This window comes from Schistocerca serialis, chromosome 9 (assembly GCF_023864345.2).
Source record: "Schistocerca serialis cubense isolate TAMUIC-IGC-003099 chromosome 9, iqSchSeri2.2, whole genome shotgun sequence".
In the NCBI taxonomy this organism is placed as follows: Eukaryota; Metazoa; Arthropoda; class Insecta; order Orthoptera; family Acrididae; genus Schistocerca; species Schistocerca serialis.
In genome coordinates this window covers 223,511,819-223,800,176 of record NC_064646.1, presented here as the reverse complement: position 1 = coordinate 223,800,176, position 288,358 = coordinate 223,511,819, and the positions used below count along the sequence as shown (strand labels likewise).

Here is a 288,358-nt window from a genome sequence, read left to right as displayed (position 1 = left end):
TTCAATCTGTCCTTAAAAGAGCAGAAGTATCAGAAGCAGCGGAAAGGAGTTTTAGAGAAGAAGTTAACAAGTTTTATGACACTTGTGTAGAATATTTCAGCAAGTGGAGCGCCTCATATTTACCCTTATCGCCGGTGTTTGATTGGATATTACTGAAGAGAGTGCCAAGATGAGAAAGTGTTGAAGAGACAGTTTCTTATTTGAAGAGTAAAGAGATTGAAATCGATGATTCCATTCTCTTTGATCAGTACGGCATACTGACAAATTTTGTTGAAGAAAGTCTTCACAAGTGGAATGATGAAAAAAAAAACACCATTGGAATGTCATGAGAAATGGGTGAGTTTTTTTAAAAGCTGTGACTGTCTTCAGCATTACTCTGTGTTGGTAATAATTGCAAGATATTTATTATCAATCCCAGCCCATAATGCCAATGTGGAAAGAATATTTTCATTCATGAATATTCAGTGGACTGATGAAAGAAACAGAACGGAGGTGGACTCTCTTGAAGCAATCCTGCAGATCCTGTACAACTACAAAATGGATTGTGCCGAGTTTTATCACTGTGTCTCAAAGAACAAAGACATGATCAAGAAGGCTGCAGGCAGTGAAAAATACCCTTTTCTCCAAGAACAGTCAATTCCATCTACAAGTGCTCAGTAATATTAAAGCTCACGTTAATATTAATTGATAAAAAGTTGAATGGCTGTAAAATTTTGTAAAATCGTAATACATTTCTTTATTACTGTTTACGTTTATTAAATGTCATTCATTATACAGATAATCTAGATTATATCAATCTTTTGTATCCTCTTATTAGTTATACCCCCCATGAACCATGGACCTTGCCGTTGGTGGGGAGGCTTGCGTGCCTCAACGATACAGATAGCCGTACCGTAGGTGCAACCACAACGGAGGGGTATCTGTTGAGAGGCCAGACAAACGTCTGGTTCCTGGAGAGGGGCAGCAGCCTTTTCAGTAGTTGCAGGGGCAACAGTATGGATGACTGAATGATCTGGCCCTGTAACACTAACCAAAACGGCCTTGCTGTTGTGGTACTGCGAACGACCGAAAACAAGGGGAAACTACAGCCGTAATTTTTCCCGAGGGCATGCAGCTTTACTGTATGATTAAATGATGATGGCGTGCTCTTGGGTGAAATATTCCGGAGGTAAAATAGTCCCCCAGTCGGATCTCCGGGCGCGGGCTACTCAAGAGGACGTCTTTATCAGGAGAAAGAAAACTGGCGTTCTACGGAACGGAGCGTAGAATGTCAGATCCGTTAATCGGACAGGTAGGTTAGAAAATTTAAAAAGGGAAATGGATAGGTTAAAGTTAGATATAGTGGAAATTAGTGAAGTTCGGTGGCAGGAGGAACAAGATTTTTGGTCAGGTGAATACAGGGTTATAAATACAAAATCAAATAAAGGTAACGCAGGAGTAGGTTTAATAATGAATAAAAAAAAATAGGAGTGCGGGTAAGCTACTACAAACAGCATAGTGAACGTATTATTGTGGCCAAGGTAGATACGAAGGCCACGCCTACTACAGTAGTATAAGTTTATATGCCAACTAGCTCTGCAGTTGATGAAGAAATTGATGAAATGTATGACGAGATAAAATAAATTATTCAGGTAGTGAAGGGAGACGAAAATTTAATAGTCATGGGTGACTGGAATGCGAGAGTAGGAAAAGGGAGAGAAGGAAACATAGTAGGTGAATATGGATTGGGGGGAAGAAATGAAAAAGGAAGCCGCCTGGTAGAATTTTGCGCAGAGCACAACTTAATCATAGCTAACACTTGGTTCAAGAATCATGAAAGAATGTTGTATACATGGAAGAACCCTGGAGATACTATAAGGTATCAGATAGATTATATAATGGTAAGACAGAGATTTAGGAACCAGGTTTTAAATTGTAAGACATTTCCAGGGACAGATGTGGATTCTGACCACAATCTATTGGTTATGAACTGTAGATTAAAACTGAAGAAACTGCAAAAAGGTGGGAATTTAAGGAGATGGGACCTGGATAAACTGACTATATCAGAGGTTGTACAGAGTTTCAGGGAGAGCATAAGGGAACAATTGACTGGAATGGGGGAAAGAAATACAGTAGAAGAAGAATGAGTAGCTTTGAGAGATGAAATAGTGAAGGCAGCAGAGGATCAAGTAGGTAAAAAGACGAGGGCTAGTAGAAACTCTTGAGTAACAGAAGAAATATTGAATTTAATTGATGAAAGGAGAAAATATAAAAATGCAGTAAATGAAGCAGGCAAAAGGAATACAAACGTCTCAAAAATGAGACCGACAGGAAGTGCAAAATGGCTAAGCAGACATGGCTAGAGGACAAATGTAAGGATGTAGAGGCTTCTCTCACTAGGGGTAACATAGATACTGCCTACTCGAAAATTAAAGAGACCTTTGGCGAAAGGAAAACCACTTCAACAAATATCAAGAGCTTTGATGGAAAGCCAGTTCTAACAAAAGAAGGGAAAGCAGAAAGGTGGAAGGAGTATATAGAGGGTCTATACAAGGGCGATGTACTTGAGGATAATATTATGGAAATGAAAGAGGATGTAGATGAAGATGAAATGGGAGATAAGATACTGCGTGAAGAGTTTGACAGAGCACTGAAAGACTTGAGACGAAACAAGGCCCCGGGAGTAGACAACATTCCATTAGAACTACTGACGGCCTTGGGAGAGCCAGTCCTGACAAAACTCTACCATCTAGTGAGCAAGATATATGAGACAGGCGAAATACCCTCAGACTTCAAGAAGAATATAATAATTCCAATCCCAAAGAAAGCAGGTGTTGACAGATGTGAAAATTACCGAACTATCAGTTTAATAAGTCACAGCTGCAAAATACTAACACGAATTCTTTACAGACGAATGGAAAAACTGGTAGAAGCCGACCTCGGAGAAGATCAGTTTGGATTCCATAGAAATGTTGGAACACGTGAGGCAGTACTGACCCTACGACTTATCTTAGAAGAAAGATTAAGGAAAGGCAAACCTACGTTTCTAGCATTTGTAGACTTAGAGAAAGCTTTTGACAATGTTCACTGGAATACTCTCTTTCAAATTCTGAAGGTGGCAGGGGTAAAATACAGGGAGCGAAAGGCTATTTACAATTTGTACAGAAAGCACATGTCAGTTATAAGAGTCGAGGGGCATGAAAACGAAGCAGTGGTTGGGAAGGGAGTGAGACAGGTTTGTAGCCTCTCCCCGATGCTATTCGATCTGTATATTGAGCAAGCGGTAAAGGAAACAAAAGAAAAATTCGGAGTACGTATTAAAATCCATGGAGAGGAAATAAAAACTTTGAGGTTCGCCGATGACATTGTAATTCTGGCAGAGACAGCAAACGACTTGGAAGAGCAGTTGAACGGAAGGACAGTGTCTTGAAAGGAGGGTATAAGATGAACATCAACAAAAGCAAAACGAGGATAATGGAATGTAGTCGAATTAAGTCGGGTGATGCTGAGCGAATTAGATTAAGAAATGAGATACTTAAAGTATGTAGACTGGCAACGGCAAGGAAAGCATTTCTGAAGAAGAGAAATTTGTTAACATCGAGTATTGCTTTAAGTGTCAGGAAGTCGTTTCTGAAAGTATTTGTATGGAGTGTAGCCATGTACGGAAGTGAAACATTGACGATAAATAGTTTGGACAAAAAGAGAATAGAAGCTTTCGAAATAAGGTGCTACAGAAGAATGTTGAAGTTTAGGTGGGTAGGTCATATAACTAATGAGGAGGTATTGAATGGAATTGGGGAGAAGAGGAGTTTGTGCACGACTTGACTAGAAGAAGGGATCGGTTGGTAGGACATGTTCTGAGGCATCAAGAGCTCACCAATTTAGTACTGGGGGGCAGCGTGGAGGGTAAAAATCGTAGAGGGAGACCAAGAGATGAATACACTAAGCAGATTCAGAAGGATGTAAGCTGCAGTGGGTACTGGGAGATGAAGCAGCTTGCATAGGATAGAGTAGCATGGAGAGCTGCGTCAAACCAATCTCAAGACTGAAGACCACAACAACGACAACAACAACATATTAGTTGTAATAATCGGGTTAACAAAATGTATCAACAAAACATTAATATTTAAAATTAAGAAAACTGTGTATATGTGGAATGAGGTGTCCATTGGCACCCGGGTGAATGTGTCCCGGTTTTCACCGAAGATAATTTGGTCACCCTAAACTAAACAGACCTTTTTTTTAATTTTTGGTGCTAATTTTCCCAGAGGTTCCTGAAGAAAGATACAAAGCTGCGGAAATAGTAATCCACTGATACTTATCACTGGCATCGCTGTATACCAAAGTGCATAGCATTCAACGTCCGCCTCCGTAGCGCAGCGGTAGCGTTACCACCAACACCGGGTTCGATTCCCGGCAGGGGACAGGGTGTTGTGTGTCCTTCATCATCGTTTTCATTATCATTGACACCAAGTCGACGAAGTGGCGTCAACTAAAATGACGGCCGAACCCCGAAGGGGATATCCCGGCCAATAAATGCCATATGATCATTTCATTTCATAGCATTCAATGACCGCAAAGCGACTCTGTTTCTTTCGTGCGAAATGCCAAGATCCGGTCATGCACAAAACCCTAGTAAAGTGATATAACTAACTGTTTGCTAAATTGAAGTTTGTAAGTACTACTTTTCCTATGTTGGTATATATCATGTTATTTGTGGCATGCCTACAATTGTTGTAGCTAGTAGTCGCTGAATGACACGTAAAATTGGTCCATTAAGTTTTGATTGTTATTTATGTTGTCTAACTGTATGTAGGTTTAATGTCCTGAAGAAGACGGGTTTAAATCCATTGAAACCATAGTTAAGGTTAACTGAAAACCTCCATTTATTGCAACGGGTTGGCCGTGTTATTCACTCACCTGCTAAATGAAGAACTATTTGAACAAAAAAAGTAGGGGATTTGACAAACAGAATGTTGAAATGGCGAATATTGTGTGTACGGTGTGCCACAGCAAGTAATCACCAGAATAAGCAGGCGCTTGAGTTAAAAGCTTTTTATCAACTACCGTTTTCGATTATCAGGTACCTGTATAACAACGGAAGAGTATGACCAGTATTTGAGTATTTAAAAGACGTTATTGTCACCTGTAACTGTTGCAATTATTTATTACCAAAGCCAAACAATGGAATTTCGACCCTTGACTACTTTCAGGTCAAATACTGCTAAAATTGTTCCACCTGGAAATGGCCAAAGGCTAAATTGGAATTATGCAATATGAACATAAATCATTTTAATAGTCGAAGGCGGTAATTATATCTCTTAAAAAATTTATGGCTGTGTACTCATGCAATTCATAGTGAAACGAAACGCTTTTCATCCATAAATATGAAATTGTTTCACCAAGAATTAATATTATCCTATTTTAATGCTTTTTGTGTACGCTAATGCTCTTCAGTGAACTGAATTATGAAAAACGTCTCAGTAGTTTCGATATTTTTCGCGTATGTCAAGCCCATTTCAAATAACTTACGATCCACATAAATTTCGGGGAGCAACATGATAAAAATTTGTACCATTGCTTTACCATAGCTCGTTTTTTTTATGATTTGTAGCAGTGAGTATGTTTGTAGACGAACAACTCCTTACATTTTGTTACTAATATCCCATTTTTACCTACGATGAGTACTGTTAAACAGGCTAGACTTTTTTTACGTACGTTATTTTTATGTTAGAGATCCACAACAATTAGTTCATTATTATGGTAACGTTAATAAAATACACGTTACTGTTATCCTGTTGGTGTACAGAGGCCTAATCATGATTTCTGTGATCGAAATTGGTAGTCACAATTAAGTCTGAATGAGGAAGCAACTTTTCCTGGAAATGTTTAAACGCATTACACAGAAAAGTTCGCACCAAGCAATGAACTACATGACACCTATTTATAGGAAAGTGCATTTCATATCTGAAAGATCCTGTGAAGAGCAGTTTTATCTATGTGTTTGAATTAGTGTTAATCGAGTACTGACATAAAATAGTGTGTTTACGATACTGAAGGAAGCTGCATTTATGGTGAGTGATGTGCAGAGCGTTTCTAGACTGATAACTTACACTTGGTCCTTAGTAGAGGGTGGCGCAGATAAAAGGAGCCCGTTCTTAAATGCAGTGAAATTACAGTAATGAAGAGCTGAAATGGACTTCCATTTATTTACAATAAAAAATACAATCTGCTTAATCGCAGAGTCTCAAGCACGGCTGGAATGGCTGTACAAACGGCTGTTGTAAGCAGTTCTTCGTGTGACAATACTTGCACTGGGACTTAGCAGCTAAAATTCTGACAGTACATTTCTTTCGGTGTTTTCTTCCCATGTAATAAATTTCTGGGTTAGTTTCGACATGTTGGTCTAGACCATTCCCCTTGTAAGTCATCTTGTATTCTCCTATAGTCACTCAGCGATGACACCTTGCCGTACACCACAGCATCACCAGCAACAAGCCGCAGATTACTGCCCAAATTGTACGTCAGATCGTTTATGTAGGATATATAGAGAATACGAGTGGTCTTGTCACACATCCCTGGGGCACTCCTGACGTTTCCCTTGTCCCTGCTGAACACTCGCCGTCGAGACAACGTATTGGGTTCTATTACTTAAGAAGTCTTCGAGCCACTCACGTATCTGGAAATGTATTCTGTATGCTCGGACCTTTGTTAAAAGTCTGCATTGAGACACGGTGCCAAACGCTAACAGAAGATCTGGTATAATTAGCGCAATCAAACAATATAACACAGGAACTTGTTGAATACTTTTCGAGGAACTCGCTGGTAGAACGGGTGTGAGCCATGAGGAAGTTCTCCGATTTAAACCTGAAAGTGCGAGGAATACTGTGAAGCTTTCTTAATTCTTGTGCTAGCTTATTAAAAACAGATGCAGCAGATTACGGTACGTCTTTCTGTGCAAGAGTCAAAGAGGAGAAATTCAACTGCAGACTGGATTTATGCCTAGTATTAATTCAATGAAAGATGCTAATTCTTGGTCATAGGTTCCTATCAAAAATTGACATTAAAAAACATATATATCGAGAGGCCAACGTCAGAATTTCAGACTCCTGAAAAGGGTTCGACAAGAGGTTTGTGACCTTGAAATGTCTGTTTCTGAGCCAAAAATATACTTTGTGAATGGGAAGAATTACCCCATAATATAACGCTGCATGACGTAAGTGAATGAAAATAAGCTAAGTCGCTAAATTTTAGTGTTGAACTATCACTTATTGCAGATACTGTTCTAATGCTAAAGACAGCAGCATTCAGTCTTTTTAACAAGTTCCAGAACACGAGTTTTTCATGACTGCTTACCATCTATCTGAACACTTAACTAGACTGTTTGACTCACTAACCACATGTTCCTTTTGTGTATTCAAAATATCAGTTTTAGCTGAACCATGTGTGGTTGGTTTGTGGGATTGAAGGGACCAGACTGCTACGGTCATCGGTCGACCCATGTCTAAAAAAGGTAAAAAACTGAGTCTTACTATGATATACCACCAATTTATTTTTTACAAGCCGCGAATTAATGTCTCAAATTGCACTACTTGATACATTACGTATTTTGCAGTCAGCATCCTTCATTAATACAGACTTAATTCATTTTCGTGTAGAGTTAGCAGAGAAAAATGAGGACTTGCAACATATGAAAAGTTGAACACCAAGTCAAATCTACTGAAACAAATCGTTTTTGTGCTTGTGAGTTAGGTGTTTCAGTCTAATTTCCACAGTCAGTTTTCCAACTTGTGCAGTAAGATAGTAAGATACTGATAACCTTTTTATAGACATTGCTCGGGCTGGAAGAATTAATGTGTGACCAACTACAAATGGACTATGGTATCATGATGCACAATTAATGAAAATAAACAATATCGGACCTTACAGCCCTGAGACAGGTTCATACAAAGCATTGAGGCTTATTCTTGAGAACAGGATACAATGTTCTAACAGTAAGTTAAGGGGGTTGTATGGGATGAGGTATATATAGAAAAAGAGACTAATGTCAAATTCAGTAATAAATTTGCGTCAATATTTGAAAGTTGCTTTCCTAGAAATTTATCCAGAAGATCCATCAAAAAACAAGTAAGCTACGGATAACCAACGGAATTAAAATCTCATGAAAGAGGGAGGTGGAAATTTATACAAAGGCCAAAGTAAGTCAATGTTCGAAATTACCTGCATACTAGCAAAAGTACTGTAGTATTTTAAGAAATCCATTAAAATGTCCAGAACTATTCGCGTCCTGACAGAAATAAATACGAGTAATGCAGATAATAAAATTAAAATTTTATGGCTATTATCAAATTGGAGATAGACAGCCAGTCAGTGTGCAAGAACTATAACACTTGAGATCGATGATTCACAAATTAAAAGTACTTTTAACAACCACTTTCTCAATGTAGCAGCAAAAATAGAATTAAATGATTCAGTCGAAGTAGCAAGAGAATGTATTAAAAATATCATACCATGAAATTTAAATAAGCAACTAGAACTAGCACCAAAATCCTTCACTGAAATTAATAGAACTATGTTGTTATGGTTTTCAGTCCAGAGACTGATTTGATGCAGCTCTCCATGCTATTCTATCCTGAACAAGAATTCTAAAAATTCTAAAAAATAGAAGCTCATGTGGTGCTGCTGGAATTTGTTCCAATTTCATAAGTAATGTCCTTTGTGATATACGCTATGCATCACTGGCACAGGGATATTTTCGAGACAGGTTGAATTATGCCATTGTTAAATCTCTTCATAAGAAAGGTAATAAGACAGACTTAAACACTTATTGTCAAATTTTATTAGTGACATCATTTTCTAAAACATTCGATAAAGTAAATTACTCAACAGTAGTCTCACACTTAAGTGGAAACGTTTTACTTAGCATATCACAGTTTGGATTACAGAAAGACTGTACAATTGAAAATACTATTTATACATTCACTTTTGAACTCGTAAAAACCCTGAACAATAAAATATCGCCAGTTGGCATTTTCTGTAATCTTTCCCAGGCATTTGGCTGTGTAGATCATGTTACTTTCTTAGAAGAACTCAATTTTTTGGAACTAATTGCTTTGATTCATACTTACAAATAGAATCAAAAGAGTGTGCTGAATAGTTCAAACAATGGCGCACAGTACAAAATTTTAGTGACTGGGGAAAATCACAATGGGAATTCCACAGGACTCAATTTTGGGTCCACACCTATTCCTTATATATGCCAATGACCCTCCACTTAACATTCACTAACCAGAGTTAGTAGCTACTTTTTCGCGATAATACTACTGTTATAATAAATACCGCTAGACATAAATCAACAGAAGATAGGGTGAATGATATTTTCCAAAGAATTTGAGAGTTATTCTCTGAAAATGGACTCTCCCTAAATTCTGAAGGAAAAACACACTACATTTAGTTCTGTACAACAAACAGACTCATACTAACAACTGATGTAGAATAAGGAGTCAGTAGGTACGGCAGAATGCTCCAAAGTTTTTGGTGTACACCTTGATGAAAACTTAAACTGGAAGAAGCATATGTATTCCTGAGCTTCTGAAACACCTAAGTTCGGCTACAGTTTCTCTTCGTATAGTTGTTAACGTTATAAACAAAAGAATCAACCTCCTGACATATTTTGCACATTTCCAGTCAATAACATCTAATGGAAAAATTTTCTGGGATAACTCATCAGTTGGAAAGAAAGTACTGATTGCACAAAGGCGGGCGATGAGAATAACCTGTAATGTCCACCGACAGACGTCATGCAGTACCGCTTGAAAGAGCCAAGCATTTTAACTGCGCCGTTCAAATGGCTCTGAGCACTATGGGACTTAACTTCCGAGGTCATCAGTCCCCTAGAACGTAGAACTACTTAAACCTAACTAACCTAAGGACATCACACACATCCAAGCCCGAGGCAGGATTCGAACATGCGACCGCAGCGGTCGCGCGGTTCCAGACTGAAGCGCCTAGAACGGCTCGGCCACCCCGGCCGGCAACTGCGCCGTCCCAATTCATATATTCACTAACGAAATTTGTCATAAATAATCCATCGCAAATTGAGAAAAACGATGATGTACATACCTATAACATTAGATGGAAAAATTACCAATATTAACAGTTATTAAAGCTGTCAGTCGTTCAGGAAGGATTTCAGTAGGTGACAACAAAAAACAATTGCTCAATAACATAAAATTTCTGACAAGTAGCAAAGCAAGATTTAAGTCTAAGTTAAAATCATTTCTCCTGGGCAACTTCCTCTATTCCATTCTCGATTTTCTACTTTAAAAATGAAAATAAAAAAGTATTATTTTTAAGTGTAGTTGCATGAGTAGTACTAAAAAAAAGTGATGGTTCATTAATGTTAGCGCTAATCATGTCTACATATCCTGCCGCACGGGGTACCCGTGCGGTCTGAGGCGTCTTGACACGGAAACTCGCGGCTCCCAACGTCGGAGGTTCGAATCCTCCCTTGGGCATGGGTGTGTGTGTTGTCCTTAGTGTAGCTTAGTTTAAGTTAGATTAAGTAGGGTCTAAGCCTAGGGACCGATGAATGGTTCAAATGGCTCTGAGCACTATGGGACTTAACTTCTGAGGTCATCAGTCCCTAGAACTTAGAACTACTTAAACCTAACTAACCTAAGGACATCACACACATCCATGCCCGAGGCAGGATTCGAACCTGCGACCATAGCAGTCACGCGGTTCCAGACTGTAGCGTCTAGAACCGCTCGGGCACTAAGACCGGCAGGGACCGATGACCTCAACAGTTTGGTCCCATAGTCCTTACCTCAAATTTGCAATTTTTTTTTTTTTTACATATCCTGTAAACTAACTCGTTCCACAACGTTTCGATATAAGAATCGTTCAAATGATCTATGGAACGTATAACTACCAAGCTAGTGTCATCAGTAAACCCGCACTAGACAGCCGCTGCATCGGCCTTCCTCGCGACCTGTGTTTGAGGGACAACGAACAAGCCGATGCAGAAAGCGCACACTCGTGCTGCGTAAGCTGTAACCGCATCTGCGATAACGCACGACTCTCGGCAGCAGTGTCGGAGAAAGGAAATCTGGTAACGCCATGTTGGGAAGGGATGTGGCAGGCGGTCGACGTCATCGCCAGAGGTGCCGCGGTGACCGCAGGCGGAGAACCAAGGACGTGGGCGACGAACAAAGCGCGGGAGCGGCGGCAGCATTCCTGTGGGCTCGCGACCGGCACCCGCCCGACAGGGTCGGTGGACACACGGGAACCGCTCATACACCTCACAGGCCGCAGCCAGAGCTCACACACGCTCCCGACGTGCACGATTGCTTTAGGATACAATCGTCTGCCTCCAGTTGGAGAACCACACTGCCTCACGGCTCAAAAATGCAGACAAATAACACTGCACAAAGGTCCATTACGTCTCTGTAAGAAAGTCAGATACCTTGGTGTCTGGTTGGACCAGAAACTTGTATGGAGGGGCCACCTTGAATACGTGACCAACCGCCGGCCGGGGTGGCCGAGCGGTTCTAGGCGCTGCAGTCTGGAACCGCGCGATCGCTACGATCTCAAGTTCGAATCCTGCCTCGGGCATGGATGTGTGTAATGTCCTTAGGTTGGTTAGGTTTAAGTAGTTCAAAGTTCTAGGGGACTGATGACCTCAGAAGGTAAGTCCCAAAGTGCTCAGAGCCATTTGAACCATTTGAACGTGAGCAACCGAAATAACACGAGGCTCAAACAGTTTTACCCTATGCTCAGCAGGCAAAGCACACCGAATAGGGTGGTGTCGAGGTCCATGTACACAACACTAATTAGACCACTAATGACATATGCACCTCCAGTCTGCGGATACGCGATTCTAACACGCCTGCATCACCTGCAGATCACACAGAACAAGTTGCTACGTATCATAAGCAACGCTCTACGATACACAAAGAAATGGTTCAAATGGCTCTGAGCACTATAGGACTTAACATCTGAGGTCATCAGTCCCCTAGAACTTAGAACTACTTAAACCTAACTAACCTAAGGACATCACACACATCCATGCCCGAGGCAGAATTCGAACCTGCGACCGTAGCGGTCGCGCGGTTCCAGACTGCAGCGCCTAGAACCGCTCGGCCACCCCGGCCGGCTACTATACACACGCACCGCGGATCTCCACAGAGGATACCGCATTGAGACTCTCACGGAGGTATTCAAAGAAACTCACCACACGACTGTTCAGGAAAACGAGACATTAGAACAGTTGGGGGTTGGGTTGTTTGGAGGAAGAGACGAAACTGCGAGGTCATTGGTCTAATCGGATTAGGGAAGGACGGGGAAGGTAGTCGGCCGTGCCCTTTGAAAGGAACCATCCCGGCATTTGCCTGGAGCGATTTAGGGAAATCACGGAAAACCTAAATTAGGATGGCCGGACGCGGGATTGAACCGTCGTCCTCCCGAATGCGAGTCCAGTGTGCTAACCTCTGTGCCACATCGCTCGGTCATTCGAACAGTCCTTTCATCCTTAACCTGGAAAACTACGATCACAACCATAGGTGGAAACATAGCTGTCCAAAAACACTACTAATTAGGAACAATTAACCACCTATGGGTTGCACCAAGACACAGACATAGCAAATACTGGTCAACCCCTGTAGCACAGCAAAGCTAACTGGCGTTGCAAGCTGTAACCCAGTCGACCAACCGGCAACGCAGGAAAGCTGTATTGCACACTAAAACGCGAACAAACCCAACCAAACCCTCCATGACCAATCGATCACGTATATAACGACCTTGGCTTGTTACAGGTGAAGACGCTGCAGCCGGTCCGGGAGAGTCACAGGTACACAGCCAAGCAGTATCCTTCGTCGATGGGACTGAAACTTTTTATGACGACTTACGTTCTGACAACGGTACCGACCATTGTACGATACCCAAACCACCTAACCCTTGCATGATCTGTCGCAAGAAAACCGCTACTGCTCGTACTATAGCACCAGCCTACCGCAGAGGTTTTTTTTTCTCCTTGGCGCTTGTCTTGGCACTGTTTTCTCTCTGCTCTTCAAACCGCTACCCTTCGTTCGCTTTTCGTCCGCTATCGTCCTCGATGCGACCGTATTAGTCAGTAATATTACCCAGAAATACGGATAACATTACGGCCACACATCCCGTGAAATCCTCGATTAGTAACTGACAAATACGGAGGTAACAGTAGAGCTTTCGTGATGATCACCCTTTATGTATAAACCTATACCGCCAAGTTGTTTACAGTGTTGTGAGAACTGAACTTGGGTTCACACAGCTTCGTCAAGTCAGCTCATGAGCTACTTGCAGGAAAAATACAGGTCCGGTCGCTAAAGCCGACATCAACGACCGGCATAGCAACACACTGACTACTAGCCTCCCCAACCAGGGTTTTTATTATGATTCTAAAAAAGCTTAGAGGTCCCAAAAAGTAACCACTGAAGTTAATGTAACTCCTTTACACTTATGTGACAAAAGACATGGATAGCTATATTCACGTATACAAGTGGCGGTAGTGTCACGCGTACAACGTATAAAAGAGCAGTGCATTGGCGTAGCTGTCATTTGTACTCAGGTGATTCATGTAAAAAGGTTTCCTAGTGTCCGCACAAAAGAAATTCACTTTGATCACGGAACGGTAAACTGGAATTATACACATTCTTTCTTTTGCTGGTGCCGTTTTTCCCGCGTATACGCAGGGTCGGCATGGTTAATCGGATGTGGCAACGTAAGTTGAAGGGGTGGCCGGATGCCCTTCATGCCGCCACCCCGTACCCCCCGGGAAGGGATTGGTGTACCCAAACTGTCTGCGACTAGTTCAAATGGCTCTGAGGACTATGGGACTTAACTGCTGTGGTCATAAGTCCCCTAGAACTTAGAACTACTTAAACCTAACTAACCTAAGGACAGCACACAACACCCAGCCATCACGAGGCAGAGAAAATCCCCGACCCCGCCGGGAATCGAACCCGGGAACCCGGGCGTGGGAAGCGAGAACGCTACCGCACGACCACGAGATGCGGGCCTCTGCGACTAGTGTAATCCATGGAATAGTGCGAAAGTGTGCAGATGTCTGCGAGTCATGTAACTGAGGTGGGACGTGGGGACCAGCCCGGTATTTACCTAGGGGGATGTGTAAAATCGCTTAAAAACCACATCCAGGCTGGCCGGCACACCGGCCCTCGTCGGTAATCCGCCGGGCGGATTCGATCCGGGGCTGGCGCGCCTACCCGAGTGCAAGAAGCAGTGCGTTAGCACGCTCGGCTAACCTGGAGTTATACACATGGCACCCCCAATTTCGGAAATCGCTAGAGAATTCAATATTCCGAGATCCACAGTGTTAAAAGCGTGCCGAGAATACCGAATTTCAGGAACTACCTCTCACTACGGACGACGTAGTGGCCGATGGCCTTCACTTAACGACAGAGAATAGTGGCTTTTGCCTAATTGTCAGTTTTAACCGACAAGCAACACTGCATGAAAACAGACAAGCAACACTGCGTGAAATAACCGCAGAAATCGATGTGGGACGTACGACGACTGAATGCGTTAGGACAGTGCGCCAAAATTTGGCGTTAATGGGCTATGGCAGCAGACGATCGACGCGAGTCTCTTCGCTAACAGCACGACATCGCCTCCAGCGCCTCTCCTGAGCTCAAGAGCATATCGGTTGGACCCTAGACTACTGGAAAACCATGGCTTGGTCAGATGAATCCCGATTTCAGTTGGCAAGAGCTAATGGTTGGATTAGACTGTGGCGTTGACCCCACGAAGCAATGGATCCAAGTTGTCAACAAGGCACTGTGCATGCTGGCGGTGGCTCCGTAATGGTGAGTTGTGGTTACACGGGATGAAATGGGACCTATTGCCCAGCTGAACCGATCATTGACTGGAAGTGGTTATTCGGCTACCTGGAGACTATTTGCAATCATGAAACGACGAAATTTTTATGGATAACAATGCGCCAAGTCACCAGGCCTCAATTGTTCACGATTGGTTTGAAGAACCTTCTGGACAATTCGAACGAACGATATGGCCACACAAATGGCCCGACACGAATATCACTGAACATTTATGGGACATAATCGAGAGGTCAGTTCGTGTACAAAATCCTATACCAGAAACATTTTTGCAATTATGAACGGCTATGAAGGCAGATGACTCAATATTTCTGCAGGGGATTTCCAACTTGTTGAGCCAGTGCGACGTCGAGTTGCTGCAATACTGTAAGCCGGACAAGGGGAGATTCGACACCATATTAGGAGGTATCCCATTACTTTTGTCGCCTCAGTGTATTTTCATAACATTTTCCATTAACATCTCGTGACTACTTTTTGCGACCTATGAGCTTTTTTGGAATCATAATAAAATCATTAAAAATGGTCGCAAAATTCCCTCACAACATTTGCTTGTACTTACAATACCAATCAGAATTGTAGGGTATCCCCAACTAGACGTGACTACCTCGATTTTGCTGTTGAAAACCCGCCTCCCGATTAAATAAATAAATATAATGTAGTCCGTTCACTAGTGTGTTTATCAGCGTTTAAATTAAACAGGTAGAATTTTAAACACAACTGAATATAAGAATTTAGGTTTTAGTCCAAAGGTAGCTAAGTTGGCGTACCCGCTCTCATAAGCCGTTACATTTGTCTTATTCCCATTCATTAGTTGCAAGTCGACGAAAGCTTTTTTATTTATTTATTTATTTACTTATGTTGTTTGGCCTCCAGAGTTTTTCAGAAATCTAAAACACATGGTTACGATGTATATGGAACCGTATGTGGAGAATAAATACATGCGTATTTACAGATCTAAGACCTCAGGCTGACGCAATTTTGTCCACCATATATTGTTAACAGAGAGATTTAGAAGTAAAGAAGTTTTGCTTTATCAATTGGCATCATTTCTGAAATTTAATCATAAGCAAGACATAAAAATGAAATATTCATTAAAACCAACAGATTTTCCTAAATAAACTTCAGCGAATTAGCAATCACTTTACAAAGGCGAATGCCTTTACTAAACAAAAGAGCAGAAGCAGACTGAAGGAAGTGGAATCTCATACTTCCCAGTCGACGAAACAATTGGTTGTTGTTACTTTGCGTTTTACAGTTAGTGGTCTCGTTGTACGAAATGCCAGTGTCTAGTAAGAAGCAAAAGTTGAAACTGAAAACTAAGTTAATTATCAACGGTGTAATTTTGCGTAAGAAATGTGTAACAGTTTTAATAAAAGTTAGGAACTCAATCATCATGTAATAAGCATCTGACAATCGACTTCGGTCACCATCTGACCGTACTTTGGCCATAAAAGAAGTTTCTAAACTCTTTATTCCACAATTATTATAACTAATCAGTATGAAGTAGTTCAAGACTTTAATTATTGCTGTTGTGAAATTCCCATTTACCTGCGTCTTTTACAACCCGATGATGATCAGACTGTGATCGACTGTCAAAATAGGATAAGTACAGTGATGAGCTGCGTGATGCAGTTACTAACCTGAATGGTGTAAGGTTTACGTACAGCTAAACAAAGGTAAAGGCAATTATACAATGCTCGCTGTTCTGTGTGCGCCCTATATTTTACATCTACATTTATACTCCGCAAGCCACCCAACGGTGTGTGGCGGAGGGCACTTTATGTGCCACTGTCATGACTTCCCTTTCCTGTTCCACTCCCGTATGGTTCGCGGGAAGAACGACTGCCGGAAAGCCTCCGTGCGCGCTCGAATCTATCTAATTTTACGTTTGTGATCTCCTCGGGAGGTGTAAGTAGGGGGAAACAATATATTCGATATCTCACCCAGAAACGCACCCTCTCGAAACCTGGACAGCAAGCTACACCGCGATGCAGAGCGCCTCTCCTGCAGAGTCTGCCACTTGAGTTTGCTAAACATCTCCGTAACGCTATCACGCTTACCAAATAACCCTGTGACGAAACGCGCCGCTCTTCTTTGGATCTTCTCTATCTCCTCGGTCAACCCGACCTGGTACGGATCCCACACTGATGAGCAATACTCAGCCGGCCGAAGTGGCCGTGCGGTTAAAGGCGCTGCAGTCTGGAACCACAGGACCGCTACGGTCGCAGGTTCGAATCCTGCCTCGGGCATGGATGTTTGTGATGTCCTTAGGTTAGTTAGGTTTAACTAGTTCTAAGTTCTAGGGGACTAATGACAGCAGTTGAGTCCCATAGTGCTCAGAGCCATTTGAACCATTTGAGCAATACTCAAGTATAGGTCGAACGAGTGTTTTGTAAGCCACCTCCTTTGTTGATGGACTACATTTTCTAAGGACTCTCCCAATGAATCTCAACCTGGTACCCGCCTTACCAAAAATTAATTTTATATGATCATTCCACTTCAAATCGTTCCGCACGCATACTCCCAGATATTTTACAGAAGTAAGTGTTGGTTCCGCTATCATATAATCATACAATAAGGGATCCTTCTTTCTATGTACTCGCAATACATTACATTTGTCTATGTTAAAGGTCAGTGGCCACTCCCTGCACCAAGTGCCTATCCGCTGCAGATCGTCCTGCATTTCGCTGCAATTTATCTAATGCTGCAACTTCTTTGTATACGACAGCATCATCCGCGAAAAGCCGCATGGAACTTCCGACACTATCTACTAGATCATTTATATATATTGTTAAAAGCAATGGTCCCATATCACTCCCCTGTGACACGCCAGAGGTTACTTTAACGTCTGTAATGTCTCTCCATTGAGAACAACATGCTGTGTTCAGTTTGCTAAAAACTCTTTAATCCAGCCTCACAGCTGTTCTGATATTCCGTAGGCTCTTACTTTGTTTATCAGGCGACAGTGAGGAACTGCATCAAACGCCTTCCGGAAGTCAAGGAAAATGGCATCTACCTGGGAGCCTGTATCTAATATTTTCCGGGTCTCATGAACAAATAAAGCGAGTTGGGTCTCACACGATCGATGTTTCCGGAGTCCATGTTGATTCCTATAGAGTAGATTCTGGGTTTCCAGAAACGACATGATACGCGAGCAAAAAACATGCTCTAAAAGTCTACAACAGAACGACGTCAGATATATAGGTCTATAGTTTTGCGCATCTGCTCGACGACCCTTCTTGAAGACTGGGACTACCTGTGCTCTTTTCCAATCATTTGGAACCTTCCGTTCCTCTAGAGACTTGCGGTACACGGCTGTTAGAAGGGGGGCAAGTTCTCTCGCGTACTCTGTGTAGAATCGAATTGGTATCCCGTCAGGTCCAGTGGACTTTCCCCTGTTGAGTGAATTCAGTTGCTTTTCTATTCCTTGGACACTTATTTCGATGTCAGCCATTTCTTCGTTCGTACGGTGATTTAGAGAAGGAACTGCAGTGCGGTCTTCCTCTGTGAAACAGCTTTGGAAAAAGGTGTTTAGTATTTCAGCTTTACGCGTGTCATCCTCTGTTTCAATGCCATCATCATCCCGGAGTGTCTGGATATGCTGTTTCGAGCCACTTACTGATTTAACGTAAGACCAGAATTTCCTAGGGTTTTCTGTCAAGTCGGTACATAGAATTTTACTTTCGAATTCACTGAACGCTTCTCGCATAGCCCTCATTTCGCTAACTTTGACATTGTTTAGCTTCTGTTTGTCTGAGAGATTCTGGCTGACTTGCAGTGAAGCTCTCTTTGCTTTCGCAGTAGTTTCCTAACTTTGTTGTTGAACCACGGTGGGTTCTTCCCGTCCCTCACAGTTTTACTCGGCACGTACCTGTCTAAAACGCATTTTACGATTGCCTTGAACTTTCTCCATAAACACTCAACAATGTCAGTGTCGGAACAGAAATTTTCGTTTTGATCTGTTAGGTAGTCTGAAATCTGCCTTCTATTACTCTTGGAAACAGATAAACCTTCCCCCCTTTTTTTATATTCCTATTTACTTCCATATTCAGGGATGCTGCAACGGCCTTATGATCACTGATTACCTGTTCTGCGCTTACAGAATCGAAAAGTTCGGGTCTGTTTGTTATCATTAGGTCCAACATGTTATCTCCACGAGTCGGTTCTCTGTTTAATTGCTCGAGGTAATTTTCGGATAGTGCACTCAGTATAATGTCACTCGATGTTCTGTCCCTACCACCCGTCCCAAACATCTGAGTGTCTCAGTCTATATCTAGTAAATTGAAATCTCCACCTAAGACTATAACACGCTGAGAAAATTTATGTGAAATGTATTCCAGATTTTCTCCCAGTTGTTCTGCCACTAATGCTGCTGAGTCGGGAGGTCGGCAAAAGGAGCCAATTATTAACCTAGCTCGGTTGTTGAGTGTAACCTCCAACCATAATAATTCACAGGAACTATCGACTTCTACTTCACTACAGGATAAACTACTACTAACAGCGACAAGCACGCCTCCACCGGTTGCATGCAATCTATCCTTTCTAAACACCATCTGTGCCTTTGTAAAAATTTCGGCAGAATTTATCTCTAGCTTCAGCCAGCTTTCCGTACCCTAACGATTTCAGTTTCGATGTTTTCTATCAGCGCTTGAAGTTCCGGTACTTTACCAATACAGCTTCGACAGTTTACAACTATAATACCGATTGCTGGTTGGTCCCCGCATGTCCTGACTTTGCCTCGCACCCTGTGAGGCTGTTGCCCTTTCTGTACTCGCCCGAGGCCATCTAACCTAAAAAACCGCCCAGTCCACGCCACACAACCCCTGCTACCCTTGTAGCCGCCTGCTGTGTGTAGTGGACTCCTGACCTATCCAGCGGAACCCGAAACCCCACCACCCTATGGCGCAAGTCGAGGAATCTGCAGCCCACACGGTCGCAGAACTGCCTCAGTCTCTGATTCAGACCCTCCACTCGGCTCTGTACCAGAGATCCGCAGTCGGTCCTGTCGATGATGCTGCAGACGGTGAGGTCTGCTTTCATCCCACTAGCGAGACTGGCAGTCTTCATCAAATCAGGTATCCGCCGGAAGCCAGAGAGGATTTCCTCCGATCCATAATGACACACATCGTTGGTGTCGACATGAGCGACCACCTGCAAATGGTTGCACCCTGTACCCTTCATGGCATCCGGAAGGACCCTTTCCACACCTGGAATGACTCCCCCCGGTATGCACACGGAGTGCACATTGGTTTTCGTCCCCTCTCTTGCTGCCATATCCCTAACGGGCCCCATTACGCGCCTGACGTTGGAGCTCCCAACTACCAGTAAACCCACCCTCTGCGACCGCCCGGATCTTGCAGACTGAGGGGCAACCTCTGGAACAGGACAAGCAGCCATGTCAGGCCGAAGATCAGTATCAGCCGGAGACAGAGCCTGAAACCGGTTCGTCAGACAAACCGGAGAGGCCTTACGTTCAGCCCTCCGGAATGTCTTTCACCCCCTGCCACACCTCGAGACGGCCTCGCACTCTACCACGGGTGAGGGGTCAGCCTCAATGTGGGCAGTATCTCGGGCAGCCACAGCCGTAGTCCGATCGGGGGATGCGTGGGACGAGCTGGCCGTCCCCGACAAACCCCCATCCGGACCCCTGCACTGCTTGCATCGATAGTGTTTCACTCGTTTAAACATTTCCATACTTACACTTCTGTTGACTGCTGCAGGAGTTCATTCTAGCACTTACTTCCTGACTCAAAAATCTATGAAGATATTAATATGGAAGCACAAAGATGTCCAAAATGAATCCGCCAATGACAGGGACGTATTCAGAAGAGCAAGCAATTTAGCAGTAGCATGACTTCCTTTTATTCTGCTTCTTCGGATTTAGCCAACAAAGGACACATTACAACCTTTATACTCATAGTGTATTTTTCTCGTGAAGGGCGTGGCAATTCTATTAAGATTAAGTACTGTCATACCTGCAGCGACATCGTTTTCTTAACGAGGAAGATGGGAAGGTTGAAAAGGGAGGAGGAGATTCAGTAAGGTCGAATGCAGTGCTTTGCTTCATTTCAGGTATGGAAGCTTGGTTACATTACGTTATCCGTGTCAATGAAGCACTTTAAGGATTGCACATAATGAACTAGTAGTTATAAGATACACATTTGAACTGTATGAGTTAATGCTACCTTTACAGATGTCTGTTTCGTAAAACAAGTCCTTATTTTCTACGATTTGTGACGGTCGGATTGGTCAGTCCGATACTGCTGTCCAAAGACATTAGAGTCAGAATATGAAACAATGGTTGGGCGGCAAATGTAGTGTCACGAATGTCAGAGACACTCGCTACATACAGGATGTAACTAAACTCCCTCCATAGATTTTCAGGACAGGTTTCTTACGACAAAACAACAAAAAGTGTATATTAAACATGGGCTCTAAAATGCATACCTACAGAGCTACGACCACTTACTCATCTTCAATTATTGTGAAACACATTTCTTCTACTGCAAACTCTTTGCTTTCCATATTTTGTGAAGAGGTAGTATGGGCCAAAACCTAAAAAAAAAAGTCCAGTGAACATTGCCGTAATATCCTCACCTTAAAGAGCTATGAGCAGTTGAGCCTGTCATTTTAAAGCAGCGTAACTCTGTAAATGCAAATTTTGCAGAAAACATAAAAAACTATTTTTAAAAGAAAGTTCAACACATATCAAAAGTTGCTTTGCCCTTCGTATAGTTAGGTGGGTAATATAAGATACAATATAATCTCCAGCTCCTAGTAGACCCAGCCAACAGTGATCAAAGTGATTGGAGTTACGTTTCTTCTAAAAGTAACTCAAATGCTCACGAAAGTTTATCCCTGAAGCGTGCTTATTGTAATCAACTTAATAACAATTTGCTTTCAAAAGCTATGAAATATATAAAAACTGATTTAAATAGCAATCTTACACAAATGTAAATAGTAATGTATTGCCTTTAACATGAACATTAATTTGAGGCATCGAGCATGTTTTAAAATTATGCAACAAAAACAATATTATAATATCATAACTTAGCAATGCAAATGCAAGACTGAAAGCAATTGCTTCAAATTATCAATGATTGTCCAGAATTTCAAGGTAAAATTGCTGACGTTCTTCAGGAATATACTGCAAGATCTTCTCCAGGTCAGCATGTTTAGCTTCAGTGACTAAACCTGTCTGTCTCACGAACTTGTTTGCGATAAACACTCATTTCGCTTCCCAGTGCGTCGGAGTATGAATTTGTGTTCCACCGCTGCGTTGACGAATGGAGATGCAACTACTCCCCCTGGATGCCGAGATGAGTACTTCTAATGCCTTAAAATATATATCTGGAATGAAGTACGTTTGTATCTTGAAAGATGTTCACTTTCCAGTGAACTTGCTATCTACTTTTATAGAGGAGGGCACAAATCCTTTAAGTCAATCACATCTTCAACGCCTGCCATAGTAACCATGAATTTCCCAGGGAGTCTTGACTTTACTTTTACCTCACATACTTCTCTTGGAAGATAAATTCCATCATGCTTGACAAAAGCCTCTTCAAAACAGCAAAAACACGATTACTGGGAAGAAAAGAATGACCTCTCTGGGGAAAGAAATGCTGGATTTTATCTAAACACTCTGTTTCTATAAGAGTCATTAAAAATCTTTTCAGAGTGGGGTTTCTTTTTTGACCACCACAGCTGTCACTAAAGAGATGCAGTCCTTCACACCTACGTAATGCAGAAGAAACGAAGCTACTTCATTTCCTTCCTTGTTACTCTGGGTGCCTCACAGAAGTAAAAATGACCTTTTCCAGATTTTGCATTACGAGGTTCTGACACTCCACTCCTTTTTACATTCGTCAGACGTCAGCAAAAACAAACTGTGAGTGCGTTAGCGTGTATAGAATAGAATCCAGGGGTTAGGAGTGGACCCTTATTCTATGACAGAGCACATCAGTCTTAGTTGTACACAATTTGTTTCATTTCAGAATTATTGTCAATGAAGTACACGAATTTACATATATTGTGACATGATACTTACAGGACGGTTGTCAATATAATGCATTACGTCCTGTTTAGTATGTAGCGATATACATGTGCATAGATGGTGCAATGTATATACTTCAATGTCCTCTCAGTTCCCACGAGAACAATTAACTACGTGGCTGTTTCGTTTCTCCACTATCGGAGCTCAACGACTCTTCAGCTAATTTCTAGCTGAATGTCAGCCAAAGTGAACGCCGTATTCACACAAAATTTCTCTTTTGGCGTCATACAGAGTGTGATGCTCCCTGTTGTACACATGACGCTAGTTCAGAGGAGAGTCCTTGAAGTTTTCGGTCTTGTTTCTTTCGTAGCAAACTGTCCCCCACCTATGTCCTTTCGTGCTTCACGTTACGGCTTTTTCAAACCAATGGGAGTGTTCCTTTCATCTTGTGGAAACTACCTCTGGCAATCGCAAATGGCCTACCTTTACAATGTATCGAAATATCGCCACTTACTCCTTCCTAGTCACTGTTTCTATCCATCTGGAAATTCCCCAACGCAGTTTTCTAAAGAATTTTCTGTAGCAATCAGCACTGCGCCGCTACCTGCTCCCCTCAATGTATCGCCTGGCGTGTTCGTTGTCCCTCTCTCCGCAGGTCACTAGCCCCTTTTTAGAAGCGTTCCATTGCACTCAAGCCATGACGGCGCATCTCGCATCTGCCCCCAAACTAAAACGTTTCCCCCGGCAGCTTTTTTCAGCTTTTGCTCATTGACACGCAGGATTTGGGTTCGGTGTGTTAATACTGTTGAATCGAGTGTCATCCCTCTGCATTACATACTGTACATTTTGATAGGCAAATCTGCTCATTATTGCTGAAGTATGTTAGGTGGCATATTCATCTCCTTTATTATGATGTATAAAACCTCTCATTTAAGTTGCAAAATTGACGTTCATTCAATCTGCTACCTTACATATCCTCCTCCTTCCATGTTCAGTTTTGCGTTGGATCAGTCATCTGTTGAGAAATTGATTGAAGTCAGTGGAAAATTGTTCACAACTGCTGACTAGCAATTGTTATATATTTATATTGACCAACTCTCTATTTTAATATGGCATAATGAAACACTTGTTCTTTCAGTCTCTTTTTTGTTATTTTTTCACCACGATTGATTTACTATATACCACTGATTTGAGCACTAAAGTAATGTATTTTCAAAATTAACATGTTTTTACTAATTTTCTGATTTAATACAACTATTTAAATAATATGAAGCTATTTCTTTCTATTCGATGGTTATTCTCTATAAATTTGTAACACTCATGATTTTTTGAGACTGATTTTTTTGATATCAAGACTTACATTAAATGATTATGGAGATGTATTGAAGTTAAGGAAACCTTCATTTAAAATTATCCCCAATACTTAGGTTTTATTCTCAACCTTAGTTTAGCTTCTATGGCAATTATAAATCAAGACAGTTTCATTTCATGCAATAATTCCTTAATTTATCTTATACTTAACAGCACCATTCTCATAACTGTACAAGCACAATCCCATTCACAAACATATTTATATCCCCCAAAATTCTTAAACTTATGCATTATAACTTTACAAAAGAATTAAATTATTCATTGACTTTTACAAAAATATTAACTTCCTAATCCTACTAATTACCTTGTAAATATTAAATCAACATCATCAAATTGCAAAACCCTTTTTTGTTCTTATCCTATATGTAAACAAACAGATTACTTAGCCTCCAAAGAAAATATTAACATTTGGTTCTCCTAACTTACATGTTTTGTTAAAATATGAAATACAAGAAAATATCATTTATCCATCAAGGTTAAAAACTCAAAAATATTGTTCACAAATATGCTTCTTGCACAAAATTTTTCAAAAATTAAATATTATGAAACAATAACAAACCCTGTGTGTTCATAAAAACAAATATTTTCATTTTCATCTGATACTAGTCTGTCACAGACAGTCTTTTTATTATATATTTTCAACATGGTTCATTGAAGTCATCATCCTCATCTTCATGCAGCTCGACATGTCTCCTCTGAGCATGGAATGGTGGTTGCAGAGAGAAAGATTGCAGAAGGTTTGAGGGTACCGTGAATGTTTGGTTACCTTTGTTCTATTCTGCATGTGCCCATGGTGAAGTTATGTTAGAGATCTATTATTAGCAGCATGAAAACTTATACTCTTCGTCAATCCTCGAATCCTTATGCCAATCCATTATTGATTAATCTGCCTCCTGTTTTCTATACGATTAGTCATCTCTCACCTCTCGGTGTGACATTTGAAACTGTTGCAATTTGCCATAAGGAATATTGGACATTTGTATTTCTGGAGCAGTTAAAATTGAATTCTTTGTTGGTAGGTAGATGCAATAATGGTCTTGTATGGGAAGGGATTTAGAAAGGTTTCTTAATTTCTTCTGGTCCAGGCTCTTCTTTCTTCCTAATCTTCTGCATTGAATCTTCTTTTTTTGTTGCATCTTGCTGTCTTCTCACTTGTGTGAATTCATTCTTCTCTGGACCGGGAATTGGGATTTAAGACTTGCTTAATCTCGTTGTGGTATAATCCGTTCTTATGGTGTTTTCTTTCGAATCGTTGTGTATCCTTTATTGTATCAGGTTGCTCATCAGGATAGATTGGACAGCCTTCCATCATTCTCTTGCTTACTCCCAATAGTGTTCAAGGAATGTTTCGCAGTTGCTGGATTCCATATGGTATGACGATAATTTCAGCCATTCTGTATCTTGAGTTACAGAAAAGCGCCTCTTCTTCTTCTGGTGAATTCAAACATTCGTTCGTCCTTTATGTAACATGTCCGCCTCCAGTCCGTTTTGGTAGACATCCAGCATATTTCCTTATGCTGCATGAAACAGTTTGCAACAGAAGTGCTAAGGATTTATCACTTTAGCAAAACTTTGTTCTGAAGATCGAATGTGACTTTCACATGAATAAGCTCACATCACGGTACATGTTGACCGTATCCAGGATTCGTTGTATATCCCCATACTTTTCCCCGGAGGTGTTATCCTCTTGGACTGTTGCTTCCACCAAGGCATTTCCTTTCATCATCTCGAAAGCTGACATACCAGGCACCCACATTGAGTGTTCCTTCCTCTCATGCCTAACTGCTCTACTCAGTTCTGCTGTCGATCTCACCACAATGATGATGCATCATTCTTGATGATGTCATGTATAACACAACATTGGGCGCACTTTTGTCCACCTTACATTTCTTACATCCCCAAATTTCTGTAATTTACATGATATTACTACCTGTCTTACCACAACCCTTTCTCTCTTAAGATACATTACAAGCTTTGCAAACACTGAACTACTAAGAGACGTAACAAAATTCTGTATTTAAACTATACATAAGATTCTCCTTATTATACTCTTCATAACTTTACATATATTTTAAGAAATCAACATCAATCCCAATTCTATATGTGCATTTCCTTTTCCCCTTTTTTTCTGTTATTGTAAAGGTAATTGTTTCCTCATCTTGATCATGATGGATAGTAAGAGGAAAATTGGTGGTGATGAAGGTTAGTGTGTTAGTATGTCGGTTTTTTTTCTAACTACAGGTACACCATATTATCATGAAAACTTCACACTTTGATTCAGACTCCAGTGTCTTTTTCTCTACAATCTCTTCTTTTTGGCGTAAGTTGTAACACAGCTTCAAAATACAATATTTCTCTATTTCTTGTTTCCCTTCTTAAAACTTTCTCCACTGTCCAATTCCACTGTTCTAGAGCTTGTACCTTTATTAGTTGTAGTTATCCCTACCTCCTTCTTCTAAACAGCAAACTTTAATATTACTTTCTCCCCCTATAATACTCTTCCTTACAATATTTTATATCTGTTACCCTCACATCTCCGTTTAATATCAACTTGTGGTAACTTCCACAAGTCCTGAATGCTTCTCATTTTCCCCCAAAATATCTCCTCAACTAAATTTTCACTTCCGTGATGGAACAAACCACAAATGAATATCTCCTTCTTACCTAACTGTTTACTTCCTTCCTAATTCTTGGTTTCCTTTCATCCACAAAAATCGATTTCTTTCTACTATACATTACATTTTAAGAAAGAATCTACTACTATTCCGTCAAATATCCACATGCTAATCTTTATCTTTCTCCTTTCTTTTTACTCAGTTCCCATAACACATTTCCTCTGCAGAAGAGTTAGTTTAGTTCTTACTTCACTGTTCTTCCTTCACAACTATCCTTTTGTTCTACTGAGAAAGTTATCCTATTTATTTTAATAAGTACATATTAAAGATTTTTATTTGTATGCATTTTCTTGGCTTTCCTAATCTTTGAGTTCTACAATGTGCTCTCATTAGAATTTGGATATTTGATATAACTGATTTGTCTTGTGGAGTTAATATTTGCTGTTTTACCCTTTATACAATTTCAAGTGACTCACATAGTGCAAGCCCAATGATTTTCCTGTTTTTGGGTTAATCAATTCGACTGCATTATTATGAACCACTTTACTTAAGTCCATAGGGCCTTTATACTCTGAAAAGTACTTACGACTTAGGTGTTTTTTCTTGCTAGAGAGATGGTGGATTTTTACAAGTACTTTTTGACCTAGTGCAAATACTCGTGAGGTTGCCATTTTGTCTGTCCGGATCTTTCTATTTAACGCCACAGCCTTCAAATCGCTCAGTGCCAATTTTACTAGATGTTGATGTTCTGACTGTTCTGGGATGAAGTTATTTGCCCATATTCTTTATCAAAGGCCTCTATGACTTCTTCATACGTTCCTGTCCTATAAATATCATCTGGGTATCAATACTGGAATTGCCAATGGTACATTATCCACTTGGCATGCCGTTCCTCTCTCGGTTTTGTATAAATGAACTACATACTCCGCAAACAGGTCGTCATCAGCTTTTGTACAACTGCATACATTAACTGTTGACAACTATTGTTCCTCATCACCGGACGATTCCCAGTCAGTTGTCTTCCAGCATGCTGGTATTTGTATCTCTTCACCCCATAAACCTACTTCAGAATCATGTTGATCAAAGCTAAGTCTATTTACACATTAAATTATAAAAACAACTTCATTTGGCAACTGAACCTCTTGTAACTGGTCTTCGTAACGTTCATTTCGTCAGTTCTGTTTTTTACCAAGATTTGGTGGCCTCAGCTCGACTTCTTATACCGGTTCAACTCGCGTGCGTTCTAGGCATTCCAATTTCACCCGGATAGTTTGGGTTTTGTGGTGGAAAATCTCTAAACCTTCCTGTTTCGTTTGCATGGTGATCATATCGTGAATTATAGTTACCACCATAATTTCCAGAACTGAAGCCATTAACGTAATTCCGCGGCTCACCATAACCATAGTTATTGTTGGACCTCTGTGAGTTGCCAGAACCCTGGGTATTATTATCCCATGGGCGATTACTATTCTCCCAAGAACGATTACCTTTCCCAACATTACTATTGCCATTGTAAACATTATTAAGGGCCAATCGGTTGCTATTATTTCCCATGCCATTGGTTTCTCTCAGTGTACGTTGTTTCTCCACTGAAGATGAATTCAGGTTCTCTTAACATCCCTTTAAATGCCTATATATTATCTCCAGCTCTCCCAACCAACGACTGCTGATAATGCAAGGGTAACTTCCTTGTGCACATACGTATCAGTACGCCATCACTCTACGGATTGTCTCAACACTGATTCTTTTCCGTCATTTCTTCAAAAAATCTAACTGGCTTCTTTTCTCCCGAATTTTCAAATGACGCCTTCTGTAACAATTCTTATTTTATCCTATTTTGGGTTTCCGCGGACCAGTATCGCTCCAAAAATGCAGAGTTGAATTGTTCATACGACTGACAGACAGTTTGCAGCGACTCTTTGCATTGTTTCCGCTATTGCGCCTTCCATATGACCACAAATGAAATCAAGTTTATGTCTAAGTGGCCAATGTTCTGGTAAACCGATTTGGAATTGACGTATAAACGTGCGAGGGTATAAGCTGTTCCCGTTTCCTTCGTAATGTTGGAATTTTCTGACTGTCAAAAATTGATCACTGTCAAATTTTTCTATTGCACCACATGGCGTTTGTGTTTTCGCAAAATTTTCTGTTCCCTTCAGTTTCGTCATGTTTTCCTTATTCGTACTACCATATTTGGCTGCTGAGACGACAATTGTGTCCTGTCGAGCATCGGATGTACACAGTGGGGTGCAATAATCTAAACCATACCGTTCCTCGTATATCGGACTGGAAGATATGTTTAAATTTCCCATTACTGGATCAGTGCTTTGTCTTTGTACTTGAGTCGAGCGGTCTAAGGCGCTGCAGTCATGGACTGTGCGGTTGGTCCCGGCGGAGGTTCGAGTCCTCCCTCGGGCATGGGTGTGTGTGTTTGTCCTTAGGATAATTTAGGTTAAGTAGTGTGTAAGCTTAGGGACTGATGACCTTAGCAGTTAAGTCCCATAAGATTTCACACACATCTGAACATCATCTTTGTACTTGCTTCGTAATGACCTGTGGTATGGCCTGTTGTACTGTAACTCGCAAACTGAGAGTTTAGTATGTGTGGCGCAGTAAACTGCTCTGTTATCGCGTCGTTCGCGTATGTTCAGAGGATCGGTTGCCGCTCTGTTGGTATGCGCTGTTACGGCTTCCCGCACCATTGTCTGCTGTGAACGCACATTACCTGCTTCGCTCACCTGTTTCACCTGTACTCCTACCATTTGCTTCTGTTTCGGATCGGAAAATACTGACGCAACGTCTTGTGGACATACAAGTAGAATCTCATGACTTTTTTGTGTTTTCGCAACTGACACGGAAGACTGCTTAACGAACTTGGTTACCTCTGGATTTTTTTCCACCACTATGCCAGATGATACTACCGACTCCGTCGCCTCACCACTGCTTTCTGTACGGTTCTCAATTCACTGCTTCTGTTCTGTACGAAGCTGTTCATACTGCTGCTTATTTTTCGAGACGATCTTTGCAGTGCGTGTATCGAATCTTTTTAACGTGGCTCGCGTGACACGTTTTCTGAGATAGTGTTCTTCCACGATATGTTGCGCCTTACCAGACGCCTTACGTGCTAAATTATCAATTCTTTGGTTGGTATTAGACACCCTATCCTGCATCTGGTCAATGTCAGTACGCATCTTTTTCTGATCGACCATAAGCGATTGAATTAGTCCGCACGAGTCTCTCGCCTCCTTCCTGATTTCAATAAACTGTTCATTAACTTCCGTTCGCAACTTTTGCTGATCTTTGCGAACTTTTTCGAACCCAGCATTGGTTACAAATTTGAGACCATTTAAAGCAGCATTTGTTTCTGTTCTTAAATTCACTGTTTCGATTTTTAAACTCGCCGTTCCGATTTTTAAATTCGTCGTTTCGATTTTTAAGTCTGCTAAACCTGCATTTGTTTCTGTTTTTAAGTCTGCTAACCCTACATTAGTTTGCTTGACAACAATAATGCGTTGCTTCGACAATGCGAATATACTATCAGACTCTTCGCCATTTGCGTCGTTTGCGTCTTTCATGTGACGTCCCACCGACTTCTCTGCATAGTGCTGACGCACTTACACATGTTCTTTCCGTGGGAAACTGTCCCGACTGATTCAGAATTACAACATTTGGTTCAACGTACCGCAGTTGCGCGTCCTCTGATTCTGCTTCTGAATCACTAGATCTGCCATCTGTTCGGTTTTGTGCGGTCTCAACCTGATATACCTATCGCTAAAACTGCCACCATTCCCTCTGCATTATCACTTCGCTCGGTTTCGTCACTTGCATTCGATTCCTTTTTTTGTACTTCAATTTCTATCCTATCAAGATCTTCAGTTAGCCCTATATGCGATGATCTACGTCCTTCCGCCATCTCAGGCCGTCTAACTAACCTCTGTCTTTCACGATTTGCGCGAGCCTGAGCTCTAGTCAACAAGAAGTTATACTACCCACCACGTCTCCAAAATATCACAGAAAGTCTCTTATGTCTTTAACACATTATTATCACCGTTGTTCACAGTTAGTGGGTATTCAAACCAACTCAACAACCCGTGAATAAATTTGTGGGCGCGAGAAAGGTCATGCACAAGCTACTTTTACACAAAACACGAAAATTTTTCTTTACTCGTTAACGCAACCTTTCCTACTCAGTGAATCACACATTTACAGTAATCTGACCACTATGAAGACATGCATTGAGTAACCTTGTAAATTTCTGTTTTCAAAAAAATAATTTTTTTGTTTTCTTTTCAATGTCAAATTTTAATTTGTCTTTCTAATGTGACTCATTGCCATCCTGGCAGAAAATTGTCATCCTGGCTGGGTTGCCATTATTTGACACACGACTCCTTTTTACATTCATCAGACATCAGCAAAAACACCCTGTGAGTGTGTTAGCATCTATAGAATAAATGACTGGCGTTAGGAGTGGACCCTTATTCTATGACAGAGCACATCATTGTTTAGCTGTACACAATTTGTTTCATGTCAGAATTACTGTCAAAGGAGTACACAAATTTACATATATTGTGACATGTCGCTTACAGGACAGTTCTCAATATAACGCATTACGTCCTGTTCAGTAGAAATAACCCTGAACACAACAATATCAAATTTAAATAGAAGGTTCTCTACAAGATTATTCTTACCACTACACTGTGAAGTTGGCCAATATTACGACAAATCATCCGATTCCGGTTCTAAGTTCAGTACTATTTAGGATGACAATCAAGTCTAGGTAACGTTGACCACGTCACTGTATGGAGAGTGCTACGGGAGAACCAGTTGTTTCCGTACCATGTACAGCGTGTGCAGGCACTATCAGCAGCTGATTGGCCTCCACGGGTACACTTATGCGAATGGTTCATCCAACAATGTGTCAATCCTCATTTCAGTGCAAATGTTCTCTTTACGGATGAGGCTTCATTCCAACGTGATCAAATTGTAAATTTTCACAATCAACATGTGTGGGCTGACGAGAATCCGCACGCAATTGTGCAATCACGTCATCAACACAGATTTTCTGTGAACGTTTGGGCAGCCATTGTTGGTGATGTCTTGATTGGGCCCCATGTTCATCCACCTACGCTCGATGGAGCACGTTATCATGATTTCATACGGGATACTCTACCTGTGCTGCTAGAACATGTGCCTTTACAAGTACCACACAACATGTGGTTCATGCACGATGGAGCTCCTGCACATTTCAGTCAAAGTGTCCGTACGCTTCTCAACAACAGATTCGGTGACCGATGAATTGGTACAGGTGGACCAATTCCATGGCTTCCACGCTCTCCTGACCTCAACCCTCTTGACTTTCATTTATGGGGGCATTTTAAAGCTCTTGTCTACGCAACCCCGGTACCAAATGTAGAGACTCTTCGTGCTCGTATTGTGGACGGCTGTGATACAATACGCCATTCTCCAGGGCTGCATCAGCGCATCAGGGATTCCATGCGACGGAGGGTGGATGCATGTATCCTCGCTAACGGAGGACATTTTGAAAATTTCCTGTAACAAAGTGTTTGAAGTCACGCTGGTACGTTCTGTTGCTGTGTGTTTCCATCCCATGATTAATGTGGTTTGAAGAGAAGTAATAAAATGAGCTCTAACATGGAAAGTAAGCGCTTCCGGACACATGTCCACATAACGTATTTTCTTTTTTTGTGTGTGAGGAATGTTTCCTGAAAGTTTGGCCGTACCTTTTTGTAACACCCTGTATATGTGCATATACTGTATAGTGCAACGTGTATACTTCAGTGTCCTCTCGGTTCTCACAAGAGTAATTAGCTATGTGACTGTTTCGTTTCTCCACTATAGGAGCACAACGACTCTTCAACTAATTTCTAGCTGTATGTCAGCCAAAGTGAACGCAGTGTTCACATAAAATTCCTGTTTTGGCGTCGTACAGAGCGTGGTGCGCCCTTTTCTTCATTTGACGCTGGTTCAGAGGAGAGTCCTCAAAGTTTTCGGTATTGTGTCTTTTGTAGCAAACTGTCCCCCACCTGTCTCCTTTCGTGCTTCACGTTACAGCTTTTTCAAACCAATGGGAGTGTTCCTTTCATCTTGTGGAAACTACCTCTGCCAATCGCAAAGGGACTACCTTTACACTGCATCGAAATACCCCCACTTCTACTCCTTCCTAGTTTATTCCAGCCAATCGTGCATTTTGTGGCAGCTCCTGACGCCTAGAAGTTACTCGCATACATTACAAGCATACCACGGGCATTTGACGTGATCAAATGCGTCACTATTTCTATCCATCTGGAACTTCCCCATTGCAGTTTTCTAAAGAGTTTCTCTGTAGCAAGCAGCACCGCGCCGCTGCCTGCTCCCCTCGATGTATCGCCTGGCGCATTCATTGTCCTTCTCGCCGTGGGTCACTAACTTCATTTTATAAGCGTCCGTTGTACTCAGCCTGTGATGGCGCAACTCGCGTCTGTCCCAAACTAAAACGTTTCCTCTAGTAGCTTTTTTCACCTTTTGCTCACTGACATGCAGGATTTGGGTTTGGTGTGTTAATATCATTGAATCGAGTGTCATCCCTTTGCATTACATACTGTACATTTTGATAAGCAAATCTGCTCATTATCGCTGAAGTATGTTAGGTGGCATATTCATCTCCTTGTTATGACATATAAAATCTCTCATGCAAGGTTCAAAATTGACATTCACTCAATCTGCCACCTTACAACGTCTGTTCAAAAAATTCTGCAATTTTGCCCATAAATTTTTTATTCGCTTACGTTTTACTTATTGTGCATGGTCTCCTCCTAATTACTCTCCTCCGCAATTGATACACTGCTCCAACGTCATTTGTACCTCCGGAAGCAGTCTTGGGACGCCACTTTCTGGGTCGCACGACGCACCATCTGCGAATTTTCTTTTATCTCGTCTATTATTGCAAATTTTCATCCTTCCAATGGGGTTTTCAGCTTTGGAATAAAAAAATAATTCGCAGGGGCCAGTTCTGGAGAGTACGGAGAACAAAGCAGCACAATGATTTCATTTTTTGTGTAATAGCCACACACCAGTAGGGATGAATGTGTGGGTGCGTTATCGTGATGCAAGAGCTGTGAATTGTATCGCCACATTTCAGGATGCTCCCACGTTTTCTCGCAGGCATTACAACACGTCCCGGTAGTACTATCGATTAACAGTTTGTCCCTGTGGCACAAATTCATGATGAACTAAAGCTTCGATGTCAAAGAAAGCTATCGACATGGCTTTGAGATTTGACCTGACCTGACCAGGTTTTTTTTGGTCTTGGAGAACCTTTCCCAACCAATTGTGAAGACTGAACCTTGGTCTCAACATCATAACCGTAGAGCCACCTCTCATCACCAGTTATGATTCTGTTAAGGAACATCTCGTTCTTATCTGCGCGATCCAAAAGCTCTCCACAGACTGCGTGGCAAAGGTCTTTCTGGTCTTGACTCATGAGCCATGGGACGAGCTTGGCGGCAATACGATTCATTCCAAGATTCTGTGTCTGGACTTCATGGACCCAACAGAAATGTTACATTCTTCTGCAACCTCTCGGACAGCCAGTTTCGTTGACGGTCCTGACGTGAGCATCGTCGGTAGACGTCAAAGGGCGTCCTGAATGAGGGTCATCTTTAAATTCCGTCCGGCCATTCTTAAACTGTGTGAACCATTAGTAACACCGAGAACGGATTAAGCACTCATCACTGTAGGCTTCCTGCATCATTTGGTGTCTTTGTAAAGGTTTTCTTGAGTGTCAAACAAAATTTAATGCAGACGTGCTGCCCTTATAACTCTGCCATCGCGAAATTCGCAAACTGTGCGACACAACGTTCTACTCAATACAGCTCTGAACAATAACTAACAGACATAAAACAATAAAACTTTCGGCAGTTACACATTGAACACAGGCATGTGTATGGATGCCAACCGCATTTCGCTCCAACACACCATTGGTGCGAAATCACGAACGTTCCGGAATTTTTTGAACATACATCATATGTATTTCAAAACCGTTGAGGGTTAATTGTCGAAGAAAAACCAACTCCTGCACCAGAATATTAGGCAGTGAAATATTCTGCATGTAGTGAGATTTTATAATAGGCAGGTACACCCTTTTTGTGCTCATATTCGTTGAAGCATGAAGAATATTGTAAAATATTAAGCTCTTCTTTTGTGGATCATTAATTCTGCTGTAGCGACCTTCATTGCCTTCTCGTTAAGGAACGGGGACTTCAGTTTCTGTTCCAGAACTTCGCATGTGCAGCAGGCGCCTACCCGAGGTCTCCCCAAACTGAGGTGAAAATGATCTTTGAAGTTTTCAGCATAGTAGCCATATGTAATGTCAGGATGTTTTTCCTCAAACTTCTGTAACTCAGTTTACACATTTAACTTTTCAACAAGGTACTTTTGCACATTGGAGGAATAGTGAGTCTGTTTTGCTGGAGAAGACTCAATATGTTGATGAATGAGCAGCTTAATTTCGGCAGGCATTGAATTTGCTGTGTGTTTTCTTCCTCTTCAATCAACCGGAGTCTTACCAGCCATAGTTTCCTCAGATGAAGTTGTCTACTGTCATCCTTAAGATCATGGAAAGCTATAAATGCTTTCTGGCTGAACTTCGTCCTTTCATCATTGAGTATGATAAAGTAGTCTACTTGAAACTGTGATTACGCTTATTGGCTGACTCATGTTTAGATGGACGAGGTTTTACTACATTGTTAAGTATACAGGGTGATTCAAAAAGAATACCACAACTTTAGGAATTTAAAACTCTGCAACGACAAAAGGCAGAGCTAAGCACTATCTGTCGGCGAATTAAGGGAGCTATAAAGTTTCATTTAGTTGTACATTTGTTCGCTTGAGGCGCTGTTGACTAGGCGTCAGCGTCAGTTGATGCTAAGATGGCGACCGCTCAACAGAAAGCTTTCTGTGTTATTGAGTACGGCAGAAGTGAATCGACGACAGTTGTTCAGCGTGCATTTCGAACGAAGTATGGTGTTAAACCTCCTGATAGGTGGTGTATTAAACGTTGGTATAAACAGTTTACAGAGAATGGGTGTTTGTGCAAAGGGAAAAGTTCTGGACGGCCGAGAACGAGTGATGAAAATGTAGCATGCATCCAGCAAGCATTTGTTCGCAGCCCAGGAAAATCGACTCACAGAGCTAGCAGAGAGCTGCAAATTCCACAATCAACTGTATGGAGAGTCCTACGAAAAAGGTTAGTTATGAAACCTTATCGTCGGAAATTGGTTCAAGCACTGTCTGCAGCTGCCGCCAGGCAGCCCGTGACAGAGCACTTCATCACTGGCCTCCAAGAAGCCCTGATCTTACCCCCTGCGATTTTTTCTTATGGGGGTATGTTAAGGATATGGTGTTTCGGCCACCTCTCCCAGCCACCATTGATGATTTGAAACGAGAAATAACAGCAGCTATCCAAACTGTTACGCCTGATATGCTACAGAGAGTGTGGAACGAGTTGGAGTATCGGGTTGATATTGCTCGAGTGTCTGGAGGGGGCCATATTGAACATCTCTGAACTTGTTCTTGAGTGAAAAAAAACCTTTTTAAATTCTCATTGTAATGATGTATAACAGAAGGTTATATTATGTTTCTTTCATTAAATACACATTTTTAAAGTTGTGGTATTCTTTTTGAATCACCCTGTATATCCCGTCCGTCTTTGCTCTTGAAATTATTAAATCTATCTAACAAAGATGTCTGCTGGACATGTTGATGCTAATGTCAACATTAGCAAAATACGCTTTCTTACAACTGCATTCCTCACCTGTTTTTCCTTCCGGAATTGCTTTCCCTGCTTAGTTTACGTATTGACTTCCTTGAACATGTGCTCTTTTAATTACTGCAACCTTGTATTCAGCTTCATTCCTCACCCCCCTCTTTCGCTTTGTGAAGTCTTCATCCATCACAGAACTTTAAAATAAAACTGCTATCAACCTGCATCTTGTAATCACATAAAATAACCAAGAACAACATTCTTCTCTTCTGACTAAAAGACAACCAACTCCTCAATAATGACATATCTTACTACAGAATAAATAGATCACTCAGCACTCCCAGTAAATCAACAGTGCTGCCACGTAATCACATCAGGTAACAGAGACCAACAATGTTCTGTTCTGTCTAAAAGACAACCAACTCTTCAACAATTACATATCTTGTTACTAGAATAAACAGATCACACAGAACTCCTAACAAAATCGACAATGCTGCCACATCAGGTAACAGAGACCAACAATGTTCTGTTCTGTCTAAAAGACAACCAACTCTTCAACAATTACATATCTTGTTACTAGAATAAACAGATCACACAGAATCCCTAACAAAATCGACAATGCTGCCACGTTAACATTAGAAACACCAGAACTCCAGGAGTTACTTTGTTTCTAAAACTACACGAACTCACCAGACACAAAAGACATACAAAAGTAGATGGAAATTACGTCGTTTATAATCAGAACGCTGCGTCTATCCTTGAAAAAGGCTTGGACATAAATAACTCACTTTGCGTAAAATGTGGAATTACGTCGTTTCTAAAATGACCGATTCATTTGTTCAGTGAGAGAGATTTGTTTCACATTAGCGAAGAGGAACACGTGCTCATAGTTCTTAAGGTTGGTATTTCAGAGCATGTGTTTACCAGATTTTTGTTGTTGTTTTGGTGTAAAGTACTTGCCATCAAAGCCAGTAAAAGGAGTTTAGTTACCGAGAATTTATTCTCATTTTCAAGTGCCCTCCTTGTTTAAGTTAATATTTTTGGTAACGTTTGCATGTCTGATTTTCTGCCTCTCTTGCACTGTAAATGTCTCTTTGAGGTTATATTGCAATCGGAAAATAGGACAAAATAAATATCGAAGTGTTTTCATATGCTAATGTTAGAAAGGGTATTTGCACAATAACTGTAAGTAGACAAAAAAGACCATTTCCAAGTTTCGAATACTCCAAGATTCATTTTGTTCAATTTTCCGAGTGCAGTATAACATCAATAACACATATACAATGTAAGCGTGGCAGAAAATCACACAAGCAGACATCAACAAAAAATTCATGTAAACAAATGTACTTGAAAATGAGAATAAATTCTCGAAACGCGTTACGTAAACATGAAAAAATACGTAACAGGAGCAGTTTCTCATTATTTAAGTCACGACTGACACGGTTACAGGCTTTCCTAAAACGTCGAATACGATGAACGAAATCAAACTTTTTTTTCATCTAATGGCTGATCAAGTGGACAATGAATGATGTCTTCGGAGACCCCGTTGTAGAAGATCGAGTCACAGGCTGTACTGCGCCGAAGGTCATCGTTCCTCTGAGTAACGATCATATATTGCTCCTGTTCCTTCCGTGAGATTTTTAAAGTAATTTGGAATTTCATGTCAATGGAGTATGTATGAGTAGTTTATCAGATAGGCTTCTTCATTTTAGCATCAATAAATGTTCACTTAAGATTGAAAGTTAGATAAATATTTGCGCTAAATTTGAATATATTGAAATGTGAAGGAGACGGAAATTAATCTTACCTGAAGAATGTTTCAGTTTTTACTATACACTGGCGCCTGAAGAGGAGTGTATGGAACATACGACAAATGGATAGTGAATTATTTATGCATATGAAGACAATTTTAAGAGAGAAGAATTTGGTTTATTAGTTTTAAGACGTGTATAGAAGTTTTGTGCTGATAATGAATGCTATTGACGACGGATATATTAGAAGCTTATAGCAATCGCTGTCCTTGCTCGATTTATCCTATTATCTTTTACTGCAGACACTGAACAAAGCCAAATCTGCGATCTAAAAATTGAAATTAATACAGTGTGTCCCACATATAACCAGTACGCCTCACGTTTGAGTAACAATGAATTAACTAAAAAAGAATAGATAACAGTAAAGTTAAAAGAAACATACAGTTACCTGTTTATAAGAGTTGCTGGACATGGTGGCCTTGGGCGTCCAGGTATCGCTAACTTAAAGTGATGACGTTACCAACAACACGCTGTAATTCTACAGGCGTGATGTTAATTTCTGTAGTAATGTTCCGTTTAAGATCTCTGATACGCGAGGATCGTCAGCACACAATTTGCTTTTCAGTGTACCCCTATAAATAAAAATTACACATGTTAAGTCCGTGGGCCTTGAGAGATCTCTCGATATCTGGCACTATTTAAGGCTTAAATAAAAATATGGGGCCAATAATGCGCATGCCGGACGACGCACACCAAACACCTGCCTTCTCTGAGTGGAGAGATTCTTCATGCAGAATATGTGGGTTGTCCTACGACCACTGTCTGCAGTTCTGGGAATTTACATAATGAGGACTCATCTGACATTAAGTAAAGCAAGGGGTCCAAATAACCGTTACCAACTGATGTTAACAGCCAGTTACAATACTGAACGTTTTTTGCCGATCCTCAAATTTCAACTCTTGCGCTATACTTACATGACAGGCTTTCAATTTCATACCTTTCAGTGCACTATGACGCGATGTACGAGATAAACCAGCCTGCTGTGATAATTCCTTACCGACTTGCGCGGACTTCTAGTAATGTCCATGCAAATTCTGTTCATAATTTCAAGGGTTCTCTCTGTCGGTCGCCTATTCCTCTTGTACAGATAATGAATAGTGCTAGTCGTGGGGAGTTTCCTACCAGGATTCTTCGCTTGAAACATTGCTTTACATTCTTCTATGGGGTCTGTGCTTGAGACTAGAGATGATCAACAGGTACATGTGGGACACCCTGTATTACCGGACAATGCGGATAACCAGAGAATAAAACTTGAATTGAAATTCTTTGTTAAGTGGTGTTCAACAAGCTTCCAGGAGATAAACTGTAATTAGTAAAAACTACGACTCGCACAAGGTACCGCTCTAAAGAACGGTATCACCAGTGGATCCGTAATATACGATGGTGAGTCAAATGAAAACCTTAAATTTCTAATAACAAATCGAAATTTCGCGCAGTTGTCCTGTAAATTGATAAGCGTGCTACAAACAGCGTGCAGAATTGCCTGTAGGTGGCAGCATAGTGCAGATGCACACATACCGTCGCAGTACCAGTATAAAGATGGCCGCTCCACTTGCGTCTTGCACCAGGGAAGAACAGCGTTCTGTTACTCGGTTTTTGCATAGTGAAGGTGTGAAACCTATTAAATTCATCGACGAATGAAGGTTCAGTACGGTGATGCATGTTTGTCACAGCAGCAAGTCTACGAATGGAGTAGGAAGTTCGCAAATGGTGTGACTCCAGTGGAAGATGCTCCTCGTCCAGCTCAGGCATAACGAGTTGTGACTCCACAGAACATTGCAGCAGTTGAAGCCATAGTGAAGGAAAACCGCCGAGTGACACTGAATGACATTGCAGCAAGTTTACAGATTAGTCATGGGTCAGCACACCACATTGTGCATGATGTGCTCCAGTTTCACAAAGTGTCTGCAAGATGGGTGCCACGGCGGCTGACTCCTGAAATGAGAGAACGACGTGTTGATGCTTGTGAAGAACTTCTTCGGCCCTTTGAACGATAAGGTGATGGCTTCCTTGCAAGAATCGTTACTGGGGACGAAACCTGGGTTCACTTCCACCAACCGGAAAGGAAGAGAGCGAGCAACCCAGAACTTGCCCCAAGTGATTTCCATATGTTTGGACCACTCAAAGACGCAATGGGAGGAAAGAAGTTCCGTTCTGATGAAGAGGTACGCCACGCGGTGCATGAGTGGTTGCGCGGACTACCAAAAGAATTTTTTTCTAAAGGAATTTATGCAGTTTGTAAGCGCTGGAGGACTTGCATTGAGCGTGAGGGAGATTATGTTGAAAAGTGATACAGCTTTGTACCACTTCTGCACAATAAATAATATTTAAAAAAATATTTAAGGTTTTCATTTGACTCACCCTCGTAATAGCTACTTTTTGCATAATCTGGCAGTTGCTACACTTTTAAAAAGGTAAAGCTCTCCTCATCCCGAAGAGCAGTTTTAACACCTCCTGTGCTCTACTAGACATAGTCCTATTGGACGTGGTATGCCATTGCCTTCCTCCGACCTTTGAGCTGACTTAGCCAGTCAATAGGACGGATGAGGACCTGCATTGTACCACGATATTCATATTAACGAATCCTAGGCGCATCAATTCTTGCTACGCTGGATGGCGGGGCAGCAGTCGATATGCACGTAATAATTGATTGTTGTTCACCATATTATGTCCTCACCAGGTAGGACTGACAGAAGAGATAGAGAAGATCCAATGAAGAGCGGCACTTTTCGACACGGGAACATTTAGTCAGCGCGGGAGCTTCACAGAGATGATCAACAAATTCCAGTGGCAGACGCCAAAAGACAGGCATTGTGCAACACGAAGAGCTTTTCTACTGAAACTTTGAGAGATCAGTTTCCGGGAAGAATCAGACAATATATCTCTCGTAATGACCACGGCAAGAAAATTCGAGAAATTGGAGTCAAGACAGAGACTTACCGACGATCATTCTTCCCAATCTCCATTCGCGAGTGGGACATGGTAGCGGGGAACGGTTAGTGGTACCAGAAGTACCCTCCGCTGCACACCATTAGGTGCCTTGCGGAGTATGATGTAGATGTAGCTATAATCTAGAAACGTAAAAAAAAGCCAACACCTATAAGTTCATATCCAAGTTATTTTATACGCTACCGGTTTCGGCGACATAATTCGTCACTAACCCCTCAATTCTAGATAGTGGCTGAATGTTTCAACGACGAAATGTATGTATGTGATATGCGAAAAATAGCGTCTTAACACCAACCTATGTACGTACGACATGTCAACAACTGGAATACAACTTGTATTCGAACTGTTGACATGTGCTAAAGTAGTGGGTACATAAGCTAATCTTGGTACACAACAGAGAAACAAAACTTTGATTGAAACTCTTTGCTGTCTGAATTGTTGTTTTCAACAACCTTCGAGGTTACCTTTCGTATACGAGTACATTTCGTCATTGAAAAATTTATCCACTATCTAGAACTGAGGGCTTGATGGTGGCGAACTATATCGCCCTAATCGGTAGCCTATAAAATAAACTGGAGGTGACGATTTTTTTAGATTTATTACATATTCATTAACGAATCATTGTCAGAAATGAAAGAAATGGTAATGACACAAAAGTCCAGCATTTGTTGTCCAGTAGGGGAGAGTGTTGGACACTGGTACAGTTTTCAGACCCTAACCTCTAGCCAGCCCTGTAGAAGAAGTTTAATGTATGCTCTTATTATATTTTATTATTACTTTTTTATTATTGCATTCAGTTTTAATGTGCTGCATTTTTTTTCTGAATATGCAAAAATTACTCCGGAAAATTAAGGCTTTTCTAAGTGTGTAAACATGTTCCAAGGTACAATATGTTCATGTTCTTAGGAATAAATATTCGATTGAAATCTAAAGACGTTGCAGTCGAGAAAATCTTGTCAATGGTGTATTCAGTAGTCTGTCGGTTACACTACTACTCTGTTAAATACCAGTAATAAGGAAGTATATCAAACTAAGCAGAGTCATTATCAAAAACCAGTTAAAGTTAAATAAATTCTGAAGTACAAGCTACTGAAAACTAATATAAATTTCCATTTAAATGGTTAAGAGATGAAATAAACTCAGTTCATTTACAAGTATTACATGTTCCACGCTAAAAGACTTTTTTCTATTTCAGGGTACAAGATGATCTACAACCGACGAAATATGGTTTTACTGTCCACTAGTTATATAAACATATTATATAAATATAACAGCACTTTACTCACTAGCTGGCCGGGATGGCCGAGCGGTTCTAGGCGCTACAGTCTGGAACCGTGCGACAGCTACGGTCGCAGGTTCGAATCCTGACTCGGGCATGGATGTGTGTGATGTTCTTAGGTTAATTGGGTTTAAGTAGTTCTAAGTTCTAGGGGATTGATGACCTCAGAAGTTGTCTTCTAGTGCTCAGAGCCATTTGAACCAACTTAACTCACTATAAATTCTGTACCTGAAAAATTAACAATATATTCCAAATAGCTTTCATGAAACTAGAAGTTTAACTCTTCTATTAACTTTTCTTAAAAAATTTCACTAAATAAATGAGATAAATAAAATCTTTAAACCAACAAAGAAAATAAAAAATTCAAAGATAAAGGTAAAAATCTTTTTCAAGCCAAGTATATTAATTTATCATAAAGGAACCGTGGTAAAGTACCCCGAACTCAAATAAAGCCAAAGGATATAACAGCAAGCTTAATAAAAAATATAAAAGAAAAAAATCACCACCTAAAAAAATTAAAGCCATGTGATTCGTGGAATCTGCTGATGAGATTCCTAATTGACCGCTGCAACATCTCACCTGGGATACTGTGAACTGCATCCCGAATTCTCTGTCCAGGGTCTTAGTCGAGTCGTGTAGACTTTGCTCTTGAGGTAGCCCCACAAGAAGAAATCACAAGCGAATAAATCTGGAGATCTAGGGGGCCAGGGAATGTTATCGAATCGTGAGATCACACGGTTGCCAAACAATTCTCGCACATATGCCATCGACTGCCGTGCAGCGTGTGATGTCGGTCCGTCCTGTAAAAACAAGGCATCTTGAACGTTTGGAAAGTTGTTCAATGCAGGTGTAACGAAAGTTCGTAACATCTCCACGTAACGATCGGCATTGATAGTTATTGTGTTTCCCTGTTCATTTGAGAAAAAAATACGGTCCAATAATCACATGTAATGAAACGCCGCACGATACTGTCACTTTACTAACGTGTAAAGGGCGCTCATGAACATCATTGAGATGTGTGTTTGACCAGTAACGGTAGTTTTGTTTATTCACACAACTTGTGAGATGAAAATGCTTCTCGTGTGACATCTACATTTAGTTTAGAAATTCGTCATCATTGATTATTTTTTCTGTTGACAGAAACCTAATCGCAACCGATAATCGTTGTCCTTCAATTGTTGCACTATCTGTAGTTTGTACTGATGGAATTTTAAATCAAGATGAAGAATTCTGCGAACACTCTCCCGGGAAATTCCAACCACTGCTGCTTGCTTACGAATTGAACGCCGTGGGCTCCGTAAGACGGACACGCATACATCATCAATGCTCTCTGGAGAATGCACACTTCCTGGTTGTCCTGTTGGTTTCTTCTTGAGGGCAGTCTCTTCAAAGTTATTAATTCAACATTTTATCGCGTGTTTCGACGGAACGGCATCATGACGTCCTAAGTTATAGAAACGTCAAAACACCATCTGTGCCGTTAGCAAACTATCATTGTTTTTATAAAACATTTTCATGGCTAACGAACGCTGTTGTCCGTTCCACTGATCCATGATTGCTGAAATAGCCGACTTTTTCCTCGCTAACTGTCACGAACCCGCAGTGCTGCCACCTGCCCATGGCTGGCACTACTCATTTCGATCACTCCGGTTATTCTCCGTCACCCTGTATTTACAAAGCAGTGCTGCTCAAAACACGGTATCATGTCTAACAACAACAATAACTGTAGCAAATGGTGAAAGCTGCTTACGGTGGTCTCTAGTCTGCATTCCTCCATGTGATTCTAAAATAAGTGAGCGGGCAGAGCTACCAACTAAAAAAAGTCGAGTGTTCGTAGGTACACTATCCTCTAAGTGCAACACGTTCCTCTACTTACTCACTGAATCCCTGAATCAAATGCGGATTAACGTAGTGTTTCATTATCTTCTTTAATAATACGAGCACATGGATACTTATGCCAAACAAAGGCGTAGATCACTTATATTAATATGTAATTCCCTTGTGATATTAATATTTGTCCACATGGCGTACATCATCAGTCTTTTTAACACTGTTTTCTATTTTCTCTCAATACTTATTTCACAAAGTGAATCATTCTGACCGATTAAAATTATAAGATGGACCTGGACTTGAAACCAATCCACTTAGTTTGGAACCGCCAGGAAGTTTCACGAACAGCTTACCCTTCGGTTCATACAGGAAACAGCACCCAGACTATAGTGAAGCAACATCTCCGTGATTTCCTTTCTTCTGTCAGGGCGTCTGGGAAGAAGTGCTTGTCGACGCAGTTTCTGAGAAGCTTGGAACGTTGGGTCGTGAGTCGTGCTTGGATAGCTCACTCGATAAGAACACTGCTCGCGAAAGGCAGCAAGAACAGTGCACACTCCGCTAAGAGTGAAATATTCGTCCTACATCACAAAGTATTTCAAGATTTCGAAACGAATAGCTCTTCTGTTTTGTTAATCCCAATTAAATGTTATCGAGAATTCACCTCCGTAGCCGATGTCCGCACCTCAAGCTTGTGCGGTGGCGCTGAAGTCAGAGGTAACTTGCTCGAATCCTGGCAGTGGAAGACACCTTCACCGCCAGTATTTAATCGCAAAGGGGAGGAGAGAAGACTGTCCGATCGGAAGATTTTGCGCCAGTGTCCTGAATTAAATTTCAAACCTCTCCGCAGTGTCTCAGACGGCGAGGAATTGTGACAATCTTGATGCTGATCCGTCCCTAGGATAGAGACGTTACACTAGACGGATCTCTTCGTGCTACCGGAAAAGAGTAGGCTACGAGGCTGTACCAGGTTTCACCCTCACCCTTCTTTCAGCTTCACCCTCGGCAGAGGCATTTAAGACTCAGGTTTTACTCTCCATGAGGATAGGGACCATTGTACGCAGCGGAGACCCTGAAGGGCAGGTTCAACTTCCTAATAGGAAGAAAACCCTCTTCCGATTAGAAGGCTCTGAATCTATCCCTTGAAGTCTTCACCCCAACAATGCCATACGGCTCTTTCTTTAGAGTATCGAGAAAATAAAATGATAAAAAGTTGATGGGCATTGGTGACCCTACAAGGGATCAGATCAGAGACATTCTACTAGCAAGCTCTTTTCACTATTACACCACAACTGTATCGTGGATACAGGTGGTATTGCAAATGCCAACGGAGCGTGACAGCGCAGTTTGAAATGTAGTGGTCTGTCAGTAATTCTGATTTCCGTTTTCAATGATTTCCTTAAATCACTGTTGTGTTGGTTCCTTCACCAAGTATCTCATCTTTCTGTCTTCTTCAACTGCGCTATGACTAGGGAAGGAAGTATCAGCTATGCATTGTGACGGAATGAATCATCTCTCAGCTTTCTGCTATTTACTCGTAGAAGTAAAAAGTCATAATTCGATGAGAGAATAATGAATGGGAGCAACTAATAGCAAATCAAATTGCAGAGGATGAACCAGGCGAATCGCCGGTAGCATTTCCTTCCAGCCTCGTGGATAAATTGAGCTGGTTCCCACATGCCCACGTATTGGACATATTGAACAAACTGCCTGAGTTTAACTGTTGATCAGTTGGAATGCAATATGTATATTTTGGAATCACAACAGTTTTGCGGTTGAGAACAGTCTGATGAGGTGATAAGTGGAGCGTCCGTCACGGTTCTGGAAAGTAGCACACCCCCTAGCCAGGCTATAATGTAGTTAGGAGATGGTAGTTATGTAATGTGGAACATCTTTTCCACATTATATACCTGTTATAAAACAGTCATGACTTCTGGTTAGCTTGCATGTTGCAGGGATCTATCATTACACAGGCTACGCATTTTCTTAGCTCATATGATTTGGCCTTTAGAAAGCCTATCAATTTTCTGTTGCCACTGTAATGGCGCTAGAAAGTAGCATGTGCAGTGCCTCATTCCCTCAGATCATCATCCATAGACCTCTGTTCTAACAGGATTTCACATACTAACCATACTTTCGACACAACGAAAAAACAGCCAAAATTGCAAATTTCACTTTTATTTATTTGATGACTACTTTAGGATCAGGACCCGTTTACAAGTTATCCATATAGACAAAATGGTATTTCCCAAAATAATGAAATCATGTCTCGATAACAAACATATACGTACAACATAGTGCGAATGAACAGTTACAGAGTTATCTGTATGCTCTGTAAGAATTCATTTGTACTTTGTTAGGCGTGTGTGTTTGTTACCTTGACATGACTCCATTATTTTGGGAAATACCATTTTGTCTATATGGATAACTTGAAAATGGGTCCCAGCCCGAAACTAATCACCAAGTAAATAAAAGTGAAATTTACAACTTTGGCTGTTTTTCCGTTGTATTGATTAACACCAGCTGCAGCCTGCAATGACTCCGTCTTCCTGTCTTGCTGAAAGTTCGTATATTTAACTTTACCTGCAAACGCTCAAATAACGGGAAAATACACTTTCTAGTTTGAGCTTTACTTTCGTGTCTGGATGTAAAACTAAATTATAGTTGACACTACTGGAAATGCAATGGATTCTCGGTTGGTAATCAAGCTCCAGAACCCACAGGAAATGTCTGCATGAACATTTCTGACATCAGAAGTGTGGAACAAGAACGTGGAACTCACGTCATTAGTACGGCGTCGTAAAGCAGTTTGTAAGCTTATAATAGGATAGGCACAAACAGTAGACCGAGATCCCAACTGTAATATTGTGCTGAAAACTGCTATTTTATGAGAACGGAAAGTTTGATGTAAGTGTTTCTCCTTTACCCGATGTTTTTTATCACTTGTCATATGACTTAGCAAATCTACAGTAGCATCGCTGGGCCGAAGCTTATTCCTAGTTCTTCGAGAACACGATACCAGTGACTTAATAATCACTCCACGCTCTTCTCACATAAAAATCTCTTCTCTTGACTGTAGACGCACCCAAGAGCTGCTTCGGTAATATAGCCACTTTGCTTTCTGTAATTGACGTTTCTAGAATGAACCTCTCACTTTACCGCGGCGCTTACCTCGTAGTGTAATTTATATCCATAGGAGTACGTTATTCTCATACATGGCTACGTATTTTACAGTTAATGCACAATCAGTGCATATGATTATCTTGTAGAAAGTGTGATTTAGTGTTCTTTGTTATTTACAAGATTCTCTTTCCGTCTTAAGAAATAAGATTTAAATACCCATTAATATTACCTGCACTGTAAACCAGAGTCACCTCGCCCGGCAAGAGTAACGAGGGAGTCGCATCAGGGACCTGCAGAGAAAGCACGCTTCTTCACACGTACATACACGGCTTTTTTGAAGCAGCTAACGACTTCGTCAGGGCTTGCTATAATTGCACTATTTTTTCCTCCTCGCCTTCAATCTGCTTGCGTCACTCCTATTAATATGCGAGAGCGCGCTATGTGAGACGCCTGTGAAACATCGACGGGGTGGGAAAAAAAACGAACTGAAACAGCTGATTACGTAGCACTGTACTGAGTCACAATGCCCTCAGAATCATGATAAAATAAAAGCGCTTATTGTGTCGTTAGAGCATAGCCATTTCATGTAAGCGAGAAAACGTGATGCCTTAATCCAATAACGGGTTCAACTCTCAGCTGCTCGCTCAGCTCTTAAGTCCTCTTGCGAAACTGCAGATCTGTCTTACTTGTTTACTTGCAGTGAATAGAGGGTAGACTACTTACGACAAGATGACGTCAAGTTATGCTCCGTATCCCACCACCTCAAAAACTGCAAACCTGCAATATCTACATTTCCCATAATTTTGTTAAAGCTTTCGGCCGTGTATGGCAGCCTAGAAACGTGCACTTCCACACTCTTTGTGTCAGAAGAAAACTGGTACATCCACTGTGTATCAAAAATATGGAAGAGAGACGTAGAAGTTAAATGGCGAGTTGTCGTTAATGATCCAAAAGCTTAGTGAATGTTTGCAATATGCATTAACACAAGTTACAATGACTATTTGGTGTACAAAAACATAGAAACACAGTGTAACTCTGAAAAATATTCTGTCACTATTTCATTTCAATATACCAGTAATTTTTGCATCTGCGATTGAGTAGGTGATTTACTAGATAACACCGATAGGATTAGCAGCTGGCGTACTTTACACGTCGAACAAATCATCCGCTTTACTCCGTATAACCTCAAACAAATTTGTGATAGTCAGTTTTTAATACCTGGGAAAATTCTTGTAAGATTTATCAACGGGGGTATATGCAATAGATACTAGTAAAAGGGGGAACTATTCACACACCATTTAGTAAGTAATGTAATATTAAAAAGGTGATCTATTCATGCAATAAGTATTTATACCACGTGCCTCAGGTTTTTCTTTAAAATCTTACAATTATTTTCATAGCTAGTAAAAATTCATAACCATAAATTTTCTGACATTGTCCGTATGGGGTTAGGAGCCTGTTTGAGGCTAAGAGAAATTGTTTCATACTTTTGACTCCAATTTAAAAACGTGGTATATTACAAATTCATTTTTATGTTCACAGTTATGTTATGCTTTTTAGTCTAGTGTGCATCAATCGTTTTCAATTGATTTCAAATATTTTGATGAGATTACGACAGAGACATGTAGTAAATTTCAGGTTTATTTCCATTTCTCTTCACCTGACTCAACACCGTGAAGGTAAAAATTAGGGAGATTCGAGCTCACACAGAGGCTTACAAGCACTCATTCTTCCTGTGAACCATTCGTGATTGGAACAGGAAAAGAGGGAAGTGGCAATGGTGCACGAAGTACCCTCCGCTACATGCCACATAAAAAAGTGAATTAATGTTGCATTGTCTTCCAGTTCTGAGTTATGTTGATAGTTTCATGTCTCTAGCTCATCAGGAAATGAAAGTGGTAAAAAGTGTATCCTCCGCCACACACCAGACAAGACAGCGAGTTAATAATGTTGCGTTATCATTCAGTTCTGAGCTATGCTGCAAATTTCAAGTCTCTAGCTCATCGAGAAATGACATTAGTAAACCAAGTACTCTTCGCCAAACACCAGATAAGCAGGTTGTTATTGCATCTTCTTCCAATTCTGAGCTACGTTTAAAATTTCAGACATCTAGCTCACTGGGAAGTTAGTTTGAAATCAATTGCATAATTTGTACCTGACAGACAGACAAGCAAGCAATATTCATCGCTTCTCCCCTTTCTATGCTCAGCCATGCCTGCCCACTCTCATACTGCCTGGCCACATTCTGATATTACCTACACAACATGCCAGTCCTGCAGGGCAGCCGAGATTTCAGGCTTTACCAACCTTCCTTGCCCCCCTCTTCCCCCCCCCCCCCCCCCCCCATGGGAGCTAAGTGAATGAGATAGAAGGACGTGAGTAAATATTTCATTGCCATCCAGTTCTGAGATATGTTTAAAGTTTCTAGTCTGTAATGCTTCAGGCACTTAGTTTAAAATAAATTGTGCAATATTTACTGACCAGACAGACAGACAAGAAAGCGACCTGATAACATGATAAAATGGTTCCCATTCCCTCACTTCTCACTAAGGCTTCAGGAAGTTTCCCTTGGTTGAAAGTCAAATGCTAGACTTGGAAATCTCTTCCCAACTGTTACCAAATGGGATTCTCTCTGCCCCATTACAGTTTGCTTGATATTTGGAGGAAACTACCCTGACTCTTCAGTCAGTCATTACTTGAATAGCTCACTGTAACTTAGGATAGGGGAAAAAAAGTGTATGAAAAGAGCCATGTAAGTTATGAAGAAATAAACAAGATCTACATCTACATGGATTCTCCGCAAACCACATTTAAGTGCCTGACAGAGGGTTCATCGAACCACCTTCACAATTCTCTATTATTCCAATCTCGTGTAGCGCGCGGAAAGAATGAACACCTACATCTTTCCGCACGAGCTCTGATTTCCCTTATTTTATGGTGGTGATCGTTCCTCCCTATCTAGGTCGGTGTCAACAAAATATTTTCGCATTGGGAGGAGAAAGTTGGTGATTGGAATTTCGTGAGAAGATCCCGTCGCAACGAAAAACGCCTTTCTTTTAATGATGCCCAGACCAAATCCTGTATCATTTATGTGACACTCTCTTCCGTATTTCGCGATAATACAAAACGTGCTGCCCTTCTTTGAACTTTTTCAATTTACTCCATCAGTCCTATCTGGTAAGGATCCCACACCGCGCAGCAATATTCTAAAAGAGGACCCTCAAGCGTAATGTAGTTAGTCTCCTCAATAGGTCTGTTACATCCTTCATTAATCAACTACACCAACTGCAACATGGGAAGATCTAGCATAGAGAGAAAGATATGGCATAACTATAGTAGCTATAATAGAATGCATGTGACTTCGTTAAAACAGGGCGTCACAGAAATGTTGCGACAAACTTGTAGAGCAGGTGCAGCACATCAGAAGGATTGAGAATTCCATGGCAACCCACGGCCACAAACGTCGTTGCACACCTCTAGGTCGTGCTGTACACAAAGTACTAGAGAGGACCGCCGCAGGGATACAGTACACGTGAGGATTTCCTCATTCGAGTGCCAGACAGCATACATGGGACGGTATACGAACGGTGAGCTTACAGACATGCACTTGAGGCATGGAGTAGTTGAGTGCAATGGATGAACCGCTGGATGCATTTATCGAGAACACTTCCCAGACATCAACAGCATCGCAGTTTGTTTGCATGTCTGCATTGAGAGTTGTGTGAGTAAGGGTCCCTAAGAAGTGGCAGGGCTAGTGAGAGCAGCCCACGATCGGCACATTCTGTCGTTAGAGGAGAAAGTGTGTAGGATGCCGTGGAGACTAATCCAAGCATCAACATACATGCCGTCGCCCCAGACTTAAAAACGTCCTGTAGCAGTGTCCAGCGTGTTTTGAATGCAGAGACCTTACACGACTTCAAATAGTGCAGTTATTGCACACCGATGACCATCCCGCAAGTGTGCATTTCGCACAGTGGTTTCTGCAACAAAGTGGCCGATACGGTATTCAATCACAGCACTAAGCATTTTTGGGCACCACGGACACCCCACGGTGTGCGACACCACGCAACACAACATCACTTCACAGTTATTGTGTAGGCGAGTTTTAGTCTGTTGGGCCGTACCTTTTACCATCCCGCTTGTCCGTCGCGAGTTATTGGACGTTTCTGGAACAGGATGTTTCAGCTTGCTTTAAGATGTTGCAACAAATGTGAGACGCTGCCTGTAGTTCTAAAATGTTTGTACGCCTGGTCATTTTGGACTGGCTGTTCGTAGGCATTTGAACAGGATATTCCTGCAGCGATGGATTGATAAAGGATGAGAGGTGCCCTGGCCACCACGCACAGCGAATTTTCTTTCAATGGGGAGCCATGAAACCTCTTCTGTATCGCGATCCTATGGAGTCTGAAACGGATCTCGTCACAAGAATCGTCTGCGCAGCTGCTACAATCAAACCTGTGTGTTCGTGCATGCCCGTCAGCCAGTGCTCCGTCTGTGTCAGTCATCTGTTGTAAATTAGGGCTGTATTCATGTTGTACACCACGTGTACGCAATGTGTCCAATAAATGTTTCACTTGAACCACTCTCTCGTTTTCTTTCCGGTCTTCGACGTCTGCTACCATTTACCCCCTGACTTTTGCGACCATGGGTTGCTAAACAATTCTCAATCCTTGTGCTGTGCCTCAGCTCTCCTAGAAGCTTGTCGCAACATTTCTGGGACATCCTGTATAGAAACGAATTATCTGTGTCACATCGCCGGCCGTTGTGGCCAAGCGGTTCTAGACGCTTAAGTCCGGAACCGCCCGACTGCTACGGTCGCAGGTTCGAATCTGCCTCGGGCATGGATGTGTGTGATGTCCTTAGGTTAGTTTGGTTTAAGTAGTTCTACGTTCTAGGGGAATGATGACCCCAGATGTTAAGTCCCATAGTGCTCAGAGCCATTTGAACCATTTTTTGCGTCACATCTTTGATTCGGTTCTTCCTGTATACTGACATGGAACTCCTTGCCCTCTTCGACCCACCATCAATCGCAGAGATCCTTTCAGCTCCACTCCAATTAGCTCAGCTAGTAGTGTCTTTAATGGCTGCTTCAGATTAATTTCCCTAAAACCTGGATAGTAACGGTAGCTCGTAGCTCTCGTCGTTTCCGTCTTCCGGTCTATAGTTGAGTGATGTGTCTCAGTGGTTATCAGGATAGGTACTTAAATTCACTTCTTAACACGGAAAGATAATCTTACAGCTAACGCAAACAAGGAAGCATAATTTATACATGGTAATTTCACGCAATACACGCATTTGCATTAATTGCTACATATGTCATTAGGTACATAAATTATGAAAGTGTACTTACTGTATAAAGTATTTTTGGAAGCTTCATTATAGGCTGCACTCTACGGCAATGTGTAAGGTTCATTCTGGTAATACCGACTGGCAGAACTGATTACAAAAAGTAAGGATGCATCGAAAGCAGCTCTTTGTATAAGTTTAAATTACATACTACATACATACTAAAATAGCTAATGCGGAAACGGTGGCATAATTGTTATGACACTGCATTGGCTTTTGTGAGAACCAGGGTTTAAATCCTAGTCCGGTTGTTCAGTTCAAGTTTTCAGTTGTTTACCTGACTCGTTTTAGATAAATACTGGGATGTTTCCTTGAAGATGACTATAGCCGTATTCTGTCTCCTCCTTATCTAGTCTACATCTATATCTACATCTACGTCCATACTCCGCAAGCCACCTGGCGGTGTGTGGCGGTGGGTACCCTGAGTACCTCTATCGGTTCTCCCTTCTATTCCAGTCTCGTATTGTTCGTGGAGAGAAGGATTGTCGGTATGCTTCTGTGTGGGCTCTAATCTCTCTGATTTTATCCTCATGGTCTCTTCGTGAGATACACGTAGGAGAGAGCAATATACTGCTTGACTCTTCGGTGAAGGTATGTTCTCGAAACTTTAACAAAAGCCCGTACCGAGCTACTGAGCGTCTCTCCTGCAGAGTCTTCCACTGGAGTTTATCTATCATCTCCGTAACGCTTTCGCGATTACTAAATGATCCTGTAACGAAGCGCGCTGCTCTCCGTTGGATCTTCTCTATCTCTTCTGTCAACCCTATCTGGTACGGATCCCTCACCGGTGAGCAGTATTCAAGCAGTGGACGAACAAGCGTACTGTAACCTACTTCCTTTGTTTTCGGATTGCATTTCCTTAGGATTCTTCCAATGAATCTCAGTCTGGCATCTGCTTTACCGACGATCAACTTCATATGATCATTCCATTTTAAATCACTCCTAATGCGTACTCCCAGATAATTTATGGAATTAACTGCTTCCTGTTGCTGACCTGCTATTTTGTAGCTAAATGATAAGGGATCTATCTTTCTATGTATTCGCAGCACATTACACTTGTCTACATTGAGATTGAATTGCCATTCCCTGCACCATGCGCCAATTCGCTGCAGATCCTCCTGCATTTCAGTACACTTTTCCATTGTTACAACCTCTCGATACACCACAGCATCATCTGCAAAAAGCCTCAGTGAACTTCCGATGTCATCCACAAGGTCATTTATGTATATTGTGAATAGCAACGGTCCTATGACGCTACCCGGCGGCACACCTGAAATCACTCTTACTGCTTTCTGTTATCTAGGAACTCTTCAATCAAATCACACAATTGTTCTGATAGTCCATATGCTCTTACTTTGTTCATTAAACGACCGTGGGGAACTGTATCCAACGCCTTGCGGAAGTCAAGAAACACGACATCAGTCTGAATCAGTGTTTCATCGTAATGACGTCGATGTCCATAGGCGTCAAATTTACACATTTCTGACGAAAATATCTCGGAATAACTTCTAACTGAGCAGTCATTAATAACAGGTCAACCAAGAGCAGAGGAAGACAGTATTACCATCAAATTGAATGAAAACTTTACGAACAAAAAGTCAGAAGTTGAAAATATTTTTAATAATCATTTTCTAAATGTTGTGGATATAGTAGGATCCAGGTGTTCATTAGAAGATGCTAGGCTGCTAATGGAAGAGGCCATACCTATGCAATTTGATACAATTGAAATCTCACCCACTTCTCCCTCTGAAATTAGGAAAATAATAAACTTGCTTAAAAGCAAAAACTCACATGGAATTGATGGCATTTCCAGCAAAATACTAAAAGCTTGTTCTCAACAGATAAGTAAGATTCTCAGCCACCTGTGTAATAGCTCTCTGGAACAGGGCATTTTCCCTGATAGACTGAAATATGCTATTGTTATACCTTTGCATAAAAACGGGGATAGATCTGATGTCAACAATTACCGTCCAATCTCCCTTCTAACAGCTTTATCCAAAATTTTTGAGAAAGTAATGTATTCAAGAGTAGCTTCACATATCTGTAAAAATGAAGTGCTAACAAAATGTCAGTTTGGTTTCCAGAAAGGTTTTTCAACAGAAAATGCCATATATGCTTTCACCAGTCAAATTTTGAATGATCTGAATAACCGAACACCTCCCATTGGGATTTTTTGTGATCTCTCAAAGGCTTTTGATTGTGTAAATCATGAAATTCTGCTAGACAAGCTCAAGTATTGTGGCATGAGTGGGACAGTGCACAAATGGTTTAATTCGTACCTAACTGGAAGAGTGCAGAAAGTTGAAATAAGTAGTTCTCGTAACATGCAAAGATCAGCACATTCCTCAAACTGGGGAACTATCAAGAATGGGGTTCCACAAGGGTCAGTCTTGGGTCCTTTGTTGTTCTTATTATATATTAATGACTTGCCATTCTATATTCATGAAGAGGCAAAGTTAGTTCTCTTTGCTGATGATACAAGTATAGTAATCACACCTGAGAAACAAGAATTAACTGATGAAATTGTCAATACTGTCTTTCAGAAAATTACTAAGTGGTTCCTTGTAAACGGACTCTCACTGAATTTTGATAAGACACAGTACATACAGTTCCGTACAGTGAATGGTATGATGCCATTAATAAATATAGACCTTAATCAGAAGCATATAGCTAAGGTAGAATATTCCAAATTTTTAGGTATGTCCATTGATGAGAGATTAAATTGGAAGAAACACATAAATGATCTGCTGAAACGTTTGAGTTCAGCTACTTATGCAATAAGGGTCATTGCAAATTTTGGTGATAAACATCTTAGTAAATTAGCTTACTACGCCTATTTTCACTCATTGCTTTCATATGGCATCATATTTTGGGGTAATTCATCACTGAGGAATAAAGTATTTATTGCACAGAAGCGTGTAATCAGAATAATAGCTGGAGTCCACCCAAGATCATCCTGCAGACATTTATTTAAGGATCTAGGGATATTCACAGTAGCTTCTCAGTATATATACTCTCTTATGAAATTTGTTATTAACAACCAAACCCAATTCAAAAGTAATAGCAGTGTGCATAACTACAATACTAGGAGAAAGGACGATCTTCACTACTCAAGATTAAATCTAACTTTGGCACAGAAAGGGGTGAATTATACTGGCACTAAAGTCTTTGGTCACTTACCAAATAGTATCAAAAGTCTGACAGATAACCAACAAGTATTTAAGAAGAAATTAAAAGAATTTCTGAATGACAACTCCTTCTACTCCATAGAGGAATTTTTAGATATAAATTAAGAAAAAAAAATTAAAAGTAAAAAACACAAAAAAAAGTTGTTATATTACCTTAAGTATGTTGTTAAATTAACCTAATTATGTCATGTATTGGAAAATTCGACTCGTTCCACATCATTACGAAATATCGTATTCATGATCCATGAAACTAGTATTAATCTAATCTAATCTACTTATCTAACAAGAAGTCGGCAGCAGAAAACAATACTAACAATTTAAGCAGCAAGCGCCATACCTACCATTAACCCTCTCTATCTTCTTCCATTTCTTTCTGCCGAGTGCTATGGTTGTCCATTCTGAGTTGTTCATTTTAGTTGTGTCATTCCGGATGTTTTCTCACCAACTAATTCTGGGTCGTCACCTTCTTGTCGTTTCAACTATTCTCCTAAAGACTGCTACTTTAAGGAATCTGATCTCCGACATTCTTGCTATGTGATTAGGCTAGCTCAGTTCTCTCTTCTCTAACAGTTCGACAATGTTATAGGTTTCGTACAGCTCTCATAATTCTTCATTTCTCTCTTACTTCAATTCTACGTTCTTTATCTCTATTACAAGTCAAATTTTTTTTCATTTATGCTTGTTTTCGGAATATAAATAGTTCTTCTTAATTTATGTTTGTATATATTAAACCTTCGCATCTGTATATTACTGGTAAGATAGTTTACTGAGGACGGTGACCTCTGAAGTTAGTGCTAATTGATCTTTTCCTTTAGATGTTGATTTAAGTGTGAAGTTTTCTACTGGATGCTACTAGGCGGACGTTTTTCCACACACTATCTGTTGTCTTTATTAGAAAGGCGATCTAAGTACATGAAGCGTTCAACTGTCTTCAAATTGAATGCCTTTGGATTTTCTTACTTATGACCAGATGTTCTGTCTTTTCAACATTAACACTATATATCGTTTTCTCGCCCATTTTGTAATAGTGTAGCATCGCTCTGATTTGTTCTGCTTTTGAACTACTTATTAATGCTGTATCATCCGCATAAGCATGTCTAGTAATGTTCACACTGTGTGGATAGATCACTTGTGATTTAATCTTCTCTAAGACAGTATTAAATAACATAGGTGACATTGCATCTCCTTGGCTCAGTTCAATGTATACTTTAAAATTTTATATGGCACGAAGTTTCACAGATACACATTTTAACTAATCTGATTGACTTTTAATGTAGTTTAAATTCTCTGATTATGCTACGGAATGTCCAACGGCATATGCTCTTATACATCTTCTTGTAATCTAGAAACAGTATACATATGTTGTTGTTGTTGTGGTCTTCAGTCCTGAGACTGGTTTGATGCAGCTCTCCATGCTACTCTATCCTTTGCAAACTTCTTCATCTCCCAGTATTTACTGCAACCTACATCCTTCTGAATCTGCTTAGTGTATTCATCTCTTGGTCTCCCTCCACGCTTTTTACCCTCCACGCTGCCCTCCAACGCTAAATTTGTGATCCCTTGATGCCTCAGAACATGTCCTACCAACCGGTCCCTTCTTCTTGTCAAGTTGTGCCACGAACTCCTCTTCTCCCCAATTCTATTCAATACCTCCTCATTAGTTATGTGATCTATCCATCTAATCTTCAGCATTCTTCTTTAGGACCACATTTCGAAAGTTTCTATTCTCTTCTTGTCCAAACTATTTATCGTCCATGTTTCACTTCCATACATGGCTACACTCCATACAAATACTTTCAGAAACGACTTCCTGACACTTCAATCTATACTCGATGTTAACAAATTCCTCTTCTTCAGAAACGATTTCCTTGCCATTGCCAGTCTACATATTATATCCTCTCTACTTCGACCATCATAAGTTATTTTGCTCCCCAAATAGCAAAACTCCTTTACTACTTTAAGTGTCTCATTTCCTAATCTAATTCCCTCGGCATCACCCGACGTAATTCGACAACATTCCATTATCCTCGTATTGCTTTTGTTGATGTTCATCTTATATCCTCCTTTCAAGACACTGTCCATTCCGTTCAACTGCTCTTCCAAGTCCTTTGCTGTCTCTGACAGAATTACAATGTCATCAGCGAACCTGAAAGTTTTTATTTCTTCCCCATGGATTTTAATACTTACTCCGAATTTTTCTTTTTTTTCCGTTACCATATATGCATATATCTACAGTGAATTTCCACGTACTTGAAGTAATTTGTATTAGACTGAATATATGACCCACTGTGGATCTGTTTTTGTGGAAACCCCTTTGTTTGTCCCAATTAGTTCTTCAGTCTGGGGATCAGCCTGTTTAATACGCAAATGGATAGGATTTTGTAAGTGACATCACGTAAAGCAGCCCCTCTGTACTTATCCCAGAAAACTACTAACTGGTGAAACATGATGCCACAGTCGTTTGTCATCAACCACACGCACAGAACGTCTATCTAATTCATTACTACCTCTACGAACGTTGCCCGTATTTCTGAACCATCTTTCCTCCCAACTGTCACCAGTCTCTCGAGACCATAAAATGTATCGATCTTCGTTTCTCTGTCCAAATACTTTTCCCAACCACCCTAACAGTTCATCAAAATTCCATCTCTCCTCTTCCAGACCCAACACCCAAAACGACTTTCCACTCTCGTAAAGGTAACATCCAACCCGTATCCTATCACTCTTGCCTTCTGACTAGGCGCACTGCCGGCATTTTATCGGTATAACCCATCGCCTCTACATCTTCTCCATCTCTAAATAAACAACCCCAAGAGCAAGATCTTGACCCCAGCGAACACCGCCTCGGGGTACGAATATAACATAGTAGCAGCATGATCATTTCCAGTTTTCCTGAAAAATGCTTTGCGTTTTGAGTGAGGAGTTCCACTGCTGGCTCTGTCTAGTTTTTCTGACGCGAAGGTGAATTTTCGGTGCTAGGACAGCCCATCCAATTGACGCATAACGCCGATGCCAAAATCATACGAGTCCAGTCAGGTGCAGGCGAGGAACAGACGGATGGGGATGGCGAACCATTACGTCAGCTAGAAAACATGTCATTCTTGGGTCTGAGCGACTGTTAACAAACTTTTTATTTTTCATAAAAATTGCATTCAGAATATGGTTTGGCAAACTTCGTGGGATGGATTTATCACACTGAAACACGAAAAATGCCTATAAGCGTATCTGAAAACCCACCGTTATTACCGAAAAACTGTTATAAATGCTTGCAAGCTAATAACTTGCAACAAATACTGAAATGTCCTCCACTTGGTTCGACACAATCGTCTTATAACAGCAACGGTGTAAGACGTGGCAGTGTGCTGCCATAACGCCGCTCATGCTCAAGTTGATAATTTAAAGAAATGGACAATAAGCATAGTAATTAGGAAAATCAATTAGCTGGAAAAACATGCTGACTGACGTATTTTATTACAACAATAATGGTGAAAACTGAGTAACGATTGGAGTATATATAGTTATTAGAGTTTTAATCAGCTTGCCTACAGGTATGCATGTGACAGCTTGCTTACCTAATACACGCATAAAAAAAAGTTTTGTATCACCTCGGTTCCAAGAGTTACGGAACCTGTACACAAAACTGGAACAGCGATCAACTTAAACATCATTTCCTCCCTTTTTATTGCTCATGAAAACCACAAATCGCATGTTGTATCACCATAAACGAGACCTTCAAAGATGGTGGTCCAGATTGCTGTACACACCGGTACCTCTAATACCCAGTAGCACGTCCCATTGCATTGATGCCTGCCTGTATTCGTCGTGACATACTATCCACAAGTTCATCAAGGCACTGTTGGTCCAGATTGTTCCACTCGTCAACGGCGATTCGGCGTAGATCCCTCAGAGTGGTTAGTGGGTCACGTCATCCATAAACAGCCCTTTTCAATCAGTCCCAGTCGTGTTCGATAGGGTTCATGTCTGGAAAACATGCTGGCCACTCCAGTCGAGGTCATTCACAAGATGTGCGCGATGGGGGCGCGAATTGTCGTCCATGAAGACGAATGCCTCTCCAATACGCTGGCGATATGATTGCACTATCGGTCGGAGGATGGCATTCACGTATCGCACAGTCGTAAGGCGCTTTCCGTGGCCACCAGCGGCGTACGTCGGCCCCACATAATGCCACCCCAAAACATCAGCGAATCTCCACCTTGCTGCACTCGCTGGACAGTGTGTCTAAGGCATTCAGCCTGGCCGGGTTGCCTCCAAACGTGTCTCCGAGGATTGTCTGGCTGAAGGCATATGCGACACTAATCGGTGAAGATACCGTGATGCCAATCCTGAGGGGGCCATCCGGCATTTTGTTGGGCCCATCTGTACTGCGCTGCATGATGTGGTTGCAAAGATGGACCTCGCCATGGACGTCGGGAGTGAAGATGCGCACCATGCAGCCTACTACGCACAGTTTGAGTCGTGACACGACGCCCTGTGGCTGCACGAAAAGCATTATTCAACAGGGTGACGTTGCTGTCAGGGTTCCTCCGAGCCATAACCCATAGGTAGCTGTCATCCACTGCAGCAGTAGCCCATGGGCGGCCTAAGCGAAGCATGTCATCGACAGTTCCTGTCTCTCTGTATCTCCTCCATGTCCGAACAACATCGCTTTGGTTCACTCCGAGACGCCTGGACACTTCCCTTGTTAAGAGCCCTTCCTGGCACAAAGTAACAATGCGGACGAGATCGAACAGCGGTATTGACCGTTTAGGCCTGGTTGAACTACAGACAACACGAGACGTGCACCTCTTTCCTGATGGAATGACTGGAACTGAATGGCTGTCGGACCCCTCCGTCTAGTGGGCGCTGCTCATGCATGGTTGTTTACATCTTTGGGCAGGTTTAGTGACATCTATGAACAGTCAAAGGGACTATGTCTGTGATACAATATCCACAGTCAACATCTATTTTCAGGAGTTCTGGGAAGCGGGGTGATGCAACACTTTTTTTGATGTGTGTATGTTCCAAAACGCCGCCACCCTACCAGCTCATCAAAATTCCATCGCTCCTCTTCCGCACTCTGCTCATACTTCGGGTTCTATTGGTGACGAAATGGTAGGGTCAAGTGTTTCCAGTAGCCCTTGGGCTAGGGAACATTTGCATACCCAACCGAAGGATAGTCTTAGTGTCACCTTCCTACAGTACAAGGTCAAAGTATAATTGTTGCACACTTCCATCTACTTAGGCAAAAAAAGCAAATCGGTTGATCCTTTTTTCATTTGACGTCGTCCACGGTGCGCCTGATGGGACTTACGGAGGCAGCATTAGTTCAGGTGGTTCCTCGGAAAACCCCACAAAAAGTTTTTTTTTATATTTTGGTCGCCAACAGTGGACGAAAACCTCGCCGACTGTCCTAAGACGGCTCCGCACAGAAAGTGGATGAAATTTTTGCGATATATTTCTAAGATCCGGATCTGGGACAACCTTAAAAATTTTCCTGATATCTTTATCCGTTTCCAAGATACAGAGGTTCAGAGTTAGCCTACTTCTACACATAACATCCCGTGTGAAGCGAAATCTAAATAATAAATAACCGCAGAAAATTGCTCAAATTTTAACCGTATATTCTCAAAGGATTTATCTAGAAGAGCCATCGTTTCATTTTCAAAAATCTTTATCCGCTATCGAGAGAGATATGCAACCGCGGAGTTCCGTGCGGCTATGTAAAGCAAATCGCTGTAATTTTTACTACTAATTACTAAGATCCCGATTTCGGACTGTCTTGAAAATTTTCTTCATATTTTTATCAGTTTACGGGATAAAGAGGTTAAAATTTACCCTACTTGTCCACGCAAAATACAGTGTGAGGCAATCTGTAGTTTCTAAACTGACATAGCATGGAGAAATGTGCTTTAAAGTACCTCCGTTATCATCAGGGAACCACAAGATGCAGTGCTGAAGCACACGCAATTTTTTTTTTTTTTTGCGCTTAATATCCGGTGTGAAATTATTTTTGTGTTATTTCAGTTTCACATAAGTAAACCTTCTAGATTTTACTGACCAATACATTTTTTTTCGTATGAGTTACATGCCCTATTTCATGAGGGAAAGGAAGGGAACCAATGTCGGAAAAATGTTCCTATCGGAGCACAAAAAGTATGTCTGCGTTCCTGTTTATTAAAATACTTTGACCGACAAGTGGAGTACCAGCTGCCTTATTCTATCTTCCCCAACACTTTTAACAATGTTCCCAAAAATTTCGGCATGAGGACGTATTCCCCCTTTTTATTGCTGGGAGACAAGAAGACAGCGGCAGTGGCAAAGAGACGGGAAAGTAATAAATACCGGAAGATAGTGTATAGAGGCTGTGTTACAGAGAGAGCGAAGGAGACAATGGCAGTGTGAGAGAAAGAGAGGGACACAGTGACTGTGGAACATAGTTGACAGTGACAGAACAATGCTAGGTAAAGAGTGAAAGAGACGGTGTCAGTTGGAGAGAGGCGAGGTATAAAGGGAAAGTAAAAGTGGGCGAGAGCCAGCGATAATGAGAGACGAACTACACTGAAACGCCAAAGGAACTGGTATAGGCATGCGTAATCAAATACGGAATACGCCTATTTAAGACAACAAGTGTCTGGCGCAGTTGTTAGATCGGTTACTGCTGCTACAATGGCAGGTTATCAAGATTTAAGTGAGTTTGAACGTGGTCTTATAGTCGGCACACGAGCGATGGGACACGGCATCTCAGAGGTAGCGATGAAGTAGGGATTTCCCCGTACGACTATTTTACTGGTGTACCTTGAATATCAGAAATCCGGTCAAACATCAAATCTCCGATATCACTGCGACCAGGGAAAGATTCTGCAAGAAAGGGACCAACGACGATTGAAGAGAATTGTTCAACTTGACAGAAGTGCTACCCTTCCGCAAACTGCTGCAGATGTCAATGCTGGGCCATCAACAAGTTTCAGCGTGCGAACCATTCAACGAAACATCATCGAAAGGGCTTTCGGAGCCGAAAGCCCAGTCGTGTACCCTTGACGACTGCACGTCACAAAACTTGCTGCCTCGCCTGGGCCAGTCAACACCGACATTGGCCTGTTGATGACTGGAAACATGTTGCCTGGTCGGAAGAGTCTTGTTAGAAATTGTATCGAGCGGATGGACGTGTACAGGTATGGACACAACCTCATGAATGGACCCTGCATGTTAGCAGGGGACTGTTCAAGCTGGTTGAGGCTCTGTAATGGTATGGGGCATGTGCAGTTACAGTGATATGGTACCCCTGACATGTGTAGATACAACTCTGACAGGTGACATGTACGTAAGCATCCTGTCTGATCATCTGCATCCATTCATGCCCATTGTGCATTCCGACAGACTGAAGCAATTCCAGCAGGACAATGTGACACCCCAGATTGGCTCCAGGAATATGATTCTGAATTTAAACACTTCCGCTCGCCACCAGACTCCCCAAACATAAACATTACTGAGCGTATCTGAGACGCATTGCAACGTGCTTTTCAGAAGAGATCACCACCCCATCCCCCCCCCCCCCCCCAATCTTACGGATTTATGGACATGCCTTCAGGACCCACGGTGCCAATTTCGTCCAGCACTACTTCAGACGCGAGTCCATACCACGTCGTGTTGTGGCACTTTCGAGTGCTCGCGAGGATCTTACACGATATTAGGCAGGTGTACCAGTTTCTTTGGCTCTTCAGTATATATGACGACAACAACCAGGAAGAGAGGTATAGTGATAGTGAGATGACATAGTAGCAGTAGGAAGGAAGGAATGAGTTATTAGCAGAAAGAAAGAGCAAGAGAAAGAAAGAGACAGTGCGATGAGATTGTAACAATAGGACAGAACGAAGGGAACTGTGGATATGTCACAGGAGACAATGACAGAGACATACAAAGAGATAATAAGTCAGTTGGGCTGAATGAGCGAGTGAGACAGGGCAACTGGGAATGGATGGGTACGAGTGACTTACAGCGATGGACTAAGAGTTATGAGTGAGTTACAGTTAGGGGAGCTTGTGGAAGCTTCAGGTGAGCTTCATGTAAAAAAAGCGCGAATATGTTAGCATACAAAAATTTTGGGGAAAATTTTTGTAGATGAGGAAGGTACAATAAGGCAACTGGTATCCCAGTTTTCAGTCAGATTCTTTTAAATAAACAGGAACATATTCGCAAGTTTTGTTCTCCGATAGCATTTTTCCGCTGGTCAGAATATACTCGGTTGCGGGTGAAGCGCGAGAAGGCAAGATTGCGTTTCCGGAGGTAGACGCAGCCAACGGCCCCCAATACTTCAAGTCAGCATTGGCAGCTAAGCTAGCGGGGTCTGCAAAGTGGAGGAGCAGGCAGAGAGATACATTAGAATCACCCGGAGTAAAAAATAAAACCTTGTTTCATGAGGGCGCATGTTCTTCTCTTTGGATGCTGTTTACCAAGCCGAAGAAAAAATAGTCCACCTTAAATTTTATTGTAGTGAACAGTAGACAATTTGCAGCACTTATTGAAGCAACGTTTAGAGTTTGTCCCCACGTTAGTGAATTGTAGAGAATGAAATACTCACAAGCAGAGTTAATAATTGGTAAACTGTAGTATCTGAAGTCCCTGCCACCACAAAACGTAACAGGACGACTCGCCATTGTTAAGAGAGACTTGGCTCAGAGGTCGAACCTGACGAATGTGTACCAAGTGTCGTTCCGTCTTAATTGCACAGTGAGCTTTGCTAATGCTCATGCTTGGCTGGTAACGTTGTCTAAGTAAAGTCGTGCATGCAGTGAACTTTGTGAATGTATTTTAAGTACATTTCTACTGGTGATAAACTGCGGAGGCTTAGACGCAAGTTGTTAATGAGCGAAGTTTATGTCGTGTGGGACGCATCACTCGCGAGTATGACGTAAGGTTGGCCGCGATGTAGTTACGAATGTACAACTACTTAATTTGAGGACACCATGCCTCCACAATATAGATAACTTTTACCGCAGTTAATTTCTTTTATTTGCGGATATAGGGTCTGGATTTGTTGGAAACTTAATCGAGCAGAATTCACGTGTTGGAGCGCAGTGTACTGATAACTGCAGTGAACGTAAGGTCAAGTGAGTGTGAGGTGTTGAAAAAATGTCGGCCTTGAAGGTTGGACTATTGGTAGGTAGGTCAGTATAGTGTCATCTACCACACCTACCACTGTAAACTGCCGCTTACTGCAGCAGTGGGTTATAACCAACAGTACTTTGTCAGTTAGGGTTTGATGCTCTAATTTCGCTCAGAGTTGGCCAACGTATTTTTGGTATTTTCATCAGAAACATAATTGTTAAATTCAGAGAAGTTTTAATCCGGTCTCTAGAAGATATTAGAAATGTTTCACCTGACAGTCGAACGGCTTCGGTGAAACACTGATGAAGAGTTTCCGTTTAAAAAGGTCTCCTACATAAACAAATTGCTCTAGGCGGCCAACAGACAGATTATTTAGGATTGAGATCGTTGGGAGGCTGAAGGTGGCTGGGGAACGGCGGCTGTGCACGGCCCCACCTATCCGTCTCATCGCATGTATCATACAGTGCATGCCGAATAACTGTAGTCAATATACACTGATTTCTAAAAGTTAAGGATGAAACTAACTTTCACATGAGTGTCACTGCCCAACAACATAGCTCGAGGTAACTTGGACGATACATAGAAACAACTGCTACAGTCTGGCACAGAAATGAGACGGAGACAAATGACACTATTGTTCAAAGATAACAATTACACTGAAGTCACCGAGTTTCATGATGGTCACGTGGACATTAAAAATGCTGGGACATGGTTCTTGATAGCGTGCATGATCACAAGGAACGGCAGCGCATGTTCTGCCACGTGCTCCCATGCAGGCCACAAGGTTGGTAAGCAGTCCTTGTGGTAGGGGCTTCCATTTCTCCACCAGCGCAGTTGACAACTGCTGGATGGCCGCTGGTGCACGCGGATGTGCTGCCACACCTCTCCCCAAGGCATGCCATTCGTGCTCGAAGGGATTTTAGTCGCCCATTGTCATCCATAAAAATAAAGTCAGGCCCGAACGCGCCCCTGAAAAGACGCACATGGGGAAGGCGTACAGTGTCACAGCAACGTTGATTGGTGAGCGAACCGTGTTCAAAGACTGGAAGATCAGCAAGCCCATGCAACATTTGTCCCCACACCATAACACCTGGACCATCAAAACGATAATGTTCAACAATGCTTGACGAACTCTCGTATGGATAGAGATGGGAACACGTAATGCACTGGAACAGTGTCAAACGTTATCCTTTTGATGTGTTATGGTGTGGGAAAGGTCAGCATGCCCACGCAACATTATTCGTCCCCACACCAAAACACCTGGACCACCAAGACGATCATATTTGACAATGCTTGACAAACTCTCGTGTGGCGAGAGATGGGAACGCTAAATACAGAGGAACATTGTCAAACATTAACGTTTTGGTGTGACACGGTGTGGGGAAGGTCAGCATGCCCACGCAACACTATTCTTCCCCACCCCATAACACCTGGACCACCAAAACGACAATGTTCGACAATGCTTGACGAACTCTCGTATGGCGAGAGATGAGAACACTTAATACACAGCAACATTGTCAAACATTAACGTTTTGCTGTGTCACGGTGTGGTGAGGGTCAGCACGCCCATGCAACACTATTCGTCCCCACACCATAACACCTGGACTACCAAAACGATAATGTTCGACAATGCTTGGCGAACTCTCGTATGGCGAGAGATGGGAACACGTAATGCACAGGAACAGTGTCAATCGTTATCGTTTTGGTGTGTCATCGCGTGGGGAAGGTCAGCACCCTCACGCAACACTATTCGTCCCCTCACCATAACACCTGGACTACCAAAACGATCATGTTCGACACTGCTTGACGAACTCCCTCATAGCGAGAGATGCGAACACGTAACGCACAGAAACATTGTGAAACATTATCGTTTTGGTGTTTCATGGTGTAGGAGGGCGTAATGTTGCATTGGCGTGCTGACCTCCAAATCTTTGAACATGGAACATTCACCAGTCAACGTTACTGAGACACTGTACTCCTTCAAAATGTGCGACTTAAGGGATCTTATGTTTACGGTTATCACTGCACCAACGCACCGAACAGTGCAGGTGGAGTATCTCTTAGAACGGGAGAATATTTGGCGAATGGAGTGGCCTGCCCTCCCCCCCCCCCCCCCCCCTTCCTACTTAAACCCCATCAAGCACTTTGCGTTGGGGAGACGTCCACATGCATCAAAGACCTTCCAACGGTTGTCTACTGAGCTGATGGAGGAATGGAACGCCCTACCAGAAGAATTCCTTACTAAGCTTGTGGCCAGTATTTGAGCATATAGCAGTGCACGCATTTCCGTCCGTAGTGATCACACGCGCTATTAGAAACCGTGTCCCACCGTTTGTAATGTCCATGGGACCCTCATAAATCGCGATGACTTCAATGTAGTTATTGTCTTTGAATAAAAGTGTCCTTTGTGTTCGTCTCTTTTCGTATTTCTTTCCGTTAGCATCCCTTCTATACTGTAGCACTTCTTTCTATGTGTGATCCAAGTTGCATCGAGCTATGTTACTAGGCAGTGACACATTCATGCAAAAGCTTTGGACACCAGAGCACATACACCGCGAGACGCTGTCCAGTATATGGCGGAGGATATGTCTCATTAATATTAGTCATTCCCTAGCCTGGACGTTCCATTCGCGCATGAAGATAAAAATGACTGTACGCTTCCTCACGAAACCTAGTCTCGTTTGTCTCATTGTCATTGTTACCGCACCAGAAATACGATTGATATGCTGTCTACTTCGAATACCGGTTCTCTAAGTTAACCCAATAAGGAATCGGGAGATCAACGTCGCCTGTCCTCCAACGGCTCCAATTCAATTTCACTGAGCAATTCTATTATACAGAACTTTTACAATCCTAGCAATACGTTTCTAAATTCATTCCACATCTTTCGTTATGCGGACTTCAGAAAAACCAAAAAACTAAAGCAATACTCTATAACAGGTTGCACTAGAGTTTGTATGGGAACAAATGCACTGAACTTGCTTAAAATTCTCCCAACAAATGTCTTCGATACGCATTTCTTACAACTGTCTTCATGCGTTCGCTCGGTAATGTTACCCCTGATTATCCAATGAAATATTAGGCTCAAGACGTTTACCGCCAATGTCATGGAATGATACAAAAGAAGACTTCGTTTATTTTAAGAATTATCTTTCATTTGTCCCACTTAAGAACAGTTGCAATTAGGTACACGATATGCTTTTTGACAGAACTAAATTATGTTCTGTCACAGAGTTTCACCTTGTACCTACCCGTCTACAACATAAACACAACACAGTGATCTACACGAAAGACATACAGTGATGACACAAATAGTTTAGATAATTAATAAGGTCCTATCTATTTAGAAACTTGAACCAGGTCTCGAGGACTACTATCCATCAATCCTCCGTTTTTCAATGCCCATTTCTCAGAAAATACACTCCTATAGTTTCGCTGAAGTTCTGGGATAAGTGTTATGACTGGATGGTCCAGTGGATGTCATTTGAAGTAGAATACACTGAGAACTGTACGTGGCATTTCGGGATACCAGAAATTTGCGTTATTTTTTTTTAAAGTCATAATGAGCCATTCTGCTATGAAAATATAACGTACATTTCGTATACTCTCTCTACGTTGGTCATTTTTGTCAAAGGTAGTGGAGTTTTTACGACCACCATCATCAAAACGTCACAAATTTAATGTATAATTCGTTGCCATGAAACTCATGAGATCAGTGTCTTCATCAACAAATATTAAATTCCAAGTCTCTTATTACAAGAGAACAGGGCAAGTCTTTAAAATCTGAGAGAACGAACAAGCGATTGTCGAACTGAAGCTAATTTTGGTGATTTGGGAAAGGGAAATGAGTTATCACCATTAACCCATAACCAACGTTTGTGCGATGTGACAATGTTTAGTACTGCAAAGGGCGTCAGAAATATTCCAGGGGTACTTTTATTGTTTCGATAGTGATTTGTATAGAAAAAAATATTAGATAAAATAGACTTGCAACTACTTTTCGCAGATCTGTACAAAACTGTAACACGCTGGAGGAAACTAATTCTGAGCTTTCCCTAACCTAGAGCACAGAAATTAATGGCTTTTCGAAAGAAGCTAGAGCGGAAAGATTCGTATGCCAGAACTGTCCCCTCTCCTCCTGTTTATTTCGTCTGTGTGTGTGAAACGTAATAAAAATTAAGGAAATCGCAAAAAGGCATAAAAACTAACGGTAAAAAGATATGCTGCATTACGTTGCTGGCGATGTCGGTATCCTCCTATATTCAGAGAAGAACTGTAATTATTCGTTTAGAATTTTGATTGATGTGCAGAAGAAACATAGAAAAAAAGATAAACTGAGGTCGTCAAAGAGCGTTATGAGGAGAGTAAACATTGGATATGAATTGCAGCTGCTGAGTAACAAAATGATTACTGTTACAAGAAGTGGTGACAATAGGATTTTAATGGTTATTAAAAGAAAACTGGTGTGACCAAACTAGGCTTCAAATTTAAAAGTAATTCATTAATATAGAAATAAAGAAGATATAGTAGTGACTGGTAAACTATAGGAAAACGGGGACGAAAAAATGGATGCTGTGCAGTGTGGATGTTGTTGTTGTTGTGGTCTTCAGTCCAGAGACTGGTTTGATGCAGCTCTCCATGCTACTCTATCCTGTGCAAGCTGTTTCACCTCCCACTACGTACTGCAGCCTACATCCTTCTGAATCTGCTTAGTGTATTCATCTCTTGGTCTCCCTCTACGATTTTTACCCTCCACGCTGCCCTCCAATACTAAATTGGTGATCCCTTGATGCCTCAGAACATGTCCTAACAACCGATCCCTTCTTCTAGTCTAGCTGTGCCACGAACTCCTCTTCTCCCCAATCCTATTCAGTACCTTCTCATTAGTTATGTGATCAACCCATCTAATCTTCAGCATCCTTCTGTAGCACCACATTTCGAAAGCTTCTATTCTCTTCTTGTCCAAACTATTTATCGTCCATGTTTCACTTCCATACATGGCTACACTCCATACAAATACTTTCAGAAACGACTTCCTGGCACTTAAATCTATACCCGACGTTAACAAATTTCTCTCCTTCAGAAACGCTTTCCTTGCCATTGCCAGTCTACATTTTACATGCTCTCTACTTCGACCATCATCAGTTATTTTGCTCCCCAAATAGCAAAACTCCTTTACTACTTTAAGTGTCTCATTTCCTAATCTAATTCCCTCAGCATCACCCGACTTAATTCGACTACATTCCATTATCCTCGTTTTGCTTTTGTTGATGTTCATCTTATACCCTCCTTTCAAGACACTGTCCATTCCGTTCAACTGCTCTTCCAAGCCCTTTGCTGTCTCTGACAGAATTACAATGTCATCGGCGAACCTCAAAGCTTTTACTTCTTCTCCATGGATTTTAATACCTACTCCGAATTTTTCTCTTGTTTCCTTTACCTTCTTGCTCAATATACAGATTGAACAACATCGGGGACAGGCTACAACCCTGTCTCACTCCCTTCCCAACCACTGCTTCCCTTTCATGTCCCTCGACTCTTATAACTGCCATCTGGTTTCTGTACAAATTGTAAATAGCCTTTCGTTCCCCGTATTTTACCCCTGCCACCTTCCGAATTTGAAAGAGAGTATTCCACTCAACATTGTCAAAAGCTTTCTCTAAGTCTACAAATGCTAGAAACGTAGGTTTGCCTTTTCTTAATCTAGCTTCTAAAATAAGTCGTAGGGTCAGTATTGCCTCACGTGTTCCCATATTTCTACGGAATCCAAACTGATCTTCCCCGAGGTCGGCTTCTACCAGTTTTTCCATTCGTCTGTAAAGAATTGGCGTTAGTATTTTGCAGCCGTGACGTATTGATCTGATAGTTCGGTAATTTGCACCTCCGTCAACGCCTGCTTTCTTTGGGACTGGAATTATTATATTCTTCTTGAAGTCTGAGAGTATTTTGCCTGTCTCATACATTTTGCTCGCCAGATGGTAGAGTTTTATCAGGACTGGGTCTCCCAAGTCTGTCAGTAGTTCTAATGGAATGTTGTCTACTCCCGGGGCCTTGTTTCGACTTAGGTGGATATTCAGTCACAAAAAAACACATGTGTTGATAAAAAGCATTTGAGTAAATAGAAAAAGAAAAAAAAACGAAATCAGGATATTGATTAACACCATACAGATAAGAAATATGAAATTAATTGGACACTAAGTTCAGTACAATTAGAACATACAGAAGAGCATCGAGGGAAAAACCAAGGAAGGAAAAGACGATACAAGTACCGGTACATAAAATTCATACTGAAAATTGTGATCACTGAAATTAAGAGAGTTTTATCTTTTAATTCTTGGATGCCAAATGGTATAACATTTTGGCAAAAATTACCAAAGCTTGTTCACATTGAGACACATACAGACTTCACCTACCCTACTTTCATCTACTTATCCTGTTTTTGGTTTACCCTATTTATTTCACACAAACGCCGACAGGGCAAGTTCCACTAACACACCTTCGCATTTCGTAGCTATTTTAAAATAGGTAAATGCAGTAAATCCTTACGTTGCTTGTTTAATGGTATTATTTGGGTATTATTTTCGTTTTGGAACCTCGTAGTAATTATATTTATTTTTTGACTACTCATGTTTGTTTTCTTTCGACTAGTTCCTGCGACTTGTGCTACGACATCGCTTCTGTCTGTTCGAATAAAAATTTAATTAACAAGCTAACAGCATCAACAGCTGAAACAATATGGACCAGATTATGAGGAGCAGGAAATGTCTGTAATAACATGATGTAGCAGAGCGCGAGACATCAAATAGGGCCGAAATTTCTGCAGAATGATGCCTCACGATGCTCGGTAGTGGACGGCGCTGTAGCCCACGGAGGCGGCACGCTGCGCGCATGCGCAGGGTGGCTCCCGCCTGCTTGCCTCCTCGTCTTTCGTCTCCTCCACTTCTCTCTTCTCCCTCCCACTTGCATTCCTACCCCGCGTTCTCCCAGCCTCCGGTTCGCGCGCAGCCCGGCAGCACACGCGGCTGCTGCGGCGAGCCAGTGCTGCGATGGCTCGCCGCCGGTGCAGAGGTCGGAGCTGGCTTCGCCGCGCGTCTTTCTGGTTGCTGGTGAGTGAACGGGCTAACCGAGCACAAAGACCGAGCGCTCACCTCTCTGGGGCGTCGCCCTGATATCACACGTGCTGCTCTGTCGGAGTAAAGGAGCAGCGCACAGTTATATTATGTTCACAGTCACTCTTGTTGGTGAGCAGTTATGAATAACACGTGTTTTAGATGGAAGATTTTGCAGTATTTCCGAAGAACATTCGCCTCAGTACCACATTTACGCTTATTATGAAAAGTATGATCTTATGGGGTATGAGACGAAATTTGTGACTGGACTGAGAGCTTCTTCATTGGGCGGACGCAACATGTTACCTTGGATGGGGAGTGATCGACAGATGCAGAAGTAACTTTCTGTTCACGTCGTAAATATATTAACCTTGCGGACAATATTAATAGCAAATCTCAGACTTTTCCCAGATAATGCAGTTATGTAGAATGAAGTACAATCTGAACAATGCCGTACAAACATTCAGTCAGACCTTTATACGATTTCAAAGTGATGCGAAGATTGGCAACGTGCTTTAAATTTTCAGAAATGTAAAATTGTGCGCATTGCGAAACAAAAAAACGTTGTCTTCTACGAATATAATAACTGTGAGTCACAGCTGGCATCGGTAAACTCAAATACCTTGCAGTAACACTTAGTAGGGACGTGAAACGGAACAGTCACATAGTCGTGGGTAAAACAGGTGTCAGACTTCGGTTTATTGGTAGACTACCAGGGAAGCACAATCAGTCTGCAAAGGAGGCTGCTTACAATTTACTTGTGCGACTCATCCCAGAAGTGTGTGGGACCCGAAACAAATAGGAATAACAGGGAACATTGAACTTATGCACATAAGGGCAACATGAAATGTTATAGTTTTGTTTCACCCGCGGAAGACTGTCACAGAGATGTTGAAATAACTGAACCGGCAAACTCTTAAAGACAGACGGAAGCGATTTCGAGAAAGACTACTAACAAAGCTTCAAGAACTGTCTTTAAATGATGATTCTAGAAATATATTACAACTCCCTACACATCGTTTCCGTAGCGATAGTGAGGACAAGATTAGATTAATTACAGCAGGCAGAGAGACCTTTAAACAATCATTCTTCCCGCGCTCCATGTGTGATCGAACGGGAAAAGTACTAACAACAGGTACAATGGTATGTACCCTCTGCCACGCACTTCACAGTGGTTTGTAGAGTACAGATGCAGATTTGTGATGCGTTTCGGGCACCTCGTGCTCATTTTTAGCCAATAGGGCCCACTAAAAAAACTGTCACATTTAACAATTCCTTGCTGCAGACCATATGGTGATGTTAATTATATTGCCAGACACTACCATACAAAACCAACTTAGGCGCCATCTTCTCGTTGCTGAGTGTATCATTTTAGGACTTCTTATTGCTGACAATGTCAATCTTCCCACATTTTTCCCGATCTTCTGTCACCCTTTGGCTTGAATGTACATATATTTTCTGGGACAAGGGTGTGGTCGCGTCTACGCAACTGATTTATTAATTCTGTCCTACAGCCCTGCATGCTGTCTCACGCTGAGTATTTGTAATTCTGTTCCTCTGTCTACATTTTTCCCCTGTCTCTTCTTGTCTACCTTCAGCTTTTCTCAAAAACGTAATGCTGGAATTCCGAAAGAGTATATTCCTGGAAGAGACGAGCAACATATTACTTCCTCTCACTTACGTCTCGCGAAATGATCGCAACGAGAAAATCCGAGAAATTACAGTTAATGTGGAAGTTTACCGTCAATCCCCCACGCACCATTTGCAAATGGAACAGGGAAAGGAGGGAGGGGGTGGATAGAGATAGTGGTATCAGAAGTGTCCTTTGCCACACACCGTAAGATGGCTTGCAGAGTACAGATGTAGGTGTACTATACGTAAACCATTTTGCTTCTTTTTCATTAGAATTCACATTTGACTTCCATATAGTAAAGCAGGAATATCCATTAGCTGAAAGTCATCACAGTCTCTCTCCTTACATTTTTTATATTTCTGGAACGTGTACCACCAACACAATTGTATACTTAAGACAATTTTCTGATAATTTGAACTTCTACTGATATGTTATTATGACAGGCAGGTTTTTTCCTGATGTAACTAATACATACATTATCTCCATGTTTCTGTGGTGGTGAACTTTGGTGAACTTTTTTCTGTTTTCTCTTCATTCAGTCTTTCGAATATGTCATTATAAGAAAATTTATACTGAATGCTAAAATTAACTGAATCTTTAGACCGCTCACTACACAGTTCCCGTTAAATTTGTGCGAAATTATCTTTCGTGTTACGTCTACCACATTTACATCTGCACTGAGTACGTCATCGTACACTGTGTAGTGGAGGTTATACACTGCATCAGCAGCAATCGCCCTCTCATCCATTTTTTCACAGATGAGTGATGTGCGTGGAAAATCGATTATCAGCGCACCTCCGTGTAAGTCCGAATTTATCTAATTTTACCGTTGCAGTCATTAAAAGAGATGTGCATGGGTTGAAGTAACCCGCTTTTTGCACTCGGCTTGGAACTCTCAGACATGCAGTTTAAAAATGAAGCCCTTCCATAACGAATAAATGCCTTTCTGATAGCAACTACCACTTGAATTTGTTGAACAATTTTTGTGACGCTCTTCGTAATGTAAGTAGCCTTTCTTTGAATCTTTTCTATTTTTTCGGAGTACTTTGTGAGGGTTCCAGGCGTGTGGATAACAGAACAGCCATGAGTCGGTGAGACGATAGCTTTCTAACCGACCTCTTTCGTACAAGATTTACTCTTAATTAGTACCACTCCAATCCACCTCAATCTGGAAACTGTTTTCCCTTACAACAGATTTATACAGAATCTCTAACTTAAAGTGCTCCGGATTTATACCCCAAAATATTTAATGGCCCTGTCTGATCCCATTGATCGATCGTCGGTAGTATAGCTACACTATTCTAGTGACTGATCACTGATTGTGTCCCGCTTATTTAGTCGTATTATATTTTGTATCTAGAGTTGGTCATCTATAATTGCTTCCGCGTTTAGCAACAATCTTTCAAATCTCAGGCATCGCTGCTGTAGAATACCAAGGGAATACATGCAGCTATTCTTAGCTGGTTAGTAAGGAACATGACGGCGAATTTTGCGCCGTTTTTCTACACATCTCGCAGCAGCGTGCCAGTCGCTTGTAATTTCTAAGGCTCTCGTCTCCCTAAACCTTGATGAAGGGACAGTGGACTCCGACCTTCCTAAACAAAGCATCTCGTCTTCTGAATAAAACAAAAAAAATCCAGATCCAAGCCAGCTAATTTACTAGAAACGCAGTCACTATTTTGAGTTGCAAATTCCATCATACTTTACACTCGGTCTCTATTATCACTCTAATAAAAATCAGTTTTTAATAAACCAGGTTTTTAAATTGGACAAAAAAGTTTAAAAAATTCTTCCTAGCCCTGTGCACGTTTCTAAGCCTATATGAATTGTCCTGAAAATTTGTGACAGAACATTTTTAATATCTACTAAAATACTTATAGGATTTAAAACACGAGAACGTGAGGCGCGTGCAATGAATATATTAGGAAGAAGGTGAACTCGTATTTACGCATTAATTACGTATTACATGCGCCCCACATGTTCCCTTTTAAATCTTACAGTAGGTTCATTCACAGTCACAAATTTTAAGGACAATTTGTATGGCCTTAGGAACTTTACAGGGCTGGGAGAAATTATTTAAAATTTTTAGTCCGATTTAAAAACATGGTAGATTAAAAGCTGATTTTTATTTAAATAATTTTTTCTGAATTTTAGTCTTGTGTGTGAGAAATTTTTCAGTCCATTTCTAACATTCTGATGAGATTACAAATGTGTTAAATTCCAGATTTATTTCAGTTTCTCTTCACCTACGTCAACCAATACATTGCTCCCTCCAACGTATATCTCGCGAAAATACCGTGAAGGCAAAAATTAGAGAGATTTTAGTTCAAACGGGAGCTTCCCAGTAAATCAAATATGAATTAAACATGCTATGTAGTTAATGAGTACCAAACCACCAACAATGTACGTTCAGAGGTCTGCTATGATAAGCAGGAGTACCTGCGAAATTTGTCAGTGATGAAATTAGCGTTCACAGTTCTCGTCGAGCATAAAAGAAAACGGGTATTTAATTTCCAATGTTCGCCTGTTCAGTAACAGCTTCACGTCTTCTCTCATCGTTGTCTTACTACAGGTACTGCTAGTACTACATTTTGCTGCTCTAAAACACGACTTGTTCCTAAGTTCTCAACAGTCCTTTCATTGCTGTTAGCAAAATATGACGCTGCAAACTAAGCGAAAGATTCAGCCACTCTTAGCGGAATGTAGCACAGCTTCTTTGCTTTCAAGCTATCAAGTTTTCTAAGCCACCTATGTAGGGAAGATAAGACACGCTGGTTGCGGTGGTGTTTAATTCTGCGGTAGTCGCTTATCATCCTGGTGGTAGAAATTGTGGTAGTATCTGGCTAGCAAGGGTAGAGGTCGTAGTGTATAGTTCTTAATCGCCATACTTTCGGATAATCGCTTAATTTAAGTTCCAGACGCTTCGCAGTGTCTTGCGCTAATGAACCAAAACATTATTACTACCCGCTTAATAGCGCGTTGGTCCACGTTCGGGACGCAATACAGCGACACTCTACGTGGCATGGCTTATTTATAGTCCTTTGTAAGTGTCCGGAGGTATGTAGCAGCAGATGTCTACAGACATATCACACAGTTCCCGAAAATTACGGGCGAGTAGTTTCTTAGCTCACAGCTGGCGCCCGGTAGCGTCCCAGAAGTGTTCGATCTAGCTCTGATCGTGCTAATTCTGTGCCTCCGTCATTAAGTGACTTCATTATCTTGTTCCTCACACCATTTTAGCACGAATCTGGCCTTGTGACACGGGTAGATATCCTGCTGAGAGATGGCATCCCATCGGGCAAGACATCAAGAATGAACAGTTGCAAGTGATTCGCAATAACGTTCATGAAGTCCACAGCTGTTATGATGACTTCGTTACTACCTCAGGTTAGGTGGAAGCTCCGGGGAATATCAGCCATAGCATAATACTCACCAACAGCGTGCGTTCATGGCGCAGTGCGTATTTCGAGAAACTGTTGGCCTGAATGCCGTATCTACCACCGACCTGGCGTAACAACAAACGGTATTCATTCGGCCTGGCGACACGTTTCCATTGATTCACCGTCCAGTGCCGATGAGCCTCTGCCCACTGCAATTACGAGGGGCGTTAATAAATAATTCAGCACATTTTTCTTTTCTGAAGCCAGGTTGGTTTTATTCGCTATTCAAATACACAATATTATTCCCCAATCTTTTGGCTACAGAACTCTAGTTTTCAACATAATCTCCCTTCATTGCGACGACCTTACGCCGCCTTACTGGGAGGGTCTGTAAGCACGCATGGTACCATTCCACTAGTCGAAATCGGAGCCAACGTCTTGCTGCATCAATAACTTACCCATCATCCTAGTTCTGCTTCCTACGGAGTGCAACCTTCATTGGGCCAAACAGATGGAAGTCGGGAGGCACGGGGGAGATTGGACTGCTTTGCGCGGTCTTGTTGCGATGATGACAGACGCCTTGCCCAACGACTCGACTCGCTTTTGTTCACTGTAAGGTCTCTATAGACGATTTGCAAGCGCCTATGAACATTTGCGATGCTGTGGTTATGCGCCAATGACAGCTCTTTTCTTGGAACGCACCTCCGCGACAGACGCCATTTTGAAGACTATGTGTAGCGCCGCCACCAATCGAAACTTCATGAAATAATAGGGGCTGAAGCAGGAACAGTCCACGGTCTTTCATAACAAATTTCGCATTTTTTTCAACCGGAGTTGGCCGAGAAAAGAATGTGTTGCATTACTTATTGAACGACTCTCGTACAGTTGACGATGTCTTTGTGTCAACATGGAAAAGTGTAGGGGTCGTTTGCTCCGGAATCTCATGTTCAGCAACGTGTGCTGAACCGTATGCTTCAAAACAGTTGCACCTGCTCTAGGGCTGTATCCTGTCTTCAGACCTGCCACATATCGTCGCCTATCCTGCTTTACAGAGCGGGCAAGCCTCCGACGTTCACATTACGTGATGAGGCGCGGACGTCCAACATCTAATCGTGGTTTTACCAGCCTTCAACTATTTTCCATAGATGCCCACGACAGTAGCACGCAAACAGCCGACCAGCTTCGCCATTTACGAGATGCTCTTTCCCAGGCGCCTGTCCTTCGTCAAAGTCACGAAAGCCAGTTGATTTCACCATCCTATTCGTAGCCTGTATCGTTGCTAGAATGACTCCATATTCGATTCTGTTTCCCTTATATACTTTCCTTACCGCACCACATGCCCTCATCGCCATCAAGCAGCAGTCAATCTCGCGCTTGGCGATGGTCATGTTGTTTTGCCTCATTACTGAATGCAGTGAAAAAATGAGAAAGTTAAGCTCGACGCCTTCCTTAATGCTATTCGAAAGGAGACAGTATCCTCTCCTTTCGTTGTCAATATCTCACACAGTACTTTGAAGACACTCCAATCCACACGCACTCATCACGGTCGACGTCCGCAGCTCGTGGTCTAGTGACGCCGGCACGGTAGCTCAGCGTGTTCGGTCAGAGGGCCGATTGTCCTCTGTAATAAAAAAACTGAGTAAAGGAATCAACGATCAACTTGAACGATTGTCATGTGACGTCCGCCCAGACCAAGTGCCACGAACTACACTGGACAAAATGAAAAATAATAAAAAAGTAGCTAGCGTTGCTGCCTCTGGATCACGAGGGTTCCCGGCTGGGTTGGGGATTTTTCTCTATCCGGGGACTGTGTGTTTGTTTTGTCCTCATCACTCGTGAAAGTGGCTAAATTGGACTGTGTAAAGACTGGGACTTTGTACGGGCGCTGATAACCGAGCAGTTGAGCGCCCCGCGAACTAACCATCATCACAGTCCACTACACTAAAACAGTCACACTTACAACCTAGCACTCACTCTTCGTAAGGGAAAGATACCCAATGAATCCGAATAAAGAAAGTTATTCTTATATAGGCGACTTTACCTGAAGGGATATCCCAGACGACAGTTCCACACGACATGTATTGTTTCTAGCACTGACCAACTCAGACATGCTGACCTGAAGCTTCAGTTCGTTTGGTGTCCGAATCATCAGTCCTCCTAACACGCATTTCTTTTCTATAAGCCATTTCAGTGATCCAAATAATGACGATCACTGACGATAGTGCTCGTCAGTCTTTAATAACACGACACAGTCATTCAATGTCTTTGGACCAGATCCGCAGTAAAATGTTTCAAAGACATGACATGATGTTTTCTTTAGCGTACTCCTCGAAGACCTTTAACATTGCCCTTCAGAATAAGGTATACATCTTGAAGACAAATACAGTTTCAGCTTTTAATACTGTTCAGCAGTTTTCTTTTTGCAGTCTACCCATAACAGCACTTGGCCTCACAATCTACGAAACAGGCAAACTCAGCCACTTGCTGTTCCTGCCATTCTTGGAGTAGGATTGATGTACTGGAAGAAGCTTCGGGATCCAGACGTGGCAAGTTTTCGGTTTTCTTCGCACTTCATCTTCATCCAGAGATGTGTAATAGTCAAGTTGAATTCAATAATTAACTTATTAGGCTTACAGAAAATTTTGTGCTTTCGGTAAAAAATTTCCAGGAATGTGACTGCGTTGTCATATTGCCATAGTGATCGATATTTCGGCGAGTGTTCCAAGGGCACTTCATTTGGTCCGGGGAGGATGGGAAGCTCATTTACTACTTGTCGAAAGCCACGTTAAATATTGTGTACTAGAGCTCATCCTACTGTTATCATAGCTTATCAAGTTTTTGATGCTAAACTAAGAGTACACGATCAAAATAAGCTCCTGCATATGGAATAAACGAAAAACAAATCTAGGAACAAGGGGGTCATTGTGTCCCCCTCCCCCGTCATCTAAATTTCTGTTTCACATTTGTCTCGGTCAGTGAACCCTATCTGTAAGATTCTCCCACCTTGCACTGTTCTTCTTACACTATTTCGTCTTTCGTTCCTTCGATGTGATTAAGCGATTTTTTCTTTCCGTATTTTTTCGTAAACTCTTTCTCCAGTGACTGCCTACATCATTTACACATGAATTGTTTCCTTTCTCCTGCCTTAAAACTGCATCCAGCCTTACACACGTTATTCGTAGATCAGCGCCTCAGGGATTCATCGGTGTTTTTATAAGCGAGTCCGTTGCCCAACACATGTATTATTAGGTTGGTGCAAAAGTTCTTAGCGTTTTTGTTTTGCATGTCGGTATTACAGTTACAATGGGTTTATTTATCTATTGTCATCTTTTATTTGTAGTCCACTGTTATTATTTGAGTTGCCATTTTGTCATTTGGAGATCGTAAGTGGAGTTGTGGACGCTATAAAATGGAGTGCCAAGTGCAGAAATCAAAACAATTCCGACATATTCTTCTGTATGAGTTCAGTACAGTGGCGACAGCAGCAGAGTCAACAAGAAACATTTGCGCCATGTCTGAGGATAATGCTATGGCACAGAAACACGGCGAGACTATGGTTTTCTCCTTTTAAGGAGGTTCGTTATGACATTAGGGGCTCTCCAGTTCGGGGTACTCAAGAACTTGCAAATGCGATGAACTGTGATCATTCCACCATTGTACGACATTTGCCTGCAAAGGGGAACGTTTCAAAATTGGGTGTTTGGGTACCGCATGCTCTAAGCCAAAATCACAAAAATCAGTGGGCGACCATATCTGCATCTCTGCTTGCTCACCACCATCTGGCTCGTGATCAACACCGACCGTTCCTATCCTGTATCATTACAGGTGACGAGAAATGGCGTCTTTATGCTAACATAAGGAAAAGGAAGGAATGCTTGAGCCCACTCCCCGTACAAAGACCTATGCGCCACAAAAGATAATACAGTATTTTCAACAACTGAGACTTCGTGCAGACGCAATCCAAGAACAATGACCAGGAAGACTGAGTGATGCTGCTCCACGATAACGGCCGCCAGCATTCTGCCAGACTGACAAAAAAGACTGTACAGGAGTTGGGTTGGGAAGTCATCCCGCACCCACCTCAGCTGATCTTGCGGCCTCACATTTTCACCTCTTCCGCTCACTAACGAACAACCTTCTAGGAACTTACTTTCCGGATGAAAACGCGCTCCGAACATGGTTCCACGAGTTCTTTGCCATAAAACTACGTGATTTCCACAGTCGCGGAATCGAAAAGTCACTCCAGCGTTGCCAGACTGTTGTAAATAGTGAAGGAGAAAATATTCTTAATGACTAAAGTCTCCGTTATGTTTATCTGTTGTGTTCCTTGAAACACTACGAGCTTATGCACCAACCCAACATTTCTGCGTCTTTCGGGTCATAAGGGAAATTCATGATTATACAGTGTTTTTATTTAAAGCTGCCTGATCTGTGATGTAGAGCTATTTCGAGTTAACCTTAGCTTTCAGGTCTAATATTAACATCTTTTAGCACAATGTGACACACTAGAGAATCCAATAATTCACGTTGTTTCGAAACAAGAAGGACTTGTGGCAATAACCTGTTCAGCTTCAGAAGTTCAAAGGCCTGGCCCTGACAAATGTATAACCGTTAACCCTTCCTTGTTGACCCCACATCCATCTGTGTTAGTCTGCAGTTGAGAAGAGCGAGCTGACTCATCAGGCCGTGTTAGAATGTCATCCGACGTACAGACAACCACTAAAACAATTATGATTTAATTCCCCTCTCTGTCTATCCATCATCATTTTGATAGTAAGATCCAAAACGTCTGAGAAACCTTTTGAAGAAAGCCAACAGTTTAACGTTACGTCGACATCCAGATAATTAAAGATGAAGCGTTAACCCGAACACGAACGCAGACTTAATTAAGGAACAAACTTGGGATATAACTCAAGAAATTTTGTGAAAGAAGCACGTAAAACTTAAATCCAATTCAGTGTGCACGTTCGGTCAGTGAAACAATCCGAGCCAAGGTACAATGTAATTTACGTAGTAACCTTTGCACTCAAAATACCGCTTTCGTTTTAGCCTTATAGATCCCGATATCAGATTGTTTGTATAGAGTTAAGTGGTGAAAAACACGCTATAGGCCGACATGTTTTGTTGCTAATTATGAGCAGCCATCGCACTGACTGTGACTGATATCCTACACACCCCGTAAGCAGTAAAGACGCCACCTAATGACGTAAAGAAATAGTCACAAAGAAACGAAGAAATCTTACACTGAGATGACAAAAATCTTGGGGTACCTCCTAATATCCTGTCGGAACTCCTTCTGCCAGACGGAGTGCAGCAACTTGACATGGCATGGACTCAACGAGTGGTTGGAAGTCCCCTGTAGAAATATTGAGCCATGCTGTCACTGTAGCCAACCATAAATGCGAAAGTCTTGCCGGAGCAGAATTTTGTGCACGAACAGATCTCTCGATTATGTCCCCTATATGTTCGATGTGATTCATGTCAGGCGATCTGGGTGGCCAAATCATTCGCTCAAATTGGTCTCAATGTTGTTCGAACCAATCATGGACTATTTTGGCCCTGTGAGCAAGTGCATTGTCATCCATAAAAATTACTTCGTTGTTTGGGAATATGAAGTCCACGAATGGCTGCAAATGGCCTCCAAGTAGCCGAACACACCCATTTCCAGTTCACACCATTATGGAGCCATCACTAGCTTTAACAGTGCGTTTTTCATAACCTGGGTCCTAGGCTTCGTGGGATGTACGCCACGTTCTAACCCTATCATCAGTTCTTACCTAGTGAAATCGGGACTCATATTACCAGACCACGGTTTTCGAGTCTTCTACGGTCCAATCGACATGGTCACGAGCCCAGCAGAGCCAGGCAGTTGAGCGTCCCACAAACCAAAAACCAAACGAGCCGGCCGGCCGTGTGGCCGAGCGGTTCTAGGCGCTTCAGTCTGGAACCGCGCGACCGCTACGGTCGCAGGTTCGAATCCTGTCTCGGGCATGGATGTGTGTGATGTCCTTAGGTTAGTTAGGTTTAAGTAGTTCTAAGTTCTAGGGGACTGATGACCTCAGATGTTGAGTCCCACAGTGCTCAGAGCCATTTGAACCATTTGAACCAAACGAGCCCAGGAGAGGAGCAGCAGGCAAGGTCGTGCTGTTAGCGAAGGCACTCGCGTCGATCGTCTGCCGCCATAGCCCATTAACGCCATTGTCCTAAAGGATAGGTTCGTCGTACGTCCCACATTGATTTCTGAGCCTGTTTCTTGTCTGTTAGCACTGACAACTCTACGCAAATGTCGCTCCTCTCGGTCGTTAAGTAAAGGCCGTCGGCCACTGCGTTGTCTGTGGTGAGATGTAATGCCTGAAATCTAGTATTCTAGGCACGTTCTTGACACCGTGGATCTAGGAATATTGAATTCCCTAACGATGCATCTAGCTCCAACTACGAGGCGTGTTTTTTAAGTAAGTACAGTTTTGAAATTAAATAAAGACGTGCTAAGATATCTCAATAATTTTATTTTTACATGAAAGCCTGTACCTTTATCTACGCACTGACGCCATTACAGTCTGATTCTACCTTGTTTACTTTGTGTACTGAGTGTTTAAGATGTCTCAGATAATCGTGAGTCCCGCCGTCTATGAAGTACGGGCTGTTATAAGATTTCTTAGTGCTAAAGGCCTAGAAGCGATCGATATTCATCGTGAGATCTGTGCAGTATACGGAGAGAACATTATGAGTGATTGAATGTTAAGAAAGTGGGTGAGAGCATTTAAAGTTGGCCGCACAAATGTGCATGATGAACAACGGAGTGGGCGTCCTTCGGTCGTTAATGAAAGTTTGGTGCAGGAAGTGAACAATAAGGTGAGAGAAAACAGACGCTTTACGATTTCCTTCTTGCGGGATGACTTTCCTAATGTTTCTCGTAGTGTTTTGTATGACATTGTGACCGAGCACTTGAATTACCGAAAATTGTGCGCACGTTGGGTACCGAAAATGTTGACGGATGCACACAAAACCAAAAGTTTAGACAGTGCATTGACTTTCCTTGAGCGGTACCACAACGACGGTGATGATTTCTTAACCCAAATTGTTACGGGCGATGAAACATGGGTGGCCTACGTCACACCAGAATCAAAGCAAAAGTCCATGGAAGTTGAGCAAGGGCATCGTTTTGCTGCAAGACAATGTCCGCCCGCATTTGGTGAATCAGACCAAAGATCTCATCACATCTTTTCGATGGGAAACTCTAGATCCTCTGTACAGCCCCGATCTTGCGCCCAGTGGCTACCATCTGTTCCTGCACTTGAAGAAACACCTGGGCGGTCAGCGTCTTCAAGACGATGACGAAGACAAAACAGTGGTGATGTAGTGGTTAACGAGTCAGGCGGCAGACTTCTATGAGGAGGGTATTCAAAAACTGGCACAGCGTTATGACAAGTGCCTCAATATTGACTGAAATTATGTAGAAAAGTAGATTAAGGTACAGGCTTTCATGTAAAAATAAAATTATTAAGATATCTTAGCATGTGTTTTTTTAATTTCAAAACGGTACTTAATTATAAAACACGCCTCGTACCATTCCGCGTTCAAAGGCTGTTAATTCCCGTCGTGCCGCCTTAATCGCGTCGGTAACCTTTTCACATGAATCATCCGAGTACAAATCACACTCTGCACTGCCTTTTTATAACTTGTGTACTCGATACCACCGCCATCTGTACAGGGCTATTACAAATGATTGAAGCGATTTCATAAATTCACTGTAGCTCCATTCATTGACATATGGTCACGACACACTACAGATACGTAGAAAAACTCATAAAGTTTTGTTCGGCTGAAGCCGCACTTCAGGTTTCTGCCGCCAGAGCGCTCTAGAGCGCAGTGAGACAAAATGGCGACAGGAGCCGAGAAAGCGTATGTCGTGCTTGAAATGCACTCGCATCAGTCAGTCATAACAGTGCAACGACACTTCAGGACGAAGTTCAACAAAGATCCACCAACTGCTAACTCCATTCGGCGATGGTATGCGCAGTTTAAAGCTTCTGGATGCCTCTGTAAGGGGATATCAACGTGTCGGCCTGCAGTGAGCGAAGAAACGGTTGAACGCGTGCGGGCAAGTTTCACGCGTAGCCCCCGGAAGTCGACGAATAAAGCAAGCAGGGAGCTAAACGTACCACAGCCGACGGTTTGGAAAATCTTACGGAAAAGGCTAAAGCAGAAGCCTTACCGTTTACAATTGCCACACGCGCTGACACCCGATGACAAAGTCAAACTCTTTGAATTTTCGGCGCGGTTGCAACAGCTCATGGAAGAGGATGCGTTCAGTGCGAAACTTGTTTTCAGTGATGAAGCAACATTTTTTCTTAATGGTGAAGTGAACAGACACAATGTGCGAATCTGGGTGGTAGAGAATCCTCACGCATTCGTGCAGCAAATTCGCAATTCACCAAAAGTTAACGTGTTTTGTGCAATCTCACGGTTTAAAGTTTACGGCCCCTTTTTCTTCTTCGAAAAAAACGTTACAGGACACGTGTATCTGGACATGCTGGAAAATTGGCTCATGCCACAACTGGAGACCGACAGCGCCGACTTCATCTTTCAACAGGATGGTGCTCCACCGCACTTCCATCATGATGTTCGACATTTCTTAAACAGGAGATTGGAAAACCGATGGATCGGTCGTGGTGGAGATCATGATCAGCAATTCATGTCATGGCCTCCACGCTCTCCCGACTTAACCCCATGTGATTTCTTCCTGTGGGGTTATGTGAAAGATTCAGTGTTTAAACCTCCTCTACCAAGAAACGTGCCAGAACTGCGAGCTCGCATCAACGATGCTTTCGAACTAATTGATGGGGACATGCTACGCCGAGTGTGGGAGGAACTTGATTATCGGCTTGATGTCTGCCGAATCACTAAAGGGGCACATATCGAACATTTGTGAATGCCTAAAAAAACTTTTTGAATTTTTGTATGTGTGTGCAAAGCATTGTGAAAATATCTCAAATAATAAAGTTATTGTAGAGCTGTGAAATCGCTTCAATCATTTGTAATAACCCTGTATATGTGCATATCGCTATCCCATAACTTCTGTCATCTCAATGTATTACGAAAATCACCAAGGTTGTAAATACCAGTCCCAAAAGCCTGTCCTGTGCATTCCCCAGTTTGATTCGAACAGTTCTGATCACAACCGCGGCAGGTCCCGGCTCGCGGCAGCCGCGCGCCAGCCACCGTTCGGCGCGGCTGCCTTGACCTCGGCTACGACCGGCTCTCCGCACGGTCTGGTCTGCGGCGCCGCGGAACAGTCTGGGGGCACGCCCGCCGCGTCGTCGCTGGTGGTGCGGCATTGTGTGGGGGAAGCGCTCGCCGCCCCGACAGATTAGATACTGGCAGCGCTCTCCGCGGCGTTACTGCTAGGCGCGCCGCTCGGGGAGCCTTGTCAGGCGCCGGGCCTGGCAGCACTCAGACGCCCGGTGCTGGCGAGGACTCCGTCTCAAACTTCCTCTTGTTTGTGACGCGACAAAACTTGGCAAACTGCGCCCGGCTGGTCTTATTCCTTCGCCCCGTTGTCCCCTCTGTAAACTGTTTGTAGGGAAGCAGCTTACTCACGCCATATAAAATTCATATGCTTTCCATTGTGTGCCGGCCTAGTCCGCTGTAACTAGCAATGACGTCACGAATGTTGCGCAATACCTTAAAATTAAAGTAAATAATCTGAAAAGTTAAAATGCCGGCCAGAGTGGCCGAGCGGTTCTAGGCGCTACAGCCTGGAACCGCGCGACTGCTATGGTCGCAGGTTCGAATCCTGCCTCGGGCATGGATGTGTGTGATGTCCTTAGGTTAGTTAGGTTGAGAGGCACCCACATGCCTTGCTCATACTGTGGCATCAAGCAGTCAGGCCTGCAAGATGAGTAGTGTGCCAAGCGAGTGGATTCATTCTTATTTATCGAGTAACATGAACTCTAGTACTCACACTTAAGTTACAAGTTATCCTCCTATATGATTAATACGCAACGGAAACATGCATCTGACTATCAGTAATTTACCGAACTCTGACTGGACACTACGCACTGGCAGTACCACATTTTCTTTTTGTCTTTTATTTAACGGCTTTTATCGACACGTGGCCACCGCACTGAATATGAATGGCGCACACATTATAAATTCGGGACATTATTACAACATACAATTCGAAGGAAAAGTCACCAATATTTTTCTTTTCACTATCTTATTTATTCCGATAAATTCTCTAACCTAAACACACACATTCTATAACCTACAACAATAACACATGAGAAATTCCGCCCAGTGAGCATGGCTTTACAATGGTGAATCTCTATATTATGGTCTCGTAATTACTTTTAACGCTACAGTGCACTTTCTGGATAGCATGGTGGATCTTTTATTATACCTCACACTTCGACTCTCACAATCATCAGCACTAAACTTTCCTCCAGACCGAGCGGTACCGAAGGAACAAGCATAACCCACTAATCTTTTGAAACTACCTCGCTACTCTCCCATGCAAACCACACATACCCAAATTACATGACATACACCACACTACAACATGAAATACTACACAGAGAATAGTCACAACATTATCACTTTCAGCTTTCCCACTTCAATTAATATTTATCCCAGTTTCACACGACACTGCCCCACTTCATAATTCTACTTTCCTACTATGAACTCTGGAGATATTTGCACGTCTTCCTGTGCAATGCAAGCCAAGTGGCGTTGCTGGATAGACAGCCGACTCACCTTGCTTCTCTCTCAGAGTTTGAATCAAGCGTCACACGGAATCATATCACGCAAAGTAATATTAAGAACATCACACACGCGAGTCCTCAACTGATACCATGGACGAGTACTTCTCTTTATCCTTTGTCTCATACACAGATTGAGACTCACACAGTACTCACCACGTGGAAGTACTCGTCTCTAATTTCAAGTCCTGCACACGCCATTTCTTAAATATTTCAACTTATGGTACACACGCTATTTCTTAAATATTTCAACTTATTGTACACACGCTAGTAATTCAGCTTAACTTAAGCACACGGAAGTATTTCAACTTATTGCTACACGTGGTTTCATTGTGACCATTGGTCACTTCCGAAGATTACTACAATCCCTTTAATATTACCTGCCTGACATTTAATTCTCCCCACAAAAGTTCCTGAAATAGAGAAATTATTATTTCAAACTACTCTTAAATATTCCACATGCATACGATGTCTCCACTCTTTCGTCATTACGGAGCACAACTAAAACAGGTCTTAACAGCACAAGATCCAGCGGCAGAGTGCTGAAACGTGGCCATTCTCTAGGTCCTCTCGCACCTGTGTCGAGGTGGGGGAAGCACCTTGCTATCGTATTGGTCAGCCACATTTCAGGCGCTCAAAGCTCTGGTAAATTTCATCTCTTTGGTCCCACCAAAGGTGGCCAAAGGATCGACTCAAAGATGATCATATATTCACATTTACTATCTGCGGTTAGCAGACGACCATACATTCATTCATTTCACAGATCTCACCAAACTGGATGTAGGGATTTACTTTGTGGGAGTGCACATGTGATCAATTAAATAAATAAATTGTCATTCTTTCCCACACTGGTATCCGGCTTCGCTGTATTAATTGAAATTGAGTTATTTTACAAAAAAAGTGTTCTTCTGACAAAAATAATGAAGTATGTTGAACCTATTTTCAATGTCGGGCGGTACTGTACCCTTTCAAGGTTTAAGTAGCTCTAAGTTCTAGGGGACTGATGACCTCAGAAGTTATGTCCCATAGTGCTCAGAGCCATTTGAACCATTTTTTTTTTTTTTTTAAAGTTAATAGCATGTCAGGAGTGATGCTAAAATAATAAAGTGGTAAGTTTCAGTTTGGTAACTTAAATAGTTTTCGTAATTTGGACATTCTACGTAAAAATCATCGGCGCAACAGGAAGGAGCTATAAACTTCAAAATTTATATTCGGATTTCTTTTTCATTGTAATTGAATGGAAACAGCATGCTGGATCTCACAAAGTAATATTTTGCTTGAAATTCATGATTTTCTGTTTTTGTGTCCTAAGAGTACGGAAGCAAGATAGATTAAGTAAGTGATTAGATAAAGCTAGGATGTTTAGATTTAGGTAGAATGGAGATACGCTATAATAACGAAGATGTGAGAAGTTTCAAAAAGGTAGCTATAAAACTATAGCTGTAGCGTCTCTCCAAAGGACAAGTTCATAGCTCATCTATTGCACACAGTACAACTCAAATAATTCTCTCGCCAAAAGTATTTCACCTAGCCACATTAGAATTTTATTATAGATACTTACCTGTCTGCTGAGTGCACAATTAAATGGAGAGCATCAATGGCCTTCAGTGAATGAAGTAATTAACTATTTAGTAACTTGAAGTGGTGTTCTGCTAGCCCCAGTGGCTGGTCAAGAAGGCAAATGTTGTCAGCTGCTCCGCACCGCGGCTATATAAATAAGAGCATGCGAACTAGAGTAACAGGCGATCATCATAGGCCGCACCACCCGCTCCTTCCGCCTCCATGATTTCTACCTCACCATTTATGGCTGTCCTATCCACCTCACTCCTACCCTCAAATACCTTGGCCTCACACTCGGCCGCCACCTCACCTGGACTCCCCATCTCCTTACCATCCAAAACAAAGCTCATAACCGCCTCCGCCTCCTGAAACTCCTGTCCAGCCGGACGTGGGGTCTGCATCCTTCCACCATCCTTCACACCTACAAATCCATGATCTGCCCCATCATTTGCTATGCCAGCATCGCTTGGATTTCCGCCCCTCCCCAGTTCTATAAAGCCCTACAAATCCTCGAACGCCATGCACTCCGCTTCGCCTTCCGCATCCGCCTTCCATCCCCCACGTGCATCCTCTACGACCTCATCCCTTTCCCCCACCTTCTCCTTTTCCTTGAACACATCCGCACACTATATATTGTCCGCCGCCTTGATCCCCCTCACCCCCTGGTGTCTCTTCCTCTCCACTCCCAACCAGTTGCCGCGCCTTTACCGTTGTGTCCCTCCCTCTCTCCATCTCCACACCCTCCATCTCCTTTCCCAACACAACTTCCACCATCTACCCCTCCCGGATGATGAACTTCGCCCTGACCTACCCTTCCTACCAACTCTAACCCCCTCTTCCTGCCTCCTCCTCAGGGCTCCCTCTCCTCTTCCTCCCTCCTTCTGAGCGGCTTTCCCCTCTTACTCCCCCTCCATCTCTTGTGCCTCCTTTCAGTGTCTCTGCGCTCCCTCCTGCCCTGTCTTCCCTTTTCCCCTCCCGCCCCACGTGTCTCCTGCCTCTTCGTGAACCCACGGTTGCCCCTCCTCTCTTCATCCCGCCGCTTCCTCAGCTGCCCCATGCTCTCCCCTCCTTTTCCATCCTCTCTGACCTTTCTCTCAGCAGGTCCCACCTGGTAGTTTTACCCTTCGTCATGTGTGCTCCAAGTGGGTTTTAAGTGTGTTGTTTCGGAGTGTTTTTAATACTGTGGCCAACTTTTAACCTGTGCATGCGCATTCAGTGTCTTCTCTGTGTTTCAAGAATCGCCAACTGTGTTTTTTAACTTTCTGGTGACTTTTTTAACTGTCCCCCATGAACGTCTACATGTCCATGTCTTTTTACCTCCATTTTCTCCCCTTACTCTGTTTTATGTTCCCCTTTTTTATCTCCTTATGCATGTATCATTTTATTCTTGTTTTAGTTGTCGTGTCTCTCGGCTGAAGAGCGGCGGATTGTGCCGCTGACAGCCCTCCTCTGCCCATATGGGGCAGGGGAATGAAATCACAATAAAGAAAAAAAAACTAGAGTAAAGTCCCAGTTCTCTTCTAGATTCGTATCGGCGCGCACTCCGTGTCGGAAGCCGCGTCACGTTGAAGCAGTTGCCAGGAACAGCCTTGAATGCCGTATTACGTAACTCGATATGCACTTAACAATGAGTTCACATTGTGATAAATAGTTAATAACAGAACGACTCCAGTGATGTAGTCTCAGTTTGCGTATGTCGTATTTTCATGTGTCGCCGCAGGACAGACTTTCTACCATTACTAGTGTGGCGTTTGATGAGTATTAACATCAAATTTTGGCGAGCATTCACTTTGAACATTTACATAACGGTTATTGAACAGTTTCATTATCTAGGGATAGTAGGATCCGCGCAGTAGACTCTGAACAGCTCTGATAGTACAATAGCTGATATGGGTAATCATTTGTCTGGAATTTTACGCTTTATCGTTTTCAGAATATAGTGAAAATTGTTATAGTAAACTGCACTTTCTATGAATCCCAGACATCATGCTAAATCCTCAGAGTAATGAACTTCAATAATCAATAACTCTAATTCTCCATCAGAGTGGGCACAGTGAACTCTAATTGCAAGCATCACGTTTTTCCAAATCACTTTCTGGTTGCCAACATTGTAGTTAGACAGCCTGTGTTGAGAATGGTAACATACAATAGAAATAATTCTTTATATTTCCACCTGCCGCCCCACATGTTTACGAGCGTAGGTAATGCAACGCATATTGTTTCTCGGCCAGTTTCGGTTGAAAAAATACAGAATTTCTTGTGGAACATCGCGGAATATTCCAGTTATAGACCCTACAGTTTCAGGCAGTTCCGATAGGTGGCAGTGCTATACATAGCCTTCAAAACGGCGTCAGTAACAGAGGTGCGCTGCAAGCGGAGTTCATTTCGGCGGAAAAGCAGAGCAACGCAGATATTCGTAGGCGCTTGTAGATTGTTTACAGAGGCCTGACAGTGAAAAAAAAGCACAGTGAGTCATCGAGCGAGTCCTCTGCCATCATCACAACAAGGTCGCGCAAACCTCTCCCATCTTCCGCGTCCCAGCTAGCAGAACACAGCTGTGACTCCTGCAATGTTGGAACGTGCGGACACTCTCATTAGAGGTGATCGACGGATCAAAATCAAACTGCTCGCTGCACAACTGGACGTCTCTGATAGTAGTTCTAATACACTCGTCCACCAGTTGGGTACTCAAAGCTGTACACCCACTGGTTTCCTCGTCGTCTAACAGAAGACCACAAAGAACGAGGAAGGTGCGTCTGAGCTGAGCTGCTTGCGCGTTGCGGAGCTGATTGCGACAGTTTTTTTCGAACACCGTCACAGGCGATGAAACACGCGTTCATCACTTCGAACAGGAATCAAAACGACAATCCATGGAGTGGCGCCACACCATGTCTCCTCCGAAGAAAAAGTTCAAAGCCGCAACCTCAGCCGGTAAAATCATGGTGACAGTTTTGTGGGAATCTGAAGGACTTGCTCTGTTTGATGTCTTCTCTCAATTTGCAACGATCAATTCTGAAATGTACTGTGCTACCCTCAGGAAACTGAAGGAATCACTTCAGCGTGGCCGGCCTGAGTGGCCGTGCGGTTCTAGGCACTACAGTCTGGAGCCGAGCGACCGCTCCGGTCGCAGGTTCGAATCCTGCCTCGGGCATGGATGTGTGTGCTCTCCTTAGCTTAGTTAGGTTCAATTAGTTCTAAGTTCTACACGACTGATGACCTCAGAAGTTAAGTCGCATAGTGCTCAGAGCCATTTGAACCATTTGAACTTCAGCGTGTTCGTCGTCACAAAAATGCAAACTAACTTCCCCTTCTCCATGACAAGGTAAGGCCTCACACAAGTCTGCGTAACCGAGAGGAGCTCACGAAACGTAGATGGACTGTTCTTCTTCATCCTCCCTACAGCATGGGTCTCATACCTTACGACTTCCATCTGTTTGGGCCAATGAAGGACAAACTCCGCGGAAAGCAGTCCATGGATGATTCAAATCGCTCCAAACACTATGGGACTTAACATCTAGCCGACCGGTCTAAGACGCTGCAGTCATGGACTATGCAGCTGCTCCCGGCGGAGGTTCGAGTCCTCCCTCGGGCATGGGTGTGTGTGTTTGTCCTCAGGATAATTTAGGTTAAATAGTGTGTAAGCTTAGGGACTGATGACCTTAGCAGTTAAGTCCCATAAGATTTCACACACATTTGAACATTTTGAACTTAAAATCTGAGGTCATCAGTCCCCTAGACTTCGAACTACTTAAACCTAACACTCCGTCCCGAGTAAGATTCTCGGTCCGGCCACAGTTTTAATCTGCCAGGAAGTTTCATATCAGCGCACACTCCACTGCAGAGTAAAAATCTCATTCTGGAAACATCCCCCAGGCTTTGGCTAAGCCATGTCTCTGCAATATCCTTTCCTTCAGGAGTGCTAGTTCTGCAAGGTTCGCAGGAGAGCTTCTGCAAAGTTTGGAAGGAGACGAGGTACTGGCAGAAGTAAAGCTGTGAGGACGGGGCATGAGTCGTGCTTGGGTAGCTCAGACGGTAGAGCACTTGCCCGCGAAAGGCAATAGGTCCCGAATTCTAGTCTCGGTCTGGCACACAGTTTTAATCTGCCAGGAAGTTTCATATCAGCGCACACTCGGCTGCAGAGGGAAAATCTCATTCTGGAACCTAAGGACATCACACACATTCATGCCCGAGGCAGGATTCGAACCTGCGACCGTAGCAGCAGCGCGGTTCCGGACTGTAGCGCCTAGAACCGCTCGGCCTCAACGGCCAGCTACGTTGATGACGGAGAGGTTATTTATGCAGCAAGGCGTTAGTTCCGACGTCGACCAGTAGAGTGCTACCATTCGGGCAGACAGGCCCTCCTAGTAACATGGCGTAATCCCATCGCAGTGAACGGAGATTATATTGAATAATAGTGTTCTGTAGCCAAAAGAGTGGGGAATAATATGGTGTACTGGAATACTGAAAAAACCTGCTTTCAGAAAAGCAAGTGTTGCATTACTTATTTAATGCCCCTCGTACATAGCCAGAGTTTTTCTTTACCTTCGCAAGAGAAAATAGAGCTGTGAAAATTAGGATGATCTATTCAGATAAGATGCCTTGCAAATAACATACACACTTACAAGCCAAAACATTACCAGCGGCTCATTAATAGCGTGAGGGTCTACCTCTGGAATCCAAAATAGATCCTGCGTGGCATGGATTCAGAAAGTCTTTGGTAGATTTCCGGAGGTATGTGGCGCCAACTGTCTAAACGCGGGCCACGGAATTCTCGTAAATTTACGAACTGGTGGTTTGTGGTGGCATAGCTGGTCCCCAATAGCATCCCAGATGCGTTTCATCGGGTTCAGATCAGATGAATTTGGTGGAAAAGGATCGTCTTCAGCTTACCATCATGCTCCTCAACCCACGGTATCTCGATTCTGGCCTTGTAGCAAGGACAGTCATCCTGCTATAATGTGCCAACGCCGCACGGTAAGATATCAAGAGTGAAGGGATGTAGGTGGTCTGCAACTGTGTTAACGTAGTCCAGTGCTGTCACGGTTCGTTTGATTACTACCAGTGGTCTCACAGAATCCCAAGCGAACATCTCAAATAGCATAATATTGCTCCCATTGGCCTGTGTCCATGGCCCGGTGCTTGTTTGGCGCAGCTGTTCGTCTGGATGACAGCATATGTGGACGCGACCATCGACCTCGTGTAACAATAAACGTGATTCATTGGACCAGGCGACACGACCCCATTGACCCACGACTCTAGTCTCGATGATCCCGTGCACTGAAATCGTAATTGACGACGTCGTTGGGTCAACTTAGGGACATATAACGGGTCGTCTGCTGCAGAGCCCAAAATTCTACAACATGCCCTCCTTAATAGCGTGCTCCGAAACACTTTAGCGTGCAGCACCATTGTACTCTGCCGTCAGATCTGCCGCAGATAGTCACGTATCCTGCTTTACACAACGGCTAGCCTCCGACCTTCACATTATGTGTTGACGCGTTGACACCCATCACCTTATCACCTACTCGTTGTTTTGCCGTCTTTCAAGCAAAAAAAAAAAAAAAAAAAAAAAAAGAGTGGCTTGAGCACTATGGGACTTAACTGCTGAGGTCATCAGTCCCCTAGAACTTAGAACTACTTAAACCTAACTAACCTAAGGACATCACACACATCCATGCCCGAGGCAGGATTCGAACCTGCGGCCGTAGCGGTCGCGCGGTTCCAGACTGTAGCGCCTAGATCCGCTCGGCCACACCGGCCGGCTCTTTCAAGCATTTTCCATAGATACTCGCGGCAGTAGAACGAAAAAGCTGACCAACTTCATCGTTTCTGAAATGCTCGTTCCCAGGCGTCGGGCTGTAATAATCTGCCCTCTTTCTTGTCAGAGGCCTCTATATAAGTAGTTTTCTCCATTTTAGATCCGTACCGCTGCTAAAATGATTCCCCATTCGTCCCTGCTACGCTTATTTACTTCCCTTACCGCGTCACTTCCTCGCAATGGCACCAGGCAGTGACCATAATGTTTTGGTTCATCAGTGTAGATGGATTTCTATATCTGTGGCTGTTGTTGTTGAGGTCTACAGTCCAGAGACTGGGTTGATGCAGCCCTATCCTCCGCCAGCTTCATCTCCCAGTACCTACTGCAGCCTATATCCTTCTAAATCTGCTTAGTGTATTCATCTCTTGGTCTCCCTCTACGATTTTTACCCCACACGCTTCCCTCCAGTACTAAATTGGTGACCCCTTGATGCCTCAGAACATGTCCTGCTAACCGATCCCTTCTTCTAGTCGAGCTGTGCCACAAATTTCTCTTCTCCCCAATTCTGTTCAATATCTCCTCATTAGCTATGTGATCTACCCATCTAATCTTCAGCATTCTTCTGTAGCTCCACATTTCGAAGCTTCTATTCTCTTCTTGTCCAAACTATTTATCTTCCATGTTTCTGTTCCATACACGGCTACACTCCATACAAATACTTTCAGAAAATACTTCCTGACACTTAAATCTATACTCGATGCTAACAAATTTCTCTTCTTCAGAAACGCTTTCCTTGCCATTGCCAGTCTACATTTTATATCCTCTCTACTTCGACCATCATCAGTTATTTTGCTCCCCAAACAGCAAAACTCATCTACTACTTTAAGTGTGTCATTTCCTAATCTAATTCTTTCAGCATCACCTGATTTAATTCGACCACATTCCATTATCCCCATTTTGCTTCTGTTAATGTTCATCTTATATCCTCCTTTCAAGACACTGTCCATTCCATTCAGCTGCTCTTCCAGCTACTTTGCTGTCTCTGATAGAATTACAATGTCATCGGAAAACCTCAAAGTTTTTTTTTTCTTCTCCATGAAATGCCTACTCCAAATTTTCCTTTTTTCCTTTACTACATGCTCAATATACAAATTGAATAACATCGGGAATAGGCTATAACTCTGTCTCACTCCCTTCCCAACCACTGCTTCTCTTTCATGCCCCTCGACTCTTATAACTGCCATCTGGTTTTTGTACAAATTGTAAATAGCCTTTCGCTCCCTGTGTTTGATCCTTGCTACCTTCCGAATTTGAAACAGGGTATTCCAGTCAACATTGTCAAAAGCCTTCTCTAAGTCTGCAAGTACTAGAAACGTAGGTGTGCCTATAGCGTAGAAACCTCCTGTACGCAATTACATGCAGAGCTCTGGTCATACATTGGTACATTCAAGTTTTGAGGGTACAGGAAGAGAGGACTCACTGCCCTCCCCTAATTTCCATCCGCAGTTATTAGACGGAACGTAGCTTGTTAGGTAAAAATACTTTATCCGCATTATACAAGGAGCTACTCCGTAGTCGCCGGCCGGAGTGGCCGAGCGGTTTTAGGCGCTACAGTCTGGAACCGCGCGACCGCTACGGTCGCAGGTTCGAATCCTGCCTCGGGCATGGATGTGTGTGATGTCCTTAGGTTAGTTAGGTTTAAGTAGTTCTAAGTTGTAGGGGACTGATGACCTCAGCAGTTAAGTCCCATAGTGCTCAGAGCCATTTGGACCGTTTGAACTCTGTAGTCCTTTACAAATTACACACGTCAGCCCGCTGCGGGCCGAGACGTACTTCCGTTCACTACGGTGTCCGCAGGCTACCTGTCGCGTCGGCTCTCGACGACCGTTCAGCAGTACTTGCGTGCACAAAGCACCTGGAAAGTCCAGTTTCGCACACCCAGAGTTGCAGTATTCTCGACAGGGAGCAGGTTCTGCTGGACAAGGTGAGCTGTCCAGTTTGTAAGATGCTACAAAGTGGCACTTGCTATGGCAAAGTGAGTTCTGGAAGTCAACATCTTACGGTGTGTGGTGAGACTATTCCCTGTACCAATACCACTTCTCCTCCTTTCCTGTTACCCTCGCGGCTGTTGCTGGCAAGAATAACAGGTGGTAAGTCTTGTTACTGCGATTTCTCCGATTGTTTCGTAGTGGTCATTTCGCAGGGTGTACGTGGAATTAAATGGTTCAAATGGCTCGGAGCACTATGGGCCTCAACTTCTGAGGTCATCAGTCCCCTAGAACTTAGAACTACTTAAACCTAACTAACCTAAGGACATCACACACATCCATGCCCGAGGCAGGATTCGAACCTGCGACCGTAGCGGTCTCGCGGTTCCAGACTTCAGCGCCTAGAACCGCACGGCCGCGTCGGCCGGCTACGTGGAATTAAGTTTGGAAATTTGTGGTAAGGTCTTATGGGACCAAACTGCTGAGGTCATCGGTCCCTGAGCTTACATACTATTTAATCTAACTTTAACTCACGATATGCGCAACACACACATCCATACCCGAGGGAGAGCTCGAAACCCCGACGGTGGGAGCCCAAGACCACGCGGCTACCCCCCGCGGTTGGAATTAAGTAAAATCTTTTCCTGCACCTCTAGAAAGTACGCTATCGGCATTTTACTAGCAAACTTTTCCGTGGTGCACAGATCACCTTTTGTAGCGTCTGCCACTAGAGTCTGTGAGCAGCTCAGTAACGTTTTCACGCTTACTAAACGATCCCGTGACCAAATGTGCCGCTCTTTCTAGGATCTACTATCTCTTCTATTAATACAACCCAGTAAGGATCGCAGAGCGACGAACAATACATAACAATAGGTCAAACGAGTATTTTGCATACCATTCGTTTCGTACATGAATTACATCGCTATACGGAATGAATCTACGATGGCTCCCAGCCTGCCAACTGTTTTTCGCGCTGATACTATTACATAGCCGCTCCTGGCGCATACTCCAAGGTATTTTATTGTCATTACTTTTTCCAGTCATCTACCGACAACAGTGTAATCAAGTATCTCTCCGCATATTTGGGCGCAATACGTTACATTTATTTCCCCCCAGCGTCCACTGCCAGTGGCTACCGTTTCCCTCCTTTCATTGCGGTCTTCTTGTGTTATAGCCCTCCCACAGGCAACAGCACCAGGCGCGAAACTCCTCCTGAAACTTAACAAGTTATTCACTGGATAAACAGTAATGGTCCTATAATGCTCCCTTGTGGTACTCGTGAACTTATTCTTAGATCTGCCGATTTCGTCCCGCTAAGAACGACATGTTGAGTTCACTTACAAATCTGTTTCGAAACCCAGTAAGCTCGTATTTTATTCACTAAGCGACAGTAGGGAACTGCATCGAACGGCTTCTGAAACTCGGGGAATATGGCATCAAACTGGATCTCATGGACAAAAGAATTTCATAAGGCCTCTGTTTGCAGATTCCATAGTGATTCCTACAGAGATTATTTTCGTTCTCCTAAAAGATCGTGCAACGAGAGCATAAAACGTATTCCACAATTCTACACCTGACTGACATCCCCGCGATACTGGCCTACAATTGTGTCCTGTTTTCTAACGACATTTCTTGAAAAGGGGAATGCTTTTCTTCCAGGCGCTTGAATTCCTTCGTTGCTCCAATGATCTACGACAAACTGCTACTGGAAGGATATGAATGTCTTCCGCATAGTCTCTATAAAATCTTACGCGTTCCTCATCATGCCCATGTGCCTTTCCATTTTTGAGCTATTTGAACTGATACTATATTTCGTGATCATTTATCTCGGTATTTTTTACTTACGTGGTGGATTTTGTAGAATGAATTCAGTATTTTCTCCTTTCTGCCTAGCATCTCCCGTTTCGTTACCATTATAATCACCGAGTGATTCATTTCCAAAAGATATTCAGGACAGCACTTCATTCTCGATTAATAACAAAGATACGATCGTATGGAGTGTTTTCATAGATATGCCAGTGTCTCAACGAATTTCTGACTAATTGAATCCACTGCGCTATACCGGGCGATGTTAGTGCAATGAGAATGCAAATAATTTTTTATGTGCCCCAAGGACGCGTAATATGGCCACAATAGTTCTGAGCATACATAAACAATTTGTCACATAGCGGCAGCAGCGCTATTAGATTTTTCACTGACCCTTCTGTTGTTCTCCCGGGAAGTATCGACATCGAATGATCATGCGAGAATGCATAAAAACTTGGGCAAAATCTCCTTTGTGGTGAATGGTACTTTCCTTAAAATTGCAAAAATACAATCCTGCGTCTAATTCAGAATACAGCCATACAAACTATCAATAATGTCTGTACAATCGTGTTCTGTACCGAAAATGGCATTCCGGTCTACGATGACGCCAGGCCACCTATCAAACGGGGTAGTGTTTGCCGGGTAGTCCCACATCCACAATCACTGTATATACAGTCACCGGCGGTGCAGTGTGTCACAAAGAAGACGCCTACCAGACTCTCTGGGGTGGAGAGCCATAAGAAGAATGGAAGCAGGGCAGTCGCAAACTGATGCGGCCCGATGGCTTAATGTGAGTCGTTCCGTTGTTTATCGGTTGCGGCAACAATTTATAGAGACCGAAACAGTACTCCAGAGACCAGGGTAGGGCCAACCACGTGTGGTATTAGGAAGAGAGGATCGTTATTTGGATGTAAGGGCACGACAGTACCGCCTTAGTACTGAATGGCGCCTGGCATCTGACCTCGCTTCATCCACTGTACATGCTGCATCGAGACAAACTGTGTACAGAAGGCTTCGGCAGACTGGCCTTTATTGTCGGAGAGCTGCTGTGTGTGTGTACCTCTGACGCGTCTTCGTAGAAGGAAACGGCCACAGTGGGGCCGTCAACAGACCAGACGGTCGAACAGTTGGCCAATGTTCTTTTCACAGATAAGTCCCGATTTGGACTGGAGAGCGATTCTCGGCGCATTCGCATCTGGAGGGAATATGGAACACGATTTCAGGACCCAAACATTATCGAAGGAGACTCGAGGAGATCCCTTTTGTTGTGGGCAGGCATTATGTTCACCACTTGAAGACGTCTTCATGAAATTGTGTGGGTGAATCGGCAAGGTTTAGTTGCTGTCAGGTATCGTGAGGAGATCTTGGGATCTCATGTGCGGTTGTTGCGAGGTGGTGTGGACCCAGAATTCATGCTGATGGACGATAATGATCGACCTCGTAGAGCAAGGACGGTTAATGTTTTCTTGGAAATGGAAGATATTGCACGCACGGTGTGGCCTGCTCGCCCTATCGATTTAAATCCCATAGAGCATGTCTGGGGTGCACTAGGGGGACAGGTTGTATCATGTAAGCATCCACCAACCACTCTCCAAGACCTGCGAGCCGCTCTCCATGAAGAATGGGTGTTATTGCCTCAATATGAGATTGATGATGTCATTCACAGGATGCCCAATCGTTGTTAGGCCTATACAGCTGTCAGAGGTGGTCACACCCCATATTGAGCACATTAACCAGTTGTCGGAATGTGTGTGCAAACCCGTTAAATTGGAGAAAACGAAGAACATTTTTGTCTATCGTTATATATATTGCATTGTTTACTTTTGTATTCTTTACATTGTTTCTTCTTTACTAACACCTGTTTATACTGTTTTGTGGGAAAATAAACATAACATTGCAAAGTTTCCGTTTGTTGCTTTAATTTTGAACAGTGCCATCATGTTTTGCAAGAAGTACGACTACTACAATGTAAACGTTTGCTGCCCGATGGTGTATGTAACTAAATGGCAAAGAAACGCATATCCTGCACGGACGGAAAGACACTCGCAAAGGAAATAGATGTTATATGCCACCGCTTGCAAGTAAAAGGAGGAAAGGAAATGGTTCTTCAAATCCACTAAGGTCATAGACAGTTTACAGGTCTTTTACGTGTGATTCTGAAACGAATAGCCATTTGTAGATCACATTTCGCTCAACATCTGCGACTCACTGCGCATTTCTCTTTGTAAGGTGGTGTTTACGAGCCACGTTACGTCCTCTAGGGGGCACACAGGAGGAACTTCGGGCGAATGGTGCGTTTAAAGCCCGGACGCTCTTGGGCGTGCCGCTTTCGCTTTGTTCAGCCTGTGCTTTATGGGCAGCGTCGCCCTGTGACATACGCTGCGCTTGAAAGCACGGTGACGCCGCGCGCCGCTCGTACTGCTGAGAACACTTCGCAAGTTTCCAAACTGGGCTGAACGCGATGGCTCTTACCGTTAGCTCATTGCCGAAAACAGCAATGTCCAATGATGTTAGCTCCAACTTACTAACAGTTTACATGGTATTGTCCGCCCCCAGTAGCTGAGTCGTCAGCGCGGCAGAATGTCAATGCTAAGGGCCCGGGTTCGATTCCTGACTGGGTCGGAGATTTTCTTCGCTCAGGGACTGGGTGTTGCGTTGTCCTAATCAACATCATTTCATCCCCATTGACGCTCAAGTCGCCGAAGTGGCGTCAAATCGAAAGACTTGCACCCGGCGAACGGTCTACCCGACGGGACGCCCTAGTCACACGACATTTACTTACCTACATGTTGTTGCCGTGGTGCTCTTCAGTCCAAATAGTTGTTTGATATAGCTCTCCAGGCAAGCCTCTTCATTTGTGTATAACTAATGTTTCCCACATCAATTTGAATCGCTTACTCTAGTCAAGCATCCACAATTTTCACCACTCTCTCCCAAACTTTGCTCCATTACTCAATCAACTGTTCATTGATGCCTCAACATGTGTCCATCAGTTGATGCCTTGTTTAGTCTAGTTTAGTCATAAATTTATTTTCGTACCGGTTCGATTCATGTATTACCCAATCTACCCAGCACTCTACTCGGTCAAGTAACTCCTCAATAGGCATCACGAGGCTGAGGGCATCCTGCACCGGTCCTTCAATCGAGGAAATATCCTTGGCAGCACTGGGAATCTAACTCGGGTCCTCCTTATGCCAACCAGCTACGCTGACCGCTCAGCTGCAGGACGGACAGAGTATCCGTACTCCCCTATGTAAAGTGAAACTGACCACCACATTTCACAAAAGGCGGACTCACCAGTATAAAAGGAGACGACGAATACTGTGTTGTGACCAGAGAAGCAATAACAGCAGAATGGGTGGCTCAGGAGACATCATAATTTCGAACGTGGGCTAGTCACTGGAGTCACCTAGGTAACAAATCCATCAGGTACATTTACACCCTACTGAAGATGCCCAAGTCGATGTTGGTGATGCACAGGGTGACAATTATGGAACTATATGAAATAAAATCATCATAACTTCTGCACGGTTTGCGTTAGGAAGTTCAAATTGCACGGTTGGCCGCGGGGCATGATTGGAATTAGTAAGTGCATGCGCATGCGCCTTGTTGTTGTCAGCCATTTGCACGTGAAAATGTCACGGTACAGCGTGTCTGAGCGTATAGAGCGTGTGAAGGCATACTACCGGGCGAGGTGGCGCAGTGGTTAGACACTGGACTCGCATTCGGGAGGACGACGGTTCAATCCCGCGCCCGGCCATCCTGATTTAGGTTTTCCGTGATTTCCCTAAATCGTTCCTGGCAAATGCCGGGATGGTTCCTTCGAAAGGGCACGGCCGACTTCCTTCCCCGTCCTTCCCTAATCCAATGAGACCGATGACCTCGCTGTCTGGTCTCCTTCTCCAAACAACCCAACCCAACCCAAGGCATACTATGCGAGCAATAACAGCCCAACCCCGGCTGAAAGGAAGTTTGCGACCGAGTTTAAGCTGAAGACAACAGCAATCAAGAATTTGATTCGCAAGTTTGAGAGAACGGGTAGCGTTCATGATGACAGTGTTGCCAATGTCGGTCGTCCAAAAAAGGTGAAAACGCCTGAAAACATCGAGAAGACACGTGCTGTGTTTCAAACCAGCCCCAGTAAATCGATCAGACGAGCTGCACAACAGGTGGGAATCGACTGGGAGACACTGCGACAATTGTTGTTGAAGACCTGCACCTCTTCCCACACAAAATTCAAACTCATCAGCCATTAAGCCCCAGGTTGTGCTTCGCAACCACTATTGTCCACAGAATTGACGAACAGGAGTTCGATGTGAATATGGTTTGGTTTAGCGACGAAGCCCATGGGTCCGTCAATAAGGAAAACTGGTGCATTTGGGGTACTAAGAATCCACATTTGGCAGTCCAGAAGCCTCTTCACCCTCAGTGGGTTACTGTGTGGTGTACAGTATCCAGTCACGGAACAGTCGGTGCGATATTCCTTGGTGGCACATTGGCTACCGTACGGTACGTGAAGCTTTTGGAAGATGATTTCACCCCATCATCCAAAGTGACTCTGATTTCGATAAGATGTGGTTCATGCAAGACGGAGCTCGACCCCATCGAAGCAGGAGAGTGTTTGATATCCTAGAGGATCAATCTGCGGACCGCATTCTGGCTCTGGGGTACCCAGAGGCCACTGGCATGGGCCTCGACTGGTCACCATATTCTTTGGATCTGAACATAGGCCACTCCATTTTGTGGGGCTATATTAAAGACAAGGTGTACACCAATAACCCCAAAACCGTTGCTGAGCTAAAAACACCCATTCAGGAGGTCACTGACAGCATTGATGTTCCGACTCCTCAGCGGGTCATGCAGAAGTTCGCTATTCGTCTGCCCCACATCATCGCCAATGATAGCAGGTATATGTCATAACCTAAATCCAAATATCTGTAGTGACGTTTAAATGTTGAATAAAGTGTGTGCACGCCGTAGTTTGTAACTAATTTCCGTTTTTTTCATATAATTCAATAATTGTCACCCTGTATTTCTGCAGTGGAAACGACAAGGAACAGCTGCAGCTAAACGAAGACCAGTCAGACCTCATGTTTGGCAGGCAGCGGCCGCCGAACATTGTAGAGGGTGGTTGTAAAGAATCGCGTGAAATTAGCGGAAGGAGTTCCAGAATGTTGCCAGCAGCCCAGCTAGTACAGTGACTGTGCGTAGGGAGCCAAAAAGAATGGTGTACTATGGTCGAACAGCTCCCCGTCAGCCACACATTTACGCAGTGAATGCAAGCGTCACTTGAAGAGTTGGAAATAGCGACGCTACGGGACAGTGGATGACAGGAAAAGAGTTCTTTGGAGTGATGAATATCCTGTGGCAATCCGTTGCACAGTTTGGGTTCGACGACTGCCTGGATAACTGTACCTTTCATCATGTGTAGTGGTAACAATGAAGTGCAGAGGAGGAGGTGTTACAGTATAGAGGTATTTTTCGTGATTAGGGTGTAGTCCCCTTATTGCGCTTAGGAAACGCTAAATGTGGAAGGATATGAACACACTTTAAAGCATTGTGTATCGCGTCCAGTAGAGGAACAGTTCAGAAACGATGATTGTATCAGCATGACAATGCACTCTATCATAAAGCAGGTGTGAGGCAATGGTTTGTGGACGATAACACTCATGAACTGGACTAGTCTGCCCAGAGTCGAGATGTGAACCCCATGTAACACATTTGTGATGAGTTAGAGCGTCGTTTTGGCTCCGGACCCTACTGACCAACATTACTACCTTCTCTGGTTTCACATTTTGAGGGAGACCGGGCTACAATTCCTCCTCAGACATTCCGACACCCCACTGAAAGTGTCCCCAGCACAGTTCAAACCAAAGGCGAAGTGTTGACAAACCCCTTACTAACGACCACTAGTAGGTGTCCGGATATTTTTGATCAGTTAGTGTTTTTTGAATATTGAATTTAATCGATGACGGGTGAAATATAAAAATGCAATAAATGGAGCAGGCGAAAGGGAATACAAACGTCTAAAAATGAGACTGATAGGAAGTGCAAAATGGCTAACCAGGAATGGCTAGAGGACAAATGCAAGGATATAGAAGCATTTATCACTAGAGGTAAATTAGATACTGCCTACAGGTAAATTAAAGAGACCTTTGGAGAAAAGAGAACAACCTGTATGCATATCAAGAGCTCAGATGGAAAACCAGTCTTCAGCAAAGAAGGGAACACAGAAAGTTGGAAGGAGTACATAGAGGGTCTTTACAAGGGAGTTGCACTTGAGGGCAATATTATGCAAATGGAAGAGGACATAGAGGAATATGAGAAGGGAGATATGATACTGCGTGAAGAATGACAAAGCACTGAAAGGTCTAAATCGAAACAAGGCCTTGGGAGCAGACACCATTCCGTTAAAGCTACTTGGAAGAGCGAGCTATTACAAAACTCTTCCATCTGGTGAGCAAGATGTACGAGACAGCCGAAATATCCTCAGACTTCAAGAAGAATATAATAATCCCAGTTTTAAAGAAAGCTAGTGCTGACAGGTGTGAAAATTACCGAACTATCAGTTTAATAAGTCACGGTTGAAAAATACTAACACGAATCATTTACAAAAGAATGGAAAAACTCGTAGAAGCCGACCTCGGGGAAGATCAGTTTGGATTCTGGGGAAATGTAGGAACACGTGAGGCAATACTAACCCTACGACTTCCCGTAGAAGATAGGTTAAGTAAAGGTAAAACCTACGTTTATAGCATTTATTTACTTAGAGAAAGGTTTTGACAATGTTGACTGAAAAACTCTCTTTCCAATTCTGAAGGCGGCATGGATCAATACAGGGAGCAAAAGGCTGTGTACAATTTGTACAGAAACCAGAGGGCAATTATAAGAGTCGAAGGGCACGAAAGGGAAGCAGTGGTTGAGACGGGAATGAAACAGGGTTGTAGCGTATCCCCGATGTTATTCAATCTGTATATTGAGCATGCAGTAAAGGGAACAAAAGAAAAATTTGGAGTAGGAATTTAAAGTTCAGGGAGAAGAAATAAAAACTTCGAGGTTTGTCGATGACATTGCAATTTTGGTCTTGGAAGAGCAGATGAACGGAATGGACAGTGTCCTGGAAGGAGGATATAAGATGAACATCAACAAAAGCTAAACGAGGATAATGGAATGTAGTCGAATTAAATCAGGTGATGCAGAGGGAATTATATTAGGAAATGAGACACTTAAAGTAGTAAATGAGTTTTGCTATTTGGAAAGCAAAATAACTGATGATGATTGAAGTAGAGAGGATATAAAAAGCAGACTGGCAATGGCAAGAAATGCATTTCTGAAGAAGGGAAATTTGTTAACGCCGAGTATAGACTTAAGTGTCAGGAAGTTCTTTCTGAAAGTATTTGTATGGAGTGTAGCCATGTGTGGAAGTGAAACATGGACGATAAATACTTTAGAAAAGAAGAGCGAGTCATGCCGACTCTGCAGCTATCGATATTTGTTCAGAGATACTAACCTTTCGACGCTTGTTGAGTCGGTTGTTGGGAGATGCAGAGAAGACGGTGGGATTGCCCAAGAAGGGGAGGTAACCCGGTCGGCAAAGAGGTGTTTTCGAAAGGCATTGTACAGGCGACAGTTGTACCGACTATGTCTTGAGATGGTCTGCGCAGCCAAGCACTTGGTGGCCGTTAACCGATGACATCTTACTAGGAGATTGTAGTGGTGACCTACTTCTCTGATGTCTTTGGACTATTGGATTATTTCGCTGGACTGATAACGTCACGTCGTTCTGTTCATGTTTTGCACTGGCCATGTACCTTCTGCCTCCCGTATTGCAAGTGTTCCTCAGCTGAGACAAACTATTAGCAAGTGCTGAGTTATGAAAATCTGTTAGTAATCCATATGTGGTCGAACCCTGCGCAATTTGTTGCACGATTTTGATGGAACTCTTGCTGCTTGGTGTATAGTAGCATCGGCGTTCTGCTTTACCATCCTAGCCGTGGGGCTTATTGTGTATAATGTTTTAAAACTGAGTGTTTAGTGTGTTCCAGACAATCTGGTGGACCTTGAACGATATGATGTACGAAGGTTGTGGGTTCTGGGCTACACCTTCGGGTTCTCCCTTGTTCTTGAATCTGACGGAATTGAACGTTCCGTTAAGACCCAAAATGGTTCAAATGGCTCTGAGCACTATGAGACTGAGCATCTGAGGTCATCAGTCCCCTAGAATTTAGAACTACTTAAACCTAACTAACCTAAGGACATCACACACATACATGCCCGAGGCAGGATTCGAACCTGCGACCGTAGCGGTCGCGCGGCCCCAGACTGAAGCGTCTAGAACCGCTCGGTCGCACCGGCCGGCCGTTGAGACCCAGGTGCACCCAGTAACAAGCCTCTGAATTAACCGTTTGAGGGGGAGGAGCACCCAGGAAGTGAAGTCGGACGCACCTACTGTACTCCGCGCCCTTGGTTGGATGGTTCAATCCCGCGTCCGGCCATCCTGATTTAGGTTTTCCGTGATTTCCCTAAATCGCTCCAGGCAAATGTTGGGATGGTTCCTCCGAAAGGGCACGGCCGACTTCCTTCCCCGTCCTTTCCTAATCCGATGAGACCGATGACCTCGCTGTCTGGTCTCCTCCCCCAAAACAACCCAACCCTCAGTTGTGTCGATAAGTTTGGTCCGAACGGCACAACCAAATGTGGCTCGTGTTGGCCGTTCCGCAGGACATTCATGTCCGTCAGCTGGGAACTATTTGTAAGAGAAGTGTCTGATATAGGTTATTGCCTGTCTGGTTGAGAGTCCGTATGTAAGGTTACTTTTTTCTTTTAAATGAATATATTTGGGCAAGGCTTTACAGCTCTCTGTAAGTGTACTTACGGCAGCCCTTTGGGCGTGCAGTGTTTTCTGTTGTCTATAAAAAGGTATTACCTTTCTCGTTTGCCAAGTTGTTAAACATTTGTTAGCAACTAAATCAAGCTGATGGGCTTTACGTATAAATGTTCTCTGACTGGGAGTTTATTATTGTAAATGTTATTTCTTCACTATTTGTTAATACAAAATACAGTTATTTGCAATTCATGTGCAATGTTACCCTTTTTTAAGGTACTGTCTCTCTCATTCGAAGAGTTGTTATATTTGCTTGGGTACTGAAAGCCAACTGATAGGCTTCATGTACATATGTTCTCACTTGAAGTTTATGACAACTGTTATTTCTGTTCAGTGACTTCAATAAATATTGCGAACAATAAAAGGTGAATTCTCCCCTGCCCTAAGGTCTAGTCCTTCCGCTTAGTCCTTTGGGCGTTTTATGATACGCCGAGGTAATACCGGTTTCAAAGGGAATAAAAGGTTTTGAAATGTGGTGCTACAGAAGAATGCTGAAGATCAAATGAGTAGATTACGTAACTAATGACGAGGTACTGAATAGAATTGGGAAGAAGTTTGTGGTACAACCTGACCAAAGGAAGGGATCGGTTGGTAGGACACATTCTGAGACATCAGGGGATCATCAATTTAGTACTGGAGGGAAGCGTGTGGGGTAAATATCGTTGAGGTATACCAAGAGATGAATACAGTAAGCAGATTCAGAGGGATGTAGGTTGCAGTAGTTACTCGGAGACGAAGAGGCTTGCACAGGATAGAGTAGCATGGAGAACTGCATCAAACCAGTCTTCTGACTGAAGACCACAACAACAACAACAATGTTTATTTGTGTATGTTAGAAGACAAATAGCTATTTCGAGGATGGTCCCAGTATCTCCTCTTCTGCTGCTCACCTATTTGTATGCAACACTTAAAAGACAGACATAATATAACTTTACGCAGCCTACACACTGGCAGAGACAAGGTCGGTTTAATACAAAGATTAGAGGACGATGGAATTTAAATTCCCGAGCCTACATATTCTGATAAACTGTAAGAGTTGGAAATTATTTTTACCTCAACTATTATGGTTGAGAATTGCATAACTGATCCTAAATTCATTCTTGTGGGGACAGGGTTGGTATCCTAGATACTCTCTAAACTAGCCTTGCCAAATCCGTTAATAACCTTCCCGAGCCTGCGCTAAGGCGGAACAAACGCACAAGCAAAAGAAGAAGAATCTACAAAATAATTGATTAACCGGCAATAACAATGCTTAAACAACTTATCGGGAATGCAGTGGGCTAACGTCATTGGCAGTCGCCAATATTTCGCCATCCGACCATTTTCAAGACAAAGGCAAAGAAAGATAAATGTGCGTGACAATCTAAGCCATTGGTGGGCAGGGCTGCGCCGACACGGAAACCGTCAGCTGGCAGATGTAGAAATAAAACACACACAATAAGGCAATTAATGCCATTACACAAACAAAGATGACCAACTTGAGACGTTATCAATAGTGAAACAACAACCAGCAACAGGTGAGCAGGTAGCATTAAGTGTGTTCCTCTGTTGTTCGACCATGACGACAGTAGGATTCAAAGCATATTTTTGGCCAAAAATGTGTGTCTCTATTGATAAGCTCACTTGCTAGTTTGACGGAATTGGAATTCCGACATCATCCGCAACCGGTCGATTAAATTAGTTCAATAGGAACAAGTGAAAATTTGTTCCGGTCGTGGACTCGACCCCAAATTCTCCGCTTTATGTGAGCTGTCACGTTAACCAATGTGGCTATCTGAGCACGCTTTATCTCCAACACAAATTCCCAACTTGCCGCACACGAAATACACTATTGGCCATTAAAATTGCTACACCAAGAAGAAATGCAGATGATAAACGGGTATTTATTGGACAAATATGTTATACTAGAACTGACTTGTGATTACATTTTCACACAATTTGGGTGCATAAATCCTGATAAATCAGTGCCCAGAACAACCACCTCTGACCGTAATAACGGCCTTGATACGCCTGGGCATTGAGTCAAACAGATCTTGGATGGAGTGCCGGCCGGAGTGGCTGAGCGGTTCTAGGCACTTGTCTGGGACCGCGCGACCGCTACGGTCGCAGGTTCGAATCCTCCCTCGGGCATGGATGTGTGTGATGTCCTTAGGTTAGTTAGGTTTAGGCGCTTCAGTCCGGAACCGCGCGACCGCTGCGGTCGCAGGTTCGAATCCTGCCTCGGGCATGGATGTGTGTGATGTCCTTAGGTTAGTTAGGTTTAAATAGTTCTAAGTTCTAGAGGACTGATGACCTTACATGTTAAGTCCCATAGTGCTCAGAGCCATTTGAACCATTTTTGGATGCAGTGTACAGGTACAGCTGCCCATGCAGCTTCAACACGATACCACAGTTTATCAAGAGTAGTGACTGGCTTATTGCGACGAGCCAGTTGCTCGGCCACCATTGACCGTATGTTTTCAGTTGGTGGGAGATCTGGAGAATGTGGTGGCAGTCAAACATTTTCTGTAACCAGGAAGGCCCGTACAGGACCTGCAACATGCGGTCGTGCATTATCCCGCTTAAATGTAGGGTTTTGCAACGATCGAATGAGGGGTAGAGCCACGGGTCGTATCACATCTGAAATGTAACGTCCACTGTTCAAAGTGCCGTCAATGCAAACAAGAGGTGACCGAGACGTGTTACCAATGCCACCCCATACCATCACGCCGGGTGATACGCCAGTATGGCGATGACGAATACACGCTTCCAATGTGCGTTCACCGCGATGTCGCCAAACACGGATGCGACCATCATGATGCTGTAAACAGAACCTGAATTCATCCAAAAAAATCATCTTTTGCCATTCGTGCACCCAGGTTCGTCGTTGAGTACACCATTGCAGGGACTCCTGTCTGTGATGCAGCGTCAAAGGTAACCGCAGTCATGGTCTCCGAGCTGATAGTTCATGCTGCTGCAAATGTCGTCGAACTGTTCGTGCAGATGGTTGTTGTCTTGCAAACGTCCCCACCTGTTGACTCAGGGATCAAGACGTTGCTGCACGATCCGTTACATCCATGAGGACAAGATGCCTGTCATCACGACTGCTAGTGATACGATACCGTTGGGATCCAGCACGGCGTTCCGAATTACCCTCCTGAATCCACCGATTCCGTATTCTGCTAACAGTCATTGGATCTCGACCAACTCGAGCAGCAATGTCGCGATACGATAAGCCGCAATCGCGATAGGTTACAATCCGACCTTTATTAAAGTCGGAAACGTGATGGTACGCATTTTTCCTCCTGACACGAGGCATCACAACAACATTTCACCGGGCAACGCGGGTCAATTGCTGTTTGTGTATGAGAAATCGGTTGGAAACTTTCCTCATGTTAGCACGTTGTAGGTGTCGCCACCGGTGCCAACCTTGTGTGAATGCTCTGAAAAGCTAATCATTTGCATATCACAGCATCTTCTTCCTGTCACTTAAATTTCGCGTCTGTAGCACGTCATCTTCGTGGTGTAGCAATTTTAATGGCCAGTAGTGTATGTATAGTCTCTTGTGAATTACCCTCTTTGCTCCCATCCACACGCTGATTCCCGCAAGATGTTGGACAAACAGTGCATCTGCACTGAATCATCGTTAATTGCCGTCAAGACGCATACATATAATGTACGGTGTTGTCTTTGCAGACCGTGCATCACCGAACAACTATATCCATCCTTCCCCGACTCGTTTGTTCCACGCCTTGACCCTTCCAAAGGAAATGCAATGCTCTCCGTGCATTTGTGCCATGCTCTATGGATATCCGTGTCTTGCAGTCCTTCCGTTGTCAGTAAACACACTAAACCGCTTTGCTCGTCTTCTTAAATCAACATTTCACTGTCTTCAACACGAATGTATGAAGTGAACGCTTGATGCGATGCGCGTGCTCGCTCTTTCGTCACGTAGGTGCGCGCTCATGATCTTCTAGTGGCGAATTTGAGACCTCTGCGCTCTTATATGATCCGCACTTTCTTCCCCAGACAATGACAAAATGATCTTTTCAGCGGTTTTCATTTACAGCCTCTGGCTCATTTCTTTTTTTATAAGCTTTACAAAGAATGGTTGGACATGGTAAGAAACATCTTGAGGGGGTAAGAGCCTCAGAAGGTCTTGTGATGTGTGTTCAAAATAGCAAGAATTATCATTCTGTTCCCAAAAGCCTTCAGTGTGACACTCTTATTATTCTGACATTTTTGATTCAGATTGCTTCATCGCACCATCATGTGGTTAACGCGCGATGCTAATGGTGAACAGTGTTTGGGGATTATCACCCAGAAACTGAGGCGCAGTTTGTGTAGCTTGTGTCGAATAACGTCGGAAGTGACAGGTCGTTTGAAGTGCTAGTTAGATTTAAATGCACTTACCTCGCTTTATCTGTGTTACGGCTCTACAGTCATTGGCCGCCCCAGTCACTAAAGACTGGTTGTCAATCACTATCACCCCAGATATTACCTGGAACAATGTTACTCTCGGAAAATCGAAACCCTGAGATACATGACGACGGAGTGAGTGAACAAGTAACTGGGTCGATTCTCAAGCATATCGAGATATGTGCTTCCTGTAACAGTGTTCTCGGTAAAGAGAAATGGACCATACACCATTCCCCATGAAACTACACAAACGCGTTAAATTTTGGAGAGTCCCTCTCATGTTGTACGACTGCATGTGGTTCTTCCGTACTCTGTATTCTCACATTGTGACGGTTCACCTTTCCATTTAAATGGTATGTTGCCTCGTCACTAAACGCTAAGTGTGGAAGAAAACCGTCATCTTCCATCTTGCCAAGAATGAAATTACCGAACTCCACACGTTATTGTTTGTCACCATCACGAAGAGCTTGCAGTACCTGAATTTTGTATGGTTTCGTGTGTAAAGTCGACGCAACACACGCCAGATGGACGTCGGGGCATGTTGAACTGTCGAGCTGCACGGCGAACTGATTTTTGCGGGCTCCTTGTGAAACTATGGCGGATGCGTTCGACGTCTGTGTCAGACACTCGGGGACGCTCCGGCGATTTGCCTTTACACAAATAACCTGTTTCTCGGAATTGTTTATTCCATCGTCTAATGCTCTGTGCTGCAGGAGGATCGACATCATACCTAGTACGCAAGTCACGCTGAACAATTATTTCTGACCCGCACTGTGCAAAATGTAGAACACAAAACGCTTTCTGTTGTCCTGACACCATTTTTACTAGAACTAAAGGGGCGCACACTACTGCTACCTAGCGGGAATCGTGTAAAACTCCAGAATTTGTTCTTTCCACAGTGCGTTGTTCACGCAGATAGCTCAGATAACAAAATAGTTACTATGTTTTTAAATTGGATGATTCTTTTTGATGCATCCTGTACATCTATTTCAATCAACCTTCTCGTTGTGTTTTGAAACTTCCAAGCGAGTTTCTTCTGAACGAGGATGGTCAATTCTTACGTGCCTAGCTGATTGTATTAAACAGCTGCTGTGACATGTGAAGTGACAGGCAATAATTGTGGGCCACACCACTTCCTCCTTCTGCCTCCTGGATTTCTACCTCACCATCTATGGCCACCCCATTGTCCTCACTCACACCCTCAAGTACCCTGGCATCACCCTCGACCACCACCTTTCCTGGACCCCCCATCTCTAGACAGTCCAAACCAAGGCTCGTAACCATCTCCGTCTCCTCAAACTCCTCTCTGGTCGAACATGGGGATTAGACGATTCCACTATCCTACATTCCTATAAGCCCCTCATTGGCCCCATCCTGTGTTATTCCCACCCCACTTGGATCTCAGCCCCCCCCCCATCTACTACAAATCTCTCCAAACCCTTGATGCCTCGCTTATCGCATCCGTCTCCTGTCCCCCATGAGGATCCTCTATGATTTCATACTCTTCCCCATCTCCGCCTGTTCCTTGAACAAGTACTAATCCTATACATCTCCCACAAACTGGATCCTCCCACCCTTTGGTTTCCCCCACCCTCTTCCACCTCAGCTCGCTGTTGCGCCTCTACCAGTGTCCCACCTGGTCTCCATCTCCACACGCTCCATACCCTCGCCCAAGGTGGCTTCCACCAACCCCCCCTCCCGGATAATGTCCTCGCGCCTTTCATATACCCCTCCTACCAGCTCTAATCCCCCCTTCTTCCCCCCACCTCCTCAGGGCTCCCTCTCTCCCATGCTCTCCACCTTTCCCTTCTTTCTCCTTTTCCTCTGCCACCTACCTTCTTCTCCTTTCCATCCCCCCGGGCTTCGGGCTCCTTTCCTTCTCCCCTCCACTGCCTCCCTCTCCTGGTTTCCCCCTCCTATCTCCCTTTTCTTCTCCCCCTTACCCTTCACATGGTGGTAGGCCCCCCCTCCCTTTGGTGCAGTGATTTTTAACGTTTTTTTTTTTTGTTATGCCAGTGTTAACCTGTGCCGTGTGCAGTGCTACGCTACATCGCCACCAACAGTGTCGCCAGTTTCACTCATTTGTGTTCCCACTATGGTGCTTCTTTGTTTTCACTTCGGTCTACAGTGCTGCTCCTCCGCATGTGTGTGGCTCTCATCTATGTTTTTCTAATCTACCTTTTATAAACATCTGTTTTTGTTATCGTTTATGCACCCATTTTTACCATTCTCGTTTATGTATTCTTTCTCATGTGCTTACGTTTTTTGTAACTCTCTTGGCTGAAGAGCAGCGTATTGTGCAGCTGCCAGCCCGCCCCATTATGTGGAATGAAATAACAATAAAGGAAAAAAATGCGAAATGGAACATTCATGCTTTTTAGCCTTCGAAAGGAAATTTTGAAGACTCTCTTCGCTTACTCCTCACTTGCGCCATTTAAAATCGTCATTACCAATTCCCAATAGCACACAGTAAAAGCAAAAAGTTTGTTCCTTACAACGCTGCCACTTAACCACGTTTTGAACTTTGCCATTGTGTTTGGAAAAGTCTTACAAATTTTCCATAAGGTTTTCTTAGTTGACAGACTTGACGTTGGCTTTCGTTCTTTGACCAGGAGTTTATCTTCCAAAGAAAGGCGAGAGAAAAATGCAGATTTTTTCAGTTAAAAAATCCAGTAGGTCTTGTGATGAAATAAAGGCGTCCATGGGAGTTTGATGTAGTCAGCAGTACCATGTTTTACAACATAGCGATTTAAATATTAGGCAATTTACAGTTTTCCCTTCGACAACACAGTGTCAAGACAGATTAACGATGATACCTAACACGTGGCTGACCACACTGAAGCATATTTTATTAATCAGATAACCACTACCACTGTTTACTACAATTTTACTATTTAGTCCATGTGCCAGGTTTAACCATAAGCATGTATATGTTGATCTGAAAACCAACAGACACGCTACAGAACTACCAACGTTTGAAATAAATAAGGCCACTAAATTCTAATCTGTGGAACAATGAAAGTACATAAGCTATTTCCTGTCATCATCGAACAACATTCATTGATGCATTCACATTTATGTTCTATGAATTATGAATGTCTTCTCGTCCTCCGTGTTTCAAATAAACACTTAAATTAAGAATTTATGCTTTCTCATTCTGCCTGGTTTACTGCTAGTGTGCTAGACGATGCAATTTAGCGCTATCTTTTAGGGAACTGCTCAAAGACTTGTCAATACACTGGCGTGTATCCACCTGCTGGCGAGAAGTAGAAACAAATCAAATGTCAGCTTTGAAAAACGGTATCCACGATGTAAAAATTCCAATCCACCACGTAAAAGAAACGGGCTTACTGCACTTGCTTGTAAGAAGCACTGAAGTCTGAGCTGCTACTGGTTACAAAGCTAAAGGAGTGGTACAATACATTGGTGGATGCAGATACGAAGTTCAAATGTAAAATATTTGAAAACATTACGATACTACGTGACCAGATCGGATTAAATTCAGTATGGGCGAAGAATTTTGAAATTTTTTGGTAGGCTCGGCCCTAGAGCCTTAATCGACGCTTCGCCACTGTTGATGGATGGATCTCTGTGGTTTAAAGCGTTCGAGTGGAACGCTCAAACAAGATCTTGTGCTTAGTTATAAGGGTGTATTCGGCAACAGCATATTTTACTAGATTTTTGTGTTTGATGTGCAACCGATGTTCGGTACAGAGTTGGGAAACGGTTAGATGAGACTATCCGATGAGCCGGACGGAGTGGCCGAGGGGTTCTAGGCGCTTCAGTACGGAACCGCGCGACCGCTACGGTCGCAGGTTCGAATCCTGTCTCGGGCATGGATGTGTGTGATGTTCTTAGGTTAGTTAGGTTTAAGTAGTTCTAAGTTCTAGGGGACTGATGACCTGAGATGTTAAGTCCCATAGTGCTCAGAGCCATTTGAACCATTTGAACTATCCGATGTAGCTGCGTCATCATTCTCATGAAATATTGTACACTTCTTGACTTTGACGCCATTACTGCCCTTCACAGGGCGTAACAAGACTTTGACTTTCTTAAGTGGACAATGTACGATTTTATTTCCATGTCTTTTTACGATTTGTCAGTTTCATTTGACATTGCTTCACAGAATGGAAGGAACATCGCGTGTTGATCTTGTTGTGGTGACTGAATTCATTTTGGTTTGCATTTTCCAGAGAGTGCTAACTTGACTGCATGTGCCCGATAGTCGCTTCGTTTGAACGCAGAGCATGTGGCATTTCCGTGTTCTTCAAAGTGATTTTCACAGTGACCTGGACGTCTACGAAATTACATTGACATCCGGCTATATCTTATGGATGTTTCCCTTTCTTTGTCGCGCAATGTATTCCTCCTGATTCTAAATATTGTGTTAATTTTTCTTCACTATATTCTGTCGTGATGAAAATTACATCAAAGTAATAGTATTTATCCTTATTAGAGTCACCACATTTGTGCCACTTCAGCCGTTGCGACGGTACGTCACATCATATCAGGAGTAAATACTTTCGCTCTGCCTCTTAAAATTAAAATCTAGAGTTTAAACAGGTACTGTACGTAACACGACTCTCTTTTTAGGTATCTGTATTAGACGATGGGTTCATGACGTCTTATGTCTGGTCACTGCCAGTGCATTACAAGAAATAGACGTTGAATGAGTATTCACAGCACAAAGCGATCCCATACCTTTGCGGCGTTGTTAAGTTCACCGAGTTCTCTTGGTAATGACTCAGAGATTTAAGACCCCATAAGACGGATGACCTCACCTGCTTCAGTTCATGAAATGTCAAACCGTTATCCTCTCCAGTACTTCACTTATACGAGGGGACTTCAAAAAGTAAATTACTCATTCTTGTGGCAGGTTAACCGACTTTTATCGAATACTGCACTAAGTGGTGTGGACCGGGCACATGCCCAGTGGGCAGGACATTTATAAATGGGCATTTGCCTGGGGATTTGCCCAAAGCACTTTTAAGTGCTCAAAATGGTTCAAATGGCTCTGAGCACTATGGGACTTAACTTCTGAGGTCATCAGTCCCCTAGAACTTAGAGCTACTTAAACCTAACTAACCTAAGGACATCACATACATCCATGCCCGAGGCAGGATTCGAACCTGCGACCGTACCGGTCGAGCGTTTCCACACTGTAGCGCCTAGAACCGCTCGGCCACTCTGGCCGGCAATTGCTCAAAATCTCGGCATTTATAAAACAGTACTTTTTAAAGTGTTTACTGCTAGAATATATAAATTATCAATTAAAATAAGGGATGTGACATACTCCCGATTTTAAAAGTTAGTAAATTGTACACTTAAGCCTACATATATCCTTTACTGCCTTTATTACTAAGAACGAAAGGAAAGAAGATGCTTTTTACTATATTGCCCTTAGGTTATCGCTTTGTAATGTGACACATTTTATAATCCGTGTCAAATATCTGAATATTATCGAAGAATGATTATTGATAGCAAATTTTTTACAGACTGTATTGTTCAGCTAGCGTGTGTTTCTTGATGCTCAATGTTTTCAGTGAAAAAAAAAAGCCTTATTGTCAGACGTAGCGACATTTCAGACTGACTATAGTTTCCTGTTCTGCTCTTTCCTTTATCTACTTCCGAATGACTGCACTGTTCTGAACATAAAATTGACCTCTTTAAAGAAGTAAAAAGTTATGTCTACAGTCCAATTTATTTCTGCTTATAACTCCCCTAACCCTCAAGCAGCTTTCTGAACTTTGTTACCCAACCAATAAATAAGCAGTGTTGCAAAACACCTTTCCAAATACAAAATATCAGCTTTAAATTTTTTTGTAAGCCCCACTTATCAATTAATCCCTAAAATGCAAAACTGCCCAGGCACGTATGAATTTTGGGCATTTGCCCACGCAATTTATCCTGCTCATTTGCCCCAACTTATAAATGTCCAGGCATTTTACATCATTAATTGCACTACATTCCGAGTGACACACACACATGATGTTATTTTTGAACATACTCACCAAGTCTCTGTAACCAATGGCCGGAAAGTTCTACAAATCGTTCAGTTCCTCGGTGACAGAAAACTACTTCATGGTCACAGAGCCATTCTAGAACTGCTAGTACAAGGGCAACCTATCTTCTACCCCACTTTGCAGGTTGCCTACATCAGGGGCAATCATACATTCATTCATTCATTCATTCATTTTTTTTTTAAATTTATCTATTCATTGTTCCGTGGGACCAAATTAAGGAGAAGTCTCCATGGTCATGGAACGAGTCAATACATGAAATTATAACACGATATTAGAAACAGATAAAATGAAATATAAAAAACACATATTCAGGTGACAAGTCGTAAGCTTAAATAAATAAAATCAACAATGTAACACTGGAATTTACTTAATTTTTTAGCTCTTCCAGGAGCTCCTCGACAGAATAGGAGTGAGCCATGAGGAAGCTCTTCAGTTTAGACATAAAAGAGTTTGGGCTACTGCTAAGATTTCTGAGTTCTTGTGGTAGCTTATTGAAAATGGATACAGCAGAATACTGCACTCCTTTCTGCACAAGAGCCAAGGAAGTGCATTCCACATGCAGATTGGATTTCTGCCTAGTGTTAACTGAGTGAAAGCTGCTAACTCTTGGGAATAGGCTAATATTGCTAGCAACAAACGACATTAAAGAAAATATATACTGTGAGGGCAATGTCAGAATTCCCAAACTATTGAATAGGGGTCAACAAGAGGTTCTCGAACTTACACCACATATAGCTCGAACAGCCCGTTTTGAGCCAAAAATACCCTTTTTGAATCAGAAGAATTATCCCAAAAAATAATACCATATGACATAAGCGTATGAAAATATGTGGAGTAGGCTACTTTCCTTGTGGAAATGTCACTTATTTCAGATACTGTTCTAATGGTAAATAAAACAGCGTTTAGTTTCTGAACAAGATCCTGGACATGGGCTTTCCACAACGGCTTACTATCTATCCGAACGCCTAGGAACTTGAACTGTTCCGTCTCGCTTATAATATGCCCATTATGTCTGATCAAAATATCGGTTCTTGTTGAATTGTGAGTTAGAAACAGTAAAAACTGAGTCTTACTGTGATTTAGCATCAAATTATTTTCCACAAGCCACGAACTTATTTCATGAACTACATTAATTGATACTGTTTCAATATTACACACAAGATCCTTCACTACCAAGCTGGTGTCATCAGCAAACAGAAATATTTTTGAATACCTGTAATACTAAAAGGCCTATCATTTATATAAATAAGAAACAGCAGTGGCCCCAGCACCGATCCTTGGGGAACACCCCACTTAACAGTGCCCCATTGGGATTGAACATCACTACCACTCTCAATATTTCGGAGAATTACCTTCTGCTTTCTGTTCTTAAAGTAAGAGGCGAACCAATTGTAAGCTACTCCCCTTACTCCATAATGGTCCAACTTCTGCAGTAATATTTTGTGGTCAACACAGTCAAAAGCCTTCGCTAAATCAAAGAAAACACCTAGCGTTCGCAACCTTTTATTTAATCCGTCCAAAACCTCACAGAGAAAAGAGAATATAGCATTTTCAGTTGTTAAACCATTTCTAACACCAAACTGAACATTTTACAGCAAATTATGTGAACTTAAATGCTCCAGTAACCTTGTATATACAACCTTCTCGATAACTTTAGCAAACATCGATGGCATAGAAATAGGTCTAAAATTGTCAACATTATCAATATCTCCCTTTTTATAAAGTGGCTTCACTACTGAGTACTTTAATCGAACACGAAACCGACCACTCCTAAAGGAAAAGTTACTGATATGGTTAAGTACTGGGCTAACATACATAGAACAATACTTCAGTATTCTGCTAGATACCCCGTCATATCCATGAGAGTTCTTGGTCTTTATTGATTTAATTATTAACTCAATCTCCCTCCTGTCAGTATCATGGAGGAGCATTTCAGTTAACAGTCTCGGAACACTTTCTTCTAAGAGCGCTATATGATTCTCTGTTGGGACTAGGTTTCTATTTAGTTCACCTGCTATATTCGGAAAGTGATTATTAAATACTGTATGCGACTTATCAGTAACACAGACATTCCCACTACGTACTGATTCTATATCCTCGATCTGTCTCTGCAGACCAACCACTTCCTTTACGACTGACCATGTGGTTTTAATTTTATCTTGAGACTTAGCTATTCTATCTGAATACCACATACTTTTTGCCTTCCTAATAACATTTTTAAGCACCTTACAATACTGTTTGTAATGGGCTGCTGCATTTAGATTTTGACTGTTTCTAACGTTTTGATATAATTGCCACTTTGTTCTACAAGATATTCTTATCCCTCTAGTCAGCCAGCCAGGCTGCCTGTTTGTGCTAGTACCCTGTTTTGAACGTTCTAACGGAAAGCAACTTTCAAAGAGCACGAGAAAAGTCTTGAGAAAACCATTATATTTATCGTCTACTGTATCAGCGCTATAAACATCTTGCCACTCTTGTTCATTGATAAGGTTTACAAAGGTCTCTACAGCAACTGGATCAGCTTTCCTAAACAGCTGATGACTATATTTAACACGTGTTGCAGCACAAAAATCTTTTAGAGTTAAAATTTGTGCATCATGATTGAAAGGCCATTCACCTTTTTGCTAACAGAATGCCCTTCTAGTAATGAGAAATGAACAAAAATGTTGTCTATTGTTGTTCTACTGTTCCCTTGCACTCTCGTTGGAAAGAATACGGTTTGCATAAAATTATATGAATTAAGGAGGTGTACCAGCATCCTCTTCGTTGCACAACCACTTATACAATTAATATTGAAGTCACCACATATAACTAACTTTTTGTATTTCCTATAAAGTGAACCAAGAACCTCCTCTAGCTGTAGCAAAAATGTTGTGAAATCGGAGTCTGGGGATCTATAAATAACAACAGTTAGAAGTTTAGCTCCATTAAATTTAACCACACCTGCACAACATTCAAACACCTTTTCAGTGCGGTACTTTGAAACATCAATTGACTCAAATGGGATGCCGTTTTTCACATACATGGCTACTCCCCCACACCGCAAAGAGCTCCTCGAAAAGCTGCCAGCCAACCTGTATCCTGGTAAAGGAAGCCTCTGAATTATCTCCTTATTTAAGAAGTGTTCAGATTTACCAATAATTTCAGAGTCAACATCTATAAGCAGTTCACTAACTTTATCTCTAATACCTTGTATATTTTGATGAAATATACTAATTCTCTCATTACTCGGATACCTAAGCTTTGTCAAAAGTGGTTCCTTTGTTAGAGAGACTTCCCTTAAGCAAGAATACCTATCAGCTGACTTCAATCTAAAAAAGGTGCAGCTCTAACACCCACTACTGCAGGAATTTTCCCATGAGTGATCCCACCAACCCCACCTATGCTGTCACCTATAAGCTTTGCCAACCTCCCCTTCCCATGCCCGTTGAGGTGCAGGCCATGTCTAGTGAAACCTGTCCTGCTGATAGACTCCACTGACACCACTGAAATGTGACCCATGTTTTCTGTCATCAGCGCACCCCCAAGTTTCATGTTATTACGCCTGACGGCTGTATTAAGATGAGGCCGATCGTGACGCTGAAACAGTTCCACGAAATGCACATTCGTGTTGCCAGTCTGAGTGGCTATCTTTTCCAGGTCACCATCTATGTCATACTCCCCATCCCTATCAATACTGTTACCACCCCACCCACAATCACTACCTGATCCTCTTTAGTAAAATCCCTACATAACCTCCCTATGTTAACAGTCACCTGAGCCAATCCTGCATTAGGCTTCACAATGCTGGTGACCTGATACTCACTCCCCAGCACTTCCTGCAACTGCTGGCCTACGCCTCTGCTATGAGAACTACCTAACAGCAGAACCTTCTTCTTCCTCTTCGACTTTGTAACTGTTCTAGCCACCGTAACTACTGAGGTCTGCTGCATACTTCCTACATCCACAGCTACTAGAGATTCCTCTCCACTAGACTCTGATAGTTGGTCATATCTATTGTAAACACCAATAGTAAAACTATCTGAAAATCTTCTTCTCCTAGCAGACCTCTTGCCAACAGCCAGCTCCCATTCCCCAACCCCCTCCTCCCTCCTCATCCTATCTAGCTCCTCCTCTGCGTTTTTCAACTGCACCTGAAGGGCACAGATCTTATTCTCCTGCTCCTCTATCAACTTACTCTTGCTACATAACCTGCAGTTCCAGGAGAGGATCTCAGCAGAATGCCCACTGGCTTCCCCACTGCATTCCCCCCAGTGAAAATACTTCGAACAAGTCCCACACCGCAATCCACTACTCACGAACCTACGGCAAAGCCCACACTTTTCACTCATGGTAAAATTTTACTTTTTCTAAGTTCCGCTACTACAATAAGAAGATGTTAAAAACCTGGCTACAATAATCACAAACTTACTCTACAAGGGAAGTTACTATTATTAACAGTATTAATAAACAACAAATGTGAATATAACAAAAGACTAATACAGAAAGAGAATCAAACGTCTAATGACACAGTAACGAAGCTGAAAACAGTTCCCAAAAGGTTCTTCTGAAATTATTTCACTAGAAGACACAAAAAACACCGGTTGAAGGCTACTAAAGTTCCTAAATAAACCACTATACACAAACAATTAATTAGAACTTAGCTTTCGATGCGCCGCTACGGCTGCAACTGGTCAGCGCGAAATGTAAACACAGGTAAGAGGTTACGTTGCTCGATACGAAAGACTCACAAATATCAGGTCACAACACAAGAAAGGCAGAGGTGAATGAAGAAACCACTAATAAGTCACTTATATAGTAAATATCACAAAAACCGTTAAAATATGTATCTGAAACCTAAAAATATATAAAAACTTAGAGAGCGATCTCACACGCAGTCACTCGCTTATGACGTCACACCAAAATAGTCCTGGAGACAAAGGGAAAGCTGACACAATTTCGAGGTGAAAAACAGAGTGAAATAAGCCGTTTGCACTACCCTTTCATATTAATAGTTCAACAATTTCAGGAGTCAAATAGATCGCTTAAATCACTCACTTCAACCTTATGGTGATCCTTCTTCGGAATACAACATATTTTCAACGTTTGAGTATCGCACACCAACATTATGCAAATCAAGTAATGAAATTTCCATCACAAACATATCATGGACAAACTATTGTTCTCTTCTGATTGACAGTCCTTAACCTATTGTTCTGCTAAGAGGATTAAAACCCCCTGGGGTGATTCATCTTTTTGACTGACAGCTCATGACCTCCTGAGGATAATCGTTCCTTTGGCTGACAGTTCCTTAACCTACTGTTCCCCCACCTCTCCCCCTCCTCCTCCTGCTGCACCTCCTCCTCCCCCATCCATCTGGGAACTCTCCTCACCAATACAAGCACACTTTGGATATCAGTGTAATTAACTAATTGACTAAATCGACCAAGTAATTAAATCCACCCTCTGAGAAACTCCACAGCCCTCAGACTCCCCTCCCCCTCCCGGAAAATGGCGGAGAAAAGACTCAGTTGATCAGCCATTTGGAGGGAAATCGATTGCAGTGTATGGAATATTGTCTAAAGAATTTAGACAATGTAGTTTATTTATTCACTCTAAAGAACTTGGTGGGAAATTGATTGCAGTGTATGGAATATTGTTTAAACAATTTAATTTAGACAATGCGTGGAATATTGTTTATTTAAACAATTTATGGGATACAAGACAGTGTTTGGGATATAATTCATTTATTTAGTTAAAGCATCTGTCGGGAAATTGACTGCAGTGTATGGAATATTGTTTATTTAAACAGTTTGTGGGTGACAAGGCAGTATGGAACATTTAAACAGTTGCGACGCTTTTTTATTCTGATCGCGCCTGTTTAGTTTAGTTTATATTTGCTGCCAGAAGCAGGGATGTTAAGGCTTTTATTACACCTGTATATTTTCCTCGCTTTTCGAAGTGCACTGGCGTCTAAACACAGATGGGGAAACCAGAACAACTACATATCTAGAAGTTCACGACACATTTCGAAACCAAACGTCACTTTCCGCAGAGGCACAAATTACTAGAATCTCAGCGACAAACTATTTTATACAAAATGAGAAACATAAAGCAGTCATATTGCACTGACAGTTGAGCCCCGCAAAAATGGCCTACAGATCACGAATGGAATGAATTGCGGTGTAGTAGCCACCGTTTAGGGTCTCAGGTTCATGTCTCTAACACCAGGGCACACAACGAAGGTCAAAACCGCCCGATGTCCTAATTACAGATCACATTACTAAATACCACCGACCACAGACCACATATCAACCTCCTTTGATCTCGCGGCCTGCAAACAAAGCATCAAATGCTGGCATTCTGCTGATCAGAGAAGTCCGGGCTCGCTTCCTGTCCCTGTCTTTCTCTGGAGGCCACTAAATGATTGTCAGTGTCAAAAAACGTCCCAAAACATGCAGATGGAGGTTTGCTCCTCTCCTCAGAATACTGCATTCCTGTCGCCTAATGCTGGAGACAAAGGGAAAGCTGACGTAATTTCTATATCAAAAACACGGTGAAATAAGCCGTTTGCACTACCCTTTCGAATTAATAGTTCAACAATTTACAGGAGTCAAATAGATCGCTTAAAACACTCACTTCCTCCTTATGGTGATCCTTCTTCAGAATACAACATATTTTCAACGTTTGAGTATCGCACACCAACATTATGCAAATCAAGTAATGAAATTTCCATCACAAACATATCATGGACAAACTATTGTTCTCTTCTGATTGACAGTCCTTAACCTATTGTTCTGCTAAGAGGATTAAAACCCCCTGGGGTGATTCATCTTTTTGACTGACAGCTCATGACCTCCTGAGGATAATCGTTCCTTTGGCTGACAGTTCCTTAACCTACTGTTCCCCCACCTCTCCCCCTCCTCCTCCTGCTGCACCTCCTCCTCCCCCATCCATCTGGGAACTCTCCTCACCAATACAAGCACACTTTGGATATCAGTGTAATTAACTAATTGACTAAATCGACCAAGTAATTAAATCCACCCTCTGAGAAACTCCACAGCCCTCAGACTCCCCTCCCCCTCCCGGAAAATGGCGGAGAAAAGACTCAGTTGATCAGCCATTTGGAGGGAAATCGATTGCAGTGTATGGAATATTGTCTAAAGAATTTAGACAATGTAGTTTATTTATTCACTCTAAAGAACTTGGTGGGAAATTGATTGCAGTGTATGGAATATTGTTTAAACAATTTAATTTAGACAATGCGTGGAATATTGTTTATTTAAACAATTTATGGGATACAAGACAGTGTTTGGGATATAATTCATTTATTTAGTTAAAGCATCTGTCGGGAAATTGACTGCAGTGTATGGAATATTGTTTATTTAAACAGTTTGTGGGTGACAAGGCAGTATGGAACATTTAAACAGTTGCGACGCTTTTTTATTCTGATCGCGCCTGTTTAGTTTAGTTTATATTTGCTGCCAGAAGCAGGGATGTTAAGGCTTTTATTACACCTGTATATTTTCCTCGCTTTTCGAAGTGCACTGGCGTCTAAACACAGATGGGGAAACCAGAACAACTACATATCTAGAAGTTCACGACACATTTCGAAACCAAACGTCACTTTCCGCAGAGGCACAAATTACTAGAATCTCAGCGACAAACTATTTTATACAAAATGAGAAACATAAAGCAGTCATATTGCACTGACAGTTGAGCCCCGCAAAAATGGCCTACAGATCACGAATGGAATGAATTGCGGTGTAGTAGCCACCGTTTAGGGTCTCAGGTTCATGTCTCTAACACCAGGGCACACAACGAAGGTCAAAACCGCCCGATGTCCTAATTACAGATCACATTACTAAATACCACCGACCACAGACCACATATCAACCTCCTTTGATCTCGCGGCCTGCAAACAAAGCATCAAATGCTGGCATTCTGCTGATCAGAGAAGTCCGGGCTCGCTTCCTGTCCCTGTCTTTCTCTGGAGGCCACTAAATGATTGTCAGTGTCAAAAAACGTCCCAAAACATGCAGATGGAGGTTTGCTCCTCTCCTCAGAATACTGCATTCCTGTCGCCTAATGCTGGAGACAAAGGGAAAGCTGACGTAATTTCTATATCAAAAACACGGTGAAATAAGCCGTTTGCACTACCCTTTCGAATTAATAGTTCAACAATTTACAGGAGTCAAATAGATCGCTTAAAACACTCACTTCCTCCTTATGGTGATCCTTCTTCAGAATACAACATATTTTCAACGTTTGAGTATCGCACACCAACATTATGCAAATCAAGTAATGAAATTTCCATCACAAACATATCATGGACAAACTATTGTTCTCTTCTGATTGACAGTCCTTAACCTATTGTTCTGCTAAGAGGATTAAAACCCCCTGGGGTGATTCATCTTTTTGACTGACAGCTCATGACCTCCTGAGGATAATCGTTCCTTTGGCTGACAGTTCCTTAACCTACTGTTCCCCCACCTCTCCCCCTCCTCCTCCTGCTGCACCTCCTCCTCCCCCATCCATCTGGGAACTCTCCTCACCAATACAAGCACACTTTGGATATCAGTGTAATTAACTAATTGACTAAATCGACCAAGTAATTAAATCCACCCTCTGAGAAACTCCACAGCCCTCAGACTCCCCTCCCCCTCCCGGAAAATGGCGGAGAAAAGACTCAGTTGATCAGCCATTTGGAGGGAAATCGATTGCAGTGTATGGAATATTGTCTAAAGAATTTAGACAATGTAGTTTATTTATTCACTCTAAAGAACTTGGTGGGAAATTGATTGCAGTGTATGGAATATTGTTTAAACAATTTAATTTAGACAATGCGTGGAATATTGTTTATTTAAACAATTTATGGGATACAAGACAGTGTTTGGGATATAATTCATTTATTTAGTTAAAGCATCTGTCGGGAAATTGACTGCAGTGTATGGAATATCGTTTATTTAAACAGTTTGTGGGTGACAAGGCAGTATGGAACATTTAAACAGTTGCGACGCTTTTTTATTCTGATCGCGCCTGTTTAGTTTAGTTTATATTTGCTGCCAGAAGCAGGGATGTTAAGGCTTTTATTACACCTGTATATTTTCCTCGCTTTTCGAAGTGCACTGGCGTCTAAACACAGATGGGGAAACCAGAACAACTACATATCTAGAAGTTCACGACACATTTCGAAACCAAACGCCACTTTCCGCAGAGGCACAAATTACTAGAATCTCAGCGACAAACTATTTTATACAAAATGAGAAACATAAAGCAGTCATATTGCACTGACAGTTGAGCCCCGCAAAAATGGCCTACAGATCACGAATGGAATGAATTGCGGTGTAGTAGCCACCGTTTAGGGTCTCAGGTTCATGTCTCTAACACCAGGGCACACAACGAAGGTCAAAACCGCCCGATGTCCTAATTACAGATCACATTACTAAATACCACCGACCACAGACCACATATCAACCTCCTTTGATCTCGCGGCCTGCAAACAAAGCATCAAATGCTGGCATTCTGCTGATCAGAGAAGTCCGGGCTCGCTTCCTGTCCCTGTCTTTCTCTGGAGGCCACTAAATGATTGTCAGTGTCAAAAAACGTCCCAAAACATGCAGATGGAGGTTTGCTCCTCTCCTCAGAATACTGCATTCCTGTCGCCTAATGCTGGAGACAAAGGGAAAGCTGACGTAATTTCTATATCAAAAACACGGTGAAATAAGCCGTTTGCACTACCCTTTCGAATTAATAGTTCAACAATTTACAGGAGTCAAATAGATCGCTTAAAACACTCACTTCCTCCTTATGGTGATCCTTCTTCAGAATACAAACATCTTTTCAACATTTGAGTACCGCACACCAACATTATGCAAATCAAGTAATGAAATTTCTTCAATTTTTCCAGGCGTATTTTTGACGAGATAAATTTAGGGTTAACAGCCTGGTATGAGTGTGCATAGGACACAATATTTTGGCAATCGACCACTTTGCCATCATCAAGTGCGCTGATGTACTGACCGGCAGTGGGCCGGCGCCATGTACATATAGGACAATCCCCCTCCCGCTCCTCCCTCAGGCGCTTCCTATGAGTCGGTGCGGTCCGCGCCCCTCGCGCGGTCCAGGTACAGCGTCCGTTCTCCCGCCGTCTGGGCGCTGCGTCCTAGGTCTTCTCGTTCAGGAGGGTCTGCCGGCACCTCTCTCGTTATTCTTCCCTCCTCCCCGAAGTCGGTACACTCTGGGAAATATCAGCGCACCTGATAATGGCAACGTGGTCGATTGCCGAAATATTGTGTCCTATTCACACCCATACCAGGCTGTTCACCCGAGATTTATTTCGTCAATGAAATTTCCATCACAAACGGATCGTAACACTAAATATATCTGAGGTCTTGTGCACACAAACGTTTGAGAGCGCTAACACTCTCTTCCATCACAACATTCCACTACACATCTGATGAAAAAAAATGTTACCGATCACACAAACTAGCGGTCGCGAGGTGCGTGCCATTTGCTGCCAATAGCGTAGCCCCCGTCGCACGGATCAGGAGAGAGACCCTCACCCGAACGGCGAGCGTGCGCGCATTAGAGCTATAAGCAACGCGATTGGATTGACTGGGTTTTTAAATGTACTGTAGAATTTCTAAATTGGTCGTCTCTGCTACATTCGGTAGGATGAAGCAAGGTGCGTGATACAACAGAGACAACAGGAAGTACCACTACAAGACAGCCCCCACTGCTATGTATTGAGAAGCAATAGACACGGCACACTTAAACCACGATCTAATCTGTAGTTGTATTACTTGTCGTGGCTAGATGTTAGAGATCGCTGTCTGTCGGAAACTGACGTAGCGATTGGGTTTATAGAGCACTATAGAATCTTCAAATTGGTTCTCTCCGCTACTTTAGGAAGGAGGAAGCCCTACTGCCTCGTAGGAAAGTGACAATAGCAAATGCCACTGCAAGACAGACCCCACTGATACGTACAGAGAAGTGCTAAACACGACACACTTAAATCACGATCCACTCCGTCGTAGTAGTTGTCATGATGTCGGAGGTAGCTGAAACACTGGCGCATCCCGCCCGCTCCTGTTTTGATATCCACACACAGCTCGCCCATCCCCATGCACACCACCAGTGCCGCATAAAGAGATCCGTGAAAATTACCGCCGTGGCCGCAGTCGCAGTCATGGACGCATGTGTATGCCAGAGCCCACCATCCCTGGCCATGGATGGCATCTGGGGGTGATTGGAGTGGCAGGAATTCGGATGTTATCAGTATGTCCAGTGCAAACTCCCATCATATTGAATCCTCTCTCACGCAACACACACACACGTCCGCTTCTGTCGTGTTCACCCAGCACACTGGTCACTTCGCCAGCAGGTAGGCACATACTTTGTACACATCAAAAGCTGAGCTAATCCATTACTTCCGGTTGGCGATTCCTAGTGACCACACTTGCAGGCAGCTGCGGTGCACTGTGAGATAAGCAGTTGCAGCTTGGACGCAAACAGTAGTTCTAAACAATTCCGCCCCGGCATAGACCCATCAGTTTAAGAAATCTACTTTGCGCAATCCGAGGCAACGATGTTGTTGCCTGTACACCGCGAATTTCTCATACAAAATCTAGATTCCTCCAGTTTATACGAGTTATTTCCGAAGATAGAAGAAATCGGACGATACACGCGTTTTCACAGCGCTAAAGTATTGTTACTTGTTATGAAAATCCTGTACAGAACTATGTCATAGGCTATAATCCCTCTAAGTATCCTTTGATCAGGTAGAAAAATATCATTTCTTATATGTCATGTCATGCGTCACAGGACTAGAATATTAATCTCATTTTTGGCTCAAGACACAGTGGTAAGATCCACCACGGTCACAGGACGCTTCCTTACTTTCGTATTCTCTCTTATTGCAAGCAAATATCTCGTCACAAGTGAGGTCTCTTAAGGTAACAGCACAGAGAAGTTGAAATATAGGTTTTACACTACGTATCACTTTACAAATTCGGTAAAACATCTGATTTTATTACGATGGTTGTCTCTCCCTGTACAAGTAGACGACTGAAATAACCCCTCAACGAAAAGAAACACCAAGTGAAATATCATATACGTGGTGCTCTAGCCGTCACCCACACACACCACGTGCCATGTCACCGACATCAAATTGACAGGCTAATTAATTAAATTGATCATGAGGGTCACTTTTAATGGCATGTAATTTTTCTTTTTCAGTAGTCGGATTACACTCACCAGGTAGTTCAAATGGGAATCCCTGGAGGGAAGATGAAGTTATTTTCGAGGAACACTTTTGAGAACTGACATTTGAGGCTGACCACAGAAGGATTCTACCGTCAACAACATACATTATGTGTAAGGACCGTGCTATTAAAAACACGACCACAATGGCTATGTTACTGTCACCCTGCATAAAAATTGGTCTTGGTTCTACAGGCACACACAAGAGTCGTTGACAGTGTAACGCTTTCTGGTAGAAATGGTGTCAGTGATTTGGAACCAAGTCTCTCCACTCAACCACATACTTGCGTTGGATCCTCTGAAGAAGTCTTTTAATGATTATGGCTACTAGTGAATAATATTCATGCTACTCTCGTACCTCGAAACGAGTCATCTTTTTCGAACTTAACTGCTACAGTAAAACTCCAAAGTGGTTTTGGACAATTCATCTGCAACTTGTAGCTGTTCCTCAGTCTCTACATCAGCCTCCCTGCAGCTTCGTCCATGCGATCATCCCAATGTAAGTCGGAACTGAGCATAAGTCAGAAAACACTATATATACCACGTTCTGCAACCCGTGTAGAAACAGGGTAAGCTGAGTCAATGCCACGGGACCGTCTTTTGACCACTCTATGGAAGTGAGAACATGTTGTCATAGTTCCGCCAGTGATGTATGATGTGTAAGGTCAGCGCCAAAATGAAGCTTTCTCCTGCAACACGAGTTAGTATAAAAGACATTACAAGCAGTGATGGTGGTGTTTCTTATCGGGAAAATTAGGACGACTCCACATCATACAAGAACTGGAAGAATGCAGAGGATTTTGCTACTTCTCTGCGAAGTGTTTCCAAACTACATACATGTACTACAGTCTGAAGATCTGCATCCCTCAGGGTGCGTTAATGTCTGTCACCCAAACATTCTATCATCGTTATTTTGTACCATCTAACAGAGAAAAACTACAAACTATAAAAGCTCTGCTAAGTTCATTCGACAGAGAACTCAAGATTTTTACCATATCTCTCTCTTCTGATACATCGAAAACAAATACTGTCTGCATGCCAGCATCGAGCATTTGTGGTGATCCTATTAAATGTGCAGGTATTAATCCACTGGAGCAGCTGGCCATGATCGAAGTCGCTTGCACAGACCAGTGCAAAGTTTCATCGCCTGTACTATAGGAGGACCATATACCACAGACTATCAGTCGCAAGAGATGGTCCCTGTTTTGTTTCTTTCTGCAGTAACACACTTTGTACACCGCCATGCATTTTGTGTGTTCTTTTTTTTGCCACGACTTTGGAGGTCTGTGTTATGTTCTAAACTGACATTAACACGTTTCGATCCATTGGCTCTCACAGAAAACTGGATATCACATGGTGTAAACCATGTTGCTGCTACTCCCACAACACATTCACTGAATGATTGAAATAAAAGACAGCCACAACATAAGGAAACTAGAAGAGTTTTGTGGCATTGTGGAGCGTTTCCAAACTGCTGTCTGAAGGTGACTGAAGACCTCTACATTTAAACTCATCTTGCACAGTGACGGGATAGCGGATACCTCAGTGTACCGTTTCGATTGATTCCTCTTATTGCAGTCATGTTCGCGATCACTGTTTCAGTGCTACCCATTCCCTGAAGGTGTTGCCTCTTCATCAAGACTCTCCATCTCAAACAAGCGATGTCTGTCAGGCATTATGCGGTAATCAACAGCATACCAGTGGATATATGGGGATGTTCTCTGCCTCGTGATGACTGGGTGTTGTGTGATGTCCTTAGGTTAGTTAGGTTTAAGTAGTTCTAAGTTCTAGGGGACTGATGACCATAGATGTTAAGTCCCATAGTGCTCAGAGCCATTTGAACCATTTTTTGGATATATGGGATGAAAAAAACACCACTGATGTACTGTAATAAGCATCACAGTTGACAGTGTGATCAATTTTACCAATTGTACCAGTTTTTTATAACGCCAACCAGTGACATGGTTGCACGCCTCTCAATTTCTGTATCATCGCTAAATCGCCCCTCCTCTACTTTGCAAGCACCATTTCGAGTGTAGATAGATGACTGTGCAGTACATCCATTCACTCTTAATTCTCGAACATACATACCAAAGTATACCAGACAGCGATCTACATATTTCTAGCACTTCGATCATAGTGACTAACTTACGATTATGATTATCCATCTTTCACAGAGCATTGTTGGATTCTTAGGATAAAGTTAGAAACTGAAGGATCTCCTTGCGTTGTCTTTGACCAACGCTCCCTGCAACACTGTCACCGAATTAATCTGCAGTTGATCAAAAGCAGACAGCTACATTCCACGTTTCGTGAAGGAACAGAGCGAACCGAGTCCATAACTGCCGTCCTGCACCCATCCCAGATCACAAGACCTCTCCAGATGCGCGAATGTCGAGGTCGTTTGAACCTCTTATCAGTGTCTAGTAGATATGAAAGTGTCGTGACGATATAACAGACGGTTAAGAACAAGAAATGGGCGGTTTTTATGCATGATGGAGCTCCAGATGGACGGAGTTTGAAGTGTTTCATGTAAATCAACAGCACTATCAATTCTAAAGTATTGTTCTAGTGCATGGGGTCAGTCCAAGAAGGTGTTGATTGGTAAGAGAGAACATAAACACATGCACTCCTGAGGCTACACGGTTCTGCACTTAAAACACACTATAATGTAAGATCGTTGCGGTTTCTGACCTATGTCATGTGGAATGCAGTGCTGTTACTATCCCCACAAAAGAAATATATTTCCAGTGGATGACATACATTCTCCTTGCAGGTTTCTCTATGACAAACTATAGTGAAAAACTGTAAAATGAAAAAAAACTACTTCCTTAAAACATTGATTCTTTGTGATACATTCACAGTATAGCTTTTCAGAGGTGTATAGCCCCCACTGCTCACATCCGAACATGGTTCAGAAATTATACTATGCTCGCACCAGTCCTATATAAAATGGTCGTTAGTAAGAGAGAATGCCTCTTACAAAGAAAGAGACAAACGCATAGCAGCGGTGTTTGACATGTGAAATTACACGTCTTTCCGCCACTAACTCCATAAACAGGACATCTGTCAAGCAGATGTATACATGGGGATTGTAGTACCTCACAAACACCTGTCGCTAAATTAGAATCACTGTAGTTATGAAACTGAAGACTTTATTTTATGCCCAAGATGAAGCAGGGAATGGAGTATGTTGCATAAATCTTTGTTATCCCAGAGGAGAGCGTCGAAACAGGATGGACATGTTTCATCGCACATGAGAGTGAATTCGTCTGATGACTGAGAGGTTTGCTGTTAACGGTTGCAAGTAGACAATGTTCTAAGCCACACACAGAACACAACATTTGGATATGAGTCGATTGCAGGATATTTCGCACAACTGATGCATCCTGACATAACAACAGAAGAAAATGGTCAAACGACCTGCAGTGACATCTCCCTCTCTCCATAGAATGCATCATCAGTCTACCATTAAATCATACCTCATTACAACTCCACCTCAACTGATCACTCCATTGCTGGCCACTGTGGCCAAGCGGTTCTAGGCACTTCAGTCCAGAACCGCACTGCTGCTATGGTCGCAGGTTCAAATCCTGCCTCAGGCATGGATGTGTGTTATGTCCTTAGGTTAGTTAGGTTTAAGTAGTTCTAAGTCTAGGGGACTGATGACCTCAGATATTAAGTCCCATAAGTGCTTAGAGCCATTTGAACCATTTGATCACTCCATTCACTCTCTGTCGTCCTTTAACGCAGATGCAAGTAAGTTTAGAGGCAGATGGTTCTCTTTTTTCCAGGAAAGCATCAAAAACAGCAGTCAACTCACGTGTATCACTATTACCTCAATAGACATACAGTAGAATGCTGCTTCGACAAGAAATATGACTGCTTCCCTGGTTACCAGTGCTTCCATGTAAATGTTCTCTCGTATTCCTCTTGCTGCCACAAACTCGTTCCCATGTACAAGAACTTTTCTGCACCAAGCAGAAGACATGCAAGTACTCACTTAGTTTCCCTGCATTTTGGCCTATTTTTCCTCAATTTATGCTTATTTTCCGTCATTTTTCGTACTTTTATCGATTTTATGTCATTTCTACCCATGTGATCATGACATCACTTCTCGTTCCATATTCTAAAAGTGCTTGTAAATGTAGTACAGTTGCCAACACATAGCGCAAATGCACTATTTTTCTTGTAGGGCGGCATAGTACAGCCCTGTACTCGAATACATCGAGTCACCTCCAACCACAAATTCTAAAGTTACAGTGCGTTTGCTCTCTTTCCTATATTCAGTGTCTGTGCATATGTCCATGCTGTTTCAACACATTCCTCTAGACGAACAAAGATTTATACAAGGCACTTCATTCCCCTGCCGCACCTTGGGCATAAAATCGAGTCTTCTGTTTCATAGCTACAGTGATTCTAATTTAGTGGCAGGTGTTTGTAAGGTACTGCAATCCCCGTGTATACATCTGTCTGACGGAGTTAGTGGCTGCATGGCATGTGAAATTACGTGTCAAACACCACTGCTATGCGTTTGTCTCTTTCTTTGTAAGAGACATTCTCCATTACTAACTGGTGCGAGCATAGTATAATTTATGAACTGTGATCGGATGTGAATAGTGGGGGCTATACATCTATCTGGAAAGGTATATTGTACATGAATCACAGGGAATCGATGTTTTAAGGGAGTAGTTTATCATAGAGGACTGTGCAAGGAGAATGTATGTCGTCTGCTGGAAATATATTTGTGACGTTGGGATAGTAACAGAGTTGCGTTCCATGCAACTAATAGGTCAGAAACCACAACAGTTTAATATTATACGGTGTTTTAAGGACAGAACCGTGTAGCATTAGGAGTGCATGTGTTTATGTTTTCTCTTACGAACACCCTCTTGATACTGACCTCACACACTGGAACAGTGCTTTAGAATTGATAGCATAGTTGATTTACGTAAAATGCTTTAAACTCTGTCCATCTGGGGCTCCATCATGCATAAAAACCACCCATTTCTTTTTCTTAATTGTCTGTTGTATCATCACAACTCTTTCATATCTACTATACACCTCCTCAACATCGGCGAGGGAAGTTCCCAGAGGGATGATGGAGGAGGAGGAGGAGGTGGAGTGGGAGGAGGAGGAGGAGGAGGAGGAAGAAGAGGAGCAGGGGTGGGGGAATAATAGGTTAAGTAACTGTCAGTCAAAAGATAACAATAGGTTTACCCCTGAATGTAGGCAAACCGAAATGTGGGACAGAACATAAGTTGCCCTACTACTACTGCTATCCAAACCCCTTGTCGCCGGAAAATCTGTGATTGCTGCGAAATAAGTTCCTTGAGTTCCTGGATGTTGTCGTCTGTGATCTATGTTAATAATCTTTCTTGGCGATCAGCATTACTCATGGCCATGGGAACTTGGTCAAACTGTTGGCACCATTTCACTACGGCTGTAGGTGACACTGCCTCTGGTCCACACATCGCAAGAATTTCACAGTGAATCTATATGCGACTAAGTCGTTTTGCCGACGAGAATCTCACTGCTCATGCTCATAAATTAAGGATAGTGCTGATACATGGTGAAACAACGCTCTGGTGGGCAGTTTGCTGGTTTAAATCACCTTGGGGTATGACCATGCGGTGCATTTGACCTGCGGTCATCACACGGTGGCACTGACAGCAGTCCACATATGCAGAGGTGTGTTGGTGCAGATCAGAGTACAGTGCAGCGAGTAAGTGTGCAAACGTTTTCAGACATGCTAATGGTGACTGTGTGCTGAAAATGGCTCAGAGAACACATATTGATGGCTTTATGAGGGATAGAATACTAGGGCGACTGGAGGCTGATCAAACACAGCAGGTCATAGCATGGGCCCTCCGTGTGTCACAAAGTGTGATCTCAAGATTATGGCAACGATTCCAGCACACAGGAAACGTGTCCAGGTACTGCAGTACCACGTCCACTGTGTACAACACCACAAGAAGACCGATATCTCACCATCAGTGCCTGCAGATGACCACGGAGTAATGAAGGTAGCCTTGCTCGGGACCTTACCGGAGCCATTGGAACAGTTGTCTCCACACACACAGCCTCCAGACGACTGAACAGACATGGTTTATTCGCCTGGAGACCTGCAAGGTGCATTCCACTGACCTCTGGTCACAGGAGAGCCCTTAAAGCTTGGTGTCAAGAACACAGTAGATGGTCATTGGAACAGCGGTCCCAGGTTATGTTCACGGACGACTCCAGGTGTAGTCTGAACAGTGATTCTCGCTGGATTTTCATCTGGCTTGAACCAGGAACCAGATACCAACCCCTTAATGTTCTTGGAAGGGACCTGTGTCGAGGTTGTGGTTTGATATTGTGGGGTGGGATTATGATTGGTACACGTACACCCTGCATGTCTTTGACAGAGAAACTGTAACAGGTCAGGTGTATCGGGAGGTCATTTTGCACCAGTATGTCTACTTTTTCAGGGATGCAGTGGGTCCCTCCTTCCTCCTGATGGATGATAATGCACGGCACCACTGAGCTGCCATCGTGGAGTAGTACCTTGAAACAGAAGATATCAGGCGAATGGAGTGACCTGCCTGTTCTCCAGACCTAAACCCAATCGAGCACTTCTGGGATGCTCTCGATCGATGTATCGCTGCACGTCTTCAAACCCCTACGACACATCAGGAGCTCCGACAGGCACTGGTGCAAGAATGGGAGGCCATACCCCAGCAGCTGCTCGACCACCTGATCCAGAGTATGCCCAGCCGTTGTGCGGCCTGTTACATGTGCATGGTGATCATATCCCATATTGATGTCGGGGTACATGCGCAGGAAACATTGGCGTTTTGTAGCACATGTGTTTCGGGACAGTTTTCTCAACTTATCACCAATACCGTGGACTTACAGATCTGTGTCGTGTGTGTTCCCTATGTGCCTATGCTATTAGCGCCAATTTTGTGTAGTGCCAAGTTGTGTGGCACCACATTCTGCAATTATCCTTAATTTATGAGCATGAGTGTAGTTGGTACGTCATTTCACTCCTACACCTTGATACACCTGTTATCCGTATTGTAGTAGAAATGTGTCTGCATGAATCCCAAAACATGTTCTCTCATCTGACAATGAGCCACTATTAATGTGCAGTGGCAGTAGTGTGGGTGACATGTGTAACTTACTTTTTTAAGTCCTTTGCAAACTATAACTCAAGCACTGAAAATATTCTGAATGAATTAAAGTATGACGAATCGTGTAATCATTTTACAAAGGTTTCAAACTCCTATTCATGTTCTTTCGTGTTTGGGATTTAAAAATTGGGTTGTTTTGGAAATCAGCCTTACGCAAACACAATTAGTTTATTTTTGTATTTACCCAGACATGTTTCGACACCTATGTGCCATTTCCTGTGGGTCAAATTTCTATTTCTGTAAAGTACATCAAATTTATAATAATTTAACTGTTGAAGTCCTAAGAATTACAATATGTGCAACTTGCTTTGTTTTGTTTAGACGCTCACCTTAAAATTACATCGCTAAGTGAACTGTATTATTAAACACTGATTTTGTGTGATCTTTTTCGTGTTTTTTTTTTTTTTTTTTACGAAATAATTTTCTTTGTGGCTACTTTGCAGACGACATGCTGTCAATAATAATAATAATAATAATAATAAATATTTGACCCACAGAAGATGACACATAGATGTCGGAACATGGCTGGTTAAATATAAAAATAAACTAATTGTGTTTGCATAAAGCTGATTTTCGAAACAACCGAAGCATCGTGTAACATTCTTTTTCGGAGCATACTGCAAAATAATGAACGTCAGTATTATCCTCACCTGCTGTCTGTACGTATTTTTTTCTGTGTCTGATTCCTTCAAGTAGCGGTGGCACGTATCATGAAGGTAGTCTGTTTGAATGCTGACAATGTAATAAATTTTCATCTTTGTGATTTGACGGATAGTATAAGCCACAAATTGCGCCAATATACAGTGTGAAAATCTAATCCGTTTCACGTTGTAGATGTCCTTCGAATAGGGACATTAAACTAGGCAATTTCTTTCGTTGCTTTTGAGAAAGCTAGGATACATGCGGGCACAAGATTTCCCCTGTCCCATCTATAAGACAACATAACACTCCATTACACAAGCGCTTGATCACAAATAAATTCAACAATGAACAGACAGATATCTGTCACCTGGGATTCTAATACAGGTCGTGTTTCACAATGTGAATGGCGTGCTTATATATGTGTATACACGAATACGTTTCAGACAACTCACAATTCATGAATATCGAAGCAACTGTTATGATACCTGTAACATGCAGAATATGGCAGTTTTCTTTCAATAAGGAAAAACTTGAGGTTATCCACATGAGTATGAAAAGAAACACGTTAAATTTCAGTTACACAATAAATCATTCAAATTTAAAGGCTGTCAGTTCAACTAAATACCTAGGAATTACAATTACGAACAACTTAAATTGGAACGATCACATATACAGGGTGTTACAAAAAGGTATGGCCAAACTTTCAGGAAACATTCCTCACACACAAAGAAAGAAAATACGTTATGTGGACATGTGCCCAGAAACGCTTACTTTCCATGTTAGTACATACTGACGAAACTAAAATGAGCTCTAACATGGAAATTAAGCGTTTCCGGACACATGTCCACGTAACATCTTCTCTTTATTTGTGTGTGAGGAATGTTTCCTGAAAGTTTGGCCGTACCTTTTTGTAACACCTTGTATAATATCGTGGGGAAGGCAAACCAAAGACTGTGTTTTATCGTCGAAACTCGTAGAAGATGCAACATGTCTGCTAAGCAGATTGTCTATACTCCACTTGTCCGTACTCTGCTACACTGAAGAGCCAAGGAAACTAATACAGCCGCGCGGTATTAGCCGCGTGTCTAATGCGCTGCAGTCATGGACTGTGCGGCTGGTTCCGGTGGAGGTTCGAGTCCTCCCTCGGGCATGGGTGTGTGTGTTTGTCCTTCGGATAATTTAGGTTAGGTAGTGTGTAAGTTTAGGGACTGATGACCTTAGCAGTTAAGTCCCATAAGATTTCACACACATTTGAACACTTTTTTTGAAACTGATACAGCTGCCTCATATTGTGTAGGGCCCCCGCGAGCACGAGAGACGTGCCGCAACACGACGTGTCATTGACGTGACTAATGTCCGAAATAGTGCTGCGGGGAACTGACACCATGAATCCCGCAGCGTTGTCCATAAATCCATAAGAGTACGAGGGGTTGGAGATCTCTTTTGAACAGCACGTTGCAAGACATCCCAGATATGCTCAATAATGTTCATATCTGGGAGGTCAGTGGTTAGCGGAAGTGTTTAAACTCAGAAGAGTGTTCCTGGAGTCACTCTGTAGCAATTCAGGACGTGTGGGGTGTCGCATTGCCCCGTTGGAGCTGCCCAAGTCCAGCGGAATGCACAATAGACATGAATGAATGCAGGTGATCAGACAGGGTGCGTACGTACGTGTCACCTATCAGTGACGTATCTAGGCGCATCAGGGGTCCAGTATCATTCCAATTGCACTCGCCCCACACCATTACAGAGCCTCCACCTCCTTGAACTGTCCCCTGCTGACATGCAGGGTCCATGGATTCATGATGGTAACTCCATACCGATACACGTCCATCCGCTCGATACAATTTAAAACGAGACTCGTCCGACCAAGCAACATGTTTCCATTCATCAACAGTTCAGTGTCGATGTTGACGGGCCCAGGTGAGGTGTAAAGCTTTGTGTCGTGCAGTCATCAAGGGTACCCAGTGGGCCTTCGGCTCCGAAAGTCCATATCGATGATGTTTCGTTGAATGGTTCGCACGCTGACACTTGTTGATGTCCCAGCACTGAAATCTGCAGCAGTCTGCGGAAGGGTTGCACTTCTGTTGTATTGAACGATTCTCCTCAGTCCTCGTTGGTCCCATTCTTGCGGAATCCTTTTCCGGCCGCTGCGATTTCGGAGATTTTATGTTTTATCGGATTCCCGATATTTACGGTACACTCGTGAAATGGTCGTACGGGAAAATCCCCACTTTATCGCTACCTCGGAGATGCTGTGCCCCATCGCTCGTGCGCCGACTATAACACCACGTTCAGACTCACTTAAATCTTGATAACCTGCCATTTTAGCAACTGCTAACAACTGCGCCAGACGCTTGTTGTCTTATATAGGCTTTGCCGACCGTAGATCCGTATTCTACTTGTTTCCGTATCTCTGTATTTGAATACGCATGTCTATATCAATTTTCAATTATGACAGTAAAATTCAGACGTATGCATCACATATACTTAAATATGCCTTCTCTGAGTTGTAGGTAGTTTTAGCAACAGCCTTAACTGCCTCATCATTCGCTTTGCATCAATAAACGAACTAATTGGCAGTACAATAAAACAGTAAATACGCGTTCTGGGTATTACACTGCTGCGGGGCCTACACTGTATTACTACTACTACTACTACTACTACTACTATTGTGTTGTTGTTGTTTTTGGCCTTGGTGGTGGTGGTGGTGGTGGTGATGGTGGTGGGGGTGGTGGCGGTGTTAGCGGCGATGGTTAGACACAAAGCATAGACAGCCTATGGTCTTCCAATTTCTGCCAGTTCAGAAGTAAGGAGTCCAGCGTCAAGTGATTTACAAACGGTAGGCTTAAGTGTAGTGCATGCATTTTAAGTTGGTTGATTGACAAGCCTGGTAGTACAGCGGTAAAGTGCGTGCCTGAACTTCGAGAGATCGCGGGATCGAGTCCCGAATGGATCACGAAATTGTCAGTCTGCTTTTTTTAAACCTTGCTTTGAAAGGCGTGATAGTCGCGAAAAACGACAGTTCGTTCGGATCCGCGTTAAATTGTAGGCTGCCTATCCCCAGCTGGATAACTGGGATAAGTTGGGGACACGCAAGTCACTGAAGTGTCGTGCTATTGAAAGACTTGCACCAACCCACTGTGCCACACGAAATTACTATTAATTAAAATGAGAGTGCAAGGCTTGGGTGCAGCAAGTTTTGCTAGAGAGAGGAGCGGTGCAGAGGAAGCATGTTTTGTAGCGAGTGTCTATCCTCAATGTAGATAGATAACGTCTTTTTTTTGAGAAGAAGTTGTAGATAGTACCAGCGACGCGTTGGAGCACTATTTTAAAAATATCATTAAAAAAACATTTTATACATAAAAAAGATGTTGTTAGAAATACACTGTGGCGACAAAAGTCACGGGATACCTCCTAATCTCATGTCGGACCTCCTTACACCCAACAGTGAACAAACGTGACGTGGCATAGGCTCAACAAGTCATTGGAAGTTCCTTGCAGACATATTCAGCCATGCTGCCTCTATAGCTGCCCATAATAGCGAAAGTGTTGCCAGGGCAGGATTTTGTGAACGAACTGACCTATCGATTATGTCCCATAAATGTTCGATGGGATTCATTCCGGACGATCTGTATTCCCAAACCATCCGCTCGAAATGCCCATAATGTTCTTCGAGACAATCGCGAACAACTGTGGTGCGGTGACGTGACGCACTGTCATCCATAAAAATTCCTTTGTTGTTTGGGAACACGAAATCCATGAATGGCTGCAAATGGTTGGGTTGGGTTGTTTTGGGGAAGGAGACCAGACAGCAAGGTCATCGGTCTGCAAATGGTCTCCAAATACCCAGACATAACCATTTCCAATTATTCATCAGTTCAGATTCACCAGAGTACCCAGTCCACTCCACGTAAATGGAGCCCACACCGTTATCGAGCCACCACCAGCTTGCCCAATACCTTGTCGATAACTTGGGTTCACGGCTTCGTGGCGTCTGCGCCATACTCGAATCATGCAATCGGCTCTTACCTACTGAAATCAGGACTCATCCGACCACACCACGGTTTTCCAGTCGTCTATGGCCCAACCGAAATGATCACGAGCCCAGGAGAGTTGGGGCAGGTGATCTGTTGTTAGCAAAGGCACTCGTGTCAGTCGCCTCCTGCCATAGCCCAATAACGCCAAGTTTCGCAGCACTGTCCTAACGGATACGCCAATATCTGTGGTTATTTCACACAGTGTTGTTCGCCTGTTAGCACTTACAAATCTATGCAAACGCTTCTGCTCTATGCAAAGGCCGCGGCCTCTGCGTTGTCCGTGTGAGAAATAACATTACGGATCTCAGAATACTGAATTCCCTAAAAGCACTCCGTCTTCAGACCACGAGTGGTCTACCGGGACCATCCGACCGCCGTGTCATCCTCAAGGAGGATGCGGATAGGAGGGGCGCGGTGTCAGCACACCGCTCTCCCGGTCGTTATGATTGTATTCTTGACAGAAGCCGCTACTATTCAGTCGAGTAGCTCCTCAATTGGCATCGCAAGGCTGAGTGCACCCCCAAAAATGGCAACAGCGCATGGCGGCTGGATGGTCACCCATCCAAGTGCCGGCCACGCCCAACAGTGCTTAACAGGAACCGTTGTATCCACTGCGGCAAGGCCGTTGCCATTGTATTCCCTAACAATTTCCAAAGTCAAATATCCTGTGTGTCTAGCTCCAGCTACCATTCTGGGTTCAGTATATGTTAAACCCGTCATGCGGCCATAATCACTTTGGAAACCTTTTCACATGAATCACCTGAGTACAAATGACAGCTCTGCCAATGCACTGCACTTTTACACCATGTGCACCCGATATTACCTCCATCTGTACATGTGCATATCGCTATCCCATGACTTTTGTCACCAGAGTGTAAGCTGTATAATTGTATCACTGACTTGGTAGTGCGTAGTTTAATGCAAACACCCACAAAAATAAAACATCATTTATCTTTCGTCATTTTAAAAATGAAAATATGCAATAAAAATTATTTTCCATTGTACAGTTTAGTTAGGCGCTATGGTTGGTAATGATGGAGGGGAGGGGGGAGTGGGCAGGGGCAGGATGGGGGGGGGGGGCAGGTGGAGGAGATTAGCCAATATCAGAACGAGCTCAGGGATAATGGGGTTTGGAAGGGCTGGGAACCACCGGTGTAAATCGTTGCTGAGTTCCATAACGTGCTTCTCCAGCAGTGAGAGTGTTAGCACTACCTTGCAGATAGAAGTCGTTCTCAATAGAACAGAAAGCAGCAGCAGCACTCCGTCTTCAGGCCACAAGTGGCCCATCGGGACCATCCGACCGCCGTGTCACCCTCAGCGGAGGATGTGGATAGGAGGGGCATGTGGTCAACAATCCACTCTCTTGGCCGTTATGATGGTTTTCTTTGGCCGGAGCCGCTACTGTACGGTCGAGTAGCGCCTCAATTGGCATCACGAGGCTGAGTGCACCCCGAAAAATGGCAACAGCGCATAGCGGCCCAGATGGTCACCCATCCAAGTGCCGACCACACCCGACAGTGCTTAACTTCGGTGATCTGACGGGAACCGGTTTTTCTACTGCGGCAAGGCCGTTGCATAGAACAGAGAGGATAGATGTAAGAGTAATTTCGGGAGTATTACAGGGTGTTACTACTTACTATTTGTACTAAGATCTGGTGGATAACGCAAGGCTATTAATGGACGATACTGTTGTCTGTAGATGATTGTAAAGCCAGAAGACTAGCGAAATTCACGAAGGCGTGGAGGGGATAGACGACTGGAGAGGGACTGGCAGTTAGTCCTGAACGCCAATAAATGTAACACACTGCACGTAAGTATGTGAAAAAATCGACTAATGTTAGATTACACTATCGGTGGCAAATTAATGGAAACGGAAACTACCTTAACACACCTAGGAATAACCATTTGGAGTGATCTAAAACGGAATGACCACACAAAATAAAGTCTGGAAAAAGCAGCTTCCCGGTTGAGACTCACTGGGAGAATTTTAAAGAAATGTAACCATCCTCGATAGAAGTGGCTGTCAAAACACTTGTTGGAGCTATTCTTAAGTATTGTTCATCAGTCTTACACTCTTACCAGATTGAATTAGTGGGAGAGAGGGGGGGAGAGGGGGAGGGGGGAGAAAGGGGGGGGGAGAGAGAGAGAGAGAGAGAGAGAGAGAGAGAGAGAGAGAGAGAGAGAGAGAGAGAGAGAGAAGCGACTAAAAGTAACGTGTTTTCGATACGGCATCGTTTAGTTAAGAACGTTACACAGATGCTCAACAAACTCTAGTATCAGGATTTGACATGGTGTCCCATTGCAGACTGTTGATGAACATCCGAGCATGCACTTTGGTTCTCAGGTATGTGAATGGCTCAAAAACGTTTTGAGTAATAGAATCCAATACGTGCTCCTCGATGGCTAGTGTGCATCAGAGACAAGGGTATTGTCAGAGTGCCCCTCGGAAGTATGATGGGACCGCTTTTTCCTCTATATACGTAAATGGCCTGACGGACAGGGTGCACAGCAATTTATGGCTTTTTGGTGATGATGCTGTGTGTATGACGAGGTATTATCGTTGAGCGACGGAATATATAGAATGACATAGACAAAATGTCTAGTTGGCGTGTTGAATGGAAGCTTGCTCTAAATGCAAAAAAAAAGTAAGTTAATGCGGATGAGTAGGAACAACGTGTAATATTCGAATACAGCATTACTATGGTGCAGCTTGACACAGTCACTTCGATTAAATACCTGGGCGTAACATTCCAAAGCGATATGAAATGAAATGAGCAGGTCAGGTTGATAGTAAGGAAGGCGAATGTTCGACTTCGTCTTATTGGAAGAATATTGGGAAAGAGCAGCTCATTCATAAAGGAGACGGCGTATACAACGTCAGTGTGACTCATTCTTGTGTACTGATAAGAGTGCTTGGGATCCCCACCAGGTCGGATTAAGGGGAGACATCGAAGCAATTCAGAGGCGGGCTGTTGGATTTGTTACTGGTAGGTTCGATCAGCACGCAGTTATTATGGAGATACTTAATGAACTGATATGAGAATCCCTGAAGAGAAGAAGATGCTCTTTCCGCAGGGCACTATTCCGCAAATTTAGAGAACTGGCATTTGAGGCCGACTACAGAACGATTCTACTGTCACTAACGCACATTTCGCATAAGTGCCATGAAGATAGGATGCGAGATATTAGCGCTTGTACGAAGTCTTTTAGATAGTCGTTCTCCCCTAGCTTTGTTTGTAAGTGGAACAGCAGAGGAAATGACTAGAAGTGGTACAAGGTGCCCTCTGCAATGCACCGTATGGTGGTTTGTGGAGTAGGGTACTCACGTTCCTGACAGGAATTACGTTATCTTCGCTGTCCAGCTGTTAGTCACTCACTTCACTTCCTGGGTCGTGATCACTTCCTGGAAAAAAATTAGATCCACAACTGAATCGCCAGTATCATTTTCCAATAACAGTTTCAATTCGTGCAGTTTTATCGTGTGCACTCGGTGTAAACAGAAAAACAGCTAACTAAACGGAAGGAAAGGGTCTCTGAAACACAGTACACGTTTCTTCCAGCGTCAACAATCAACTGGCCAACAAAGTGGAGTTATGAATCAAGTAGTGGCCTCTAAGAACTTTAACTGAAAGCTACAATGGCTTACTAATTAGTAGTGTACTACTGCAGATATTTTCAAAACGAAATCCGCGAGTGTCTGAGAAACCCAGTCCATCTGTTGACCAGTTGAAAATTACGGTATACGATGGATGAAAACATATACAGGCCACGAAATGGAATTTAGTTTACGGCCATGACAAAATTGAGACAAAGCATAATAGATTTCCAGTTATATTATAAGTTATTTAAATAATAGTTCTGTGAATGCCGAAGTGACATGAAAACTAGTAATTGCGAACATACAGGTTACCAATATTTTCTTTAAAAGCTAAAACTTTCCCTTTATGGACTACGTTGTTGTGACTTAAATTATTCCTTCGCTGTAACACTGGTATCTCCTAGGTATGGATACGATAATATCGCTATAGCTGTAAATGCACTAAAATTAAACCCCTGTAACTATGTAAAAAAACTACTAATTTAGCTAATGTCAGTAGCACTTAAATAATAAAACAGTATTTGAGGTGCAACAATTCCCAATGTCATCATTCCTCGTACGTCTTTTTTTATCTACATGAAAAATATGACACACGGATAGTCCAAAGAATGGTATGTAAGTCATCGATATTAAGCAGTAACTGCTATGCATAATAACCTTGGTAGTTTCCATATACGGTAAGGGATGTTACACATGCTATCCTGTTACTAATAGAACTAATATGTTCTCTCCGTGTCAGCTTAGAGACAATTTGAAATCCAAAAGACTCAACTGAATCACTATATGTACCTTTCGATGTTTTTGTTGTGGCCCTAAGTGAAACTTCATATCAGTGCACACACCACTGCAGAGTGAAAATCTCATTCTGGAAACATTCCCCAGGCTGTGGCTAAGCCATGTCTCCACAATATCCTTTCTTTCAGGAGTGATAGTTCTGCATGGTTTGCAGGAGAGCTTCTGTAAAGTTTGGAAGGTAGGAGGCGAGGTACTGGCAGAAGTAAAGCTGTGAGGACAGGGCATGAGTTGTGCTTGGGTAGCTCAGTTAGCTGCTGGCACGGTAGCTCAGCGTGTTCAGTCAGAGAGCCGGTTGGCCTCTGTAATAAAAAACTGAGTGGAACAATCAACCACCGAACTTGAACAGGATGTCTTGCGACGTCCGTAACGACCAGACACAATGATCAATAACGAACAAAATGCAAATCTGCAATTTCCTAGTTTTGTCAAGATGAAAAACTTGTAATGTCTCTTGGGGAATAGTTCTGGCCTACTCATGGGGGATTATCACTACTGATCTGCAGCCCGAACAAGTGATGACCTGGTTCCTTTGACCTATAATTACATAGTACTCCTGGGTGCTTTCTCAGATCATTGTCCTCTGCCAGAGACAGAGCTCCACTCACATAGACACATCACTCATACACTGTAGATACTTCTAAAAGGGTTGTTGATTCATTCATATGTTGTATAGATTAATGCCATAAAATATTTGTGATAAATGCTAACAAAGCAAGTGTAAATGACAATCTAATTTTAAGTACAGAACTGTGGACTGTACAAGACGTTTAAGATAAAAAGGAATATTCATTATGAATCATCGACTTTGACAAGTGATGTAAGAAACATATGACAAACGTTGTAAACAGCATGGTGACTGTAACGTGATAACAGCGTAGAGTTATTCAAACACGATAAGGTACAAATTAGTCTGTCAGCACAACCATTTTTTAGCTTCACATTCATCTCATCAACTCACAACCAAACTGTCACCCTCCACCCTAACCTAGATCTCGGGTTAAGCAACAGATCAGTAAGTCACCACAAACTGTGAATATGTTCACAAAAATGTGTTGTCACAGCAGCCATTAACTTTACATCACTGTGCAAGGCATCAACTCATATCAGATATTCCCCTTGACCCAAAATTTGAATGCTCATTGTAACATATTTGTTCTTTTGCTTCTTCACTCACTCTCTCTCTCTCTCTTTTTTTTTTTTTTTAGGTAGTACTGTCATGTTTTGTTCCCTGTTACAATCCTCTTGCTGACAAAAAGTTTTGTGGCTCAGAGTGCTGAGTGATAGTGATATTTCACCATAATTAAGTGTATTTTTATTTTCATGTCATTTATAGTGTATAAGTCAACATATCAGTTTTCTACAGTAAGAAAATAATGTTCCAGGTGTTCTGGCTTTCTGCAAGTGCTACAATCTTCTGGAAGACCTACTCACAATATAAAAACAAACCACAACATATATATCTTCGGAGCATTTTAGGGGTAAGTTAATGCTGTTCATTAAGAAGTACTAGAAACTTAATTTAAAAACTGGTATCCTTCTTCAAATACACTCAACCACATTCTCCCAGAACTGGAAGCTGAATGGTTGCCTTGGATGAGGTGATTGTGGAAGTTATTGAGGGGAATGGGAGAGGGGGGCCCACTGCAAGGGGAAGGTGGAGATGATGATAGGCATGGACAGCCATTAAAGAGCATAGGAACATGACACCTACACCCTCACTACCTTTGGGAATCAGGGTTCTTTATTTATAATAATATACCGTCAAATCACTAACATATTTTACTGCTTCACAAACACCAGATTCCTTCATCTTGATCCATCTCACAATGTCCACGGCTCCTGAGTACAAAAGGTCTTGTACAGTAAAAAAGATGTGCCGATGTCTTTATTAAAAACTTCAGCTACATTAAGAAAGTGTGGTAAGTAATGATGTCACGCTTACTTAAACTTTCAAGGCCACCAATACTCTCAATACCTCCACAGCGAACAATAGCCACAATAAGGCATCCAGCACTGTGACTAAATTTATCATTCTTGACAAGAGAGAGAAACACAGAATACCGCCTGCAAACACACCAGGACCATCAAGAACAGCATGGGCAGCAATGTCCTTCACCTTCACTTTATTTTTGTCCTTTGGCTCAGTAGTCATTTCAGTATTGTCAATTGGCCTTATAGTCATGCAGTTATCTGTGTTCTCTATAAATCACAGGTTATCTTTTGTGAACACTCTTAAATCTCATTTTATTAAGAAAGAATAAACATAGACAGTCAGATTTTTTTTAGAAAGATAAGTGTGAGTCTGAAAGCTATATGCCTTAGCCAGAAATAGATGATACTTTGTGATTACTCAAAAATGCCACAGCGTGTTTAAGTAACCTGTTCTATATACCATCTAACACTTCTGAATATATAATTTTGAGGTTGTGCACTATTGTTGCCACTTTGTTTCACTAGCATGAATAAACTGCTGGTTACTACCAAAGTGATATTTCTGGGCTCTTCTTGCATGGGCTGTTGTTTTGGGAGCCTCAGAAAGCCCTAGGAATATTTTTCTTTTGATCTATCTACTCCATTTGGAGATACTTATAGTTAACTTCCCGTATTTATCACTGATACACTTTCTTTGGAACTAATCTCTGATTTATTTGTCTGGTGCTGGAGGTGACTCTTGATGCTACACCTAACAGCACACTATCCTCTTCCTTTCACATCCCTCTGCACACTCCTATAGAAAGCAGTGGTAGCAGTTTTGGCAGTCATCCCTACCCTGCTATTCCTCCTTGTTTTTGCCCTGTGTATACACTGGACATCTCTCCTAAGGGTCATAAAGCGAATTTTCTCTGGTGTTTCTGTAGATATTTGCAATTTGAGTTTTGTAATGTGTAGCCCCCCCCCCCCTCCCCCATGAACCATGGACCTTGCCATTGGTGAGGAGGCTTGTGTGCCTCAGCGATACAGATAGCCGTACCGTAGGTTCAACCACAACGGAGGAGTATCTGTTGAGAGGCCAGACAAACATGTGGTTCCTGAAGAGGGACAGCAGCCTTTTCAGTAGTTGCAGTGGCAACAGTCTGGATGATCGACTGATCTGGCCTTGTGACACTAACCAAAATGGCCTTGGTGTGCTGGTACTGCAAATGGTTGAAAGCAAGAGGAAACTACAGCCGTAATTTTTCCCGAGAGCATGCAGCTTTACTGTATGGTTAAATGATGATGGTGTCCTCTTGGGTAAAATATTCCAGACGTAAAATAGTCCCCCATTCGGATCTCCGGGCGGGGACTGCTCAAGAGGACGTCATTATCAGGAGAAAGAAAACTGGCGTTCTATGGATTGGAGCGTGGAATGTCAGATCCCTTAATCGGGCAGGTGGGCTAGAAAATTTAAAAAGGGAAATTGATAGGTTAAAGTTAGATATAGTGGGACTTAGTGAAGTTCGGTGGCGGGAGGAACAAGATTTTTGGTCAGGCGAATACAGGGTTATAAATACAAAATCAAATAGGGGTAATGCAGGAGTTGGTTTAATAATGAATAAAAAAAATAGGAGTGCGGGTAAGCTACTACAAACAGCACAGTGAACACATTATTGTGGCCAACATAGACACGAAGCCCACACCTACTACAGTAGTACAAGTTTATATGCCAACTAGCTCTGCCGATGATGAAGAAATTGAAGAAATGTATGATGAAATAAAAGAAATTATTCAGATAGTGAAGGGAAACGAAAATTTAATAGTCATGGGTGACTGGAATTCGGCAGTAGGAAAAGAGAGAGAAGGAAACGTAGTAGGTGACTATGGATTGGGGGTAAGAAATGAAAGAGGAAACTGCCTGGTACTAGAAGGTATCAGATAGATTATATAATGGAAAGACAGAGATTTAGGAACCAGGTCTTAAATTGTAAGACATTTCCAGGGGCAGATGTGGACTCTGACCACATTCTATTAGTTATGAACTGTAGATTAAAACTGAAGAAACTGCAAAAAGGTGGTAATTTAAGGAGATGGGACCTGGATAAACTGACTAAACCAGAGGTTGTACAGAGTTTCCAGGAGAGCATAAGGAAACAATTGACAGGAATGGGGGAAAGAAATACAGTAGAAGAAGAATGAGTAGCTTTGAGGGATGAAGTAGTGAAGGCAGCAGAGGATCAAGTAGGTTAAAAGACGAGGGCTAATAGAAATCCTTGGGTAACAGAAGAAATACTGAATTTAATTGATGAAAGGAGAAAATATAAAAATTCAGTAAATGAAGCAGCAAAAAGGAATACAAACATCTCAAAAAGAGATCAACAGGAAGTGCAAAATGGCTAAGCAGACATGGCTAGAGGACAAATGTAAGGATGTAGTGGCTGATCTCTCTGGGGGTAAGATAGATACAGCCTACAGGAAAATTAAAGAGACCTTTAGAGAAAAGAGAACCACTTGTATGAATATCAAGAGCTCTGATGGAAACCCAGCTCTAAGCAAAGAAGGGAAAGCAGAAACATGGAAGGAGTATATAGGGGGTCTATACAAGGGCGATGTACTTGAGGACAATATTATGGAAATGGAAGAGGATGTAGATGAAGATGAAATGGGAGATATGATTCTGCATGAAGAGTTTTACAGAGCAGAGTCGAAACAAGGCCCCGGGAGTAGACAACATTCCCTTAGAACTACTGACAGCCTTGGGAGAGCCAGTCCTGACAAAACTCTACCATATGGTGAGCAAGATGTATGAGACAGGTGAAATACCCTTAGACTTCAAGAAGAATGTAATAATTCCAATCCCAAAGAAAGCACGTGTTGACAGATGTGAAAATTACTGAACTATCAGTTTAATAAGTCACTGCTGCAAAATACTAACGTGAATTCTTAACAGAGTAATGGAAAAACTAGCAGAAGCTGACCTTGGGGAGGATCAGTTTGGATTCCGCAAAAATATTGGAACACGTGCGGCAATACTGACCCTACAGCTTATCTTAGAAGCTAGATTAAGGAAAGGCAAACCTATGTTTCTAGCATTTGTAGACTTAGAGAAAGCTTTTGACAATGTTGACTGGAATACTCTCTTTCAAATTCTGATGGTGGCAGGGTAAAATACAGGGAGCGAAAGGCTATTTACAATTTATACAGAAACCAGATGGTAGTTATAAGAGTCGAGGGACATGAAAGGGAAGCAGAGGTTGGGAAGGGAGTGAGACAGGGTTGTAGCCTCTCCCCGATGTTATTCAGTCTGTATATTGAGCAAGCAATGAAGGAAACAAAAGAAAAATTCGGAGTAGGAAATAAAATCCATGGAGAAGAAATAAAAACTTTGAGGTTCACCGATGACATTGTAATTCTGTCAGAGACAGCAAAGGACTTGGAGAGCAGTTGAACAGAATGGATAGTGTCTTGAAGGGAGGATATATGATGAACATCAACAAAAGCAAAACGAGGGTAATGGAATGTAGTCGAATTACGTTGGGTGATGCTGAGGGAATTAGATTAGGAAATGAGACACTTAAAATAGTAAAGGAGTTTTGCTATTTGGGGAGCAAAATAACTGATGATGGTCGAAGTAGAGAGGATATAAAATGTAGACTGGCAATGGCAAGGAAACCGTTTCTGAAGAAGAGAAATTTTTTAACATTGAGTATAGATTTAAGTGTTAGGAAGTCGTTTCTGAAAGTATTTGTATGGAGAGTAGCTATGTATGGAAGTGAAACATGGATGATAAATAGTTTAGACAAGAAGAGAATAGAAGCTTTCGAAATGTGGTGCTACAGAAGAATGCTGAAGATTAGATGGGTAGATCACATAACTAATGAGGAGGTATTGAATAGCATTGCGGAGAAGAGACGTTTGTGGCACATATTCTAAGGCATCAAGGGATCACCAATTTAGTATTGGAGGGCAGTGTGGAGGGTAAAAATCATAGAGGGAGACCAAGAGATGAATAAACCAAGCAGATTCAGAAGGATGTAGGTTGCAGTAGGTACTGGGAGATGAAGAAGCTTGCACAGGATAGAGTAGCATGGAGAGCTGCATCAAACCAGTCTCAGGACTGAAGACCACAACAACAACAACATGTAGCTGGGTTGGCCCAAACAAATATTAGTCATCACATCTTTCAAGTGATGCCCTGTGTCAATGGAAAGTGATACTTTGTTTCCTGTTACAAACAAAATATTTATTAAATTTTCTGCATGTTTTTCTTTTTAAGAGGTTTGTTGGTTCACATTTTTGTAAGAGTGATTTCATTTAGTCTGTGTCACAATAATTACTCACAGAACAGCCATCAGTGTCCATTGGTGACACATCAGGAGGGTAGCAAGTTGCATATCTGGGATTCTGTCTGCTTGTTTAGTTTACTTCTTCAGTTAGTCTTGTTAGGATGGTTAGTATGTGTGCATGCTGTGTGCAGATGCAGGAGAAGCTGGCTGCAGTTTATGAATGGCTGAATGCGCTTTGGCTATGGTCTGTTACCTTCAGGCTTCTGCCTCGGGGTGTGGCAGTGGCAGAGATTCTGGTAGTCACATGGGAAACCTCAGTGTTGCCTGTTTGCCCACGTGTTCCGCTTCTGAGGCACCTCATAGTGAACTTAATGTGTTGGATCTGCCCGTACAGCAGGTTGAGTGGCAGGTGGTAATACGATTGCGTTGCTCAAGGCAGAGGGCCAACGTGGAGAATGCCCACGTAACTTCATTCATTCACCCTGAGAGTAGACAGCTGGCCACTCCTTCAGCATGATCTGAGTAGGTCCACATGTGGGGGGCTTATTAGTTATTGGAAGCTCCAACATAAGGAGTGTTATGGATCCCCTTAGGCAGATAGCATTCAGGGCTGGAAAGAAAGCTAATATGCACTCGCCATGTCTGCCAGAGGGCCTCGTCCAAAATGTGGAGGCAGCATTGCCTGTGACTACCAAGCATGCAGAGTTCAGTCATCTGCAAGTTACAGCTCAAGTTGGCACCAACAATAGCTGTCCAATGAGTTTTGAGGCCATCCTCATCTCATACAGGTGGCCGGTGGAGGTTGTGAAGACTGCTGGCCTCGCACACAGGGCTCAAGCAGAGCTCGCAATTTGCAGCATTGTTCCCAGAGTTGATCGGGGTCCTTTTGTTAGGAGCCGAGTAGATGGTATCAGCCAAAGGCTTTGTCGATCCTGTGACAGTCTTGGCTGCAGAGTAGGACTCCCCTTGATAAGTTAGGGGTGCACTACATAAAGGAAGCAGCTGTTTGTGTAACAGAGTACTTGTGGAGTGTGCAAAAGGTTGTTTTAGGCTAGACAGTAGTTTGAGGGGCTTCAATGAACACTCTGCTGTGGTTAGCTTAGGATATAATTTTATAGAAAGAACACAATGCTTTTAGGAACAGTGATCTTCTTCCTTTAATATCTAAAAACATGACGCATGGCAACAAAGACTTCATAGAGTAAAAGCTTGAAAAAAAAAAGAAACTCTTAGGAACAAACAATTTCACACAGCACAAAACCTAGCACCACCGTAGAAGAGGACAGGAAACACACAGTTCTGATTTATTTACTTCCCCCTAAATCAAACTCTAGTGCACAGAATAACTTTTAAATAAAAAATAAGAGGTGAAAACACATTAGTTATGAAGTCTTATCTTAGTACACATTTCTTTAAACTCTTTTGATTTTAAAGCCTTTGTTAACATGTTACCAAGTTGATTTTCAGAACACATGTAGTCCACATTGATATTCCCATTTTGACAGAGTTCCCACACAAAATAATATTGTAATTTGATGTGCTTAAAGTGTATGTGGAACTCTAGATTTTTCACTAATTTAATGGCACTTCCATTGTCAATTAATGATATGGAAATGTTTCTTTTTCCACTGATGTCCAACAGCAGCCTGTTAAGCCATACTAATTCCTTGGCTCCTTCACTTGCAGCAATGAACTCCACTTCAGTGTTGGATAGTGCAACTGATTTCTGCAGTTGAGATGCCCATGACACAGCCATGTCACCAATCATGGAAGCAAAACCATTTGTTGATTGTCCCGTTTTAGTGTTGCCAGCAAAGTCAACATCAGCATAGGCATGACGTTTCCTGTCAGATGAATTATAGAAGGGACCTATGTCTGAAGTACCACGAAGATATTGGAAAATGTGTTTTGCAGCATTCAGATCAGAAGAAATGGGCTTATCCATAGACTGGACAACTTTTGAAGCAGCATAAGTGAGCTCTGAATGAGTAAAATATGCCAGGTATATTAACGATCTCACAGCTGAACAATAAGGAACAATGCTATATTTGTTGTCTAATTGTTATCACAGGGAGTTTTTAATAGTTCTGAATGAGCTAAGTTAAAATGCTGTAGACTCTTCCCTGTGTATGCCTGCTGTGAAATAAACAAGTCAGACTCTCGTTGCTCTATTTGCAAGCTCAAACATGAGTCTAAAGTTCAAATTGTTATTTTGAATTTTGACTTGAACATATCTAAAATGAATTCACTGCACTTTGAGTTGTGCCTGCAGTAAGTCCATCATTGACATAAATAGCAATCAGCAATTCTTCTGTTTTGCTTTTTTTTTTTAATATAAATGCAAGAATCTGCTGTAGAACTAATAAAGCCATTTTTTTCATAAGGTGACAAACACAACCTGAGCCATCATCAAAACCATCTGGATGAGTCATGTATATTTCTGTATCCAAGTCACCATATAAAAATGCAGTTCTAATGTTGAATTGACCAAGTTTCAAATTTTCTTCTGCTGCAATTGCTATTACAGTATGAATAGCATCATAAAGAGCAACTGGACTAAAAGTTTCATCATAATCAAGTCCGTCACGCTGAAACATACCGCACACAGCTGAGTGAGCACAGTAAGGATCAATCAATCCCATCATATTTATATTTAATATGAAATACCCAGCAGTTATCGATAACATGTTTTCCTTTGGGCAATTCGACCAAGCTTCAGGTATCATTTTCTTCAAATGCCTTTATTTCTCCTTTCATCACATTAAATCGTTTATTGGAATTACTACTTTCGATAGCTATGTTGAAGTTTGTTGGTACAAGCTCTTTGAGGATTGCTTTTGCCAGGCAATCTAATGTCTTTGCTTCTTGAGATTGGTGAGGCTGGTATCCTAATTTGTAGTCACTAAATTTCACTGGTGGATGTATTTCATGAACTGGACATCGATTTGCTAATTCATTTGAATGTTCTTGGTCGCTTGTCTCAATCTAATCAACAGTAGGTTCACTTTTCTCTCCTGTTTCTTCAGGTATGGAATTCAATTCCAACTCAATCAAATTTTCAGTTGTAAATAGCTTTTCTGGTTGAAAATCAACATTGCATGATTTCATCACACGATGTTTTGATGGAATATATACTTTGTAACCATCTTTGTCATTCATATAGCAAACAAAATGGCCAGAAATAGCTTTGTCATCGAACTTAGAACAAAATGTACTTGTCAAATAAACATAGCGTTTTGATCCACAAATGACGTGAATAGTTGAAACTGTTAAACATTTTGCCAGGCCACAATTCAGAGTTTGTTTTACCCTCAACTCTTGACTTCCCAGTATGACTGAGTAGAAAATGGCTGCGTCACATGCATGAGCCCCAAATGATTTAGGTAACTTGCTAGATGTTAACACTGAGTGAGCTAACTCAACTACATGTCGATTTGCTTGTTCAGCAACACAATTTTGCTCAAGAGCATCTGGACAAATAAGACAAAACTCATTACCACAGCCTTGTAGCACTGCAGCTACCGTGATACAACTGTACTCTTCCTCCACCATCAGACTGAAATACTTTTACCCTATGACCAACAGCATCACGCTCCTTCAAAATGTTTTCAAATTTTCAGCCACTTCAGATAAATTTCACATGCAATATATCCGAACTAAATGAAAATAATCATCTTTGAAAATCACATAGTAATGAAAACCATTTATGAGTCAACACACATTGTTCCATTAATGTCTGGACCGATCAAGTCACTGACAGTTTGCAGACAATCTCCCCCATGGCTAAGTGGTTTGCAATGGAATTTGCTAAGAACACATCTATCACAAAATGATGTGGTGTTAGGGCACTTAACTGATATACCAAAACGAGAGAGCACATCTCTTACATGACGTTGATCTTAATGACAGAGTCTCTCATGCCAACATTGTAGTTGTTTTTACAAAGTTGCTAAATTAATAATTACTTGTGAATCCAGAGGACAAACTCACATGTTCATAATATATACTGAACCAGCTAGTCTTCCTGTTGTGACTAATTCACTGTGTTGCCAAATGATAACATCTGTGTTATCATAAGTCACGTTATATCCTCTTTGTGCAGCTTGATGGACAGAGAAAAGTTGGTGTCTGAGATGAGGTACATACCAGATATTTTCGAGCAAAGCAGGTGTCCACCTTTTGTTTACAAATATTTCAGTATGAATACTGCCAGCTCCACGTGCAAAAATAACTTCTTTGCCAGCTGTATGTACACTCTGTGGAATTGGAAACTTTTTGAACATAGCAAAATGCCATTTATTTGTTGAGGTATGCTGTGTCATGCCAGAGTCTGAAATCCAAGAATCTGCAGTATCAGAATTAACACAAAACAACAAGCTAGTGACTAGAAACGTGTTTGGTTTGCTGCTCACTTTTAAACTGAAACTCGAATTATTATTGTTTTTAACTGTTGCTTTTACTTCTGTGACCATGTGCTTTCAGCAGTTTGTGATAATATGTCCAGCTGTCTTGCAATACAGACATGTACGACTTCCTGTCTTCTTTGATGCATTCCCCCTCTGGTGAAAATTTCTTCTATTTTTGATGTTGCTCATATGATTTTGATTTTGTGTAGAAAGCACCAGCTGCCTGTGTAGCTAGCCATTTCTCAATGAAATGTAAATTTTCGATAAGAAGCTTTGTTGTCTGCTCAGATTCAGAAACACGATACCAGGTCAACCTGTAAATCTGGTATCTGAGTCCTAATGTGTTGAAAATATGATGGTGGAACAGCAAAAGGGGCAAAGTTACATTTGAATTAATTTAGTTCAGTTCACTGCATAAGTCATGGAAAATGTTTGCAAGTAGTGACATCATCTTTTGATGTGACAAAGAAACAATCGAACAACGTATATAGCTGCTGAAGTGAAGCTTGTTCATATATCCAACATAAGAGTGTCTCAAATTTCTTTTGCATTAGTCTTCTTTCTTACATGAATAACAGGTTCCTCTTCAAGTGTTGTTCCAATGATACAAGCTGCCCAAGCATTGCCCCATTGCCAGCACTGATGTATGTCAGATGGTTCGTCTCCTTCCGTTAATGATGAGAGCTGACATGTACCATCTATAATCAAATAAAGAGAATGTTCCTTTAAACAGAGCTGAATCTGCCATTTCCATGTTTCCCACTAATCTTCACTTGACAACCTGCAAATTTTGTATGACTATAGTTATCACTCAACCGAAGCATTGTGTCTGCCATTCCACAAATCTTGCAGTCTCACAAATATCCTAGTAAATGGAAAAATAGACCAGCAAACTAGTGCTATAATTCTCACAACCAGAAGCATTCAAACCTGGGCCCATAAACTGTTTTGGTGAACTTAGGATATAATTTTATAGCAAGAACACAACATTTTTAGGAAAGTGATCTTCTTCCTTTAATATGTAAAAAAAAATGCACATAGTATCAAAAACTCAGAGTAAAAACATGAAAAAAAGGCACTCTTAGGAGCAAAGAATTTCACACAACACAAAACCAAGTACCGTCATAGGGAGAGGACAGGAAACACATAGTCCTGATTTACATACTTCAACTCACTCACCAGTCAGTAGTGAGAGGGTATTCAAAGTAAAGACAGTTCGACTGTCAAAATTTTATCAGTAAACTTTCAAAGTATCCATCATAAAGTTCCCAAATTTACTGCCTTCCAGGAAAGTTCTCGCGTTCAAATTATTCTTGGGACCAGGAGCTGACTGAAACCCAAAGTAGAAAGCTTTGAGATATCTAGTGAGTCATGGAATGTACATCAGAAAGTCAGATTAGAGGCCATATGAGGGTGAGTGTTCATTGTAGTTGACCTCTATTGAGGTCGAAGCCAAGTGTGACAGTGAAATTATCCAGTCATGTTTAACAAGTGTTGATGAAACCAAGTTAATTGCTGGATGTTTTTACTGGTCACCCGACTCTGCTGTGACGGTTCTAGAGTCATTCAAAGAAAGTCTACAGTCAATAATGTGGAAATACTCAGGTCACGCAATACTAGTTGGAGGTAACGTTACTTTTGAACACATATTCTGAAAACTGTCTTAAGCAACTAGCTCAGCAGCCCACATACAATGAAAATGTCTTAGATCTTTTAGCTACAAATGGGCCAGACCTTACTGACAGTGTCAGTATAGAAATGGGGATTAGCCGATCATTATATTATTATAGCAAATATGGTTACAAGAGTTAATAAATTAGTGAAGAAGACTAGGAAAGTGTTTCTGCCAGATAGAGCAGATACGCAGTTGTTAGCATATCACTTAGAAAGTGAATTAACATCACTTAGTTCCAGTAAGATGTACGTAGAGGAATTATGGGCAACGTTTAAGCAGTTTAGCAGATAGTAAATCATTGTCTGGAGAGTAGTGTGCCTAGTAAGTGCATAAAGAATGAAAAAGGCACACCATGGTTTAACAACAAAATTCAGAAGATGCTCAGGAAGCAGCAGCTGTTGCACTCTCGTTACAAAAGAGAATGCACAAATAATGACAAGCAAAGAGTAGTAGAGATTCGCGCATCTATGAAAAGATCTATGTGCGAAGCATACAACAACTCCCACCATCACACCTTAGCTAAAGATCTGACAGAGAACCCAAGAAAATTCTCATTCTATGTAAAATCGCTAAGCAGTTGTAAGGGTTCCATTCAGTTCCTTGTTGACCAGTCTGGTGTGGCAGTTGAAGATAGCAAAACAAAAACCAAAGTTTTAAATTTCATATTAAAAAAATCATTCACACAGGAGGATCATATAAACATACCATCATTTGACCATCAGACAGACTCCCTTATGGACAACATAGTAATAAGCATCACTGGCATAGAGAAACAACTAAAAGAATTGAAATCAAATAAATTGCCAGCTCCAGATGGAATCCAGTTCAGTTTTACAAAAAGTACTGCACAGCATTGGCTCCTTACTCAGCTTGCATTTATCGTGAATTCTCACCTGGTACAAAATCCCAAGTGACTGAAAAAAAGTGCAGGTGACTTCATTACATAGGAAGGGTAAAAGATGGACCCACAAAATTGCAGACCAATATCCCTAACTTCAGTTTGCTGCAGAATCCTTTAACATTGTTTGAATATGATAAACTTCCTTGAGACTGAAACACTTATGTTCACAAATCAGCATGGTTTTTGAAAGCACCACTCATGCAAAACTCAGCTTGTCCTTTTCTCATGCTATATACTGTAAATTATGGATGAAGGGCAACGGGCAGATTCCATATTTCTAGATTTCTGGAAAGCATTTGAACAGTGCCCCATTCCATGCTGTTAATGAAGGTTCAAGCATATGGAATAAGTTCACAGATATGTGAGTGGCTCAAAGACTTCTTAAAAAATAGAACCCAGGTATGTTAACCTCAACAGCAAATGTTCATCTGAGACAAGGGTACCATCAGGAGTGCCCCAGGGGTCAAATCGAAAGACTTGCACTTGGTGAACAGTCTACCTGATGGGAGGTGTTAGTCACATGACATTTACAATGATTTGACGGACAGGGTGGGCAGCAACCTGCCTTTTATTTACTGATGGTGCTGTGGTTATGGTAAGATGTTGAAGTTGAGTGAATGTAGGAAGATACAAGACAACTTAGACAAAATTTCTAGTTGGTGTGATGAATGGCAGCTAGCTGTAAATGTGGAAAAATGTAAGTTTATGTGGAGGAGTGGGAATAACAAACCTGTAATGTTCAGTTGCAGTATTACTAGTCTCCTGCTTTACACAGTCAAGTTGTTTAAGTATCTGGGCATAACGTTGCAAAGTGATATGAGATGGAATAAGCATGTGAGAACTATGGTAGGGAAGGTGCATGGTAGACTTTGGTTAGTTGGGAGAATTTAGGAATCAGTTGATCACCTATAAAGGAGACTGCACATAGGACATTGGTGGGCCTAGTCTTGAGTATTGCTCAAGTGTTTGGGATCCGTACCAGGTTGGATTGAAGGAAGACATCAAAGTAATTCAGAGGCGGGCTGCTAGATTTGTTACTGGTAGGTTTGAACAACACGTAAGTGTTACGGAGATGGTTCTGGAACTCAAATGGGAATCCCTGGAGGGAAGGTAACATTCTTTTTGTGAAACACTAGTGAGTAAATTCAATTCTAATGCCACCAACACACGTTGTACATAAGGACCACAAAGTTAAGATTCGAGAAATTAGGACTCATACAGAGGCATACAGATAGTCGTTTTTCCCTCACTCTATTTGCTATTGGAACAGGAAAGGAAATGACAAGTAGTGGTACAGGGTACCCTCCACCATGCATCATATGGTGCCTTGTGGAGTAGGTATGTGGATGTAGATGTAAAGCATGTGAAGCATTCGATAGAATGGTCCCATATTAGTCTAGTTCTATATTCATTTTATCAATATTTATTAACAGCGACCATAAAACATGAAGAATAGCTAGCACTTGAGTAGCAATCCTTGCACAAATTGCCCTGTCTTGTGTGCTGCCTGACCTGTGATGTCTGCTACTGCCATGCAGCAGTGTTACTCATTTGTTGCTGGAGTACTGGTTAATCAACCTGTTTTACTATTCCTGTTATTATGTATTGCTAAACTGAAAATCACACTAGACTTACTCAGCACCATTCTATCAAATGTGTGTCTAAAATTACTCTTTAAAATTCATTTTGTTTATAACAGGAAGCAAACTGAAGTTTTCTGTTGACACAAGGTATCATAAGAAACATATTTGTTTGGACCAATTTGAGCTACACATTGCAAAAATGAAACTGCAGCACGTATGGAAACAGCAAAGGAAATTCACTTGACAACTCTTATGAGAGATACTCAGTACGTAGTTCCCAGTAGATAGAGCAGTTGTCTACAAAAGAGTTGTGGAGAGGTATAAATAGGCTAGCTTTGCTTAGAAAAAAAAAAAAAAAAACAACTTACCATTGAAAGATATCTGGTGCGGGTCCAGGTGAAACATGAGGGATGTGATGCAGGCTTACTGGAGCACAATCTATCATCCCAATGCATTTTTTTGTATATTGCCTTTGCACTTTCTGATTAAATTTCAGATGCCATTGTCTGAACAAATATATGATACTTTTCACATTCATTTTTCATTACAAGTTACTGGTATTTCAAAAGTTAAAAATGTCTCAGAAGTTACTGGTATTTCAAAAGTTAAAGATATCTCAGCCCCTGAGTGCATGTGCATGTGTGTGCATGTGTGTGTGTGTGTGTGTGTGTGTGTGTGTGTGTGTGTGAAAGAGAGAGAGAGAGAGAGAGAGAGAGAGAGAGAGAGAGAGAGAGAGAGAGAGAGAGAGAGAGAAGAGGGCAGGGCATGGGCCAATATGTTGCTTGGCGATATGGTACACAGAACATGGGTAGTGGAGGTGCAATCAGTGTACAAGTTTTGGAGCAGAAGATGAGAGACGGGTGTGTAAAGATATGGAAGTTGTTGATAGGTGAGTCTAGTAAAGGACCGTATTGTTTGACATTTCTGTTTCATATATGCATAGAGCTATAGAGTTGTGGTACCCACATTGCACAATACCATGTCAGATATGGCATTAGTCATACCAACCTTCATAGCAACTGCCCTAAGCCATTCACCTTGGTCATCAGATGCCGCATCAGGAAGTCATGGAAAGATCAAAACTGTACATGTGTTGTATTTGCTGATGGTTTGTGTTTCTGTTTCTGCAAAAATGGTGAGTGATTCATTATTTCGAGACCCTCTGGTAAATTCCAAATGGTTGGTTTATTGTTTAATGCCACATTGTTTTAAGGCCTGGGACCAGGTTTTGAGATTCAGCTGTCTGATTCAGCTCATGTTTCTCAATAGGCTGCAGTTGTTTAATAGATCTTGGGGCTAGTTATTGGAACTTAAAGCAAATGTCTGTATGTGACAAAGTAATTTAATTGGCTAGATAAAAAATCTACTCACCAAATGGTGGCAGAACACACACATTGAAGAAGTTTGTAATTAGACAAGCTTTCAGAGCCAGTAACTCTTTCTTCACACAGAAGGATTGAAGGAGAAGGAAGAGGGATGAAGAAAAAGGGCTGGAGAGGTCTAGAAAACGTGGTATATTTTGGAAAAGTCACCCAGAACTGTGGGTCAGGGGAGACTTACCACAAGGGATGAGAAGGAAAGACTGATTGTTGGGGACTGCATCACACGAGATTTGAAATCCCAAATTTTCAAATATGAAAACCCAAATTTTCAAATATGAAAACCCAAATTTTCAAATATGAAAACCCAAATTTTCAATTATGAAAATCCAGATTTTCAAATCTTGTCCAATGTAGTCCCCAACAATCAGTCTTTCCTTCTCAGCCCATGTGGTAAGTCTCCCCTGACCCACGGCTCTGGGTGACTTCCCAAAATCAGCCCCATTTCCTAGACCTCTCCAGTTCTTTTTGTTTACTGCTCTTCCTTCCCCTTCAACCCTTCTGCCTGAAGAAAGGGCTACTGGCTCCAAAAGATTGTCCAATTACAACCTTCATTAAAGAGTGTGTTTTGCTGCCACTTGGTGAGTAAATTCTTTTATCTATCCGATTGAATTATTTTGAAGAAAATTGGTTGTTTTCATTGTTATAAATGTTTGCATCTACTGCATACAGCCAGTTTAGAACAAAAAAGAAGAATTATAGAAGATTTACATTTATTTGAAAAGTTTTATTTTTCTGTTTGTTCAGAAGGAAAGTGGGTTACACTAACACAGTTAATTTATTGATTATTAGGTCCATAATGGGGATGGAGATACTATCAGAAATGAAAAATATTACATGGAGAGCGTAGCTGGTTTCTCACAAAAAAGGAGATGACTTTATTGTGTGTGATATGTTGGCAACTTAGTGTCCAACAAACTACAAGAAACAGTTTTGTTTGATTTGTAAGATATTTGTTGTCTGAAGTTGTAAGATACTGATTGGTGATATCTGTGGCTTCTTGTCTGATGCAGCGAGGACTCTGCCTATCTCGTGCAACTGCAGCTGTCCTGAATCTTGCATGCTGTCTTGTACTGATCCCTATGTGCCGCAGCCTCAGCTCAGCACTCCACTCTACATTTGGCCATGCTGCACTTTCCTTCTGGTTGCAGAAAGGAAAGTTCATCCATATAACTTGTGCCATTACAATTCTACTTGCTGCAGGTAAGTCATTCAAATTCATGGACAAACTGTTCCTTTTAAAATACAAAACAGTTGATGAGTGCTATTACATGTTCTGGAATCTCAGTTCTCATTATGGCAGAAAAATGCTGGGAACTCTTATGCAAGAATTTTTAATAACTAGTACTATATTTCTGGCCAATGAAGCGCTAGTACTTCTCTATGTTTCCCACTTGATACTCCAGAACCAGCTACTGCTAAGATGTGCTTGGAATATTGCCATGCTATCAAGCTTAGGCTCTCTTTGAGTGACTGTATGACTGATAGGTCTGAATCAAGTGGTTGACAGAAATAATTGATTGTTAATGTAGGCCCGCTGACCCCAGTTATTCTTGTTCATATCAGTTTGCTCCCAGTTATTCCTGTTCATTTCAGTTCGCAGTCGATAATTTGATATCTCACTAGGAATAATGACTGTACTTGCCATTACAAACCCTCCTTCTCCTGGAGAGCCTAATCTATCTTTCCAATATATGTTCCCTGGGTTGTTGAAAATTTGCCTATGGTCTATTTTGGGTTTTGATCAAATCTCAGTTATTCTGATATTAGGGGGTGATTGCTTTCTGTGAGAGATGCAAGCTCTGAGACTTTCCTGTGAATTCCATGGCAGTTACCAACTAATGTTTTGAAATTCTAACTTTCCAGATTTAGAGCCAGTCTGTTGAACCAAGAGAGTAAGGCTTTTTGGCTCTTTCTCTTTATCAGCAGGGGGCAATTTGTTAGCCACATACAGCCCTTCAGTAGCTTCAGTTCTGGGCATTTTCTACCAGGCACTGTCGGATGACAGCTTGATACCAGAGCAGGGTACTCTGCAGATGATGTTGGCTGAAAGAGTAGTTGGCAAACTCTGCAGTGCCTTTGCAATAGTAGGCAACCCTGCCATTCCATCATCAGTGTGATTTACAGTGTCACCAGTGCAATTCACAGTGACTGTATTAAGTTGGTCAGTGGCCAACACAGCTTCTAGTTTTTCTGAGCAGCAGCCAACTTCTTCATCATGATGTAGCAACAGCCACATTTATTACAGATATCTTTATGTGACCTTAGTGATTTTAGAGATCAAACAAAGTAGAGGAATTAAATGGAAAATTAGGTTGTGCTTACAGAAAAAATAAACCTGGAGCAATGCACAAACTGAAGAAGCTGGTTGGTGCAGGAATTGCTGTATCTAGTGTTGATACCATGAAATCTAGAGCTACTACTGATGTTTGGAGATGGTGAAATATATTCTAATTTCTGTAGCTTTGTAATTTTTACTCTTTCAAGTAAATTTTTCATTTGATATAATTAGCTGTTTCATGATTACTGTGACAATGCAGTCTGTTAGTCAATAAAATCACAAGAGATAGTTAGATCTGTTAAGTGAATAGAGTAAAAGTCTAATTAATAATTTAGAATATCATTGGAAGCAAATGTATTGTGAGTCTGCAAACATTCTTTGTTGTAGGACAATGTGCTTGGCAGGTAATATGCAGCTTTAGGATCAGTGAGTTTCCTATCCTTCTTAGTTTCGTTGATTTCTCTGTTCATATATTTCACTCTCTTCTTGATTCCTTGTGCATCATATAATTTATTCTAAACTACAAAATCTTAAAACAAGATAAAGTGCTTTTGTTATTAAGGAAAAAAGGCTTTTCAAAATGGGTGTATTAATCCTGCAACAGACACTTAGTGATGTCAAAGTGTTGTGTGCACATGATTTTATGTACTGTAACTTTGGCATATTTTCTGAACATTTCTATAAAGAATTTTTGTTTCACGATAACTGATGAAATGTAAATTCTACTTTAAACTCAAAGATCAGAAAATTTTAGTAATTCAAGTAACTTTTGTATATAGATTAGATAGGAGTGGGAAAAACAATGCTAGTGAATCTGTTACTTGTTATGACATTTCTCTCTTTCTTGATCTGTACAGGCTCACTATTTCACACTTTGAGCTATATCTAATATTGTTGTTTTCTTTGTTACTCATGATCAAATCACTAGTCAGACTTATAGTAATATGTATCACAGTCATATAAATACACAAGCACATGTCTGTCAGATATCTCTCTCCTATTTTCTGGAGGTTAATTGTTAGTATTGTAGCTCCATTATCCAACAACACAGCACCATTAACATTTTTCATGATGAGCAAACAGCCAAAATTTCCATATTAGGGAAGAACAGCCAACAGTGAGTACTTTAATACTATCAATTATAGGTGCAATTTCTACTTAGAAATAAGAGTTACTTGAATCAGAAAGTTTAGACAAATGTTAAAATAAATATTTATGGAATATTAAGATGATGGTAGAGAGGTAAGTGTGAAAGCTCTTTAGAGTAAAACTACAATGCGAACCCACAATGCCTGTCTCATTTCCCACTATCCCATTGTACTCCATTTTATGGTGAGCCCTGAATTACTTTTAAATTTCAGTCTTACATTCAACAATATTATGAAAAGATGCCAATCACCATATAATGGAGATGCTGAGTCACAGATATTCACAACAAAAAGACAGTCGCAATAGAGGCTTTCAGCCATCAAGGCCTTTGTCGAAAGTAGATGACAGATACACAAACACACACAAGTGCAAACACAACTCACGTACACACATGACTGCAGTCTCTGGCAGCTGAAGCCACACTGCGAGCAACAGATGCAGTGCATGATGGGAGTTGCAACTGGGTGGGGCTAAGGAGGAGGCTGGTGTGGGGAGGGGATGGATAGCGGGTTAAGTGTGGGGGACAGTGAAGTGCAGTTGGGCAGTGCACAAGGACAAGGTGAAGAGAGGGTAGGTCAGTTAGGTGCAGTTGAGATATTAGATGTTGGGCAGGGGAGAGGTGGGGGGAGGGGGGGAAGTTTCTGGAAAAGGAGAGGAGTAAAAAGACTGGGTGCATTGGTGGACTGAGGGCTGGGCAATGCTGGAATGGGAACAGGGAAGGGGCTGGATGAATGAGAAAAATGACTAATGAAGGTTGAGGCCAGGAGGGTTATGGGAATGTAGGATATATTGCATGGAGGATGGTCCACTTGTTTCTTGGCCACAGTTTGTCAGTGGCCATTCATGAGGACATACAGCATGTTCACTTTCATCCCTACATAGAATGCAGCATAATGGTTGCAGCTTAGCTCATACTATTGTTACATTCCATCCTGGATTTTCAATTGTTTGATTTTATTCTTACATTTCAATCATTTTCACACATGGTGAATATAGGCTGCACTTATTTTCCTAAATTTGGGCTTGAAAACTCATGGTGTGGCCTATAATTGAGATATTTCCTCTTAGATTGTAAATTGTCAGTTTCAAAATTACACGTACACAACTCATGTGGGTTGAAATTAATACTACTACGTGTTACTGCAATTACTTTATCTAACTATCAAAGACTTAAGAATAAAATAGCAGAAAAACTTACACCATGTTATAGAATACAGTACCTGTTCCTAAGAAAGAAAAGCAACTTTGTTTCACAAAACTGTTTTGTTTGTACCAAAATCAAGCACAGTCACTTCCCACCATCTCTGCATCACCAGCATCTGATTCTTCCCCCTTACTAGATGACCCAGAATGCTGCTAAGATTCTATATCATAAAGAAAGACATCTTCAGTTCCATTAAGATTCTTAGAAATTCCAGTTTTTTTTTACTTTTCGTGGCACATTCTTACACTCACACACTTTGCAAATGGCCCCCTGGCACCAAAATTGCTTTGTTCATTATGTATTTTCTGTCGAATTGTCTTACACTGTCTTTGAATGGATGAGTGATACACACATCCAAAGGCTGTGACACACTTATCATGCCACCAGGAATAATAATTATGTTAGAGTTTCCTTCTTTCAGTTTTTCTTTCACTCTGTCACCATTGTATTCATGAAAACTACTCAGTAGAGGCATTGATTTTGACTGAAGAAGATCTTCTGGCTGCTTACTTCACACTGCTGAAATCTGATCTAGGACCAGTTCTTCTTCCTCCCTTTGTCATCACAAGCTCTTCCGATATCAGCTGAGAAGTTTTTTCCTTTGGGGAGAGTTTTATGCTTAAAAACCACATGCAGTGGCAATTTTCACCCATCAGCTTTAATGCTCAATCACTTTGCACTGCAGCTTTACAGCACCACATGTATGTATTTGCACACTATGTCCCCCTGCATTATTTACTGTAGTGCTATTTGGCATATCAAAATAGACTGACATTCGGTCTCCATTCTCGACTTGGGAATGTAAATAAAAAATTTTGTGTTAAAGTTGGATCACATAACACTGAAAAGATATCAACCTGTTTTCATAAGCTTGAGGCAGTTTTTGCACAATTGTAGTTCTGCGATGAACAGATAAATCATTTCATTGCATAAATTGCTGAACCCACCCATATGAAACTTAAATTCCATTGGTGAAATAGTTCTTTCACATGCTATTTTGCAGCTTTCAATTTGAATCATTGTCTGCCTCAGTAACTGCAGTCAGCATGACAGATAGCTAAGTGAAGGAGGCTGGGTTCAATTCTTGGGTTGGAGATTTTCTCTGTTCGGAGACTGGGTGTTGTGTTGCCCTTATGTTTGTATCATCGTAATTGACATTCCACTATTGAGATGGCTGAATGGGCACATCCCAAAGCCAAGAAATTGGAAGAAAAGAAAAAGAAGTTGAATCATTTCAGTTGAATGGCATATCCACATTATGTGTTTCAAACTGCAAAATCAAGCTAGTCTTTTTCCACATCTGGATATTTGCACTTTTGTTGTCAAAATGAACATAAACTTTTCGAACTATTCAAAAGTTTTCTTCACTTGCACGCCAATGACAATTTTTTTTCATCAACATGAAATCTTCATAGTTTCCCACTTTTTGAGTTCCTTTGCATAGCTGATAGTGTGAAGTTTAAATTTCACTGTGTAACTAATACATCTCTTTCCATCATCACTCACAAATCAAATGATCAGCTTTTCTCCCATCCTTATCTTCAATTTTCTTAGAGTGTCTTTTGAATAAGTTATGTCACCAGACCTCCCATTACATAAAACCTGCCCTGTTGTTGATGAGTCATCCTTTGTCATCAGGTAGTTGAAGAAGGGAGGAATAGAAGATAGAGTGAGATGTTGAGAACCACAAGGACCTAAAGCACACCATCATCGATTTTGAGATTGTAGTATGTATGCAAGCTCCTGATGCCCCCGGATCTCAGGGTTAACCAACTATGCCCACACTGCTGGCCCACATTCTATATATTAATTTTCAGGAAAATGTATCCCACCAATTTCTCTAATATTCATTTTTATATAGGTCCTAAGCACAAAACATAATACTCTTGCTCTGCACTGTTCAGTTGTCATGTAGGGTTGCAAACATACTTAAGTGTCTGGACCATGTATGCAGTAGTAATGCTTCGCAATTGTAAGTCAGTTTAGTAGTGTGGCCTATATTCAAGATTTACTTTTTACTATAATCTCATGTCAAAAGTTTATGAGCAGTCTATTTTCGCATGTGGCCTATGTTCATTTAAATATTGTGTAGCTGTCTAGTCTCATCACCTTCATTCTGTAAGAAGGAATATTTGGACATCGAAACTTGCAGTTCCGATGATCTGTTATTTCTCTTTTTATTTAAATACAAGCAAATTATTTTCTCTATCTTTAATTAATTTGATGAAATTGCTTGCATCTGTAACTTAATTTGCAGCCAACAGTTCAGTAGTGTGTCAAATAAAATTGGCAACCAGAAACAAACATTCTTTTTGTTAGTGTGCAGTGAGAAATAACTACTATTTTTGGACAAAAACTGGTTACACACAACTAAAAATTATCATCACATTCTCAAAAAAGGGAAGTGTGGAGTATCTACTTATAATTCAAAATAACTGCTATTAAAATGTTCCAGTTCTCCTTCAAATATCATTGCCATTGAGTTATATATCTGATATGTATTGAACAGTCAAAAAGTTTCTATTTGTGGGTGTTGCTGCAACATAAATGCAATGTAGTAAAACTCTGATGTGGGTATGTAAGCACTGACATGTAGGCAAGAGGCTAGTGTGGCGTTCATGTCTTTCCAACATATGTGCAGTAAATGCAGCAACATGCACTAAGGCAATGTTATTACCTAATGTGTCTAACAGGACCAATGTGCTGTTATTCTTTCCTTAGATCCTATAGGACAAATGCTAGTAGACATCCATCAGAGAAGAAAAGAATGTGTATGGGGCAGCATGTCTGCCAAAAACCTCCAATGTGGAATGGTGTGCCAAGTTCCATGCTGTAACTTCATAATAATGCTCAATGCAATATCACAAAAGTCGTAACATAGAAGTTGCACCAACTCAAGTGGGAGACACTTGAGCACCATCCCACCTCCCCTATAGTCCTGATCTCTCCCCATGTGATTATCATGCCTTTGGATCCTTAAAAATGGCCTTGAAGGGTCAACGATTTGTGTGAAACAAGGATGTGCTGTTGTTATGGAATCCTTATGCAGCAGCACATGGTGTTTTACCAAACAGGTAACCAGTCTTCAACCTGGTGCATCAAAGGGATGATTGCCTCAGTGCTCATGGTGATTTTGCCTGATAGGCATATCGATTCTGGACTATATGATCTTATAATGGAAACTTTTTAATTGCCCCTTATATCTATAGTACTTATGTAGTTAAAAACAAAAAGTCATTGCAAGATAAAATACTTATGTTGAATTTCTTGATTTTTTTTTCAGCTATACATACAGCTGCTCATGTTGCAAATGCAGTGAATTTCTCCAGATATTATTCTCACGATTTTCCCGAAATCAACTGGGCCAGTTATGAAGGACAGGTATGTCCATTCTTGTATAGTCTACAAGTGCTTCCTATGACAGAGCTCTCTTGTTTTATGCACATTTAGAATATCTTAAATACTCAAAAGGGTTTATTATGCTGATGATGAGGTAGTTAGAGACAGAGTACAGACATATATTGGATGAGAATGGAACAGGAAATCAGCAGGGCACTTATCAAATGAACCATAATGCCATTTGACGTGAATGATGCAGGTAAATCTGGATTGGCACATTGTGATTTGAAACCCAATTTTCCTATATATTAGTCCCAGTTCTTTACCAGTGTACTACCTTACTTTGTGTTATATTTTTAAGTTCTGAGTAGGAATAACTCATGATTAAAGTTTTTGTCTGATTTGAACAAATTACCATGATTGGGCATCAAAAATGTGTCACTACACAAATTAAAATAACAATGGCAACACTGTATTTTAATATTAGCACTGACAACCTTGAAGAGTGCAGAACACTATTCTGTCGTATACCACGAGTGTAAAGTGATCACAGAGCCATTGCTTGTCAGATTTTATGTTCAAAAGTTACCCAACTTAACCCTATTATAATTGTCATCATCATTATTTATCCATTATGATCAGGCCCAGGAGCCTGAACACAAGGCACCTCTTCCAGTATGTTGTTTCCTGTTCTCTGCTGCCAATCATCCTGTACACCAACCTCCTTTATAGTCTACCTCTCCATTTGTTTCTTGTCCTACCTCATGACTTTTTTCTACAGTGAACAAAATCACAGTCTCACACAAGTCGCCAGTGTGTACGTGTGATTAACATGACTTTCCAAAACAAGACATTTGCTTTTCATTGGGTCTACTGTAAAAATTTCAATCCAGCAGACATGCTGTTCTACTGTATCTGCTACTTGTAATGCAAAGAGAATTTTCCTTAAGGTGTTGCCCTCAACATTTAAAAAAAAAAAAAAAAAAGAGCAAACTACCTAAGTATTATTTCTGTAACTTCACATACCACGTTTATACAGTATAAATAATTGTATCAGTTGCCTGAACATCTGAACTTTGAATTTTTTCAATAAACTATACAACCGAAGCAGATGGCAGGCTGCTTAAGAACAATTTCCAACTTGGATTTTTTCATTGTTTTGTCCAGCATGATGTGAAAACTGAACACCAGCAACCATAAATTTATCACAAGAGCTTCATCTAGTTCAGTTAAATTTTGCTTACACACTCACTGGTCATACTGGACTCGAGAGTCCATTACCGCAGCAATGTATTTTCGCCATCTGTCCCTGTCTTGGGCTATTTCCTTCCATTCACCTTCAATATCTATGCTCCTCAAATCAGCCTTCACATTGTCCTCTCATCTATGCCTCAGTCTGCCCACAGGACATTTTCCCCTCTAAGTAGGGCACTAAATGTTGCTTAAAACATGTAAATGATTTAATAGTAAATTTAACAACAACTCATCAAACAGTAAAGGTGATGAGTTGTTATACTTACTTGTAAATTATTTACATTCTGCTTGAACTTTCCATTGCCGTGTTTCCTGAGGACATATCTTTGTATTATTTTGTTTTGATAATTGCACAAAAAGTATTTGTATTCACAGGTATGTTCTGCTTTTCACTTAAAGTATAGCTCTGTATAGAATTTAACACTGATTCATTCTACTTGAATGATTTTATGCTGTGTAATAAAAATAATTGACAGAATACTTTTGGGATGCTATATAATCTTTAATTTTATGACTGACATTTGTGTGATGTGTGTGTAAGGGGTGTGTTTTCAGAATACTCTGCAAAGAAAGCTTTCAGCTGCACATCATGTAATGTGTAACACAAATTCCTGTATTTTGTTATGTGAAAATGTAAAGAATTAGCAGAAAAAGATGAAAACAGACTTCAGATATTGTTGTGATGTACACACAGATAAATGTGATGAGCTCTGAATGAGACACTTTCCACAACTTTATGCCAACATGAGCTACAGCACATTATTGTGGTGCATGAATGTTGAGGTGAAAGGACTTGACATGTTGTGCAGAGAGATCTCTGAGGCATGCTTTTGATCAGTATTCAGGAACTTAAGATAATCTTTCACACCTTATATCATTGTTTGGGTTTGAACCTCTAACAACAGCCATATTTGCACACTAAATTCTTTCACGCCCTACCTATTAACATCCTAGTATTTGGAACACACCTTTCAGGGGGAGAAGGGGAGGGGATGTTGGATCACATCATTTGTAGAGAAATCTGTGATTGTATGTGTGAATGACCCTGTTGTCAGATGGACTTGCAGCATTTCTTGGTGGGTTTTCCTAGTGTGGGTAGCTAGTTGTTAGGACGCCAGCTTTCACTACATTTGTTATGTGCCATAGGATTCTCATGCAGGGTGGTCAGAAACAATCTGAAAAGCTTGTATGGTTGTTGCAGGGTAGATTGTGCTGAGAATTTTTTAATGACTCCAGCTTAATACTACTGCATGTGCATATTACAGCTGCCATTTTAACATGTTTTTCCCGTAAGTTCACTAGTTTCTCTAAGGCTTGCAAGATTGGTAATTGTACTGCTCAGTTAATGGTGGACCCATTCTTTAGTGTGTACTTTAACTGATAGGCAGGTGTCCCATCAATCATTATTACCACTCCTGATCCTGTTAAGTTCTCTGAATGACACCCATCAGTATAAATCTCCATAGGATGTTCCTTGAGTTTGTAATTTTCTTCTAAAGGTACTGTACTTTCTGGATGGAGCCACTGTTTGTAATCTAATGCAGTGTCTATAGACTGGGTGGTGGGTTCAATTTTTGTAATTTTATATTCTTCAGCTATTCCAGAATGAGATTTTCACTCTGCAGCGGACTGTGTGCTGATATGAAACTTCCTGGCAGATTAAAACTGTGTGCCGGGCCGAGACTCAAACTCGGGACCTTTGCCTTTCTTCAGCTATTGCCTGCAGTTTAATAATTATCAGTTTAAGACCTGTCAGAATGCACAATGCTTCAGTAGACATGGTTATGCAAGCATTGGTAGTCTTTATGTTGATCAAGCACTGCATTCTATGAATTTTCATGCAGCTATATTTTCCTTTTAGTGAGTCCATCCAAACAGGAGCTGCATGTACCAATACGCCTTTGTAAATAATTTTCATTGCTGCTGAACGAAGTCCCCAATTGAGCCTTGCTGATTTAGATAAAGAATGAATAAGTTTCATGCATTTTTCAGTCATGTATTGTTTATATCGGTTGAACAGAAATTTAGAATCAATAATTATACCCAAGTATTTTAATCATTCTACTTGTTGCAAAATATTACTGGTTAGAATCATACCAACTGTTGCTTTGTCTGTATGTCTTCCCCTTGTTATTAGCATTACTTTCGATTTTTGCTCATTAAAATGGATTTTGTTGTTTTGGGCCCAAGCTGTGATTTTTTCCATTTCTCTATTGCAGAGCTCCTCAGCAATAATGACAGTATCTGCTTTGATGAACACAGTCTGAAGATGCTATCATTTTTAAGTTTGCTGTGTAATCCAAATTAAGCAGAGAATTATACTGTATATTACAGAAACCTGGGCCATCACAAGATACCTGTGGGCATCCTTTCATCACCTTCTTTTCTAGTTTGATGCTGTTACCAGCACTGCTATTCTATCACTGAAATAATTTTTTACTAGGTTATATAAGTTCTAGGACATTCAGAGTCTAGTAGCACTTTAAGGATGCTGGGCCACCAAGCTGCGTCAAAAGCTCCCTGAGCATCAAGACTGACCATTATTATACAGGGTGAGTCGCTAACTATTGCCACCTAGAATAACTCCGAAAGTATGATAGTAGCTGAAAAGTTTGTGGGACAAATGTTGCATGGGACAATGGGGGCCATAATATGAAGTTGGTTTTTTGTTGCTGTGTGGGGTTGCATTAAAGATATGAAGGTCAGCTTTGTTTTTTTAAATGGGATGCTATAGTTTGGTACTTATTTTCTGATAGTGGCTATCAAGACAAATCCAATGATGTGTAACAGTAAGGTCTTTGAAGGTCAGCGAAGGTAAAAAAAGATGGCATGAACGTCCATTTAGAGAAGGTGTCCAAACTGATGACAAATGGTGTCAATGCAGTGCTGCAGTCTTCTTATCATGGATTGAGTGGTAATCCTTATCACTTTAGCATTTAACGAAGCACATGCCCTGACAGCTCTATCTCGTATATCGTGCAAATAGTAAATATTCGTCGAACATGGCATATCCTTCTAACATCCCATTGACATGTAAACACCATTTGATGGTTCCACAATACAACACTAAGAGGAATGGTAAGACGAGTATCATTTAATCAAGTGAATGTGAATGATGTATTCCTTTGAAGAACAAGTTGATATGCTTCTCATTTTTGGAGAATGCCAAAGAAGTTCAGTGACAATTAGAGACTTATGCACTGAAAGATATCCTCAACGTACTCACTCTACATGTTGTTCATTTAAATAAGTGTATGATAAATTGAGAACAGCTGGATCTTTAACACATTGGAAACCTATCCAGCAAAGGAAAGTTACCAACGAGGAAATGGAAATTGGTACTTTTGCCACTGTGGTTCGAGATCATTGTGTTAGTTGTGTCAACTCGCAAGGGAATCTGGCATTAGCCAGAGCAGTGTTGTTCATGTTCTGCATCACCATAAATATCATCCATACCATATCAGTCTCCACCAAGAATTAACTGGTACAGATTGTTGTTTCGCATTGAATTCTGCCGATGGGCTCAACTTCAGATTCAGAGGGATGACACATTTATTAATTTGATTTTATTTACTGACGAGGCTACATTCATGAACCATGGAAATGTTAATTTGCATAACATGCATTATTGGGCAATTGAAAATCCATGGTGACTGCAGCAAGTTGCACACCAAAAACCATGGTCAGTGAATGTATGGTGTGGGATTCTGGAGGACAGAATTATAGGCCCCTATTTCATTGAAGGAAATCTTAATGGTAGGAAGTACATCACATTCCTGCAAGAAACATTATGTCTGTTATTGGAAGAAATACCTTTAGGAACAAGGAACAGAATATGGTATCAACACGATGGGTGTCCAGCACATTTTTTACTGATGGCTAGAAATGAGTTGCAGAGACAATTCCCAAATCATTGGATTGGACGCGGAGGGGATGTGTCATGTCCGGCTCATTCGCCAGACTTGGCACCTCTGGATTTTTTTTTGTGGGATTCGTAAAAGATATTGTTTATACAGTAATTCCAACTACACCTAACCATATGCGAGAGAGAATTGTCGTAGCATGTGCTTCGATAAATGCTGATGTGATAAGGAATACCACTTAACCCATGATAAGAAGATTGCAGCACTGCATTGACACCTATGGTCATCACTTCGAACACTTTCTGTAAATGCACGTTCATGCCACCTTTGTGACCTTCATTGACCTTCAAAGACCTTACTGTTACACATCACTGGACTCGTCTCAATAGCTGCTATCAGAAAATAAGTACCAAACTATAGCATCTCATTTAAAAAAACAAAGTTGACCTTCATATCTCTGAAGTGACCCCACCTAGCAACAGAAAACCAACGTCTTATAATGGCCCCCATTGTCCCATGCAACTTTTGTCCCACAAACATTTCAGCTCCTATCATACTGTCAGAGTTATTCTAGATGGCAATAGTTAGTGACACACCCCATATACTGTCCTTGTGATATGCTATCCTGTATGAAGTTCATAAGAGCCGACAGTGCATCAACTGTCCCTTTCTTTGGAGTAAGTCCATACTGATTGCTTAGGAGATGCTTAGAGAAGACAATGTGCATAATTCTGTTAATTAACAGCTTTTCCAATACTTTTTCTTCCATATACAGAAGACTACTGAGACGAAATTTGGACACTTCCACGCAGTTTTCTTTGCCAGCTTTGAGAGTGGTTACTATTTTAGCTCTTTTCCATGATCTTGGAAAGCAGCCATTCTTTAGGCAACTGCAGTAAGATAGTTGGGGAAAAATGCTGTACAGTTGATAAAGGATCTTACTAATAACACCATTTTACCAGGAGTCTTGTTTTCAGGCAAGTTCATTATTAATTCCTCTACAGTATTTCTATCTGTGTGAAAGCTACATCATCTACCATTCTGCCGGGTCATAGCATTTGGAATCATATTAGTTTATGGTATTCTGTGTCTTGAATTTGATCATTGTCAGGCACAAAGTATTTTAGCATATAGATGGCAGTTCTGGTTACATCTGTATAACAATAAATTTGTTAGTTTGGATTATGCTTTCAGCACATGCCGTTTGGACACACTCCAATGCTAAAAGTAATAATATTATGGTTGGAACAATTCCCTTCTTCAGCACAAGTCCATAGGCTTTGCTTTGGCAGTAGATAAGAGGTGGCCATAGTTAAATCATTATTGCTCTTTCTGTTACTATTTTCAAAAGTTGGTCTGTGATTCCCCTCATTCACTACGTATAGACCAGAGGAAGCCAAAAATATCCTTTCCTCCGGAGTTTGTTACTGTCTGATGCCACATGCTAGATCTTGCATTGCTATCCATATCAATTACTAAACCAACTCCTTTATTGTAGATCATCATATCATTTTTCTCACGTCATATTTGATGGGTTTTGTGATATCTAAGTACATGCAAGATATGAAAAATCACAAATTTTCTTTTACTATTTCAGCAAATACTGCATCTTTGATGAATAAGTGGCTAATCATTACAGGATCAATATCTTTGTTGGCTATCAGTACTGCTGCCCTTTTCCTTGTCACCTGCAATAAATATCTTGCAGCTTCTAGTGATTCCATCTACATTTTGTTGATAACAATATGGTTGTTGTATGAAAGCAATGTCAGTCTGATATTGCACAATAAGCTGCATTAGGTTAGCTGTTGCAGCTCTGGAGCATTGTAGGTTTATTTGTATGCACTTGATTTTGCTTTTGTAGAGACCAAGTTGTTTGACTTGTATTTGGTTTTACCATTAATGATAATCAATGTTCTGTTTGCATTGTGTACTATTTATTTCGGACGTATCCACGCTACTGCATTGTTCTTGCTCGAACATGGAGGTGACAAACACACATTTGATTTAGTGGCTGTTTCTCTTTTAATCGCACTTAAGAATCACTGTAGGTGATGATGTTCTTTGGTTTTTGCAAGTTGTTTATCAATTAATTGTTGCAAAGGTACAAAATCTGTAGTGTACCGCTTTGGAATCAAAAGTAATATTTTCTGATTTCTTGTTGCTTTTATACAGGCTTTGAATTCTTTTGAAGACATGAGGTAATCTTTATGGATATTTTCTGACGGGGGCTCATTTCTCATTTGATGATACTGATGAATCATATTTGGATTCTGCATCTATCATGTCGTCGTTTTGTTGTGGTGCACCAGATGCAGGTAGTGTTTCAGTAGTAGCTGTTGCACCTGATGCTATGTGAGCTTTAGTATTAGATTCATCAGTCACGCTAAATTCAGATAATTCATTAGTTTCCATAGGAAGGACATTGACAGTTTCTCTTGACAGATTTTTAATCTGGTGTTCATTGGAAGAAATATTGTTCTTACTGATGACTAAACTGTTGAAAGTATTGGAACTATTTCTCATACTTTGCAGTAGAAGAATCAGATGTATGTTGCACTTTTCCAGACTGTGAGGGACGCTGAGGAATTTTTGGAGCTGGTTCTTCTACCAATGGTACAGACTTTTGTGTAGTAGCATTGTGTGCAAGAGCAGGAAATTCGCTTTCACCATTTGGAATAGTCAGTAACTGTGAGAAATCTTCCTTGATATGACCAACACCTTTGCAATGATGACATACAATGTCATCCATGGTAATATACTCATTGAAATGATTTCCTTCATAGGCGATGTGTACAGTGGATGGTACTTTGCTTAAATCGTCTAATACTTATGAGCAGTGCGATAAAATGATTTTGTTTGAGAGTATCCCTGAACCCTGGTTGGAATATCTCTGACATGCCCAAGTACACATCCCCATTTAGACATTTTGTTAACTATTACAGCATTACTAATAAATGGAAATACATTAGAAAAGACAACTTGTGTATTGGCTTTTTTTAAATGCCTTACTGGTGTCATTATCTCTTTAAACACACAAATCACACTCTTACACTAATCTATCTACATTTTCTACAGTTCTTGTAAAAATACAAAAGTTGGCTCTACGTATGTGAGAGCAATGCTAAATATTGATGCCATAAATTGTCTCTTACCGGTTTTACAGTCATCTATTACTGTATTGGGAACATTGTTGATGATGACAGCTTTTCCTGGCGAGGTCATGTAGTTGGTAAACATAGAAACTGCTGTTTTGCTGGAGCAGCTAGCGTTTGTTGAGATGATTCAGTTGTGGAAGCTTCAATAGTGCACCCATTTCCAAGCATGTTCACAGCTTCGGTGTTGACAACTCACTGAAGTGCAGCGCTGTGATCATTTAAAGGAGCTTGCCATACCAATGGAGCTGCCCTATTTAACTCGATTACACAGGAGCTGTATGCTCTGTGCTAAAATGAATTAGATGACAGTGACTTTAGTGCAGTAGACTAGAACACAATCAAGTTTATGAAGTGTAACAGTTGTTTTAAACCAGTATTTGGAAGACTTCTGCAACAGCAGACAGACACTGTGTTTACGTTCATTGCTAGTCAAAGATCCTGCTTTGTAAGTATTATTATAATCCATTTATTGACTAACAATATGAGCCTCTGACTACCAATCCATTCAGTAAAAACTGCACAGCAATAATGTGTTCTACGTCACACTATTTGCAGTTCAAATTTTAGGTGAATCACCCTGTGGTGCGCATGTGTGTCTCTCTCTCTCTCTCTCTCTCTCTCTCTCTCTCTCTCTCTCCCTCTCTCTCCAATAGTATACAAAAACACGTTTATTCAAATGCATTGTTGTGTCAAACTTTCAAAGGAATCAATGAAAAACTTTTGGAAATTTAAGATTTTGTACTAATGAACATTTATATCTATGTAAATAAAATCATAAATGGTAATTTGTTCAAAATCTTTCATCTCTGAAACTTCATCAGTTGTGTTCAAATTATGACATTACATTGCATGTGAATATGTGCTTATTTTTATGTACTAATTGAAGTGACATATAATACATATAGAGGGGAAATGTTGTTGCCAAAAGTCTCTAAAAGTGCCTGACTGATTTATTACTTCAGATTTTTACACAGTACTCTGATGAACATTCAGATGGATATAGGCTATATACTTTTAATATGTGTAATATATAGATATGTGTTTAATATATAAAGGGGAAACATTATTACCAAAAATTTAAAAAAGTTCTTGACCTATTTACTTCAATTTTTACAAATTTCTATAATACATGTATGAACACATGTAGGCTCTCTTTCTCTCTCTCTCTCTCTCTCTCTCTCTCTCTCTCTCTCTCTCTCTCTCTCTCTGTCTCTCAACATTGTTAGCAAACAGCAAAATTATTGTAATTGGTTTATTATAAATAATAATTAACATGGCTCAAAGAGAGGGGGAGAACAGGAAATGAACAGAGGGGTGAGAGCAAATGTACATAGGAAGCAGGGTGATGAGATGGATAGAGAGAGGCTGGAAAGAGAGGGGCATGAGAAAGATGGACACAGAAAGTGGGGAGGAGACAATGGAGAGAGAGGGGGGAGCAGCAGATGGAGAGGGGGAGGAGAAAATGAACAGAGAAAGGGAGAGGAGGTGATGGACAGAGATGGGGGAGTGGGGGAGAGGTGGGGCAAAAGACAATGAAGAGAGAGGCAGGAGGAGAAGATTGACAGAGAGGGGGGGAGGAGGAGATGGACACAGACAGAGGAGAGAAGGAGATTAGGATGTATATCCAATTCCCATACAGGTTAGAAATATGTGCTTTCTCTTTTTTTTCTTTTCCATTTAACTACACTGAGCCACAGTAAGGCTGGGAGCGGGTAGTAATAAAATAGATTTGTGGGGAGTAAATATGCAGACATATGTATTTGGTATTAAATTGTTTTCGTAGGTTGAGGCGAAAGTCAACAAGAAATACAGAATATAGAGATTTCTACTTAAGGAAGCATTAACGATATTGAGTTTCATCTAATTATGGCAGTTTGTAAAGAAGCATGAATGAAATTCAATTTCATATAATTATGGCACTTTTTCTTTCAAATAATAGTGATAATGATTGGTATGCTTAAACTCTATGCATGAAAGAATTGAATTGTATACATTCTGCATTCTTGTTCTAACAATGATTTATTTTTAACTTCCAGGCCCCTTTGGCAATGATACTCACATCAGGTAAGAAACATTTAATCTGTTTACTTTCTTATGCACCCCCACAATTTTGCCCATGTATGCATTCAACACATACATTGCACATATCCCCTTCCCCTCTCACTATGAACACCTCTGTCTTCCTCATCTCTAGGTGCAGGGGATGTGGAGTATTTATTTGTTTGAATCTGTAATTGTTGATGAAATGATGTGAACTTGATTTGAAATGACATGTTGAGAAAATTGTGCTACGTTGGTGGCCATTGTTTTGATTTTGTGGTCGGTATTGTTTCACAGTTGAAAACTGTTCGAAGTGGAAGGATTTCCCTTATGTGATATCGAACATTGGGGTGTCCTGTCACCATGGAATATGTATCCGTGGTCCATTTAATGTATGTACCGCCTGCCTGTCCATCTCCTCCTCCTACTCCCTGTCTGTATATCTCTGTGTCCTCCTGTCTGTGTCCATCTCATCCTCCCTCTCACTATTACCACCTTGTTCTCATCCCTCTCTGTCCACATTCTCCTCCCCCTATCTCTGACCATCCCCTCCTCCCCCTCTCTCTGTTCATCTCTTAATCTCCACTCTATCTGCACATTTCCTCCTCCCCACTCTCTCAGGCCACTTCCCCCATCACTCATTTCTCTGTTCATATTCTCCTCTCACCTTGTCTCTGTCTCTTCTACCCCTTATCTGTCCATCTCCTCCCCCCTCTCTCTGTCCATCTCCTCCTCCTCCTTTCTCTCTGTACATCTAGTCCTCCACCTATCTTTCTGGTGAACCCTTCTCGCCCCTCTCTCTATTCAATTCCTCCTCACTTGCCATCTTCTCTTGCCCACTGTCCCAATCGATCTCCGCCTGTCCTCCTCTCTGTATCCATGTCCCCCACCTCTCCATATTCATCTCCTTCTGCTTGCATCTCCCTATCTGTCTCCTTCTCCTTACTCTCACTATGGATCCCCCTCCTACCCCTCTCTGGCCATCCCCTCTTCTCCCCGTCCCTCCATCTGTTCCTATCCATTTCTCTGCCAACTTCATCATTCCCCTCTCTCATTATTCATCTCCTCCTGCTGACTCTGTGCTCAGCTACATTAATCGACAAACATAGCCCCTGCAAGGCATATTGATACTACCTGCACATCATGTCTGCTGTTCTCTCTCTCTCTCTCTCTCTCTCTCTCTCTCTCTCTCTCTCTTTCCATGTCTGTCTCTGTCTCTTTCTGTCCTCTTCTTCCAGTAGTATTCCCACTAGTCATGTTTGACACACAGATTGCACATATCACTTCCTCCCCCTCCCCCTCTGTCTGTCACCGCCTCACCTACCCCTCTCTATCCACTTCCTCCTAACAACCATCTCTGCCCATCTCCTCCTTCAACCCTTGTCTGTTCATCTCCTCCTTTCCCTCCTCTTCGCCCATTTCCTCCTTCTGCCCCCTATCTCTGTCTATCTCCTTTTCCTACCTCTACCTGTCCACCTCATGTCCCCACATCTATCTATCTCTTCCTCCTGTGCCTCCCTTTTTCCATTTTCTCCACTCCCTCTATCTGACCATATCTTCCTGCCCCTCCCTTTGAGCACATTATACATCAGGTGCTGCAAAAGACATTTTTGCTTGTACCTCCATTTGTTGTGAAGCTAGGAAGTTATAAACCCCACAGTACTGATATCCAAGAGACCTGCTATTTCTGTGCCAAATTTGATTCAAATTGATCCAAGGGCTTGGGAGAAGATCCAGCACATACACACTTACACTCTTCTTTATGCTTATAACAGACTAGCTTTTTCTCTGCAGCTTCATCTGTGTACTTGTTTGACATGTATATTGCACAAATCTCCTCCTCCCCCCTATTTTGGTCCAACTATTCTTCCCCCTTCTCTCTCCTTCCTTCTTGTCCTCCACCTCTCCCTGTTCACTTCCTCCTCCCCCCTCTGTCTCCTTGTCCATCCTCTCCTCTCCCCCCCTCTCTCTGTGTCCATCTGCTCCTGTCACATTGGCTCTGCCCATCTTCTCCTGCCCTCCTCTGCAATTCATCTCCTCCTGCTCCCTCTTCTTATCCATCTCCTCCTCCCCCTCTCCCAATGCAGCTCATCCTCCACCTCTCTCTGTGGCTCTGTGCTTCCCCTTTCTCTATCAGTCTTCTCTTCCCCTGTCACCCTATACATCCACTTATACCCTCTCTCTCTGGCCATCCCCTCCTCTAGTCATCTCAGCCTTCCCCCAGCCTTGCCCATCTGTACCTGTAGACCCAGCCTAACAATTTGATGGAGCAGGCTGGCAATACTCCCACAATATGTCTATGAGACAAGGTTTCCTACACGTGCGGGGCTTAAAATTTTTTTACACAGACACATAGCCTGCCCTGCAAAGATTGTTGATAAGGTAGGCCAAGACTACTCCAATACAACATGCACTTCATGTGCAGAGCACTGTTTTTCTGGGACTGCAAAATATATCCACCATTATTGGAGATAGGAGGTTATAAATTCCACAGTGCTGGTAGTCATGAAACTTGCTGTAAGTGTGCCAGATTTGGCTGAAATCAATTCAGGGTTTTAGGAAAAGGCACAGGACATAAATAGATACATAATATCCTTTCTCTCATGGCATTATCTGCATACATGTTTAACACATATATTGCACACATCTCTTCTTCCCCCCTCTGTGTCTACCTCTTCCTCCCCACTCGTGTCCACCCATCTACTTCTCCCCCTTCACTCTTTCCCTCTCCTCCTCTGCCTCCATCTCTCTCTCCATCCATTAACCCCTCCCTTTCTCCTTCTCCATCTCCTCCTGACTCATATCCCTATGTCCATCAACTTTGCCAATACATGAAGTACGATGTCTGTGTACCAAATTTGGTTGAAATCAACCCAGGGGCTTGGGAGGAGGAATCCTGGAGATACATACATACATACATATTTACTCATATATGGAGGGCTTATTTCAATAGTGGTACAAGACCATTACCTCCACTTTTCTGCCTATAATGCTCCTGAAATTAATGATCCAAACAAACAGAAAAAAAAGTTCATCTCTAGCAAGAAGCCATATGCTTGAATATTTCTGGTATCTCAACTGCAGATTTTTCAGTGCTCATTTAACTTTAGGACTCTGTATCTCAAAATGAACAAAAATGGACTTATACCACTATTGAAATAAGCCCTTCATATATATTAAACAGCATGTATGTATGTCTGGGATCTCCTTCCAAATACTTGGATTGATTTCAACCAAATCTGGCACACAAACAGCAAACTTCACAAGTATCAGTGCTCTGGGGTTTACAAACTCCTAGCTCCAATAAGAGCAGAAATACAAACAAGAAGGTGTTTTTTCTGCACCTGTTGTATATCTGCTCTGCACAAATGTTGTGTTGTGTGGAATAGTATCAGCCCATCTTAATGATTTGCTTTGCAGAGCAACCTACACACAAGGGCCAGGAAGTGATTTTTACAGCCTCTACCATGTAGGCTGCCCTGCTCAAAAGGCATATTGTGAGAATAGTATCAGCTTGATTTACAGGAGTTACACGTGTAGATAGGTACAGCTGAGCAGAAAGAGACGACTTGTAGAAGATGAATAGTGAAAGAGGTGGGAGCATGTTGTGGACAGAGAGAGTGTGAAGCAGGATAAGAGGGACAGAGAGTGGGGAAGAAGGATATGGGCAGATGGATAGGGGAGGAAGATATGATCAGAAAGAGGGTGTGGAGAAGATAAATGAAGAATGGGAGAGGAGGAGATAGATGGACGTGGGACATGGGAGCATAAGGCAGACAGAGAGCTGGAGGAAGGAAGAATTGTATGCATGGGGGGAAAAGGCTAGTTATAATACAATGTAACATGTACGTGTGTATGTCTAGGATCTCCTCCTAAACTCCTGGATAGATTTCAACCAGCTTTGGCACACGAACAATAAACTCTGTGAGTATCAGCACTGCAGAGTTTAGCTCCAATAGGAGTGGGGATACAGCAGAAACGTGTTTTTTCAGCCCCTGCTGTTCGGGCTCCCCTGCATGACAAGCATGTTGTGTTGGAATAATACTGGCCTCCTTTATCAACCTGTTTTTCAGGGACTCCACATTCAGATGGGCATGGATGGGGGAAGGTTGTGATAAATAGATGAGGAGATGGACAGAGACAGAGAGGGGAGGAGATAGATAGCAGTGGCGTAGCGTGAGGGGAGACTTTGAGACTTAGTCTCCCCTGTATTCGTGCTTAAAAAAGATGCAATAGTAATTCATAACAAAAATATAAACAACTTTCTACTGAGAGCACTAAATGTGCAAAGACACCAGATTTGTAGCCCGTGCCGCTGCACCCTGAGTATTGGTGTATCTACCTGCTTGAGACTTGACTGCTCTGTCTCTGTCTCCCTTCCCTTACCTGGCTGTGTGTGCCTGCACCCTCTCCACTTCCCCTCTTCCACGAAGGCCAGTGTGCTGCACTTGCTAGCAGGTATCGAGACTAGTCTCTGCTGTTTCTATGCTGGCTTTTAACGTGGAAGTGACGTCACGTGGTTTGTGTTCATAATCATTATTGTGTGATTTTAGTGCATATTTTCGTTGTGTCGCCAACATGAGTGAGCCAGCAACTACACACCTTATATAATTTTTATTAAAAACGCCTTTTTCTACATTAAAATACAAAAAAAGTGAGAATTGAAGGACAAACAACCTACTCCTATACTCAGTGTAGTTTTAAGTGAAGCCAAACAAAAACGCACTTTTCAGACAGCCTGGTATAATAAGTATGCTTGGCTGACTGCGAATGAAGTCAATAACATATTATTTTGTTATATATGTCTTCTGTTTGGTGGTGAAAAGGAATGATGCAATGAGGGCATTTGTACAATAAATAACTTTGACAGGAAAGCACAAATTCATCAGATATCAAAATGTCACCTGCAGAACAAAGAATCATTTCAGTTATAGGGCAAAGTAGAATTGAGCACGCCCTTTCTGAAGCCGCTCGCCTTCAATAAAATACAACAAACAAGTTGCATCCAGCAGGAAAGTATTGGCTCATCTTATTCAGGCAATTGTATTTATTTCTAAAGAAGAACTAGCCTTTCGCGGCCATCAAGAAGATGAATCGTCCAGCAACAAAGGTAACTATCTCGAATTGTTGGATTTACTAGCTCAAGAAGAGCAGTTAATCCGAGACCATCTGTCATCCTCTTCAACCTTTAAAGGAATTTTTCCAGATATACAGAATGACGTAATAGAAATGATAACTCTGGCAGTTAATGAGAAAATAAAATCTCAAATTCAAAACTGCAATTTCATTTCGATTCAGGCTGATGAAACATTAGACGTGTCATGCAAGAGTCAAATGAGTATAATATTCAGGTACTGTATTGCAGACAAAATTGAGGAAAGATTCGTTGGATTTTATGATGTTTCTGTAGATAAAACTGCTGAAGGTTTGTCAAACAATATAAGGTTTGTCAAACAATATTCATGCAGTATTGAAAGAATGGAATGTGGTAGGAAAAGTGGTTAGTCAAACATATGATAGTGATTTTCAGTAATGGGGGCAGAGAAAGAGGACTACAACAATTGGTGAAGCAGTTCTGTCCCTATGCGCTGTTTATTCATTGTTACGCACACCAACTGAATTTGGTACTGTTACATTCCTCCAAAATCATACGACAAGTACGCATGTTTGTAAGTGATCTTACTGCATTCCATTTGGTTTTCAGCAAATCATCAAAAGGAACTGTATTGCTAACTGAGAAAGGATTTAAACTGCCACATGCGAGCAACACTCGCTGGAATTTCCGTTCCAGGGCATTTTCAACATCTAGTCATTTCTCAGTCATATATAGTGTTTTTAATTATATATTTGATGATACAGACTCTCAGTGGGACCCAGAATCATTGAGCTGTGCTGTGGGAATGAAACGACGGATGGATGATCCTACATTTGTCTACTTGCTTTGCTTCTACCGAGTGTGCTTTGTTTATATTGATCATCTCTTTAATGTTATTCAGTCAAAATCTGTCAGTATAACGGCTTGCCAAGACGAAATAAGAATTGTTTTGAGAAACTTATGACAATTAAGAACAGAAACATTCATTGATGAATGCATTAAATGCAACTTGTGTTTGAATGGTAACTTATCATTCTGTGACAGTCAAAAGACATCTCTCAGGACACTAACTTACGAGATACTGGATTTGCAAATTGTTCAGATGGAAAGAAGGTTTCAAGACATTCCCCAAATTCAGTTTGTTGAACTTTTGAATGAAAAGTGTTTCCCGAACTATCAAAAAGAATTCCCAAAGTTGAAACTGCTTCAATTATTAGAACAGTACCCTTTTTCAAACAAGAACAACTTGAACATGAACTGTGGAACATATAAACTGATGAGAAAAAACACTATTTCCAAGAATCCTCTTAAAGTACTTTGTCAACAATGATTTAGACTCTGTTTATGAAGTAACAACAAAGTTCCTGCATTTGGTTTTGACCCTAACCACAACAGCAGCAAGCAGTGAATGAAGCATGAGTACTCTTAAATGAGTGAAGAGTTATTTAAGGAATTCAATGTCCAACATCCGGCTGTCGTGTTTGAGCACGTTAGCAATAGAAAAGACACTATTTGGAGAGCTATCCAGTGATTAGATCTTTGTAGACTGAGTTATAGACTTATTCGTGGAAAGAAAAGACAGGCGCATTGCACCTGTGTACAAGAAAATATATAAGTGCTTCTTCTCTTGCTCCTGGAATTCTAAAAATTTGTCATCATTTCTTGAACAAGTTATTATTATTATTATTATTATTATTATTATTATTAGCGGCGGTGGTAGTGGTGGTAGTAGTAGTTGTTGTTATTGTTTTATTTGATGCATTTTGTTTCATTTGTTTAAATTGTTGTTTATTGCACCATTTTGTCTCCCTATAATCACTGCAGAGCCTCCCCAACCTTTTCAACCATGCTGCGCCACTGATAGATAGACAGAGGGTGGGGTAGGAGGAGATGGGCAGAGAGGGGAGGAAGAGAAGGATGAGAGATGGGGGGAAGATGACACGGATAGATATATGGGGAGGAGGAGGTGGAAAGAGAGAGAGGGTGAAGGACTACATGGATAGAGTGGGAGAGGAGAAGATGGACAGAGAGAGGGGAGGAGGAGTTAGACATAGCATAGGGATGGATGAGATGTGCAGAGAGAGGAGGGTGAAGGAGATCTATGGAGGAATGGGGAAGAAGGAGATGTACAGAGAGAGTGGGGAGGAGAGGATGTGGAGAGAGGGATGGAGGAGGAGATGACTAGGCTACGGTTTTCCAGTTGCCTAGGGTGCAATTGATATGGTCGTGAGCCCAGGAGAAGTATTGCAGGCGACGTCGTGCTGTTAGCAAAGGCACTCGCATCAGTTGTCTGCTGCCATAGCCCATTAATACCACATTTTGCCACACTATCCTAACAGATACATTCACTGTACATCCTACATTGATTTCTGTAGTTATTTCATGCAGTGTTGCTTGTCTGTTAGCACTGACAACTACGCAAAAACTGTTGCTCCTGGTCTTTAAGTGAAGGTCATTGGCCACTGTGTTGTTTATATTGAGAGGTAGTGCCTGAAGTTTGGTATTCTTCACACACTCTTGACACTGTGGATCTTAGAACATTGAAATATCTAATGATTTCCAAAATGGAATGTTCCATGCAGCTAGCTCCAACTACCATTCCGCATTCAAAGTCTCTTACTTCCAGTCGTACTACCATAACCATGTTGGAAACCTTTTCACATGATTCACCTGACTACAAGTGACAGCTCCACCAATGCACTGCCTTTTTATACATGGTGCACTCAATACTACTGCCATCTTTGTATGTGCATATCACTGTTCCAATTACTTTTTGTCACCTCAGTGTATGTGCCATACACACACGTGCTTGAAGCCATGGGTAACAGGTTAGGTGTAGATAAACCATGCATTCATCAGTTCATTACTTCTGTACTCGGAAGAAGTAATCAGTTTACAAAGTAGGAAGAAGTAATCCACTTACAGAGGAGATTGCTTACAAAACACGCAAGTAATCCATCTTAGAATACTGCTTTAGTGTGTGAAATTCATGCCAAATAGGACAAATTGGAGGTATTGAACATTTACACATAATGACAACTTAAATGGTCCTAGGTTTAATGATAGTATCATCAAAAGGATAGATTGCTACTCAGAATATAATGAAGATGTATGGTTGTGTGTGTGTGTGTTTTCTGCTTTAGAAGAAGGCCTTTTGGCTGAAGGCTCACTTGTTTAGCAGTCTCTCTGTTGTGCCTGTCTGTGACTCGGCATCTCCACTATATGCTGAGTAACAACATATCCTTTTCATAATATTGTGATTATTCCCTCCTGGATTTTCCATGGTCCTAGGTTTGATTAGTTTATTTGACTCATGGGGGAACCATTACAGAAATGTGGAAAAATGTGAATAAGCAGACACCTGAGGCTAGTTACAAACTCTCTCCTTGAAGCCTAATGAGAAATTTTCGAGAACCAGTACTGAGTGAAGCATCTAGGACTGTATTAAATCCCCTACATAATGCTCCTGAAAGGACCACAGGTAAAAGATTAGACTATTTACAGCATGCACAGAGACAGGTCCTCACATGTCCACACCAAGTGAAAGAGGAAGGAACACTAATACATGGTACATGGGAAGTACATTCTGCCATGCACTCAACAATTTTTTGTGGAGTAATGATGCAGATGTAGACCTTAAAGGTTTGCACGATGTGCCTCTCTGCCTCAATTAATTATAAAATAGATGTTAAATTTTTTCACTAACAAAGGTGGCACTTCAGAAATTAAATTCATAGTTGAATTCTATTTATTTTCTGTCACACACCTGACAATGGGCTTGCTGTTCTTATTGTTTATTACTTTTCTTAAAACCAGCTAAGTAACCTACCTAGATTCCACAAAGTGTTATCTTTTTTATGATCAATCAAGTGAGTACAGTATCAGAGAGTCACAGTTGACATCAGTCAACTCATACATATTCTAGCCTGTAATAATTTGTGAGGATATGGAGTGGAATGATGTCATAAGTTCAGTCATGGATAAAGACTATGGTTCATTGGTAGGCAGACAGTCTACATAGAAGACTGCTTACATCTACACTCTATGAGCCACCTTATGACGTGTGGTGGAGAGCATTTCTGGTATCGCTATTAATCACCCCATTCCCATTCTATTCACGAATGGTGCATGGAAAAATGATTGTTGGTAAGCATCCATATGAGCTCCTATTTGTCTGATCTTCTCATTGTGATCATTTTGTAGCACATGTGTGGATGGAAGTAATATGTTTCCCAACTGTTTCCAGGCTGCAATCTCTCAAAATTTCAGTAGTAAACTTATTCCTGATGCACAACACCTCTGTTGTAGTGTGCGTCACTGGAGTTTGTTGATTATCCTTGTAACACTGTCACATTCACTAAAAAATCTTTTAATGAAAATGTGCCATTATTTGTTGGATATTATTTATCTCTTCTGTTAATGCAAATCACGAATGGCCCAAACTGATGAGTAATCCTCAAGTATTAGTTGAACAAGCATTTTGTAAACCATTTCTTTTGTGGATAAATTACATTTCCTTAAGATTTTTCCATTAAAATTCAACTAAGCATCTACTTTACCTACAATTTTTTTATGTGGGCATTCCAATTTAGGTTTGTCTGGATGATTACTCCTAAATATTTTACAGTAGTTACTCTCCAGTGATTTATCATAAATAGTGTAATCAAACAGCAGTGGATTTATTTGCTTGTTTATGCACCTTACACTACATTTATTTACATTCAATGTCAAATGACACTCCATGCTCCATTCATCCATCCTCTACAGGTCATTCTCCAATCTGCTACAGTCATCTGAGATTTTGTATAGACAGTTGTATTGTGCACAAACAGCTTCATGGAGCTTCCAATGTTAGCCACTAGATCATTTATATATATTATAAACAGTAATGATTCTGTCATAGTACCTTGAAGTAGTCTTGAAATTACCTTTATGTCCATCCATTTTGTTCCAGTAAGAGCAATATGTTGAATTCTATTCTGAAGGAAGTTCTGACTCTAATGACACATCTGTTCAATAAATGGTAAGCTTGTATTTTGCAGACTAAATGACACTGTGGAACTGTATGAAATGCCTTTCCAAAACCAAAGAAGACAGTATCAACCTGGTCCCATGGTCCACAGTGGTCTGGATCTCATGAATGAAGAGAATGAGCTGAGTTCTGCAAGATATCTGTTTCTGAAATTCCTATTGATTTTTATAGAGGAGATTTTCATTCTTCAATAATGCCATAATATGTGTATGGTGAACATGTTCCGTAATTCTACAAGCAGATTGATGTCAGTGATGCAGGCCTATAACTGTGTGCATCTGTTCTTCAGATCTTCTTGAAAACAGAAATTATCTGCACTTTTTCCCATCTGATAGGTACCCTTTCTTGCTCCAGCAATCTATAGTAAACTAAAGCTGAAATGTTTTCAAGTCTTTTCTCATAATCTCTGTAGACTCTCACAGGAATCTCATTTGGTCCACATGCCATGCTGCCTTGGCATTTATGGACCAATTAAAAGGAGGAACTGTATTGTGTTATCCACAGTGAAACAATTCAGTGTTTTGCCTTCTCTCTGTCATCCTCCAGTTCAGTGTCATTATGACTGATTATATGTTTTTGATTTGTTTACTGCCTTTGGCAAAATTTTACCTTCAAATTTATTGAACACTTCTTCTGTTGCTCTCATTATACTCATTTAGGATTCATTCATCTTTTGTTTGTCAACTGGTATTTGATTTCACTTATATCTGTGAACTTTAGCAGCTATGTATTGAACCATAATGAATCTTCCCATCCTTCAGAAGCTTGCTTGGAGAATACTGGCCTAAGGCATTGAATAATGATTTTGAATTTTGTCTATTTGTGCTCCACATCTTCGTCCCAGCTCTGAATATTTGATGTTGAATAGTCTGAAGGAAGGAAGGAAAATTACAATTTAATTTCCGATCGATAGCACAGTCATTACAGATGGAGCATAAGCTCAGATTATGAAAGGATGTGGAAGGAAACTGGCGATGTCCTTTTCAAAGGCATTCTGGCATTTGCCTGGAGCGATTTAGGGAAATCATGGAAGACCAAATTCTGGATGGATTCCTTGTAACACTTTTAGTTACTGGTGTTATCAGAGCCTTATGAAAGCTGATGACCTCCTCTGTTACCCGATTCTGAAAGTGTGGTTGTTTGTTGTTATTAGGTATAAGACAGCAACAAATATGCTGCCAGCATTGGCATCTAACCCATATATGTGATATACATCCCAATCTAAATTTAGAATTTTCCTGCTGTTCACTTCACATTTCAGCAAACTTTCTGTTCCTAATACTATGCAGGCAATATTACCTTTAACAAGCAATACTGATTCTGGGATCTTATCATAGGTGTTCCTGTAGTTTACTAATGTCACATTAACGTTTTCTCTTTTCTGTTTCCGAGGAAGAGAGTTGTCTAAAACTAAGTGGCTGAATTATCTTTTGATTTCAGCAGACAATATATCATTGACTCCAAAGCTGGACTCCTCTAACCTAAAAAAACCACCAAGTGTGTGGCATGGTACTCTGCTAACCTGATAGCAGCTCCTTTTTCCAGTGTGCCATAGCCCTATTGAGGGGGTCCAACAAATCTCCACCAGATTTAAGAGGTCAAGAAATTTGCATCTGAGATCGTTACAGAATCCTCTGACACTCTAGAGATTTTGACTTTTCACTGGCTCCAAACCAGAGGGCCACAATAAATTCTGAGTGTGATGCCGCAAATAGTGAGCTTCTTACAAAACCAACTTGTGCAACTTGTCATATAGTGTGGGAAGAAAAACTAATTAAATGTTTCTGTGCATGCTGCAATAGGAGTAGTCCAGCAGTGTTCCAACTTTGAATACATAACTGATTGAGGTTGACCTGACAAGACTAGCTGCAGATGAATAACTCATGGCACCTATTAGAATATAACTGTTGCTTAGTGTTGGCTTACAGTTAATGTTCAGAACTGAGTTGTCAGTGATGACTGTGAGAACATTTTCATGAAGAGTGGTAACTGCTGAGTGTGAGAACTGTCTAAAATACCTATTAAAATACTCATTAAGGAAATGCTTTATGAATTTTTAGAATATTAACTAATTAGGTATTTGATAAAATACAGGAATTGTAGGCATTATTTACATTCATTTAGACATGAAGTTACTTTGTGTAACTATTGTTTAGTCATTCTTTAAATGGATGTAATATGGGATTCTGATGAATAATCAGATTATTAGGCATACAGATTTTCTCCACATTTCTCATATTTGAAATGTTTCATTGCATAAGATTTTTTTCCAGTAATAGTACACAATTATAGTTACAGAACAATCAGATATATAAAATGGTAACATTGAATTTTCGGTGAAAATAACATTCGTTAGTCACAAAGTTTTCTCAACCATGAAATTTGCAGAGATACAAAATTTTATTTACACAAAATGGAGAAAAGGACTTCAATATGAGGAATATAAGTCATGAATCAGACACTTATTACCGGGGTTAAAATTGTGAGTGCATGTGTTCACATAAATCTTACATGTTAAAATATTTCCATATGCAAAATGTTTTTATGTAGTAGGCCTATATTTGTACTCTGATCATCAACCAAATTTAAGTTATGCTTTAGACAATAAGAATAAAAAATACACGCTGTACAAGATTTTTGACATTTTATTCAAGTACTATGTACAGCATAGATAAGAAAAAAATAATATTTATATTAGTATCGATAGCAGACTAAAGGGGACTATTCCACTTTGCTATGTTTCAAGTAGTCAGGGTGATTTCCAGCTGCTTATGCATACCAACTACCCGAGAACAGTATTCACATTGGGGCTGGTGCAGTTATATGATAGAATAAATACAGTAATTTTTGTGCAAGTTATAAGGCAAGATCTCCACCTCTTTTCCATTTTAATGGTTTGCATGTCAGTGTCACATTCATTTTGTAAAAATAGATTTCCCATTTGCTTTGCGAGTCACGAAGTGGACACCATCCTCTACCTTCCCTTCACAGAGAAGTTTGAGATGTTAACTGGGAACTCCTAAACAATAAAAAATATGAATACTTGAACAATGTCAACCATATATATAGAGGGAAACATTCCATGTGGGAAAAATATATCTAAAAACAAAGATGATGAGACTTACCAAACAAAAGCACTGCCTGTGTTGTGTCTGTGTATGTGCGGATGGATATGTGTGTGTGTGTGCGAGTGTATACCCGTCCTTTTTTCCCCATAAGGTAAGTCTTTCTGTTCCCAGGATTGGAATGACTCCTTACCCTCTCCCTCAAAACCCACATCCTTTCGTCTTTCCCTCTCCTTCCCTGTTTCCTGACGAAGCAACCGTTGGTTGCGAAAGCTAGAATTTTGTGTGTATGTTTGTATGTGTGTCTATCGACCTGCCAGCGCTTTTGTTTGGTAAGTCTCATCATCTTTGTTTTTAGATATATATATTTTTTTCAGTAATAGTGTGCAGAGATTGTCCAGTATGAGGATAAAGGTAGTGAATCTGATACTCTGCCTTAATTGGACGTTTTGGGAACTTGATGTTTAGCTACCATGGAAGGTGAATGTAAGAACCTCCTGGAAGAAGTTATTATATAGAGAAAAATGATTTTTATAGCAAAAAACCCAATCCTTTCATTCAGATCTTATTGTTATTTCACATTAATTTTCCTATGATGAATAATATGAGTGAAAATGATAAAATTGTTGTTATACATAGTCGATAAAGTATTTTTAATCATGATTTGAATAGGCTTAAATACAAATATACATAGGGAACTAAGTCAAAGATAATATTCATAAAATAATCTATAACATGTTTATGTTCAATACAAAACTGAGAATTGCAAACTACTGAAAGGCACATAATAAAGTCCTATGCAAAATCTTAAAATGCTATGGAAGCGCACCTGTAATATGAGAAATTTAATGTAGAATGTCACTTCCTTACAGATTAAAACTGTGTACCAGATGCACAGTCGAACCTGGTATTTTGACTTTTGTTATCCATCATCTTACCAACTGACCTATCCAAGACACATCCAAGGCCTAAGTCTCGCAATTTCAGTTCTGTCAGTAATCGTCTCGTACTTACCAAATTTCACAGAAGCTCTCCTGAATACCTAGCTGGACTTGCACACTTGGAAGAAAAGATATTCCTGAGATTAAGCTTAGCCACAGGCTAGAGGTTGTTTTCTGAATGAATATTTCAGCTTGCAGTGGAGTTTGAACTGCTTTGAAACATTCTAACAAATTAATACAAGGGAAGGTTCCGGGTCTGAGTCCCACTTCAACATACAGTTTTAACAGTCACAGAGTGTGAGGTTAATTATGTTAAGATATAATGTTTAACTGTAAACATCAAAGATTTCATGATCATCAGGTTGGGGAGAAAAAGATGAATGGTAAAAGTTGTGTTAAGATGGAAAAGAATTAAGCACATCTCATTTATATATCAAATTGTTCACAGCTGATTATTTCTTTCCACTTACTTTCTCTTTAGTGTGAGAAAAGGAGGAAGTAATAAGTTCACATGAAAGAATTTCTAATTCTCCTATTTGTCATTAGCTTAATTATATTGTAGTAGACTTTTCATATTCCCTATAATGACCAATTCTGATTTATGTCACTGATATTTTGTATACAGCTTGCCTCATGACATTATATGCATAGGTGGTATAGTAATATAAAATAACTATTGCTTGTCTGCAGTATTTTGTAGTTCTTACTTACAGTGATACATAATTTTAGAATTGATGCATATTTGTTTGCAGTTTGTTGATAATGTATATAGAAGTATCCTTTTTAATACATATTATTGATTGTCATAATTAGTGGCAGGAATAACTGGAGTGGCTATGGTTGTCCTGCTTTGCATCCTTGCGGTGATGTCAGTGGGATATGTTCGCAAGAGACACTACAATGCCTTCTGGTTCACACATCATCTTTTCCTGCCTTTTTTGCTCCTGCTGTTGTGTCACCCTCTCAGGTAGGTATGTATCAAACTCTAAATTCAGGTTTTTGCCTTCTACTGATAGCACAATAACAAAAGAGTAAGAGTCTCTTCAAAGGAGTCATCTAAATTAAAAACATTTATTAATTGTGCACCTGACCAAATGAATGTGCACTGAGCTGAGCAGAGAGGATGATAATTGAAATTCTTTGCAGTAGTACTGAAAACTGTAAGATTGTTCACAGTAGTTCATATATGTAGAATGATTCATAAGGACCTTCGGGGTTCCAGAAGACGACTGTGTAAAAACTACAAGATATACAGAAAATGCACATATTTCAGTGGATAGAGCTGCCCACCAAGTTTTTAACTCTGTTGCTCAATATGAGCACTGTATTGTGACATTCACCTGGTTTATTTCTTCGTTGATAGTCTCGGAGTTGACATACTGCATTGTTATACTGGCTGGAAAATTGCGGGGTGGGGGGGGGGGGGGTAGACGTTCAACACTGACTACTGTAAATGATGTTGCACAATTGTGTTTTACATTTCTTTACTTTCACTGTTCACAACCTCTCCAATAAATGTTGATAAGCCTCATTAATAGGTTGCAGGCAACATCATCATACTACTACAATAGTTTGCTGTTGAACATCTGTGAGCAGTAAAAACCTAACCCCACAGTTCACAGTTCTTGCAGAATAATACGGTGCGTGTGACACTATTTTTCAAATACATTAAACAGACATCGTCACTAATTGTTCTAACACACAGCATACTTGTGTTACACTTATTCCACTGTTAAGTTGATGCATTGATGTTAACGTAACCAATACATGTTTCACATCTGAAAATCAGCCATGGACTGACTGTCTTGGGACCATAAATCAGTCCTTTATATATCTTCACAATAACAGGCACTGAAACTATACATTTTTCGATGTTTAAGTTACAGAAATTACAATTAAAACATAACTCATTCAGTTAACTAAATAATGGAAAAATTCCTTCTTTTCAACAGTTCCTTTTATCACAAAGGTTAGACCAAATTATTTGTTTAAATAATGAAATTAACAGATATAGTTATACAAACAATACTTTTGACAAACCTGGTAAGTATTTTGGAATTAATTAAGGGTTCACTTTGCTAATATGTTTTCGAATAGAGCCAAGTAAATATTTTAAGAATCCTAGTAGCTCTTCTTCCGAATGTTTATAATTATTACAGAATTTATATTTGTTTATAAGTCAACATTAGAATCTAAGTCATAGAACAGTTACTGATTTTAGCCTATAATTTATTTATTTAGCGTATGGCGCTACACACATGGTTTAAATTAGCCTATAATGATCTGTACCAAGCGATATTAACTATAAATTGTCAAGATAAATTAGGGAATTAATTACATACACAAAACTAATCACAAAATTAGACCTGGTGCTATATTCCTTAAGAATTAGAGCCAACCTTTCTCTTTTATCGAAATGCAGATTATACTCATGCATCTTAATGATAATTAGGAAAAAATGAAAATAAAATTAATTTAAGGAGGCAGGTGTCAAAACAAGAGAGCAAGTAAAGAGATCCCAAGTTGCTTCATCACAAGTATGATACTCAAACTATTGCCATACATGTTCCAATAAGTTGTAACACTCTTACATCACATATATTTACAAAAATTGACACAAAAAGTATTTAGTCTCAAATTGCATTACTCTCAAGTGATTAAATGATATTTTTGAACTACCTTAAGTGTTTTGAAGCAAGAAATGAAACAAGTTCTTAAATACTTAAGTTGAAGGGTTTATGCAGCCAGAGACTGTTTAACTGTGATAATTCTTCTTTCTGTTACATAGCAAAAAATCTGGATTTTTCATTTGTTAATTCTATACTTGATATCTAGGCAGAGATTTTATATTTTCAAATTTTTACATCCAAGCTATGTACATTGTTCTTTCATTAACAGTTTCCACTTCCAACCACTTCCTTCTCGCAGCTCCGCAACAACTGTAGAAAACATTGAGAACAACAGACTAATATTCCTGCTGTCATCCTTTTCCAAAGTGATAGAGACAATAATGAAAAACAGGCTTCTGAACTATCTAAGCAAATTCAACCTCCTCTGCAATGACCAGTATGGTTTCAGGCCTGGCAGAGGCACAGAATCGGCAATAGCACAACTCACAAAAACAGTTTTAGAAGCTCTATACATGAACAGCTATGTAACGGACCTTTTCCTAGACCTGTCTGAGGCATTTGATACAGTTGACCACCAGAAACTGTTGTATAAGTTAGAGGCACTAGGAGTTAGGGAAGTGGTTAACAAATGGTTTCATTCATATCTAGAAAACAGAGTACAGTCAGTAGAGATCACACATCTCCAGAGGATCAAAGTAGATTGAGAAACATATATTGGGTCCACAATATATCAATATTGCGGTCTCTCAAGGGAACGTACTGGGCCCAGTATTGTTTCTGGTATATATAAATGGTTTCCCACAACACATCAGCCATGGAGAGAAGATGTTGTTTGCTGATGACAGCAAGATATTAATCACCACTAAGACACCAGCACAAATGCTAGAAAATTCTACTGAAGTACTGAGGGATGTCTACAAATGGTAACAGGAAAACAAAATAACCTTCACTGTAAAGAAAACAAATATGATATGCTTTAGCATGAACAGCAAACAGAGTCCCTTAAATTTAAAACTAGACAACATCTCCATAGATGATGTACCTACAACAAAATTCTTAGGGTTGCACTTTGACAGCCAAATTAAATGGAATGAACATGCTATGAAACTCTCAAATAAAGATATCCACAACATGTTATGCACTTAAGAGTTCTTGCATCTGCATGCAGTGATGAATGTCTGAGGACTGTATGCTTTAGTTATGTTCATTCAGTAATCATTTATGGTATAATTTTCTGGGGAAACAGTGCTCAGAATTTAAAACAGTATCTAACATGCAAAAGAGAGCAGTAAGGTTTATGTCAAAAAGCAGTAAGTGGGCCCACTGCAGAGAACTTTTTAAAATGTTAGATATTCTGACTGTTCCTTGTGAATTTACATTCCAAACCATAGTGTATATCAAGAAAAAGAAAAAAAATTATAGTACTAATAGCAGTTTTCGTAACTATAGTACAAAAACAAGTCACTGTCTTCACCTAGACAAGAAAAATAAACGTAAGACTCAAAATAGTTTCTTGCATGAAAGTGTAAAATTGGATAATAAAAGAAACAGATAACACATACTGTTTTAGGGAAAACCTTAAATTGTATTTGCAGGAACACTGTTTTTACACTATAAGTGAATTCCATAGTAAAAATGATTGTAAATAACTTTTATATCATGATGTTTAACTATATGTAATGTTTTGAAAAGAATCAAAAATTATTGTAAATGTGGCAAAATATTTAGCAGGAATGAATAATTCTATGTAAATTGTTTTGTAAAGCAAAACATGTTTCTAAAATAAATTTTGTAATATGTTTCTTTAACAATTAACATACAAATATGTAAGATTTCATCAAAAACAAATTACCATTCTAATCACTTACAATAGCACTAACTATAGTCTGAAATCTTTATTGTTTTACACATATTAGGGTGCTCCATTGCACGCAGAATACTATAAAAGTTACATTTGTTTACATGATGATCATTTCATTCGCACATCTTATGAAATTTCTGTTTACATATTTTATTCTGGAAGTCAACTGTTATTTCCATTTCAGTTATACAATGATTAGTGTAAACTGAAAATGACATAATTGCAAATATCTGTACATGCAACAAAGTTATAAGGTATTGTGATGCTTAGCAAAGAGACAGATCGTGTATTACTGATGGCGAATCTCAATCTGTTACAGTACAATGTTATGTGCAGTATCAGTGACCACATTAATTATCCGGCTTTGCAGCTCTTCCATATTAAGTGACAGCAGAGACAGGAACATATCATGTTTGATTTAAGCTCCAGCTGTTACTTCAACGCTGTTTATCTTGCAAATTAGTACAACTTTCAAACTGAAATTTCTTTTCTTTCGTAAAGTACTTGGTCAAGAATTTCTTAATGTGCCACAGAGATGTTGTGAGAATCATCTTTATGTGTAGAATAAGTTTATTTGTCTAACTTTTCTGAGTAGCCATGTTGTGTGTGTTTCTTTTGAGTGCCTAAACTGAAATACCATACTACCTTTGTTTCCTTTTTGTGGAGAGCATGTCATCAACAAAAATTTGGGCAAATTTGATGAAGTAATATGAGGAGTTTGTTCTACCATTATCAACAGTTAAGAAATGAGTGAGCTATTTCAGACATGCTGTACTCCTCTTGATTATCCATATGAAGGTTGTCCCAAAATTGAATCCACAGATCAAAATACCAAGGAACCACACACTATATTATTCCAGAATCAGTAATTAAAGGTCTATGAAACAGCTGATGACATGCACATATAAAAACATAAAGATGATACATTTTATTTTAAGAAATAAATATGAGAAATCTTCATGTAACACTGATGCTTCATTTGTCAAATGCAGACCAAAAGCATATGTTAAAACAAATAGCTCAGTCATGTTTGCATTATTTTGTCCTTTTAGTATGTCCCGCTGAACTGGAATAGGCCAAATGGCACAATCTTTGAAACTTATGGTAATGTCTCAGAACTCTAGCTGCAGACTTTGTTCCTAGTAAGCTGTGCAATTTGTTTCAAGGTGTTCACTGACCCTGTTTCACTAGCATGGGCTGACTGGCTCCCAGTAAATTGTCTGCTTGCCCTCATAGTTTCAATTTCTCACCAAACCAGTCTGTCAATCTCAGATTTTCACTGTTCATTCATATTGTTAACAAGATTTTCACTTTCTTGGGATTGATTGTCATTCTGTATTTCCTACTCTCTGTGAAACATGTCTGAACATAGTTCCAAACTTATATTTCCAAAACCATACTCTGTGCTCCACTATTTCTCTTCCACAGCTTTTATTTTTAGTTGTCTCTTCATATAACTTGCACATCCTGTTTGTCATTGCATGGTGTGTGTCTCACATTGTGGTGACTATTCCATCCAAAGCCTTTTTCAGAAAGGAAGTACACAGGAAAAATACACGCATTCATGCAAGCAAGCACAGCTCATGTACACATGACTGCTATCTCTGACTGGAGCAGCTGGAGATAGCAGTCATGTGTGCTTGGGGTGTGCTGGCTGGTGCAAATGTGTGCGTTTTTCCTGTGGACTTACTTTCTGAAGACAGCTTTGGTCAAAAGCTCACTGTGAAACAGTCTTTTTGCTCTGCTTGTCTGCAACTCAGTGTGTCATCTTTATAGTGAGTAACAGTCTGTAATTTTCACAATACTGTAAATTATAATGTCTTGTATTCTGTTCACACTTCAGTTTGAAATGTAGAATAATATGAATTGTTCCCTCTGATTAATTTTTTTGTGAGTTCCACTTTTGCATTTGCATATCCGTCCACCAACTTTCTTTCTTCACATTTATAATTGTGTTTCAATACCTTGGTCCATTGTTATGTAATGAGTATTCTTTCTTTCATATACTGCCTGATCTATGTTTTGTAATCAATGTTCTCTCTTTCATATCCTGCTTCATCTACATCATGTCCATTACAATTACTAATTTCTTTTTTAACTAACTACTGCTTCAACATAATACATAAGCTATCACCTGCAAATGAGTATGCCCCATTGTTCTTACTACACCTGTTCCACCTCAGTAGTCACTAGCAACTATCTACTTGATCTCACATCAGTTTATTATAGTACACACAAATTTACATACATGTGTTACTTTTGTGAAACTTGCAGAAGATGAGACTACAGCAGATAAATCTTTTGCAGTATGATATACCGTATTTACTCGAATCTAAGCCGCACTCGAATCTAATCCGCACCTGCGAAATGAGACTCGAAATCAAGGAAAAAAAAAATTTCCCGAATCTAAGCCGCACCTGAAATTCGAGACTCGAAATTCCAAGGGAGATTTTTTTTTTTATTATTTTTTTTTTTTTTATTTGGTATGCGTATTCCATAGATCCGTACATGCGAGTGATTCTCTTGGATGTGGAACGTGTCAATACAATTGTACAAATACAATTAATGCTACAGAATAGTAATATAATTCAATGATATAGATATTACAAGCTGTCATTAAACTAGTATAGCAATTCTCAATATAACATTATAACTATAACATTAACACTATAACATTACCATAATATTGTATCATCCATCTAATAACTAAGAGACTAAATACATCTATTATTAAGGGAGGGCATTACTTCTGGAAAAGAATTCATCTAACGAGTATAGTGGATGGTCGAGCAGGTATTTTTTTAACATACCTTTGAACAGCGTTTCATTTTCTATTGTACATTTAATATAATTAGGCAATGCATTAAAAGTCTTTATAGCAGCATACTTTACTCCCTTCTGTACAAGTGTTAAATTTTTTAGTTCAACATGTAGATCATCTTTACCTCTAGTATTGTAGTTATGGTATGAACAATTTGTTTCATACTGAGCATAGTCTTTATTAACTACATTCATCAGAGAGTATATGTACTGACATGTTGTGGTCAGAATACCTAACTGTATAAAAAGTTTTCTACATGAGGGTCGTGGAGGAACCCCACACATGATTCTGACTGCTCTCTTCTGAGCAGTTAAGATTTTTTTTGAGGCTGGTGAATTACCCCAGAATATTATTCAGTAACTCATTAATGAGTGAAAGTACCCAAAGTAAGACGATTTTAAAATGTTGATGTCCCCAAAATGAGTAATTATTCTTAGAGCAAAAGTTGCTGATGAAAGCCTTTTTAGAGTAAGGGACACATGCTGTTCCCAGTTGAGCCTACTGTCAATGTGAACCCCCAGGAATTTAGTGGATTGCACCTGTTCTAGTTCCTGGTTGTCATGAGCAATTACTATACTTTCTAGAGTTTTATTTTTTGTGTGGAACTGTATAAAATTAGTTTTTTTTAAATATTAACTGAAAGAGAATTAATTGAAAACCAAGCTGTAACTTCTCTGAGTATATCATTAACATCAGTCTCCAGATCAGCAGTGACTGACCATCAACGGCAATGCTTGTATCATCAGCAAACATTGTGAATTCACAATTTTTACTAATGGACAGGGGTAAATCATTAACATATATTAAAAACAGCAAGAGTCCAAGGACAGATCCCTGGGGAACTCCATGCTGAATTTTGCCCCATTCAGAATCCACTAGATTAGGAGATCCTTTGTTGCAGCCATGTAGAACCACCTTTTGTTTCCTGTCTTGAAGATATGATTTTAGCCAGTTACCTATAGGCCCTTTGATTCCGTAATGATAGGCCTTCTCCAAGAGTATCTTGTGGTTTACACAATCAAAGGCCTTGGAAATATCACAGAAGACACCAACTGGTGACTTCTTACTATTAATAGACTCCAAGACATCATTTGTGAGTGAATATATGGCATGCTCTGTGGAAACCCCTTTTTGAAAACCAAACTGTCTGTGGTTAATAATATTAAGTTTATCAAGATGTGCCACAATCCTGTTATACACTGCCTTTTCAAGAACCTTTGAGAATGTTGTTAAGAGAGAGACAGGACGATAATTTTTTACATCTGTAGCATCGCCAGACTTGAAAAGAGGTCTCACAATGGCATATTTCATTCTCTCTGGAACAACTCCCTCATAAAGAGACATGTTGCAAATGTGAGCAAGTACTACACTTACATCATTACTGCAGGCTTTCAACAGTTTATTAGAGATGTTGTCTATACCTGAAGATCCTTTACTTTTCAATGAGTGAATTATTTTTTTTATTTCATTAACAGTTATGGGTGTTACATTTATATCATTAAAACATTGTGGGAGGTTAAGTTTCAGAATATCTAAAGCTTCTCTTAGGTCACCACTGCAACCTACACTCCTGGAAATGGAAAAAAGAACACATTGACACCGGTGTGTCAGACCCACCATACTTGCTCCGGACACTGCGAGAGGGCTGTACAAGCAATGATCACACGCACGGCACAGCGGACACACCAGGAACCGCGGTGTTGGCCGTCGAATGGCGCTAGCTGCGCAGCATTTGTGCACCGCCGCCGTCAGAGTCAGTCAGTTTGCCGTGGCATACGGAGCTCCATCGCAGTCTTTAACACTGGTAGCATGCCGCGACAGCGTGGACGTGAACCGTATGTGCAGTTGACGGACTTTGAGCGAGGGCGTATAGTGGGCATGCGGGAGGCCGGGTGGACGTACCGCCGAATTGCTCAACACGTGGGGCGTGAGGTCTCCACAGTACATCGATGTTGTCGCCAGTGGTCGGCGGAAGGTGCACGTGCCCGTCGACCTGGGACCGGACCGCAGCGACGCACGGATGCACGCCAAGACCGTAGGATCCTACGCAGTGCCGTAGGGGACCGCACCGCCACTTCCCAGCAAATTAGGGACACTGTTGCCCTTGGGGTATCGGCGAGGACCATTCGCAACCGTCTCCATGAAGCTGGGCTACGGTCCCGCACACCGTTAGGCCGTCTTCCGCTCACGCCCCAACATCGTGCAGCCCGCCTCCAGTGGTGTCGCGACAGGCGTGAATGGAGGGACAAATGGAGACGTGTCGTCTTCAGCGATGAGAGTCGCTTCTGCCTTGGTGCCAATGATGGTCGTATGCGTGTTTGGCGCCGTGCAGGTGAGCGCCACAATCAGGACTGCATACGACCGAGGCACACAGGGCCAACACCCGGCATCATGGTGTGGGGAGCGATCTCCTACACTGGCTGTACACCACTGGTGATCGTCGAGGGGACACTGAATAGTGCACGGTACATCCAAACCGTCATCGAACCCATCGTTCGACCATTCCTAGACCGGCAAGGGAACTTGCTGTTCCAACAGGACAATGCACGTCCGCATGTATCCCGTGCCACCCAACGTGCTCTAGAAGGTGTAAGTCAACTACCCTGACCAGCAAGATCTCCGGATCTGTCCCCCATTGAGCATGTTTGGGACTGGATGAAGCGTCGTCTCACGCGGTCTGCACGTCCAGCACGAACGCTGGTCCAACTGAGGCGCCAGGTGGAAATGGCATGGCAAGCCGTTCCACAGGACTACATCCAGCATCTCTACGATCGTCTCCATGGGAGAATAGCAGCCTGCATTGCTGCGAAAGGTGGATATACACTGTACTAGTGCCGACATTGTGCATGCTCTGTTGCCTGTGTCTATGTGCCTGTGGTTCTGTCAGTGTGATCATGTGATGTATCTGACCCCAGGAATGTGTCAATAAAGTTTCCCCTTCCTGGGACAATGAATTCACGGTGTTCTTATTTCAATTTCCAGGAGTGTATTTGAGAGGTGACACTTAGAAAGTGGTTGTTAAATGTGTCTGCTATCTGTTTACTATCAGTTATTTCCAAATCGTTAATTTTTAGGACAGCAGATTTTTCATTGTCAGATGGTGCAGTACCTGTTTCCCTCTTTATTACATTCCAAATCGTTCTGATTTTATTGTTTGAACAGTTAATTTCAGACTGCATGCACATACTTTTAGATTTTTTAATGACTTTAGTTAAGATTTTGCAGTATGTCCTATAATATTTCATCTGCAGGGGATTATTGGATTGTCTAGATATTATATACAGTTCCCTTTTTCTCTGGCATGATATTTTTATGCCCTTGGTGAGCCATGGTTTTTTGCTTGATTGCCTGTTCTGTAGTCTACAGACCTTTTTTGGAAAGACATTTTCAAATATACCTGATAATTCATCAGTAAATAAATTATATTTTGTATTAACATCATTTGCAAGATAAACATACCTCCAGTCAGTCTCCCAAATGCATAATTTGAATTTTTGGATATTTTCCTCATTCATGTTTCTAATGGTTTTCCACTGTGCACTAGCTTTGTTCTGATTTGTATTAAAGTTGTCAATTGTGAGTATTTGGCCATCATGATCAGAGAGTCCATTTATGACTTTTTCAACTTTGATGTGATTAGTTTTACTCATATCTACAAAGATATTGTCTATTAGAGTGCTGGAAGTGGCAGTAGTTCTTGTGGGAAAACTGACAGTGGAGACAAGGTTGTAGGTATGCATTAAATTTGCAAACTCTGTCTTAGAAGATGAGCTTCCTAGGAAATCTATATTAAAATCTCCAGTCACTATAATGTCCCTATTTTTTCTTGTGAGATACAATAGCACAGAATCTAATTGTTTCATGAATACTTTAAAATTACCAGATGGATCCCTGTATACTGCTACGATTACCAGTTTCTTGTTACCTTCTACTATTTCTGTGACACATGCCTCAAAGTCTTTCTCTACACAATATTTCTCTACATCTATTGTATTAAAGGACAGGCTGTTTTTCACATAAATAACTGCCCCACCTTTGCACATATGCTTTCTACAAAATGAGGTAACTAAAACATAATTTGGTATATTGAGCATTTCAATGCCAAAAGTGATATGGTGTTCTGTCAGACAGAGAATATGAGCACAATTTGCGCCTGTTGGTTCATCAACATTTACAATAAATTGGTCTAACTTACAGAGCAGGCTTTGAATATTTTGGTGAAAAATTTTGAGCTCATTTTTAATTACATGATTAGTTGTGGTGTTACCATTGCTGGGACTGAGTTTTATTACTTTTGACATACCAGTATTACAGGAACAGTTTTCTGCAGGGAAGAGGGAGCTGTTGTGCTGGTAACACCCACATTTGTTGTTATTAACTACATTACTTACATTCTGATTGGAACCTTCCCCCTTCTGCCCCAGTACCATAAAAAATCCCCATTTGCAGCTGAGGACTTTCTTGATCTCAGGCACATCCTATGTGGAGCAGCTGCAGTCACTACTGTGCTCCTTTTTGCCATAGAGGGTGGATCTCCTGTTGGTCCATTGTAATACAATTTAGGTTGAATGAATGACGATACAGCTACAGTAGTTTGGTTCGAGTTTTAAGCTTAGCAGTTAAGCTTTACCATGTAGCCATTGCTATGCATCAGGTGCTCTGTCCGTATTTATATGGGTACCATTCCTTTATCACGTGCTTCGTCTGGTTTGAATTGATTGCTTATTTTTCTTTGATCTGGCAAGTGCCGTTCTCTTTGTTATAGGTGTTCACGTCATTCTAAGCTGAAAATGCATTACTGTACTGTGTCATGCATTGTTTGTCGCATTCTGATAATGAGTGTTTACGACCTGCCGCCGCTCGTGGCATGGCTTGCTTTTGTGCGCGCAACCGCCGCTTAAAAAAAAAAGAAAAAAAAAGAGGAATCGTCTCATTAGCGGAACAATGGCAAGAGACTGCTTGCTATTTGCTGTTACTTACACTGGTGCTTTCTTTGATAATGATCAACAAGAACCAAATAATAGACTGCGTATGATAGAAGATGTTCTGAACGAGAGTTTAGTGAAAATTTTTCTCCGGTTGAAAATCTTTGCAGACGCCTCTGTAGTACAGTACATTCTGTACAGAAATTAGTCATCTTAGATTTAAAAATCTTGTCAATTGCCGTGCTTCATTTCTGACTGTATCACTATTGGGCATAAGAACAATACGAATATAAACATGACATGATATGTACATTATTCTGCGTTTGCTGTTGTCTCACTCTAGTTTCGTAGTTTATTAGGCAGACAGGATTTAAATGAGATAGCAGCAAACACGAAAGAATACATGGCAAAATGTTTATATTCGTATTATTCTTATGGTGAAGAGAATACTGCATATGATTCACAATTCATAAAAGCAATGATCTCTTGTCCCAGGTAGGAAAAAATGCAGACAAACAATCTTGCCAGTCAGATTTTCGTAGTACGCTGAAATGCTGCTACATTCGAAGATGAACAATACGGAATTTGTATTTACTTCGTTGGATAATGTATGAAAATGCAGTGGTCGAAACTCGGGGCGGTGAAAAAAAGCTCGTCTTCCACTTCTTTTTTTTTTTTTTTTATAATATACTGACGCGGGGGTTTTGTCGCCAGTATTTATCTTTGTGCCTGCAAAGCATACCTGTGTAGCGCTACATAATTTGACGGAAGAAGTTAGTTGTGGCGGCACCTACCAACATTTTTCAGAACTGCCGCTTACTTTGCACTCGATTCTAAGCCGCAGGCGGGTTTCTGGATTACAAAAACTGGAAAAAAAGTGCGGCTTAGATTCGAGTAAATACAGTAGTCACAAAAATTTCTGTGCTCTGTTTTTTATGGTAAATACAAGTCTGATATTGTTTCTTCACATTTTTATTCCATGTGCATTTACCTTTTCTTAACTGTTTGTTTTAGTGGTGTACTGAAGGAATTAAAAAACCCAGAGGAACATATTCCTGGTTGCCTCATAAATGTCACTGGCAACATCACAGAAGTGCAAAGTTCAAAACATATCTTATGCAAAAGTGAAGCAATTTTTGTTCCAATGGAGTCTCAGGTAAATTAATAAAAACAATGCTCATCTAAATTTCATTTCTAAATTTTTTTAATGATAGTAATCTTACCTTACATGAAGAGAACCAAAGCAGTACTGATGAAAATTGTCTTTAAATCTTTACATGTTTCTGTTGATCTTTATCAGTTGGCACAAGATAAATAGGAACATGCAGTACAGGACTGAAAACATTCAGATGGAAGTGAAGCCCACAATTATTTCTAAATTTATAACCCAAATGTAACTAAAATTGAAGAGTTCATACATTTGAATGGTTTGCAGTAAACAGGAATATCCATCATTTATTATTTTAAATTCCACATGTCCAAACAATAATTCAGTAAAACCATGGGTGCTAATGCCAATAACTCATGAGCTCCAAAATTACAAACATCAGACATACTCAGCTTTATTGTTGAGGGTTTTGTGGCTTTTGCTCAGGATCATTGCCCAAAGTTTGTTTTATGGTTTTTCTGATATTTTGCCAACTTGACTGGAAAAGGAAAAAAGTATTAAAAAGCCAATGTTGTAATGACCAAACAGTCCATCAGTATCAGGATAATTGAACATAAACAGTATTGCAGGCAGGGATGGGTGGAGAAATCGGTCATGGCAGAGCATGTGCTCTGTGGAACCATCCATGTAATAAAATTCACCAATATACATGTTCTCAATGTGAACAGAAGCTAAAATACCTGTTTGATCAGGGAAGCCATAAAACATAAGAAAAGATTTAACAAGAGAGAAAAAAGCATCAAGGTAGACAGATCCTGCATGCCAGAGCTGCACCAATTGCAGCTAAAATGGTGAGAACCACAATGATATGACCAGGAAAAAGCCCTCGAATCTCTGGCTGTGGGTTAGACTCCAGCCCATCACCAGCAATGGAGGATGGTTCTTTAACAATGCCAACCATTCACTCTAATGAAATGTCAGATAAATCATTTATACAAATATTGACAGAAGACCTTGAGACAAAAGCCAACAGGTAATACATTATACTAAATTTTAATTTACAAAATTTAGAAACACTAATTGCATATGTTCTAGGCAACAAATTTGCTGCATGTTGTCCATCATCTAACATGCATGTGGTTATAGACACTGGTTGGCAACATGTGGGCCATCTTTTGTATTCCGCCTCCTGGAATTAATTATCATTCATTTACCAAAGGTGTGGGACTTCCTTATTTATGAAATACTGGAATTTGCTGGAACATCCCATGTGTTTATAAATAGGGGTCCACTCTGCCAAGAAAGGCAGTTGTGCTCCATGTGTACTTTCCTTTTGCTTTCAGTACTAGTTTTTATTAATTCTTCTCTTATAACTTGTACTTGATACCAGTCATTGTGTTCATATTCACTTTTGTGTAACACCTTATCTTTTACTTGAAAATATCTCCTGCTTAGAATGTGATGCTCACTTACATGTATATGTGTTAGCTCACACCAACAACCATGTTGGTTGAAGATATTAGAGCCCTACAGTATTGCTGAGATCTCTGAGCATGTCTGAACTTGTGTTTTCATGGGACTGGCTATATGCTGTACAATGAGATAGAAACCGGTTACATGCATTTCTAAAATGTGTACTGAGAATAGATTTTATTTCAGGGTTGGCTATGGATTGTACTACCACTGAGTATATACAGCGTAGATGCCACGTACAGAGTAATGCGACGAAATGTTAGATCTGTAACTGTATTACAAGTTACAAGACTACCAGGTGCAGCCATCAGACTTCAGCTGCAATGTTCCTTCACATGCCAGCCTGGTCAGGTAAGCTGTGGTAATACAACAGAAACTGCAGGTAGACATAACAATGAAAAGAAAGCAAATGGAAAAACATTCACACAGCATACTAATTGTGGTAAACCAGTGCTTACCCGCATCTGAATCTGTACTTTGTAAACCACTGTCAAGTACATGGCAAAGGGTACTTCCCATTGTTCCAGTTACTAGTGCATCCTCGTATTCCATTCCTAGGTGTTGATAATTATTGCTTGAATGTCTCTGTGTGTGTTCTAACTACTCTAATCTTGTCTGCATGATTCTAAGGGAATAATATGTAGGGAGATTCCTCACATAAATCTGGTTCTAGAAACTTTGTAAGTAGGCTTTCACAGAGTAGTTTTTATCTGTCTTCAAGTGTCTGCCAGTTCAGTTTTTCAGCATCTTATTTGCATGATGGTAGTTTCTGAATCAGGGGGATGCTGACTCATTTGATCATTCAGTTTGCATCTGTGTTGGTTGACAAGGTGTGGTATCACTTGAGCTAAATCTCAAACCTCTGTAGTGTCATAGAATTGAGGCAGATACTATTATCTACACTCTTTCATCTGTTATATCAATTCTTTGAGGTTGAAGAATTAGTTGGTGGGTTTGAAGGGGTGCTGTTTATATACAACCAGTACGGTTCTCTCTCTCTCTCTCTCTCTCTCTCTCTCTCTCTCTCTCTCTCTCTCTCTCTCTCTCTCCCTCCCTCTCCTTCTCCCTCTCTCTTCCCCTCTCCCTCTCCTCTCCCCTCCCCTCTCTCCCTCTCCTCTCCCCTCCCCTCTCTTCACCCAGTGATTTAAATCCTTTGCTCATCTGTAATAGCTCAAACACAGGGTTATACCAGATACGTACTTACCATAGTTGTTTACTTTATATTGTAACATACTGAGACAATATAAAAAAGTTACAGTATGGCAATTTCAGTCCATTTTCAGTAGGGTTTTCCCAAGGTCCTCATTTTGCTGTTACACTGGAATAATCCAGTCCAAAGCAGCATCATATATCCGTACTATTGTGGTAGTGTCAAATTAGTGTAGTGTGCTATTCATTTTATTGATAGGTATTAACAGGGACTCTAAAACATGAAAATAACAAGTACTTCAGCAATGACAGCATCACTCTGGCCTACCCTGAGTGCTGCTGCCATGCAATCAAAATTGTATAGATATTTACCAAACCATCAGAGAAAATGCACCTGATCACTCTTAGGAAGGATACCTAGTGACAGTATGTACAAGTACCTCTGACGAAAAAAAATCAGAATCACAGATTTTGAGATGTGGTACAATATAACTTTTGCTGTGGCTGATGCAAAACTGATGTATTAACACTTTAAAATGCTCAGGAAATTGTTAAAGTTATGTTTGAAGAAATCAACATTTTGAAAACACACCCCAGAAGATCAGAGTAGCTGTGTGTGAACGTGTGTGTGTGTGTGTGTGTGTGTGTGTATGTGTGTGTGTGTGTGTGTGTGTGTGTGTGTGTGTGTTTTAGGCATCTCATCCTTAACCAATGAATCAATTTGGTACACATACTACTTATTGCCCGAGAAGAAGTACGATGGGGGTAAGAACTACCTAGAATTAAATTTTCAATCTGCAGTGGAGTGTGCATTGATATGGAACTTCCTGGCGGGTTAAAACTGTGTGCTGGTCTGTGACTCCAACTTGGGACCTTTGCCTTTTGCAGGCAAATGCTCTACCATCTGAGCTACCCAAGCACGACTCATGACCTGTCCTCACAGCTTTAATTCCATCAGTACCTCATCTCCTACCTTCCAAACTTCACAGAAGCTCTCCTGCACACCTTGCAGAACTAGCACTTCTGGAAGAAAGGATATTGTGGAGACATGGCTTAGACACAGCCTGGGGGATGCTTCCAGAATGAAATTTTCACTCTGCAGTGGAGTGAGAGCGGATATGAAGCTTGTGTCTGTATATGTGTGGATGGATATGTGTGTGTGTGTGCGCGCGAGTGTATACCCATTCTTTTTTCCCCCTAAGGTAAGTCTTTCCGCTCCCGGGATTGGAATGACTCCTTACCCTCTCCCTTAAAACCCACATCCTTTTGTCTTTCCCTCTCCTTCCCTCTTTCCTGATGAGGCAACAGTTTGTTGCGAAAGCTTGAATTTTGTGTGTATGTTTGTGTTTGTTTGTGTGTCTGTCGACCTGCCACCACTTTCATTTGGTAAGTCACTACATCTTTGTTTTTTTTTATATATATATATATATGTGCGGATGGGTGTGTGTGGGTGTGGGTGGGTGGGTGGGTGGGTGGGTGGGTGTGCGCGCGAGTGTATACCTGTCCCTTTTTCCCCCCAAGGTAAGTCTTTCCGCTCCCAGGATTGGAATGACTCCTTACCCCCTCCCTTAGAACCCACATCCTTTCGTCTTTCCCTCTCCTTCCCTCTTTCCTGATGAAGCAACCCTGGGTTGCGAAAGCTTGAAATTTGTGTGTGTGTTTGTGTGTTTTTTGTCTCTATCAACGTACCAACACTTTCGTTTCGTAAGTTACAGAAGGCCATTAAAGACAACAATAACATTTATGTAACTCATCTTCAGATGAGAATACCACATAAGGTTGTAGCCTTCATCCATTGAAAGTTACACACGTTGCTGTATACCTTGTGTCTATGGTGTATAAGTGAAGATGAGCTGAAACTTTTATGATTCATATGAAGATAGTACTGTGTATAAATGAATAAACTGCACCTTCAAGTAATCTATGCACCCTAATCTTAAGGAAGGAAAGAAAAAGAAATATTGGGTTATTTACAAAAACATTATTCCAACATAATGATTCTATTCATCATCACTTTCATCATAACCACTAGTAGAAGAATCATTATTGTTGTCACCATCTTCCCACAGAGCATCTTCCTTGCTTCTGTGGAGTGAATTTGTGATGCCACATTTTTAGAAGGGTTTTTCCTTCAGTGGTAGCATTCCGGATTCCTAAGCAGATTTCACCCACTCACAAGTCTGGGACACATCTAGCCTTTTGATTATTCCACTCCATGTGAATTTGTTGATTTCATCAGCCATCTGTTGCTTATATCGCTGTTTAAGTGCAGCTTTGAATAGCTAAGTTAGATACACACCCAGTGGTTGCAGGATGGATATAAGGCCTCCATGTGTAATGACCAAATCAGTTTTCCTTTTCGCAATTTGTCCCCCACTTTCCTTAGTTGTATGACTGTGGAGGCTGTTCTAGACCAACATGTTACATAAATTCAATAAAACATCTGGGCAACATTGCCAAATGTGCAACACCCAGTCAAACACAAGGTCATTCTCCATCCACCCTTTCAGACTGACTAGGACCAATATGCCTTTCACTGGTATTTTTGGAATAGTTTTCCTTCAGAATACCACATAAGGTTGTAGCCTTCATCCATTGAAAGTTACACACGTTGCTGTATACCTTTGCTTCTTATTACCACCAGCTCATATCATGGTTCTGGATTCCCCTTTCCTGTTCACAGTGTTGTTGAACAACATCTCAAAATGGCCTGATGTTTGATCTACATCACCAATTTGTGATAACATATAGGAACATTTGCAGTACAAATTTATCACATAGTAACAAAAATGCTCTACTTTTTCCTCATAATTTCCTGGAAGCATTGAGTGCTGCTAGTTGTCCTCCAAAGTCTAATTCATTTCAATTGAAAAATTTTGACAGCCAGCATTGATTAGCTTTGAAACCGGGAATGCCTAATTCTTTGGCTGAAGTCAATGCTTTGAGTTCACAGATTTCACTGTTCACCATGCATCTATATTGTCACTTCTGATCTACATAAACAAAGAGCCTTTTTGCAAGGTCTGAATGCTTCATTTTTTGGCTGCAAAATGCTTAGCAATTACTGTTCGTTTCACTGGTTAAAATGGTGTTCAGTAATTTTAAGATTTTCTTTAGCTCTGTATGGGTGAAAAAAAGTACTTGTAGCCATAATTAAAAAGTGAACATATGGTTAATACTTCACTTCTAATGTGCTACTGATATGTCACAGGCTGAGGCCACAACAATTCTGTAGTGTAACAGGATCTATGTTAGTGGTGGATCATTATCGGCCTCAATACAATTAATCCATGCACCCCAGTCGGGAAAAAATATGTACAGATTATACTGTGATTGGGGAGCTACTACTTTATCATTCCACAGCGAGTGCTATAGAACATTATTGTTTAAAACTCTTTGTGAATACAGAGAAGTTAGAGTTTAACAGAAATTACTCTAATGTTTACCTTTTTGCTTTGAGAACAGAAGTGACTAAATTTAAGTTGTGTAAATCATATATCTTTCTGTGAGTGGTGGAAAATGACATAAATTAAATTTACTTACAAATGTTCAAATGTGCATGAAATCTTATGGGATTCAACTGTTAAGGTCATCAGTCCCTAAGCTTACACATTACTTAACCTAAATTATCCTAAGAACAAACACACACACCCTTGCCCGAGGGAGGACTCGAACCTCTGCCGGGACTAGCTGCACAGTCCATGACTGCAGCGTCTTAGACCATTTACTTACACTAAGAGTTCTTTCTGTGGGCCAGTCAAAACTGTACAAGTATGTTTTGTAAATTGATGTAGTTAATTCATCATAATGTGACTCATTAAGTCACCTAAATAGTTACATTTTCTCAGTGCCTTATCAGCTTCAAAATGAATTACCCAAAACTAGTCTAAGAAGATAAGTAGGGACTGGACTGGTGCCTTTCTTATATATCTAAGAATATGTTAAGCATGGCAATAATAGCCACTGTTATCTGTGTGGGTTGATAAAAAGGGAGAGTGGTTTCCTTCTGTAGATAGTATAACAGCCACAATATCCTCCTCTAGTTACTCATGTTCACAAAAATAAATCATGAGTCATAATAAGAAGTAGATGGATAAGATGTATTCAGCAGTGAGGTGTTGTGGGAAAGCATATGAATCCAGAAATGAAAGGCTTTAGCTATACCAGTGTCAACATGAATAGGATATTCCTAGGTAAATACAACTGTTACATGAATTCAGCATCCCAAAAGGTAAGTTAAATGTACAAGGAACATAGTAAATACTCATTCATAAGGGAGACTAGGAATAAGTTGATAAGGTAATACTTGCATAGTCTTTTTCCCATACCATGTATGAAGGTTTAAGTAAACATTCTCAAATGGGTACACCAGTGAAATGGTGCAAGGTACATCAGAAGTAAATCTCACAATCTGTTCCTTAATGGAGATAAACATATGTTAGGGAATAAAATCCCAAAATAAAATATTCATTAAAAATATATTTTTCAAGTATGACAACTAATATGTATGGGATAAACTGAAATGTGGTACGAAACTTTACAGATGTCTTACTTAGGCTCTAATAAACATGTGTAACTTATGCAAGCATTTGGCACATATGTATGTACAAACAATTTTGTTTTCATGATATTCTGTTAAACACCCATATCTGCCAATTCTTGGGGGCTATAATTTCCTTCAGTATGTGGATCAGGCAGGGCAGCACCAGGGAGATGGGGTATGTTTCATTCTACAATAACCACTTCTATACTGACAATATCGAAACATTTCTATGATTAATAAAATAGCAATTGTAAATGAGGTAAATTGGTTTGAGTATTTTATTGTGATACTGCAACTCTGAAATGTAGGTAATTGTCATTTCCAAAACATTTGCTCCTTCTCTTTGCATGGTAACAGTTTCAAAGAAGTAATTAATTCAGCATTAGTAGAATTAGGCACTTCTGGCAAAAGGTCATGAAGTTCCAAATTGAATGTGAAAGTGGGTAGATATAACAAGAATGACTGCAAACTGCTATTTAAAGAGCATCCCAAATGGGAAGAGTACTGGAAGCTAGATTGTTTGGCAGTCATAATTCCATGTGTAGATCAATTCCTAAATACAAGCTGAGGTTAACACTATGAAATGATCTATCTCAGTCCTCAACTGTCTACAGTAATAACTCTAAAGAACTAATCAATTGTATACTTTGTCAAAGAAAGGTATGAGGAAGGCTGGAAAATACACGATAAATAGTACAGCATTCCAAGTGTTATCCAGGAAGATCATTCTTCAAGAGATACCACATAAGGAAATGATTATGATTCTGTAGACACTTCACTGTGAGAGGATTATAGAAAGTGGCTATGAATAATCTCTTGTGTGTGTTGTAACCATACTGATATATTTTTGGTATTTTAATTTCATTTGCTAGTTACCTATTGTTTTCCGCTTGTTATATTGATTTCACTTTAGTTAATCAAACATTCTTGTTTTATAATGAACATGTGTATTTTGCTATGTATATCGTGTGTTGTACAAAAGAAATCTTCAAAATATAGCATTAGTTTTAACATGCAATGAGTATAAGTATTTTTAATATTTTATAAAAAATAATGCACAGGAACTACAATGTCTAACCATAGCTACAACTAAATGTTCATTAGGGAAAAAAATCTGATTTTTCAATAATAACTGACATAATACATAAATAGCCATTCAACTTTGGCAGCCATTTGCTCAGTTCGATTCAGCAAGCACTTGTACCACTTCTGCTCTCAGCCCCTCAATTTATAATAATGGATGTAATATTTCATCACATCTTGGCTTAAGTTGTAAGCTGGTTAACATGAGTAACATCTGTCACAGTGAAGCTGTAACTCATTGCATGTGTGCAGCTAGCTCTCATAAGATTCTGTATGGGCACTGTATGTGGTTACACTACCTTGTAAACTTCAGTATTTACAACAGACTTGCTGAAAGAGGATGAACAAATGATGTAATTGCACTTATGTTTGCACCACTGTCTCTTTCCATTTCATGTGTAACACTCTGATTCCCAGATACAAATGTCACGACATTTCAATTTACTGAATAGGGGAAGGTGGAGTAAAGTGGCCAATGTAAGTGAAATTGACTTTTCATGAAATCATGGCTATCAACAGAAGCTTGTGGCAAATACATCTTGAGTCTATGTACTGTAAGGTATCACACTGAATATTTATAACTAAGGTAAAAGTATATTTTATAGGATATATAAACATTTTTCTGAATGCATACATTGTGGCCATTTTTCTCTAACTAATGTCATAATTTGGCCAGTCCTATGCCACCATTCCCAAATAGATTGTTTAGTTTTAAAAAATGGGTAGAGTGGTAGTTTTTATTTCATCAATTGATTTTTTATTAGGAGAAAAATAATACAGATGAGAAAGAAATGTGTTGAAATAGACTGTTGGCACAAAAAGGTCAACAAATGAGAAGTATTAATTATTCCTAATCATGAAAATAGAGAAATCGATGACTAATTATGGGTATTATTTCAGTCTAATGCATTCAGAGTTTATCCACTCAAAAATAACATTGAGTCATATACAAAATGTGCACATGAAGTTGTGATCAGCCTCATCACATACAGAGCACAGTTCATGAGCCCAATGAGCTCCAATATCTTATTCATCCTTCATTTTCTTTAGATCCAAAAGATGCTTCCTTGCAATACAAGTAGTCTGTGTCACTGTCCACATAAGTGGAATTTTCTTCTCTTGGAGCTTTTGGTTCCAGTTTTAGCTTCTTACCTGTATTTTCTGTTAGCTTACATTGTAGAATATTGACCTATTTGTTTGTTTTTCTTTGAACTTCCTTTTTTCATTAAAAGCTCTTCATCTTTCTTTCTTTTATCTTCAGCCAACACATAAGGGCTTGAAGTGATTATGCCAGTCTTTCCTTTTTGATTCCTACTTTGTCTTTGATTCACACTTTGTTTCTGAGGCAAAGGTTTCACATCCTTTGGGAATATGTGGAACCCACCTGTTGGATACTCAGAGGGACTTTCTTCAGTGGTTGGATACTGAGGGGAACCTTCTCTTGGAGAAGAGTTATCACCTGTAATCTGAAGGCAGCCTGCATTTAAAGACAGCTCATAAGTTGATGCTGGAAATGAACCAGTAGAGCTATTTGAAGAAGACACAGCAGCTTGGCATCCAGAGGGACTAGCACTTGCTGAAGACTCAGCAGTTTCACAATGAGAAAAACCAATATTTGAGCAAGGCACAATATTATTGTCCCTATTGAAAGGAACATCAGTAACCTTAGCTGCAGTATAGCCTCCATCTGTAACCACATTAGGGTCTAGAGGAAAAATCCCACACTTTTCTAAAGCCATTGGCTGCTGTCATTGGAATGGCTGCACAAAGAAATGCTTCACCCAAGAGTGCACTTATTTGAAAGTGTGTAATAGTTGTTCCTGGATTACTGTGAAGGAATTTTCCACAAGCTTGTGTGTAGATTATTTTAAAAGGAGACATAAATGCCACATCCAAATGTTGGAACTAGTCACTACAGTTTGGGGGCAAGCACAAAACAGTTGTATAATTTTTTGTAGCCTTATCAGTGAAACCTGTGTTCCAAGTAAGGATAGAGTAACCATCTAAGATTATAAGAACTGGAGCTTGAGGAGTTAGTTTTGCATGTTTCAAACCAGTCCAAAAATCTTCCACTGTGCTTCCACCTGCTAGCGTAGCTTGCAAATTGGGTTCCTGGTGGAGCCTCATTTTTAAGTTCAACCTTCAATCTTCACCTGGTGAGGATCACAAAAGGGGAATGAAATTTCCTCCTTCAGATGTGCACACTACAAAATGCGACAGCAAACCTGAAGTAGCGGCTTTGGCTTGTCTTCCTTTGATTGCAAATACGTTGCTGTTCTTGGACTGAACTGTTGAACACTGGTTTCATCTACATTTTAAATATGATGAGCAGAATCAAATTGTTTATCTTGCAGTGTTTTAAGGATATCAAAAACCTTGTCTACATACACCTTGTTAAATGCTTGTGCTTTACCCATAGAGGTAGAGTCTGGCTTTGTATGACTTATATTAGGGTGCCTTGCTCTAAAGCATGCCACCCAGTCTTTGCCTGATTTTCAGACTCTTTGTTGAAACGATGTGGTATTTTGTTATGCTCTGCCAACTGGAATGCTACTCGCCGCAGGTCATTCACTATAATTGCATAAAATCACTTTTCCATTTCAAAAATGTAATTAAGGATATCTTGCTCATGTTCTCCTCTGATCACAGCCCTTAATCCGCCCAGAAACATTTTACTGCCAACTGCATCTCTATTTTTCCCTAGAAGTCGTCATTTTAGCATATTATGTGGAATATTGGATTGCTTTGCTGCTGCTGAGAAAGGTGGGTTATCATTCTTTACTGCTTTGATTGTCTTATGCATGGCAACAGGGTCTCGTTTGTTGCTCTGTTTTCTGGATGTACTTTTTGGTATCTTGATGTTCTTGCAAACCCTTGGAGAAGAGCAGAATAATGGATATTAGTTTTGTATATAAATGATTTATAATGTTTTAATTTCAGTTGTTATATTGTGAATAAAATATGGAGTTAGCTATTTCTCATTGGAAAAAATAGATTGAAAATGAACCGCTGAGAATAGTGGCCATCCATCAGGAAAAGTGGCCACCTCTGCCACTTTTTCCGAGATGTAGCATCACCGATTTACCCGATCGGACGACATGTCTGTATCAGTGGTTCATCCGTGAAACAGTGCAACTGGAGGAAATGACAGTGACTTATATTTGTAAGCCATAAAACACTGCATGAACCATGATATCGCATAAATGTATTACTCTACATGAAAGTGAAGCAACTAAAGTAATATGAGTGACTTACCTTACATCAAATGATCTAAAAACCTAAATGTTTTCACAGAAAGGTAATGGAGCAAGTTTCCTTTGTCAACATCACTGACAACACTAATGGTATTGATTACACTTAGTTTGGCCACTGCTGAAAATATAAAATAAGCAGTGGACACTTTTCCCAACCTGGCCACTTTGCCCTTCTTTCCCCTATATGAAAAATTGACTCATTGGAGAAACAACCTTTTTTCCAAAAAAGTCATTGTTTTCATCAATCTTGGCTGGCATATCCACTGCAAACTATTTGCACTGTGATTTGTTGATTGCCTTAGTACCTGAAGCAGCTGCATCTTGTAAGCATAAAGACATGAAGCAGCTGCATCTTGGGGGCATAAAGACATGAAGCAGCTGCATCTTGTAGGCATAAAGACATGAATTCTTATGTAGGATTTCATGCACTGTTGATTGTGGCATTTCCAACTCTCTGGTTCCCATAGACATGGATTTTGTCAGACACCTCGCAAATGCCTGCTGCAACTTTTTCACATTGGTGTCTTAAATAGATGAGGGACCAACCCTCTGTTTATGGGAACACTACCTGTTTCCATAGATAACATATGCCAAATCTGAGTAGTTAGTTGGGATGATGGTTCCTTTCCACATCATGTTCAAAAGTTTCATTACACTTGGGTATCAGATGGGCTACATGCTGAGCTTCCTGCAACATCCATATTTTTTTGTCATATCTTCAGCACCTAGAAAATAAAATTAAAATTCTTCTGAGTTATCTTGCCATTTGAATCAGTTGTCATTTTTAGTATAGTTTTAACATTATTAAAGTGTAAAGTTGTAAAGATAATTGCTGGACATTCTGCATTTTGCTATGTCACTGGAAATTACTTTTGCATCAGTTCTGTTAACACTTTATAAAAATAAAGTTGACACATTCTGTCAAATGCTTTACATTTCTGCTGTGAAAATAGCTGACAGTATGTTGAAGAAATATATTTTCTTATCTACAGGTATCTGTTGTGTTCCAGCAAGTTAGTACTGACTAGTATCTTTATTTTTTCAGTATATCCTACTTCAGTGTCCTGTGATATCTTCATTTGAGTGGCATCCATTCTCCATCACATCTGTAAGTAGGTATATAACACAACATATCAACAGTTTTCTTAATCACTGAAGTAAGAAACAAGTGGTGCACAAAAAATTAAAAGTAGTTTTATTCTTTGAGTATCAAGTGTATATCAACTCAAGAACTTGCACAGACAGACTAGCAGGAGGTATACAGATCGATGATATTAATGAAAAGTAGGGTCTATTCTATGAAATATTTAACCATGGTGTTAATCGGGCATGTCCAATAGAGAAAAGGAAACTGGATCACACAAAGAAACCTTAAAATTTCTCCAGAAATCCATCAGCTAAAAGACAATATGAAATACTTATATATTTTGTTCTGAATTGCAGTTGTTCCTAACAAAGAGCAAAAACAGCAGAAAAACATATAGGGAATCCCTGAAGAGTCTAAGAACATACCATTATAAGTAATTTGATTAATGTTATCAAAACAGCCTGGCTTTTTTTAAACAAAGAACGTGAACATAGAGAGAATCCATGCTGCAGCAATATAGCACTAGAAGACAATGGAATATTGTTGAATGAACCAAAGACAGTACATGAGATCTTCATAAAACATTTTAGTAAGGCATCCAGAGAAGAAATTGGTGAATCAACAATACAAATAAACTCATTTAAAATGAGTAATTCATTTTCCCTAAGGAGTGTAACAGAATATGAGGTCATGAAAATAATCTCTAAACTCAAAATAAAAACATCTGGTAGCTTGGGTGACCTATCATCTATGTTATGGAAAGAGTGCAAAAAATGAATTCATGAAACCAATAACACATTTAATAAATGGTTCAGTTGGCCAGGGGACCTTTCCTGAACTTTTAAAAATTACTGAGATCCAACCAGTGTATAAAAGGGTGCAACCACTGACATAAATAAGTGCAGACCAATCTCATTGATGTCAACACTTGGCAAGCCACTAGAAAGAGTAATTCTAGATTAAATGGAATCTGTCTTCCATAAGAGCACTCTATTGAACAACTTACAGTATGGCTTCCAAAAACAAAGTTATTGGGACTTTTCTAGATTTATCTAAAGCATTTGATTCTGTGAATCAAGCAATACTATTATCCAAGTTAGAAACTATGGTATAAGAGCATTAGCACTAAAATTCTTTAAGTTCTTATCTCCAAGATAGAAGATAGTGCACTAAACTAAGTTAACACAATGAAAGTAAGATCCAAACAGTAAAATCAAAAGAATTCTCAGGGAAGTATACTTGGGCCATTCTTGTTTCTTGTACATATTAATGACACAACACAGTCACAAAACTCAAAACTAGTGAGCGTACTGAGCAGCTACCATTCCAAAGCAATAAAGAAAACTTTGAAATGATCACAGAATACCTAACAATGAATAAACTTACACTGAATAAGGACAGGACCATAGTAATAAAGTTCTTGTTAAATTATGATAATATATGTTTATTTGTTAGCCATTCAGCATATTTACCATGCAGTTGGCTTCATCAAAATACATTTTACATATTTATAAAAATGTAGTTGTTGCTAATTTTTACATTATACATTATGCATATATATACATACATCTTTTTAGTAGTTGGTAATTTTTACATTTTACGCACATCATCAGTTTATGTATGCACATAAATACATAAACTTCCTACTAATCATAAGATTTCAGAAATATTCATTATATTGTTTACATTCAAGAATTAATTTACAGTTTTACACATTTAGTTAATGATAGTTTCATTATTTCATTGTTTATACGTTCCTTCCAAATTACTTCCAAGACATTCTTCAATTGAGTAGTATGTTTTATTTTTAAACCGAGAGTCTAATACCTCCTTAAATTTAGAGAGCGTGAGGGTTTTGACTGATTGTGGGAGTTTATTACAAAACTTTAGACTTAGGTGTTTGTGACTGTTGTATGTTAGTGACAGCCTGGAACACAGTATATCAAGCACGCAGTTGTTTCTAGTGCTGTGCAAATGTAAATTAATCCTCTGTGTAAATTTTTGTATATTTCTTTTACGTATATTAAGCAGGTACACATATAGAGACTTAGGAGGGTCATTATGTTTAATAGACTGAAGTGCTCCTTACAGGTTTCACTTTTTTTTTTCATTTGAATACAAAGTTCGTGCCTGTTCAATTACCCCATAACTGAACCCCATATTGTAGCTGTGACAGAAATAATGCATAGTAGCAAAGTATCAATAAACTTTTACTGACAGAATATCTTAGTTTATACAGCAGGAATATCATATGTGCTAGTTTGCCTGTCAGATAGCTTATATGGTCATCCCATGAGAACCTATGGTCTGTTTTTAGTCCCAATAGTTTGACAATGTGATCCTCGTCTTTCTGTACCTTCAGATTGAATTAAATTTCCTGTGCTGGTAACAGTTGTTAATTGAAAGATGTTTATACTCACTTAAAGAATTCTGAGCTGCAATACAGATAATCCTACTTTTATATACTGTGGTATATTAGTGGTAGTAAATATTTATATAAGAATATATAATGTACTACTTGATGCTGTATTAATTATATGGATGGCATGACATCATTGTTGTAACTGCACAAAAAATGATGTCCAAGACTGTAAAGCTAATATGGACAAATAAAGATTATTGTTATTATTATTATTGTGGGGTGATATTTGTACTCTGTTATACAATGTTTTAATTTTACTGTTTGCTGTCTTACATTGTACCTAAAGTTTTGTATTTTCTTTTCAGGTAATTTACATGGCTGTTCCAGTTTCAGTATTCTCATACAGGCTAAGGGAGATTGGACAGGTACATTGAACAAGTTAATAATATGATGGAAAATCCAGTATGGAATATTTTTAATGATGTGATTATGATTTTGCTTTTCCAAAGTCTATTATTTTAAATATTTAGCTTGAAATATTACAACTTTACTTTATTCAACTACTTTTCTTTAATATTATGTATGAAGTTTTACTATAGAGAATAGGGAAACAATGTTCTCATTAGGCAGGCTGTTATGGAAGATATACCCATGTATGATAACAAATATCAACTGTAAAAGTTGTTTATTATGTTAACAACACATAATTAAATTTAAGGCACCCTAACTTTTGTAGTTAGATTTCTACTTATTTATAATACAGAGGGGAAAAAATTGCAAACTGAAATATTGTATGTAGAAAATCTAAAATTGATTGCTTTTGGAATGGAGAAATCTTTTTGTCTGTAGAGAGGAAAATGTTGAAGGAAAAGATACAGCCAAGATTTAAGAATATCATAAAAATCACCCAGGACCCAATGTCAAGGAAAACTTAGTGAACAGGCGGGATGAGAGGGAAACATAGATTGTTGACACCAGACAAGATTTGAAAACATAATAATTTAGAAGTGGCAGGAAGAACAATAAACAAGATGCAAAAAATAGAGATAATTCATAAACAAGTTAAAATGAAAGCAAAACTAAAACATAAAATATAGTAGCAGTGGAAACATAAATAACTCAAAGAAAGACCTTAGGAAGAGGAAGAAGAACAGCATAAGAATAATTGCCATAAATTGTGGTCAGCTGGGTGGGTGCTCTGCAGCAGCATGCTTTGTGTTGCCAGTATGTACATTCTGTATGTGTCCATTCATCCTATTGACAAGTTGATTGTTTTACTTATATGCATTCAGTCTCAGCAACAATATCTGAAATTGTGTCTGCTGCTATGGCTATGGAAAATATATATATATATAAAAAACAAAGATGAGGTGACTTACCGAACGAAAGTGCTGGCAGGTCGATAGACACACAAACAAACACAAACATACACACAAAATTCAAGCTTTCGCAACAAACTGTTGCCTCATCAGGAAAGAGGGAAGGAGAGGGGAAGACGAAAGGAAGTGGGTTTTAAGGGAGAGGGTAAGGAGTCATTCCAATCCCGGGAGCGGAAAGACTTACCTTAGGGGGAAAAAAGAACAGGTATACACTCGCAAACACGCACATATCCATCCACACATACAGACACAAGCAGACAAGGGTACTCCCCTAAAACCCACTTCCTTTTGTCTTTCCCTCTCCTTCCCTCTTTCCTGATGAGGCAACAGTTTGTTGAATTTTGTGTGTATGTTTGTGGTTGTTTGTGTGTCTGTCGACCTGCCAGCACTTTCATTTGGTAAGTCAAATCATCTTTGTTTTTTTTATATATATATATATATATATATATATATATATATATATATATATATATAAAATAGAGGGAAACATTCCACGTGGGAAAAATATATCTAAAAAGAAAGATGATGAAACTTACCAAACAAAAGCGCTGGCAGGTCGATAGACACACAAACAAACACAAACATACACACAAAATTCTAGCTTTCGCAACCAATGGTTGCCTCGTCAGGAAAGAGGGAAGGAGAAGGAAAGACAAAAGGATATGGGTTTTAAGGGAGAGGGTAAGGAGTCATTCCAATCCCGGGAGCGGAAAGACTTACCTTAGGGGGAAAAAAGGACAGGTATACACTCGCACACACACACATATCCATCCACACATACACAGACACAAGCAGACATTTGTAAAGGCAAAGAGTTTGGGCAGAGATGTCAGTCGGGGCAGATGTACAGAGGCAAAGATGAAGTTGAAAGACAGGTGAGGTATGAGCGGCGGCAAATTGAAATTGAAATTAGCGGAGATTGAGGCCTGGCGGATAGCGAGAAGAAAGGATATGCTGAAGGGCAAGTTCCCATCTCCGGAGTTCTGACAGGTTGGTGTTAGTGGGAAGTATCCAGATAACCCGGACGGTGTAACACTGTGCCAAGATGTGCTGGCCGTGCACCAAGGCATGTTTAGCCACAGGGTGATCCTCATTACCAACAAACACTGTCTGCCTGTGTCCATTCATGCGAATGGACAGTTTGTTGCTGGTCATTCCCACATAGAACGCTTCACAGTGTAGGCATCCTTCATCAAAGACACCAACCACTTTCTCAAACGCCTGGAATCCCTACCCAGTCTGTTACCCCCGGAAACCATCCTTGTAACCATTGATGCCACTTCCTTATACACAAATATTCCGCATGTCCAGGGCCTCGCTGCGATGGAGCACTTCCTTTCACGCCGATCACCTGCCGCCCTACCTAAAACCTCTTTCCTCATTACCTAGCCAGCTTCATCCTGACCCACAACTTCTTCACTTTTGAAGGCCAGACATACCAACAATTAAAGGGAACAGCCATGGGTACCAGGATGGCCCCCTCGTATGCCAACCTATTCATGGGTCGCTTAGAGGAAGCCTTCCTGGTTACCCAGGCCTGCCAACCCGAAGTTTGGTACAGATTTATTGATGACATTTTCGTGATCTGGACTCACAGTGAAGAAGAACTCCAGAATTTCCTCTCCAACCTTAACTCCTTTGGTTCCATCAGATTCACCTGGTCCTACTCCAAATCCCATGCCACTTTCCTTGACGTTGACCTCCACCTGTCCAATGGCCAGCTTCACACGTCCGTCCACATTAAACCCACCAACAAGCAACAGTACCTCCATTATGACAGCTGCCACCCATTCCACATCAAACGGTCCCTTCCCTACAGCCTTGGTCTTCGTGGCAAACGAATCTGCTCCAGTCCGGAATCCTTGAACCATTACACCAACAACCTGAAAACAGCTTTTGCATCCCGTAACTACCCTCCCGACCTGGTACAGAAGCAAATAACCAGAGCCACATCCTCATCTCCTCAAACCCGGAACCTTCCACAGAAGAACCCCAAAAGTGCCCCACTTGTGACGGGATACTTTCCGGGACTGAGGAGATGAGGATGTGGCTCTGGTTATTTGCTTCTGTACCAGGTCGGGAGGGTAGTTACGGGATGCAAAAGCTGTTTTCAGGTTGTTGGTGTAATGGTTCAAGGATTCCGGACTGGAGCAGATTCGTTTGCCACGAAGACCAAGGCTGTAGGGAAGGGACCGTTTGATGTGGAATGGGTGGCAGCTGTCATAATGGAGGTACTGTTGCTTGTTGGTGGGTTTAATGTGGACGGACGTGTGAAGCTGGCCATTGGACAGGTGGAGGTCAACGTCAAGGAAAGTGGCATGGGATTTGGAGTAGGACCAGGTGAATCTGATGGAACCAAAGGAGTTAAGGTTGGAGAGGAAATTCTGGAGTTCTTCTTCACTGTGAGTCCAGATCACGAAAATGTCATCAATAAATCTGTACCAAACTTCGGGTTGGCAGGCCTGGGTAACCAGGAAGGCTTCCTCTAAGCGACCCATGAATAGGTTGGCATACGAGGGGGCCATCCTGGTACCCATGGCTGTTCCCTTTAATTGTTGGTATGTCTGGCCTTCAAAAGTGAGGAAGTTGTGGGTCAGGATGAAGCTGGCTAGGTAATGAGGAAAGAGGTTTTAGGTAGGGCGGCAGGTGATCGGCGTGAAAGGAAGTGCTCCATCGCAGCGAGGCCCTGGACATGCGGAATATTTGTGTATAAGGAAGTGGCATCAATGGTTACAAGGATGGTTTCCGGGGGTAACAGACTGGGTAGGGATTCCAGGCGTTTGAGAAAGTGGTTGGTGTCTTTGATGAAGGATGCCTACACTGTGAAGCGTTCTATGTGGGAATGACCAGCAACAAACTGTCCATTCGCATGAATGGACACAGGCAGACAGTGTTTGTTGGTAATGAGGATCACCCTGTGGCTAAACATGCCTTGGTGCACGGCCAGCACATCTTGGCACAGTGTTACACCGTCCGGGTTATCTGGATACTTCCCACTAACACCAACCTGTCAGAACTCCGGAGATGGGAACTTGCCCTTCAGCATATCCTTTCTTCTCGCTATCCGCCAGGCCTCAATCTCCGCTAATTTCAATTTCAATTTGCCGCCGCTCATACCTCACCTGTCTTTCAACTTCATCTTTGCCTCTGTACATCTGCCCCGACTGACATCTCTGCCCAAACTCTTTGCCTTTACAAATGTCTGCTTGTGTCTGTGTATGTGTGGATGGATATGTGTGTGTGTGCGAGTGTATACCTGTCCTTTTTTCCCCCTAAGGTAAGTCTTTCCGCTCCCGGGATTGGAATGACTCCTTACCCTCTCCCTTAAAACCCATATCCTTTTGTCTTTCCTTCTCCTTCCCTCTTTCCTGACGAGGCAACCATTGGTTGCGAAAGCTAGAATTTTGTGTGTATGTTTGTGTTTGTTTGTGTGTCTATCGACCTGCCAGCGCTTTTGTTTGGTAAGTTTCATCATCTTTCTTTTTAGATATATATATATATATATATATATATATATATATATATATATATATATATATACAATAGGATAATACATTGTGTGTGGGCTTTTGAGCCATATGAGGAATAATAGCCAGGTCAGATGAGTTGAACAAACTATCAGCCTATTATCATGTACAGCCAACAGCCTACATAAAACTTTAAATGGATTTCACATTAATTTAGTTAACTATAAAACTTTGTGGTCTTTATATCAGATACAAGACATATAAGCACTGAGATTGTGAGTACTTACATTAGAAATTTACTTGTTCCACAGACTACTAGTGATGGGCACAAAACAACAGTAAAAAGTTCTGAAATACAAATTTCAGGAACAATAAAGATGAAAACATTGACCTCAAACAGAAAAGTACACAAATATGGAATAATGCAACTCCAAACACTTCTATTTCATAAAGAGCACATTGTTTCTTATGTGAAGGAGGTTATATTTTACAAAAATATGTCTCACTTGTTCCCCTTTTTCTTCTGTGAACATCAACTAACTTTATGTGTTGTGAACAAGCTTTTCCCACTATAGCTGTTCAACCCTTCTGCTCCATTTGCTTTGTTAGCAGTTACCATTAATGATCTATAGCAACAACAAAACTTCAATATCATGAAAAGAATAGTTGGTATTCACAATACAGCAGAGATGCTGAGTCGCAGATAGACACAACAACAACAACAACAACAACAAGACTGTCAGAAAGTGAGCTTTTGGCCAACAAGGATTTTGTTGGAACACACGACTGCAGTCTCTGTATGCTGAGACCACAGAAACCAGAGACTCAGACCATGTGTGTGATTCCAGCCATCTGTGTGTGTGTGTGTGTGTGTGTGTTGGGGGGGGGGGGCTGAAAGTTCAGTTTCTGACAGTCATTTTGTTGTCCCTATCTGTGATTCTGTATCTCCACTGCATGGTGAGTAGCAACTATCCTTTTCATAATACTGTTATGTTCCATCCCAGATTTTCCATTGTTTAACAACAAAACTTCTTGAGTTATACAACTACTATGCATAAAGACCAAGAATACATGAGATCATCACTGAAGCAGATATCAAAATCAAACCCATATATTCCAAGAGTAGAAAGTAGGCCTGCATCATTTTGGTTGAAACTTGATCACATTAAGTAATATGATATACAGAATGTTATGTCCAGCTTTTTAACTTACATAACATTAGAAAAAATTGGTTTTACTGTCATTTCCAGTACTTTTAGCACAAAAATCAGCTGTGCTTACCTATCTTCATAATTTGTTTCCTCATTAATGCACCAGTATATGCTTTGCCCAACACAGCTCCACTTACTTTATCATTAAATACTTCTACATCTACATCTATGTGGTTACTCTGCAATTCACACTTAAGTGCCTGGCAGAGGGTTCATGGAACCATTTTCATACTACTTCTCTACCAACCCACTCTCGAATGGCGCGTGGGGAAAAAAGGAACACCTAAATCTTTCCGTTCGAGCTCTGATTTCTCTTATTGTATTATAATGATCATTTCTCCCTACGTAGGTGGGTGTCAACAAAATATTTTCACATTCAGAAGAGAAAGTTGGTGATTGAAATTTCATAAGGAAACCACCTTTGTTTCAGTGATTGCCACCCCATCTCATGTATCATGTCAGTGACACTCTCACCCCTATTGCACGATAACACGAAACGGGCTGCCCATCTTTGCTCTTTTTCGATGTCCCCCGTCAATCCTACCTGGTAAGGACCCCACACCGCACAGCAATATTCCAGCAGAGGATGGAAAAGTGTGATGTAGGCTGTCTCTTTAATGGGTTTGTCGCATCTTCTAAGTGTTCTGCCCATGAAGCACAGTCTTTGTTTCGCCTTCCCCACAATATTATCTATGTGGTCTTTCCAATTTAAGTTGCTTGTAATTGTAATTCATAGGTATTTAGTCGAATTGACAGCCCCTAGATTTGTGCGATTTATCATATTCCCAAAATTTATCAGATTTCTTTTAGTACCCATGTGGATGACTCACACTTTTCTTTGTTTAGTGCCAATTGCCACTTTTCGCACCATACAGAAATTCTCTCTGGATCATTTTGTAATTGGAATTGATCATCTGATGATTTTACTAGATGGTAAATTACACCATCATCTGCAAAAAATCTAAGGGGGCTGCTCAGATTATCACCTAGATCATTTATGTAAATCAGGAACAGCAGAGGGCCTATGACACTACCTTGCAGAATGCCAGATATCACTTCTGTTCTACTCGATGATTTACCGTCTATCATTTTCTAAAAATGAATTAATTTTTATTGGATTTTTAAAGCTGTAACACTTCACTGCTCAGTAAGGAAATTATAGTTTAACTTCTTTTGCAGTACTGCTTTAGACATGTGTATCATTTTGCAACATATGTTGAAGTCCACTACAAACAAAAATGAGGAAAGACACTCACCTTCAGCTGGCTGGTGCACGCACTTAGAAACCCAGAACTGCAAAGATGTTATTAACTTTTACGCTACCACAGTTTTCCCCATTTTAAGAACACTCTCTCATACATACAACCTCACAAAACCCCTAATGCGCCCACCTTCATAGCTGACTGGCACACGATGCATAGAATCTATAGCTGTTTAATGCATAATGCACAGAACTGTAGCTGATTGATATGTGGTTGCTTTTCCTCAATTTTGATTATTGTTTTCATCCTGAGATCATTCCTATTGTGACTTATCATAAAATTCATCATATCATAGGTCCTGTGGGTGATGTGAGAATATTTCATCACTTTGTGTGTTCCTATGTGTGTATGAACTATGTGTGTATGGGTAACGGTCATGTTATTTCTAAATGGTTTATTCAAAGTACATTCATCATTTACAAGGCTTCATTAGCACCATTGTACATCTACATAGGAAAACGTTTAACACTGGTAATATTTTTCTTATATTGCCATTGACATTTTAATGCACTGATAGGCAGGAAAATGAGTGTCTAATAACATAAAACTGAAATTAAATACAGTGAATGAGACTTAATCTCTAATATTACTTCTATTACACAGCCACCCTGTGCCGAATTTGAAGCAAATATATATAGCTTGAGTAATGCTGCTTACAAAAAAATGATAAAATAGAATACTGATTCATAGCAATGATCTTCCTAGGTGAACTCTGTGGCCGTGTTTTGGTGCCTTTCTCGCACTGCCAGCAAACAACTGAGCTCTGCAGATGGCCATCTCCAGAACCAGTGAGGTAAGCAAAATAACAGCAAAGACTATACTATGTGTAGATTTTTATAACACATAGCAACAGAAAAAAAAAAACCACAGGGAATGCAGTATATGAAACAGAGTTCCTGCAAAAAAAAAGTTTTATTATCACAAGTCGATAATCAAGTATATTGCACAAACCTCTTCACAGACCTAGGGATTCTCACATTAATGTATCAATACATTTACCCATAATGTTATTCATGCTTAATAAAGAGAGTGAATTCAGAAGGAATTGTTAAATTCACAAGTGCAATCCTAGAAGAAAAATAATTTCATGTAGATTAAGGAACCCATGGCTAGGATTCAGAAAGGAGTTTTTTTTTTTTTTGATCCCCTGCCTAGATTTCAGAGAGGAATTTTATGTTTGGTATGAGAATATATAACTGGTTGCTTGCAGACAGCATATAGAGAAATGGAAATCTATAGATATTTGAAAACAAAGTAAGGGAGTGCACTTTTATAGAATAAATACTTTTTTGACCTTAGCTGTACCGAGTGATATAATGCAAAATATGCAAACAGTCTCAACTGCATGTCAACAACATGAGGGTGAGGGTTTGAAGATGAAGGAGGCGGAACTGAGTTGTTTAACGTATCTACATACTGGTTTCATTTCACTCTGGAAGTGGAAAAGTGGCTGCTCCTTCAGCAGGGTCCAAGTAGACACCTAAGAGAGAGGTTTGGGAACCTCAATGTTAGTGGTGTTGTGGGACCCCTTAGGGAAATAGAATACAGGCTGGAAAGAAGTCCATTGTATCCTCAGTATTTTTGCCATGGGTCCACATTTGAGATGGGGAGGAGGTCCTGCCTGCGACTGTTGAGGATGCAAGGTGTGGTCACCTTCAAGTTGTGACTCATGTCACCACTAGTGACACCTATTGCTTGGGCTCTAAGGCCATCCTCCATTCATATGTGCAGCTGTGGAGACTGCAGGCCTAATTCACAGTGCAAGCACGGCTTACAATTTCCATTATCATACCCAATATTGGCTCTAAGGCCATCCTCCGTTCATATGTGCAACTGTGCAGACTGCAGGCCTAATTCACAGTGCAAGCATGGCTTACAATTTCCAGTATCATACCCAATATTGATTGTGTTCTGTTGGTTTGGAGCTGAGTGGAGGGTCTCAGGCAGAGACTCCACCAATTCTGTGGTGGCCTTGGCTGCAGATTTCTGGACCTCTGTTATGGGACTGGGAATTGTAAGACTCCCCTTGATAAGTCAGGGGTGCACTGCACAGAGGAAGCATCTACTCAGGTAGTAGAGTACTTGTGGAGTAACAAGGGTTTTTTTAGGCTAGACAGTAGTTTGGGGTCCTTTGATGAATGCTCACCAATCAAACCACAGAAAGTGAAATCAGATAATGTACAAAGTAAAGACATTTTGAATTGCAAAATTTTAACAGTAAATTCCCAAAACATTTGTAAAAAAGTTCCTGAATTTGCAACCCTTCAGGAAAGCTGTCTTGCTCAAATTATGCTGGGAACTAAGATCTGGGTAAAACCAGAAGTAGAAAGCTCTGAAATATTTAATGAGGCATGGAATATATATTGAAAAGACAGGATGGATGCCATATGAGAGGGAGTGTTCATTGCAATCAACAAAAATATTGTTTATATAGGTTGAAAATTACTATGACTGTGACATTATCTGGATGCAACCAACTGGCCTGGATGAACTCCAGTTAATCATTGGATATTTTTACTGCCCACCTGACTCCACTGTGATGGTTGTAGAATTGTTAAAAGAAAATCCACACTCACTAGCGCGAAAGTCCCCTAAGCATGCTGTATCAGTTGGAGGCAACTTTGAGCTATCAAGTATAGACTGTGAAACAAATACTAACAAAGAGATAGAGGGGCTGGCCAGTACTTACCTCAGCTCAGTACAGCCGATAGATACACATAAAACAGAACTGAAAATTTACATTCCTAGCTTTCGGAACTTTGTTCCTTCATCAGGGAGGAGAGAGGGGAAAAAAGGGAAGAAGGGAAAGTGGATTCAATTACTCACAACCCGGGTTATGAAGCAACAGGGAAAGGTAAACAGGGAGGGTAGCAAGGATGGAGGCATGGTTGTCAGAGGGAAGCCAAAGATATTCTACTGTAAGTACTGAAGAGGATGCATACAGAAGTAAAGAGGTATATAGTATAAAGATAAAGAAAAACACAACTATGTAGGATGAAAAGATGCGTGAATGGCTAAAGAGGAAAGGGAAAGAGGAGAAGACTGAAGAGTGAATGGGAGTGAGGTTGTTTAACGTAGGTTCAGTCCAGGGGGATGGCGGGATGAAAGGATGTGTTGGAGTGCAAGTTCCCATCTCCGCAGTTCAGAGGGACTGGTGTTGGGTGGGAGAAGCCAAATGGCACATACGGTGTAGCAGGTTCCTAGGTCCCTAGAATTATGCTGGAGGGCATGCTCCGCTACTGGGTATTGGGCATCTCCTAGGCGGACAGTTCGTCTGTGTCCGTTCATGCGCTCAGCCAGTTTGGTTGTTGTCATGCCGATGTAAAAGGCTGTGCAGTGCAGGCATGTCAGTTGATAAATGACATGTGTAGTTTCACACGTAGCCCTGCCTTGAATTGTGTATGTTTTACCAGTAGCGGGGCTGGAGTAGGTGGTTGTGGGCGGATGCATGGGGCAGGTTTTGCAGCGGGGTCGGTTACAGGGGTAGGAACCGCTGGGTAGAGAAGGTAGTCTGGGAATATTGTAGGGTTTAACAAGGATGTTACGGAGGTTAGGGGGGCGACGAAAGGCAACTCTGGGTGGTGTGGGGAGAATTTTGTCAAGGGATGATCTCATTTCAGGGGTTGACTTGAGAAAGTCATATCCCTGGTGGAGTAATTTGTTGATGTTTTCGAGGCCAGGATAATATTGGGTGACAAGGGGGATACTTCTGTGTGGTCTGGGGGTAGGAACATTGTTGTTGGATGGGGAGGAATGTATTGCTCGGGAAATCTGTTTGTGGACAAGGTCTGCAGGATAGTTGCGGGAGAGGAAAGCACTGGTCAGGTTATTGGTGTAGTTGTTGAGGGATTCGTCACTGGAGCAGATACGTTTGCCACGAATACCTAGGCTGTAGGGAAGGGAGCGTTTGATGTGGAAAGGATGGCAGCTATCAAAGTGAAGGTACTGTTGTTTGTTTGTGGGTTTGATATGGACATAGGTGTGGATGTGAGCTTCAACAAGATGAAGGTCAACATCCAGGAAGGTGGCTTGGGTTTTGGAGAAGGACCAGGTGAAATTCAGATTCGAAAAGGAGTTGAGGTTATGGAGGAAATTAAGGAGTGTTTCTTCACCATGAGTCCAGACCACAAAGATGTCATCTATAAACCTATACCAGGCCAGGGGAAGCAGCTGTTGGGTCTTCAGGAAAGCCTCCTCCATGCGGCCCATGAAGAGGTTGGCATAGGAGGGAGCCATCCTGGTTCCCATGGCCGTTCCCCTGATTTGTTTGTAGGTCTGGCCTTCAAAAGTGAAGTAATTATGGGTGAGGATGAAGTTGGTAAGTGTGATAAGGAACGAGGTTTTTGGAAGATCTTCGGGTGGGCATTGGGAGAGGTAGTGCTCAAGGGCAGAGAGACCATGGGTATGTGGGATGTTTGTGTAAAGGGATGTAGCATCTATGGTGACAAGAAAGGTTTCAGGTGGGAGAGGAGTGGGAATGGATTTGAGGCGTTCTAGGAAGTGGTTTGTGTCTTTGATGTAGGATGGGAGTCTGCGGGTGATAGGTTGTAGGTGCTGGTCTACCAGAGCTGAGATACGTTCGGTTGGGGATTTGAAACCTGCTACAATGGGACGGCCAGGATGGTTCTCTTTGTGGATTTTGGGTAATAGGTAGAAGGTAGGGGTACGTGGCTCAGGTGGAGTGAGTAAGTCTATGGAAGCCGTTGTGAGGCCTTGTGAGGGACCTTGGATTTTTAGGATTTTTTGCAGCTCAGTCTGGATGGAGGGAATGGGATCCTGGGTAACAGCTTTGTAGGTTGAGGTGTCAGAGAGTTGCCGCAGTCCTTCTGCCACATACTCCACACGGTCAAGTACGACAGTTGTGGAGCCTTTATCCGCCGGGAGGATAACAATAGAGTGGTCTATTTTCAGCTCTTTAATGGCACGGGATTCAGCTGGGGTGATGTTGGGGGTTGTCGGGATGTTCTTCAAGAAGATGTAGCATCATATATCCCTCACAAGGCCTCACAACGGCTTCCATAGACTTACTCACTCCACCTGAGCCACGTACCCCTACCTTCTACCTATTACCCAAAATCCACAAAGAGAACCATCCTGGCCGTCCCATTGTAGCAGGCTTCAAATCCCCAACCGAACGTATCTCAGCTCTGGTAGACCAGCACCTACAACCTATCACCCGCAGACTCCCATCCTACATCAAAGACACAAACCACTTCCTAGAACGCCTCAAATCCATTCCCACTCCTCTCCCACCTGAAACCTTTCTTGTCACCATAGATGCTACATCCCTTTACACAAACATCCCACATACCCATGGTCTCTCTGCCCTTGAGCACTACCTCTCCCAATGCCCACCCGAAGATCTTCCAAAAACCTCGTTCCTTATCACACTTACCAACTTCATCCTCACCCATAATTACTTCACTTTTGAAGGCCAGACCTACAAACAAATCAGGGGAACGGCCATGGGAACCAGGATGGCTCCCTCCTATGCCAACCTCTTCATGGGCCGCATGGAGGAGGCTTTCCTGAAGACCCAACAGCTGCTTCCCCTGGCCTGGTATAGGTTTATAGATGACATCTTTGTGGTCTGGACTCATGGTGAAGAAACACTCCTTAATTTCCTCCATAACCTCAACTCCTTTTCGAATCTGAATTTCACCTGGTCCTTCTCCAAAACCCAAGCCACCTTCCTGGATGTTGACCTTCATCTTGTTGAAGCTCACATCCACACCTATGTCCATATCAAACCCACAAACAAACAACAGTACCTTCACTTTGATAGCTGCCATCCTTTCCACATCAAACGCTCCCTTCCCTACAGCCTAGGTATTCGTGGCAAACGTATCTGCTCCAGTGACGAATCCCTCAACAACTACACCAATAACCTGACCAGTGCTTTCCTCTCCCGCAACTATCCTGCAGACCTTGTCCACAAACAGATTTCCCGAGCAATACATTCCTCCCCATCCAACAACAATGTTCCTACCCCCAGACCACACAGAAGTATCCCCCTTGTCACCCAATATTATCCTGGCCTCGAAAACATCAACAAATTACTCCACCAGGGATATGACTTTCTCAAGTCAACCCCTGAAATGAGATCATCCCTTGACAAAATTCTCCCCACACCACCCAGAGTTGCCTTTCGTCGCCCCCCTAACCTCCGTAACATCCTTGTTAAACCCTACAATATTCCCAGACTACCTTCTCTACCCAGCGGTTCCTACCCCTGTAACCGACCCCGCTGCAAAACCTGCCCCATGCATCCGCCCACAACCACCTACTCCAGCCCCGCTACTGGTAAAACATACACAATTCAAGGCAGGGCTACGTGTGAAACTACACATGTCATTTATCAACTGACATGCCTGCACTGCACAGCCTTTTACATCGGCATGACAACAACCAAACTGGCTGAGCGCATGAACGGACACAGACGAACTGTCCGCCTAGGAGATGCCCAATACCCAGTAGCGGAGCATGCCCTCCAGCATAATTCTAGGGACCTAGGAACCTGCTACATCGTATGTGCCATTTGGCTTCTCCCACCCAACACCAGTCCCTCTGAACTGCGGAGATGGGAACTTGCACTCCAACACATCCTTTCATCCCGCCATCCCCCTGGACTGAACCTACGTTAAACAACCTCACTCCCATTCACTCTTCAGTCTTCTCCTCTTTCCCTTTCCTCTTTAGCCATTCACGCATCTTTTCATCCTACATAGTTGTGTTTATCTTTATCTTTATACTATATACCTCTTTACTTCTGTATGCATCCTCTTTGGTTGAAGCTGGCACAGTACTTACAGTAGAATATCTTTGGCTTCCCTCTGACAACCATGCCTCCATCCTTGCTACCCTCCCTGTTTACCTTTCCCTGTTGCTTCATAACCCGGGTTGTGAGTAACTGAATCCACTTTCCCTTCTTCCCTTTTTTCCCCTCTCTCCTCCCTGATGAAGGAACAAAGTTCCGAAAGCTAGGAATGTAAATTTTCAGTTCTGTTTTTTGTGTATCTATCGGCTGTACTGAGCTGAGGTAAGTACTGGCCAGCCCCTCTATCTCTTTGTTAGTATTTGTTTCACATCTTATATGAGATTTTCCATTAATCAAGTATAGACTGTGACATCTATGGATTCACTGCAGGTGGTACAGACAGACAGTCCTGTGAAGTGGTTCAGAATGCATTTTCTAAAAACTATCTTGATCAGCTAGTTTGACAACCACTGCAATGGAAATATTCGAGACCTTGTAACTACAAACAGGCCTGACCTTATAGACAGTGTCAGAGTGGAGACAGGGATTAATGATTGTGATGTAACAACTGTTACTAAAGTTCACAAATTCATCAACAAGGATAGAAGAGCTTTTCTGCTAGAAAGAGCAGGTGAGCAGTTGTTAAACAGTAACTGGACATCATTTAGTGACTGTACAGTGGGCACAGAGGAATTATGTGATGAGTTTAAACAAATTGTGTGCTGAGTCGGTGGATTAAGGATAGAAAAGATCCATCATGGTTTAATAATAAAATCCTTCAAATGCTAAGGAAACAGATATTGTAGCATTCTTGATTTGGAAAAGAACACGGATTTGTCGAAACGCAGAAGATGATGGAAATTCATATGTCTGTAATAAGATTCATGCATGGAGCATACAGCAACTCCTACAGTAATGCTGTAGTGAAATATCTTCAGAAGAACCCAAGAAAATTCTAGTTCTATCTAAAATCACTAAGTGGATTGAAGGCTTCTATGCAGTCGTAGACCAGTCTGATGTGACAGTAGAAGACAGTGAAAGGAAAGCCAAATTTTTAAATTTCACATTGAAAAAATCATTCACACAGGAGGACTGTACAGACGTACCATCATTTGAATGTTGAAATGACTCCGGTGTGGAGAAAATAGAAATAGACATCCTTGGTGTTGAGAAGCAACTGAAATAGTTGAAATCAAATAAGTCTTAAGGTTTTACAGAGTATAATCTTTGGCATTGATCCCATACTTATCTTGCATTTATCGTGAATCTCTCACCCAGTCCATAGTCCCAAGCAACTCGAAAAAAAGTGCGGGTGACTCCTGTATATAAGAAGGATAAAAGAACAGTCCAGCAAAATTACAGACCAATACCCTTAACATTGGTTTGCTGCAGAATTATTGAGCATATTGGATGGTATGAGATTTTCCATGATTATTTTCAGTGGACTGACTGGAAACTCCCACACAGTAGTAGTCTATAAATGAACAAGAATGATGAATTTCACATTATTGGAAAGTTGAATAAAATCAGTGTTACTTTAAATTGTGTCCTCTTGTTTCCCTATTTGTCTGAGTTATTCCTTTTGTGCTCCATGCAGCACTAAGTGTAGTCGAGCTGTGTCCACAAGTAAGCAAAGAGACTTCCATATTGTATGCTGCTTCGAGGGATACTGGTGACCCAAATGTCTGATGAGCAGTAATCTCAAGTACATTAATGTTTTCTGTAATGGCATTAGTTGGGTCTTTTAAATGTTAGACTCATTACAAGTCAGTTACTGTATGTCAAGAGAAGATTAAATCTATATTTAACTTCAAGTTGTTGGACTACTCCTTTAATGGAGTTCCTAACTAATAACTAACTAGGTAGTATCTTTCAGGAGTCTGTCAACTTTCACTGAACACAGAAGTGTTTGACAACTGTGGATGCTTACAATATTCTTTGTTCGAGTATAATAAATGGACTTGAAGCAGAATAGCTTTTGTTGACAAATCAGCATGAATTTAGAAAGCATTGCCCATGCAAAACTCGGCTTATCCTTTACTCACTCGATATCCTTAGAACCATGGGTGACAGGCAACAGGCAGGTTTTATATTCCTAGACTTCCAATACTTTGCAAGTGGGCCAATGACATCTTAAATAATACAACCCAGTATGTTATCCTGGACAGTGAGTGTACATCAGAGACAATAGAATTGCTCCAGAGAAGTATGTTAGGACCCCTGTTGTTCTCTACATACACAAAGTATGAAGAGCATCACTTATGTAAGTGAAGACCAGGAGTGTGCCAAGCATTACAACTTATTGGTCACCATATTCAGCTTTATTTCTGTGATACAATTTGTTAATGCTGCCATTGTTTGTAATTGTTTAAATATGACTCCAGCCATACAAGGAAAAGTCTTTAATGCTGTAACATTTTAGTTTCCCTTTCCAACACTGTTATTGCTACAGCTTATACTACCTTGTCATATCTGAAGTCAATAATATGAACTCATCCATAAGGAGTCACAGCATTCACTCAGTAAAGACTGCCAGCAAAAACAATGTACAGTTGAGTAACTCTTTCTTAATTATTGTACAGAAAGATGTGCAATATTATGCAAGTTCAGTTTTAATAGGTTTTCAGTGGGAATGAAATACATGAGCCATAAACTTTAGCTTTTCAAAAATGAGTTGGAATATTTCTTATATCCCATTGCTTTAATTGTGTGCCATAGTTCCTCACAGCAATTATAACCTTTTACAATAATGTAATATACTTTGGCCAAGAGGACCTCAAAGGTAAAACACAAATTGTTGCTATAACATAAAATTAATGTATTTAATCACATCAAAGGAAATTCTATCAAGAAAAGCAACAAATCAGGAGACAGTGGAAAGTTCAGAGTGGAATAGCAACAGTGTTATGGAAAGAATAGATTGTTACTCACCATATAGAGGAGATGTTGAGTTGCAGATAGACGTAACGAAAAAGCATCTATACATTTAAGCTTTTGGCCAAAAGGCCTTCTTCCAAAGTAGAAAAAAAAAACACACTGTCACAGAAGCCAACTCATACATACAAAAGAGACAGTGGTCACGTGGTGTGAGTTGAGTTTTTTTTTGTGTGTGTGTGTGTGTGTGTGTGTGTGTGTGTGTGTGTGTGTGTGTGTGTGTGTTTTCTACTTCGGAAAAAGGCCTCTTGTCCAAAAGTTTCAATGTATAACAGTCTTTTTGTTATGCCTGTCTGTACTCTTATCAATGCACTCTGTGTGTTCTGTTAGGCAAATACAAAACTGTACGACATCCTCTCCATTTTCTAGCTAATTCATCTGGAGTTACACTTCTGAAGCTTTTGACAGATATCACCACCATAAACTTTAGGAGTTATAACAACTTTGTGATGGGAATGTCGAGGTGTCATACATATATGACTGAAGCAGCTGTTTCCATAATCTTGCATGGGTGGATGGAATTTATGCATGCATGGAAGGCTAGTCAAGAAATATATGGCAGATTCAACTTGATCAGGATGGGAAGGAGTGATCATTTTTTGTTAGTTCTCTGAAGGAAGGCTTTGCCCAAAAGCTCATCTAATTATTATCAATTTCTATGCGACTGTGTCTTGCATAATACTTTTTCTATTTGGTGAATTGTGGTCTATTCTGAAATATGTACTGATTGATCTTTATGTATCTTTATGGGACAGGGTAAAAATAAATGTCTCTGACATAGCTTCAATGCACTGCAAATCACAATTCCCTCAAAACCGTTTCAAAATTCTTTTTCTGTTGAACAGGTTTCTGGTAGATGGACCATTTAGCAGTTCATTGCAAAGCATTCTTCACACACCAGTTGCCATCTGTATTGCAGGAGGTTCTGGAGTGACCCCATTTGCAAGCGTTTTTCAATATCTATTGTAAGTTTATTGTTATCATACATTTCACACATTATACAATACGAGCATTTCATAAACACTGTAAAATTTCATTACCGTATAAGCCGTGCTTACAATTGTTTTAACTCTTTATAAAATTATATCTGCAACTCTGTTACATAATTTAGTATAATCTGTTCTTTTCTTCTTCTTCTTCTTCTTCTTATTATTATTATTATTAGTATTGTTATTATTATTTCTTTCTTTTCTCAGACGTTATGTCTGGTCAAAAATGGAAAGTGACGCAGACCTTGATCAAGCGTGACTTCCTTTTAACTGTACGGTATATGTTATATTGCATTTAGGAACTTTCGGGTAATTGAACATGTATCAATAATTACGGGTTTCTGTAGTTGTATATATAAGTTTGCATTTAGCTGTATTGCATTCATGTGCTGGTGGATATTTTGTGGTATGACTCCTGTAGTTGATAGTATAATTGGTATAATGTCAACTTTATCCTGATGCCACATGTCCTTGACTTCCTAAGCCAGTTGGATGTATTTTTCAATTTTTTCTCCTGTTTTCTTTTGTATATTTGTTGTATTGGGTATGGATATTTCGATTAGTTGTGTTAATTTCTTCTTTTTATTGGTGAGTATGATGTCAGGTGTGTTATGTGGTGTTGTTTTATCTGTTATAATGGTTCTGTTCCAGTATAATTTGTATTCATCGTTCTCCAGTACATTTTGTGGTGCATACTTGTATGTGGGAATGTGTTGTTTTATAAGTTTATGTTGTAAGGCAAGCTGTTGATGTATTATTTGTGCTACAGTGTCATGTCTTCTGGGGTATTCTGTATTTGCTAGTATTGTACATCCATATGTGATGTGATCTACTGTTTCTATTTGTTGTTTGCAAAGTCTGCATTTATCTGTTGTGGTATTGGGATCTTTAATAATATGCTTGCTGTAATATCTGGCATTTATTGTTTGATCCTGTATTGCAATCATGAATCCTTCTGTCTCAATGTATATATTGCCTTTTCTTAGCCATGTGTTGGATGCGTCTTGATCGATGTGTGGCTGTGTTAGATGATATGGGTGCTTGCCATGTAGTGTTTTCTTTTTCCAATTTACTTTCTTCGTATCTGTTGATGTTATGTGATCTAAAGGGTTGTAGAAGTGGTTATGAACTTGCAGTGGTGTAGCCGATGTATTTATATGAGTGATTGCTTTGTGTATTTTGCTAGTTTCTGCTTGTTCTAGAAAGAATTTTCTTAAATTGTCTACCTGTCCATAAAGTAGGTTTTTTATGTCGATAAATCCCCTTCCTCCTTCCTTTCCGCTTAATGTGAATCTTTCAGTTGCTGAATGTATGTGATGTATTCTATATTTGTGGCATTGTGATCGTGTAAGTGTATTGAGTGCTTCCAGGTCTGTGTTACTCCATTTCACTACTCCAAATGAGTAGGTCAATATTGGTATAGCATAAGTATTTATAGCTTTTGTCTTGTTTCTTGCTGTCAATTCTGTTTTCAGTATTTTTGTTAGTCTTTGTCTATATTTTTCTTCTAGTTCTTCTTTAATATTTGTATTATCTATTCCTATTTTTTGTCTGTATCCTAGATATTTATAGGCATCTGTTTTTTCCATCGCTTCTATGCAGTCACTGTGGTTATCCAATATGTAATCTTCTTGTTTACTGTGCTATTTTTCTTACATTTGTCTGTTCCAAAAGCCATATTTATATCCTTGCTGAATACTTCTGTTATCTTTAGTAATTGGTTGAGTTGTTGATTTGTTGCTGCCAGTAGTTTTAGATCATCCATGTATAGCAGATGTGTGATTTTGTGTGGGTACGTTCCAGTAATATTGTATCCATTATTTGTATTATTTAGCATGTTGGATAGTGGGTTCAGAGCAAGGCAGAACCAGAAAGAACTTAATGAGTCTTCTTGGTATATTCCACGCTTAATCTGTATTGGCTGTGATGTGAAATTATTTGAATTTGTTTGGATATTAAGTGTGGTTTTCCAATTTTTCATTACTATGTTTAGGAACTGTATCAATTTAGGATCTACTTTGTATATTTCCAATATTTGTAGTAACCATGAGTGGGGTACACTATCAAAAGCTTTTTGGTAATCAATGTATGCATAGTGTAGCAACCTTTGTTTGGTTTTAGCTTGATATGTCACCTCTGCATCTATTATCAGTTGCTCTTTACATCCTCATGCTCCTTTGCAACAGCCTTTTTGTTCTTCATTTATAATTTTGTTCTGTGTTGTATGTGTCATTAATTTCTGTGTAATGACTGAAGTTAATATTTTGTATATTGTTGGTATTATTATTATTATTATTATTATTATTATTATTGTCACATTGTAAGCACAGTCACATCCAAATATGAAAGCAGGGTTGCCATTATGAAGTGCAACATTTAGCACCGAAAGCACATTTATCACAGACACCGTTGTACGGATGTAACAGAACTGCCTTCTGAATGGAGAGTGCTGCTATTTATACAGACATTGAATAGTCCAGAATTTGGAACATAAGAAACTTTGAAAACCTTCTAGAAATTATAAAGTGAAATAACAAATATTTGTTGGTGATTGGATTTAAATGGGACCTGCAGCATGCCAGCCAGTGACGCAAACCAATATTCTACAGTGCATGCAGCACAGCTTGTGGTATTATTCCCTCTCCTGGAGCAACAGTGACCTGCCATTTCATAAGTTATCACTGGGGCAACTACAGCATTCTAGATCTACGTCTTGTCAGTGCTCCTCTGCATGGCAGCACTGGAGGATCCTTATGTTTGGAACATGTTGTCACATCCTGTTCAATATGATAAACATCCAAGTTAACCCACTCCTGAAAAGCTTTGTGATCATTGAGTGGGCTTTCAGGACCATAATCCTAGATTTAGCATGTGATCTCCATCAGTTGATGACTATACAATACAGTGAAAATTAGCATTTTGATAACTCCCATTGTCTCGCATTTAATACAGGTGTAAAAATCCATACCAAGGCTCCTGGGCTATGCTCACTCTTGATTGTTTTCCTCGGTGTCCAGGGGCTATATAGAAATAAGGTGTCTTGTACTTACTTAAAAAACACGCCTTGTATTAGGTCGGAGGGGGGGCGGGAGGGGGGGGGGGGATGTCTGTTTCAGCACCTGCGCACTGCAAAAGGTGCACCGTCTAGTGGCACTGCATAACAGGCCACTACAGCAAATAACTTCAAGAACAGCAACCGCAAGATATTTGTAAGGTAAAAGTTTGTACACATATCAACTGGGTGCCAGATCGTGCATGGAGTGGAAAACATCATACCAAAACCCCATCCATCACACTACACTTCAAAACATAATTAGCAGGTTTAAAGAAAAAAAAAAGTATGTATTCTCTAGAATTAGTGATGGTATGAAATTCTGTGGTACTTTTCAACTGACTTGGTACTTTTCAGCTGATTTTTAAAGATGGAAACATCAATTGCTTGACTTAATTGAAGATGTAGAAAATGAACTGAAAGAACATGTAGAAGGTAATCAGGTTTATAAGGGTACTTGAAAACCTGTCCAAAATGAGCTGCTGGGCTGTATGTTGGAAACTTGCCATGAAGTTATTTCAGAAGAAATAAAGCAGATGGAGTTTGCTGCTATAATGGCAGGTGGAACAATAGATGTTTCTGAAAAGACATAGTGCTAGTTTTGCACTACGAAAAGAATAGTGCACCATATGAAAGGTTCTGGGGTTTTTCAGTGCTGAAGGCATAATGCTGATGCTCTAAGACAGTGTTTCCCAAGGTTTCTGAGGCCATTACCCCTGAGTCATCATCGTCATCGTCATCATCATGTTCCTTTCAAGATTATGCTGTTGCCTGTTCCAAACTCACAAACAAAATCATTTCCTTCTTTTTGTAGGTCTTCCAATATCTCTTTCCTCATTTGGCTCATAGTTCAGGATATTCTGGGTATTCTGTTCATGATATTTTTGAATTTTTTCTTTCATGCTGAAAATATTTAATTCTTTTCCAATATCTTTGTTTCTAATCATATCTCTTCTTGTGCAGCCCTCCATATTTCTGAGGAGCCTCATCTCTGAATTTTATTTTCTAGTTTTTTTGCGGTAACCCAGCTTTCGATTTCATGGGATAATGCCAGAACCACCATTACTCTACAGAATTTCATGATGGTTTCTTTTTGTACTTTATGGGCCTATGTTCTGCTAATGGTGCCACAGACAGCTTAGAATTATTGATTTTATTTTCAATAACAAATCAGGAGCTATAGCACAGCCTAAAAAAAGAGACTTGGGACACTTGTTCTAAAACTGAGTACAATAAGATATTACCTAGTACCCCTTACCACTAACATCATCAACATCAGTGCCTAACTAAATTTTGGAATGAAAAGAAATATTCTGTTCGAATACTCTTATTTTTAGAAAGACGAATGATAGTTTCTGCAAGTGTTTTATTATATCATGACGTAATGATTCTGCTTATTTCTAACAATCTTTTGTTGTAGAATATTGGAACTAACTCCTCTTTAGAGATGAGGGCTAGCTGTCCACATTAAGGCTAGGTACTTGTTGCGGAATACGCTTCCTCTGCACCGCTCCTCTCCCTAGCGGTCCTTGCTTTACCCGCACTCTTCACACCATATGAAGGCAACTGAATTGGGTTATGTGTGCTATGTTTACTGTTTGTGAATTACTTCATTGCTGGACTCCTTACTTCTGGACTGGTTGAGGTTGGGGGACCTTTGGCTGCCGAGGCTTCATGTCTCATGACTACTGCTAATAATTGTAAAACCGTGAAGGCCCTGTAGCAATTTAGTAACCATTACATAGCTACGTTTGTTGTGTGCCCTCAATTAGATGGATTATCTGTTGGCAAATGACTAATCAAGCAATTTGTGGTCCATTGAGGGAACTACCTAGAGCTCAGAGAATGCATTTTGATGAGATATTGAAGTATATTTGATGCATACGTCCCAATTTTGCTGTCACAGATGCAAGACACAAAGTAAAAAAATTGTGTGTAAAAAGTGGACTATGTGAGTAGAAGATGTTCATGCATTTGTTTCATAATCTTTAACCTCAGCCAAATTGTGTCATGGGTTAGTGCACGTGTGTGAAACAAAGATAAGGACTAGTAACTTAGTAATCAATATTACAGTCTTATGAGGTAGTGACGGTAATAATGATCTTTAAAAAAAATCTTAGTTTCATAACCGTAACACAATTGAATTCTTTCATTTTACCACTTAGAGAGTTTCATTTTGCCCCTCAGGGAATAATAACACCCAGGTTGGGAACCACTGCTCTAAGAACATGTATTTTGATTGTTGTAGATCCTTTGTTCAAAGATACACAAAAAAATTGTCGCACAAATGTACTCTGGGGCAAGTGTAATGAGTGGTTGTAAAGGTGGCCTGTAGACAAAAATTAAAACATTGTATCCTAATGCTCATTATGTGCATCATTATGTGCATGAATTAAATTTAACCATGGAACATGCTAATCAGTTGGCTGGGGGTGTTCTTTTTAAGTTTGTCATATTTTTTAGCTTTCTTTTCAAGGTTGGCAGAACAACATAGCACGTCAGAGGCATTGGTAGCTTGAAGTCCTTTTGGGACAGCTAAATGGTGGAATTTTAAGTCATGGACCACAAATGTGGTGTGTGAAAATAAATTCTTGCTGCTGGAATGTTTATTGATGCTGGAAAACTCATCATCTGAGCAAACTAGTTGTTAAGCAGTTGGACTTGTTGCAGTCTACAAGGTGAAGAATTCCTCTTTTGGATAGCTTTCTTCCAAAAAGTAATACCTCATATGCATATCATGTACAGTCATTTGCAGACAAGGTTGGTCAATGGTGCAATTAAAAAAAAAAATTCAGTTTCATGTTTCATAATGCATTTTTAATAATTTAAAAGTTTCAAACAATGCTAGTAATAATGCAGTCACTGTGACAGCCATCTCTCAGAGAAAGCTGTTGGGTTTCTCAAAGAAAGTATTTCACATAGCCATGCTGAGTATTGTCCAGATGAAATCAGAATAGTATATCCATTGTTATTTCAGCCTCATCATCATGAAGCAGCAAGAATGATGTAAATGGCTTTGCACTGTTGTATGTGAACATCACAATGGGCAATATTGTCTCCCAACCTCTCTGTTCAACACCAACATACATCAAGAGTGTATCTGGCAACGTCTTGTTAAAGCAGTCTGTGAGGCTGTTGATCTTTGAGTGATGGGCAGTTGTCATCCCATGGCTGATACACAATTTGCAATTAACTCTGATACTAGTCTTGACTGAAAACCTTTTCCATGATCAGAGATCATCACATGATCACATGGCATATTCTCCACTTCAAAATGATGTCTTTTAGAAGAAATATAGCAATATGCAGAACTTTGTCAGTTGGTATAGCTTTGGTGGGGTGGTTGATGTACCAGTGCAGACTGTTTGTTATCCATTGATTCTAGTTTGTCAGCTGTTCATCAGACAAATTGTGCAATCTCAATGTGGGCAGTACCTGGGGTAATTAGAGTAGAGGACTGATTGGGGGACACCTACAACACACTCGAGCATCCCTCGGATCTCCACATCAGACCCACCATGGAGATGCCCACTGGCAACAGCCTCAAGCTGCATGACAGAAGCCAGTACCACATGGAGGTGTGTGCAAAGGGTCACTAACTCAGCAATCACTGTCTCTATCCATACTAAAGATGATGGAAATAAACTCTAGACAGTTATTAAAGCAAAGGACACTGCCTGATAAATACGCAAACATACAAGAAATTTATGAGTTTAATCTAAAGAGTACACAGGGATCCAAATAAGCCACTTCTTATTAGAAGCTATGTCAACTCACAAATGACATGATATGCTTCAATGTGCTGTTGTAGGGACAGAAGCTACCACCTAACTGAAACAACAGCTGTAATTGTCTCTTGAAACAAAACCAAACACCTGTCATGATGCAAACAGTGGTACTGTGTACTACACAGTAATTAAAATGCAATGGGAGCTGTCAGTCTTGACAGATCTTCAGTATTCATTATTGAGAGTGTCCACTGTTGTGTTGTACTTTAAGTCATAACACAGTTCTTCAGAGGGTTCTCTGAGTTGCCTTTTACAGAGATTTTTTGCTACTTCAGTGATACCTTGTAACTTACATGATCCATCCAAAAAGTTCCAAGATTAATTTTATTCCTGGCATATGAGTGATGTCAGCGCAGTAACTGTGGTGGCAGCTTTAACTAACAACTGTAACGGGAGGAGTGCATTTCACCAGTCAGTTGTGAGCTGGCAGTGTTAAGTAGTGTGTCTTCAACCATAGTGTGTGCAATGGAGCAGCAGTTCTAAACCAAATGTTCAGGACATTCTCCAGAACAATTTGAAGTGGAGAAAAGTGTGTGAAAAGTTTGTCCTGCATGCTGTAACTCCCAAACAAAAACAATGCATAGATGCCTGTTGCGAACTGATTGAAATGTAAAACCTGGACAAATCTTTTCTGACCACTTCTTCAGTATTGATGTGTAGCATGTGTGATGAGACTTGGTGTTATCAGTACAAACCTTCCACAAAACGACAAAATGCAGAAATTCATGTGAATATTCAACACTTTGATGACATAATCAACATTTGAGTCAGCATGATGTGTGAGTTGAACAACATCCTGAAAAAGGACTTTCCCAGTTTCACATGGTTGTATGAACATTCTGTGTGTTGTACTTAAGTGGGGGATGGGGGTGTTATGGGAAGACTATATAGAACATCTGAAGCATTAAAGCTACCAATTGATTTTTCTGTTTTTCATTAATCCACTGCTGAAACTTTTTAGGCTGGTGGGGTACATGTTACACATCAATACTGAAGAAGTGGCCAGAGCTTTTACTTGTCATTTGTTATTTCCAGCTCCTCATGTCTGATTTTGTTGCATTGCTACACTGTTTTAATGGATTTCTTTTCCTTGTCTGTCAACAGGGATTGCACAGCACTTCCTCACTTACCAGAACGGTTACATTTTGTCTGGTTACTGAAAAATGTGGAACAGCTACTGTGGTTTGCAAGCTTACTGTGTTCATTGCATGACAGAGTAAGAATGACATATTATTATATATTTTCAAGCAGTGTCTTCTTCTTTTTTTTCCTAAAAAAAGTCTGGATTCTGTTGCAGTTCTGGATGAACAACCAACCTGACCGTTTGAACATAATACTACATGTCACAAAGAACTACAGCTCAGCGTGTAACACAGTAAGAAACTTTACTTTTACAATCTACTATTCAGATTTTAAGAGCCCTGAATTCAGATATCATTCTAAGAGATGTTTGTCTGTACAAGTAAAGCTTTACTTGAATAAAGAACTTCCTTCCAGAATGTTATAATGAAATATGCCACATATATTTTGACCATTTCATTAAAAATAAAGATTTAAACAGATTTAGTAAAGCTCATCATATATCATATTGTGCATATCACACATGTTCTAGGATGTACAAGAAATAGCCTGTTGTAATGATGACATTCAATGTTTGATTTCATTAACATATGTTTATGAAACCTAATTAATTTAAGAGTAAAGAAGATCACTCATTGAGAAGCAGAGGCATTGAGTCATTGAAACACACATAAAAGAAAAAGAAGATTTAGTAGCGTGTGGAATAAATCCTGTGTTGAGCTAAAGTACAAACACAAGAGTGCACTTACATATATATATATATATTTGTGTGTGTGTGTGTGTGTGTGTTTTGAACCATAGAAAGAGATGCATACTTTGTATTTGAATTATTTCTACTTTTTGTATTGGCCTACAAACATATAATAGCTACTTCCAAACACAATATTTACATATTACCTAAATGGAATTTCCATGATGCAAACAATGTACAGAAAAGTGAAAGCAGGTGAGCCCACTTGCCTGTAAATGACTTGGGTTTAGCATCTGTAGATAAATGGTTGCCTGTCCTCATTATTTGTATGCGAGTAACTTACTTACAATCACAAAGAGATAGAATGACTGGCTATACTTTCCTTTCAGAGATGAAGTTCCAGTGCAACTGATAAATACATTTCAAATTGAAAACACAAATCCTAGCTTTTGAAACCATTAGTTCCTTCCTCAGCAGGCATTGAGGAGGGATGGGTTGGGGAAGTTGGAAACGATCAGCAAGACACTCAGACCCCAAGATGAGAAAGACCCACCTGTTGTCACTATCTAAATATACAATATATTACAAGTGCAATTAGGCTTGGAGTTTGTTTATTTAAATTTTGGATAAATAGGAATTCCTGTGGCACCTCAGCTTCACTAAAGTTAAATAGTAAATACACCAGAATGCATGTGGATGTTGTATAGCATTATCTTACAGTCAACTCTTCAGTGAGTGACAAACTGTAAAAGACCACAAACAACTCATCACTCTTCCTTATACACAAGAGCTTTGGACCAAACTCCAGCATAGTCACTAAATATTAATTAAATAGCCCAACATTCAATTTTACAATAAATTGTGCATACAGTCAACATGATAAGAGCGCTACCATTTGACATCTTATTTGCAGCTATAGCTGTATGCATCTACAAGCTATTAATTTTGTATAAGCATTGATTTATGCAAACTGTTCTGATTTTCTTAATTTTTCCAATACAATTATCTGCTAAGTGACAGTAATTTTGTTTCATTATTGTGATATTTTCATGTGTTTTGAGTTTCTGAAAGGTTAATTAGAACATGTCAAACTTTATGTACTGTTCACAAAGGTACTTTTCATAGCTGTGCATGAGCCGTGCCCCTATAGGTAGCTTAGTGCATATACTAGAAATTGTGGAGATCACATCCCTCTTTCAAATAGCAGACTGTGAAATCTATGCTTCTCTCTTCTTACAGTATATCTTGACTTGCTCTATGTCCTGAATGTTCTGTATGTTGAGATGAGCAGAACTCAATAAATGAACAGTGGATCTTCCTCCCATGCATGATGTTCAGTTTTCCCATCATTCAAATATTACTGTGTGACTTGGTATACAGCTAAAAGCAGCCTATTCCCCCTACCCATTTTTGGTAGCAAGAGGAGGGAACCCTTTATGTTCTGGAGTTGCTCCTCTGCTGGGTAAGTTTGCTGATAGTTATAAAAGAGCAGATGAAACTTTTTGCCTTTGGTTTCACTGCATCTGTTCCAGCGTTAACAGAATCGATTATTATTCAACATGGAACACTGTAGACATACTTGATAGGCAGCTTCTGAAGATATGTTAAGGGAGAACTATTGAGAAGTCAAGGGATGTTTCCTGTAAGTATTAATATTTAACACACACATTTTGAAAAATGGCTCTTTGCACAGATCTGAAATGGCTTCTTTGCTCGCAAACAATTATTGAAAAGGTGCCCCATTGGTGGACAAGAAACAGTATGATAAAGCCAGCAGCTGGGGTGTATAAAATATTTTGTATGCTCCAGAATGAGATTTTCACTCTGCAGCGGAGTGTGCGCTGATATGAAACTTCCTGGCAGATTAAAACTGTGTGCCCGACCGAGACTCGAACTCGGGACCTTAGCCTTTCGCGGGCAAGCTGAGCTACTGAGGCACGACTCACGCCCAGTCCTCACAGCTTCACTTCTGCCAGTATCTCGTCTCCTCTCTTCCAAACTTTACAGAAGCTCTCCTGCGAACCTTGCAGAACTAGCACTCCTGAAAGAAAGGATACTGCGGAGACATGACTTAGCCACAGCCTGGAGGGATGTTTCCAGAATGAGATTTTCACTCTGCAGCGGAGTGTGCGCTGATATGAAACTGGCAGAAGTGAAGCTGTGAGGACCGGGCGTGAGTCGTGCCTCGGTAGCTCAGATGGTAGAGCACTTGCCCGGGAAAGGCAAAGACCGCAACTTCGAGTCTCGGTTGGGCACACACTTTTAATCTGCCAGGAAGTTTCATATCAGCGCACACTCCGCTGCAGAGTGAAAATCTCATTCTGGAAACATCCCCCAGGCTGTGGCTAAGCCATGTCTCTGCAGTATCCTTTCTTTCAAGAGTGCTAGTTCTGCAAGGTTCGCAGGAGAGCTTCTGTAAAGTTTGGAAGGTAGGAGACAAGATACTGGCAGAAGTGAAGCTGTGAGCACCGGGCGTGAGTCGTACCTTGGAAACTCAGATGGTAGAGCACTTGCCCGCGAAAGGCAAAGGTCCCGACTTCGAGTCTCGGTCGGGCACACAGTTTTAATCTGCCAGGAAGTTTCATATCAGTGCACACTCCGCAGCAGAGTGAAAATCTCATTCTGGAAACATCCCCCAGGCTGTGGCTAAGCCATGTCTCTGCAGTATCCTTTCTTTCAAGAGTGCTAGTTCTGCAAGGTTCGCAGGAGAGCTTCTGTAAAGTTTGGAAGGTAGGAGACGAGATACTGGCAGAAATGAAGCTGTGAGGACCGGGCGTGAGTCGTGCCTCAGTAGCTCTGATGGTAGAGCACTTGCCCGCGTAAGGCAAAGGTCCCGAGTTCAAGTCTCGGTCAAGCACACAGTTTTAATCTGCCAGGACGTTTCATTTTGCATGCTTTCACTCCATGAGTAGTGGCTACCTGATGTAAAGTATGGCCAAATTAAGATCCTGATGATGGACTGTGTCGAATATCCTAAGGTGTGATAGTACAGTGGATCCATATACCATGAAATCAAAATCAAACTGTTACCAAACAAAAACTGTAAACAACTGAAATAGGCCTGGATGTGATGTATACCTTGGGCATGTTTGGGTCTCTCCTGGTTTAAGAAGGGTGATTAAGATAGCTTCCTTCCATGTATCAGGAAGCTGTTCTGTTTCCCACATTAGATTAAAATATTTCAGTTGGTTTCCTTTAGCATTTCCAGTGGAGTACCAAAACATGCTCTAATGGATTTTACCATTTCCTGACGCATCACATGCCTCACATAATTCCAGGTCCAGCTCACACACAGAGAAGAGATACTTGTAAAGTTCATTATTGGTGGAACTGAAATCCTAACCACTTCCATTAACCATCCCTCAGTAGCCAGATATTGGATGGCAATGGCAGTGATTCAACCTAAATGCTCTGCCAAGATCTGGATCATGTCTTTCTTGCTGGTCAGTTTAATCTTGACTACTGTTATCAATCTTGGACCTATGACAGGCGGAGCTGATGGAGGATATAGAGAAGATATAATAGCAACCACTACTTGTAAGTTGATGTTGAGAGAGAGAAAATTAGTTATGGTATCTATCATCGATAAAGATAGCAAACCCACATTTAGCCCTTACCCCATTCAAACACTTCAAAAATGGAGCTTTGCAAGCAAAGGCACTGGGTCTTAAATCCTCCACATGAATATTGAACCTGTTAATGATCCACTGCTGTAAAATATCAATTTAAGCAGTGAGCTTTTCTTTGTGAAATTTTATTTGCAGTTGCAGAATCTTACTGATGTTAGCTGCATTAGGTATGATGATATCATCTATTGAAAAATGGAAAATACAGGATGGAATAATGTTGGTATTACAAAAAGGATAGATTACTACTCACCATAGCCAGCCGCAGTGGCCGAGCGGTTCTAGGCACCTCAGTCTGGAACTGTGCGACCGCTACGGTCGCAGGTTCGCATCCTGCCTCGGGTATGGATGTGTGTGATGCCCTTAGTGTTGTGACAGTGCCACGACATTCAAAAGTGCCGCTACGTTAGTACACGAACACGGTGATAGAGGCGCTCCGCAGCTCGGCCGAGTGCGGGAGCGCCACCTGGCTATGAACGGCGCGGGCCGCATGTCACGGCACGGCAGTCGAATGACAGATACGAAGTTAGTAACATGTAACCCGCTAGTGTTTCTACTTTTGTATATCCACGCAATTTATTAGTGATTAAAGGTTATAACACTTTTTGGCGACGAGGTCGGATATTTTTTTCCTGCATTGTGGAATTGTGTGTTCGTGTCGGGGCAGACATGGAACAGCTTATGCAAGCGCTCATTGAACAACAAACACAGCTGACGGCTGCTATTCAGGCACAACATACACAGCTGACGGCTGCTATTCAGGCGTTGTCGACGTCACTTACTCATCGTCTGTCTTCCTCTTCTCCGCCTCCGTTCCCTCCTTATGACGAGGCCGCTGAAGACTGGGAGGATTATGAGAAGCGTTTGCGGCAACACTTCTTGGCTTTCGGCGTTGTCAACGCTCCTATGTGTAAGTCGTTATTTCTCTCTTGGATTTCCCCACGGATCTATCAGCTGCTATCTCAGTTAGCCCCTCTGCGGGAACCTGCCTCTCTGTCCTTCCAAGAAATGTGTGACTTATTGTCTAACTATTACCGAAAAAACACCCATGTCGTTGCCGCCCGCGTGGCGTTCTACCGGTGTCGTAAACAGCCCCATCAATCTTACCGGGCTTGGGCGGCGGAACTACACGGTAAGCGTCGGAAATGTCAGTTTGTCACGGACACTCATCATGAGTCTTACGCTGATTCAATGGTTAGGGACGCTGTTTTACGGCTTGCTCCTGATAAAGAAGTTTGGCAACGTGCCTTACAATTGCCAAACCCGTCGTTGTCGGAAGTTCTCAGCATCGCTCAATCGTTTGAAGTGTCTCACGCTGCTGGTGCGCAAATAGACGCGTGGTGTGATGTAGGCGCTGTACAAACCACTTTCGACGCAGACAATTTGCCTGTTTCACAGGGAAATGATGATGTGGCGACGGTGCACTCGCGTCAGCAACGTCGCGTTGGGCCGCCACGCTCGCAGCGAAAACAGCAACCACAAAAGCAGGTTCGTTCCGCCCTTCCTTCTTGTCCACGTTGTTTCGTACAGCATGACAGAGCCGCGTGTCCAAAACGTTGGGCCACGTGTAATTCATGTAGGAAAAAAGGCCACATTGCTTCTGTGTGTCAGTCCCCTAAAGTTCCTGTCGACGAGGACGAGGCATCGGACATGGATGTTAACTGTGTGCTTTCTCAAACGAATAAGTTGTTTGTTACTGTTCGTGTTCTGGATAAAGACATTCACATGCAAGTGGACACTGGCTCTGCAGTAACTCTCATTAATTCTCACACGTATTTGGAGTTGGGCTCCCCTCCCTTGTCTCCAGTTACGCGAAATCTACGAACTTATAATAAGCAGAAAATTCCTATCGTTGGCCAGTTTGGTGCTTCCACTGCCTACAAGTCTGTTGTTAGGCCCCTCACGTTTTATGTGGTGGATCATGCGGGCACTGAAAACCTGTTTGGTTATGATGCTTTCCAGTTGTTCGGGTTCTCCATTGATGATGATGTGCACCTCATATCTGAGGACATTCTGTATCAGCAGCTGGATGGCTTGTGTTCTGAATTCTCGTCCGTGTTCTCTGCTGGTCTGGATCGTGCCAAGGATTTTGAAGCCCACATTACTCTTAAACCTAAGGCTCACCCTAAGTTTTTCCGGGCACGCCCTATTCCGATGGCGTTGCGTGCGCCTGTCAAAGCTGAGATAGACAGGTTAACAGCTTCGGGGATTCTCCTTCCTGTTACCTCCAGCGAATGGGCATCGCCCATCGTGGTGGTTTCTAAACCAAATGGGAGTCTGCGATTGTGTGGTGATTTTAAAGCCACTGCCAACGCTCAAAGCCTCATTGACACTTATCCTCTTCCCCGTCCTGAGGAGTTATTTACCAAGCTCGCTGGGGGCCAGTTCTTTTCCAAACTTGACTTATCGGAGGCGTACCATCAGTTGCTGTTGGATGCATCTTCCAAGGAATTTCTCGTCATCAACACTCCTTGTGGGTTGTATCAGTACCAGCGGTTACCATTTGGCGTCGCTAGCGCGCCGGCCATTTTTCAGCGGTTTTTGGAACAGCTCATGGCTTCCGTTCCCGGCTGCATCAACTACCTGGATGACATTGTTGTCATGGGGGCCTCCACTGAGGAGCACCTTCGCAATTTGCGTTCACTGTTTCGGGTTCTGCATTCAGCAGGGTTGAAGTGCAATCTGGACAAGTCTCAGTTCTTCCAACCCTCCATTGTGTATCTTGGTTTCCACTTGTCCCGTGAGGGTATACGTCCTCTACGACAGCACGTTGCGGCCATTACCGCTCTACCCCGGCCGTCTATGGTCAAAGAACTTCAGGCGTTTCTAGGCAAGGTTGCTTATTATCACAAATTCACTCCCTCCGCGGCGGCGGTGGCTCATCCTCTGCATCAGCTGTTACGCAAAAACGTTCCTTTCTGTTGGTCCGCCGAGTGTGAGCAGGCTTTTGTCTGCCTGAAGGCTCATTTGCAGTCGGCGCCTTGTCTTGCCACATTCCGTCCGGGTCAGCACTTGGTTCTGGCGACTGACGCGTCACAGTATGGCCTAGGGGCTGTTCTCGCCCATCGGTATGAGGATGGGTCGGAACGACCCATCGCCTACGCTTCCAAGACCCTCAACGATGCCCAACGGCGTTACTCTTAAATAGAAAAGGAGGCGCTCGCTATCATTTATGCTCTAAAAAAGTTCAGCGTTTTTTTGTATGGTTCTAAGTTTCACCTCATCACAGACTACAAGCCGCTGGTCTCTCTGTTCAGCCCCTCGGCGTTGCTTCCGGATAAGGCAGCTCACCGCCTGCAACGTTGGGCCTTATACTTGTCTCATTTTCACTATGAGATTCACTATCGCCCCACGGCCCAGCACGCCAACGCTGACGCGTTGTCGCGTTTGCCGATGGGCGCCAACCCGGTTTTCGATCGAGATGGACTACTCTGTTTCCACATTGATGAGGAAGAACATCGTGCGGTCGAGGGTTTTCCACTTACAGGTTCGCAGGTCGCGTCGGCTACTGCGCGGGACCCGGTCCTGCGTCAGGTGATCGGTTTTGTTCAGCGGGGTTGGCCGGACAGGACCAAGGGCCGGGCATCGGATCCCCTTCGCAACTACCATGCCTTGCACCTTCGTCTGTCTGTTTGTGAGGGTGTTGTTCTTTTGGCCACGGATGGCGCATCTCCTCGGGTTGTGGTGCCCGCCTCTCTTCGCAAAGATGTTCTCAAACTATTGCATGAAGGCCATTGGGGGATTTCTCAGACTAAGTCCCTGGCCTGCAGGCACGTTTATTGGCCCGGTATTGATTCGGACATCGCCCACATGGTCGCTGCGTGTAATCGGTGTGTTCAACAACTGGCTGCGCCTCGTACTCTGCCCTCTCCGTGGCCTGATCCGGCGCAGCCGTGGGAACGGGTGCACGCTGACTTTGCCGGCCCCTTCCTCGGCACTTACTGGCTACTGTTGATTGACGCCTTCTCGAAGTTTCCGTTTGTTGTTCGATGTCCATCGCCCACCACTGCGGCGACGACGCTGGCTTTGTCCAAAATCTTTGCGCTAGAAGGTCTTCCATCCACGATTGTCACGGACAATGGCCCTCAGTTCTCTTCGCAGGCCTTCCGTGATTTTTGTACTGGACAAGGGATTCATCATGTTACAGCACCGCCCTTCCATCCGCAATCGAATGGGGAGGTCGAGCGCCTTGTCCGCACTTTCAAAAGCCAAATGAAAAAATTCCTTAGTGATTTTTCCACAGATGACGCTCTGTTGCAATTTCTGAGTTCTTATCGCTTCACGCCTCTGGGTGATCTCAGCCCTGCTGAACTCTTGCATGGCTGCCAACCGCGCACCCTACTGCACCTGCTTCACCCTGTCAGGCCTTGTATTGTGTCCCCTAGTGTGGGAAAATACCCGGTGGGCACCGACGTGTGGGCACGGGGGTATGGATCTTGCCCTAAATGGATTCTAGGGGTAATCCAGGCTCTTCGCGGCCGCCGGCTTTGTGAAATACGTACGGACGATGGCATGGTTGTTCGCCATTACGACCAGATGCGCCCACGAGTGGTGGCCACGCCGGTACCACCGCCCCTTCTTTCATCTCCACCGGCCCGAGAAGCCAGTCCTGTCGCTGCTGCCGATCTTCCGGGCGTGTTGCTGCCGCCGCCGTCGCTACCGCTTCCGAGTACACCGGAACCGGCCCCAGTCGCGACGCCGCCTTCTCCGGGACCCATCTCGCTGGAGCACACCCCCAGGTCCACGACGCCTATGGATGCTGCTCCGGAGTTTTCACCCATCATCTCGTCCAGGAGGCACGTTCCACGCGCAAGCTTCTGTCCTGGACATTTTCGACCATACTCTCGGGTTTCTCCATGGGATCTTCTCGGGGCCTCCCAAGAGACCATGGATGTCTCCGCACTGTCCGTGTCTCCAAGGAAGTGAGAGTTTTTTTTCAAGGGAGGAAAAGTGTTGTGACAGTGCCACAACATTCAAAAGTGCCGCTACGTTAGTACGCGAACACGGCGATAGAGGCGCTCCGCAGCTCAGCTGAGCGCGGGAGTGCCACCTGGCTATGAACGGCGCGGGCCGCATGTTACGGCACGGCAGTCGAATGACAGATACGAAATTAGTAACATGTAACCAGCTAGTGTTTCTACTTTTGTATATCCACGCAATTTATTAGTGATTAAAGGTTATAACACTTAGGTTAGTTAGGTTTAAGTAGTTCTAAGTTATAGGGGACTGATAACCTCAGATGTTAAGTCCCATAGTGCTCAGAGCCATTTGAACCATTTTACTCACCATATAGAAGAACGAGGAGTCATAGACAGGCACATCAAAAAGAGTGGTTTATATTTACACTTTCAGCCAATAGACCTTCTTCTGAAGTAGAAGATACACACAGTCACATAAGTACAACTCACACACACATGACTGCTGGTGCTAGCCACTGAAGCTGAACTGCCACAGCCTTAGTGGCCAGAGACAGTGATATTACATATTGCTGACACTGAAACTTTGTGCCGGACTGGGATGCAAACCAAGATCTCCCATTTGTCATGAGTGATTGCCTTAACCACTTTGGCTGTCTGAGCACACTTCCAGCACAGACCCAAACTTCCATAAGCACTTAACTTTGTCTTTTGGCCTTGGTCAGCTTGGAGAGCCTGTGGTAGTTGGCTAATTGGTTGTTGTTTCCATAGTAGATACTTGAAACTACATAGATTCTAATGACAGAGCACATCTGATGTGTGTCAAGAAATGTCTGAATGGCTAATAGTTTCAGCCCTCGCAAGTGGCTGTTAGCTGGAACACTTGAAAGTACAAGTCCTTGCTTCAGCTTCGACTGATGATGTTAGTGAAAGGAGTTTTTTGCCTCCACTAACTTTCTAGTCACAGAAACAAATTATGTTACAAATACTGGTGGTTTGATAGCTTGGTCAGCTTTTTTCATTTCAGCTTATGGATTTCATGTTGTGACCATAACTTTCTGTGTTTTACCAGAATTGAAAATACCGCTACAGTTGTAACATTCTTTTATTTAACACACGGCCAGTTTCAGGCTCTTATACGCTCATCTTCAGGTTTCGTAACTTGGTGCTGTGACCACGAATGCCATGGCGGATGTGTACAAAACACGATGTGCTACCAATAAGCGCAGAGCATGGAGTCAATTTTTTCAACATAAGAAAACCATTTGGTGTTCTGTTACTGTCCAGTAGTTTCTTCAATGCAGTTAGTTTTGGAGGTTGGTTGTTTTGGGGAAGGAGACCAAACAGCGAGGTCATCGGTCTAATCGGATTAGAGAAGGTGCCCTTTCAAAGGAACCATCCCGGCATTTGCCTGGAGCGATTTAGGGAAATCACGGAAAACCTAAATCAGGATGGCCAGATGCGGGATTGAACCGTCGTCCTCCCGAATGCAAGTCCAGTGTCTAACCACTGCGCCACCTTGCTCGGTTTTAGTTTTGGAGGATTATCCTCATAAGATAGTTTGGATTTTTGGCTGTTATTGTTGTTAGATGGTACACCCATACCATTATGAGTGTTGTAAGTTTGTGTGGTAGGATCCATTGAGATCCCTGTGCAGCCTGGGAAATTTGGGATGACTCAGGTAGAACACAATTTACTCAGCAAGTATGTGTTTTGTTGTGTTGTGTTGTGATTTTCATGGTCTGAGTCTGAATGAACATGTGAGGCACCCACTTTTATGGCCAGAGAATGGCATCCGATTGGTAGATTATGCCGTGATGACATTATAGAGAGGGCGCATGCTGAGGTGGCATCTTAAAAGAAGTACAACAATTTTGAAAAACCTTTCTTGGCTGATCACTGTTAATGAATAAACATAAGTTTGGTCTTTAAATATGTCTGCTTGTGTCTTTATATGTGTGGATGGATATGTGTGTGTGTGCGAGTGTATACCCGTCCTTTTTTTCCCCCTAAGGTAAGTCTTTCCGCTCCCGGGATTGGAATGATTCCTTACCCTCTCCCTTAAAACCCACTTCCTTTTGTCTTTCCATCTCCTTCACTCTTTCCTGATGAGGCAACAGTTTGTTGCGAAAGCTTGAATTTTGTGTGTATGTATGTGTCTGTTTTTGTTTCTATCGACCTGCCAGCGCTTCCGTATGGTAAGTCACATCATCTTTGTTTTTAAACATATTTTTCCCGCGTGGAATGTTTCCCTCTATTATATTAAGTTTACTTTTGAATAGATGAGAATTCTCCCTCATGATTGGAACTATTGGGACTCTGTGATTAGGGAATCAGTGGAAATTCCACTACATATAACAACTTCAACAGAGACATCAGCTATGAACTTAACAATGCATGAGAGCACATGCTCGACAAAGAAAGATCATAGAGGAAGACTTCACATAGTTCACTGCCTGATATGAGTGTTCATGCTGTCAGTGATTCTGGACAGTGAACACAAACATAATGTATAGGTGCAGAGAGTGGCGTCTCAGCATGCTCTGTCTCCGTGATGTCATCATGGCATATTCTAGCCAATCAGGTACCAACCTCTGGGCATAAACTGGTAGATTTGCCAGTTTCATGACAGTCAGTCTTAGCCCCTGATGACACTGAGGGAGTTAGTCATCAAAAGCTCAAGATTTTTCTGAATTTGACATGTCAGAATGAATGAGAAAACTTTGGTCAAGGGCAAAAGACTTTATAGCCAACCCAAGAGATTTTTCAATGAATGTGGCAAACATTATACCCTCACAAGCACAACCCAGGAGATTGCTTATTGGATTTGGTAAACATTATCCCCTCTTAAGAATTCAAACCATGGGTCACCAGTTTTAAAACAGTCAGGGGTGGGGGGGGAGAGAGAGAGATTTAATAACGTTAGATTAATGTTCATTGCACAGGTCCTAAGTGAAGTGATCCTTAAGAAAGTGGAGCAAGTCTAGAACTTGAGCATATTTTCATTTCTGAATTGGTAAAATAATTGCAATAAAATGTAAACGTATACATAATAAAATACTAGCAATAATCTGTATACCATTGTAACTAAGCATCAGCAAAGGAAAGCATCCAAATGCCTTTACAATACATCAGGAAGTCAAATATTATGTAGAAGCAGATCATTTTCAACTAAAAATTACATATAATGATGGATAGCAGTCTATTATTCTGTAAAGATCAATGAAAACTGAAGAGACAAGGACAGTTTTGGTTGGTTGGTTTCAGGCATGACTGTTTTTGTAATGTGGGAAATTAAGTTATAAATTTCATGTGAAAATCAGTTCCAATTTTTTTATTTGTATGGTTTTTGGTAAATGTTGTAGTAGAATAAAACTGTTGTATCACATGTATAATATTTATTGAGAGAAAAACTGCATACACCATCAAAGCAGTAACAGAGAAACACTATAGCAGCACTTTGATTGTCTTTCTAAATAACATCAGAGATAATCCAACTATGTCATAGAAATGGAGTTGAACGTAGCTTTTTCTTATATTGATATTCATTAATATTCTGATTTAGTGGCTATGTTAACAAGTCTGCTCGATTTTTATCTGTTGAAATTAACTGAATGTCAGTCATTCCATCCGTAACCTTCTCCCTGATGAAACGACATTTTATGGCAGTACATTTCATTGTGGATTTGGCTATACGATTCTTGACATGTATGATTGCATCTTGAGTATCAGTCCACACAAATGTTGAGCCTTCAGTTCTTTCAGCTTAAGGGTCATTGGTAATTCTCTCATCTGTACCACCTCTCTTGTGCAGGCTGCCACTGACACATATTCTACTTCCATTGTGTTTAGTGCACCTGCAGTTTGTTTCAAACGCCTCCAGTACACTGCAGATCCTGCCAGTAGTATTACATAGCCTTTAATACTTGTAATGTGCTGTTTCCTTCATGTATCTTGGTACCCTTTTTGCTGCATTCCAATGGTTCATACTAAATTTTGAACAATATTGTGACAACTTTGCCACCGAGACACCTGTGTCTGGTTGCCTCATCTGTGAAAGGTAAAGGAGTCCACCAAAAAACTCATGATATGAAGATTTTTAACTTTCTCATCACACTTCACATCAGTGAGATTCAGTTTCATTTTCATTGGTGGTTTTGGCTTGCTCAGAATTTTGGAGCCCAAATGTATCAAGTAGTTTATAAACATATTATTTCTGACAAAGACTAATTGCTCCATCTTTGCTGCCCTCAAATTTCACTCCTAACATGTGTGACACCCAAATGCTCAATTTCAAAGCAACTTTCTAAAAGAGTTTTTATCTTTTGCCTCAACTCTTCATTTTGTGCAAATGTAAGCATATCATTCCTTTGAACATAGCTCGTACACACATGGACCTATATCATTTTGAATAAATTCCAGCTTTTGTAGTGAGTTATAATGATCATTCCAGCATCTGCCACTTTGTTTCAGTCCATATATTGACTTGTTTAATTTGCAGACAAACTTTTCTTGGCCCTTCTTGGTAAAACATTCTGGCTGGAGCATATAAACATTTCCCTTTAATTTGCTATTCAGATATGCTCTCTTCAGATCATACTGATCAATACACTGTCTTTTCTCAGCACTGGCTGCTATCAGTAGGTGAATCATTTCAAAATACCTGTCTGTTCTTTGCAGGAATTACATCAGATTGTAGCTCAAACACTTTCCAAGCATCATGATTCTTCCAGGAGTCAATTTCTTCATTCATTGCAACTATTCATTCCACTGCCTCATCAGAATTAACTGCTTTGATACAATAACAGTTCATCACTGTTCCTTCCTCGCATGACATTTATTTGTGCTTTTTCAGCATAAACCTTCTCTTTGGAACAAATTTTCATTGGATGACATTTGCTTAAAGTTTTTTTTTTTTTTTTTTTTTTACATCCCTTCTTGATCTGCATCTACATTGTGGAGTTGCAGCATGTTCCACAAGTTCATGATTATCTTCGGTTTCTTCCAAAATTTCCTTCTGATCTGAGAAACCACAAAATCCCTTGTCAGTGTTTGAATCTTCCCTTTCACTTCATATTTCATCTTCAATACTTGGAAATGATAATGCTCCATCATTGTACAGTTCAGTATATTCTTTCCGTTTCTTATTTTGAGTTGAGCATTTGCCATTCAAAAATTAGTCCCTTGATTTCACAACATGTTTCATTTCTAGTATCTAAATCTTTTATCCATTACCATAAAGAGAATATCCTATAAGAATGCCATTTTCTGCCTTTGCGGATAACAATGTCTTTGTTTGGGCATGTGAACAAAATCTTTGCATCCTATAACCTGTAAATGTCTCACACTAGGCTTCCTACCTGTTCACAATTCATGAGGCATTTTTTCATTGTTGTGGCTATTTGTAACACAATTTCTTATGTATGCTGCAGTGTACATCAGCTCAGCCCAAGAAATCTTCAGTAAATTACTTTCTAACCACAGTGACCTTACTATATCCATTAATGTTCTGTTGCGGCATTTAGCTGTATTGTTTTGCTGAGATGTGTATGACATTGTTATTTTATGCCAAATTCCTAAGGATTCATAGAATTGACCATTTGCATGAACAGAATTCTAGGACATTGCCTGTGCAAATTCTCTTCAAGTATTTTATGATTTTGTTTTCCATTTGGATCTTTCATTTCCTAAATTCCTCAAATACTTCATCTTTATTTTTTAAGAAACGCACAAATACGTATCTGTTTGCATCATCCACAATACTCATTAAATATCTGTTGACTCCAAAACTTGGAATATCAATAGGCCCAATGTGATATAAAGAGATCGTTCATTCCTTCAAATCTTGTGGTACAGTTTTCAGAAACAGTCTTCATGTTGATTCACCTGCCAAACAGCCATCACACAGGTTTATTTCACCTTTTTCACAGTCTAATCCCAGAACTGCTTCCTTTTTTGATGATGTTGTTTATTAATATAAACGATCTTCCTGCTGAGTTTTAATGAGCACTCTTCCAGGTTCATCATAGATCTTGCAACATTCTTTATTGAAAACAACTTTTCTATGCTTTTTAGTGAGCTGCCCCACAGATAAGATTGCATGGTCAATCTCAGGCACAAGTAGTGTATTATGAATTCCTTGGGCAAACCTTTTTTGTTAATTTTCTTCACCTTAACTGTACCTTTCCCCATGGCTTCTTTTTTCTGCCATTAGCTAAGGTTATAATCCCAGCTCAAATACTTTTATTGACAGCTGAAAAATAATTTTCATTTGGAGCCATGTGATGAGTTACTCTGGAATCCACTATCCAGTTATCACCAATCAATGTAACTGTGCCACAAGTAGCACTGATGCTAATGTGCCTAGTTTCTTTTGTTCTTTTTTTAAATTTCTCTCTTTCAGGACAATTTGTAGATATGTGACAACTTTGTGACAGTTGTAACAAACAAAACTACCTTCTGTGTTGGTTCTTTCTTTGTTTGTTCCTGTCCTTAGTCCCATTCCCTAAGAGGTGTATTTCAGTACTTTTGATTACCAGAACTAGTTTTCAAGAACATTGTGGAGTGTTTATCTTTCTTATATTCATGACATCTAACATCTTCACAAGTAGGCACCTTTAGATTGTAGCATCAGTATCTGGCAGGTTGCACAAAGCTGTAACTACTGCATTCTATTCATCTGGAAGTCAACACAGAATGTTGTTGTTGTTGTAGTCTTCAGTCCTGAGACTGGTTTGATGCAGCTCTCCATGCTACTCTATCCTGTGCAAGCTTCTTCATCTCCCAGTACCTACTGCAGCCTACATCCTTCTGAATCTGCTTAGTGTATTCATCTCTTGGTCTCCTTCTATGATTTTTACCCTCCACACTGCCCTCCAGTACTAAATTGGTGATCCCTCGATACCTCAGAACATGTCCTACCAACTGATCCCTTCTTCTAGTCAAGTTGTGCCACAAACTCCTCTTCTCCCCAATTCTATTCAATACCACCTCATTAGTTATGTGATCTACCCATCTAATCATCAGCATTCTTCTGTAGCACCACATTTCAAAAGCTTCTATTCTCTTCTTGTATAAACTATTTATCGTCCATGTTTCACTTCTATACATGACTACACTCCACACAAATACTTTCAGAAACGACTTCCTGACACTTAAATCAATACTTGATGTTAACAAATTTCTCTTCTTCAGAAATGCTTTTCTTGCCATTGCCAGTCTACATTTTATATCCTCTCTACTTCAACAATCATCAGTTATTTTGCTCCCCAAATAGCAAAACTCCTTTACTCATTTCCTAATCCAATTCCCTCAGCATCACCCGACTTAATTCGACAACATTCCATTATCCTCGTTTTTGCTTTTGTTGATGTTCATCTTATACCCCCCTTTCAAGACACTGTCCATTCCGTTCAACTGCTCTTGCAAGTCCTTTGCTGTCTCTGACAGAATTACAATGTCATCGGCAAACCTCAAAGTTTTTCTTTCTTCTCCATGGATTTTAATGCCTACTCCAAACTTTTCTTTTGTTTCCTTTAATGCTTGCTCAATATACAGATTGAATAGCATCGGGGAGAGGCTACAACCCTGTCTCACTCCCTTCCCAACCACTGCTTCCCTTTCATGTCCCTCAACTCTTATAACTGCCATCTGGTTTCTGTATAAGTTGTAAATAGCCTTTCGCTCCCTGTATTTTACCCCTGCCACTTTCAGAATTTGAAAGAGAGTAGTCCAATCAACATTGTCAAAAGCTTTCTCTAAGTCTACAAATGCTAGACACGTAGGTTTGCCTTTCATTAATCTAGCTTCTAAGATAAACTGTAGGGCCAGTATTGCCTCAAGTGTTCCAATATTTCTACGGAATCCAAACTGATCTTCCCCAAGGTCAGCTTCTACCAGTTTTTCCATTCGTCTGTAAAGAATTCGCGTTAGTATTTTGCAGCCGAGACTTATTAAACTGATTGTTCAGTAATTTTCACATCTGTCAACACCTGCTTTCTTTGGGATTGGAATTATTATATTCTTCTTGAAGTCTGAGGGTATTTTGCCTGTGTCATACATTTTGCTCCCCAGATGGTAGAGTTTTGTCAGGACTGGCTCTCCCAAGGCTGTCAGTAGTTCTAAGGGAATGTTGTCTACTCCCGGGGCCTTGTTTCAACTTAGGTTTTTTAGTGCTCTTTCAAACTCTTCACGCAGTATCATATCTCCCATTTCATCTTTATCTACATCCTCTTCCATTTCCATAATATTGCCCTCAAGTACATCACCCTTGTATAGACCCTCTATATACTCCTTCCACATTTCTGCTTTCCCTTCTTTGCTTAGAACTTGGATTCCATCTGAGCTCTTGATATTCATACAAGTGGTTCTCTTTTCTCCAAAGGTCTCTTTAATTTTCCTGTAGGCATTCTATCTTACCCCCCCATGAGATAAGCCTCTACACCCTTACACTTGTCCTCTAGCCATCCCTGCTTAGCCATTTTGCACTTCCTTTTGATCTCATTTTTGAGACGTTTGTATTCCTTTTTGCCTGCTTCACTTACTGCATTTTTGTATTTTCTCCTTTCATCAATTAAATTCAATGTTTCTCCTGTTACCCAAGGATTTCTACTAGCCCTCATCTTTTTACCTACTTGATCCTCTTCTACCTTCACTATTTCATCCCTCAAAGCTACCCATTCTTCTTATACTGTATTTCTTTCCCCCATTCCTGTCAATCATTCCCTTATGCTCCCCCTGAAACTCTGTACAACCTCTGGTTGTGCTAAATCTGCACCTTTTTATTTATTTATTTATTTTGATCGAACATCAACTGACTACAAAAAAAGGTTTTTTTTTTTTGTTCCAGTCTTCATTTTTGTCTCCAATGTTCTCCCCTTAGATCTGCTACAGTTTTGTTTATCAGTCCTTAATAATTTTCCATACATTCACAATTCTTCATTTTTAGTGAATATAACTTCTGCCTCAGTTGCACAGTGTGAAATTTGCTACCCCTTGTGGTGAATATTTCTTGAAGTTCTTCCCATACTATTTTTGGATTTGACAAATTTCTTATATGCATTTGTTGCTCGTTGCATATGGGAAGTATAACTTTTGCCAGCTCCTTCCCTTGAAGTGTTGAACATGCCTTTTAATCAACAGCTGACGTACCTTCACCAGGTTCCATCTCACCAGTTTGAATTATAGTCCACAAATCAGAGTCTGTTTGAATCATTTTTATCTGATACAATCAGAAAGTGTAATTCACTCCATTTAATTTCTCAGAAGTGTGTCTGTTCTCCATCACATCTACCCATTTTACTGTTATTTTCTTTTCCCTGAAATCACAAACACAGTCAGAGTCAATTAACATTTTCGAAGTGCAATGCATGAAAATGGTCAGCCTGTATTGGCAGATATTTTGTGTTCACCACATGTGTGAGTTTTATAGATTGGCTAATTGACACTAACACAGTTTTCTATTTTCTCAATTAGCACAACTGGGCCCATAATCATTATTGTAATGAACTAAAACTGTTGTATCACACACATTATATTTATTGAGAGAAGAACTGCTTACAAAACAGTAACAGAGTAACACTACAACAAAACTTTGATTGTCTTTTTAAATAACATCAAAAATAATCCAGACACATTAGAGAAATAGAATGAGTGGCATAAATAAAGAAGCACTTCTCCAACTCTTTATCCCTTAACAGTTAAAAATAAATTAGTTTCCAGGAGTCAGTTTCCTAAATGGATTACATGCTTCAGTTATCATTTCTGCACAGTGTAAGTACTGGGGGATTCAATAGTAATACAACATATTTTTTCTGAATGGTTGGTTTTATTCAGGATTCCAAGACACCATATTACCCTCCCCCACCCTCTTGTGGCTACAAAATCCTGTTTTTCAATATAATCTTCATTCAATGAGATGGCCTTACACCACCTTACTTGGAGGGCCTGTATGCCAGCATGGTACCACCCTACTGGTTGACATCAGAACCAACATCTTGCTGCATCAAAAGCCTCCCTGACATCCACATACTGCTGTCCATGAAGTGCATCCTTCATTGGGCCAAACAGATGGATTTCAGAAGGTGCAAGATCTGGGTAGTAGGATTAATGTGGAAGAACAGACCAATGAAATTTTGCAACCTCCTCTCAGAGACCTTGCGTTGTCATGGAGAAGAAGGAGAGTTCATTTGCATTTTTGTGACAACAAACATGTTGAAGTCATTTCTTCAGTTACCTGAGGACAGCACATTGCATTTCAGAGTTGATTACTGCACTGTGAATAGAAATAGAATAACCCCTTCAGGGTCGCAGAAGACCATCACCATGAATTTACCAGCTGAGGGTGCAGCTTCGAACTTATTCTTCGCAGGAGAGGTGGTATGGTGGCACTTCACAACACGGATTGCCATTTTGTTTCCTTTTCAAAGTGATGAACTCATGTTTCATCACCTGTGGCAATGTTTGACAAAAAACTGTCATGATCAGCCTTGTACTGTGCAAGTAATTCTGCACAGATGGTCCTTCGTTGCTCTTTATGGTCTTCTGTTAGGCAGCAAGGATCCTAGCAGGCACATCCCTTTGCGTATCCCAACTGATGGATAAGTGTTCAGCACTCCCAACAGAGATATCCAGTTGAACTGTGAGGTGTCTGTCTGTGTTCCATCAGTCACCTCGAATGAGAATATCCGCACGTTTCAGCACTGCAGTTATCACAGCTATGTGCGGCTGGCCGGCATACATGAGATCAGACAGGTTAGTGTCACTTCATTGCGAGAATGATGGATGCATCACCCAAAACAACTCACTGTATTCTGTTCATTGCCAGTTCTCTGTAGACATTCTGTGAGCACTTATGAAAATCTATGATGTTCTGGTTTCCCAACAAAAAACTCAATGACAGAAAGGCTACATACAGTTGGAACTTCATGAAACCATAGGAGCTGAAGTGCGAATATTCCATGACATCCCACAACAAATTCCACTTTTTTTTTCAACTGAAATTGGCCAGCAAATTGTTTGAAATGCATCCTGTTGTAGTAATAAACCACCAGAGCTGCTTTTTTTATATTTTATTTACCACTACTGGTTTCCAGTGATGATTCACTCTCAAGCAATATGTAAATATAGTCAAGCCTTTATTAATATGTACAATTTTTACTTACATTATAAGATCTTAAATGTCAATTTTCCATTACTGTTTACTTTTATTTTGTCATATTTTAGCATGCACTGTTACAGCATTGATTTATGTGTCAAATTATGATTTGTTAATATTTTTGATGAAAGTTTGTTTATGTTATGCGTAAAATTTAGAACTGCCTTTTTTCTGAATTTTACAAACAATATAAACTGATTTTCATTAAAGATATAAATTGAGTAACAAATAACATCTCTGTCACAGAGATCAATATTGCAACCACAGTCTAACATGTACAGTTGCGACACTCAATGCTATGAAAAATGTTATCATGTGACAGTTGGTGCAACACTAGCACCCCAAGCAGTGAGAAAGCAGCTGTAAAATTAAAGTTTGTTTTTAATTATTTTTCTAGTTACTTATCAAAATGGGTATTACATTTTTGTGTTCCAAATATTAATAAATTATCAAGCGACATGAATGGTTATGAAATATGTATAAAAACAGTTGAATCTCCCTGATTCAGTGAAATAAGTTAAAACTTAATGATTAAGAAATACCTTCCAATGTGTGTATAATTGAAGTTTATTCTGCTGAAAGCAAGAGAATATAATCACATTTTTCATGCATGAAAAGAATACATTTCTCTTGTTTGTTCTTATCATGATATGCACTTTCCTTCTCATGTGGTGACTTTGTTGGGAGCCAGATGTTTTGCAACCTCTTACACTTTACTTGAATCTCTAATAAATAAATGTTTTTGTAAATTTAATTACTTTTGCTTCAGAAGCAAATGTGGTGAAGATTAGTGCCATTTGTGGCTCAGATGGAGTAACAATTCTGGAATTGGTTTCTTCTGTGTTGAGAAACAGTTTTATTGTTTCTGTTCTTTTATTATCATGTCTATGTGGTTTTTCCTTCAGTTACAGTTGTGGTAGCTTATCTGATATGTTAAATAATGTAGGTATTGCATTCCATACACGTTTCCTATGTTCCACATTCACTGATTTGACTGGAAAAGTTGTGAAGAAAATATAACATTTTTTAGTAGTTATGTGATACTTTCCTGCAAAATATCAGGTCTTCTGCTTTTTACTAGCAATTTTTTTGTTCGTAAGGAATGTGACGTTCCCCAGCAAATATCTGTAGGTTACAAGAAGATCGTAAATAAACTGTTTTGTAGAGTAGCGATTCACACTTCCTAGGGTCATTAGGGAAAAAAAAAAAAATGTGGTGCCTTCTTATTGTTATTGCTACAATTTATTGCACTATGGGTGCTCCCATTTGTAAAAGCTATTCTGCAGATCAATATAAACAATTAAGTTCTGCTTTCACTTTCACAAGATCTCACCAAACTCAACAGTATAACTTTTTGGCTCCTTGGTGCACTGATGTCACAGTGGGCAACAAAAAAATGATGGAGTGTCGTGACTATTATGTTAGACTGTGATTGTAACAGTCATGCTCAAATATGACAAAACAAGAGTAGCACACAATTTAAGAATAACATTTACGATCTTATAACATTATTAAAAATTATACCTAAAACCAAAAACTATATAAATATGAGAGTGAGGCATCATTTGAAATCAGTAATGGTGAATTAAATATAAAAGAGCAGCTCTGGCAGATTATTATTACAACAGTATGTGTTCCATATAATTCTGTTTCATCTAGTATCTGTTCCTTCTCTTTGCATTGCAACATAACAGATTGAATGAGTACAAAGCTAATTTCCTTATTACTTAAGATACTGATTTCAGCATAAATATCGTGGCTGAATATTTTTTTCATTTTTTGCAGGTTGAAATTAGCCAGAAATACAAGGTTTTGTTACACCGACTTCAGAATGGTCGTCCAAAGTGGGGTAGTCTTTTTAAACAATGGAAAAATATGTACAGAAGGTAAGTAAGCAAAGAATTATAGTTTACTTCATTCAATGTTTGCTTTTATTGTGAATTTTGTTCGTTTATTCCGACGAATTGAAGTGAGAAGAACATTTTTTTTTTTTTAATTTTATATTCAAATTGTCCTTTTAAATTTCACACAGGAAACAAATAAAGGCAGTAACACAGTATCTGCTTACCTACTCTCAAACAGAACCAACTGATGTGGAGCTGACAGCCTTTAAAATAAAAATTAAAAAAAAGTTTTATCTCCTCCACTAAACCGTTTAAATAGTTGCTTTGTTGGGAGAAAGGGATAGCATAAACAGAAATAATGAGTAAGATGCACGAGCACTAGAGGGAAGGACGTATTTTTTTCATTCTGTCGGTTGTGAGAGAGACAAGGTGCAAGGAAGTAGCTCAGAAGTTAGTGAGCTAACAGTTAAAATTCATGTTTTCAGAGATGGAAGATAAGAACTTAACTCAAAGTGCACTGTAATGTCCAAGTAGAAACTAAATATTTAGAAATACGGACAAAAAACAAAGAAAAGGTTGAGATGGGAGTCTGAGAATAACATGAGTACAATTGGCTCACATCAAATGCCATCATCCCTTGTTGCTGTCACCCCATGGTGAAAGACTAGTATATATCTTCTTCAGACCAGAATCCAGATTTCATAAAATTTCATGCCTGCCTCATTCCTACTGAAATCTGTATGGCCTCTGTATGGCCTCTGTATAGCCTTTCATGGTATCTGCTTGTGGCTGCCAGTACTTGAATCCTATTAAAATGAATGTGGTGGTCTCCTGGCTGCAAAGTATGTTCCGCAACAGCTGATCTGTCAACCTCCTTTCTTCTGCAATTGCCCTTATGTTCTTCCAGTCATTTTTTCACTGTTCTTTTTGTAGTACCCATGGACACTTCCCCACAACTACATGGAATCCTATAAATTCCTGCTTTTTCCAGCAGTAGGTGAGTATCCTTGGCAGGTTTTAGGTGAACTTGTACCCTCCATGTGGGTTTGTTGATTACCATGATGTTCCATTTTCTCAAGATTTTTCCTATGCGGTCAGTAATGTCCTTACTGAATGGCAGGAAAACTTCATATTTCATTGCTGCTTTGACATTGCCATGATTTCTACATGGTAGTCTTAACACTTTTTTCACCTCTGTGAGTGAATAACCATTCTTGAGTAATGTGTTGGTGAGATGTTTTAATTCTTTGTCAAACAACTCTAGTTTGCAAATTTGCCTCGCTCTATCCGCAAACGTTTTTATATTGCTTCACTTTTGTTGTGAGTGGTGGTTGGAATCCCATGTAGGAAACAGGGTGTGTGTGTGTGTGGGGGGGGGGGGGGGGGTCACTAAAACTGTGTGGTCCAAGCTACCATCTTCTTTCTTGAAAACTAGGACACCATGAAAATTAAATCTTCCACCTGCCTCCTCCTCCATGATAAACTGAATCTCTGGATTGATCTCATTGAGATGTTTGTGAAAATGATCTAGTTCTTCCCTGCCACATGACAACAAAATAAACGTATCAGCCACATACCAGAACCAAATATTCGTTTTCTTGTTCACTGTTTCCAATGCTGCTCCTCAAATTCTTCCATAAATCAGTTTGTTATAAGTGGGCTAAGTGACTCCCTAAGTGGGCTTAAGGACTCCCCACAGTGACACCATCCATCTGTTCACAGAACTCATTGTTCCATTTTAAATATATTGTTGTGAGGCAATATTTAGACAATTCTGTAACATTGGGAGGAAAAATCCAATACAGCTGTTGCAACACTATGTTGAGTGGAACCACAATGAATAGCGACACCATATCAAAACTAACTAATATGCCCTCTGGCTGTACCACTATGCCATTTAACTTACTGATAAAATGTGCTGAATTCTTGATATATGAATCTGATCGGCCAACATACGGTCGTAATAATATTTTCAAGAACTTGGCAACAGAATATGTGGGCGAAACAATAACGCTCGCTAAAGATTTTAAAGGATCATGTTCTTTGTGCACCTTTTGCAATTGATAAAGTCTTGTTGGAGTGCAAATGAATTGAACTGACTTTTCTGAACACTCTATTCAATAGAGGACTTCTTTATCAACCATGTAACAGTTCTAAGAAATTTGTCAGTAAAGTCTTTACTCAATTTCCTATATGTTTGCAGATAATCTTGCTGTCATGCTAGGTCGTATTCAAGACAACCATTGCATTTCCATTGTGTAGAGCAGGATGCTAGCAGAGATTGAGGGCAGGATGATTATGGAAATGAAGGAGGTAAAGTAAGGACAACTCCCATCTAAGTAGTTCAGAGAGGCTGGTGTTGGGGAGAAGGATCCATATGGCAGGAGTTGTGGAGTAGCCATTGAAATGAGTATGTTGTGCCAGCAGTATGTTCTGTCACTGGTCTGTCAGGTCAGTGCTTGGCCACAGCTGGGAATGGCCATTCTTTCAGGTGGCCAACTAGTTGATGGTCCTACACACATACATTCCACAGAAACTGCAACAGAGCTGGTGTATTACTGAATTGCTTTAACAATTGGCCCCAATGCTGATGGAAAAGAATAATCCTGTGAGAGGACTGGAACAGGATGTGCTGGGTGTATGTATCAGAGAGGTCAGGCACCTGTGTCTTCCAAAATCTTTATTATCTACCCACCAATATGACATGCATGATAAGTAATCATGTTACATGAATCTTAACACTCCAGTGCAGCAGCTGCAGGAACACTGATACAAGTTTCACAAAGGCAACAGTAAACTAACCTTTACCATCGCTAAAAGTATCATTATTAACAATACTAAAATTAAAGTTACATCCTACAAATGCGTATGGATAGTACATCCCTCATTTCTAAGCACAATGATAAATAGCCGAAGCTCTGGAAAAGGATATGGTTCATTTATACCAGTCCAGGAGTATAGTGGGTGATGAGGGAGGGTCAGGGGTATGTAAGCATATGACATGGAGAATTCGTCTGTAGACTAAGTTTGGAGATATTTCTCTCTCTCTCTCTCTCTCTCTCTCTCTCTCTCTCTCACACACACACACACACACACACACACACACACACACACACACACACTAGCTGAAAAAGGACTCATCCAAAAGCTAAAGAAGCTTTCAGTCATGTTTATGTCCCTGCCTTCAACTCAGTGCTTCTGCTCTTAAAATTAAATATTTTTGTATATTCATAACCATTACTATAGTAATATGATGTATCACTGAGTAGTGTTCATTGGTCCCAAATATTCTTTTAAAAACTAGAGATTTTCACAAAAGAAACATGTATGCCTGTGTAAAAAGAAAAAAAAATACTCTATTTGTTCAGTTTAATGTAGTCAGGGTTTGTCCCCATTTTCATTAAGATAGCTTACTGTTCTCCTCCTTTATCTAAACATTCTAATCACAATAATTTCTTTACAGGCCAAATGTTGCAGTATTTGCCAGTGGTCCAACATCATTAACAAAAGAAATTAAAAAACATTGTTATAAATGTTCAAAAAATGGCACATCATTCAGGTTCATGCGTGAATCATTTTGAGAATGCAGTTGAAACTGCCAAAAATACCAAAGATAGTGTTTTATTGTTCAAGAATATTTTTGGAATATTGTATTATATTATTTTGTATTGTCTTTTGTTAAATATATTTGATTTTGTTATAGTTTCTTTCTTTATTCAGACAGATCTGAATAACCTCAAACTGTTGGAAACACTAATAATCATGAAATCAGCAGAAAAATATTCACTGTACAAAATAGTTGGCTTAGTCACTAAAATACTGAAGCAAGACTGAATCATGTTTCAGATGTATGAAATTTATTATTGTGATAATTATTTTAAACTGGGAGCTATAACAAAATCACAGGTTGATTTAGTCAGACAAACCTTCAGTTGTCTGTTTAAGCTATTAAATCCTCTTGGTAGTTTGTTGAGAAAATACAAAAATACTAGATACTGTGCTCATAAATTCATGTATGTCAAATTTCAGCAAAGCTACAATTCTTGATTTTTAAATGCTTTGTTTTACATTTTGCTTCAGTGAATCAGGGTTCAACTGGCAATTATGAGTATACTAAAGTTCAGAACATCAATCACTCAGTCATAATATGCAAACAAATTTTTAATCATTTCCAAACTTAATATTTCATTTTCATGAGAGAGCTTACATTCATAAGTCTCTGTCAGTCTGTGACAGTTCTTCTTCTTTATTTCTTTGTTTGTTGTCCTCAGTGTCAAAGTACTGCATTGTGATACTTGCTGAAAAATGGGGTGTGGAAGTACAACACTAACTAGTTTAAATAATGCAGCCGACATGTGCACAGTTGCATTTCACAGTAGTTTACTTTCACTGTTCACAACCCTCTAATAATTCACAGTTATATATGGCCAGTGCACCATTGTTTTAACTTTCCATCAGCTGCATTAATAGTTTGCAGCCAAACCTCCACATACTGCTACAATAGTTTACTGTTGAACATCTATGAGCAGTAAAAACCTAACCACAAAGTTCAAAAGTCTTGCAGAATATTGCGGTACATATTGAATAGACACTGTCATTGTTTTAACACACACCCTAATTGTGTTATACTTATTTCACAGTTAATTTGATGCATTGATGTTGTTCTAACCAACACAGGTTCTTGTCTGGTCTGAAACTTGGCTGTGCACTGACTGTCTTGGGACCAAAAATTGGGCCCTTATGTATCCTCACAATAATAGGTACTGCAACAACAGATGGTGTGAAGTTAAATTTACAGAAATTACATTTAAAACTTAACTCATTAAATCTACTGAACACCACCTTCTTTTAAACAGTTTCTCCTATTACAAGGGTTAAACCGAATTATTTGTTTAAATCATGAAATTAACGCACATAGTTATGCAAACAATACTTTTGACAAAACTGTTTATTTATTACTTTGGAATTAATTAAGGGCTGGCTTTGCTAATATTTTTTGAATAGAGCCAAATAAATACTTTAAATTACTAGCATTTTGTCTTCCAAATGTTTATAATTATTACAGACTTTATATTTGTTTATATGTCAATAATACACTCCTGGAAATTGAAATAAGAACACCGTGAATTCATTGTCCCAGGAAGGGGAAACTTTATTGACACATTCCTGGGGTCAGATACATCACATGATCACACTGACAGAACCACAGGCACATAGACACAGGCAACAGAGCATGCACAATGTCGGCACTAGTACAGTGTATATCCACCTTTCGCAGCAATGCAGGCTGCTGTTCTTCCATGGAGACGATCGTAGAGATGCTGGATGTAGTCCTGTGGAACGGCTTGCCATGCCATTTCCACCTGGCGCCTCAGTTGGACCAGCGTTCGTGTTGGACGTGCAGACCGCGTGAGACGACGCTTCATCCAGTCCCAAACATGCTCAATGGGGGACAGATCCGGAGATCTTGCTGGCCAGGGTAGTTGACTTACACCTTCTAGGGCACGTTGGGTGGCACAGGATACATGTGGACGTGCATTGTCCTGTTGGAACAGCAAGTTCCCTTGCCGGTCTAGGAATGGTAGAACGATGGGTTCGATGACGGTTTGGGTGTACCGTGCACTATTCAGTGTCCCCTCGACGATCACCAGTGGTGTACGGCCAGTGTAGGAGATCGCTCCCCACACCATGATGCCGGGTGTTGGCCCTGTGTGCCTCGGTCATATGCAGTCCTGATTGTGGCGCTCACCTGCACAGCGCCAAACAAGCATACGACCATCATTGGCACCAAGGCAGAAGCGACTCTCATCGCTGAAGACGACACGTCTCCATTCGTCCCTCCATTCATGCTTGTCGCGACACCACTGGAGGCGGGCTGCACGATGTTGGGGCGTGAGCGGAAGACAGCCTAACGGTGTGCGGGACCGTAGCCCAGCTTCATGGAGACGGTTGCGAATGGTCCTCGCCGATACCCCAGGAGCAACAGTGTCCCTAATTTGCTGGGAAGTGGCGGTGCGGTCCCCTACGGCACTGTGTAGGATCCTACGGTCTTGGCGTGCATCCGTGCGTCGCTGCGGTCCGGTCCCAGGTCGACGGGCACGTGCACCTTCCGCCGACCACTGGCGACAACATCGATGTACTGTGGAGACCTCACGCCCCACGTGTTGAGCAATTCGGCGGTACGTCCACCCGGCCTCCCGCATGCCCACTATACGCCCTCGCTCAAAGTCCGTCAACTGCACATATGGTTCACGTCCACGCTGTCGCGGCATGCTACCAGTGTTAAAGACTGCGATGGAGCTCCGTATGCCACGGCAAACTGGCTGACACTGACGGCGGCGGTGCACAAATGCTGCGCAGCTAGCGCCATTCGACGGCCAACACCGCGGTTCCTGGTGTGTCCGCTGTGCCGTGCGTGTGATCATTGCTTGTACAGCCCTCTCGCAGTGTCCGGAGCAAGTATGGTGGATCTGACACACCGGTGTCAATGTGTTCTTTTTTCCATTTCCAGGAGTGTAGAATTTAAGTTACGAAATGGTATATTCTTTAAGACTAAGGGCCAACTTTTCTCTTTTATGAAAATGCAGATTATACATGTGTATATGAATGGTAATTAGTCTAATTAGTCAGAAGTGAAAAAATGAATTTTTAAGGATGCAGATGGCAAAACAAGAGGGGAAGTAAAATTATCCTGGCTTGCTTCGTCACAAGTCTGTCTCCACTGAATAAACTGGACATTTCCTTTTACATTTTTCACAAGGCAAAATGATTATGGAACTTTAAATCAATACGGTAGATGTTGTACAAGATGGCTTGTGAATCAATTTCAGGTAAATAAAAGTTCAGCTAAAGTTTCACAAATGTGTAATCAAAGACAAACAGATGCTCACAGCAAGCAAGATACAAAACCAGCAATGAAAAATTAAAAGCAACAGCTTTCTTTATTGGCTAGTTGTGAGGCATTCAGGCTCTGCATGTCACTTTTATGGGGCTCCACCTGTACTTCATAGTGAAGTAAGGACTGAGTTACTAATGCTTTTGTGCACAGATATGTACCTTGCAGAATACAGCAGTTCATGATGGGACAGACCCTCCATGGTAAACAGTCACTGTAAAGAAACTTCTCTAGAAACAAAGACTACTGTATAATAGAGATAAAACAAAGCATAGGACTATAGATAGAGAGATGCTGAATGAAACATGTGTAACTGTCAAGAGGGCAATGTGTGAAGCCTTCAGTGACTACCATATCAGATTATTATTGAAAGAACTTAAAAAAAACATGAAGAAATTCTGATTGTTTGAAGAGACTGCTAATGGCACCAAAGTTAGTGTCCAGACACTCATGGATGAAACAGGAGATGAACTGAGGGTTGCAAAGCAAAAGCAAGAAACTTAACTCCATTTTCAAATGCTCCTTCACAAAGGAAAACTCAGAAGTAATGCCCCAATTCAATTCTTGTACCACTACAAACATGACAAAGTGATATTTAGTGTCAGCGGGTTTAAGAAACGGCTAAAATTGTTAAAATTGAGCAAAGCTCCAGAGCCTGATTTAATCTCTACCAAATGCTATATCGAATTTGTGGCTGAGTTAACACCTCTTTTAACAATAATATATCAAAGATCCAAGGAATAAGAAACCGTGCATAGTGGCTGAAAGAAAGCACAGGTGACATCCCTCAACATGGTGGCCCACAGCTAATAGTACATTTTTAACTGGCTGCCCTGCCATGATGTAGATGGGCTTGCACAGTCTATTGCATCTAATTAGACTCATAGTATTTCATTCAATTCATATGGAATGTGGGCTGGTGCAGGTGTGTATTGAACCAGTGGAGGATTTCCGTTGTGGGCAGAGCATTGTGACTATCAAACACTTAATGTGCCATGGAAGAGATTGCCATTTCTATGTTCTGGAGAGAATGACAATATCCAGGTGGAGTGCCCACGTGGTTAGAGGCGCCACGTCACAGATTGCGTGGCCCTCTCGTTGGAGGTTCAAGTCCTCCTTCGAGCATGGATGTGTGTGTTGTTGTTAGCGTAATCCAGTTTAAGTAGTGTTTAAGTCTAGGGACCGATGACCTCAGCATTTTGGTCCCTTACAAATTCACACACAATATCCAGATGGATAAAACAATGACATGAGACATCTGTAACCAATATGGAGCATAGGTACCTGAAATGGCAGTTCAAACACTGGAAAATATCCAACAAGTGTGTGCAGCTCTACAATAAGGCCCACAGCAATTTGTCCATTACCCTTCCAGAATATTACAAATCTGTTACATGTCTTTGTGGAGCACTGTAAAACAGGATTTAAAGTTTTATCATCCTTATAAGCTGCAAGTGACTCAACAGATACAGCCAGGAAATAAAGTGAGTAGGCACAGTTTCTGCACTACATTACGGACAGGATTGACCAGGATGATGCATTTCTGACAATTCTTGTTATATCTGATGAGGCAAACTTTCATCCAAAGGAGTTTATCAATAAACAAAACTTCTGATGTGATTCTTGAAGTTTTCCCGGCAGACATAATGTTCCATCATCTTTCGGGTGATATAAATTGTTGCTGTCCCGAGTGCACGCCCGAAAGGTGATGGAACAAAACTTCTGATATTACTCAGACATAAACTCATAGCTTATTCATGAAAAGGTACAGGGTAGCCCTAAGTTCATCATCTAGTATGCTGTTTAACAGTCTATTGGTATCATTGGGTCATATTTTATTGAAGACAACAACAGCTGGCCAGCGAATGTCAGTTCCGAGTGGTATGTGGCCACAATTATTTATTCATTCTGCAATTATAAGAGTCGAGGGACATGAAGGGGAAGCAGTGGTTGGGAAGGGAGTGAGACAGGGTTGTAGCCTATCCCCCAATGTTGTTCAATCTGTATATTGAGCAAGCAGTAAAGAAAACAAATGAAACATTTGGAGTAGGTATTAAAATCCATGGGGAAGAAACAAAAACTTTGAGGTTCGCCGATGACATTGTAATTCTGTCAGAGACAGCAAAGGACTTGGAAGAGCAATTGAACGGAATGGACAGTGTCTTGAAAGGAGGATATAAGATGAACATCAACAAAAGCAAAACTAGGATAATGGAATGTAGTCGAATTAAGTCGGGTGATGCTGAGGGAATTAGATTAGAAAATGAGACACTTAAAGTAGTAAAGGAGTTTTGCTATTTGGGGAGCAAAATAGCTGATGATGATCGAAGTAGAGAGGATATAAAATGTAGACTGGCAATGGCAAGGAAAGCGTTTCTGAAAAAGAGAAATTTGTTAACATCCAATATTGATTTAAGTGTCAGGAAGTTGTTTCTGAAAGTATATGTATGGAGTGTAGCCATGTATGGAAGTGAAACATGGACGATAACTAGTTTAGACAAGAAGAGAATAGGAGCTTTTGAAATGTGGTGCTACAGAAGAATGCTGAAGATTAGATGGATAGATCACATAACTATGAGGAGGTACTGAATAGAATTGGGGAGAAGAGGAGTTTGTGGCACAACTTGACTAGAAGAAAGGATCGGTTGGTAGAACGTGTTCTGGGGCATCAAAGGATCACCAATTTAGTATTGGAGGGCAGTGTGGGGCGTAAAAATCGTAGAAGGAGACCAAGAGATGAATACACTAAGCAGATTTAGAGGCATGTAGGCTGCAGTCCGATGGGAGATGAAGAAGCTTGCACAGGATAGAGTAGCGTGGAGAGCTGCATCAAACCAGTCTCAGGACTGAAGACCACAACAACAAAAACTGCAATTGGAGGGACATTGCCATCTAAACATGATATGGCTACAGACCATATGGCCCATGATTCATAGACTACACTGAGGCACCACTTTCCATATCGATTGCACTTACAATTTGGTGATACCCTGTAGCCAGAGAAATCACAGCTTTTATCTCCTGACTTTTTTCTGTGATGTTATGTCCAGAAAAAAGTTTTTCATGGCAAGTACACATTACTGGTTTGAAAGCTGCAATCTGGATAGAGATAGAGGCTGCTCCTCAAGAAATGAGTGATAATGCAATGAGGTCTTTCGGCGAACGTCTTCAACAATGCATTGACATTGCTGGTAGCCATTTTTGAGATGATCTTTTAAAGAAATAAACTTGTGTTTGGCTTTTCAGTACTGCAAATGTGTACAGAAAAGCTATCAATAGATCCTATTTTGTGTAGTCATATGCTAAACCACACAAAAACCAAATGAAAATATACTACTTCCTATGAATTACCCTGTACAAGAAGAACAGCAGAAGTGATACATGAAAGTACTGTACAATTTACTTCACATACATTTGCTGTAGAATCTTATAATACATTCTGAGCTTAATTGTATTGAAGTATCTTGAATAGAATGACATCCTCCAGGCCAAGCACTGTTCTCACATGACACCGTAAAAACCATGGAACAAGACAGTCAAGTAGATGCAGTATTCTTCAAATTCCAAAAGGAAGCTGACTCAGTAGCACACATACTCTTATTATTGAAAGTATTATGGAAAGGATAGATTCTGAGTCACCATAAAGTGGAAATGTAGAGTCACAGGCAGGCACAACAAAAAGACTGCTAAACAAGTAAGCTTTGGACCAAAAAAGCCTTCTTCAATTTGGACAAAACACACATACACAAATGCAACTCACAGACACTTGACCACTGTCTCTGGGTGCCGAGGTCAGACTGCAAGCAAATTTGCATTATGGGAGAAGCAGTCTGGGTGGTAGGGGTAAGGAGGAGGCTGGAAGGCGGAGGAATAACACAGTGGGAGAGGGGGATAGCAAAAGTGCTGCTTGTGGGAGCACATAGGAATGAAGTGGAGGAGGGTGTAGGTAAGCTAGGTCCAGCTGGCAGTTTGTGTTGGTGGAAAAGAAGGCCATGTATTGAGGCCAGGAGTATTACAGGAACATTGGATATACTGCAGTAGAGTTCCCACCTGTGAACTCAGAAAAGCTGGTGTTGGCAGGAAGGATAGTGATGGCACAGGCTGTGAAGCAGTCACTGAAATGACGAACGCTGTATTGGGCAACATGCTCAGCAACTGGGTGATCCAGCAGTTTTATAGCCACAGTTTGTCGGTGACTATTCATGCAGACAGATAAGTTGTTGATTTTCATGGCCACGTGGAATGCAGCGCAGCTTAGCTTGTAGATCACATGACTGGTTGTACAGGTAGGGCTGCCTTTGATGGGTTGGGTGATGCTTGTGTCCAGACTAGAGTAGGTGGTGGTGGGAGGATGCATGGGACAAGTCTTGCATCTAGGTCTATTACAGGGATAGGAGCCATGAGGCAAGGGGTTGGGAGCAAGGTTTGGGCTGGTATGGATGAAGATATTGTTTAGTTTCGATGGGTGGCGGAATACCATTGTGGGAGGGATGGCATTTCTGGGCACTACAAGAGGTAGTCAAAACACTGGCAAAGTATGTGATTCAGTTGATCCTGTCCTGGTGGTGCTTAGATACGAGAGGTGTGCTCTTCTGTGGCCAGATGGTGGAACTTTGAGAGGTGGTGTGTGATTTGAGAGATAAGGATGGGAGATCTGTTTCTGTACAAGTCTGGGAGACTAATTACAGCGTTTGAAGCCCTGTGTGCAATGCTTGGTAGATTTTGAAAGGGGCTGCTCCTCACTATAGATGTGATGACCATGGATGGCTTGGTATGGAATTGGTGGCAGCTATTGAAATGGAAGTATTGCTGGTGGTTGATAGGTTTGATATGGACAGAGGTACTGATGTAGTCATCTTTGAGGTGGAGGCCAACATTGAGGATGGTGGCCTGTTGGGTAGAGGAGGACCAGGTGAAGCATTTGCGTGAGAAGGTGTTGATTTTCTGGAGAAATGTGGATGGGGTGTCTCCACCCTCAGTTGACACTGCAAGATGTCATCAGTGAATCTGAAGCCGGTGAGTGGTTATGGGTTCTGAGTTGTTGGGAAGGATTCCTGTAGATGGCCAATGAATAGCTCGACATAGGATGGTGCCCATTGCTGTACCTCAGATTTATTTGTAGGTGATGCCTTCAAAGGAGGAGTAATTGTGGGTGGGAATATAGTTGGAAGTGGTGCCCAGGAAGGAGGTAGTAGATTTGGAATCTATTGGGCACTGGGAAAAGTGGTGTTCAACAGCAGCAAGGCCATGGGCATTAGGGATGTTAATATAAATGGAGGTGGCATCAATACTGATGAGTGGGGCACCATGTGGTAAAGGAACAGGAACTGTGGAGAGTCAGTGGAGGAAATGGTTGGTACTTTTATGTAGGAGGGTAGGCTGTGGGTAATAGACTGCAGGTGTTGTTTTATGGAGCAGAGATTCTCTCAGTGGGCAAACAGTAATTGGCCACAATTGGACATCCTGGGTGGTCAGGTTTATGGACTTTAGGAAGCATGTAGAAGGTAGGAGTGCCAGACTGGTAGGGGTAAGGACAGAGATAGATTCTGGGATGAGCCTAAGGATTCTAGGAGAGAGTGTAGATACTGCTGGATTTCTGGAATGGGTCACTATGGCAGTGTTTGCAGGAGGACAGCTGGCAGAAACCTTCCACCAGGTAATCCTTGTGGTTCAAAGCAGCATTGGTGGATCCTTTGTCAGCAGGTAGGATAAGGTCAGGATCAGTTTTTAGGTGGTGGATTGCAGTTCTTTCTATGGATGTAAGGCTAGCTTGCAGGTTGAGGCACTTTAGGGAATGATGGTGTGACAAGGTTCGAGGTTAAGAAATTCTGGAAAGTCAACAGGGGGTGATTTGGGGCCAATGGGCATTGATCTTGGTTGGATGGAGGAGTGAACTGAGTCAGGCAGAGCTTTACATTGGTCTTTGGTTGAGTCCGATTGGTAATGGTAGGGTTGGTGCCAAAAAAGTGTTTCCACTGTAGGGACCAGGAGGAGGAGAGAAGATGTTTAACAAGTCCAGCATGATTGAATTTGGGACTGGGGCTAAGGGTAAGTCCTTGGGAAAGTATTGTTACTTCTGTGGGGCTAAGTCTTTTCAGGGGCCTTACCATTTGCTCCACCCCCAAATTCAGTCATGCTGGTCTTGTTAAAAACCTCTCCTTCTCCCAGTCCCTACAGAGGAAACACTGTTTTGCCACCAACCCTACCAACCAGACTCAACCAAAGACCAATCACAATCGTGGCTGACTTTTTTCATTCCTCCACAAAACCATGATCCACCCCCAATGTCCCCAAATCACCCCCTGTTAACTTTCCAGAGTTTCTTATCCTCACACTCGCCTCAGAACTGCAATCCACCACCTAAAAACTGATCCTGACTTTATCCTACCTGCTGACAAAGGAACCACCAATGTTGCTTTGAACCACAAGAAGTACCTGGTGGAATGTTTCTGTCAGCTGTCCACCTACAAACCCTGCCATAATGACCCATTCCAGAAATCCAGCAGGATCTGCACTCTCTCCTAGAATCCTTAAGCTCATCCCATAATCTATCTCTCTCCTTACCCCTACCAATCCTGCACTCCTACCTCCTATACGCTTTCTAAAGTCCATAAACGCAACCACCCAGGATGTCCCATTGTGGCCAATTACTGTTTATCCCATGAGAGAATCTCTGCTCTATAAAGCAGTACCTTCAATCTATTACCCACAAACTACCCTCCTACATAAAAGTACCAACCATTTCCTCCACTGACTCCACAGTTCCTGTTCCTTTACCACATGGTGCCCCACTCATCAGTATTGATGCCACCTCCATTTACACTAACATCCCTAACACCTATGGCCTTGATGCTATTGAACGCTAGTTTCCCCAGTGCCCAAAAGATTCCAAACCTACTACCTCCTTTCTGGGCACCACAACCAAGTATATTCCCACCTACAATTACTTCTTCTTTGAGGGCATCACCTACAAACAAATCTGAGCTACAGCAATGGGAACCATCTTATGCCAAGCTATTCATTGGTCATCTAGAAGAATCCTTCTCAACCACTCAGAACCTTAAACCCCTCACCTGATTCAGATACATTGATGACATCTTTGTAGTATCAACTGAGGGTGGAGACACCCTGTTCACATTTCTCCAGAAAATTAACACCTTCTCCCGCAATTGCTTCACCTGGTCTTCCTCAACCCAACAGGCCACCTCCCTCAATGTTGGCCTTCACCTCGAAGATGGCTACATCAGTACCTCCATCCATATCAAACCTACCAACCACTAGCAACACTTCCACTTCTACAGCTGCCACCCACTCCGTACCAAGCTATCCTTGGTCATCACATCTGTTGTGAGAAGCAGTCCCTGTCAAAATTACCAAGCTTCATACTCAAGCAAGCCCCGTAATTATCATCCCAGCCTTGTACAGAAACAGATCTCCCATGCCTTATACCTCCAATCAAAATTCCACCGTCTGGCCGCAGAAGTACACACCTGTCATGACTAAGTACCGCCAGGACTGGAGCAACTGAATCGTATTCTCTGCCAGTGTTTTGACTACCACTTGTAGTGTCCTGCAATGAGGAATGTCTTACCCAGTAGCCTTCTCATCCCTCCCTCAACAGTATTCTCCCACCCATCGAATCTAAACTATATCCTCATCCATCACTACACAATCCCTGCTCCTAACCCCTTGCCTTATGGTTCCTATACCTGTAATAGACATAGATGCAACACCTGTCCCATACATCCTCCCACCACCACCTACCCCAGCAAAGGCAGGCCTACCTGTAAAACCAGTCATGTGATCTACAAGCTAAGCTGAAATCACTGTGCTGTGTTCCACATGGGCATGACAGCCAACAAGCTGTCTGTGTGCTTGAATAGCCACCGACATACTGTGGCTAAGAAACAGCTGGACCACCCAGTTGCTGAGCATGTTGCCCAATACATTGTTCTTCATCTCAGTGACTGCTTCATAGCCTTTGCCATCATGATCCTTCGTACCAACATCAGTCTTTCAGAACTGCACAGGTGGGAATTGTCCTTACAATATACCGTATGGTCCCGTAATCCTCCTGGCCTCAACCTTTGTTAGTCTTTGTCCTTCACCCAAGCTATCCCCTTCCCTGTTCCCATACCAGTGCTACACAGCCTTCTATTTATCCAACACACCCACAATCTTTTTACTGCTCTCCTTTCCACTACCTCACCCCCCCCCCTCCCCCATTCCTAGCCCACCAACTAACCTGCCAACTACACCTAGTTGACCTACCCTCTGTCCATCTCATTCCTGTACACACTTTACCATCACCCACATCTACCTTGTTATCCCTCCCTGTCCCAGCCTCCTCCTTACCCCTACCACTCGGACTGCTTCTCCCATCATGCGCATTTGCTTGCAATCTGACCTAGGCAGTCAGAGACAGAGGTCAAGTATCGAGTTGCAGTTGCGTGAATATGTGTGTGTGTGTGTGTGTGTGTGTGTGTGTGTGTGTGTGTGTTTTGTTTTAATCAGAAGAAGGCTTTTTGGCCCAAAGCTTACTTGTTTAGCAGTCTTTCCGTGTGCCTGTTTGTGACTCAAGATTTCCACTATATGGTGAGTAGCAGTCTACAATAATATTGTCATTATTCCATCCTGAATTTTCCATTATTTGATAGTATCAAAACTATGTGCAAATGGGGTGCCAAGTGAGATTTGTTACTGGATTGAACATTTGTTGGTGAGGAGGACGCAGCATGTTACAATAGATGGAGAGCATCAACAGATGCAGAAGTAACTTCAGGTGTGCTTCAGGGAAGTGTGTTGGGGCTTTGCTGTTCATTTTATATATTAATGACCCTGCAAACAACATTAACAGTAACTCCAGTCTTTCTACAGTTGATGCAATTATCTATAATGAAGTATTTTCTGATAAAAGCTGCAGAGATATTCATTCTGATCTTGAGAAGATTTCAAAGAGTTGCAAATATTGGCAACTCAAACTTCCTGGCAGATTAAAACTGTGTGCCCGACCGAGACTCGAACTCGGGACCCGGGTCCTGAGTTCGAGTCTCGGTCGGGCACACAGTTTTAATCTGCCAGGAAGTTTCATATCAGCGCACACTCCGCTGCAGAGTGAAAATCTCATTCATTGGCAACTCACTTTGAATGTTCAGAAATTTAAAACTGTGCACTTCACAAAACAAAAAGATACAATGTCCTATGACTACAGTATTAGTGAGTGACAACTGGAATCTGTCAATTCATAAAAATACCTAGGCATAACATACAGGGATATGCAATGGAACAATCACATAGTCTGTCGTAGGTAAAGCAAATGGTAGACTACAGTTCATTGGTACAGTACTAGGGAAATTCAATCAGTCTGATAAAGGAGGCTGCCTACAAAACACATGTGTGTCTCATCATAGAATATTGCTCTAGTA

The 288,358-nt window shown here is 41.1% G+C and overlaps 1 protein-coding gene across 3 annotated transcripts; it reads left to right on the top strand.

Annotated features, from left to right (window-relative positions):
* Positions 1–72,237: 72,237 nt before the first annotated feature.
* Positions 72,238–275,740, top strand: LOC126419002 (NADPH oxidase 4-like). 3 transcript variants are annotated; one of them, XM_050086052.1, is made up of 16 exons: positions 72,238–72,343; positions 148,409–148,504; positions 164,184–164,373; positions 171,088–171,185; positions 181,455–181,482; positions 196,405–196,558; positions 208,843–208,984; positions 210,596–210,760; positions 221,484–221,550; positions 224,253–224,312; positions 231,912–231,999; positions 241,743–241,862; positions 249,831–249,942; positions 250,024–250,101; positions 271,980–272,080; positions 275,502–275,740. In XM_050086052.1, exons 1-16 carry the CDS (start codon positions 72,284–72,286, stop codon positions 275,617–275,619), a joined length of 1,677 nt encoding a protein of 558 aa, XP_049942009.1. In that variant the 5' UTR covers positions 72,238–72,283; the 3' UTR covers positions 275,620–275,740. The 3 variants fall into 3 exon arrangements, with proteins under 3 accessions (XP_049942009.1, XP_049942010.1, XP_049942011.1); XM_050086053.1 differs by lacking the exon at positions 72,238–72,343 and adding an exon at positions 72,370–72,478; XM_050086054.1 differs by lacking the exon at positions 72,238–72,343 and adding an exon at positions 146,618–146,635.
* Positions 275,741–288,358: the final 12,618 nt, after the last annotated feature.

Excerpts from the sequence above, each read along its gene's own strand:
- LOC126419002 (XM_050086052.1), top strand. The coding sequence starts at position 72,284 with ATGGCTCGCCGCCGGTGCAGAGGTCGGAGCTGGCTTCGCCGCGCGTCT. Across the intron at positions 196,559-208,842 it reads CTGTTGTGTCACCCTCTCAG|TGGTGTACTGAAGGAATTAA; the intron begins GTAGGTATGTAT and ends TGTTTGTTTTAG. Across the intron at positions 250,102-271,979 it reads ACAGCTCAGCGTGTAACACA|GTTGAAATTAGCCAGAAATA; the intron begins GTAAGAAACTTT and ends CATTTTTTGCAG.